General features: G+C 35.6%; 1 non-coding gene and 2 pseudogenes across 1 annotated transcript; all 3 read left to right on the forward strand.

The window, feature by feature from the left end:
- Positions 1-18182: 18182 nt before the first annotated feature.
- LOC112915570 (methionine aminopeptidase 2 pseudogene) lies at positions 18183-23650 on the forward strand (annotated as a pseudogene).
- A 34944-nt stretch (positions 23651-58594) lies between these two features.
- On the forward strand, positions 58595-232140 carry LOC112915571 (cytochrome b5-like; annotated as a pseudogene).
- Positions 111838-111984, forward strand: LOC112915637 (U4 spliceosomal RNA). The gene has a single exon (XR_003234122.1). It is a non-coding gene; the product is annotated as a U4 spliceosomal RNA (small nuclear RNA).
- Positions 232141-288358: the final 56218 nt, after the last annotated feature.

The following is a 288358-nucleotide window of genomic DNA, read 5'->3' on the forward strand; positions in this document are numbered from 1 at the left end:
TTTGAAAGATTCTAAAATTTCACAGGAGGGGAGTAACATAATTAGTTGTATATTGTTTGGGTATATGGGACATATTTAAGAAACAAAGCTTCTCAGCTGCACCCTCGATATCCTCCAAAACTCATTTTCCACAGCCCTATGTTGTATGAAAGAGGAACTCCTGGGCTCTCAAGATAAACCTAGGCATCCAGCCCATGTAAATTTCCAAGGCCATCTTCAGGGAAATCTCAGTTCCCAAAGATCCCTTGCTCATGATGAATACTGGAGAGATGGGTATGTGATAAGTGGAAAGAAGGAAGAAGGAGAAAAAAAAAAAAAGAAGGAAACCTCTCTCTCTCTCTCTCTCTCTCTCTCTCTCTCTCACACACACACACATACACACACACACACACACACACACACACAAGAACTTTTTAAGTTAGGTAAGAAAGTTACTAAGACTCTTTTAAAAGGAACTGGGCCAGGTGACATGTCTAAATGATAGTTATAAAGTGACAGGATCAAGTCTGTAATTTTTTGTCTATTTCTTTTCCCATTACATCAAACTGTACCTCCATGATTCTGTAGCGACAAGTCCACATATATTCTAATGATTTCCAAATCTCTTAATGAAACCCAGACCTTTTCTCCAATTACCTGTCCTATACATTTAACTCCTGGTTGAAGGCACGCCTCTAGATGCCAAAGAGATAGGTGAAGCCCCCCCAAGTTCACCCAATAACTCCCGGTCTTCCTAAACCTGATCTTCTCCTATTTCTTTTATAATGAATCATATGAAACAGAACCATATACACTGAACTTTCCTCTCTCCTTAATCCATCATATGTCATCAGTCACTGAGCCCTCATTCCTTAATAGTCTCCCCCATTTCTAGTGCCAATATCTTGGTTCTGATTTGCATTATCTAGTAGTATTGAGACAATAATCTATTATGATAAGCACAAGGATCCCTCAAACTCATCCTATATAGTCCTTTGACTATGTAAACCTTTTGATAATCTCTTTGGCATCCGGTAACTACTTTGTATCATATGTTATTTATTTTTTGTATATCTTAATGTTATATTTGTTAACAAAAGATTTTTGTTGGTACTGTTTTTGAATACTTTGAATAATTATTTCTTTTCTCATTAACTTTCAGTAAATTAACTTCAGTCTCTAGCAAAGACTGTAGGATAAAGTCATTTCATAAAATATTCTCCTTAAAATACATATTATGGATAAAATAAGTCTACATAAATTGGGCAAAATCATTTAACTCAAGTGTTACATCCAGAAACAACGCATATTTATTTCTGAGTTTATGTACTTATTTTGTTCTAGTACCTACAGAGAATTCTGTTATGAACTACATTATGATATATGGCGTTTTTACTTCTATGAATCACTCGATTGCATTTTGCTGCTCTATTACTCATCTACAATGAGCTAGTCGAAATGGAACTACTAAAATATAACCTAGTTGTCTCATCTATAAATTAACATATAGGTATGTGTATGTATTTATATAAAATCTTATGGTTCTTAAAATTATGAAGAGAAGGCCATGAGAAAAGGCCTTGAAAGAGGACTTTATTCACATAAGAACTTAGAGAGTACTGAAATAAGATTTTTTTGATGCATAGGAAAAAAATTACTCATGAATTAAGCATAAATCCTATGTTTCAGCGTTAACGACATCCCTGCACTGATATGCATATAAACACACACTACACAGATATCCAAATCCTGCTCAAATTTTCAACTCTTGTAACTGTATCACAGGTACATTGTGTATCTCAGCAAGCAGGCTAACTCATATGCCACAGAAAATGATGGAAGCCCCTTTTGAACTCACTGCCCATTTGCCCTTTTCAGTTTCTTCATCAGAAGATTTTGTTCCACTTTTTCCCCTCATTTTTATGTTTGGTTTTATACTCCTTTTGTCCATATAATGACATAAAAAATATCAAAGGACATGTTTAAATAAATACCTTATTCGTGTCAAGCTAAATGGGCCAGGTGAAAGGAGGAAGAAAAAGGAGAAGGGCTGGTCTCTCCTCTCTCTCTTTGCCACACTCTGTTCCCACACTGTGGTCCAGCCACAGTGGCCCTTGAACAACTACTCATGTGCCAAGCTCTGGCTATACCCAAGGTTTGTCTTCATCTTCTTTCCTCTCTCTCTAGGGGATTCCTGCCTATCCTCACATCTGCAAAGCTCCTCTCTTCCTTCAAGTCTCAGTCTAACAACTTCTTGTGAAGGACACCTTCCCAACTACCTGGTGTATGACAGGTACATCATCATTTGCCTTGACAGCCTTCTCTTTTTTCATTATCAGTTTACCAAAGCTATTCAGTATAGATTTCTTTGTGGGTTTACATGTATATCATCATTTTTTCAATAGACAACATGATCCATAAGGGAGGATCACTGTTTTGGAGGGTTTTTGTTTCGTTTTGTTTGTTTGTTTGACCACTGTTGTGAAGCACACAGCACAATATCTGGCCCAGTACATGGTAGATGCACAATAAATATTTAAGGAAGGGGAGAAGGAAGAGAAGAACAGTGGTAAAAACTGAAGAAAAGCACAGTCGGAAAGAAAGGAGCTAACTTTTAAAAAGACAGCAAAGAGAAGAATAAGCAGAAAAAGGTAGGGACAAAGAACAAAGTATAGTAAAGCTGTTGGGAACAAAAAGAAAAAGAAAACATGAAATAAAACTAGAATGATCTCTGAGACACAATCCAGCCAATCCAATATTTTTTTTTCATGAATATCAACTAGAAAACAGACTGAAACAAGATTATGACTGTCACCAATGAACAATTGTCAAACTGAGGTCTCCTTGTAATACATGCACTGGTTTATGGACCCAAACTCCTTGAGTCAGCACCACAAATCTGGCTAATGTTCTTCAGAGCAGCATTTGCCCTTTAGGGTTCTGATTTAGCTGACAGATGTGTAAAATCCCTTGTAACCAGTTACCTTGCTATTGATTACACATCTGTGAGGCTTCTAGACTCATGTTTTTTCTAGCTAAGGTCAGCATTACCTTAAGTGTTGCCTCCTGATGCCGAGCTCTCTGTTTTACAGAGCATTATATAAATTCAAGCCATGCCTTGGCCTCTTCCACCTTATACCCACAGTGCTTCTGTAGATGAATATGGAAGATATTGATCTAAAGATCTCTGCTGGGAAATAAATGTGTGTCAGTGAATTTTGGGTTAAGGCCAAAGCCTGGTGCCATCTCTCCCTTGCACGTAAGCAGAGCCGAAGCTTAAAGTTGTCAGAGGACACTCCCATGTGAATTTAAGCAACAAATACGCAATTGTCAATGAAGCCTACCCTAATAGGCTTGTTAAAAATTGCACACTGACCCTTTCAGTCACATTCTTAGTGCTCCTTAACCTGATCTACTTTATTTTTTATTGCCCTTAATACCTCCTGACATATTTCATAGGTTATGCCATTTGTTATTTATTTGCTTCTCCTTCCAATAGAATATAATTAAATAATGTCAGGGATATCATCTATTTCATGCACTCATATATTCCAAGAACCTAGAATAGTGCCTGCCACATGATAGGCACTTGATTAATATTTTTTAAATGATGAATCAATGAATGAATAAAGGAGTGAAGATCAATAGTCTATATTGCAGGGAGAGAGGAGGCAGGTAGCGAAGATATAAATGTTGGGATCTTTGCCTTTGAAGAGCTTATGGTTTAGTTGGGACCATAAAAATACACACAGGAAATTAGATGAAAAACCCTATGAGATAACAAATATTAATAAATCTAATTACATGTGTTAATAAATGCAATTGAACCATAAAGAAAGCAGCTTCCTATAGCAGGAATAACACTGGACTTGGAAGCTGGGGTTGAATTTGCCTCTACCATTTACCAACTATAACTTAACAACTCAATAACTAGGACTTAAACAAATCACTTAAACCCTCTGAACAACAGTTTCCATATTAGGATGAATGAATAATAATGGCTTCTTCATAGGTTTCTTGTGAAGATGAAGTGAGATTACAAATGTGAAATTAACTGGCCAATAATATTTATTCAGTAAATGTCAGTTGAATGAATAGATGTTTTCATTCACAAATAAGACAAGCACAGTGATTAGTTTGCTTCCCTAAGGTCACCCAGTTAATATGATTCTGAATTCCAAGTTTTCTGATTCCCAAGCTCAGTGTTACTGAAAATGGAAAAGACTGCCTATCTTGTCCCTTGACTTTATTTCTATGAGCAATTCTGTTTCTCACACATAACAAAAATTTATCATTTGTTCTAGAAAAGGAGCATCATTTCCCTGAAATACCCTCATTAGGCTCCAAGATGTCTAAGCCCTGTCTCCCTTTAATCGGTTTACTTGTGAAGGAGCAATTTGCTTTACGACCTCTCTGCAGAGTCTGAAGGGTTTATGACCATGTGGTGTCAACAAGGAGCTCTAAGATGCTTTCAGTTCCATTTACTAGCTTCAGAGTCTTCAAATTGGAGGAGCCTATTTGTTCTGAAAAGACTGGAGTTTGAACATTAAACCTAAGGAGACCTCAAGCTTTTCCTTTTACTGTGGAATAAGAGAACAATGTTCCTCAAACATGGGGCAATCTCCTCTATCATTCATTCCACTCAAAGCAACATGTCCTAGGAAAATATGATCAGTATTAATATCATGTGTTTTTAATAACACATCAACTTAAAACATATCATCTTGTCCTTTCACAAGGCTTTTGAAAAGCTGGAAAATCTGCTTTGGTCCATCTCATAACCTTTTTGCAAATGGAAATAAAGATTTCCCGGGAGCCAATAAACCCATTGGCCCAAAGCTAGAAACCTGGAAATCTATGAATGAGTAATGAATCTATCATCATGGAAAGAGGAAGCTACTACTTTATTTTCAAAAGCTAAGTTGAGGCCAATGTAAACAAAAGAATAGAATACTTAAAGGCTAAGAGGCCTCAAACCAATCATCGTGCAACCCACAGTTAGCATCATGGGAATTCTAAATTATGTCTAGAATCCCACAATAATGATGAGGGGCAGGAGATACAATAAAGATAAGTCAAGTAAAGGCTCATTCTATCTCAAGTACAAAAAAAGTATGTTATACAGGTATTACTGTATTGGATCCTTTAAGAAAAGGATATGAAGTAGAATCAAGTAACACTCTCAGTCTCTCAAATACTGCATTAACTCATGTCTCTGCCATACTGTTTCATTTGCCTCCTTCTGATCACTTTAATTGTTGTTTTTTCTCCTTACTAATCAACAGTTACGACTTTTCTGGTCAAATTCCCAATACTGACTGATTCTATTTTTTGGTGTCTCACTCTCCATAATCCTGAAAAATGAAAGGAGAATCTCACTGGCCTTGTCAATCTTTTCTGACTTTCCACCAAAGGGCTGGGACCCTTGAGGGACGTGGGGTTGCATGGGCAGTGCTCCTCCTATAGTGGAGGCAGGCTCTGGAGAAATCTGTGATTAAAAAATAATAAATAGACCCCATCCCAAGAGTGATAAACACACTTTCTTAATATTTCTGGAATTAATTCACATCTCCCCATTGCCACTATCTTAATTCGGCTGAAGCTACTGTTACCACTCACCTATATTGCCTCTTAACTGACCTAACTATATTCAGATTCTCTTCTAAATACTTCCCCAACACAAAGAGGAGAATTTATCTGTCATTCTCTGCTCAAAACTCCAAAAATGGCTCCTGCTTGTCTTCAGAGGAAGACTAGGTTCAAAATTCTTAATGTGCCTACAAAGCCTCATCTGACTGGCTGTTATGTCCTCATAGCTCTCAGGTCTTGCACCCCCTCTACATCTCAGAACTTCCAATAGCTCAGGCTAACCATGTATAGTTCCTTTACCAAACCAGATTCTTTGTTGCCTTCAAGAGTCTGTATAATATATTCTACTTGGCATATTCTTCTCCTTCCTTACACCTGTCCAGTTATTCTCGTCCCTTAGAATTCAGTTTAGATGCAAACTTATCAAAGATCTCCTAGGATGGACGGTCTAGTCCACATTATACTTTATTGTCACAAAGTGATTTACTCTTCTATTCCAGTCACCTTCAGCATCCAGTCAGCACCCAGGAGGCAGATCCCTTGTGAAATTCATTGTATCCTCATCCCACTACAGCGCTTGGCACATAGTTGGTGCTTGATAAATATTTCCTGACTGAATGAATGAGAAGACAAAGGCACCTCAAATACCTCTAGAACTACCTCCCAGTTCTATTATTTTTCAGATGATCATTAAGCCAATGATTGGATAACTTATTTTTCTCCAACATGGTGATGACGCGAAGCAATCCAAATAAATCACGAAGCATAGACTTACTTTTAAAATCCCAAATCCTGAGAAAATGCATCCGCTTAACCCAAATATGCTTCCCCCAAAAAATTATTTTAAGTGATTACAAAGTATACTACTTCTCTCGTCTGCTGGTCTTAACTCTTAGGCTTAGCCCGTAGCATCAGAGTATTTAAAGGGGCTTACTATCATCCTGCTGACAGGTATTCAGATAAATACGTCATCAGAGATATGCCTCTGAGTACCCAAGTTGCCACTGTCCCTCTAACCAAACCCATAAGAGTAACTCAACTGCAACTATAAAACTTCTACATGAATGGCACATCAACACATGTCCATACAACTCTTTGTAATGTCATGTGCTGAAAGGCCACCTCGCTCAGGCTAGAAAAGAAACCTGATAGCTCACCATGTTAAAAAGAAAAATTTTTTTTCTTTGTATCTGCCAAACAGAGCATGTAATAGCTTTTTACTGTTCAGCTTCTGCTTACCATTTATGGATCATTTGGTAGAATCCACTAAGAAGACCTACAGACAAGGTCCTCCTATAGTCTGCAAGCCCATAGGTTGCTCCTCACTCCCTAAACATGCCTGACACGCTGAAATTTGTCTGTAGGATTGGTGGGTCTCATTAACATCTTGGCAAGCAGATAAAAAACCGTTTAACTTTTCAGTTGTGCAGAAACACAACCTGATTAATATGAGTGGACATTTAGTAGTTTATGAAACAAGGTTCTAACCAGCTTTTAAATCTATTAACTTTTCTCTTGATTGTGCTCAACAATCCTTGAAGAGCAGCCACTTAGCTTAGCCAATGTCACTTGTTGCAATCCCTCAGCTACTTTTTTTTTAATGTATTTCTTTATGGTTACAGTCACCTACCAAAACAGCCAGATTCGGCAAGATATCATAATTCCACCTATGCTAAAATCAGATTAAGGATTTTATTTAATTTTTAAAAATTAGTGACACAAATATTTAAATACCACAAATAGGTAATGCAGAATTTATATAAGACGATGCTAATTTGGACCAAAACTATCAATTTTTGCACATGTGTTACGTTACCACCAGTTTGCCACTGAAGCAAACGGAGATTGCAATTATTCTCATTGTCAGGCTGTAAGAAAAGATGAGATTCATCTTCTATTCCATCATCTCTTGGCCCATGGGTTTCATATAGCTAATGATTGATAGAGCTCAGACTCAGGAAAAAAGAAACAAACAAAAAACCAACAAAGTAAAACAAGCAAATAACACAACAAAAATAAGCTTCTAATTCCCAATCCACATATAAAATTTCCTTCATACAAACAAATCCAACTGTAATTCCTTCTGCCCTGAGGCAAAAGGCTGCTTTTTATTTTTAAAATGTTAAATTGAAATGAAATTGACATATAGCATTATATTAGTTTCAAGAACGCAACATATTATTTGTATTCATTAGGAAATAATGTGAAATATTACTTTGCTTACTGTGAAATATTGTTTCACTTGTTGTGTTGATTATTTCACTACAGTAAGTCTACTTACCATCTATCACCATACAAATTATATTATTTTCTTGGGATGAGAACTTTTAAGATTTACTCTGTTAGTAACTTTCAAATATGCAAAATAATATTACTGACCATAGTCACCATGCTGTACATTACATCCCCACAGATTATCATATCATTTTATAACTGGATGTTTACACCTATTGTTCCCCTTCACCCATTCTGCTTACACCCGAACCCCAATCCCCTCTGCAAACCACCAATCTGTTCTCTGTATCTTTGAATTTGGTTTTGTTTTCTTTCGTAGATTCCATATATTAAGTGAAATCATATGGTATTTGTCTTTCTCTGCCTGATTCATTTCACTTAGCCTAATACCTCGAGGTTGATCCAGGTCTTGGCAATGGCAAGATTTCATTTCATTTTATGGCTGAGAAGTACTGCTTTGTGTGTGTGTATATGTATATACATATATCACATCCTCTTTATCCATTCATTCATCAATTGGCATTTATGTTGCTTCCATATCTTGGCTGATGGAAATAATGCTATACCTATCTTCTTAAATTTATGTTCTTTTCTTTAAATTTTTTATTTATTTGATAGAGAGATAGGAAGAGAGAACACAAACAGGATAAGGGGAAAAGAGAAGCTCCCTGCTTAGCTGGGAGCCTGACATTGGGCTTGATTTCAGGACCCTGGGATCAAGATCTGAGCCAAAGGCAGACACTTAACCAAAAGAGCCACCTAGGTGCCCCCAAATGTTATTTTCTTTGTATAGATGATGGAATTACTGCATCATGTGGTATTTTTTTTTTTACATTTTTTTAAAATTTATTTGAGAGAAAGATAGAACAGGCAAGTGCAAATGGGGGAGGAGCAAAGGGAGAGTGGGAGAGAAAATCTCAAGCAGACTCCAAGCTGAGCATGGAGCCTGATGCAGGGCTTGATTCCATGACCCTGAGATCATGACCAGAGCAAAATCAATTAGTTGGATCCTTAACTGACTGAACCACCCAGGTGTGCCCAAATTGGTATTTCTACTTCGAATTTTTTTGAGGAACCTCCATACTTTTTTCCATGGTAAGTGGTAGCTACATTCCCACCAATAGTGCACAAGGGTTCCCTTTTCTCCACATCCTTGCCAACGCTTGTTTTTTTTATCTCTTTGATATTAGCCATTCACACAGATGTGAGGTGCTATCTTATCATGGTTTTGATTTGCATTTCCCTGATGATTAGCGATGTTGAGCATCTTCTTATGTGTCTGTTGGCCATCTGTGTGTCTTGGGAGAAATGTTTATTCAGACCCTCTCCCCATTTTTTAATCCAATTGCTTGTTTTTTTTGTGACTAAGTTGTATGAGAAGTATTCTATTTTATTTTTAAGTTGGAGCATTCAACTAATGTATTTATCTTTCTTTGCTTTTTAAAAAGTTTTTAATCAAATCTCTTATTAAAGAAATACATGGTCTTTATCAGGTGACATGTCACCAAATCCTGATAAAGTTTTTTCCTAAAAGGAGCATCTCTCTGCCTCAGTCCTTCTTTCTGTATCTCAGGATCAGTTCTTATTTATTTATAGCATGTGCTGTAAATGATGATGTGATAGCAAACTGGCTTTTTTGTCTAGGGCAAAAATAGCAAACACTGGGATATTATATTCTCTAGGAGGTCTTTATCCTCTTAGGGTAGGAGACCACATCTCAGTCTTATCTCTTTGTTATCCTCAAGATTCCTAAACTCACACCAGAGTCCTACCATAGTGATAACTCTCTGCAAAATGTTAACTCATTCCAAATCTAAAGAGAAAGCTAAAAAAGAAGAAAAAGAAAGAAAGAAAGAAAGAAAGAAAAGAAAGAAAGAAAGAAAGAGATAGAAAGAAAAAGAAAATGTATTTATTTTGTTGGAGTGTGTAAGTATGTTTCCCTTTCTCAGACTTCCCTGCCAAACAGTAGTTTCAGGATTAAATGGGCAATAATACCGTGTATTTGGGTAGCTTGACATTCTCCAGGCATCTTGGTATTACTGCGATCCATCACTTTATAAGGATAGCCTTGTTCATAGAATATCACTTTGTTATCTGTTTAATCTACTTTATGAATACAGGTCTCAGCAAGCTTATGCACGTTTGCTGCCTACAAAATGGACTCACATCCTAGTTGTTTCCAAAATCAAGTACCTAGTTAATCTAAAGTGCATTTTGCCATTGAACCTTTCCTAAAAAAAAGTGTTAATGTTCTACACATAGTCTCACTGCCACTTATTTCTCTACACTCTACAATCATCTACTTTCCTCACTCTTTATCTTTCTAAAATATACCATTAATCTCCTCACAACCATATTCTAGACCTCTTCATCTCAGCCCTAATGAGAACTACATGATGGATGCAACCATCATTTCACCTTAGCTTCTAAAACTCTGAGATACATGTGCCTTGTTTTCTCTCTCTGACTACTCTCTTCTTTAATTTCTTTCCCAGCCTGGATATTATCCAGATCTCTTTTTTTTTTTTCCTCCTCTCTTCTCCCCCCTTCCACCTCATCTCTCCTTTTATGTTGGTTGTTGTTAACTTCAGAACTTCCCCACACTCATGATTTTCATTCCTAACTGCCTGCTGCTCAACACCATCTGACCTGATCCATACAGGCATCAAATCAGTGTTCAAGAATAAATTCGTTATTGTACTCTTCAATCTGTTCTTCCTCTAGCTTTTCCCCATTCTCTATATTATCATTCTTCCTGTTAATCTGACTTAAAACAAATAGAATCAACATTTCTCTCTTCTCTCCTCTGTTAATTTTTTTTTCTGCTTCCTTCATTCAGCTTCTCATTCTACAATATTTGTTGTGCATCTATGATGTGCAGGCACTGTCCTGCCATTCATTACAAATACAGTGGCATCCACAACAGATAGGATCTCTGCCCAACACACAATGCCAATTTTACTGCCTCTCTACTTACATAAACCCTTTCACATTTGTCTTCTCAATCCCAAGCACCACTAAACCAACTCAGAGAAATCATATATATTTTTTTTACCTATTATGGTAATATCCTCTTAAATAATTTTTTCGCAGTTTCTCCTTTAATTCCTCATGGACAGGATCGTAATATTAATCTTATAAAAAACAGAAAATATACTTCTCTAAAGGCCAATAAGCATTCCCCTTAACCACAAAATTAGTTTAGATAACATTAGAATGGCATATCAAACTCTACCACCCCATGTACCTTTCCAAAGCTTATTTCTTGCTGTTCATAAACACAAAGGACCCATGAAAACATTATGCACAATTCTAATATTTTCCCCATACACATCTCCACCAATGCTCTTTTCTCCATTTTTAACATAACCATTGGACTGTTCCCTAAGAACAATTTCCCGTAAGTCAACATGAAGAGGATGCAGTAGTACCTACACACATAAATGGTTGCATAATATAAAAGAACCTGGAGTTTAGGAAAATTGGATCATTTATACTGGACAATAGGTATGTCAGCTCTTTGCTTCAGAGGCAGTATTTCTAGCTTTCAAAGCTGTTTGCTAAGTAGGTACTCTTGAAAAGATAGTACTAAAAAAGGAGAACCAGTGTCTTTACTGAAAATATATGTAGGAACACAAGAGATTCAGAGAGAATGGACTCCCCAACATCGCTAGTTTTGAACATCCTTCCAAACCAGAAAAAATTCACATATTTCACAGTCTCATATAATATTACCATCCTTCAAATGCAACCCTGTACTATCTTTCTCTAGTGGATGTTAATGATATTTTCCTTATGTTCTTTTTAAGTAAAACACTTTTGCCGTATTATACTTACTTGTGCTCATCTTCTCCTTCCCCCCTCGACTGTAAGTTCTTGAATTAAGGGTCATCTAAAGCACACAGCAGGCAGGCCTAGTGGCTCAGTGGTTTAGAGCACCCTTCAGTCCAGGGTGTGATCCTGGAGATCTGGTATTGAGTCCCACATCGGGCTCCCTACATGGAGCCTGCTTCTCCCTCTGCCTGTGTCTCTGCCTCTGTCTGTCTCTCATGAATAAATAAAAATCTTTAAAAAATAAAAAATAAAGCACATAGCAAATACATACTATGCTTTTATAAGAGAGGGGAAACTTAGAGTAACTTATATTAAATGGAAACATTCCTTGAAGTCAAAATTTCAAAACTGACTTAGTAGCAAATATAAAAACTTGAATGGGATCTAGGAGTAAAGAGACTGAATTAGTAATTTTAAAACTCAAAGAAAGGTACAGGCCAAGATGGCTTCATTGGTAAATCCTACTGAACATTTAAAGAAAAAAATCGATATCCACTCTTGAGAAAATCTTCCAGAAATTTTAAGAGGAAAAGAATATTTCCCAATTCATTCTATGGGACCAATATGATCCTAAAACCAAAATGAGACAAAGAAAACTACAGACCAAATCCTTTATGAATACAGATGCAAAAATCATCAATAAAGAACTAGAAAGCAAATCAATAACATATAGAAAAGATTACATGTCATGACCCAGTGGTATTTATCCAAGAAATACTATGTAGTTTTACCATATGAAAGTCACTTGTTGCAATACACTATTTTAATAAAGAACCCAAATTATAGTATTTCAATAGATGCAGAAGAACATTTGACAAAATCCATCATATTTTCTTGATAAAAACACTTAAACTCGGACTAGAATCAAACTCCCTCAACCTGAATAAAAGGCATCTAAAAAAAAAAAAAATCTTAGCTCACATTAAAAAAAAAAAAAAAAAAATCAATAGTGAGACACTAAATCCTTTCCTCCCAAGGTATAAAAAAAGAAAATCCCTCTTTGCCATTTCTATTCAACATTGTACCTGATAATCTCTACAGGGAAATTGGCCAATAAAGACAAATAAAAATCATCTGGATTAGAAAGGAAGAAGTAAAAATCTCTCTAACTGTAGATGACATGATCTGGCACATAGAAAATCCCAAAGAGAGGTACCTGGGTGGCTCAGGGGGTTAAGCATCCCACTCTTGGTTTCAGCTCAGGTCGTGATCTCAGGATCCTGAGATTGAGCCCCATGACAGGCTCCTGTGCTCAGTGTGGCATCTGCTTAAGATTTGCCCTTTGTGAAATCAGAGAGAAAGACAAACCATGAGAGACTCTTACCTATAGGAAATAAACTGAGGGTTGCTGGGCGGGGAGGGGGGGGGAATTTGGGTAACTGGATGACGGGCATTAAGAAGGGCACATGATGTGATAAGCACTGGGTGTTATATGCAACTGATGAATAACTAAACTTGACATATGAAACTAATGATGAATATTGTATGTCGGCTAATTGAAAAAAAGATTCTCCCTTCCTCTCCCTCCAACTCATACTCTTCCTAAAATAATAAAGAAAAAAGAAAACTTTGAAGAATGCACCAAAATACCTGCTGAAATTAATAAATGAACTCAAGCAAGAGTACAGGATATAAGATCAGTATGTAGAAATCAGTTATATTTCTATACACTTGCTATAAACAATTCCAAAATGAAATGTAATACCATTCATAACAGCATCAAAAAGAATTTAAGAATATTTTTACAAAATAAGTTTAAGATGTTTATACTAAAATCAATTATGTTGAAAAACTTAAAGACGAACTAAATGAACGGAAAGAAATCCCTTACTCATGAATTGAAATAATTACTCTTGTAAAAAAAAAAAAAAAAAAAAAACAATGGCAATATTCCCCAAACTAATTTACAGATTAAATCCAAGTTTATCAAGGTACAAAATGGATTTTATGCAAATTGACAAGCTGATACTATAGTTTACATGAAAACTACTATAAGAGATTCAGAATAAGTAAAACAATCTTGAAAAATAAGGATGCCTTGGTGGCTCAGTAGCTGAGCATCTGCCTTTGGCTCAGGGCATGATTCCGGAGTCCTGGGATCGAGTCCCACATTGGGTTCCCTGCAGGGAGCCTGCTTCTCCCTCTACCTATGTCTCTGCCTTTCTATGTCTCTAATGAATAGATAATATATATATGTATATATATATATATATATATATATATATATATATATATATACACACACACAAAAAAAAGAAAAAGAATAAAGTTGGAGCATACATACTTCCTCATTTCAGAACTTTCTACAAAGTTACCCTAAATAAAGACAATGTGAAACTAATATAAGGATAGCCATATAGATCAATGGATTAGAAGTGAGAATCCATAAGGAAATCCTAATATTTATAGCCAATTAATTTTTGCCAAAGAGGACAAGGCAATCTAATAGCAAAAGAATAGCCTATTCAACAATTAATACTAAAATAACTGGGTATCTGCTTTCAAAACTATAAATTTGGACCCCTATTCACCTTATACCTCAAAATTAATTCAAAACATATCATGTATTCAAAAATAAGAGCTAAAACCATAAAACTCTTCAGAGAAAACATAGGAGCAAATCATTGCCACCTGGGTTTGGCAAGGAGTTCCTGGATATGACATGGAAAGCACGTGGGATAAAAGTTTGAAAAGCTGGGTTTCAACAAAATTATAAATTTATGTGAAAAGTTATCATCAAGAGGGTGAACAGACAAACCACAGACTGGGAAACAATATTTTAAAATTATGTATATGATAGGTACTTGTATCCAAAATATATAAAGAACCCTTATTACTCATTAATTTAAAAACTCCAATTTTAAAATGGGCAAAGGATTTAAATAGAGAGTTCTTCAAAAACACTCTTGCCCTCTGGTTTCTGGTTATCCAATGGGGGATACAGATAAAAGAATCAAGGATAGGGGGAAAGAGAGATTGGAATATTTTTGCCGCGGGCTACCTTCCTGTGGCATTTTGTGTTGAAAATACATTTCTTTAACAATGGCACAGCTCTTCTTAGGTACCCTTACCAAGGGTTACAGCTACTGACAGGTCCTGATGACCATTCCCTCCACTTCTCACATCAAGCTTCCTTCCCCAAATGCTTCAGTATTCCTTCTTAGTATTTCTAAACCTTGCCCATATCTGTCTAAGTGATCCCTTCATACACCTCTTTTTAATCACTCCTTTTGAGTGGGCCATATGTTTTAGAGAAGCTGAGATTCATGTAGTCATCCTCCATCAAAGGTTCCCAAAGTGTTTTAAAAAGGTTTTTACCCAGTGTTTGCTGAGTAGCAAGACACAAAGTTACTGCTTCACAATCCCATGTCCTTCCTGCCTTTAGAAAACTTTTCATAACTAGAGAAAATCCTTGTCTGTTAAGGATTTTTCTCTCAAGTCCTTCCCTTCTTTTTTCTCAAGAACATACAACAAAATCTCCTCAATGACTCAATTTTGAAAAGAAAACTGAGACAGGAAACTTGTCATGTAGTTTCCTACCTTTCCAAAACCTCTCCATGAGGTAAGAGAGTGCAGAAAATGATCCAATGTGTGAGAAGAATAGGGGGAAAAAAGAAAATAATTTCCAAAATTGCTAAAAATTGGCCCTGCCATACTATCATCTATGTTAGTATTTCTCAACCAGGGGCAAATTTGCCTCATAGACATCTGGCAATATCTAAAAATATTTTTGGTTGTTACACAACAGGGATACTCCTGTTATCTAGTGGACAGAGGCCAAAGATGCTAATAAACATCTTATAAGGCACAAAATGGTCCCTTCTCAAGAAAGCATTAGCCAACCAAAGGTTAATAATGCTGAGGTTGAGAAGCCTAATCTACCCTGATTTACATGGTTCTATGACAAGGTGAGAGGTTACAGCTGCCACTGGAGTGACTGTTACACTTTATCTATTTGCTGAGCCAAATCCAAGTTCCAGGCTGACATTAAGAACCCTTTAAAGTAGGGACACATGGGTGGCTCAGCAGTTGGCCCTCTGCTTTCAGCTCAGCATGATCCTGGGGTCCTGGGATCTAGTCCTGCATTGGGCTCCCTGTGGGGAGCCTCCTTCTCCCTCTGCCTGTGTCTCTGCCTCTCTCTGTGTGTCTTTCATGGATAAATTTAAAAAGGTTCTTAGATAAATAACCCTTTAAAGTATGTCTCTCATTCACTTCTTGGAATATGCCTAACCTATGCTGCAGTTATACGGAAGGGCTTTTTGTTTCTTCCATTCATCCTTTTATATTTTCTATCCTTTCCTGATTCACCTGCCTTGGACTGTTCTGTTTTTGTTTACTGGACTTGTAACCTCTCCTCCCCATCTTCAGATGACTAAACCAGGTCAATTCTCCATCTCTAGTTCTGTCCTCTTATTTTACATTTCCCAATTGTTGTCATAGGGACAAGATCTCCCTCCCAAAACATGCTAGAATTTTAAGTGGTGCTAATAATCATTTGCTTTATATTATGGTCTTTTGGAAAATTTTTGTCCTCTAACCCTACACTATATACTCCTTACTATGAATACAATTTATCTTTACATAATGGTAATAAAAAAATTAATGCTTATTAAACACTTACTCTGGGCCAGATATCCTTTTCCTGAAATAACAAACCCTGAAATAATCCCTTTTCATGGATTATTTCATCAAATATTTTATCTCCAAAAATAACATTCAGATAGTTAACAACTGCTACATCACAGGCACCACCCAACTTGATAAGATGCCAGCTGCAATCAGTACCTCCAAACAATGGTAAGCTAATGAACATCAGCCCAGCTTGTACAGCCTTTGTTTCTTTATTAACTCATATGCAACTGAAAGTCAGTGAAACTTTATAGAATACACTAATAAAGCTTTGCAGATATAATTTAACCTTACAAGAAATCAGATCTTTTTCACCTCTTTTTTTGCCATAAATTAGACAAGTGCTAAACATACGGAAGATACTTGCAAATATCTATAAAATAAACCAAAAAATATGCACTATGTATTTTCTCAGGGCCAGATTCAATATTATATGTTTATTATTTCAGTCCATAGAATAATGCCACCAAGAAAAAAATTACCACAATATTATACTTGAAGAAACTAGATGCATAGGGATAAACTGTCACAGAGTTAGCATGTCGTTGGAAAGAGAATCAGACCAGTCCTGCGTAGCTACTTAGATGTATGTTGCTCATAAGTAACTCTACCAGGTGGCCAGTGATGGTAAACATTCACTGCAAGTAAAGCAGAGAAATGAATGTAGACAAAAATAGCATTCAGGTAGAAAGTTATTCAAGGAAAGGATGAGGAAGTAGTTCTAGTTCTTTAATACTGGATTTTTTTGGTCTGTTTCTTTTTGAAATAGCAAGAGACTATGTGGATGGTGGCCCCATGCTGTATTTCTAGTGATTAATATAAAGATTCATACGTGAAGCTAAGGTGAGAAGTTTAGTTCACACATATAACAAAATCTTTAAGTTTTAACCACTTAATGGGGAAAAAAAATGACCATAAATATGTTCCATTCCAAAATCTTCTAGAACTTTCTGTGGCATTTTTGTGCTGACTAGGAAACCACCATGGACAAACACTGGTCAACTTCTACTGCCCGTGATTCCCTAACATATCACAAGTACGCACTGAGACCACGGGCTCAAATGGTTCCACGTTTTTTCCTTTCAACACCTTATTTGAGAATTTAACAAAACTTCACAAAACTCAAGTGAGCCTTCACAAAGTAGAGCAATTGAGCACAACTGTGGTGAATTTTTCTAGGTGACTATTGCTTTTAAGACCACAATATTCCTCTGTTGTGTGGTTTTTATCCCCCCACTTGATCCTTTTGTGGGTATTGTAGGATGGCTGCATATTACATGAAATTTAATCAAGCAAATACTTTAGTGTCATTAAATCAAAATTCATGCATCTGCTTTGTTGGTGACCTTTGACCAACTGTGGCTTACTGCAGTTAGGCATATATAAAGGGCAAAATTTTTATTCAAGCTAAAGAAAGTAGGTATGAGTATTCAAGCCACTCTCTTTGCTACTTGGACATCAAGCCCCAGTTCATTTCCTACTACAAATTGGGTAAATCTCCTTCCAAATTATTATTAATTTTTGTATCTTTCCTGTAAATCTAAAATCCACTTGTGACTGGTATATATGCACATTTCTAAGCATAGATAGGCCTATTCTTGGCTTATCTGATTCCCACTCTTTAGCTTTAGTTCAAAAAGTTCTTAATTTTTAAGAGTTCATTCCCTAAGATCAACCTAAACTGTTGTTTCCAGAATCAGTGGCGCTGAAATGAACTTTCTTTCATTTCACAAAGAAAATGAAACCCCTGGGTGCTACAGGGTACCTCTCTGGGAAACTGTGCTGATTGTCCTGCTTTGTTTCTCTATACTTGCTCCTGTACTCACAGGTATATTAGTCGGGGTTCTCTTAAGAAATAGCACTAACAGGATACATACAGATATATAGAGATGATACAGAGATGCAAAGAGGTAGACATGAAGAGAGAGTCTTATAATTGTCTACAGGATAATGAAGGCTTAGAAATGCCACCAATGGCTGTCTACAAACTGAAAACTCAGAAGAGCCTTAGCACAAGTCTGGAAGCCTGAAAACAAGGCGAACTGATGGTGCAAGTTCCAATCCAGATGCAGGGCAAGACTGACGTCCACAATTTGAAAACACTTAGGCAGAGAAAATTCCCCCTTACCCCACTTTCTGTTCTATTTAGACCTCTAAAGGAGTGCATGATGCTTACCCCAACCTGTCTTACTTAGTCTACTCATTCAAATGTTGATCTCATCCCCAAACTCAGGCATACCCAGGATAATCTTTGAGTAAATTCTGAGCACCCCGTGTCCTATTTAAATTGATGCAAAAAAGTAACCATCAAGTTATGTAGTTCTTGTCTCTGAAATACAAAAAAATATAGGAGCTAGAGAAGCATTGACCCACTCAGAACTTAGTCTCAGAGCCAAAGGCTAGAACTGTGCATCCCTTGAGAAGGTTGTTCACATCTCACTAATCTTAATATCTATAACACACAGCCTAGCTCCTGGCACACAGTAGGTACCCTGTAAATGTTGAATTAATGTTTCTGTGATGTGTGAAGTTCAAGTGAGCATTTGATTATACTGTTTTATGTTAACAAGGTAATATTATCTATATTATCTTCTCTTACCTTTGTGGCTCTCCAAAACCCAGCATCTATATTAAGTGGAGCTTTTTCTATATGAAATTCTATACAAAAGGAACTCAAATACTAACAATCTCTCCATTTTTTTTCTTGTAGCACCTATTTAGATATGTCCAGGGCAAAGGAAATTTCACATTGAGCCTTCAACAGAAGGCTTAGCTACACATGACCTCCTGCATCTCCCACTTGCCAATTTGCTTGTTAGTTTTAATAGAAAGTCAATATAACAGAATCATGTGGTTTTGTTTCCCTACTTTTCTCCTTTGGCATGAAAACTGCTCTCTCATTAAGGGTGAATTCAGAGATGCAAAAAGAACATTTCTATCCAGTTGTTTTCCAAGGGCTTAAGAAAAAAAAAATACAAATGACGCATAACTGGCATCAGGGTACAAATTCAAATCTATTATCTGAAACTGCTTTTCCAATAATCTCTAAAGAATAATCAAATTCACCGTGTTAATAAATGAATGCAGAAATGATCACTGAGTTTATCTTGGCTCCAGACTGGATTTCTTGGCCTGTCAGAGCCAAGTGAGTTATTTGCAGAATGCCTTCCACCAAAGCTTTCTCAAGCACCAAGGCTAAGGAGAACACCCCATGGAATTGCAAAAGATAGAGAAGCAACATACTGGCCCAAACTAGACAAGGTAAATCTTACTAATACTGCCCCCAGGAACTCTAAAGTGGCTGTTGATTTTTTTACAGCCCAGTTGGGAAGCCATGTGGTTAGTCTAGCCCACAAAGGGTTATGTTATCAACTGCAGGGATATTAGCAAAATATATTTACTTGATATACGAGTCATAAAATTTTTCGTGAAGAATAATTTACCCTCTACACGGCTATATACATGTAGGACTTCATGCATACACACAAACTCATAATTTTATAAATTACCATCATTTGGGGGATAAAACATTTTTTAATTGAAAAATTGAAGCTATCTTATACTCTGAATGTTCATCCTTCATCTCCAATTTTCAAAAATCTTTTATTAAAGAAATGTGATTATTTTCACAGTTTAGTTCTTCTTCTGGTTGACCTCATATGGCTGTTTGGCTTAGAACACCTCATGAGACAATTAAGTAAAAGGCAGCCAAAACAAAGAACATAACAGGAAAATTTTAATGACTTGAATAAAAAAGTAATCTTTCTGGCTCAGAGTTGCTAAGCTGCTCAGAAGGCTACTGATTACCTAAGCACCAGTCCCTGTCAGCCCCAATGGAAAGCTTTGACACCATAATAGTAATAGAGAAGCTACTCTCAGTGAGCTACACATTACAATGTCATTTGCCCAGTAAAAATTGTGAAATTATTTTTTAAGCCTTATGTATGATCTTAAGAGTAACATTAAATTCAAGAAAAATGGAATTCAACATGATAAAAATAACAGACTACAACTGAGTTTAAAGGAATACCAAGTTGAAAAAACAGAACTTCGGGCATCTTTTTTTTTCTCTCTCTCTTTCTCTCATTTAGGTGATTTTATTCGCTCCCAGGGCTTTATACCTCTCTATGCAGATAGTGCCCAAATTGAAATCTCAAGCCTAATCCCTTCCCCCTGAGTTCCAGACTTCTTTATCACTCTTTCTTGGCATCTTCATTTTAATGTATAATGGGATTCCTAGAGTTTTAATATGTTCCAAACAGACAACTTAATTCCTCAGTCCTTTAATACTGCTTCTCCCCAGCTTTCTCAATTTCAATTATTTTACATCCACCCAAATGAGTAGGGAAAAAACTCAGATGTCATCCTTTATTCCTCTTTTTTACATCGACTCCAATGGGAAATTCTAAGAACTCCAAACCAGATCTCAAAGCCAATAATTCATCTATGCCTACTACCCTCATCTGCTGAAAGAGCATCTTTCTTCTGGATTCCTTTAATGTCCTTCTAACTAAAATCCATTTTCTGGGTGCCGAGGTGGCTCGGTTGATTAAGCATCGGACTCTTGATTTTGGCTGAGGTCATGATCTCAGGGTCATAAGATTGAGCCCCATGTCACACTCCATGCTGGGCGTGGAGCCTGCTTACGATTCTCTCTCTGCCTGTCCTCCTCTACCCCCACTCACTCTCTCTCTCTCCATAACAAGGAAACAAACAAAAACATTTCCACCCTGCTCCTCAGAGTCCAGTGTTCATATAAAAATTATGATATTTTGCACAGAAAGGTAAGTTCCATGATCTTGTTCACTGAAAAATAATTATATCAACTAGCAAGTAACACTTGGTGGTAGTATAGGAACTCACCTCCATTATTGACTTAAAGAGTTAAGCTGCTGAAATTAAGGGTGTACAAAGTAATGGTTTAGTTTACTTAGAATTAATATAATAGGGAAAAGCACAAAGCACCTTTGTTTCCTTCCCTCAGCAGTCATCAGTGCCTGCATCTAGCATCTTCTTTTTCTGCACGTGGTCTACTCTTCTGAATGTCTCTTGCGTGCCATCCTCCCCTGGCCCACTAGATGCTAAGTGTTACCTGTGGAAGTCATACTAAACTTTCGTTAGAAACCTGAACAGACCATGGTGCAGCCAGTATATCTGGGAAGTTCATCTGTAGCACTCACTCTGCTTGATCTGTGTTCAACTCCCTCTGCTTCCTCTCAGCTGTCTTCTATCTCTAACACTCCTCTACTATATAGAATTATGTAACCCATGTATATATGGCATAGTTCAATAATGAACATTTATGACAAATGGAATCATAAAGGAAAGTATCCAAAAGGTTAAATGAAAATGTATATCATTTATCTAAGTCTTGTGAAGGATGGGGCTATCAGGGCCAATTGGAAGAACATTGAAAGCATATGAGCAAATATGGAAAGGGTCTCTCGTACATAGTTTTCAAATTTGAGTATATTTCAGAATCACCTGGAGGCCCAAAACACAAATTGCTGGACCCTGTCCCTGAGTATTTAAGTCAAAAGATCTGGGTGGAGTTTCCAAAATTTTGTATTTCTAACAAGTTCCCAAGTGATGCTGATGCAGATTCCCAGAAATGTCACTTAAGAACTCCTGTTATAGTCTACATGCCAGAAAGTAGCTGCAAATAAAATGAATTGTCTTGACTTCACTTGAATTTATTCTTGTCCATGAGAGACTTTCAATAGAGCTTAATCTGTGTCATCCTTTTAGCCCCACTGTACTACAGGAGACTCATGAAGCAACTCTGGATTCTAAAAAGTATTAAATTAAAAAGACAAGGAACCCTGAAAAAAGGAGACGTTGTAGGTTTGTTCCCAAAGGAAACATATCAAATTTATAAGGGCAACCTATTTCAGTCAATTTTAGCACTCAATCATCTATGGATCTTTATTCAACTGATTTGGGGTAGTCTGGGTATTTTTTAAACATATCTCCTAGGGCTCACTCTCTCGCATGTGGAGGAGGCAGCGTCCTCTGGGAGCCACCTGAATGATGACCTGGATCCAGACGACAGAGAAGATGGAGCTGCCTCTACGGCTGAGGAAGCAGCCAAGAAAAAAAGAAGAACAAGAGTAAAGGGGCTGCCACAGCAGGAGCATAGTCAGGAGCCTCAGTTGATGAGGTAGCAAGACAATTGGAAAGACAAGCATTGGAAGAGAAAGAGAGAGATGATGACGATGAAGATGGAGATGGAGCAACTGGAAAGAAGAAGAAAAAGAGAGGACCAAGAGTTCAAACAGACCCTCCCTCAGTTCCAGTGTGTGACCTGTACCCTAATGGTGTATTTCCCAAAGGACAAGAATGAGAGTACCCACCCACACAAGATGGGCGAACGGCTGCTTGGAGAACTACAAGTGAAGAAAAGAAAGCATTAGATCAAGCTAGTGAAGAGATTTGGAATGATTTTCGAGAAGCTGCGGAAGCACATCAACAAGTTAGAAAATATGTTATGAGCTGGATCAAGCCTGGGATGACAATGATAGAAATCTGTGAAAAATTGGAAGACTGTTCACGAAAGCTAATTAAGGAGAATGGATTAAATGCAGGCTGGGCATTTCCTACCGGGTGTTCTCTGAATAACTGTGCTGCCCATTATACTCCAAATTCTGATGATACAACAGTATCACAGTATGATGACATCTGTAAGATAGACTTTGGAACACATATAAGTGGTAGGATTATTGACTGTGCTTTTACAGTTACTTTTAATCCCAAATATGATACATTATTAAAAGCTGTAAAGGATGCCACTATCACTGGAATAAAGTGTGTTGGAATTGATGTCGTCTATGTGATGTTGGTGAGGCCATCCAAGAAGTTCTGGAATCCTAGGAGGTTGAAATATATGGGAAGACATATCAAGTGAAACCAATCTGTAACCTAAGTGGACATTCAATTGGGCCATATAGAATACATGCTGGGAAAACAGTGCCAATTGTGAAAGGAGGAGAGGCAACAAGAATGGAGGAAGGAGAAGGGTATGCCATTGAAATCTTTGGAAGCATAGGAAAAGGCATTGTTCATGATGACATGGAATGTTCACATTATATGAAAAATTTTGATGTTGGACACGTGCAATCAGGCTTCCAAGAACAGAACACTTGTTGAACGTCATCAATGAAAACTTTGGCACCCTAGCCTTCTGCTGCAGGTGGCTGGATCGCTTGGGAGAAAGTAAATACTTCATGGCTTTGAAGAATCTGTGTGACTTGGGCATTGTAGATCCACATCCACCATCATGTGACATTAAAGGATCATATACAGCGCAGTTTGAACATACCATACTGTTGCGTCCAACGTTTAAAGAAGTTGTCAGCAGAGGAGATGACTATTAAACTTAGTCCAAAGCCACCTCGACATCTTTTATTTTCTATGCCCTGTTGGAATACATTAAACCAGAAGTAATTTGCAACATGTTGTCTGTTTAACAGTGGACCTATGTAATGCTTTTATCCATGTTTAAAAGGAAGGAATTTGATCAAAGGCAAACCACCTGATGTAATTAGTCAAGGACAAAGCTTTCAGGACTTTCAAATGTTAACTGTTTTTCCCATCTAGGAAACGCTATAAAGCTCAAATTAGTTAGGAATGACTTATACATTTTTTTGTTTTGAACACCTAAGAGATGCTTTTCAGATATTTATATTGCCATATTCTTAATTGAATGCTTTGAATGACTACATCCAATTCTGCACCTATACCCTCTGGTATTGCTTTTTAACCTTCCTGGAATTCATTTTCTAAAAAACAAAGACATTTTCAGATCTGAGAGCTATATTTCAATGTCTGTGGTTATAATTCTGCACAGTAAATAGTCTTTGTCTTTCATTTTTTCCCCGACATTGGAAAGATCAACTGAAACATGACCTAGTAGGAACATTGTACCAGCCTGAAACCTTGACTTAGTAAAATCTTAACATTTAGATCTACTGTCCAGTGGTGATATTTATCAGGAAATGTGTTCAGTTTACTCGGTAAACCAAAAGGGCATTTGAAACTACAAATACTAAAACAGGGAAACTTCCTGTACTTGGATCATTCTCTAGTTAGAAGAGTTCAATTGAATTATTAGGCTTTTTCATTAATGAACCAAATTCTTTTAACACTTGACTGGCTTGAATTCAAAACTATGGGTGGCATTTCAGGGAGTTAAGTTACAGTAACACTTATTATGGCAGCTAAGGGCATATGTTGAATGTAAGATGCCTAATACTTTAGAACTGAGTCCCACTACAGATTCTTAAACAAATTGCTTGAATTCTTTGTAACTGATTTGTTGGTAATGTTCCAACCTAATTTCAAAATTGTTTATTTACCAAGGTAAAGCCTTAATCTGTATATGCTTTAGTACAGTAATATTGACTGCCTCTGGGATGCTGTTTAGCTTGTATTTTGTTCAACATTTTTCTCATAGGAATTAAAACCGGACTTCTATACTTAGATCACTTGTACATTAAAAAGCTGCTCTTTCAGCATTAGAGCTGTAAATGAATGTTACCTGGTGGGATAAACAATCTAGTCTTTAGCTATATGAGCCATGTTTATTATGGTGCTAATGTTCAATAGCTACTTTTGGATTATTTTCTCCATTTTCTGTGATGTGCTTAGTGGCAGAGCTCACCAATCCATGCTTGGACAGGTTACAGGACTTGTGCCCTCCAGCTAGTTCTTTTGGGGTTCTGAATCCATATCTTTTTGATGTTTTTTGGTGAGAGATAGAAAGTATCCTGATTTCTAAGCTCAAGAGTTTTCAAATGACCTTATGAGTGAAGAATTTTGGAGCTTTGTAAGACCTCTTTAGCAGTAGTGATCTCAAACCAGTTATGAGCTCCAAGCTCCCCTCTCAGGTAACTGTCACAAGCAGTAGCATCACTTGCAAGCCCCTGGAGTAGCTGGAAGGAATATGATCTTGTAAATAGGAAAGCTGTCACTTAAAATTGTACTGTTTACCTACTAGCCATGTATCTCTTGAAATCATTTTGTCATGTTTACAATGACGTACCTTATTGGTAACAAATTATTAGTTTAAAGTTTAACAAATAATGCCTTTAGTAAATTATTTTACAACAAAAAAAATATATCTCCCAGGTGATTTGAATGCACATTCATGATCAAGAACCACTGCAGTCTAGTAAGGTCTGATTTGCAAGGGTCCCCACTCAAGGATATTTTGCTAATGTCTTGAGATATTTTTGATAATCACAATTCACTAGTGCTACTGCAATCCAGGAAAGGCAGGCCAAGGATGCTGCTAAACACCCCACAATATATCAGCGTTCCCCATAACAAAGAACTACCCAGTCTGAAATACAGAGTGCCAAAATTGAGAAATCCTGGCCTAAGCATAGAGCATAAGGTGCCAACATTTCACTAAAAGGGTATGTATTTAGTGGTACATCAGCAAACTCTGAAAGATGCAATCTTATGTCTTTTCATTTATGTTGGTGAAAGAGAGAAGAAATTTGGATCAAGCCAAATACACGTTTTTGATTATTTAAAATAATCAAACAACAAAAATATATAATCTTTCTCATGATTCTGTTTGTACCAAAACCTGAGTATGCAATCTTAAGGAAAAAATTTTATGTTTCTCTTGAATTCCTAGTTTACTGCAATTTTTAGGCTTAATTTAAAAGCTCTATTTGATGAAACAATAGTAGTAGTTAATGAGAAGACATTACTGGTAACAAAACCTTGTAGTATACTCTAGGGAAATTGGAAAAGCTTGACATAGTCTAAGAAGGTCAAAGTGGTTTACAATCTATTTATGGCACACTATTTGGGATTAAGAATGTCATTTCTCAATCATTTGGTTAAGTCAATGTGTAAAGACCTAATATAAAAAACAGAAGCCTTGTTTGGGCTTTACTGTATTGATGTTTGTCATTGATTCTTCCATCACTGTTTCTCATCAAGCTGTTCTTGCTAATTACTACTGGCACAAAATCACATTCTACATTTTCTCTCAAGATTGGATTCTCCCCACAAGTGAATAACAAGGAAAGGGGAATCTAAAGTAATAATGCATCTTATTACCTTTCTGCTTGTTCTTTAAATACCATTGACACTAGAACCATTTTGCTATTCCCATTGTTTTTACATCAATAAAACTAAATTAAAAATAAAGTGAAGATACATAATTTACCTAATCTAGGAGTTGATCTCAGGCAATAGGGGAACAATTGACATCATTTTCACTGAACTAGACTAGGAGGAAAATGCTTTCTATGCAAACAAAGCTGAATCCAATAAGTACGAGAAGGACAAGTAGGATGTATCCTGAATACACATACCCTCTGCTGCCTATTTGGAAAGAAAGAGCTTTGACAATATTGCCTTATCAGCTATTTCCAAGGAGTTGGGAAACTGGAAGAAGAGAAAAAAAGCAAGAACTAGTATTTTCTGGATAGCTAATATGCACCCAGAAAAATGCAAAGTACATTTGACATATGAAATCTCATGCGAGAAGAAAAAGAATAGCATGGACAGGGTCAAAAAGAGAAAATAGGTCAAGGGGGATTAATTAGAAACTTCCAACTCTCCCTCAGGGATGACAGGTGATTGACAAGGCAACATATTTGATTTTTCTAAGATCTTTACAGTTTACAAATCCCCATCCCATCTCATAATTACCACGAGCTAGCAAAAAAGATATTATTATTTCAATTACAGGGGTGAGGAAACTATATCCCATTGATATGGAGTGACAGTGTCAGCATCAACCCACTAGGAAGTGGCAGAAACTCAAAACAGAAATATCTTCTAACATTTCATGCTATCTTTGCAAATACTGTTCTGACCTGAATTAAGATGGCCACACTATGCTATATGGAAAGAGTTGTAAAATGATTACATGAATCAAGCTCTCCATAATCCTTTCAGGGCTAGAATCCAAGAGCAATTAGTAATCAAATGTATTGCTCATTGAGAGAAGTGGGCTGGGATGAATTATTTATGCTGGAGGGTGGTTCAACATGGATTTATCTGATTTATAAAAACTTCTACCTTGGAACACTTGGGTGGCTCAGTCTGTCAAGCATCTGATTCTTGATATTAGCTCAGGTCATGATCTCAGGATCATGAAATCAAGGCCCAAGTTGGGCTCCACGCTCAGTGTGGAGTCTGCTTGGGATTCTCTCTCTCTCTCTGCCCCATCCCCCTACTCCCTACTTCATACACCTTTCTTCTTTCCTCAAATAAATATTTAAAACAAAAACAAAAAAAAAACAACAAAAAAAACTCCACTTCATCTTCTGTCAAACTGTACTTAGTTCTTCCTATGACACTGTACCTATAACACTTACTTAGTTCTTCCTATGACACTGTACCTAATAAACTGTACCTATCGTCTAATGCCCTTGCTTTTTTCCTTGCCCCTGTTCTCATTTGCCCTATTTTTCTTTTTCTTTCTTTTTTTTTTTTTTTTTTTTTTTTTAGTATTATGTGGTAAGGAAGAAAGCATGAATTGATATAATATTTTTATTTGGAGAGATAAAGCTTTACTAGCATGTGTCAAGAGTCTTAATGTGGTAATATTCTTAGATGCAGAAACCCACTTCACATAAGGTATCCTAAGGGAATGATTATAACTGGATGTAAAAACAGACTCCTTCTGTGTCAGTTTTTGTGTCAGTTTTTGAGTCGGTATCCTAAGGGAATGATTATAACTGGATGTAAAAACAGACTCCTTCTGTGTCAGTTTTTGAGGCATCAACCCTCCCCATCTTACAAATAAAGGAGTGAGGGTACTCCAGTGAGTATGGCAAAGAGGGCACGGGAGAATTGGTTTTGTGACCCTTACCTACAAAATAGAGTAAGGAAGGCTGAGAGTGGAGAGGGAGATTGGCAAAATAATTTATCTGAAGCAGGTTGTTAATAGGTTATGGCCTTTTCCCTCCATGCTGCCATGGTGAAAGGAAGGGTTAAGACATTCCCCCTTTTGTCATCAGTCAAGTGGAAGGGCCTCAAAACAATCATTGAGAGAGCTTGGGCATGGGAGCACAGGCAAGGCAGACTGTTTTATACTAATATTCGAAATTATATTTGTAAGCGGAATGGTTGAGAATGGAGAGGGCAGATGAAGTGTGTGGCAGAGACGGAACAGAGGAGAAACCACCAGCCTCTTTTTCTTGCCCTTAGTCAGAAGCCAGCTGCAAATAAATGTGTAATTTCTTATTACACTATAGTGGACACATTTATTACTGAGGGGAGTCTCTTACTTGTGATTATAAATGACTGGGGGACTTTTTGTTATCTGAGAATGAGAGTATCATCTATCTATATAAGCTGCCCTAGATTTCAACAGATAGTAACAAATTTTCTTTATTATCCTCTCCTAGGTTTTCTATATTTTCTACTTAAATGTTTGTTTCATAAGAAGAGACAGAAAAAATTAAGAAAATGATCTATGTGTTAATATTAAACTGGGGAAAATACTTTAGCTGTGTGTTCCACCAACTTTTTCTTTTCTAAATTTGATAGAGTGCTTACCTAAATATATAAAAATAAACTTCTCAAATTTGCTAATTATATAATACTCTATTATTAACTACAGTCACCTTGCTGTTCATTAAATCCTCAGAACTTACTCTTCTTAGAACTGTAAGTTTTTATTGTTTGACTTACATATTCTCATTTTCCTCTCCCTGAGCCATGTGCAAAGAGCACACACACACACACACACACACACACACACACGTTAACTGTGTGAAGTGATGGTTGTATTATCTTGATCTTGATAATCATCCTACAATGTATGTCAAATCATCACGTGTACACCTTTTAAATAGATACAATCACATTTGCCAGTTGGATAAAATTTCCAAACTTCAATCCTCCTCTAAAATTTTTTGCTAGTTATATATAAATGGAAATGATTGCAAAGCAAATAACTCCATCACAGCAACTCTATGAGGTCAATGTAATCATCCACATTTTACAGATGAGAAAACTGCATTTCCATAAGCCATGAGGGCGCAAAGTTAGATAGCCACCAAGTATCACAGTTACAAATCTTTTTTATGGTCTGGGGTCTGTTTCAAGGATTCACATCTGAAGTAAACAACTGATTTTGAAGATACTTTCTAAATCAAACATACTGTCAGTCTTCCGTTATATTAAAAAAAAAACATTTCTCTAAAGTAAAGAAAGGTAAAAAAAAAAATGCTTACCTTTTTGTAATTGCATAGTTTGCATAATGCCTGCAAGTAAACAATGAATAAAAAAAAAATCTAAGTTTCTACAGGGCCGAAATTGCTATGAAAATAAATACATAACAGTAAGGAATATAATAAGAACTATAAAATCCAAAGATGCATTGTCCAGAAAGAAAGGACAGAAGAAATAAATATCAATTTTGTGTATATGTGAAATTTAATTTTGTACTGATAACAGTAGCTATGCTATTTCTCTAATTTGATGTAAACAATTTCCCAGCTTCATGAAAGGCATAGCTTTTTGCCAAATATTTCACTGAATAGGAGCTGCAAACAAAACAAAAACAAAAACTCAAAAAAACCTGGAAATAATTTTCATTTCAAACAACCATCTTGAGAATATGGAGCTAATATGCAGTCTCTAATTTATTCACAACATCTCTAAAGACCACCCTAGGACCAAATCTAGTTTGAATGCAAATCCTCTGCTTGCTAGGTCACTTAAATGGAATCAGAACAACACACTCTTTTTAACTATGCCCCCTTCGTAGTGGGGTGAGTTCAGAACATTATGGTTTTAAAGAAAGAATGTATTGATGGGGAGAGAAATGCAGAATGTATCATTAATCAAAAACCCGCAAATGAATCTTTCCTCCTCTTGAAAATGCAGCTGGCTTGAAGGGTTAGCACACTTCTCAGCAAAAACAGCACTTTATTAGGAAGTTGCTACTATCCCAACATAAAGTGAGATGACAGGACAGATGTGTTACATCTAGCATGTGGGTTCCATAGAATGCTCACGATTTGCAAAATGCTGCCTAAAATTAGCATATGTACTTACTCAACAAATATATACCACTGACAACAGTAGGGATAGAGTTCACATATTTTTCTAACTTGGGACTTAAATCCTCATTCCCATCAGGTCTTCTATGTTGCTAATATTCTATATTGCTCATAGGTTGCTCTTCAACCTATATTTGAGTTCTCCATTTCTTGGTGGCATTTTTTTTGTGCTCTTCTCAGCTATGTGAGAACATTCTCCACCCTCTCAACTACACAAAAATATTGTATGTCTTACTCAGATACATCAATCTAGATAATCATTACTAGACAATTTTTTCATTAATATATTTTATCGTGGCAAAAATATCTGTAACATAAAATTTTACCATTTAAGCCAGTTCTAAACGTATAACTCAGTGGCATTAAGGACATTCACATTGTTGTGCAACCATCACCACACCATCCATTTCCAGTTTGTTCATCACTCCAAACTGAAAAATCTGTGTCCATTAAGTAATAATTTCCCATTTCCTCCTGCCTCAAGTCCCTAGTAACTACTACTGCACTTAAAAGATTTGAGAGAGAGAGAGAAAGAGAGAGAAAGAGAATGTGAGCAGGAGGAGAGGCAGAGGGAGACGGAAACAATATCAAACAAATTCCATGCTGACCCCACAGCCCAATGCAAGGCTTGATCTCACAACCCTGAGATCATGACCTGAGCCGAAATCAAGAGCTGGACACTTAAGTGACTGAGCCACCCAGGAGCCCCAGCGCTATTGCACTTTCTGTCTACATTAGAGATAATTTCTATGCTATTGCTTTTCATAGTGGCAGGTTACCATAAGTCCTGATTGACACCAATTATCCAGGTATTTCACCAGATTTAGTATTTGCCTAGACCACTTTTACCCTCACAAATATCCTGGTTTTGGTGATTAAATGATATAAATGACTATCATATATATATATAATATTATATATATAGGATTATTATATATATATATTATACTTCCGTATGCCCCAGGTGGGCAAAGCCACATCTCTTCTGATCTCAAGTGTCCATAATTCTCTAGGGTTTCAATCTTCCCAAAGAAGGCAGTGGTGAGACATACATGAGAGATCAGGCTCAGGAGTCCTTTTGTACTAAGTAATTCCTTTTACTCTTTTCTCCCACCCCCAATCCATGGAGCCTTTATTTAATCTGAAGGCAAAAGATTTATACGATCTGAAGAGAAACCAGAATATTACTCAGCCATTAGAAATGACAAATACCCACCATTTGCTTCAACGTGGATGGAACTCGAGGGTATTATGCTGAGTGAAGTAAGTCAATCGGAGAAGGACAAACAGTGTATGTTCTCATTCATTTGGGGAATATAAATAATAGTGAAAGGGAATAGAAGGGAAGGGAGAAGAAATGGGTAGGAAATATCAGAAAGGGAGACAGAACATAAAGACTCCTAACTCTGGTAAACAAACTAGGGTTGGTGGAAGGGGAGGAGGGCAGGGGTGGGGGTGAATGGGTGACGGGCACTGAAGGGGGCACTTGACGGAATGAGCACTGGGTGTTATTCTGTATGTTGGCAAATTGAACACCAATAAAAAATTAATTTATTATTAAAAATATTGAAAAATAAAAAAATAATCTGAAGGCAGAGAACCCTGGTTCTCTATTCATTCTTCAGAATAGAAAGCTTAGCTACTGTTTCCTAGGCCTTCGAATTCAAATGTTTCTCTCTACCATGAAGCATAAAACTCCAATTTTGGAACTCAAAAGCCAAAACTTCCTGCAATACCACTCTTTCATGAACAACAGTTCTGAGAATCTACATACACAAATGCAGAAATTATTATGTAGCAGAAAATACTACGAAAAAAAAATGTGCCTTCATTTCAAAATATTACCTCGACATATTTAAAACTTCATTTCTCTAATGGCTTTTTGGAAAGAGTAAGCCTGTCTGTGTTGTTTATCTATTGTGTATAGACTCTTGGTTGTAGTCATTATCCACTGGGTGTTCTCTGTGGTGAAGGAAGAAATTTCTATCAGGAATGGGACACTAGCAACTTCTGTGACATGCTGTCAGGGTCATGCCAAACTAGGGTAAAATCTACAGGCAGTTTATCAGTTCTTATCAGAACACCAATGAGGGAAGCAAAGTTTGGAAGATCTAGAAACATTGCACACCAGAATCTAGATGCTCAGCCTAAGTTAGAGACAGAAGATAAATACAGTTGCTAAATTCAAGTGAGGACATTGGGGTCAAGAGAGTTGAGGATGTACAAAATAGGGGAGAGGGAGATGAAAGACTGAATTTGAAAAGATGGATTCAAATGCAGTTGAAAGAGGGTTTTGGGTAAAGGATGACATACTGAAAAAGAAGAAGGGGGAGGGGACAGATTGCAGTTGACAAAAATTCTACCGTTTATATTCACAAAATGCAAATTGATACATATCTAGAACCACAGACTCTACTGGGGCCATTTCCAGTAGGAAATGGAAAAGTAGTTTTTCCTGTAATTTTAAAATAGTTTAGAAAATTTTTAAGTTACGTGACTGCACCTGGTCATTTCCCTGATCCACTGGACCCTGACTCCTCAAACAGTTCCATTACAGTTTCTCATGATTGAAAAATAAGTTATAAAAACAATCCTTTCTCTAAGTTGTTTTTTAAAAGTTTATATTCCACTCAGTGTTTTAATTTGAGACTGCAATCACCTTAAAGTGCTTTATTTGTTATATTCATGTTTGTGCTCTCTCTTATGTTAAAAAGGAAGAATCTCCCAGATATGCAAGTGAATCCTTTGAATTAACATTTAGTTGTTATTCCATTCCATAAATCCAAAGGGCAGAGGTATATATCTTGCATGAAAAATAACTGAGCTCTCTGCATGAAGGCACTCTGAGAAAATCATTAGAAGTATTATGGATAGGCTGAATTTTCAATAAGAAAAAAAAAAGATCCCAAACCAAACCTTGCTCAGTGATATTCTATAACATTTAGATTTGTGCAAGTTTACTATATTTTTTAAAGCCTACAATACAGCCTCTCTGTTCACCCCTCAAAAAAAAAAAATCTGTCTTTGAAAATGCTACACACATTCCACCATGTAGAGTTTTTGAAATGGTCTTTTCTCCAATCATATTACTGGTCTTCTGATAAAAAAAAAAAAATTACCCAATTTAAACAAGTTTTATATCATGTCTGATGTCCCTTTCCTGGAAAGGGCTCAGATCAGGGTCAACAGGGCAGATTTTAACAGCATGGAGGTATTTCTGTCTCATCCTCCCTCATCTCAATTTGAAGAGCTATGGGGACCTTAACTGACCTAGCCAAGTGCTTAAATTATAATCATGTCCGATACATGGGAAAGGCACATTTGTAGAGGATGACAAATATATTCTGAAGGTGGTATCTTCTACCCACAGTAACACAAGTCACATAAATTAGACTGAGAAAAATTAATGTATTTATAGTAAAAACCATTTGATAATTCTTCAACAGAAAAGGCAAAAATCTTAATATTCTTTGCATTTCTAAGTCTGCAAAGTTTTATTTCTAGATAGAAAAAGAGAACATCAATATAAAAATTATTTAAAAATACATAAATAAAAAATCTACTGGAAATGGCAAGAAAATTAGACCTTGATAGAAATGGATAATTGTGTCAATTTGTTGAGACTTAAACTTATCTACCATGGCATAAAATAAGTTATTTAGGAGCACTGAGTACTGAGAAATGTATATAAATTGTTTCTAAGAAGACAAAGAATTACATGGGAACATCAGAAAGAAAAGCCTAGAAGAATTAAAAAAAAAAAAAAATAATTGCATCACGGCTTTCTCCATAGCAATCTTCTATCCAAAAGATACCCATAACCAAAATAACACCCCTGGGTCCTGTATAATCTGTTTCAAATTGTACAATCAACAGTTTGGGGACAAAGGAGACTAGCCTGGTTGTTTGCCCTACTGCCTCCAAAATATGCTATGTATGAAGTATTCTCTACCTTTTGTGTATGTTTTATTATGATCAAACATACTCTCTCTCCACCTACCCAAAGCCCAGCCTACCAAGCTTGCAGGATACACCTTAAGTCTTTCCTTTCCTGTGAGACTTTTCCTAACTCAGCTCAAGGCAATGCTTTGCTCCTTTGAATCTGCTCATTGTTTAATATTGAGAAAATGTAGAAGCTATACAAAAATACAAGTCACCCATAATTCCACTTCTTAGAAATACTAAGTAAATATATGATTGATGGTCAAAGTGCTATGGAGAAAAATAATACAGGTAAGGGGAAAGAAAATTGTAGGGGTAGAGGCATGGATGCATATTAAATTTTCAAGTGGGAAAGATTCCACTAGGAAGTGGCTTGGGAAATGACAACTCTTCTTCCTGAAAAAGAGCTTCAGGTAGAGACAACCTGCCAAGCACATTCACAGAATAGAAAAAACTAAAGTAAACTAAACTAACAAAACCCAGAATGACTGAACAAAGAATTAAGGAAGGGAGAAAGTGTTAATATAAGAGATTAAGAGGTAGAGGGCACGAGACAAATTGTGTGTCAGTAGGCATTATAAGGACTTTAACCTTTCCTCTGATTTGGGAACCATTAGATGGTGCTGAGCAGAACAGTGACAGAACCTGACACACCCTGACTCACGTGTCGAATGGAACACACAGGCTGCTGAAGAGGGCAAGGACAAAAGGAAGAATAACAGTTAGGAAATTACTGCAGTAATCCAGGTAAGAGATAGTGGAGATTTTAACCAGAGTAGCAGCAGTGAAAGTGGGGAGAAATAGCTGTATCCTGGATATATTTTGAAGAAAGAGCTGACGGTTGATTGAATACGCCATGTGAGAGAAAGAGCCATCAAGGCTGACCCTCAAGGTTTAGAACCTGGGAAAATAGGACAACAGGGTTGTTGTCAACCTAGACAAAACACTAAGGGGGAAAAAATACTTCATTGCAGAGAAGAATAGGAGGTTTGGAACATGTCAAGTTTGAGATAATTTTTATACATCTAAACCATTGTTGCAAAGCCATTGTTGCAAACTTCATTGATAAGTAAAACTCAGTTGACCCTAAAAATGAGCAGGACTTGAAAAAAAATGAAGTAAAAGACAATCTTTAGAAGGGATAACTTGTGCTATCTCCTCCTTGTTTGCTCTCTCTCATATTGAATGAAGGAATTATAGAGGAATATGTATAATCTGTACAGAAATGTAGGAGTCCATATTAGGGATAAATTAAGAGCAAGTTTGATTCTATAGTTTCCTGCCGCTGCTCATTCGCTCCTGGTGTCTATAACCTCAGGACCTGTTCCTGACCCAGTCAGTCATAATTAACCTAGTAGACTCACCTGATGAAGAGCACAATGACCTAGGCTTTAGGAGACTGTCTCTTCTCTGAGGTGGGTGTGAGCTGGCAAGCATTCTGAGACTTCCCAGAAGGGAACAGTGAACCTGACAGGCACTTGACCTGGAGCAGCGCATACTGATCTAAATCATTATCATCACAGAAATGAAATTTGATGTCTGTGTATCCAGGTTTCCTGGGTCATTCCTCTAGTTGTTGTTATAGAAAAAATTATGTTAAAAAAAGAAAAAATTATGTTAACAGCTTGCCAATATTCAGGAAGAGTGAACTATTGCATTTAAATTTTTTTTTCATTCCAGTTAGTTGGCATACAGTGTTATATTAGTTTCAGGTGCACCATCTAGTGATTCAACAATTTTATATATCACCCAGTGCTCATCATGACAATGAACTATTGTATTTTAACTATCATTTCCATAATTTCATCCTTGATTCCCTTAAAACTCTTGGGAGAATGCCAAACTGTAACAAAGATTTATGAACATCCAACTCATTAATATTTTCTATGCTATCAAAAAGGTAGAACCTCTAATACTGACCGTTTTAATTCCTACTTGCGAATATTTTATAATATGCCTGTAATTATCCATATCTTCCTATAAGTCATGAAATCTGGGATAATACCTAAAATATTTGTGGAAAATCTACCTTCAGTTCGTGAATGCTAGCTAAAAACCTACAGTCTACAGAGGCTCTGAGAAGAAACATGACTCTTATGACACCTGCTAAAAATCTAGCTATTCTCATGCTGTCTGATTAAATGCTACAAGACTGAGCATCCTAAGATCCAGATGTAGGTCCCTGTGATGGGATGTTCTCAATGCTTGGACCAAGGAAACAAAAACAGGGTAGTATAAGTGTACTACATTTAGTGCAGTGTGTGCAAGCTCTATAGTCATGACTTATGGGAACAAATTCCTACACCATTTGCTTGCTAGCTGTGTAACTGGCAAATTATTTAATCTCACTCTATTTGAACATCTTCATCTATCAATTTATCATCTATCAAAAAAAGATTTGCATAAGTATTGCAAACTCTATAGGACAGTTTTAAAGATTAAAGAGATGAATCATGTATGGTGCTTGGCCTCGTGACAATATCCTATATGTATTTATAAATATTAACTGTCAATATTATTATTAAAGGAGATTTCAACCTGAGATTAATTGCAGCATGCTTGGTTATTAGTTTTCTAGTTTTCAGCTTGACCAAATTATATTTTGTTATCAATACTGGGAAAACAAGTTTGATTGATCTCAAAATCAAAGTACTAGGTAAATAATCCTATTCATCTGGTATAATTAGTTTTGATTAAAAAACATGCTCAACTATGGGACATTGGTAACTAAATAAGAAGGATTATGATTGTGACATGAAGGCTGGATCTCTGCATTTTGTTGCAAGGTTTATTTTCTTCACTGAGTCTGAACTCTAAAAACTGATGCTTATTCTATAAATAAATAAATGAGAAACTTTTATTGTAAATAACATGGCTATGACAGCTAGAAAATAATCCAAAAAGAAAGAACTCTTTAGTCTGAAAAATACTATTTAAGTAGAGCACTAAGGCACATGGCAAACACTTCAATCCTAGAGCAAGATGGTACATAATTTTTGAAATCCAATCATACTTACAAATGCAATTAATTATTTCCACCTAGGAGCAGCTTCATTACTTCCTGCTTCTCCTCCCACCTCGTTCCACTTCAAGTCCTTTGATAGCTTCTCTGCACACTTCAACATTAAAATACTATGTTTTCTAGAGTTTGGACCTTGATGGTCTTTCATTTTTCTCTACCCAATCACACTAGATGTCATATGCTAAATACCATCCCTACACTTAGGATTCATCAATTAGCGTCCAGATAATTTCTTACGTGTAGTAATGCAATATACTCATGGCCACCTTCCTACTCAATGCTAATTCGGCCACCTGAATGACATTTCCAAATAAGTAAGGTAATTATGTCACTTCATTGCTTATAAATGTTGCCAATGCTAGATCTTCTAGTATTTGCATTTTAAGTTTTAACAAATTCTCATACACAAAAGTAGAGCAAACAGTAAAACAAGCCTTCATGTGCTTTTATAATTCTGTAATGTAATCAACTTTTTTTTATACTTTATGTAGCCCTTTTAAAAAAATATTGAAGTATTCTCAAATTCCCACTATGTATTTTGTAAAAAATCGAAGAACATTTCCTCATGTATTTGGGGTTAATGTGATTTTGTGAGATACATATCCATGTGGATTGAATCAAGTTTGTCTAGTCGAAACTATGTGATGACTCAATTCAAAATTAAGTCCTCTCATCTTTAAAAAAAAAAAAATCCAACAAATTGTAACTGTTCTCAAAATCTGGCCTCTCACTGAATGCAAGTCTGTCCTCCTTTCCTATTACTCCTTCTTGTTTATTTTATGCCATATCTCCAAACACTAAGTACCATGTTCTCTTTCACCCATGAAACTTTTCACAAAAATTTTCTTTACCTGAAATGCCCCTGGCATTTCCCCCTCCCACTATTCCATTCTTCATTGTCCATCTGGAAAATTCCTCCCAACTCTTAAAGGTATGCCTTTATTATAACATATCACACCATAATATTCAGTGAGAAGAGAACAGTCAAAACCAAATACATTAAAACTATGAGATATTGCCACAATACACTTATTAGAATGGCTAAAATCCAAAATAGTCACTTTGGAAGCAGTTTGTCTATTAAAAAACTAAACATTTTACCATACCACTGAGAGATCATATGTAAGTTAAAAACTTACATATGTTCCTCACATGAGTGAAACCATATAATGTCTGTCCTTCTCCGATTGACTTACTTCGCTCAGCATAATACCCTCCAATTCCATCCATGTTGAAGCAAATGGTGGGTATTCATCATTTCTAATGGCTGAGTAATATTCCATTGTATATATTGACTGAGTGACAGGCACTGAGCGGGGCACTTGACAAAATGAGCACTGAGTGTTATACTGTATGTTGGCAACTCCAATAAAAAATATACAAAAAAAGAAAACTTACATATGCACAAAAATCTACACATGGATATTTACAATAGTTTTATTCATAATTGTCAAAACTTGGAAGCATCAGAGATGTCTTTGGGTAGGTAAATGAATAAATTATGGTACATATTACTTAGCAATAAAAATAAATGAGCTAGGACACCTGGGTGACCCAGTCTGTTAAGATTCTACTGCAGCTTAGGTCATAATTTCAGGGTCCTTGGATCCAGCCCTGCCTCGGGCTCCACACTCAGCATGGGGTCTTCTTGTCTCTCTGCCCCTCCCCCTGAGTTAGAAATAAACTTCTTAAAAATATTTTTTAAGGATTTTACTTACTTATTTGACAGAAAGAACACAAGCCAGGGTAGTGACAGGCAGAGGAAGAGGGAGAAGCAGGCTCCCTGTGGAGCAGGCTCCCCCAAGATCATGACCTGAGCTAAAGGCAGACACTTAACCAGCTGAGCCACCCAGAAGCTCCTAAATTTTGTTTTTAATGAGCTATCTGGAATGCCTGGGTGGCTCGGTTGGTTAAACACCCAACTCTTGATTTCAGCTCGGGTCATGATCTCAGAGTCATGAGATGAGCCCCATGTGGGGCGCAGCCCTCAGTGGTGAGTCTATTTAAGATTCTCTCTCTCCCTCTGCCCCTCCCCATGGCTTACATGCCTTCTCAAACAAACAAATAAGCAAGCAAGCAAGCTATAAAGCCATGAAAAGACATAGGGGAATCTTAAATGTATATTACTAAGAGGAAGAAGCAAATATGAAAGGGCTACTTACTGTGCAATTCCAATTATGTAACAGTATGGAAAAGGCAAACTATGAAGAGAGTAAAAACATCAGTGGTTGCCCAAAGGTCAGAGGAAGAAACAAATAAATAGGTGGTACACAGGGGATTTTTAGGACAGTAAAATCATTCTGTATGATACTGTAATGTAGATAACATGTCATTATACATCTGTGAAAAACCATAGAAGGTACCAGTCCACGAGTGAACCCTAATGTAAATTATGGGCTTTGGATGATGATGGGTCAATGTTGGTTAATGAAATGCAACAAAGGTACTACTCTTGTACATTTTTTTGATACTGGAGGAGACTACATATGTGTGGGTGCAAGAAATATATGGGAATCCTCTTTATTTTTCATTCAATTTTGCTGTAAATCTAAAATTTCTCTAAAAATAAAGCCTATCTCTTTTTTTAAAAGCCAAAAGGTCTCTACCTTGTTAGAACACATTAAATATATTTTATAATACTTCATTAACATTTCATAATATTCACATCGAAATACATGGAATCAGTAACTAATGTCACCAGGTAATGAACTTATGGAGATCAATGACCATATCATTCTATTATTTCTGATTCTTCAGGGCCCCACATATCCACTTGTGCATGGTTTATATTTAGTAGTTATTATTCAAATATAAAATCCTAGTTCAGACCAACTCTTTAACATAAGCAAATTTCTCTGAAAATAGGTGTAGAAATACAAGCAAGTACTATTTGTTTGCAATTGATTTATACTTCTAGATTTTAACCATCTTATATAATCAAATACTTGAAACAAGGGTATAAACTATAGTAAAATTACATGAAGAATGATGGATTCAGTTTCCACATTGATACTTTTTGTCCATTACCTTATGCATCAATGTGTTCCTTGTAAACGTGTTGGCCACTATACAGACACAGTCCAAATGCCTTATATATATAACTACATACTTAAAAACTTTACTATTTTCTTGAAAGAGTAAAAGCAGATGCTGTTTTCTCAGAAAGAAACTGCGTCTTCGTGAGTATGACTAATTTTTTCCAAGTTATTAATGTCAATGATAGGCTAACTTTCAAGCACTTCTCTTGATTCTCCTTTGGTGGTGTATTTCTAAGCAATGCTTCTTTACACATACACCTGGAAAAATTAAAACATATAGTAATCATATGATTTACTCCACGTCAGAGCAGAAAACTATGAGATTGTCATGCAAACTTGGGGACTGACATGAGTGATTCTGTAAGCAACCACTGTCAGTCAATATTGACAGAATATTGACTATAAGTTAATTACAAAGTCACATCCATATTAACCAGGCATGATTTCCAAATGAAACAGCATAAGCAACTGTTTAAAGATTTATTTATTTTAGACAGAGAGAGCAAGAGTGGGGTGGGCGGGGGTGGGGGGTAGGGTAAAGAGACAGAGAGAGAGGGAGAAAGAGAATCTCAACAGACTTCCTGCTGAGTATGGACCCTGATGCAGAGCTCCATCCCAGGACACTGAGATCATGACCTGAGCAAAAATCAAGAGCCATCTGCTTAATTGACTGAGCCAGCCATGTGCCCCAGCAAGCAACTTTTTTAATAAGAAAGAGGTCTAATACCAATTAACAATTTCTGTCAAAAATTTTTAAAAGTTTCATTTTTCCACTCTATTGTGTATTCTTGTACATAAATGAATATAAGTATAAAGAAGAATTTCAAAACTGATTCACATAGCCAAGGATAAATGGAATCAAGAGACAATAGGAAATCTAAGATAGACATTTCCTTCCTCCTAAAATTATACTAATTAAAACCAATAGGTTAGGAAACCTGCAGAAGGAGAAAAGGAAATTTGCAAATGACCGATCTGATGTCATTTACAGGGTTTTTATCCAAAATATATAAAGAACTTATAAAATTCAACACCCAAAACAAAAATCACCCAAATAAAAAAGGGATCAAAGATATGAACATTCTCCAAAGAGGACCTACAGGTGGCCAACAGACATGAAAAGATGTTCATCATCACTTACCATCAGGGAAATGCAAATCAAAATGACAATAAGGTTATCACCTCACAACTGTCTGAATGGCTAAAAATCAACAACACAAAAAACAAGCGCTGATGAGGATGTGGACAAAAACAAGCCTCTTGCATTGTTGATACAAATGCCAACTGGTGCATTCACTGTGGAAAATGGTATGGAGGTTCCTCAAACGGTTAAAAATAGAACTGCACTATGATCTAGCAATCAGACTACTGGGTTTTTACCTCCAGAAATATAAAAATACTAATTCAAAGGGATGCATGAACCCCTATGTTTATAGCAACATTATTTACAATAGCCAAATTCAGAAAGAAGCCCAAGTGTCGATCAATCGATGAATGGATAAAGAAGATGTGGTATATTTTAACAATGGAATATTATTTGGCCATGAAAAAGAATGGAATCTTGACATTTCCAACAACACAGAGCTAGAGTATAATGCTAAGCAAGGGGCACCTGGGTGGCTCAGGGGTTGAGCATCTATCTGCCTTTGGTTCAGGTCATGATCCTGCAGACCTGGGATTGAGTCCTGCATTGGCGTCCCTGCAGGAAGCCTACTTCTCCCTTTGCCTATGTCTCTGCCCCTCTGTTTCTCATGAATAAATAAATCTTTTAAAAATTCTAAATGAAAGAAGTCAGAGATAAATACTGTATAATTTCACTCATAAGTGGAATTTAAGAAACAAAACAAATGGAAAAGGGTAAAAAGAGAGAGACTCAGACAAATCAAGAAACAAATTATTAATTATAGAGAACTCATGGTTACCAAGGGGATGTGGGAGGGGGAATAACGGGTTAAGTAGGTAATGGGGATGAAGAAGTACACTTGTCATGACAAGCACTGAGTGTTGTATGGAAGTGCTCAATAACTGTACTATACATTTGAAAATAACATTGTATGTTAACTGGAATTAAAATAAAACTTAAAAAAGAGTAAAAAAAAAAAAAACAATACAACAGGTTGACACCAGTTTTAGAGATTTGAAGTCCAGGACTCAAATATAGCTTGTTATTCCCATAACAAATCTTCACTATAGCTGTAGCCTACTTCTGTCTTCACTGTGCTAGACATCCTCATGCTTCTACCATAGATCCTACTTTCAACTCCTTCTACTCTATCTGTGGAATTTATTTCCATCATTACAGTCTTATCTTCTGAATGCTCTACCTTCTCTATTTCTCTAAAACTGTCTATACCCATTCCTCCTCACAATTTTTTTACCTCTTCAAATTCACTTCAGCTACTCCTTTCCAGAAATACACCAAAGAATTGTGTCATAATCAAGTTCTACTCAACATTTTCTCAAATATCCCAAACTCTAGACCATTTGCTTTCTTAACCCTTTCCTTGTCAGGCTCGGACAGTAAGGCAAAAATCATCTGAGCCACACCACACTGTTTTTAGTCCCGTTACATCCATAATCCTCCTTTTCCTTCCATTTCCTTATCCAGTAAAACCCTAACCCTGGATCAATTCTATAAATAGCTCTTTCTGCTCTTGTATCCAAGAGGCTGAACACCTATGGGGAAGATCATGTAGCAGTGCAGATTGGTAACATTACAAATTCAGTTTTCAATCTTAGTAAGATGAATTCTCTCCTCCAGTATCTTTAGTCATTATCCCAAACTGCTTCCATTCTCATTAAGCTCCATAATCAATCTTTGCTATGCACATTTGCAAAAGAATATTTTGCAATCTATTAAAACCATCTGGTAAGATCTCTGTTAGTTACTCTTACTATCCATTATGTCCAGCAGTTCCTATCGGCTTTTCTGTAACTTCAAAGAGAAGGACCTTCTTCCTCCTGTGCAAAGCCAACCCTGTATCTAGATCTTGAAATGTACCTCTCTTGCCTTTTTATTTATTTTTGCCTCAAGATCCTAATCTCTGAATTCATCTCTTCATTGGCTCTTTCCCTTCAGCTTAGAAAGTTTCTCAAGCCTCTCTCATTCTACAAGGAGCTTCTATTGACACTCTTTCCTTGCTAAGTGCCCAAACTGCACAGAGGGGTAGACTGTATTTGTGTACTCTACTTACTCAGAGACCACTCAATATACAGTATTCCAGCTTCCACCACTGTCATTCTACTGAAATGATAGGCTTGCCCAAGGCACCAACAATTTCATATAACCAAATAAACACTTGGCTTTGGGCTCTGTTAGATGCTTTAACTGTTCATCACACTTTCTTTCTTGAACATCTCTTCAATGTTTTTTCTTTGATACCGTTCACTGGTGTTTCTGTTTCCCCCTTCCTTCCCTCCAAGTTAAAATATTCATTAGGTAATGAAATTGTACACAGAATGAAATTCTGTCTATCATGAAAGTCATCTTTTAATATAGAAGCTTAGAGTATAAAGAAGCATAGGTGACCCTTGTAGGATAGAGCAGCTGCCCAGTTCAGAACTAATATCCATGATTTCTAACATGTAAGTTATTTCATCTTTGCTCTACCTAGCTGAGCAGATGAAACTTAGAGCAAGCTGCCAAGAAACAGGCACCTACACAAATGACTTCAACATGGAGTTTTGTGAAATCTGAACCATTACTCCATTATTCAACTGGGCCTCAGCTGTTGAATGTATTTTAATTCCCACATGAGACTTCTATCACCTGTCAGAGTGATTCCCTGCCCCCCTCCACTCTCTTCTGCTTCTAGTGTCTGCATTTGAGGAGTACGTGGGATTAAAAAGTTGCTATAAAACACATTAGATATCCACAAGTTGTTAGATCCCTTTTTTTACCCATGGTTCTATTTCTATCTGGCCTTTTAATTAAATGGCCAGACCATGTTTCTTTTTATAAATTAGATTAAAAAGCAAATTCCAACTGTTAAAAGCAAAATGTAGTAGCAAACAGAGGAATTGATGAGAGGGGTATTAGACAATAATCCTCAAGTAAATTCTAAGGACTCAACAATCAATTAACTTAGCAAGTGACTATTTTAAAATGCAAACACTCTACAGAGTTTTTCATAAAACTATATTCATCTATAATATATTTATATTCTATTTATATAATATATAAAACTATATTTATCTATATTTGATAAAATATATCATTTTTCATAGCACTTACAACTCTGAAATACCTTGTTTGTTAACTTGTTCCTGCCTCTCCTCTCTGAAACTCAAGTTCCATGGATTCAGAAACTTCATTGGTCTTTTTCACAGCTGTATCCACAATACAAATATTCAATTCATATTTTTTGAGTAAATGAATTCTTAACTTCTGTTTTAAATTTAAATTACTTCTGTAATTTAAAGAGAGACTTTTAGTTTCTTATATAAAAGCCTTGGTATTAATCAGGAGGTAGGGGTGTGTGTGTGTGTGTGCGTGTGTGTGCGCACGTGCATATGTATCCTTGCATGCCACATACTTTGTCTACTTGCAATGTTTCCTAAGATCTTACTGGTGCTTGTGCGTAACTGAAAATCATCTTAGTTCCAAGGTACTGGACTGTTAATGCTTGTAAGAGAAAACAAACATATTAAAAGATAATACAGAATAATAAAAATGGAAACTCTGGACATATGTTAATATCTCGGTCCAGGACACTCAGTACATTGCCAATCCCTACAACACTTGCAAGCCCAAAAAATAACAAGTGGAATTCACTAAGATGGTCTGTGTCTTAAAGTCTTAAATTGTTTGAAAATAACCTTTAGTTGGGAAGAATCTCAATTCAAAAGGGAATAAAGACTTAGTGTAAAATTTTGCACCTGGAGTTGGTTGTAAAGCCAAACTTCGCAGGGTTTAAATCATGTGGTGATGCTATAGCCAAGCAAATATGGGTCCAAGAAATTAAATGACAATACTGTGTTGGATCTGGAAAGTGATAACTCATGTAACAGCTGTTTCTTCTTCCAGATTGTTAATATGAAGATAGAATGTTTACATTTTCTCACTTTAAATATTGACTTTTGTTCATCTTACTAGTCAGGGATACTAGAGTCATTTGCTGTTACATGTATTTTGCACTGGTGTAAATATATCTAATTCAATAAATTACATGACTTTTGATTAACTCTTCCAGGTACCACAAAATGGAACTGTTTGGAAAGCTTGCCAGCTTTGTCCACTCTCTTCTCATTAAATCTATGATATTACAACAGGAAGCAAACAGCACCAGCCCCCATAACGTCTTTCTGTTTTTAACATTCAGAATGACTGCACCATGGCGTTGGTGGTATAGTGGTGAGCATAGCTGCCTTCCAGAATGACTACAGCATGTGTGTAAGTTCTCTATTCCCTCCAGCCAAAGTTAAAAAAGACATTTCTCAGGGATATTTCTAGGTTCAAAAATTAGCAGATGGGTTATTTAATGTAAGGTGAATAAAATACATTAAGATTATTAGTTAAAAGAGTTTTTTCTCCTCTGATTTATTCATTTCAAAAATATACTGAAGAATAATAAAGAAAAAGCTGAAAAATTCTTTATATTTTGATGTAAAAGTTCAGGTAAATCACCTATAACTGTATACAGTATCACTAGGATTTATTTAAGTATTCTGTGACTGCTACTATCTGATGATTCAGTGCTACCTCTTCCTTCTAAAAGTAGAGTCCATTTCCCTGAGCAAAGAGTAAGCAACTAGTTCAGGCTTGGTAAAACACTAATCATCACTGTGCCCTGACCTAAGCAATTGGATGCCATCTCTCATGTGACCTCAGGCAGGCCAATTGGAGTCCTTCCCTAGGGTTTATCTGGCAAAACTTCAAGCAGACATTCCTCGCTATCAGAGGCTATAAGGATATATTCTCGAAGATACCAGCAGTCTTATTCCTCACTACATGGAGAATCCTAAAACAAACAAAAAATGGCCTCAACTTAGAGACCAGTCAAGATAAGTTCATGATAGTATAGGTTAATGTTATCCAGCTCTTTGTTCCTCAGCCTTGACCAAAGACTTACAATTATCTGACTACTTAGCTGCCATTTACCATCTAATAATTCTTCCTATTTGTTTTAAGTGGTTTAAATTGGGTTTCAATCACTTTCCACAAAAGAAGACCCAACTAAAATACTGCCTCTTAAATAACTGCATCAAGAATGCATTACATCAATTTTTTATGTGTGTTTTTTTTAATAGTTATTAAGGGGGTACCTCAGTAGCTTAAGCAACCAACTCGATTTCTGCTCAGATCATGAGCCCCTGTGTGGGACTCTGTACTCAGTGGTGAGTCTACTTGAGATTCTCTCTCTCCTCCCTCTGCCCTCCCCTCAGGGGTTCTCATTCTCTCTTTCTTTCTCTCTCTCTCTCTCTCCCTCCCTCCCTTTCACAAAATAAATCTTTTTTAAAAAGAGCTATTTTGTCTGTAAATCATAGTTGAGGCAAGAGCTATGGAGAGAGACAAAATTCAAATCTGAGTTCTTTATTTACAATCTGCGTGACTAGACAAGTTACTTAAGTTCCCTTAGCCCCTCCCTGTTTTCTCCTCCACAAAATGGAGATAATGATTGCATTAACCTTAATATTTCTGTGAGGTTAAAATGATTTATGTTTTCAAGACCTAGAAAAGTTAAATTACTGTTTCCTAATTTACCAATGAAGATTCAGGGATTTAAAGATTCAGTAACTTACTTAAAAAAAAAAAAAAAACTACAGGGCAGCATCAGAATTATAATCCAGTCCTGTTTGTCTACAAAACTTCTATTCCTTCATGAATAGTAGGCTACTACAAGGGATAATGAAGAGAAGAGAGGAAGAAGAAGAGATTAATTGATTTATAGATATTATGCCTAATTTAATCCTTTAGAATTTAGCCACATCTTATACACGACTTATGAATTAAGGAACTTAGCTAAAAAGTATCTTCCATTTGGGTAAAGGCTATAAGTAAGGTAAGTTTTATCCATAACACAAAAGTTGGAGCCAGACCCTCAAAAAAACTAAGGGGCAAACAAACACATGCAACTCATCCAGTTCCATGCTTAACTACTGGTATAAACAATATGATATCTATGCACATCTGCATGGGCTGGGTATACAAGGCCTCTCCTCTATTTTCATATCTAAATATGGTAACTTAAAATCCATTACAATGTTGAAAAATCCAAAAGAAGAACTCCCTAGCATGACTCCCTAAATGGAGAAGTATGGCTGCAGCAGGACCTTACCCACCTTCATCCCTTAATCCTTTATCTTTTTGTGTGTGAATTTAGCACATATAAATCATTCCCAAAAATCATTTATAAAGCTAAAATTCTATTTGAATTGTTAAATTCAACTATATTTACTCTCTCAGCCCCTTCTTTGTCTTCATTTTCTCCTAGTGCACTATCACAATCCCAGATGTCGTTCTACCTCACAAACACTCAAACTAGCTCGAGTGAGGCAGCCTTATTGGTGGTTTACTAAATGCATCAGGAGGTTAGTGAAACAGATATCTAGATTAGAATTGCCAGGTGATGAAGACAACATGGCTGCTGATCGCCCTGGTAAAGGGAAAATTTACCAGCAAATTTATGGACTACAGAGTGGTAATATTGCTGCCCTATGCCTTAAGTGACACCAGATTAAGAAAAGTCTTAAATTAATAACTAATAAAATACAACAATAAAGAGGGTTTTCAATATTTGGAGTTTACATGAATCCTAGGGTTAGAGTAGACAGATCTGGCTTTTATTATAGCAAAAAGGTTTTAGCTATATAGTATGGAAACTACCTACTGGCATTATAAGGGAGTGTTTTCCAGGTGAGGACCTCCTTTGATAAAACAGGGTCCAGTCCTTCAACAGAAAAGCCTGGGGCACAACTTTCTAAATGAGAAAGGAAGGTTACAAGTGTAGCTTAATCCAACACCCCCATGTGCCCCATTCCTTTTGAATTTTCACTTTGATTAATACTGCTTTTATCACTGTTGGCTCTCAGCAAGATATTGCCCTACTTTTTAAAAATCTAGTCTTTCATTAGCTCCCATTATCCCAGCAAGATAGGCTAGAATTGTCAAGGTGAACATTATGTAATATTAAGAAAAAAAAATCCACTAGGAAAAAACACACAAAAAAAACCCCACCATTTGTTATAGAATTTAAAACTTTTTCCTTGTTTGTCACAGTTTTAGATAAGGCTTCATAATTGGGGGGAAAGTTTCTGAAAAAACTCTGAAAAGCTACCAGATACTCCCTTTCTCTTCAACAGAAAATGCTATGAGGTGGGAAGTCTAGTCCTCAACCTTCATTTTCACCCAGGGGATTCTTTTAAAAAGAAGTGCCATCCTTTTCTCCTTCAGCTTGCTATGGACTTGTTGCTTCTTACACCCATACTTCCAACAGGTAAAAGGAGAACCTTCAATAAAAAAATACCATAGGTAGTGGATATTGGCTCAACTGTGACAATACCAAGCCTCAATATGACGACTCCTCCAGAGTAGTGTAGGAAAAACTACCCTGTTTCCTCTAGAGTTAAGAATATATTTGAAGCAAGAGACCAGATTACATTTTCCTGCATGGCTAATTCTGAACACTGTAGAATACCTGGATTGTTTTGTGATTACAGAGCAGGGACAAAGGACAGCAGTAGGACAAGTCTCCTTTGTGTAATAAAGATGCACAAGTTTCCTAATGACAAGGTAAATGCTGCAGGAACAACAAATTTGAGCCTTTTTTAAGGTATCCCATCCAAGAAGGCAATCTGCTAAGTGAAGGTAGCCAGCGGTGAGAGACTGAGAAAAATTCACAGACTATCCCACAGAGAGCAGGTCACCTATGTTAGAAGACTGTGCATTGGGCTGGTCAGTGCAGAGGCTCTGAAAAATGCACATCTGGGTCCAGAGAAGACCTAGAGATTTTGTATCATCATCACAGAAGACATGGAGTGAAAAAAAAATTAAGAACAGCTTGTGAATGATTTTTGTATTTTTCTTCTAATTCCTCCCTACCAGTGCTAAAACCTTAATGACTCTAGGAACACACATTTGAAGCCAAGATGAAGGCAAAGAAGAAAGGAGAAGAAGAGAAGAGGAAAGAAAGAAAAAAAGAAGAGGAGGAGGGAGAAGGAGGAGGAAGAAGATGAAGAGTAAAAACACAGTCTACTCTCCTTTTTCTCATGGAAGGTTCCCAATTCATGGGTCAGGTTTGTTGACAATAAAGGAAGACATCTGAGGGTTGGAATGGGGGGTGGGGGGGCCAAAGTTCCCATTAAGATAGGAATGGACCTTTATTAATTTAAAAGTGGCCTTAATTATCAAGATTAGACTCTCCTGATAGTTGAGTGTGACCAAAACCTTTGACATCTGTATGGATCCCAGGTTTTCAAAGGAAGACAAAGGGGAATTTAAGAGAATATTTTTAAAGGCTGAGAGACTAAAGAAAAGTGAATCCACTTATTGCTTACACCTCATCTAATTCACCTTAATTAGTTAACTAATTATGTATGTAAATGAACTTGCCTGTCTTTCAGTTTTTAATGACATATTTTGTTTAAAAAAATATGTAATCCATTTAAAATACTTAAGCATTCTACACTGAGGCAAGCACTGAAAACAAACTCACTAGACAAATTAATATCATTGACCTGGACCCAGAGAAACCTTCAGTTTAAGCTCCTCATCTTACTGATGAAAGTTAAAATTTACTAATGAATCATACAATGTTTTTCAGTGTCTAATCTCAGTTTGCTCTCTCTTCCCTCACTCACTTTGGATGCTGACCCTTAAGTCTGATATTTAAAACTACTTGTTATTTCCTTTGCTATTCACAACACAATGCCTTTTCACCTCTCCAAATCATTGTTCTCTGTTCTTGGGAGTCTCTCTCCAGCCTGTTCCACCTTTTCAGCCCCTAGTGACCCAGGATAAATGGTTTCTTCCACTGAAGCCCTAACTAAATCCCACAAGCAGAATCACTTGTGATGGCTTGTCTCCTACTGCATCTTATTCAGACTGCTAGGAAGTATAGCATTTACCCCCACTGGAGGTCCACTAGTTATTTTAATGAAGGTCTCTTCAGTCAAATCATGAGGAAACTAATTTGTCTAACTCAGCTGAACCCCTGATTCACCAAGCACAGCTTGCACACATATAGGAGATGAGCATTATACACTTATTCAATGTAGGAATGAATAAATAACCATAGACAAAATTACTACAGTAATAAAGCCCATGTTTTCCTTTCTGCTAAGGATGCCTAGTGCTATTAGGTGCATTACAAAAATACAGGTGTAAAACAAAAACAAACAACAAAATACTTGCAACCAGCCTAAAGAATAACATCTTTTCAGACTCTTTCATTTACAAACAAGAAAACTGAAGCCCACAGAATTCCAGGAATAGGCCAAGGCCACTTAATAATGCACTACAAGTATCAGTGGGAACCTACTTCTCCTGATCCCTAACGACCATCAAACTTTTTAGACTTCTCTACAGCTGCCCTCCCGATGTAAGCATATGAGAGAAGAAATTTTTGCGAATATTGCTAATGGATGTACCCTCATGCCTAAAAGGTACCTGACATAGGCATTCAGCAAATATTTATTTCCTAGATGAATAAATTAAGGTGAAAGTTGTGTCTAATAGACCTTCAAGCTAAGAATCCATGTTTAAACAAACGGAGAGAATGCAGAGGTGAGGGCGCAATTCCAATTGCAAAGTACTGGTGAAGCCTCAGCTACATTTAAAGATTAATTTCTTTTTTCTTTTTCAAACAGAATTTTACTTCTTATTTTGGGGTGTGGGTGGTGTCTATGTGTATGGTTTTGCTATCATAAAACAAAGAACTTGAAATCAGTTAACCCTAAGAAAGGTGTATTTCAATGACTTAAGATGAGCAAGCCGAGCTTATATTCAAGTGGCAATGCTAGCAATGCATTACTTTGGAAACGGTTTTCATAAGTATCACCGTAAAAAGTCTAGGGATGACCGACTAAAGGAAAAAGAAAAACACAACACAAGTTTGCAAGCTTCCATTCTTAAGGGTGGAATTAATGTTAACACCTAAATCCAAAATGTCTGTGGTCCTCCAAAGTGGGTCCTTGTGACAGCATCAGACCTGGAGCTACTGTCAGAATTATGTGCTTTGGGGCCTGGGCCACCTGCCCTGCCCTGCCCTTTGAGGAGCAGGAAATTATGCGAAATAGTCATGGGTTAGAAGAATTTGTGGGGGTGGCATCCTTGGAAAGATCTGATGACAGTACCAGTTGCCATAGCACTATGATCTGGCATTTCCAATGAAGACAAAACTGAAATCTGTCTACAATGCCAGAAAGTGGGGGTGGCAAAAAAAAAAAAAATAGGTACAATTCATGAAGTGAAAAATTTGGAAAGCATTAAATCAGACCTTAAAGAGTAAGGAAGGATTTTTTTTCCTACTGCAAATAAATTATCTACTTGACATGTGATCTGAGGTCTATCAACTTTCAGTAGGCAAGCTGAGTGTCAGGTAAGCACGGAACCTTCTCCAGGTATGTGTTTGAATAACTGCATTGCTACTGTTTTTTATTTTTTGTATTTCCCAATTTATCTTGCAAGCCATATGCAGTTTTCCTTCATTCAAAAGATGCACATCCTGTTCAATTTAAGCCAAAAAGACAGAGGGCAGTGAGAGGAAGTCAGAGGACTTCTTACTTAAAAAACTATTAGATTCTTAATCTGTTTGTGAAACAAAATCCCAGGACCATGTTTTCCCTGAATATATTTCAGCAGACACAAAGTGGTTGCTTTGTTGCCTCCTTGCTGAATATCTCATGTCAAAATAGACAAAATTTTTCTGTATAGTGATTGTTGGTCTCAGTCCCTGGAGAAACCAAGGACAGGGCTAGCTTGGAGATTTAATAACCTGTAATTACACACACCTCCACCATGGGATCTGGGATCTCTCTATATGTAAAATGAAGTCTGTGCTTTCTCATTGTGATTTTGGGATTTATTCATCCCTTTTATGCTGCATTCATGAGCAGCCTAGTCTCTATTTCACTTATGACAAACTTCCCCATACCTTCCCACCAGCCAGGTGTAGATTATTATACAATATAGAGCACAAAGAGTTACACTTTTCACATTGCATAGCACTTGATTGCTTCTTTAATACTATGAACTCTGAGTGCCCCAAAAATAAAGGTTTGAATAATCATGTCATGGGTGGAACCCAGTCAACAAACATGGTAATTTTTACTAATTACTAAAAATTTTTTTATAGGAGTAAGTGAAGAAAAACAGTGCTGTGAGGGGTGTAGAAATAGGAGGATCAGGACAGAGATGATGTAACCAATCGCAGCAAGATAGTCGAATTTAGTGAGCAAAAGCAATTGCTTGAATTTTTCTTTCTCTTTGGTTCTGACATTACTTGTTCCTATGAAAATAAGTGACAAGGGACAACATCTGGAAAGGAAGACAGCTGGGATATGGGTAATGTGGCAGCAGCCTATTGGCTGCCATTCAGATACCGGCCAGATGAATGAGCATTGCAGATTTGTCTGATATGACATTTGGATATTCACTTAAGAGGATTATAAAGAGCACTCCAAAATGCACATTTTTGTAATCAGTTCTTTCGAATGAATTTACTTTGTATTTCTCTGATTTCTAATCAACTGGAAATGAATATTTCCATAGAGACTTCCTGATGTTGAGTAAATGAAGTATAAAAATCTTCCAATCGAATAAGCATGAAACTCCTGGAGACTGACAAGCTCATCTTTTAATTCGAAGACAGATTGAATGTAATGATTTCTCTCTTAACCTAGCAGTTAAGGGCAACAAAGTGAAAGAGCTTCTATTAAATATAATTACTTTTTACAGAACCTCCAAGTCAAGTTAAAGTATGGATTCTATCCTTGGACTTTCCAAGAATTAATTTTTTATTTATCTTTAATTTGGGCTTCCAAAGTGTTTGTCTTATAAAACTTGAGTTTGACATGGAGAAACCCTCAGTATCTAAACCCTAGTCACCTTCCAGATTTATCCCTTCATAACCTCAGGTTTTCCTAACCCTCTTCTCAACTCCTTGGGCCCTTTGTTCAAGCCTAGTGAACTCCTGGTGGTCTTTTATTTATTACTGATTTTGGTGTATGTTCATTCTTCTGCTTTGAATTGCAGCTACCCCCTGTTAACTGCTGCAAAATTCCTACATTCCCTATTTGTTTTAGGCAGTTAGTACCTTCCCTCTTCTTGCATTAACAAGATTGTGTTCTTATCTCAGTTTATATGCATTTGTATCCTAGTCATTATAGCACAATAGAACCCCAAGTTGGGAAGAAAATTCATATGGGGAAGTTCTCTATCTCCATCATGGCTTAATTTTCATTACATGGAAACTAGTACAGAAGAGGCCCCAGCAAAGGCTTAACTGTTGTGTAATACTGGGCAAGTCACTTTAGCTCTCCCCAACTGTAAGTTTGGCGCAGTAAAAATCACTAAATGATAAAGTTTTGAGCGTGTTTACATGTAAACACACCTTGTTTACTCAAAAGTGTCATGTGAACATAAGGAATCTAAGACTAGAAAACTGTTTCCAAAATGTTACTTCTCAAATATGTCCAGAATATTAACAGTTTAGTTGCTTAAAACACATGCTGGTTTTCTCATTGGCATTCTTTTATTCAATCAAGTAGTGGACTTGAAGTTGAAAAAGCAATCCCTTTCTCATCCTTGAGGATCAAAAGGCTGTTTGCATTCTGAAGTTTATAAATGGAGTTTATAAATATTTCTATTTCCCCCTGATATTTCCCAAATATCAGCCACCCTGGTTTTAGAAGCTTTTTCACATTTGTAATAATTTTGGAGCGTCTCAAAAGAATGAACAGCAAATAAAGATTTTAAGTCTTCTCTCCTCCATTTCTGGTCATTAACTCAGCTCCTGAAGACTGGGGAGCTTATTTTTAAACACAATTTACTTAAGGTCACAGCAGGACAGTAGACGAGGGCTTTTTGAAGGCAATGAGGATCTTCATCGTGAAATAAAAAAGTGATGTAGAAAGAATGAGTCTTACACAACTAAGAACATTCATTCAAAGCAGATCTTTCCTCTCATGCTTCTTACATAGCAACCAGGTAAACTTCACAAATTCAGTTCAGTCAAGTCAGTTGTCAGCAGAATGCCTGACATTCCGGTCATAGAAAGATACATTTGATTCTGGATGCTGGTCTTAAACAATGCATCAGTCTCCCAATGTTCAAGACCCTTCAAGGGTTCCAAAAAGACAGAAAGGTCATGTCTTAATTCATCTATTTGCCTTTAGAAATTCTGAGTTGCTTTTCAAAGATTTATATAATATGTCCTCTTCAGTGTGGAGATCCTAGGTGTTTATTTCGTTCTTCTTAGGATTGTTCTATTAGCTCTGTGAATTTTGCTCTTGGCATAGAGGCAAAGTCCTGTTTGGCACTATTTATAAATAAAATCAATAGGTTTTAAAGAAAAAAGGATAAGGTTTGTATTTATCTACTTTCCATTACTTTTACCTAGTGAGCATTAGTCACAGGACTTTAAGAAGGTAATATCTTCCCATCCGGAGGAATACTCATGGGCATTCTAAAGACACTCTTTTTAATGGTCTGAAATAAATCTCTGTAAAGAGTCTTAGTCCCTTTTTCTCCAACGTGGTATGTTTTTATCTTTACTCAAAAGATTACTTCATCTTTAAAATAGTATTTTCTAATTCAGGGATAAACTAAAAAATAAAACATCACCAGGGTGGAGGAACTGTGTGCACCATAAACCAAGTATGGAAAACACTAAACCATGTCAATGAATTCCCCCAAATGCCCAACAGCTATTTACTAGAACTAACCTGAAACAAGTCTGTCAACTAAATGAAGATTAATTGACCTTCAGTACCTATACCCAAATTACATCACTGGGTTTAAGCCTCTAAGATCTTGGGTGCTCTAAAATCCTCCAGTACACAATAACAGACTAATTCTTGACTAAGAAAAACTATCTGTGGTGGTCAGCTTTATAGAAAAGCAATACAACCCAATTTACTGGCAATATTAGACAAAGAATTTCTCAGCCTAAGCAAGCATGAGGATTAGGCGAGCCTTTACCCAGGGATTCTAAGCATTGTTTTGTTCTTCTCTCAAGTTACTGAAAGAATAAAGAGAGAGAAAGCTTTGCTTTCCCACCTGGCTTTATCTTATTTTTAAATCAGCAAAATGAACTGCTTTTCAAAATCTAACAGTTTTTGAAAATGGCCCCCATTGCCCTATAAATGTTCCACTGTTCATACTGAGATTATTCCCTCCTAGCTTAACCTCAGAAGAGCTATGAGCCAATCTCAGATAAATAAATACTAGCATGAACAATAAGGCGACTGTAAAAATCTTGAGAAACATCAAGATATCCACAGAGCAAAAGTGTTTCCAAGATAAATATATTGGTGGCGTCAATTTTTTACAGGTTTTGGTTTAGGGGTAACTTTTTGTTTGCTTTGTATGTTTATCATTTTTGTTTTGTAGATTAGAAAATAATTGGTTTCCAGGAAGACTGTTAAGAATTACATCAATCATTTTGGGGCCCCTGGGTGACACAGTTGGTTAAGCTTCTTCCTTTGGCTCAGGTCATGATACCAGGACGCTGGGATCCTAGGTGGGCAATGGATGCCCTTGCTCAGTGAGGAGCCTCTTTCTCCCTTTCTCCTCTTTTTTTTTCCCCTCCCCACCCCTCACGCTCTCTCACAAATATTTTTTTATAAAATAATTTTGTCAGTCTTTTCATTACACACATTTGTCCTGCATCTATTTGGGCCCTCCACAGAGGCAATTATCCTGTTAAATTTGTACGTTAGTTCACAAAGAGTTGAAAGAGGGAGGTCTCAAAGTTGCCATAATCTGAAAAGGACATACTGAGATACTACTGGGCATTTTATACATCATTAAGCCACCATCTACCTCCAGGAAACTGTTCCTATAAGTCAGTAAGAAAGTTCCCCCATTGCCATATGCAATAGAAAGGTAAATTCAGCACCAAAATTATCTTCCCTTCCTTGCATGTGTTTATTTTGGAAAGGAAGAATAAAATTTACTGAATCGTCAAAATGTTAACCTCTACTTTTGTAAAGGACTAATGATTAACAACACACATCACCTTCAATCTGTCTGCAAAAAACTGAGGAATTTCAAACAGAAGGGAAATCTATAGGTTTGTTGGAGTTTTTTTAGTTGCTTGTATAAAATCTGGCTGTGGTTTCCTAAAGTGATGGAGTTTATTAGGTGCAGCTGAGGAGGACATAGGTCTCAGCTAAGAGCCTCAACAGTGGACCAACAGAACTCGTAGAGTAGCAATGAATACTACTAAAACTCTAGAAAACCAGTGGAAACAAGGATACACTTCTGTTTTCATGGTCAGCTTCTTTGAAGGTCCCTTTCTAGGGCCTCTTGACTACTGCTTAGTCTCTTGGCTTCAGACTTGCTTACCTCCATCTTTTTATGGGATTCACATTTTCAAAAATCATTTCTGAACAGTTCTGATTTGTTCAGAGTCACTATTCATTTGTAATTTTGGAAAGGGAAAATTATAATACAGAAATATCTGTATTACATTTTATGGTCTAAGTGGAATCACCAAATGGGAGACAATGACATGGGAAAAGCAGGAATCTAAGGTGCTATGAGAAATTTATTTTCTATTTTTTATTATAATTTTCCTCCACCAAACTGATTATTCCCTTATGTTCCACATTGTTCTCATGGTATATGAAACTCTGTCACTATGTGATTTTTAAGTGCCCTTACTCTCAATCTGCTATTTTTAATTGATCAAATTATGCTTTAAGAAAAAACTGTCACAAAATTATTAAGGTTGTCTTTTTTCCTCCCCAGATCCTGGAATCGGTCAGCTGGCTGTCCTACTTATTAACAAGATTCACCCCTCTCTAATTTGAACACCTGGTCTCTTGTCTCTTCATGCAGTATATTCTTTTCTGGTTACAACAAAATCAAGAGTGTGTTTCTACACCCTGAATAGAATAGAGAATTTTCCCCTTATCAGATAGAAACAGGAATGTAATTACACTTTCTGCAGGCCAGCATTGAGTACTGTCTTAATCCACAATCAAGGCAGTTTCTGGTTAATAGTTTCAAATTCATTATACTTAAGCTATATTTTATTACAAGAAGTAGAATATCCTACTTTCTAATTTTCCCATTTATTCTTCATTTTTTTCAGGTCCTTATGCCTTTCTACTTTATTAACATATTTTTCCATTCCATAATATATTCTGCACCTGCACTTCTCCCTTTTCAAGAAAAAAAATTGTCGTCTTCCACTTTATCCTTAAATTGGGGAAAATCTGTCATTTTTTTTTTCCTCTTAAATCTGCAGTTTCTGGGAGAATTTCAGTTTACTTAGTTGCTCTGGCAATAATTTAAAATTTACCATTTATGTAAACTGCCTGTGTATGTATTTTATAAAAGAGTTTATGGCATCCCTGGGTGGCTCAGCATTTGGCACCTGCTTTTGGCCCAGGGCGTGATCCTGGAGACCCAGGATCGAGTCCCACATTGGGCTTCCTGCATGGAGCCTGCTTCTCCCTCTGCCTGTGTCTCTGCCCCTCTCTCTCTCATGAGTCAATAACTTAAATCTTAAAAAAAAAAAAGAAAAGAAAAGAAAAAAAAAAAGTCTATGCTGTAGGACAGGAAAACTTGAAGTATGCAAGATACATATACAATTTGCCATTAAGATGTGATTTATCTATTTCACTTTACTATTCATGCTACTAATGGGACTAGTGTTTTCTTCTTTTTTTTTAAAGCATGGTAATTTAATCGTCAGTATGGGAAAAGTAGAAAATGAAAAATTAAGAATCATTGAAGTGTACAGACCAGTTGATTTTGTAGAATACCTCCCCCCTTTGGAATTTTTAAAATACTTCCTCATAATTAAATCAACTTTTGCAAAAAAAAAAAAAAAAAAAAAAAAAAAAAAACCTTTTGCATTTTTTCGAGGAATACTACATAACTGATATGTGTCCTTCTGAGCACACCATATCTAGAGGTTCATGAGTATAATTTGTTTGATATGACATGTTTGGTTCCCTAAAAAGCAAGTTCCAAAAGGGAGGCTGGTATGAAGAAGTTTTATCAAGAAGGGCTCTGGGGAACACCAATGGAGAAAGGAAGAAAAGAAAGACGGATTCAGTACATAAATTAGGCTGGATGCAGTCTCAACAAAAGGCTCAGCCAACACTATAGGAAAATGTCAGACTGCGATGGCTCTTCAGATTTGTCCAACACTGGACGAGGGCCCAGGCTTCTAGGCACCTGCTTCAAGCAGCCATTGGATGAAGGCCACATTGAGAAGGTATGCCTGTAGGTGAAATGACCTCCTCAGCCAAAGTTGAGAACTCCAGAGAGCTGATAATTGGAGCTACCTGACTCAAGTACTTTAGCTGTGGGAATGCATTCTTCAGTCCTGAAGGGGGATTTGGGTCACACCACAGTATCCTCTCCATCCCATCAGTGGTAATGGTAATTCTGCCCACTATTTACCTATAATATTTATCCACTGTAAAGATACCTTATTCCCCTCTGTAGTTAATAAGTAATAGTGTGAGGAAAGGTTTGGCATTATGTACATTTTCTGTACTCCCCACAAACTTTCACTAAATGATTTTAGGGTCTACAAGGATTTCTGTCTTAATCTACATTCTAAACTATGATGGATTAAAATATGCTTTCCTAATTGATCATTTTTGTTATATTAATTGGCATTCCACTATAAAGATTATTCCTTTTCTTGTTATTATCTTAACTCTCTTAACCTTTATTAGTATAAAACTCAAAGTGTATTTTAATATAAGATATAATACAATAACATAATTTATTTTGACACTAAAAGTGTCCTATTTGGCCAATAGGATATTCATTAGTCTGGTTTGTGCCCACTTACAATTTTTAACTGTTTTCAGAGAAGCTTTACATAGCCTCACTACAAATAAAATACTTTTAACTCACAGTATTTTCAAGAGATAATACATGTCAATTTTAACAGAATTCAAGTTAGACAAGACTTATCCAGAAAGACGACATAAAATTATACTTAAGCCTATTTTTCAGCGTATAACTATAATTGAAAATTGTTTAACTCAGCATATTAGTTATAAGTATATCAAATAAGGAAAAAATATAACTGCATATCTTAATATTTTACATTTTTATATTAATTACATCATACATAAATTATACATTTTGCTTATCTTCTAAACATTATAAATTTAATCTTCAATTATTTAAAAAGTACCTGATGAGACATCTTGAAAGGGACACCGATACAGATTTCAAGAACTTTTGGATTTTTGGTTGCAATTCTACCAATATTTATTGTGATTTTTGTTTATGCCATTTAGGTGATTCAGATCTTACTTTATTAGTAAAATTGAAATGTTTATAATTAGGGTCCAATGTGATATCAACATGAAAGTATTTTGCATATTATAAATACATATAAGCTTGAGACCTTTGAAATGACTAAGGCACCTTGTGGAATCATTTATGGGGGAAAAATGCTGTGGCAAACTGAGATTTCTTTTGATATTAACTGTAGATAAAAGAACATGATGTTGAGAAGTTTCTCCTCCCAAGACTAGACTACACATAATAAATAAATCCAAGCATTCCAGGCTTATCTCTATTCCACGTCTTATTTATCTTACCTATGTTGATAATGTAATTATTTATCAAGTTACTTTGACTAACTTTTATGATGCCTATCGTGTGTTAATCCTGTGCTGAATGCCATGAATACAAAGATAGATAAGGCAAGGACTCTGAACTCAAGGAATTTATCTAGTGAGGAAGACAGGAAACCACTACAATTTACAACACAGAATGTGGTAAATGCTATCAGAGTAACTTGACTGCATAGAACAGGAAACTCAGATAACAGTGGCTTAATAGAATGAGCTTCATTTTCTTACATAAGGCATATGAAGGAAGTCAACTCAGGACTACTGGAGCAACACCACGGTAACAAGATCAAGGTCAGATCTATGTGATTGATTTTGGTCTTTCATGGTGGCAATGTGGTAGCTACAGTTCTAGTGATTGCATCCACATTTCAGGCAGAAAGTAGGCAAAGAATCAGCAGCAGCAGGTGCCATCTGAATCTGTGTCTTTAAGCTTTCTTAGAAGCACCCCACAATAGTACTGTTATCTCATTAACTAGATTTGTCACCTCTACTATTCTCACCTCCACCACATGGGAGGCAAGGAAATTAAGCTTTATCTGAACATGCTACTGCCATTAACAAAATTAGGATTCTCTTGTAAAGGGGAAAAAATAACACAGAGAGGCAATTAGAAATACATTTCACAACAGAAACAAAAACTATGCTTACTGTGGAAGCATAAAGGAAGGGCATCTAAATCAACTCTGATAGTATAGTGTAGGATACACTATAGATCTTAACTCCTCACCAAAAATATCCAAAAATCTTGGTACCTTAGGTAGAGTTCCTCATATCTGTAAATAGCACTGCAATCCCACCGCCCATCCCATTAACAAAGTCAGAAATGTAGGAATCATTAATTCTCCCAGTCTCGCTCCTAAGAATCATTTTATTATTCTAGTTTTAAATGTTAACAATATGCCATTTTCTCTATTCCATAGCAACCATTTCCATCCTACCACTCTAAACTTCTCTCTCATAGAAGCATCCTATTTTGCTTCTCCTTTCCAGTCTTGCTCCTGACCAATCCATCCTCTGCTCTCAAGGTAGCAGTAATGGTCTCCTTTTTAAATATAAACCAAACCACACCACCCTGTTATTTAAAATTCCTCCAGAAACTTCCTATTGTACTTAGAATAAAATACAAGTTCATACAAATATAGTAGCATGTAGTATAGTAGTATACAAACTGCCAAAGAGAGCAATTTCCTTTTTAGCAACTCAGTCCAAGAATGAAGTCTCTAGCCTGTCTGAGCTTTCTTGTGTGTAAGAACATTAACCTAAAAAAAAAAAAAAAAAAAAAAAAAAAAAAAGAACATTAACCTGATTAACACTAACATTCTAAAAAAAAAAAAAAAAAAAATTAAAAAAAAACAAAACACTAACATTCTAACATCCTGTGAAGAGCAAAAGCCGTCTTGGCTGGTCTTAATAAGTACTAAAACTATACATATGTATAACTTTACTTGTACATATCATATGCCTGTTCCTTCACAAGGTGAAGATTAGTGACAAAAGGATTTTTTTTAAATAGTTCCAGCTGTAGGAAATTCTGTCTCATAAAACTTTTCATCAGGGCAGATAGATAATAGATTAGCTCTAAAAATACATAATATTGTTGATATATTTCAATTCCAAAAGCAATACTGGAGCTTCTTGTGTTCAGAGACTTTTATTAATTATGCTCATTCCAAGGATACAAGGTGACAAATTGGTAAAATTTGAAGTTCTGAAATGCAAACAAAGTTTTCTTGATAAAGTTCATTCCTCATTACTGTTCAGAAAATCAACACAAATTGGTTTAATTATCATAGGACTAGAAGTTAATAAACCATGCCTCCATTTCTTCTATCAAGAACTTAGAACATATTTCACAACCACTAATGAGCTCTAAAATGTCATGAAAAATAGCAAATAAAAAGTATTTATCCATCCAAATATTTATGTGATTTTTATATACCATATACACAGAACAAAAATATTCAGATACTTTTGTGCATTTTTCAACATACTTTATATGGATATTCCAATCTATGTAAAATACATTGCACACACAAAAAAATCAATATGTATAAAATTTCTCAGGCTTTAAGAACAGCATGTACACTGAGTCAGTAACTGTTTCTTCTCTGACTTGTAGTCTTGTCATCTGATAAAAACATTGCCTTGTCACCAAGACCCTTGCCATCCCTTAAACTTCTATTTGCCATCATTGGAGACGTAATCGGCAAAACTGTTCTTAACAAACATTTATATCAAGGCCTGTCACTGGTCCAAAGGAGCCATTATAGTGAATAATTTTACGAGTAGATTGGACCAAAAGAAGCCTAAAAGACCCATTATAGCCTACTGTATCAAATAGACTTGCAAAAAAAAAAAAAATTCCCAAATTTGACTTTCAAATACAGAGTGATATCACCCCCAGGATTCATAATGTGCATATTAAGAGTCTCCCAACACACAAATATGAGTCATTTTATTCTAGTTCATCAGTGACTCATCTTGTCCTAAAGTGCCTTGATCAGCACCAGAAAGAATCTCTTACTGATTTTAAGGGTATTATTCCTCCAGCCTTTAAAAATGCAAAGCTTTGTGTTCAATCATTTGTCAAGAACTATTTTATTTGTGGCACCCTAAAGATGCTCCCTGTTTTTTATCTACTATGCCTAAAATTGTTCTAATTTTCTACTATAATAAAAGCAGTGCATTGGCTTGTTAAAAAAAAAAAAAAAAAAAAAAAAAGCAGCAGCAGCAGCAGCCAGGTATTCTCTTGGAGGAGAATGAAATGAAACAACATAGAAACTCAATGAAACAACATAACTTATCAAATTAACAAAAGTGATGCTTTAGAAATCTTGAGATTATATAAAAGTATATGATGAGAGAAACACAGGGCAACATAGGAAATCCATCTCTTATCCATCCCTCATCCCTAGGTGGTATGAGAAAGATAGACTCATCCCAGCTCCAGAGATGGACTCTGATGGATCTGAACCATTTGGGCCATTTTGGAATCATAACTAAGGCATAACTGACTAATCAAAACTTGGGATTCCACGGATATAGTTAATGGTTTAGTAATGGGTATGTAACCAAATTACTCTTGTCAAACCAAAGCTTAAGATGTTTGTTTCCTGGTTAGCAGAAGAAAATTCCTTTCCTCTTGTCGATCTATGCAAACACTGGTAGTTCTGGATGCTACAGCTGACAGCCTTGTTGCAATAAAGAGGTAAGCCAGCCTAAGGACAAATTGAATATGTAGAGGACAGCACTAAGAGACCACAGAGTTAAGGGATTGCCACTTCAATGACATGATCCAAGTCATTAATATTTGGATCAAATCAACTCTAAAGCTTGCATTCTCACAAAATTTTCTTGTTACATAAGTGAATAAATAACATCACTTGAACCACGTTTTAGAGCACTAAATTTTTAATAAGCACCAGTCAATTGGATATCTAGACAAAGGCTTATACCTCATGATGTTATACCTACAACTTTGAAGATTTCTTTAAAAAAATAGAAGTATAATATGGTTAGACAATAACTGTATAGATACCAAAGATTAACTATAAAGTAATACAGTTTAATCCCTATTTTGAGCCTCCATTCTGCCTAACAGCAGAAAACTCAACCCAGGTAACCCAGGTAGTTTCAAGCATCTACTCAAGTCAATTCAAGTTTTCCCTTCCCATTTCCTCTAAAGCAGCACCAAATTCCTAGAAAGCTTACATGGTTTTAATGGAGGACACAGAGTTCTGGTCATCACCTGGCGATCTTGACAACCATTTCATGAACACTACCCTATCTGTCCTCAAAGATGTAACTCTCAACTGGCATACAAGTGTCAGATCATTGTTTTAGTTACTCTGTATGCTCTACTCATGAGACCCATTTGATTTAGTTCACTTTTCGTCAGCTACATCTAAGTATTTCTGTGTATCACAGAAAATTCACAGGTACTTTCCTCTACTACCCTAAGGACCCTGGAGAATCAAGAGTGGTAGTGCAGTTTATACATTTAAGCCTAAAATATCAGCCTCCTCCCATTTTAAATCCTCTAGTGCCGCAACATACTAGTATAGGAAATCTTGTTTGCTTTCTTGGGCTCTGTTCAAGAAATGAAAACAAATGTCCTCTATTTTCATCTGCCCAGAGTTTCCTAAGGTAGTCTCATAATTAACTTTAAACAGGCAAAGAGTATAGTTTTCTTGAAGACACTCTAACACCAAACTTTCTTGAGTTCCCATTGACTCTCATATCACCTGAAAGGCTGTATCACTAGTAGATGAGGTGGGCAGAATAATGGCTCCCCAAAGATGTTCAGACTAGTCCCTGGAACCTATGCTACCTTACACGGCAAAAGGGACCTTAAAATGTGATTAAGTTAAGGATCATGAGAGGAAGATATTATTCAGGGTTAGTGGGTGGGCCAATGTCATCACAAGTCCTTATGAAAAAAGAGACACTGTAACAGGCAGAGAAAAAACTGAAAAAGTTTTGTTGCTGTCTTCAAAGACAGAAAAAGGGGCCATGAACCAAGAAATCAGTCAGTCCTTTAGAAGTCAAGGAAATAGATTTTCTACTATAGACTCCAGATGAAATGCGGCCCTGTTGACCCATTTTGTACTTCTGACCCCCAAGACTGTAAAATAGTAAATCTGCTTTGTTTTAAGCCGCCAAGTTTGTGATAATTTGTTATACCAGAAATAACAGGGCAATGAGACCTCAAGAGTTCTTCCAAAACCTTCTAATTTATGTCTGAAATTAATGTCTTCTGACTTTGCTGTGATAGCAGTTCCTTGTACTACAAAAGCTACAAAGTCTTGGTATCTAGTATCCAAAGGGGCTAAGTCTCAGAGAGTACTGCAATGTGACAGTGTGGAAAAAAGAGAGTGCAGATTAGTTAATATTCCACAATAGCATTTGATCACAATGGGTAACTTAGTGAATAAATTCACACAGATAAGTATCAGTGATAGGAACCATTTTATTTTTGTTATAAACTACAACTGCGCTGCTGTATCATTTACTACTTGTTTATTATAAACCCACTTACTATAAAAACAGGAAATGGGATATATTTCTGGATACTGAGCAGCTTAACCATTTGTAAAACTATGGAGACTTATAAGGTTTAAATAACAAACAGAAAATAACAGAAACTTTAATTTAAATGTTTTCTGTATTTGTATTTTGACTTTCACAAATAATATGTATCCATAAATAAACGCAGTATTTGTGACTTCAAATATTCAATTACTAGTTGGTTTAATGTGGAATCATGGTTTCCAAAAGCAACAAGAGATACTTAGTTCATGTATTCCTAATCAGCATCAGTTGATCCTTAAAAAAAAAAAAAAAAAATCAGTTCCTCATCCAAAGTAACATTCTACTTTAAGGCATCATGTAGACGTCTTATCCTAGGAAGATGTCTTTATCCTAGGAAGTTGTTACTTAAAGTTATGGTCTAAAATTAGTCTTAGTATTTTTTTTGCATCTGTTTCCTCAGGCAAAGGCAATAAAAGCAAAAATAAAGCATTAGGATTACATCAAACTAAAAAGCTTTTGCTGTGTAAGCAAAGGAAACTATAAATAAAACTAAAAGACAACCTAGTAAATAGGAAAAGATATTTGTAAATGATATATCTGATAAGGGGTTAGTATGTAAACTATATGAAAAACTCCTACAACTCAACACCCCAAAAAAAAAAAAATGTTATATATATATAATTAACAAATGTTCAAAACAGGGGCTCCTGGGTGGCTCAGTGGCTGAGAGTCTGCCTTCGGCTCAGGGCATGATTGATCCCAGATCCTGGGTCCAGGAATCAAGCCCCATATTGGAGTCCCCGTAGGGAGCTTCTGTCCAGAGAAGGAAACAAATAAAAGGCAATCTACTGAATGGGGGGAGATATTTGTAAATCACATATCCTATAAAGAGTACCCAAAAAATAAAAAAAAATTATATTTCTAAATACCCAAAACACAAATAATCCAATTAAGAAGGGAGCAGAAGAGACCTTTCTCCAATGAAGACATACAGATGGCTCAGGGACGCTTGAAAAGATGCCTACCATCACTTTCTATCAGGGAAATGCAAATCAAAACGACAATGAAATAATCCCCTCACACCTATCAAAATGGCTAAAATCAACAACACAAGAGATAGCAGATGTTGATGAGGATGTGGAGAAAAAGGAACCCTCTTGCACTGTTGGTGACAATGCAAACTGGTGCAGCCAAGGTGGAAAACAGTATGAAGTTTCCTCAAAAAGTTAGAAATAGAATTACCCTATGATACAGCAATCACACTATAGGTATTTACCCAAAGGATACAAAACACACTATTTCAAAAGGAACATGCCCTCCAATGTTTATAGCAGCACTATTTACAATAGCCAGGATATGGAAACAGCCCAAGTGTTCATTGATTGATAGATGGATAAAGAAGATGTGGTTTATTTTTACAATGGAATATTATTCAGTCTTAAAAAGAATGAAATCTTGCCATGTGCAAGGATAGGATGGAACTAGAGTGTGTAATCCTAAGCAAAATAAGTTAGGGAAAGCTAAGTACCATATGATTTCATTCCTACATGGAGTTTAAGAAATAAAACAAACAAGCAAAGAAAAGAAAATGAGATAGGTACAAAGCAAGAAACAGACTTTGAATTGCTGGTTACCAGAGAGGAGGTAGGTGGAGGAATGAGTTAAGTAGGAGGTAGAGATTAAGGAGTACACAAGGTGATGCATGAAACGACTGAATCACTATATTGTACACCTGAAACTAATAGAGTACTGTATGTTAATGGGAATTAAAACAAAACAAAACAAAAAGACACTTTTTCCCTAAAGATTAAAAGAGCATGCCTATTTTTTAAACAATTGAACCATAACTCTATTTCAAGAAAAAAAAAAAATAGGCATCTTAAAACAGAGTTTCATGTTAAATAGGCACAACCTCTCTTATAGAATAAACCAGCCTTAGGTATGTGACTTGTTGATATATACAATAAGCTTTTCTCCCCCTAACGTATGCCACAGTATAAAATATTTTCCTCAAAGGTTTAAATCCTAGTTAATTAAGTTTTATCTGTGTATACAAATGGAATGCAATACCGAAGTAAAACATAATAAATGGAAATATTTTCTTCGACAGCTTTAACAGTTATACAGTAGAATTTCATTTCTCATTATGTTTGTCTTAGGAAATATGGAACTATAGAGAAAATAAAGTAGGTGATAATATAGCAGACATCAAATGAAGATCTATTAAAATGAAATATAAAGTCTAAGATATTATGGCTTAACAATAAGGAAATTGCTAGTCATAATTTCCAAAATATGAAGGACTTCTTAAAGTATAAAAATATAGCTTATTTAAAGTAAACCAAAGTGAAAAAACAAAACAAAATAAAGTTTTAAAAAATGTAGGATTTGGGGATCCATGGGTGGCTCAGCAGTTTAGCGCCTGCCTTTGGTCCAGGACGTGATCCTGGAGACCTGGGATTGAGTCCCGCGTCTGGCTCCCTGCATGGAGCCTGTTTCTCCCTCTGCCTGTGTCTCTGCCTCTATCATGAATAAATAAATAAAATCTTTTTTAAAAAAATGTAGCATTTAACACACAAACTAGATGAAAAACCAAACAACTTTCTTTGCAATGATGGCAAGAAGAGCCCTGCTTAGGATTGTATTAAAAGCAAATACTACATAAACATAGATTAAATGTCCAACATTGGATACTGGTTAGAAAATGTACAATGGGCACTACACATTCATTAAAAGCAATGTTGAGTATCTAAATGTGCTATCATGAAGAAATAGCTACTCTATATAGTTGAATAAAAAGCAAAAACAAACAGGTTAGAAAACAACTTAAATAGCATGGTTTCAGTCATGTAAAATTAATTATATAGTAGGTACAAATTTCAGTCAAAAACTCAAACTATGTAAACATGGCACTTTTTTTTTAATTTCTAACTTCGTTTTCAAAGCCCCATTCCCTTTTAATAGTGGAGAATTTAAATTTGCCAACTCATGTTAAGCTCAGGTACTCTTAATTTAAAATTATTTTGGCTGATACATATTTACTTACTTCAGCATTCTAAAATGCAAATATTCCTCCTTCCCCCCTCCCACCCACCACTCCATCTTTACTCTTCCCTTCTGTCATGGGTGATAACAAGTACCCTCAAGGACTTATGTCATCCTGACCTTAGAGGGAGTTTTGTGAGCCTTCTGATCTCTCATTCTTACCATGAAACCTCTCTAGGGCCATCTGGGGGATACCCACCATCTCCACAGCTCTCTCAGTAACAAATGAAACTCATGGATTCCCTCCCATATCAAGGGTGAAGAGGAGACGGCCCTTGAAGCAACTTTCAAGTCCACTGACAAGATACCTCATTTCATCATTGCTGCTAGTTAGCAGGCTGAATGCAGAAATTCTGCACAAGACTGCAGTTTTCACTAGTTTTAGGAAGGGAAGCTAAAGGATGATTTCTCTGCTATGGGATCTTCCTTCACTCCTGTCACCCTAACATCTTCCCCACAGTTTTTAGCTGTGAGTGAATAGGTTGCTGAGTCTCTGCCCAGGGAACTAACTACCACCATCTGAATTCTCTACTTCTTCCTACAGCTGCTGCTTTTATCTCCTATAGGACAAGATACAGTTTTTAGAATATCAGACTTTTTTCTAAATTGGTGGGCTTATTTCTTCACATTCAGTATCCAACTTCTCTACACTAAAAAATATTTTCCTCTCAAAATTTTTATATTTTGTACATGAAAAAACATCTTGTATTACTAAAGCCAGCCAACTAGTTTGCTCTCTCTCTCTCTCTCTCTCTCTCTCTCTCACACACACACACACACACACACACACAAACACACACGCCTTGGTGTATATATATGTAAGAAATTGTCCATAGGAATATAAAATGTTATTTTTGGGTATCAATGTGAGGTTGTGTTCTTGGGGAAAATACTTAGTTTTTAAGTTAGGCTCCCTATATGAAATAGAGTAAATAATAGTACGTTATCCAAATGATAATGAAAAATCAGTGCATAAAATAAATGCAAAACAATATGCAGAAAATCAAAGATTTTCAATAAAAGTTAGCTATTAGGATGAGAACTCAAAGTACTACAACAACCTGGTCCTACCAGTTTTCCTCTGAGTAATATTATTCTGCTACCTTTTACCAGGATGTGACCTTTCCTAACAATAGCAAAGGTACTTTTGTCCTCTATCTCTGCAGGAAGCCCCGATATAAGTAATTAATATTGCCTAGTCAGGCAAACAAGCTCAGCTATGTAGCTGACCAATTGTATGAATTTGAGCAAATTACTTAACATCTTTAAAATTTCCAAGCAGAATGGGAACATTGCCCCCTGTATTTAAGGGCTATTATACCAGAAACAATCTATAAATAATGCTTAGTACAACATTAACATGCAAAATGTACCATATGTGACAGTTCTTTCTTAGCATTAAGAAATGTTGGTCTCTTAATTCTGACATTTTTCTTTCTAAATTACCTATTACAGTTAGAAAAAAATCCTTTTGTGTTTTCTCAATCATACAGGGAAATTTATTTCCCATCTAAAAACTGACTGACAAGTAGTAAGAGATAAAACAAAATCTAAAAACCAATGAAACATGAGACACTAAGTAATTGATACAAGCCAATACTCACTGAAAATCATGCTGATTACTTTTAAAAACTCAAATAAGGGGCATTTGGGTGGCTCAGTTGGTTAAGTGTTTGCCTTCAGCTCAGGTCATGAGCCCAGGGTGCTTGTATTGAGCCCTGCAGTCCTCTCCCATCAGACTCCCTGCACACTCTCTCTCTCTCTCCCCCTCCTCCTCTCTCAGATAAATAAAAAATGTAAATATTCAAATAAATTAATGTTTTGTGTTAAGTGCCTAAAAGTATTTTCCTTGCGTTTTAAGATAGCATTAAATAGAAGCAGTTCATTATTCCCATCTCAAACAACAACAAAGAAGATTGTCAATTTTCTACAGCATGATGAGATTATCCTAATGTAGTGAAGAATGGAGCAGAAAGGGGTTGCTTTTCACCTTTTCTAGATGAACATTATCATGTAAAATCAACATAACAATGAAACAATTGTGTTTCTAAGATCACTAAGTAAGTCATTATTTCAACCAATGCTCAATGTGTTTTATGAATATACTTTAGGTAGCCTGGCAGCCTCCAAGACCAGCTTAGCACAACCAGCCAATTCAATCCTTTTTTAAGGCAGCTATATATTTTCTGTAACACAATGTGACTGTTTGAACCTTTTAATTTAAACCCAATCTTGGCTTTAATGAATGATTATCCTGGCAGGAGACCAAATTGCATTTTTAGGGTGTGTTTTAATGCATCTATTCTCTGTCTTCAATCAGAAATACAGTAGTTGTGGCAAGAAAAAGGGTATGTATTCCATTATTTTTCTCTTTTTGATGCTTATGCTTACTGGAAAATCTTGGTTAAAATATTCAACATTGGCAAGTATTATCATCTAATTTGCTTGTAGAGAAGGTAAAAAATTTAATGATTTAGATTATATTTATATTTTCCACTAAAGTATGTAAAATAGAGGTTGGCAATCTATAAATCTGCCAATGCCAGATAGTTAATACTTTGGCTTGGTAAGCTATAAATTTTCTGTCCCATCAACTCGGCTCTGCCATAGCCAAGTGAAAGCACCTATAGGCAATACATAAATGAATGGGTGTGTGCTCCAATCAAATTTTGTTTACAAAAAAATGGGTGATCAGGCTTGGGGTATAGTTTGCATACCTCTGATATAGAAGATGTAGCATGGCCAAAACATAAAGATCATATTTTTTTTCACTGTACGATTATGTATTTTTTTTCACTGTACAAAGACACACTGTGTGGAATTGAAGACTTAATCATATTAAGCAATCAGTAACTACTAAGCATATTCTGTATTCAAGATTCAATCTGAGCTGCTAAGAAGGTATGACAGTAATATAAGAACAAATTCTTATCTTCAGGAAGCTCATGATTTTCTTGTGAAGCCAAGAGTTGAACAGAATAGGGTATGCCTGGTGGCTCAGTGGTTGAGCGTCTGCCTTTGGCTCAGGTCCGGGGATTGAGTCTCACATCAGGCTCCCTGTAGGGAGTCTGCTTCTCCCTCTGCCTATGTCTCTGTCATTCTCTCTCTCTCTCTCTCTCTCTCTCTCTCATAAATAAAAATCTTTTTTAAAAAAGTGTTGAACAGAATAAAATGGCAGCATTGTTAGACATTATGCAATGAAGGGTTAGGTGGATAGGCTTAACATAAGCTCAGGTCTTGCAGGAGTCCACCAAGGATACACATTTATTTAATACATTTCAACTAAATAAATGAGAGTGAATAATGCTAGATTATTCCTAGAAAAATTGATACTTTATCAGTTAACTTGATATGCAGAATTACCTATTGTTCTATATACACACAGAGACTTTAATATTTTACAATAGAAATTTTAAAAATTCTGTGGGTATTCTAGGGACCCAGTATGGAACCATACAAAATTGAATTTAAAATTGTATTTTAAGACTGTTGGAAAAAAATTTTTCCACCTTTTTTAATATTTACACTTAGAAAATTCCTATCAAAGGAAAACTTCCAAACTCTTTATGAAGCCAGCATTACCTTGGTCCTAAAACCAGACAAAGACTTCACCAAAAAAGCCAAATTAGAGACCATTATCACTGATGAACATGGATGCCAAAATTCTCACCACGATACTAGCCAATAGGATCCAACAGCACAAAAAAAGGATCATTCACCATGACAAAGTGGGATATATTCCTGGGCTGCAAGGGTAGTTCAACATCTGCAAATCAATGAAATACACAACCTTATAAAAGAAAGGACAAGAAGCATATGATCCTCCCAATAGATGAAGAAAAAGCATTTGACAAAGTACAGCATCGTTTCTCAATTTTAACTCTAAACAGTGTAGGAGTAGAGGGAACATATCTCAATATCATAAAACCCATATACCAAAAGTCCACAGTGAGTATCATTCTCAAAGGGGAAAAACTGAGAACTTCCCCCTAAGGTCAGGAACACAACAGGGATGCCCAATCTACCACTCTTGTTCAACACAGTATTAGAAGTCCCAGCTTCAGCAATCAGACAACAACAAGAACAAAAAAGTATCCAAATCAGCAAAGAAGTCAAACTCTCACTCTTTGCAGATGACAGGATACTCTATATGGAAAACCCAAAAACTCCATTCCCAAATTGCTAGAACTCAGGCAGGAATTCAGTAATATGGCAGGATATAAAGTCAGTGCACAAAAGCCAGTTGCATTTCTATACACTAACAATGAGACAGAAAAGAAATTAAGGAGTTAATCCCATTTATTTACACCAAAAACTATAACATACCTAGGAATAAACCTAACCAAAGAGGCAAAGGATCTATACTCAGGAAACTATAGAACAGTCATGAAAGAAATTGAGAAAGACACAAATAAATGGAAAAATGTTCCAAGTTCATGGGTTGGAAGAACATATGTTGTTAAAATGTCTATGCTACCTAGAACAAGCTATACATTCAATGCAATCCCTATCAAAATACCACTGACTTTTTTTCCACAGAACTGGAACTGAAGTAAAATTTCTATGGAACCACAAAAGACCCTGAATGACCAAAGGAAAGTTGAATAAGAAAACCAGAGCATCACAATTTGCATCACAATTCTGGACTTCAAACTCTATTACAAAGTTGTAATCATCAAAAATGATAGGGTACTGGTACAGAAACAGACACATAGATCAATGGAACTGAATAGAGAACCCAGAAATGGAGCCTCAACTCTGTGGTCAAGTAACCTTTAACCAAGCAGGAAAGAAGATACAATGGAAAAAAGAGTCTCTTCAACAAATGGCAATGGGAAAATTGGACAGCCACATGCAGAGGAATCAAACTAGGCCATTTTCTTATATCTTCCATAAAAATAGACTCAAAATGGATGAAAGAACTAAATGTGAGACACAATTCCATTAAATTCTAGAACATAGGCAGCAACCTCTTTGACCTCAGCCTCACCAACTTCTGGCTACACAAGTTTCCAAAGGCAAGTGAAACAAAGGCAAAAATGAATTCTTTGGACTTCATGAAGATAAAAAACTTCTGCACAGCAAACAGTTGACAAAACCAAAAAACAACTGACAGAATGGAAGAAGATATTTGCAAGTATTTTATCAAATAAAGGGTTAATATTCAAAATATATAAAGAAGTTATCAAACTCAACACCCAAAGAATAATTCAGTCAAGAAATGGACAAGACATAAACAGACATTTCTAGAAAGATTCACACAAATTGCCGAGACATGAAGAAATGCTCAGCATCACTTAGCATCAGACTAATACAAACCAAAACCACAAGGAGATACCACCTCACACCAGTGAGAATGGCTAAAATGAACAAATCAGAAAATGACATGTTGTCAAGGATGTGCAGAAAAAAGAACCCTCTTCTTACCCTGTTGATGGGAATGCAAGCTGGTACAGCCACTCTAGAAAACAGTAAGGAGGTTCCTCCAAAAGTTGAAAATAGAGCTACCCTACAACCCAGAAATTGTACTACCCCAAAGATACAAATGTAGTGATCCAAAGGGTCATCTACACCCAGTATTTATAGCAGCAATGTCCACAATAGCCAAACTATGGAAAGAGACCAGAGGTCTATGAACAGATGAATGAATAAAGAAGATATGGTACATATATACAATGAAACCATTAATTAGCCATCAAAAAAATGAGTTCTTGCCATTTGCAATGACATGGATGCAACTAGAGGATATTATGCTAAGCAAAGTCAATCAGAGAAAGATAATTACATGATTTCACTCATATGTGGAATTTAAGAAACAAAACAGGAACATAGGGGAAGGGTGGGAAAGATAAAACGAGACGAAATCAGAGAGGAAGAAAAACCATAAGAGACTCTTAATCACAGGAAACAAACTAAGGGTTGCTGGAGGTGGGGAGTGGGGGGATGGACATTAAGGAGGACACATGATATAATGAGCACTGGGTGCTATAGAAGATTGATGGATCACTGGGATGCCTACATGGCTCAGTCGGTTAAGTGTCTGCCTTTGGCTCAAGGCCATATTCCCAGGGTCCTGGGATAGACCCCCACATCCCTGCTGCTTCCCCCTCTGCCCCTCTCCTTCCCCCTCCTTGTGCTTTCTCTCTTTCTCTCAAATAAACATCTTTAAAAATTAAAAAAAAATTAAAGATTTTATTCATTAAGAGACACACAGAGAGAGACAGACAGAGACAGAGACAGAGACAGGCAGAGGGAGAAGCAGGCTCCATGCAGGGAGCCCGATGTGGGACTTGATCCCAGGACCCTGGGATCACGCCCTGAGCCAAAGGCAGGCACTAAACCGCTGAGCCACCCAGGGATTCCCTAAAAATAAAAAAAAATTTAAAAAGACTGATGAACCACTGAACTCTACCTCTGAAAGTAATAATACACTATATGTTAATGGAATTTAAATAAATTCAAAGAAAAAAATTCCTATCAACTTCTCAGAAATGTTTAATTTATCCTTGCAAATTAGCTAGGGTTCAGAGGCCTCCAGGAGGAAAAACAAAAGTCAGTCTCTCTCTCTCTCTCTCTCTCTCTCATTCTCAAAAATAAATCTTTAAAAGGAAAGGGGTTGCTCAGTCAGTTGAGCATTCAACTAGACTCTTGAAGTTATATTTATTCAGCCTGCCATCAGACTTATTAAATAGCAAGGAAATTTTTAGTTTGGGGTTTTTAAGCCTCTCCAATAATGTTGAAAGTTATATGGGTTTTAACTATCGTTTCTAATAAAATTCACTAATTATGAAAAGCGTGTAAATCTACATCTCAGGAAAGTATGGTTGCCAGGGGTTTTTAACCAGGACTTGTCAAAGCCTTGCTAGGACAAGGTTAGTGCTATTTATGAAAACAGAAACAACCCTATAGTATTCTGTTCTCCTGTTTTCAGCTTTGAAACTCCTGAATTGTTACATCGTGTTTATTATAACATAATCTATCCTATCTCTTACAAAAATGCTTTGGAATTTGCTTTCCTAAAATAAAAGTTGGACTTACATAGAAAGCTGGTATCATAGGTTCAAAAAAGGTACTTTTAAAGCAGTGGAACATTGAATAGTTTAAATAATCATCTGAGGATAACTGGTGAAAATTGGATTTGATCTCAAACTGCCTTTTGAGGTTTGCCCAAGACTAACTCCTGTGCCGCTACTCACTCACTCACTGGCTCACAACAGCCTCTGAATGGTCTTGCCAAGATACTTGCTTACTTATTTCTTTCAGATGCTTTATCAAGACTTTCTTTTCCTCCTCACTATTCAGGGGCCCTCAGAGAAAAGACTCATTTGTCGCTGGTTCCATTATGCAACACATGCCACAACAGATTTAGCTTTTCTGTTTGTATTTTAAACGGTTCAGGGAAAGATACAAAGCCACCAGTTCTTAGCAACAGAAAAAGGAGGGTTAAATTCATCAGTTTCTAATCAAAGTGTGCCAAGGATTCTGTGGCTATGTCATACTTTCTTAGATTCCATGAAATATGGTAGCTACTCTTGGGTTGGCTGTTTAAGCTGATTGACCCCCAACTGACAATACTGACAAAACAGAGAGGATTGTGTATTTTTTAGCAATATGAGCTTTCAAAGCTACTTTTCTTCTAAAAGAGGAAAGCTGAATCTGACGGTTGACTATTTTCAAAATATTTTATTTTTCCAAATATTGAAATAATCCCAAAAATAGTTCCAATACTCACCAAATATAGTTTTTCTTTCATATACCCTTGAAATTGTAACTCATTTAAACAAAAGCATTTGGCTTCACAAATTGTGTTTCTAGAACCCAAGTGTTTATGAAAACTAGTTGCTCTTCCATGGAATATCACAGCAGCAGAGCTAGATTCTGGGTGCCTCTGTCCCCATATTTTACACTCCTATCTTTTCTTAGGCTCCAAATCTACCTTCTTCACACATGATTTTTATTTATTTATTATTTTTTTAGGTACAGTAATAGAGAACAATGACAGAAAAATAGACATTGCTTCTTGAACAATAAGATTTAAGAAAAAATTACAAATAGTTGCCAACGAATTCTAAATTAAGTCTTGGATCTCAAGGTCTTACCAGAGGCAGTATGATAAAGAGAAAGAAAGACGGCTGTAGAAGCAGAGACTAAAATTCGAAAAGTAGGTTTTCTCTTTAGTAACCATAATCTTTGAAAAATTAGTATCTATTTTTTATCCTTGATTGACTCATTGGTAAATTTGGTATAATACTACTCTGATGGGCAGCCTAGGTGGCTCAGTGGTTAAGCACCACCTTCGGCCCAGGGCATGATCCTGGAGTCCTGGGATCAAGTCCCGCATCCAGCTCCCTGCATGGAGCCTGCTTCTCCCTCTGCCTGTGTCTCTGCGTCTCTCTCTCTCTCTCTCTCTCTCTCTCTCTCTCTCTCTCTCTGTGTGTGTGTGTGTGTGTGTGTGTGTGTGTGTCTCATTAGTAAATAAATAAAATCTTAAAAAAGAAATACTACTCTGACTGGGTTGTTACAGAGATAAGTAGTTTGGACAAGTGTTCGGCACGTAAAAGAGGCTCCATAATTGCCACCAATACTATTAGCAACATCTGAAATATAAAACTTATAATAGCTGTGCCCAGGCCCTTGTCACCTCTGCTGAATAGAGACATCTCTAAAGCAACCCCCTCTAAGTTTCTGAGGATAAAGTGCAAGTAACTTATGAAATCAAAATGGCCAGCTTCTCCCAAATGCCTCTAAACCATCCTCCAAAGTCTACTAGTAAGACTCTTTACTTAATTGAACTATAAATTTCTTTTTAAAATCATAGAAGTCCAACTTGAATGATAAATACCTCCTGGTTCTAGCTAGGAGGCAAGCCAAGATAGCAACGTCATAGCCAGCTGTGTATATCTAAACTCCAAAGAAGTGTCAGTTTTATGCTTCATATTTACAATATAAAGTCCCCAAATAAATTATTTGTTCTAACTGTTCTGCTGAAAAACTGGTATGGTTCTAGCAGGAGGATCTTTGTTATTAATTTGTGTATAACAACCTGTCAAATCTTAGCATAAAGGCAATTTCTTCTGTTAACATCTAAGTTAAATTTTGATACACATATTTTGAACCCTCCTTACGTAAATACCTGTTCTCACCTGGTATATTCATTAGGCTGCATTCTTATACTTAAAAAACATTCCCACCACTCTGTAAGACAAGGCTCTCAGTCTTCTTTATTACTAATCACAGTTGCTAATACTTCACTCTCAAAAGGCCAGTCTAGAAAGAGGGACTGAGCTATATATTGCCTGAGATTGGTAAAGATGTGCTTGCAAGAAGGATTACCATGGGAAGCCTATTGAGAACTCGAAGCCTGATAAATAGGCAGTTACTTCCTCATTTGGAAGGCATTGCCTTAACAAGTGTTCTTTTATCTTTTTTCTTTTCAAAATTGATTATGCCCGACCATGAGAACATTAAAAAAAAAAAAAAAAGTAAAACTCCAGTGGGGAGACAACATCACAGTCAAAAATGTACACAAAATGAACCTGGAAGATGCAGAACCTGTAGGTGCTTACAGTAATGTAAGTTAAGGGGTATCTTGCAAGCTAATACAAACTGGAGAATTTAAAGTTAGGACATTAATACTACTAGGGAAACTCAGAGCAAATGTATATTGGACTTTCATGTAGTAAATAATAGGTTAATATGCCACCAAAATAAAAGGTCATAATATTGGGCACAACTGATTGGGCTAAAAGTCTTCTATTATTTTAATATGAAAACAACAATTAAGATTTATTTAATGCTTACTATCAGTGGTCTGGTGGAGATGGCTCACATAGGCTGAGTGCCAGTTGTCCACACCTCTTCTCAACTGAGCATCCAGTGATATCATATTAAGGGTGTTTGTTCCACGGTGGGAGTATTTACTCCACAGAAATCATCAAACACTGTTAAGTCAGAACTTCGGTTTGGAGAGTCACTTGTCAACCATCTACTAGCACACCACTGCCTACTACATACCAGGAGCTGTTCTAAGCACTTTTCATTAACTCTTAAAAAGGTCTTAGAAGACACATACTATTAATTATCCCTAATTTACAATGACAGAACAACACACAGAGAGATCAAGAGGTTTTCCCAAACAACCTACAAATAATAGTCATGATTCAAATGGATGTAAACTCATTTGGCCTATACTCTTAATCACTCCTGTCTGCTACCCTATTTTTCTACATCAAGTCAAATGGCATGTTTTTATACGTACAGAGATTTAGGCATTATCCACGTACTAATGGATAGAATATTCACTCACCAGTTTTGTCTTATTACAATAAAAATATTGATTAAAATACATATTTATCTTCCCATGTGTTATTCCATTACTTATTTCCTTAACCCTTTTTTTAATAGAAAAGCCCATTAAACATAAAAGCAAGATAGATAGGTTACACATTGACCTCTATTCAGTTCCAAATCAAAAAATTAATGAACAATTTCCGTGTTAATGAACTGCACGTAGAGCCCGAAGAACAAAGTAGCATCCTTGAAAGAAACTTCAAGTAACCTCCAGTAAAAGGCAGACACTGTCAAAATGCCACTGTCTACATGTGCAGAGGATAAACACTTGGTTTTCCTGCCAAAGGTAGCAGTATCTACTCGAGTACTGATGGTTTCTAGCCAATAATTTTAATAGTCATTCTAATTCTGGAACTTTTCTTTGGATATCTGTTTCATCTACAACATTTCAAAAGAATTAAGGTCAGCGGTTACAGGGCAGGTCACTAAGCAGCACTGCTACATTATCATATTTTTTCAGAATCTCCATGAGTGAATTCATAGTAGAATATCTGTATAAAGGTGAGGGGAGTTTGGGAATCAGAATATAGACAGTTTGGGCTTCAAAGGCTTGTTGAAAAACCATGACAAATGTTGACCTCATACCTATAATCCTAAATTATAGATTTCTCTATTTAAAATAAGAAAATTAAAATATTCCATTAAGAAATTAAACAAAACCCTAAAATCATGTTTGATCCCTGTAAGAAACAAAAAAGATTTTTCAAGAAAGGCATAAAATAAATGGCTGAAATTGATAGCCATAGGCTAAATATGCACTTGGTTCCCTCACTACTTGTACACTCAATTTGGTATATTCGAAACTACTCATGAAGCCCTCCAAATTTTACTGACATAATGTGAATTGTATAGTTTCTGCCCAGTAGGCTTTCCTATTAATAATGCTCATGGGATGAATACTCGAGACAAGAGGGAGTCACTGTGTTCAGATCCTACCATACAAAGTAAATGATAGTATGCAATATCCTCAAATTTGGTTGTTCTTGAAGCAAAGGACACAGAAACTTTGCAATTGATGAAGGACAGGATAATAATAAATGGAATGGAACAAATATACTGTGGCCAGGAAACAGAGTCATATCATAAGGCACCTGGAGAACCCTAGGGGAGGGTAGAAAAGGGATGTAGAAGCTCAATGACTTTTCAAGAGAAATTTTTGCTCTTTCTCAATTTTACCGGGTAATGGACTCCAAATTAAGTAGGTTCCAACTAGCAATTGGGACACCTGGGCGGCTCAGTAGTTGAGTATCTGTCTTTGTTTCACGGCATGATCCCAGGTCCGGGGATCGAGTCCCTGCTTCAGGCTCCCTGTGAGGAGCCTGCTTCTCTTTCTATGTTTCTGCCTCCCTCTCTGTGTGTCTTTCATGAATAAATAAAATAAAAATCTTTTAAAAAGGAGATTCAAAAAGATCAAGAATAAGCTTTGCATAAGGAGGTATTCTGGATCAGTGTTTTCCAACATTTTGTCTGTGAATGTATCAGAATCACTTTTTAAAAACCCAGATCCGTGTGCTACCTCATCCAGTTGTGTTTCATTACTTGAAAAGCACTGAACTTACGCTGAAATAAGGTAGAAAACACGGCAAATAAATAGCTTTGAAAAGAAGATTTTAAAATAAAATTTGACAAGTAACAGGAAATTACAGAATGGTCTAAACTCAGCGATGATATGAAGGAATGTGATATTTGAATCCTCCCAAAATGTGAAGAATTCTTGTCAAAATTTTGGCAGTGGTATATAAGCCTAGGACTAAGGGAGTGAAGGTAAGGAGATGGGACATGAATGGCTGCAATGATGAAATTGAGGAATAGGTTTTAGAAAAAGAGGTATTAGTACATATTAGCATCATTACAGACACAGAAATATTAAAAATTTATAATATTCTGATTAAAAATAGAAAAGAAAAAAATTATAATGCCTCAAAATCCTAAGAAGAAACCTAAGGTATTTGTTTTACAACATGCTTCTTTTCAGAGATATGAAAACATATGTTTTATCTAGTTAGTATCTGTACATCTACTTGTGGAATAAGCATTTTTTTCTCTTTGCTAATTCAATCAAGAATTCAACTAGACAAAGAATATTGTCATAATACTCCTACTACCCAATGGAATATACAGATTTAACACAATCCCTATCCAAATATTAGCAGTGTTTTTCAAACAACTAGAATAAAACATAATAAAATTGTATGGAACCACAGAAGACCCTCACTATCCAAAGCAATCTTGAGAAAGGAGAACAAAACTAGAACAGTCACAATTCCAGATTTCAAATTATACTACAAAGCTGCCGTAATCAAAACAGTGAGTACTGGCACAAAAATAGACACACAGATGAATGGAACAAAAGAGAAAACCCAGAAATAAACTCTCACTTACATGGTCAATTAATCTGTGACAAAGGAGGCAAGAATAAACAGTGGAGAAAAGATAGTCTCTTCAATATTTGGTGCTGGAAAAACATGTGGAAGAATTTCTTACACCAAACACAACAACAATCTCCAAATGGATTAAAGACCTACATGTGAGACCAAAACCCTAACACTCCTAGAGGAAAACCTAGGCAGTAATTTGTTTGACATGGGCCATGAAACATTTTTCTATATATGTCTCCTAAAGCAAGGGAAACAAAAACAAATTATTGGGACTACATCAAAATGAAAGCTTTTTTGCACTGTGGAAAAAAAAACATCAACAAAACAAATAGGCAACCTATTGAATAGAAGGTATTTAGAAGAAATAGAATTAATTTGCAAATGATATATCTGATAAGGGGCTCATATCCAAAACATATAAAGAATTTATATAACTCAACATCCAAAAACCTCACAAATAGTCCAATTAGGAATGGGCAGAGGACCTGAATAGACATTACTGCAAAGAAGACATACAGACAGCCAACAGACACATGGGAAGATGCTCGACGTCACTCATCATCAGGAAAATGGAAATCAAAACCACCATGACATATCTTAAACCTATCAGAATGGTTAAAATAAAAAAGACAAGAAATAGCAAATGTGGGCAGCCTGGGTGGCTCAGTGGTTTAGCGCCGCCTTTGGTCCAGGGCATGATCCTGGAGACCCGGGATCGAGTCCCACATCAGGCTCCCTGAAGGGAGCCTGCTTCTCTCTCTGCCTGTGTCTCTGTACCTCTCTGTCTTTCATGAATAAACAAATAAATACTTGGGGGAAAAAAAGAAATAGCAAATGTTGGGGAGAACATGAAAAAAAAAATCCTCGTGTGGTATCAGTAGGAATGTAAACTGGTATGGCCACTGTGAAAAAATGGCATGGAGTTTCCTCAAAAAATTAAAAAAATAGAAATACCCTAAGATCGCTTAATTGCATTACTAGATATTTACTCAAAGAAAGCAATGACACTAATTCAAAAAGATATAGGCACCCTTATGTTTATAGTAGGGCTATTTATAATAAGCTAGATGTTGAAACAACCCACGTGTCCATCAATGAATGAGTAAAGAAGATGGAGTATACATATACAAAGGAATATTAGTCATAAAAAAGAAGGAATTTGGGGGCACCTGGGTGGCTCAATATGTTAGTCATCTAACTCCTGGGTTCACCTCAGGTCATGATCTCAGGGTTGTAAGATCAAGCCCTGCATCGGGCTCTGTGCTGTGCATGGAGCCTACTTAAGATTCTCTCTATCCTCCTCCTTGTACTCATTCCCACCTTCTCTAAAAACAACAAGAAAACCTTAGAGTATTATGCTAAATGAAATAAATCAAAGACAGACAAATACTGTATCATTTCACTTATATGTGGAATGTAAAAAACCAATGAACAAACAAAACAGAAACAGACTCATAAATAGAACAAAATGGGGATTGGTAGAGGGGAGTTGAATGGAAGGATGCGCAAACTAGGTGAAAGTATTAAGAGCTACAAACTAGTTATAAAACAAGTCATGGGAATGAAAAGGACAACATAGCAAATATAGTCAACCATACTGTAATAACTTCACATAGTGACGTAGGGTAGCTACACTTAATGGGGATAAGCACTGTGCAATGTATATAATAATCGAATCACTATCATGTACACCTGAAATTAATATTGTTTGACTTCAATTAAAAAAAGCTACCATAGACAAAATACATTTGCTCTACCCCCCTTCACTCTTTTCATTCTTCCATTCTCTTTTGACAAGAAACAATTTAAAGACTTTCTAAAATCCTTGATAACATTGGGTTCCATGACAAATTAGGTAAACTAAAGCAGGTCACCTGTGACACTTCAGAGTGTTATTTTTTTATTGTAAATAGGACAGAAAAATTCAGTGTAGAATTTTGGTGAAAAGTAAATACAGAGCAAGAATGATTCACATTTCCTGTTTTTTTATGCCTTTTTCAATCATTTCTAACTCTCATCCTCAGTTAACAATTCTGGTTTCATTAAATAAATTCATAAGTGATAAATTGAAGGCAATAGAAATGAATTAATATTTACTAATGGAACTTATTGGGATTCTAATTATAATTCTAGCATATTACTTTCAAAATTTATTATAAATCATAGAAATTTGAAGCATTAAGGAGACTTACATATGATCTATTTAGATCTCCTAATTTTAAAAGCAATAAAAAAAATGTGACTCCACTCTACATTCTACAAACTACAGAAGTGGGGTTAGGACTGAGACCCAAACTTTCTTCTTGATCTTTAGTCTAATATTCTATAGAGACAGTTTTATAGCAAAGAAAACAGATGTGGTTATCCAGTTAATTCACTTTTTGTCATTAAGTCAGTCAATTAAGCTTTAAAGTTCTGTTTTTTCATCTGTAAAATGGGGATGGGTGATCTAAAAGGGCCACTACAAAGTTAATAATCTAAATTTTTCACTTCTGCCTATGTGGCATAACCAAAATGAGAATAAGATTTAACTATTCTGGAGTCATCCTTGAATAGGACTGCTGTCACATTTTTAATTTAGAAAAGGAGGAATGGCAGTATTAGGAATGTTCTCATCAGAAACTGGATATTAGAGTTCTATCACAAGTATAGGAAATTACCTCAATGAATCTGGACTTTCAGGCATTTTAACTCTTAGAGATAAAGAGTAATGCTGGCTATTTAAGATTTAAAAGTAATTTTTCTGCTACCTTCAAGAGTAATAAATTGGAATTTACCGTAGAGGGATATTTTTTCCTTTCGGTGTGATGAAGAAAATCCCAACGCTGTTAGTTTTACAAATATATAGTCAATACCCTCTTTTAGGACAGAGTTTCTCAAGATTTTATTTATTTGAGAGAGCAAAAGAGAATGAGAGAGAAATAGTGAGAAAGAGCATGAGCAGGGAGGAGAGAGAGAAGCAGCCCCCTCCCCCTGCTGAGCAGAGAGCCCAATGGGGGGCTCGATCCCAGCACCCTGGAATCATGACCTGAGCCGAAGGTAGACACTTAACTGACTGAGCCACCCAGGTTCCCCGTTCCTCTCTAGTTTTCAAAAGAAAAATCCAAATGGGATAATCCGGGATAGGAAATTAAGTAATAAGGCAATAATAGATGGAAATAGGCTGATAGCACTGGTGCTTTTCATTTTCTTCGTATTTTTTATAGTTTCCAATTTTTCTACACAAACAATAGCAATTATAAAAATATTTTTAAAGGAAACCTACAAAAAAATATTACCTGCCAGGAACTTAGCTTAATTGTATAATACAGAGCAAATAAGAGAGGTCTTTTAAATAAATTAGGAAACAGTAATACTGTTCGGGGTGGGAGAGAGTAGTTTCGCAAGAACAACAATGATACTGTTTAATAGTTCCATAATTGGTTTAATTTTGTTCTCTTTGACACTCTCAGAACTTTTAACTCTCCTGAAAACCTCTATGAGATTTCTAACTAGCTCAACACTTTCTATAACACATAAAATTGTTAATCTTCATGAAGTAATTTAGCATCTGTAAAAATTAACCCGGTATCCGACGATATAAAAATACCAAGTGCTAAGGCCAATTCCCAAAAATAATTAGAAAAACCTTGCCAAGGGCAGGCTGCTTTAGGCTACATTATTACTCTAAGGATGGCTGTTATATAGCAAACACCTCAGACCTTCCTTGGAAGTAGTCTGTCCTCAATTTCTCCATAGAGTTATTTGGATCAATGACCACTTTACTAAGAACCCTACATAGGACAATAGAAGAGACCCTTGTTTCCTCTCTGGTCAGAAATAAATATCAGTTTCTATCTCACAAAACCATTTACTGCCACTAAAAGTTGATATAGAGTGAAAAGTATGTAGATAAATCATATTTATCACAAACTAGATAGGAAAAAATGTTTTACTGATTCTAGTTGAATTAATTGCATATAGTGGCCTAATGTGTGGAGACATTTCAAATGCCTTTGCAGATGCAGATGGTAACTACTTACTGGAGTACAAGTTTCCAACTGTTCTAATCACACTAATTCTGCCGCCTTCGATGTTATCTTCCAGAAGCATGTTCCATGTCTCTCTGGGTAGATGCACATAGTAGGGCTTCAATAAACATGTGTTAGATTGAATTGAATTCAGTAGTAGAATTGGAAAGTCATTTGAGATACAACTCATTAAAAACAGCAATAACAACAGAAATCTTTAACAAACACGGATGCTTGGTTGGGTTCTGTCCTATGGAGCTACTCAAAGCCAGTTTCTTCATTCTTTTCCTTAAGACACTAGAGGCTAATTGCCTTTTCATCTGTGTTCATCTCCATTAGAAGGTAAGCTCCCTAAGGATGAAGGGCATGTGTGTCATTGCAACCACTGTACGCTGCTCCCCCTGTACCTCCCACTTAATGCTTCATTCCTTCTTTTGTTCATTCATTTATTCTTTTATTCATTCATCCTTCTATCCATCCATTCAATAAATCTATGAAGCCTGAACATATTTGAAGATAGTTTTCACATCTCCTCTCAGTCTATTCTTCACCCAACTAAATATTCTCATTATCTTTTTTTAATCCTTCTTCTTGTGACATGTATTCTTCTAGCCAATACAAAGTAGAAGGATACTAGCACACAGCCAGAATATGGAAGCAGAAAGAACAATTTCCTCTCTTGTTCTAAGCCCAAGCTTCCTTTTGCAGTACAAGCACGCATGCAATAAGTAAATAAATAATTGAGCCTCTTTTGGAATGACATCATATATTTAAAAATGTATCTATTATCTAATAAACTAATATGGAAAAAAAATCCCAGTGTTACTGAAAAGTACATTAGAAGAAAAATATATACACTATGTCATGTGAGGCAATCTTTTGCCTACAAGTAGTATTTCACTTTTCTAAACTTTAAAAACTTAACATTGCCATGAGGTGGGAGTCCCATTCTGAGAGGTGGCCCTCCTTCCTTGACCTACTCTTCCTTCAGGCCCAACTACTACTTCCCTTCCTCAGGACCTGGGCTTCCTAATGTTTGAAGCTCCCCTCCAGTCCCTCTTAACAGGAGGGTTAATGGGGAAGGTGGCTTCTAATATCTCACTTTTCTCTCCTTTCTCCTACCACCTTCCCCACTCTGCTTTAGACTTACTAACAGTCAATAGTAGTCATATCCAGTGATTCTTTTGGTTTCTGTTCCCTTTTGAACTGCCCAAGAATTTCCAACACCCAACATTCCCTTCCTTTCACTACCTTCTTTTAAGAGGGAGGAGGGTAGATGGAAGGGACAGAAATTGTAGGGAGAAGGTAGGAGTCACACCAATAAAGAGGAAACCACTAAGCTAAAAAAAAAAAATTACCAACATTAAAACTCCAAAGACCAAGGGTACCTGGCTGGCTCAGTGGGTACAGCATATGACTCTTAAACTTCTGATCTTGAGTTTGAGTCCCATGTTAGATGAAAAGATTACTTAAAATTAAAAAAAAAAAACACTACCAAGAACCTACATGGTTTTCTGGAGATAAAAATGACACCCTCAAAGGCAGTATATCTAAGCTCACATTTAGCATTTCAGTGAGACATCATGATCATCCCTAAAATGCACAACAGAATACTAACTTGATCATCAGTCTTGATCTCTTAACTCCTCGGCACATTATGAGCATGGTACTCTTCAACTGATAGTTTACGACATTTAAAAAGAAATAATATGACTGAAGACAAACATTGCAGCTTTGTCCTTAAGAGTACTTCATGGTCCACATCATGGGGAGGAACCAGGGGCAGGGAGTCTATCACCCACACCTAAGGGAATGATGGTTTTCGAAACGCTGACCCTGCATTGTGAGTAGTGGAGCCACTGGCCCCACAGCATGTTGAATCCTCCTTTTTCAATATCAACGGTGACCTTCACTATTGTACAGCTTTTCCTTTCATTAGTCAATTAGTATTCACACCATCTACCTTGGATTTGTAGAAATAATCCCTCAAACATTAGGCAGGCTTCCAGCTGAATCTCTAATGTGAATGGCTTGGCTCAGAGTCAACGAAAGGTGATTTTATGTTATACAACGAGCTCACGTCAAGTTATTTCAGTGGCACTTCACTAAAACATACGGACTTTGTGATTCATTTTTTAAAAGCTCTGTGGCTGACATGCCCTCACTTGAACAAAGTTTCTTTCCAGATCATGGGGCCTTTTCACTAATGTCTGAAGTTGCATCTTTCTTCTTTGGTCTACATTACCTGGGGGACCAATTGCAAGCAGAAAGGAATTCGTTTTAGCAAACCTTGTGACTTCTCTGAATCCACAGAGCCTTCCAGAAATCGAGGCTTTGTGCCAGCCCATTATTATCCTAACCATGTGGATCCTCCACTGAGAAATTAGGATATGAAGAGTTTTATTATCCTAGGGAAAAAAGGGATCCAATAAAATGCTCCATGGAAAGGAAGAGCATGAAAATCAGAACTTTGTACCATTTTAGGCTCGCCAATGAGAAAATCCTGTATTCAGTGCAGATACATAAAAAGATAGTCATGGAATTGAGCCAGAAATAAGCCTGGAAACTTTTTCTTTCCCCTTCTCTGTTCTTTTCTTGCATTCAGCTGCATTATTCACAGCCATTTGCTTTACCCTTGCAGATACAGGGTTATGCTTTTTGCTTAGAAGCTATTGTCCAGGCTTAATCTGATAGAAGTCACTAAAGCTTTTTTCTGTTGTATCATTCAGCACTGAGATGAATTCTATACAGGGCATTTGGAAGTCAAGGAAGCTACTGAGACACACAAATTGAAACTTTTAAGAGACATAAGTCAATTGAACAAAAATACAATTATCAGCTCAAGTTAATTTTCAAATCTAAATTTAAGATGACCTCTTTCTTGATTTTATCTTTAATTATAAACATACTTCCCTAATATAAACTGTCCCAATAGACTTTATTTTATTCCCTTTGGTCTTTACCCTTATAACTGCTAGACAAGTCAACATTTAGGTAAATCCTGTATTATTCAAAGGTTGCTTTTTTTGCATGTTAGCAGTAGTATCCTATGTAGATTTTAACAAGCTTAAGGGTGGAACAACATCAAACTAGCCCCTGATTTTCCCATACACCCATGTACAGGCTCATACATAGACACAACTATACACACCATCCACATTGATAATGCTTTAACCCACATGTCAAAAATATTTATAGGTAAGAGCAGATCACATGGTCATTCTCTGTATCTGTACTTCCAACTCTTTTTTTTTAAGATTTTATTTTTTTTTTACCTATTCATGAGAGACACAAAGAGAGAGAGAGAGAGGCAGAGACACAGGCAGAGGGAGAAGCAGGCTCCACATAGGGAGCCCGATGTGGGACTCAATCCTGGGTCTCCAGGGTCATGACCTGGGCTGAAGGCAGCGCTAAACCACTGAGCCACCCGAGCTGCCCACCTCTAACTGTTCTAAAACTGGCTAAAGAATTCTGATTAGGAAGGGAATATATAATCTGTTATATAGAATACAAGTGGTTAAAACCAGGAAGGCTTTTTAGACAACTCTAATAAGGCAGGATGTTATCATTGCCCTTTATCATTGCTGTGCTTTATTTTCTGGAAACTGCAAAAAAAAAAAAAAAAAAGAAAAAAGAAAAAAATAACAATTACTGTAAGAATTAGAAGAGATAAGGAATACAAAAGCATGAAGAGAACTGATAAATGCCTCTTAACATATGCGTACAAACTGAAGTGGGATTAGCCCCTCAACTGCAACTCTACCTTCAAAAACCAGGCCACTTACGCCCAGGTTTCTGGAGAGAGGGTGATCTTGCATCTCCACATTTTCCACACATCTCCTGATCATCTGTGTTTGATCCCTCAGTTCCCCTTCCTAGAAGAGCTAGTTACCTCTTTCCTTCTCCATCTCAAACTTTTCAGCCCCTCTACTCCAACATCCAAACACCAAAAACTCATCCACCACACTCACAAAGCAAAAGCTGTCAACTAAAAAATATTAAAAAGCCAGTCTTTCACAAAGATGGGTCCACCAATATTCCTTGGGTGTATATACACTGGATGAGAGCTCGTATTAATCCAGTCTTAAGCAAACTGCCCTCTTTAGATCTATACTCTCATTATAACTACTTAGCTCTCCTCAATCTTTAAATTTCAGTACAATTGTCACTTGCTCAGAAATGCTTATCTGGCTTCTTTGACAGGGTCATATATCTGTTTTACATTTCCCAGTAGTCCGTGTGTATCTCCTTTGTAACACTATTTAAATTTACAGTAATTTGTGTAATTGTGCTTAATGTTCACTGCACACACTAGAAAACAAAGGCAAGGACATTGCTTCGTGTTTCCTCATCACAGTATCCTAAAATCTAGCACACCACCTGGAATGTAGAAGGTACTCAATTAATATTACTTGGGTAAATTAATGATTGAATGAATAAATGGGTATATGGTTATGGAGGTCTATACAGTCTATGTCCATAAATATTTCCAAAGGCTCAGTATTGACAAAGTTATTTTAAAATATTATCTGAATTAAAACAAATATAAAGTAGCAGTTTCCAATAGATGTGCTTTCACAGCCATGGAATCAGAAGTGGCTACAGATCTGAATTTGTTCACTCCTAAGGTGGTTGGTTATACATCTAAATTTATCTGAAATGGTTCCGATTTTCTTCCTGGCATAATTTCGCAGAACGCTATCTTTCACTTTCAAATTTACTGTAATTTGGCCAACAAATTAAATGGTCACCTCACTTGTTAATAAAGGGAATTCTTGGAATTCTTTGTGAAATACGTGTTGTCTTATAAGAGATCTATTCTAAGTTTCCAATTTTAGTTGTTTTCTCTCTAGATGTATACAGAAACTGTAATAAACAGTCATGTACTAAAATATAATAGTACTAGAATTTTGGAGAAATACTGTTGAGCAATATTTTTGATTATCAGGTAAGATAAATATCAAATATGGGGCATTCCATTCAGCTTATTCCAATACAGGCTATTTCATCATATGAAATTTCTCAATTGCAATTTGACAGGCCAAGCTTTGTCTTTTTATCTATTATATTCAGTTTGTCTTTATATTTTAGCAACTGGAGCATTCCCTACCAGAGTTGGCCCCAATTCAATATTCAGTTAAGTTGCTCAGGGAGAGATGTAAATGACCTGCTGGGTCATTAAGTCCAAACCTCACAAGAGTATTCTAAGAATAATGAATACTTTGCGAAGAACTTTCATGTGTTTTCTTTGACAAAACCTGGATACAATTCCAACAGAGTATTCAGTTGCTTAAATAATAAATAAGCACACATTTAATGTATAGTAAATCTCTAAAAATGCATAAGTTAATAAATGCACAGTCAATTCTGTTTTATAATAAACCTCCCCAAAAATATTTTGAATCAGTCAGATGCATCTTCTTTATGCAAGTAACATGGAAAAAGGGGTGAACTATCGTCTCAACTTTTCTACTTTTAAACTTGCATGTACAACAGAAAAATCAATTTGAGCATATGATTGAAAAACAAAACAAACACAGGTGCAGATATATTCTTGCTTCTTTTTTCAATTTCTAATGAGTCACTCATTACAAATCCTATCTTAAGAATTTTCTTAAAGTCATTGCTAACAAAAACATACCAACCGAACAAATTATTCATAGATAATTGGAATGCACTATTAAAAAGAATCAAAACATCTGCCTTCTTTAAGGTATTTTACTAAAATATCAGTGTAAATATTCATATACCTAAACGGGTATGTTTGTAGTAGATCTGATATCTGATTACTATCAAAGAGGGACTTTGAAACAGGGAAGGTTTTGAAGCCCCAAATACTTCCGCATTAGATTTTTACAGTATAAGAATACAATAGCCTTCATTGGGTCTTTATTCCCAAAAAAATATCTAATTCAAAATTTAATTGCACCACACCGATAAAGGGGGGGGGTAGTGAGTGTCCCTACAGCAGCTCGGAGCTTGGTTGCTACTAGCTCTGTCACATTGAGAGGTTCCAGACATGGAGAATAATAGGTCTGCTTTTTTGGACACAGGTCCTTGAGATAAACCAAACTTTAGAGCACAAGAAGCCCCTGGGCAGAGACACAAGCCTGTCACTCGTTTGTAGAGAGAAATCTAGGAGCAGATATTACATATTCTTTGCCTCATTTATCCACTTATTAACACCTATCTACTGAGTATCAGTGCCAGGCACTGTGCTAGGTATCACAGTGAGTGAAGCAAACACGGTTCCTGCCCTCACAGAACTTACAGTACAGAGAGGAGATACTAAACTATCCCACCACTGTATATATAAACATGAACAGAGATAAAAGCTGGCTTAGACAAGGCAGCAGGAGGTAAAGTAAATGAAGCCTGATCCATCAGATTTGGAGGATCAGGAGGTTATAACTAAGCACAGAGCCGGGGACAAGGAGTTGACAGCAACCACATTTCAGTTGGAGGGAACAGCACGTACAAAGATCCTGTGACAGGAGTCCACATGATATACTCACAAAACAAACAGGAGGCTGGAACGAGAAAGTGAGGGGAAATATGGCCAGCCTTGAAAAAAAGGAGATGTCAAAAGATGTGAAGAATGTGGTGTTTCCCAGAAAAATGGGAAAGGAGTCAACATCCAGAGCTGCTATTGCTACTGGGATATGGGAGCTTGTTTTCCTGGAAGGCCCAGCAGGACTTCAGTTCCTGGAGAATAGCTGGCCATTTAAACGCAAACTGAGAATTATTTCTATGAAGAAATGAGAAATTACAACCAATTTTGTTGCTACTTGAAACAACATTACTCACTACCCCCGTGTAGCAGAGAATTAGGATAGCTTCTCCCTGCTTGAATCTCAGATGGTTTCCTAATGGTCATGCTGACACTTCCCTGCTGTATGACCTAATTTATCTGTGCTTTAGTTTTCCCAAGTTTCAAATGAAGAAATGTTATTATGTACCCCATAGAATTAGTACATGTTAGATATGTGTAATTCTTTTAAAAGTGCCAAACCCTGAAACATGGAATAAACATTAGTCATTGCTACAGCCGGGCCATGCACCCATTCATCCTCCAAGTGCTATCTCAATAAGTGGCAAGTAGCTCAAGGCTGTGCTTCCCCCTGAAGGCTATTTTCAGGAGCCAGCTTGTCCAGAAATGCTCATTCCTACAGCCAATTTTGACTGCTACAAGGTACAAAAGTGTCCCACCCCAAAGTGTGACAACTCTATGGTGTCAGTTATGCCGCAGAGCTCCCTGCAGGATCAGGCTGAGACTATCTTTACATGGCTACTTCCCCTGTTCTATCCTGCATCCCTCATCTGCTTCCAGTTTTCTTCAGAGATCACGCTCAATAAATCACCCTTCTCAGGCTCTGCTTCTTAAGAACTCCACCCCAGACAATTATGACAATAACCACTGTGTTGACCTACTCTCTGACACTTCACATTCATTTTTCCAAACTAAGAGCTCAGCTCAGTTGACTTCCAAAAAAACAGGTCTTTGTTATCTACTGGTTTCACATTTAGTGCCCAGTTAGTGCCTTTTACAGGTTTCTGTTGATTGTATATTTATTGGTTTATTTCTCTGACAGTAATCAGCCCCAGCCCATGAACTTCAGAGCAGCAAAAGTTGTATGTTATTCAGCTTTTACCCTACAAGACACAGCACAGGGTCTCGCATTGATAAGAACTAAGCAATTTAACTTGATCTGCTTGACTGTAAAATATGAGGTTGTGTAACATGCAGATTATTACATTATTGTCAGAAGTGAACTTCCCATGCAAAGAAATTATCTGGCTATACTTTCACCTTGGATATTAACCCAGCCTAACCCAAGTGACACTTTTTCTAATTCCAAGTTGCTGCCTGAACCGTTCACTTATACAGAAAGTTCACTAACACTGCCTTTCAGGATCATCTGCCTCATTCCTAGAAGTCTTTATTATGGACTTTAAAATGTTTGATGTCATAGCATGCTGAGAAATGAATCAGTCAAGATACTTACCATTAAAAACCCTTTGGCATGAAGATAACACTTTCAGAATGAAAAATTCTCCCAGTCATTGCATCCTTGAAATTTAGCTTAAGACAGTATTATCTACAACGTACTCATACTAAACACAATATATTTGACACTACTGCCCAAAAGAGACGAAAATATTCAGAGAATAATTTTGAAATAGACCCCTGGCACTTCACTATTTCATAATGCAGGCCCAGCACAGATGAATGGAGAATTCTAAATAAGGAGATATTTGCAAACGAAGCAATTGCCTGATGGAATACTGTATCTGATGAAATGATGGGAGGAGAAGCCTACACTCAGAAGATTCAGTCAGCTCCTCAGTGATTAGGATAGACTGTATAAGCACGGCCTTATTTACAGTGCTTTCCCAGCTGCAAAAGCAAAATGTGAATCTCTAATTCTCATCTACTATATCCACATGTGTGTACAAATAGCAAATCCGATGTAATAAAAGAGATTCTGATTCCTTCGCTATCATAATCAACGTATTTATATTCATGCCTCTCCTTTTTATTCATCCCAAACACCACAGCCATCAGGAGGCACTAGGTAGGACTTTTAACATTCTATGTCTTGTTTTTCTCTGTAAAATGAGGATAAAACTCATCTAGTCAACAAAGTCTAAATATTCTGCAGCTCAGCAATAAATGAAGACAAATATATGCTAAATTGAGCACTTTTCCCTTTCAACTTGGTAAAAAATGTGTAGTACCTTCAAAGGCAAAGACAACAGGCTGGGAAGAATGAATGTTAAAAGCTGATTTGACCAAATAATTGCAATTGGAATGTCTGACCCACAAAATAGGTATTAAAAAAAATAAAAGACCAACGCTTTGTTCTGAGAAAAGCAAAAACCTGGACACATGCAACAGCTTTTGTTTTTCCAACAAATAGGGAATAGTGGCTCATCCATGAACATTCTTAATTTTGCTGTTTACACATACACATACATTGACAGGAAACTGGAAGATATATATAAGTTTGTCTTTGAGAGAGGCATTTACAGAACAAATTTTAGTGAATCAATTTCAAGCACAGTGTGAACAATAATCCACTTTCCTCCTTGCTAAAAATGTCTTAATGAAACAGTGAAAGGCACTTCTTCCCCCCTCCTAATTAAGTGCCACATGCTGTCTCTGCAGTGATCACAGGTCTCATTAGTGGCCAATGAAACTTTGGTATCAATCACATTAAGTAGTTCTATGTGGTCCACGTGTTTGCATCTTTTAGGAGTTGTTGCAGTTAAATTCTTTGACTGCAACCTTGTAGAAATTTGTGGCAGCACTTAGAATGTGAAATCATTCCCCCCCCACCCCCCGAGAGGTACAAGGTAGGTGGGGACAGGGTAAGATGGGTTAGGCAGTAGTGAGCTCAAGTAAAACAGTAAGACAGGTCTTATTTTGATACATGGCTTAGGATCTTTTCCATAGACAACTCAGTGTGATGTTAAAGTGTTCACAAATAATTACACAGGATCTCTAACATCCTTTCTCTGTTGATAGTCTTCCCATTCCATAAGGAAAAGATAAGCAAAGTTTTTTAAAAACATGTATTTATCATCTATCCCATACCTGGTATGGACTGTTTTATCAATTTTTTATCACACTTATGATAAAAAAGAGGTGAAGAATGGAAGTCACCATTTTTAATAATCATCAAATTCATTTTGCCAGTAAGAGCTAAGCAAAAGAGCCTGACATGTTTTAAATTATTTGGTGAAAATTTTAGCCCACTGTCTTAAGCATAATCTTAATTCAAAAGATTAGAAACAAATTTTAATTCAAGAGATTCAGAAACTTCCTGAATATTATAAAGATATTTTAAATACTTTTGAGTGCACAAACTGAATTATAAACTTATCAATTTTCAGGTTAGACTGTAAGTTCCTAGAAAGAAGAAATCGTATCTTATTCAACTTTCTATTTTTAAAAGCACTTATCACTATAGTGTTCTTTCTTTTTCATTAATTAAGTGAAGGCTGTATATGCTAAGCACTGAATAAATGTTTATCGAAGTAGAAAATATTTTTGTGGCAGACAGACCCAAAAATGACCTCCAGTGATTCCCACCTACTGGTGCAATCCCCTTCATGTCAAGTGGGACCTGTGACTTGCTTCTAATCAATAGAAGAGGGAAAGGTGATAGCTGGTTACTCTCATGATTAGGTTAAATTTTCTAAGTCTTCAATTTTCGTAACTGGAGAGAGAGCCTCTTTGTGCTGGCTTGATGATGTAAGTATATTGGAGAAATCCAAGTAGCAAGAAACTATAGGCAGTCTCTAGGACCTAGGCAGATTCCAGCCATTGACAGCAAAATACCAGTCTCTTTCATATATGGTTACCGGGAACCACCCAAACATGCCCTTTAGGAATTAGAAAGCAAAACAAAAGCAAAAACAAAACGCCAGGTAAAGCCAGCTTATGAATAAACAAAATGTCTTCTTGTATGGTTAAATTTTTCTTGACCCTTCTTAAGAAATAAAGTTATGTATCATAGAATTTTTAGAGCTTAGTCTCCAGAGGTTGCAAACACATGCTCACAGGATCAGATAAGGAATATAAATGAGCAAAGCAAGTCAACTGTAGCAAAACATAGCAGTGCAAGGGCTGCATAAATGACAACTATCATCATGCCTCAGTGTTTGAAATCCAATAAGGGGCAGCAGGGATGTAGCACACCGAAGAGCACAGGCTCCATCTAACTGGCTCAGTAGGTTTTTGCCTACAAATAATTATTGGTTCCAGTGTTGCTAGATACTGAGAGGTTTTTTTTTTTTCCCCCCACAAAAGAAACCAAAACCACGAGTTATTAGGAAAAAAAAAAATTTGATCTCTAAACATTGAAAAACTAAGTTATTAAGGCCCGTCTAGATAACAAGGTGCTGTTCAAATAAAACATGTAGTCTTGTTTGACCCAACCCTTCATCTAGAGCTGAAGAAACAAAAGCCCAGTCTAGACTGTTACCTGTAAAAGGCCCTGCAATTAGGAAAACTTGTTTATTGTAACCCCATGTCATGCACCTAGAAACTATGGTATGAAATTAGAGATTAAGGATTTACATACAATCCTTTTTGACTATAAATTATTGATTTGTATCAATTGAGTAAAACAAGGTACAGCTAGTTTTATAGTGGAAATGATATGTTTAGGAGGTTAAAGGACTCTTTTTTCCCTTTAGTCATTCAAAAGACAAAAGCAAAATAAATGCAAAATTCATCCAGTCGAAGCAGGACAAATCACTATTTACTAGTCATGTGCAACACTAACATTGGCTTAAATATTCATACACTTCAGAGCGAGGCTGTTAGCTTTCTTCTTTGTCTAAATCACACTGCCTTCCACTAACAGTGAGTGGATGTCAAACCATAGCTGCAGCCTCTTGGAATACAGCCAATTAAGGGATGCACAGTAAAGATATTCCTCCCTAGAGTTCACAAGGAATAATGGGGCAAAAGAAACCCAGCATCCCATCTCTGTGCACAGAGCCACTCAACCTTTCACTGAGCTTCACCTTTGATTTATGAGCTGGTGGCATAGGACTCAGATTTCAGAAGGCCTGATCATTTCAGTGATAATTGCCTAGGTGTGAAAGTGTGGATGATCAATAACATTATTGTGTCTTGGGTAGTCAATGGGTATACACATTCACATGATTTATAATTCAGGCAAACTGACCAATAGACATACCCAGAATGACTAACGTGGAAGATTCAAGTTGTTAAGAAATGTATCAGCAGCCACTTTCCCTTCTTAAGAAAATTCAATGAATTTTTAGACATGTATTATATAGCGGTGTTTAGTAATTAGTAAGTTTAAAAATGAAAAGTCCTATCAAATGAGGAAGTAGTCATAGAGTTAGTATAAAATAGTGACTAAGAAAGCATTTGGCTTTGGCTTTGGGTACATTACAGAATTTTTTACTCTTTACATTTAATTCTGCTAATTCCCTTATTATAGGGATGAATCACTAAATAGCTCTAGAGAGAAATGTGAGGTACTGGGTAAGTAGCCAAACATATCTTCTTTTGATTGGGTTGAACAACTCTCATTCATGAAAAAAAGACTGGGGGCTATTGGCGTGTCCTTTAAAGAAACCCTCCTTCTACTTTGAATTCCTGGCTCCTAGCAGGGCATTCACCCTGAAGAAAGAAAAGGGAGAGGGGATCTTGGGTGGCTCAGCACTGGGCGTGATCCTGGGGTCCCAGGATCGAGTCCTACATCGGGCTCCCTGCGTGGAGCCTGCTTCTCCCTCTGCCTGTGTCTCTGCCCCCCTCTCTGTGTGTGTGTGTGTGTGTGTGTGTGTGTGTGTGTGTGTATGTCTTTCATGAATAAATAAAAATCTTAAAAAGAGAGGAAAGAGAGCAGAGAAAGAAAAAAAAGAGGGGGAAGGGGATAGATTTTTTTTTAAGGTTTATTAAAGTAATCTGTGTACAAGGCCCCCCCCCAAAAAAAATAATAGAGAAAGCCTTCTTTTAAAAGGCAATGAATAGCTATCATACTTTTTAAAGCTCCTGTTCCTACTGGCAATGGTGAAACCATATTAATTTGGCTATTTGAGTTCCTGTTGTAATACTGGTAATTTCCAAATTGTAAAAGAAAATCTTGTACCTTTACTCCCCAATGTAGTAACTTTCGCACATTATTTACTGACCTTTTGCAGTGATAAAGTAGGAAAAAACTGACTTCCTAACAGGACTATTCTGGTTCACGATTGGGTAGAGGTGATCAATCCACCCTATTTCCCCTTCTGTGGTAACATTTCAAAACTAAGAGGAAAACTGTTCAACTAGTATCGTGATTTTCTTTGGAGAATGTCCTTTAGCTCATTGGTAGGGACTCTGCTATTCTAGGCCTCAATGAACTGGGATTCTAGAGATGCAGGAAAATGTTGAAACCAAGGAATATGATTGAAGATACTGTCTGGCAGGTCAACTACAACTCCTATCTTCTTCCTAGGTCTATCTTAGTTTGAACCCCAAAATCACTCTAGGAAATGTTTTAAGGATTCCTTTATCTATTAAATGATGCATTTTAGTTATAGATTTCTATGGTCTCTAGAACTTCCTGACTTCTTACTTTCTCATTTGAGTTTTGGTTTCATGCATGTCTCTGCCTATGTTCTAGGTTGCACTTTAATTATTGTACCAATAGGATTAACTTGCCTCAGCCTCATTTTTTCCAGCCATTTAGTGATGATAAACCAAATTATTCTTTCTATTATAACCTCACTTCATTTCTATATACACTTAGACGTGATACAGTGAAAAGCACTGACCACCAGAAACCAACAACTTAATTTTCATTTCTTAATGTAAATGTATGGCTTGGGGCATATCTCACAAAATAGAAGCCTGAATGAATTAAATGAACTGTATGCCCTGAGTATCTGCCCTACTTGATGCCATCACAGTGGTTAGCTTCATGGCTCTCAGAGCAGATATTTGGTCAATCTGCACCACTGTGGACACATGTTATTTTAACCAGCTTTTGTTGTCATCACTCAGTTTCCCCATCAGAATAATCTATTCATCCAGCAAATATTTTCTGAATTCCTAACTGGAGCAAGGTAGCTGCTAGGCTTGAATCTTCATTGAATAAAATATATATTCTAATTCAGAGGCTGGCTTTGCTGGCAACTTCATGTGCGATTTTAGTCAAGCCATTTAATAGATCCGGGTTTTAAATCTGGCGTACTCAAAGTTCTTTTTTGTTCAATTGATCTATGAGTCATCAACGATTACAACTAACTCAGTGAAATTCACTTTTTAAAGTTACAAGTAAAGGAAATAAGTAATATTTTTATAAAAGCAATTTAAATTAGTTTTAAATTATAAATAAAGATGAATAAAGCTAGTTTCATGAAGGAAAGAGTACAGCCATTTACTCTCTGAATAAATGTATAATTATCTGTATAATCACATTTTCCAGTTTCTATCCATATTTATATATTCAGTTGTGACTGTAATTTTAGTCTTGAGAAGAGATCTTGATTTGACAGAGCCGAATATAAAATGTGATCTTGGAAATAAATAACTGTATTGAACACTGCCAACCATAATTCCACTCTTTCTTCAAGCTTCTTTCTTCAAAGCCCCACTCTTTCTTCAAAGCACTTCAAAGGTTCTAACTCCTTAGCAAACAGATGAGCATGTGTATACTCTGTACCAGGTCTCTGTGAGCTCCATGGCACACCAAAATGGGTCAGAATTATCCCAGCCTTCCAATCATTTAAAATGCAGGAGTGTGATGGACACAAAAACCCAAGCAAGTCTATAACTGGACATGGCTTGTTGCGTCCCTCTATCAGTGGCATTACAGGAACATCCACTGTGCAGTTTCACAGAAAAGGGCTGGCAAAGGAAATGGGAAGTAAATGTCCCTTTTTTTTTTAAGGTCAAAGCTTATACATATACCATAATATTTACATATATTATTACATATATACACATAACACACATTACTTTTATTAAGAAACAAAAGCTAATATATACATACGCACATAATTCATGTGTAGTAACTATGCATATATGTGTTTGTGGGCATATGTATATAAGAGGAGAGTGAAATGAGGATCCATTCCTGTCATTAGATTAAAAGACTTAATATGTATGAAGTGCTTGGAACCATTCCTAGCATATAGTAAGGACCATAAAAGGATGAGCTATCAGGTTTGGGAATTATCTGATGCTGATAAAGGTCAGTGAGCTGGTGAGAGTAACAAGTCCTTACCAAACTGCTTCAGACTGCCAAGCCTTGACCATCCTGCCCCTTTTGTCTGGAACATTTGCCTAGCAGAACATCAATGAATGCACTCAGTCCTCTGCAATGCACAGTAGACAGAGAACCCAATTAGGCCAAAGTGCCTCACCTGCTTTGCTATTTTGGGTGGTCGCTCAAGTGGCCAGTAATACTGCCCATGCTGGATTCCTTGTCTATATTTTTCTCAAATCTTTCACTGCCCTATTTTGCCAACTGTGCTGTTATTAATTTTTATGCAAAAAGAAAAAAAGAGCATCTATAGGAAGAGAGGTAATTGCCTGACAAGAGATAATGTCTTTGAACAAATTAGGTAAGAAGCTGAGAATTAGGTAACTAGGGATTTGTAGTATTTTAATATACTTTAATCTCAAAAATGACTTGTTATTTTGTTTTTAACGTGTTATCTGTAGAATAAATTTTGAGATTTATGCATAATATCTTTCCTGGGAAAATTTTCTTGAAATTGTAGAAATATACAGTTTCTGACTTGTGCCTTTTAGAAGCTAGTTTCAGAGAGGATTTTGAGCTCTTGCTCAATTACATGGTGTATATTTTTTGCAATTTTTTTTTTTTTAACAAATCCCTTTATAACTTTGAGAAAGTGTAGTATTAGGTGTCAGAAAATAAAACCTCATTTTATTCTTCTTTAAAAAAAGGCAATTAATAACCTTGTTTAAAAAACCCTTTTCAAAGAAAGTAATACTTATAATCTTGAATCTGATGACAACAAAAAAATTAGTCTTTCATAATTTATAAGACAGAGAAGTATTTTTATGTTGTAGAGAATAAAAACCTCAGAAATACTGTCGTCCATGGTACAAATCTCAAAACCTTTCACAAAACAATTACGCAAAGTACACCTGAATATGCTGTACTATGAAAATGGTGAATTAAAAATCTTCATTGCAGGTGAAGGCTGCTGCTGCTTTTCTAATGAAGTATCTTCCATCAGAAAGCTTTCAGCCAAAAGTAATAGTTCTTTCTCTAACAGCAGATGTTCAGCAATAGGCATTATCTGAGTTAGTAGAGAAGCTGTTCACCAGATTTTAGGAGCTAAATGTCACACAATAAAAACCTGTCAGTCCTTCAGTCACAATTTCAATTCAGCCTTGACCCTTAAGTGGGAAATCCACCTGCAAGGTCTTGGTTCCCCTCCGGCTTATTTCTCAACTTTGGACTACTTTTCCATTACCATCTCCACTACTCTTTCCATTAACCAGTTAGTTTCTGATGCAGAAGAAACTTTAACAGCTGCTTCATGCTTAATCTATTTCCTTTTCTTGTTACGCTTGATCTTTTTTCAACTGCTCCATCACACAGCCATAACCAGTAGTCTGTGTTGTTCATCTGTGGATTTTATCAAGCCATTTTATTAGCAATTAATTTGATAAGCCTGTTAGTTTTCACAGCTATGTAACTAGCCCATGTAGGATTCGCAGAGGAAAAACAGAGACAAAGGAAGACCAAGGCACTAAAAGAATGGAAAATAGATGCAGGATTACAACCTTGAATTAGGATAGGAGATTGCTAACTGCACTAGAACAGAGCCAGCAGTGAACAGAAAGGTTATGGGGAGACTACGTCATCAGTAGTGCTTTGAAAGGATTACTGAAGACATTAATTCAGAAAGGAGTATCAAAAATGACTCCAATACACCAGCAGTGTTTCCTGGCAAGCTGAGCAACCAAGAAAAGGCTAGAAAAGCCATATCTTAAGATTTTACAGGTACTTCTCAGTGCCTTCTACTCCCCACTAAAACATGGCACCTGTTCTCAAGGAAAAGTGAAGATACTTTATAATGTGTTAATTATTCATCAAGACACAGGCTTGTGACTTTGTGCTGAATGCCTCTCGGTTTGTGAAAATCTGGGGAGTTGGCGTGAGGTTTTTTTCACCAAATGTGAGAAGGCAATGCTTTTCTGTATTTCCCTTCCAGCCTTGCTGAATTTGCAAACGTCTCTCACCCTCTGTTTCTCCATCTGCACATCAAGGAAATTACGGCAGCCCCCAACCTAATTCATGGGGGTATAGGAGTTTTTAATGAGACAATATTTATATAGTGCTTTGAGCTTCCATGGAAACTCTGCTGTATAAAAACTATTCTCAGGGTACTATTAGCACAGTCTATTGAATAAAATGAGAGCTTTTATTAAGAATAATTAACAAGAAAAATGGTTCTTCAGCAAAAGAGAAAAAGTTATGGGGGGTTACCCTTCAAAACATTAATATATCCTCTTAAATTTCTGTTTTAGTATGAATGACAAGAGCGGGGAGTTGATAGGAACAGGGAAAGCTAGCTAGACTCAGGAGCACATTTACACCTAGGTGCCAACTTTAGATTTGACCTCTCAAGGAAAGAGACACTTGATGCTTATTTAGATTTACAGTGTAAGTTGGTAAATAAACACAATTGGAGAAACACCTGACGGTATAGCTCTTTCACTTTTGAATTAAATCATTTTCTGTTGGAGCCATGTTCCAAGTTGAAAGCAACACTTAAAGAGTGGAATGAGGAAGGAGATAAGGGGAGACAAGTAGACAATGTGCTCTAGATAGAAAAGTACAAGTTGGTGGCTATAGGACTAACATTCATTCTAAACCTCACAGCCAACCTGTCAATTCCATTTATTCCGTAAGAGTCTTTCAAGTCCCTTTTATTATATTATCCCTTGTATTAGTTGGCTAGGGCTACCATAACAAAGTATCACAGGTTGGGTGGCTTAAACAACTGCAACTTATTTTCTCAACAATTCTAGAGGCTAGAAGTCAAATACCAAGGTATCAGCAAAGTTAATGTATTTGGAGGCCTTTTCCCTTAGTTTGTAGATGGCTATCTTCCCCTTTGGTTTTTGAAAGGTCTTTTCTCTGTGTGTGTCCCTGTGTTCTAATCTCTTCTTTTTATAAGGTCAATCAGTCATACTGGGTTAAGGCTACCTTAATATCCTCAAGTTAACTTGAATTATCTCTTTAAAGGTCCTATCTTCCAATATAGTCACACTCTGAGGTATTAAGGGTTAGGACCTCAATATATAAATTTAGGATTGGGGAGGGCACAACTCAGCCCATAACATCCCACATTACAATGGAGAAAATGAATGTAAAGAGGTGTTTTTTTTTTTTTTAACGGTTTTAGAACCCTTTAGATCAATTATGTGGTAGCATTAGTCTTGAGTCCTCAATTAGGATTCCTTGGTCTTCACTCTTGTGGGATGGAAGGGCTACAAGGGTCTGAGCCATACTCAGAAGTCAGAAATAGTTCTGCATGTCTTCAAGAGATAATAATTCAGCCGAAGCCAATCATAAAAAAAAAAAAAGCTATAAAAAGGAATAGTATGTATTAGTTCATGTCATTGACAACTATCCCTGAATAGGTCAGTCATAGGCTTATAAAAACAACTTGGGAGAACACAAAGAGTATCTTTGCGGGCATGGCAGGGAGGGAAAATAGATGGCTTGGAGGTGGTAGGGACAAGTTTTCATTATTCTTACTTTATCACACAACACCTAGAATCAATAGATACTTCTTAAAGTATTTTTCCAAGTCCATGGTATCTCTGGGGAGATTTTATTTTTTTTTAATAAATTAGTTCTTGGGTCTTACCCTCAGAAATTCTGCTTTAATTGTTCTGGGGTGGAGTCTGGGTGGACTTTGGATATTAGCTTTTCTTAAAGTCCTTAGATGATGGGTAAGAAGTGGATCAACTAGAAGCTGGGTATAGATTGGTTTTATAGATTTGGAAGGTGAGTGTTTATATACACTAAACTAAATGCACACATATACCATGACCCAGCAATTCCATTTTGGATATATGCCCAACAAAGTATTTACAAAGGTTCTCCAAAATAAGCATAGCAATGTTTATGACAGCATTATTTGCAATGGCCAAAACCTACAATCAACACAAATGTCCATCAATATTAGAAGAAGTAAATAAGTGGTGGCATTTTTTTAAATTATTTTTTTCTTGGAGTTCAATTTGCCAACATATAGAATAGCACCCAGTGCTCATCCCATCAAGTGCTCTGCTCAGTGCCCATCACCCAATCACCCCAACCCCCACCCCCACCTCCCTTTCTACTACTCCTTGTTTGTTTCCCAGAGTTAGGTGTCTCTCATGTTTTGTCTCCCTCTCTGATATTTCCCACTCATTTTCATTTTCATATGTGAACCATTTGGCAACAATGAGAATGACTGCATTACTGCTACTTACGGACTCACAAACCTAGTACTGGGCAGGAAAAAGAAAAACAGACAAAAGAGAATACACTATTATTTATTTAATAGATATAAATTTCAGAAATAGGCAAACAGTTTACAGTATTCAACATCAGGACAGGGTTTAATTCTACAGGGAGGTAATGTCAAGGAACAACGCAAGGGCTTCTAACAGATATGAATGTTCGGTTTCTTAATTTGGTAATGGTTACATGGGTATATTCACCTTGTGAAACTTAAGGTAAACGCTCAAGGTTTGTACATGTTATATTTCAATAATAAGTTAATATTAAAAATGCCTACACAATTTTAACATGCAGTCAAGGTTGAGAACCAGAAGACTAACATCTACGGTGTCCCTTACAAGACTGAACATTTTTGTTTTATTTTTCTCAGACCTTTTAAGATTGACTAACAGTAGTAATGCCCTTCATCCTTCATTGATACCTGTTCTTTTCTCTATGTCCTCTCAGGTTCACCCTCCACACAGAAAGCTCCCTGTACGTGCTGTAACTACCACTTTTTAAAATCTGGAAGTCCAAAGGTCAGTGATGCAGTCACAAACTATTTGATCATAAAAACAAATATCTCTTTATAACCAAGTGTTTACTCACTCATTTAGTTCATTATGTATTCCATAAATAATCAGTGAAGAGAGGGAAGGAGGTCTTGATGCAATAACCTGGTACCCCTAGATGCACTGGGCTTATGCAAGCACACCATCCTGTAGAGAGCAGAGTGAGTATGCTCAGTTTCTTCCAGTTACCCTGGAGATAGCCTGTCTCCTCAGCACCTCATAGCAACAGATAAAAGGCAGTCTACTTGCTACTAGTAAAGAACATGTTGGAGAAATCCTTTCTAAAAAACCAACAAACACTTAATAGTTCTCAGGGATGAATTTAGCAACAAAGACCAATAGTGCTTCTTCCATATTCTATGGCTCTGAGCATCCAATCTAAATGTGCAAGTTAGGTAATGATTGCATTGCTGGCATCATACCCTTTCAGCCTTTTGCTCCTTATAAAACAGAATCAGAGAGATTTACATTTATAAGATTGTAAATACAAAGCCTTCACTTGCTGGATGGCACTCACAAGTGCAGAGTACTCAGCTGAATTGACTCTCATATCCTCAAGGGGACACAATTCTATAGCCTCCCTCAGCTCCAAGAACCCAGGGACAGCTTGAGTAAACACATTCATGACCACAATGAAAATTTTATGTATTTTACTCAGAAGAAAGGATGCTAATAAAAGCCTATTTATTGTGGCAGACTCAGCAAATTTAAGGTAATTTTCTTGTGGATTCAACGGCATAGAAATAAGAAATGAGGCTTGTGGCTGATTACATTTTACACTTTAGTAGCAGAAGTGGCATTTACACTTTTACGAAAAGGGAACTGTCTTCAAAGGAATTCTGTTTAGAGTCCAATGCTCCCCCCGAGGAAAGGAGTATCACTTTTATATACTCAAGCTACTAAGGTTGAACCAAAAGCCATAAGGGGTTTGATAAAAATCTTTAAAAATACAATTTTTAAAGCAACAGGTTGAAGTTCCAAAACATAAGATTTCCTAGAGAAACTGTCTAAAATTTACGTAAACTTGGCATAACTTCTGCTAGCCAAACTTTCAATCTAAAACTTTTTCAACCTGTAAAATGAAATTATCTCCTTAATTTTTGAAGCTTGTAATAAAACTGTACATAGATTAAATAAAGGAAAATTCTCCCTTTCTCTCTCAAAATATATATTCCAAAACAAATATAAGAAACTACAGTACTGCTCAATAAGTTTTTAGATTTACAATGATAAATTTGTAATTGTAGTTAATTATCAATACCGATATTATTAATTTACCAGGAGGTCAGTATTGGGGAAAGTCTACTCCACTCATTTAAAATTATTTTTTATGTCTAGATTTTTTTAAAAGATATAATTCATTTATATATTTGAAAGACAGCGATCAAAGCAGGGAGAGGAGTAGAGGGAGATGGACAAGCAGAATCTGCTCTGAGTCCTAAGCCCAACGCAGGGCTTGATCTCACATATGTCCAGATTTAATAAAATCAGTGGATCATATTAACAAATACTCACTGAAGACCACTAGTTATGATATCCTGTCCTTGACGTTATAGGAGATAGAAAGGTGTCTAAACAAGGCCCTCACCTTCAAAGTACTCATAAGTTCTAGTGGTCAACAGCAAAGGAATAACATGATATGTGCAATGAATGCTTTAACAGTTCTGACTTAGAGCAACTCTAAAATTAAACAGAAACAGATTTCTCAACTAGACCTTAAAAACTAGCCAACTCTGATAATTACAGCATTTTCCAGAGAGAGGGAACAATATGAACAATATGAATTCATAAGACAATTTTCCCCAAAATGGGTCCGTTAACAACCTGCATCACAATCCCTTTAGGAAATTAAACTATTGGCCGTATTCCTACTTCACATTTAGGATCAAGTAAGTCATTCTAAAGCCTAAGAATATAGATGTATTTCAATTCTGGTATGGTTGAAGGATAGTGTTATATTTTCAGGTGAAGGACATAGTGATTCAGCGATTCCATACATCACTTAGTGCTCATCACAAGTGCCCTCCCCAATCCCTATTTCACCAACCCATCCTCACCACCTCCCCTATAAATTTTTACATATCCTGTCAAGCAATCACTAGTATCAAGAATAGAATGCAAATGATATATTCAAACTGAAGACTAACATAGAGAAAAGTAGATGAGGTCTGGGAAAGTGGCTAGAGATGGTTGTTTGGACAAAGAGTATGGACTTCCTTTTGTGAAAAAGGGAAACAATTTGAGAAGAACAAGATCAAAGTAGTGTTCACTGATTTGGCAGTGGTGTGAAGGACAGAGTGGAGTGGGCAGAGAAAGAGGCAGAGGGAAAAATGAGACGGCTACTTCAGCTGTCCAGAATATGTTCAAATGGGGACAGAAGTGAGTTAAGAGAGGAAAATAAATGGATATTGAGAAAATTAAAACCACACTGTGATATTCACAACATGAAATAGACAATCTCACATCACTCTATCACCATATTCAGAGCAAGACATAGGCTAGGCAAAGGATGTTTCCCTTCATTTGACTAATATCCCCTTTCTTTAAGAGTTGCTATTTCTTTAACAATGTTAATTCTACCACCATTTAATCTCCCTTTCAGATAGAAATTATTAAGAATCCCAATTACTGAATTTCCTTATTTTTTAATTGAGATATTGATATATAAGGTTATAGAAGTTTAATGTGTGCAGCTTATTAGTTTGATACACTTACGTATCATCATGGGATTGAATGATTATCATCATGGGAATAGAGGACACCTCTACGATGTTCCATAATTATGGCTTTCTTTTTAATGCTAACAATTCATATCTAGTCTCTTAGCAAATTGAAGTATATAAAGTGGTTTGTTAAATATATTCTCTACCCTCTGCATTAGATCTTCAGATCTTACTCATCTTCTAGTTCTAAGTTTGTACCCTTAAATTACATCTCCATAAATGGGGACCTGGGTGGTTCAGTTGTTGAGTGTCTGCTTTTGACTCAGGTCACGATCCCAGGGTCCTGGGATAGAGTTCTGCACCAGGCATCCCTGCAAGGAGCCTGCTTCTCCCTCTGCCTATTCTCTGCCTTTCTCTGTGTGTCTCTCACCAATCAATAAATAAAATCTTAAAAAAAAAAAAAAAAAACTCCATAACTCTTCCACTCCCTAGCCCCTGGTAACCATTACCCTGTTTCTATGAGTTTAGCTACTTTTAGATTCCACATAAGTGAAATCCGACATTATTTGTCTTTCTATGTCTGCTTATTTAATACATTGCCACCTTCTTGATAGCATTCCACTAAGATCAAGACTGTACTTCCATAACCCCTTCTCAGTCACCCAAAACAAGCCCAAACCCAATAAAAAGTCCATCTAACACCCCTCACTGAAATGCTTCTCAAGTTTTTCTAGAGTCTCCTTGCTATAGCAAGCTAAATAAACCTAACTTTGGCCACAGGTATATTCCACAGTGGACTTCAATACAAAGGATATCAAGACAGACAAATCAACACTAAATAGCTGATTAAAGAAAGATAAAAAATAACCTTAATGTATGAAGACTCAGAAGCTTGAAAGAAAAAGAGGTAACAGAAGTATGAGCTAATTTTAGACTTGATAAACCTGAAGGGACAACATTACATTCAAGAGAAAATTTTAAGCAGACAACATCTTTACGGGGGACCAGCAGTGGAGGAGACATCAAGGCGAGGTAGAGATAAAGCACCCTAGCACAAAAGTGTGCTTTATCTCCACTTCTAACCTGACACAAGATCCTCCCCTCCTTTTTCAGCCCTGTACAGCATTCAAAGATTCAGATTCTTAGGAAGGCATCCTTGGTGGTTTCTGACTAAGCACTTTTTTTTTTGCACAGCATCAATGGGGAGACAAACAAGTCATTATCTAGATTTCGCCTTAAAAAGGAAGGAAAAATCCTGCCATTTTCAATGACACAGATGAACCTGGAGAACATTCTGGTAAGTGAAATAAGCCAGACACAGAAAAATACTGCATGATCTCATTTATCTGTAGAATCTTAAAAGAGAGAAAACAAAAAAGAAAAACAAACAAACAAACAAACAAAAACAACCCATAGTAGTGAGAATGGTGGTTACCAGGGGCTGGTGGTGAGATAATTGAGAGATTTTGGTGAAAAGATAAATTTCAGTTATGAGTAAGTTCCGAATATCTAATATACAGATGGTGACTATAGTAAATTATAATTTGGTATTTGAAATTTTCTAAGACAATGATCTCAAACATTCTAATAAACACACAAAAACATTGTAATTATGTGAGGTGACAGATATGTTACTTTGCTTAATTGTGGTCATGATTTCACATATACATGCATTTCAAAATACTGCGTTTTGATATTTTGATATTCGCATATATACCTTAAGTATTTATGTTCGTCACTTACATCTCAATAAAGCTGAGGGGAAAGTAATCAATGAAAAGCAATGAGCTAGTCTATTCTGATGTGTTCTCAGTCCTAGGTCTAGCACATCATATGAGCACTCAATGGATCTGTGTTCAGCGAGTAAAGAGGAAAAACAGAATCCAAGGGTGCTTGTCCACAGAATGCTAAGAATTTGGTCTCCTAATTACTGCTCTAACTGTGGGAGTGATGGACAGAGTTCCAGGGATAGGAATGAATGTGTACTGGTGATTTCAAGAATTTTAGAATGGAATGCAATGGAAACCTAAAAGACATCAGGCACACAGGATCTGATGAACAGACACTGAAACTCAAAATGTGCATCACAAACAGATGTGGGTTCAAATCTCGATTGTACCACTTCATAGACCAGGAAACTCATTTAAATGCTCTGAGCCTCCATTTTTCAACAGTGACTAGTTACAAAAGTGCCTACCTCCTAGGATCAGGGTGAGAACTACATAAGCCAGTTTATGAAAAGCCCTCGACACTGTGCATGAGACATGGTTGTGATTAACAAATGGTGATAAGATGAGACACCTGGATGGTTCAGTTTGTTAAGAGTCCAACTCTTGATTTTGCCTCAGGTCAAGATCTCAGGATTTGAGATGGAGCCCTGCATGGGCTCCACCCTGAGCATGGAACCTGTTTAGGATTCTGTTTCTCTGCCCTTCCGTGAAGCTCATGCACACACATCCTCTCTCTCCCTTAAATAAATTTAGGAAAAACACAGCAACAACGAGGTACCATCTTATACCTATCAGGATGGCTACTATCGAAAATGAGTATTGGCAAAGATGTGGAGAAATTAGAACTTTCATGCATTGCTAGTGAGAATGTAAAATGCTGAAACCACTAACGAAGACAATATAACAGTATAAAAAGTAACAAATAATTACCATATTATCCAGCAATTTCACTTTTGGTATATACAAAAGAAATGAAAGCAGAGTCTCAAAGAGATCTATGGACTCCCATGTTCATAGCAGTATTTTTCTACAATATCCAAAAGGTAGGAGCAACCAAAATATCAATGGAGAAGTAGATAAAAAAAGAGGCATATACATGCAATGGAATATTATTTAGCCTTAAAAAGGAAATCCAGGTAGATAACTCTTGATGACATAATGCTAAGTAAAATAAACAAATCACAAAAAGACACATACTATATAATTCCATTTATGTAAGCTATCTAGAGTAGTTAAATCCTCAGAGACAAAGTAGAATGGTAATTTCCAGGGACTAGAGGGAGGGGAAAATGGAGAACTAGTGTTTAATGGATAGATAGTTCCAGTTTATCAACATGAAGAGAGTCCTAGAGATTGAGTGCACAACCATGTCAATGTATTTAACACTACTGAACTGTGTATTTAAAAATTGTTAAGATGGAACATTTTATATTATATACCTTTTACCACAATTTAAATAAACAACGGCAATCACACATGACAAGGAAGAAAGCTAAGGGATGAGTTGTGTCCACCAGAGGTCACCCTCACTCAGAGCTGGCCTGTGTCCATAACTGCCCAATATTCAGTCTCTTCAGAGCAGTGTCCTGCAACGATGGCTTTGTAGACTATCAAGAGAGTGAACAGGTAACAAGGCACTTACATAACTTTAGGAAAGGCTGTTTTCCTCAAAATTAGTTCCAGAGAAACGGAGGAACACTGGGCTTAGGAGTCCAAAACAGGAGGAACAAGGAGCAGAGAATTTTAAAGTAGCTAGAAAGATGGGCAAGAGTCATGGAAAGAATATGCTGTAAGAAAAAGTAAACTTTAGGAGAAAGAATTTGAAAGTGAAGAGTTTCAAACTAAGACCAATGATCAGGAAAGTAAGCCACACTTTTACATGAGTAGAATAGTGGGTCATTAAGAAGTCAGAAGGTAAAATATATCCGACAGGGAATAGCAGCTAGGTTGTCTATTCTGACCTGGGCCATCAGGCTCCATTATTCCTGATTGCTATGGAAAATATGTAACTACCTGCTAGCTTCTCAGGCATAGTGACACACAGAAGGGGGAAAAACAAAGTCTGGAGACCAATTGGTCAATGTTGGACCTAGAACACTTTTAATACGTTGGTGGGATTCAAAGTTACATTCATTAAAGGGATCAAACAGGAGACTGAAATGAAAAATAGAGTGAACAGACAGTGATCATTCCTTTAAAGAAGTTGTTTTTAAAGAAATGAGAAATAAGGCATTAGTGTTAGAGGTCAGCAGGGACAATCATGAAAGATAGCTATGCTTTCACTCCTTCTGAGGTAGGAAACCTAAACCTCAGAACCTGTGAATATGTTCCTTTATAGGGCAAAAGAGACTCTGCAGATGTGCTAAAGGTTAAGGAGCTTGAAATGGGAAGAATATCTGCATTGATTCCATCTAATCACATGAATACTTAAAAATGGAAAACTCTGGGGGCACCTGGGTAGCTCAGTTGGTTAAGTATCCACCCTTGGCTCAGGTCACGTTCCCAGTCCTGGGATCAAACCTCGCATAGGGCTCCCTGCTTTGTGATATAATTTTTTTTAAAATGGAAAACATTTCCAAGCCGGCTCAGAGATGCTATTTCGCTGGTTTTGAAGACAGAGCAATGAGGCCATGAACCAAGGAAGGCAGGTAATCACTAGACTGAAAAGACAAGGCAACAGAATCTACTCTAAAGGTTCCAGAAGCAATCAATCCTGCTGACACCATGATTTTAGCCCAGTGAGGCCTGGGTTGAACATCTGACCTCCAAAACTAAGATAATAAGTCTGTATTGTTTTAAGCCAGTACATTTACAGTAAATTGTCACTACAGAAGTAGGTAATAAGACACTTCTTCACAATTAAGCCTTATCAAATTGCAATGATAAATTGTAGGCAGGGTATAAAATCATGTTACATGGTAGGGTATTAACTAAGGTGTTACATCAAAGTTAAAAAATACACCTGAGCTTTGTGCAGTGACAGTATCGTAGCCAATGAGGTTTATTTGAGGCACAATTATTGCTAATTGAAAAAGTACATCTGAAATATATACAAGGGCTAGATATCTACCAGTATTCTAGTCCTGAAAATACATACCTACTATTCATATGGATCTTGAGAATGGACATTGATTCACCTTAAATAACTAAAAGTAACATGCAAAAGGAAAAAAAAAAAGGCATCTTTGAACTAAGGCAGCTTTGTTTCTGAATCAGGGTGCATTCATCATTTACTCAACACTTTACTGAGTATCTTCCCTGTGTCCTGCTGTGATGATAGAAGACAGGCAGTTCTGTCAGAAGCTTGCATGCTCATATTCTAGTGGTGTACTAGAATAAAGAAATAAGCACCATAAAGATATGTTTATGTGCCTAGAAGAAACATAAAATGGAATTCATGAACACAAAGTGACTGAGACACAAACACATAGAAGGTGACAAAAGTCTTTCCAAAAATGTGACCTCAAAGATGCTACCTTAATAGGTTAAATGAAGAAGTATATGCATATTTAGGGACACGTGTTCCAGGAAGAACAGTAAGTACAATGCCCCAGGGTGAGTAAGCATTTGACAAGCTAAAAGAATAATACGAAGTCCCATGTATGCAGCACAATGAGAATAGGAAAAGCAGTAGGAAATGAGTTCTGAAAGGAATGAATGGGGAGGCAGACGACACAGGAACTTATAGGCTATTTTTAAGACTATCTTTTACCCTGACTGAGACATGATGCCATTAGAAATAAGCTTTTGAACAAAGCTAGGACATGATTCAAGTTAAATATTAAAAGAGCTACTCGGAGTGCTACATTGAAACTAAGTTGGGGGGTTGGGGTGGGGGTGAGGCAAACATACGAGAATCCAATTAGAATGGGAGGTATCGGTGACTGGGACTAAAGTGTAATCCTGGAGGAGGTGGTTGGGTTCTGAAGCTGACAAAAGTTTGCTGACTGGTTGTGGGGTAAGAAGGAGATAAAGCAGTTACCCGTGGCTTTCAAGATGTGGGACCTAAACACCTGGAGAACAAAATTGCCAATCTGAGCAGATCCTCAAAGGATGAGTTAGGGTCCACTACCATTTAGCTGGAGGAAAACATTCCAAATCCCCCGGCCAAACTCTAGGTTACTAGCCACACTTTCCTGCTGCCCTCCCTAATGGCACTTCCTTTGTGGTCCACTCCAGACTTTTCATTATCTGTGCCCCACAGAATCCAAGGATGCAGTCAAGCCCTCTTGGTATTGCCCTCATTTCGTGTGAAAGGAGAAGCAACATATTTTTCTCTACTCCTTGCAAAGTCCTTTCAAAGTATTTTCTCCTGAGTAATCAAAAATCAATTTCTGGCTGCTCTTGATGGTGACAAGCCCCTGAAAAACTCAGATCCTAAAGATGTATACAGTGTACCTAGTTCCTTTCTTAAAAAACATGGTGACACTTTTCCACATCATCCTCAGCTGTGAAGCTTTAACCAGAATTTGGAGGCACAAAGAAAAAAAATACCTTCCTGGATTCTGCGAAATATATATATCATATAACCCATAAAATAACAATTAGAAACTTAAAATTTTAAATAAGTTAAATTTCAAAAACTGACATATCCCCAAAGGAAAAATGGAAAAATAAAAATAGACCATTTACAAAATAAATACTAATTCATAAATATGCAATAAGTACATGGAAAAAATAACACTTATATGAAAGGAATGCATGGAGATAATGTCTACATATTAAATTGGTTGTGATCAAAAGAATCTTCTCATTACTTTCATATAACATTAGATTGGAGTAAATGCTCTTAATTGGCATGAACTCCCAGATTCTAAAAATGTATTTAAAAATAAGGAATGACAAGATATTCATAGGGATTTTTATTGGAGTATTATATTATATGTAAACAAATATTTTGAATCCTTATGACAGACCAATAGTAGAGGATTGGTTACATCAACTACAAAATACCCATACAATGGAATATATTTATTAAAATATGTATATACATATATATGTACCCAAAAATACTCATAGCGTATTGCTAAGTAATAAAAATCATATTGCAAAATAATGTGATCGCATACATGGTGTATACAGGTTATAAGATTAGTTTAAACATATACATATACACACCACCAACAGCATTAGTTTTTGAATTTATGCTATACATTTTTCTATTAAGTATAAATGTTGATGAAAAAAATCAATAAAAGCTACATAAGTGTCAGAAACTTTATATGGAGACTTAAGAAAATGTATGATAATGATGGGAAAACCAAGGGAAGACCAAATTACCTACACAGAGTAACTGCAAATAAGTAGAAAATTTTGAGTAGAAAGAGGCTATATTGAATATATATTGAAATATTCACAGTAGTCACCTCTTGGTAATTTTCTTTACAGTTTATAGGTTTCCTACATGAAACACATAGTATCTTCATCGTTAAATCATAGATAAACACAGGAACTTTATTTCACCATCTGATTTCACTTATATGTGAAATCCAAACAAAAAATTAAAAAAATAAAACCCACCAAAATAAAAAACAAATGAATAACTAAACAAAAAAACACAAATAGACCCACAAATACAGAGAACAAACTATTGGTTTCCTGAAGGAATGGGGAGATGGGCAAAATGGATGAAGGGGAGTAGGAGGTGCAGGCTTCTAGTTATGAGTAAGTCACAGGGATTAAAGAGACAGAACAGGGAATATATTCAAAGGCATTTCAACAGCGTTTCACCATGACAGATGGCAGCCACACTTGAAACGAACATAGCATTATGCAATCAAAGTTCAATCAGAGGTGCCTAGGTGGCTCAGGTCATAATTTCCAGGTCATGGGATCAAGCCCCAAGTCAGGTGTCTTGCTCAGCAGGGAGTCTGCTTTTTATTCTTTCTCTCAAATAAAATCTTAAAAAAAAAAAAGTGTTCAATCACTATGTTATACACTTGAAACCAATATAACTTTGTGTATCAAACTCACTTCAATTTTTAAAAAGTTACTTTAAGGCCCTATGTTGTTCCTATCACTCTCCTTGTCTCCCTTGCTACATTGGATTATGAATTTAAAGCTGGGAAGATCATTCATTTTTATTGTTTGTTCTTTTTTTTTTAATCCTCCACTGTTGTAATTGTGAGAAAGCTTGTAACTAATTGATTTCCCACTTAATCTTTGTCTTTCTACCAAACCCACTTTTGGTAGAAATTCAGTCCTTGCTACGTGTTTCTAACTCTTCTATTATGACCTAACATGTTTGTTTGGGAATAGGATTCGTTGTTTTGAAATATAAGCATTAATCACAACAGAGAATTATGCAGGTGGAAGTAGCAAAACGGGTGCTTTTATAATGCAATGTCTAATAAGGATATCTACAAAAAGATTTCTCAGTGCAAAGGATATCATCTAACAAAAGAGACAAAGATGAGGTCTCTGACATACCAAGGAAAAAAAACAGGAACCATGATTATTAAGACTTAGCAGGAGGGAGATATAGCTCTGAGTCACCAAACTAGATTAGGTCCTCGAGGAAATCTGTAAAATTAAGTCTATAAAAGCTGGCCCAGCTGGTTAATTAGCACACTGTACAGCAGATTATGTTTTATAGTTTGATTTTTAAATTCAAAGTTACAACCTAATATGTCAAGCCAATTATATTACCAAGGACTTGATGACTTCTTCCTTCTCATATGAGCTCACCACCAATTGTTAAACTTGCATTTTATACACAGTAAGGGCCATTTTTGTTATGTGCCTGATTTCTCAAACCTCCATATTAAAGCATTATCAGTGGACAGGGAAATGCTTCCAGAACCACTAACCCACAGAATGCTATGCTCAGACCCCAACTAGTGCCAACTGAAGGAAATGATTCATTTATTAAGGTTGTAATTACAGCTATGAAACAGCTGGTTATGGGTTGTTTCTCCAGGCCTAAGCTTCTTTCTAACATCTGTTATTAGAGTAGAGAATACTGGCATATTCTTAAGTATCCTTTCCTAGGCAGAAAAAAAAATGTATTTCAGAGGGTTTGGGGTGACCAATTTAGACAATCAACAATAGATCAAATGTTGGGGGGACGTGATGACCAATATGAGAACTTGAACAGGACCAAATACTGAAGATCTTGTAACCTCGTTCAATTAAGACCAAAAACTCCCTGTTGTCAAGCATATCACCCTAAAATGGGCTCAATTGCTCATCAGTTCTAAACTTCTGGGGCTCTTAACTGCTGTTCTCTAGTTACTTTGGCTCTCCTCATCCATTTCATTTTAGTCTGAGTTTTGCTTTATATAATTCACATGCATCTCTCTCTCTGTGTGTGTGTGTGTCTCTCTCTCCCACACACACACACACACACACACACACACACACACACACACACACAGATAAACTTTCATCTTTTCCTGAAGATGCTCTGTATGCTTTTCCATTTTCTTGATTTTCTTATGTGGTCTCATTAGCTCAAAATGTCTTCTACTTTTCCTTGCTGCCTCCTTCTGTCAAAATCTCACTCGTCCTTACTTAAAATCCAAACCAGCCTTTTTCATGAACACTATCGTTGTTTCCAATTGGATGTTGTTGCAAGATGAATCAGTACAGTTATCAAGAAAGATTGTTAGATCCTCTTTGCATAAATTTATTTTGGCAGTTTTTACCTGCATCATGTTGGACAAATTACTTAACCTCTCTTGATCAGTTTTCTTATCAATAAAATGGATCTTCTCTAAGAGTAAAATGAGATAATACTTACAGATTTCTTAAAACAATGACTGGCAGGCACTAAGTGCTCAAAAAGCTCTTTTAATTAAAAAGCTCTTTTAATTAGTTTCTGCAGCACAAAACTCTTTCTACCCAAAGCAGTATTTGTAGCAAAAATATTTGAAGACTGAGATCACAAAGAATTGCATATTTTCTGATGATCTCTTCCAAATAGAATAAAGAGATTCAACATTCTATTCAAGTATTACCTTATCTCAACTATAAATATTCATCCTCATGTTCCTGAAACAAAATAACTTGGTTCACTCTGGGTGACTTAGGGTACATGTAAGTCCTTTTACTCTTTGGTCACTCTGTGTCAATCCTGTTGTTAGAGGTTATCTCGTTGCCCTAAAGCTTTCCCTCACATTTCCAGGGTATAACCTTTAAGATATTTAATATATACAAAATCCCCCAGTCCTGACATTAATCACATGGTAGGAGGTACAAGGATAGGAATGAATTAGATTTAGTTAACATTATTAGGACAATTAGCAGTAATTACCAGAGTTGTACAAATGGGAGAATCTTACTGCTGCTTAGGGAGATCTGTGAGGAGAATGATTCAGAAGGAATTTTAAGGGTCGCATTTTAATCTAAACCAATTATTTTGAGGATGCTAAGCAAGGGCCAGGATTTTGATATGCCCATTAGAGCCTGTTTCATGAGAAAAGCATAGTTCAGAGTTTTGTTCTTTGGAGGCTTGAATTATGTCAGACAGTGAATTACCTCATCTTTCAGGATCAATAAACCACTTCAAGCTTTAAAACTAGGTTCCTGGGGATCCCTGGGTGGCGCAGCGGTTTGGCGCCTGCCTTTGGCCCAGGGCGCGATCCTGGAGACCCGGGATCGAATCCCATATCAGGCTCCCAGTGCATGGAGCCTGCTTCTCCCTCTGCCTGTGTCTCTGCCTCTCTCTCTCTCTCTCTCTCTCTCTCTCTCTCTCTCTCTCTGTGACTATAATAAATAAATAAAAATTTAAAAAAATAAAAATAAAAAAGAATAAAACTAGGTTCCTCTTTCAAGCCATGACACAGCAAATTGTCTAAGGAAGAAGACAGCACTGAGAAAAGCTAAGTCACACCAATAGACTATGAATACCATTAGCATTTGCTAGGGACAAAAGGAGGCACTATAGGACTTGGCTTTGTAGAGGCATCCAGTCAATATACGCTTTTATATTCTGACCTTTCAAGTGTTCTACTCTGGGGAGTAAATGAATTAAAGAAAAAGTATAAAGGGCAGAGATTTGGCAGAGTCAGTTATTATTTATACACTCTGAAAAAGACATTTTCTAACAAGGTCTAATAAATGTTTGGTAAATTTCTGGATTTCATGCCTGGGCTCATTTCTGAAAATCACACGCTTTGTTTTGCCACTGCAAGTGAATGGGAATAAAAGCCCAATTGCTATTTTATTTTTTAGTTGAAGTTAGGGTTGATAGAGAGATCTCCAATTTGCAAACTGGCTTTCCTTAATAGAAAGGGGCCTTTTTGAGAATGTGCAGCTACTGTAACAGGATGAGGCTTCTCCAATGCCTAGTATTAATTTTCTTTATGGTAGAATTGAACAATTAAACAATTGAAAAATAGCTTGTCTTTTTAAAGCCATAAGATTACCCTTGCTAGTGGGCCAATATAGATAGAACTGAAATATTTCCTCTGCTGGACTCCTTGATGTATACAACCATCTTTCACCTACGAGACTACCATGTCCAATGAAGCAGAATGTCTGGTAAATCGATACTGGTCTGTGAAAGAGGAATTGGTCCTTTTTCTCATGAACTGCACACATTAGTGTGGATAGGAAGGAGATTTGGGGAGTGTAGGTGAGGGGGACAGGGATGCACTCTAAAATTACATATTTTATAGCCACTAAATCCAACCTTTGGGTTCATCTTGAAACTTGAATGTTAATCTCAGTACTCACTCTCCCAGTCAAGTCCTGTCCATTCTACCTTCTAAATAGATCATAATTCCACCCCTTACTTTCCAGTCTTCTCTGGGGAGAGAATCTGGCATAAACTGGGTTTATGCCACTACAGCAATCTTTATTTCTGTCCAGGTAAAGGAGATGAAAGCTTTTTGAGGATGGGCGATTATGTTGACATTTGTAAATGAGGACACAAACCATCACTCATAGACATGAATTATGTAACATCCAATGCTTGAGATAGAGGAAAGGCATTACATTCTAACAGCCTATTTTTAGAAATTTTAGGTTCAGTTATTGGGCTGAACTGGCTTAGTAAATTAACCCCTGGAGTATTGAGGGATTCTATATTGGGGAAGGATGAAGACAAGGCTGCTGTATGGGGTGTGGGACTAGGGGGTCAGTATGATCCAAAAGAGGATTATACTTCACCACCTGTCCTTAACATGCAACATCAGTTTTACAGAAGATGTAACTTTAAGATAAACGGTAGGGAAAGCCTTTGGAAAACAGACATCTGAAGAGCAGCACCATTCTCTGTTTTAAGAGTCTAATTTATAAAGGACAAAACCTGGATTTTCCCGTCTACCTTCAGGACTGCAGACCAGGCTCCTCCTTAACCACTGAGCACTCTGAGGGTCTCTAAGCAGCTGATATCCTCCCAACAGAGTATGGCCCAGGTTCAAGGAGATCTTCCAAGTTATAGATATTCTCAAGATTTGGTACATCAGAATCTTCAAAAATCGAAATACAAGTGCCGAGTCCCCAGTCCAGAAGATTTTGAATTACGTTTCTGATTATTGAACACTCATAGGTGAGAACCTTGGTTCCAGTTATGACTACACAGATGAAGTAAATAATAACTTCAACCTCTAATTGAGTACCTGTTCTACATTAAGTACTTTACTCGGTGTTTTACATATCTTATCTCTTTTTAATATTTGATCTTCATAATACTAACATGAAAGTGCTATTAGCACCATTTTAGCCAAAAGGAATCTGAACTCAAAAAAGTAACTTTTAAGTGACCGAACTAGAATTCAATCTTGCCACTGTTTATGCCAAATTCAAGCCATTTTCATCTACCTCTACATAATACTTCCTTTTTGAGACCCTGTCATAGTTGTAACCCTTATATAGATACTTACTCGATGAGCTTGAATGACTGGGGAGTTGGGGAGAGGGTAGAGCAGCATGCCTTACTTCCTTTAAATTCCTACTGGAAAACTGATGCTTCCCTTTTTAAGAGCCCCTAAGACAGGGCTGCAATGAGTTAAATGAGCTAACAATAGGATAACAGATTATTTCATCTGTAAATTCCTAACTCACACTTATTTTAGGAAATACCAACATTTTAAATGGCTTCCATATCCTTCCCAGTCATTGATAAGTAAGCAGGTTTCTTGAATTCATCACGTGCTCTGAGGGTTGCTTAGGGATCTTCTCTCCATTCTTACCACATCTTCTAGATCTTTTCTAGGAACTCAAGTTCATCAGGTTTTTCCTGTGCATTTCCTACTTTGTCCTGAAGCTAAGTCAATTTCAGTTGACGTGACTTATCAGGACACACTAGCACTACTCTTTTCTTTTTTTTTTTTTCCACTATTTATTCCCTTCAGGGTAGAAGACTAGATCCATCATTACTGGAATGAAAGAGTAAAATCCCTTCAGCAGAGCTTTGTTAGTGTTACTCGTGTGGTAACCTCCCAACCCCCACTTTATTTTTAAAGTACTCAGAAACTCCATATTTTTTGCTATATATTACATTGGTAACTATGTACTAATTTTAAAATGACATTTCTAATTAAAAGTGAGAAAAAGCAGTATACCCTAATAGTCAACGTTAAAATCAATCATTATTACATTTTAAAGTAATAAGTAGAGAAGTATCATCAAATTTATAAGTCAGCAACTTATGTCCCAGATAACAACCAGTGGCCCATCTTTGTCTTGCCATACGATTCTCACACAGACACAATTTGACTCCTCTAGTATACTTATCCCCATATCTGACAACCTCTTCACTCTCCCCCTGGGCAGAGTTTTATTACCTGACTACTGACAGCAGAGTAGGAACCAAGGACTAATGAGCACAAAGGCTATCCAGGTCTTCAGGGCCAGGAATTCACACAGAGCAGAGCATGGTTGAAGATGGAAAACCATTTTAAAGTTCTGGCCAACTTGCCTCTAAATTGTTGTCAGAGAATGATTTCAGAGAAAAGAGGTTTGCATTATAACTTGCATGACAAGGAGGATTGTTGCTCATTTAGTGACCTGAGATAATGATCATGTGGGTTCTTTAGGGCAGCTGTCTATAATATAACGAAATAGATGAGAGAGAGGCAAATAGAGAAAGAGCGACACAATCTCTTTTTGTCACAGGCAACTGGCATGTCATAGGACTAATCTTCCCTTGTTGAGAGATAAAGTGTGAGAATGCCCCATTAACCACGAAACGGAATTGCTGAGTGTGAAATGAAGATAAACTGAGGATTCTGCAGGCCTATTGGTAAATGAGAGCCAGTTGCAAACGCTAACAGCTTTCATGATGTAACCATGGTGGATGGTCATTCGCCAAATTTTAAAGCATTGTAATTACCTAGGTTCATCTGTCTGGGAACAGATTACGCTACTCAGTTGATAAAGATTTTAGAAATAATCATTTCTACTACGTCAGTTTTTTTATCATTTATAATTTACAATGCTCCTTACATTGGTGTTTTCATTACATTTCAACTTTTAGTTAATTAACGAAGTTTAAGTGGAAGGAATCAGGATTTGATACAATTTTTCAAAAATAATGGATCACAAAGAAGTAAACTGGCAGTGTAACAAGGCCTCTTCCCAAAAAGCCAGTCACTTATTTAAAGCAATGGCAAAGGGCACCTGGGTGGCACAGTTGGTTGAGAGTCAGCTCTTGGTTTCAGCTCAGGTCATGGCCTCAGGGTCATAAGATAGAGACCCACATGGGGCTCTGTGCTCAGCATGGAGTCTTAAGACTTTCCTTCTCTCTTTCTGCACCTCTGCGTCATGCTTGCTTGCACTCTTTTTCTCTAAAATAAATTTTTTTTTAAAAGAGCAATAAAAATTTTCTTCGTTGGTAGAGTACAAAAGCTTGCAGTTAGTTTATCTGAAATGGCAAAAACCACACATGGCAACCTAAACCTTAAAAATCAGAAAGTTCATACATTTTTTTTTGTCTCAAAGGTATTTAATAAAATTTTGAACATAGCAATTTTAATTTTTAACCTTGTAGAAGATAACTTTTTCAGTACTAGTACACCACCTATAGAAAATGAAGCTTTTGCAGGTCAGCTTAATAATTATTCTTTTCTTTTAAATGATACAATTTCCCTTTGTTCTTCAGATTTTGAACTTAGTCTTAGGTGGTAAAAAATTCTGCCCTATTTTAATATTTCTACTTAAGTTCCATTTCTTATAGTATGTATGGTCTATAAAGTTACCCTAAACACTGAATTAGTCAACAGTGAAACATGGATCCTATGGGAAACCTAGGGTTATGTTCCTACAAGCCTCTAGTCTCATGTTTGCCACCATCTCATCTCTAAATAGAAATGCACAGAAAAAAAATACACAGAAAAAAAATTAATACATGTATTAACATAAGCCTGCTTTATGTGTATTTCTGTAGAAGACAACTTATGGTGGATTCATTAGCATTCAACCCACAATAACTCATGTGTTAGATGAGTTTTGTCCAGACATATGTTTTCTCTGTAAGACACATCATAGCTTTTTTGTGTTTAGGAGCATCAGAATACATTTCAGCACTATACACTATTTCAGCAAAATCACCAACAAAAAACCAACCAACGAAGTATGGCACTACATCACTACATAGACCCCCTCCCCGCAAAGGACACTTATTTACAGTAAGAGAGCTAAAGCAAGATGGCAGAGCAGTATCTTGTTCAAATTCTGCTGAGAACATGAACATTGGGGACTTAATTTTTTTGTGTGTGGCTCTGCACAAGTCTATGAAGGACTATAAAAGCAGCACAAATAGTATTGATGTGTGAGTTAAGTAAGTTTTAGTAAATTTGCAGATACAGAATCTAATGGCAATTGACTACATAAAATAAATGTGCATATTGTTTCAATAGAATCTGAGGGAAAGTTAATTAAAATATAGAATTGTGGGATCCCTGGGTTGCTCAGTTGGTTAAGCGCAGCCTTTGGCTCAGGTTGAGATCCCAGGGTCCTGGGATGGAGTCCCACATCAGGCTCCCTGCTCAGCAGAAAGCCTGCTTCTCCCTCTCCCTCTACCCCTCACCCTGGCTCTGTCTTTCTTGCTCACAGTATCTCCAATAAATAAATATTAAAAATAAATAAAATGTAGAATTGAGATGACATTATAAATTTTAACTTTATTAGTTGGACTATCACTCCCACTATACACAAGGATCACAAAGATGTTTTATTCTAGGCATTCATAAAAGATAAAATTGACTCAGTTATATAAAATAAGGAAAGTGTTATATAGAAAGAAATACCTAGTTTATCACTTATTCATTTGCTTCAGTAACTGATTTTATAGTTAGAGAATTCTTGGGGGATGCCTGGGTGGCTCGGTGGTTGAGCGTCTGCCTTTGGCTCAGGGCGTGGTCCTGGGGTCCTGCAGTTGAGTCCCACCGGGACCCTGCTTCTCCCTCTGCCTGTGTCTCTTATGAATAAATAAGTAAAATCTTTAAAAAAGAAATTCTTGGGCCCATTTACAACCCATTTGCCTTACCTAACTATGCGGCCCACCACATTCACTCTCTACCAATGTTTAGTTCTTCTTTCTTCTTAGGCACATGGAAGGATTATTATACATCACAAGATACCACAGCATGGCCATATGAATTTCTTTGGCCCATGGAATCTGAAAATTCATGCGAATTTTCTGTGTGAAAGCATTTGACAGTGGTTCAATAGGCCACTATCCCCTGGGATCCTTGGGTGGCTCAGGGGTTCAGCGCCTGCCTTTGACTCGAAGTGTGATCCTGGAGTCCTGGAATTGAGTCCCATATCAGGCTCCCTGCATGGAGCTTGCTTCTCTCTCTGCCAGTGTCTCTGCCTCTGTGTGTGCATGTGTCTCTCATGAATAAAAATCTTTTTAAAAAGTAAAAAATAAAAAAAAAAATAGGCCACTATCCCTTTCGCCACTGTGACCCACAACTTCCGTGACAGTGAAGTTTCCACCAGTTTCAGTCATAGAGAGGCTGCTATAAAAATAGAACTTCCCACTGCACTGTCATTAGTGACAGACAACAGGCATTTGGCAAGAATTAAAGAATAAAAGTTGTCATTTGAAGCTATTGTTTACTGCAGTAAAATCTAGTTTTTCATAACTGATAAAAAAAACACCTAAAATAAGATTCTCTTTCATCCTTTTGGAAGTAGTGATGATACTCATTGCATAATTTTGAGAAAGGCATTGTACATATTGGTCTTCAAAATGGGTCATATAATCATTTACTTAAAAATTGTTTATATTAAATACTCATATTCCAGCCATTAGTCTAAACACTTTACATATATTACCCCCACTTGATATTAGCAATGATACAATTAATATTTTAATTTTATGCATGAGGGAACTGAGAATTAGATCATTTAACTCAGATGCCCAGGTCCACACACATAGTTAAAGGGTAGGTCTGGGATAAAAAATGTCATCTGTCTGAGGTCAACACCTTGCCTTTAAATGCTATGAAGCTTCCAGAGAGGTTTGTCATTGTAGTTAACACAATGCATATACTTACCTTTCTGTAATAAAAAAGATTCCATTTCAAAAATAACTCAGAACACAGTGCTGCCTGGGTAAAGTTTTTAGATCACTTCATGGCTTGTATCCTCAAAAAATTTCTGAGTCTGAGTTTAAGTACATTATGATAGAATACAAGTTAATATTTCTGTATTGATGCATATTCTGATTAGATGAATTAACTGAATTTTTCTCAACTGGTTTTGTAACATAACTAAACCCTAACGTCCTAAAGTAATCAATCACTGCATGCAGTGATTGAATGAACTTATCTCCCACGATTTTCAAACGGTACTAGTTGTGTAATATCCCTGTTAGAGTTGAGAAAACAGTCCTTCAAATAACTACCTGTAACTCTAATGGGCAATCCTAGTTGAGAAAAATTGGTAGCAGTCTCATTTTAACTATACTTAAACACCAAATTTTATCTTATAACCCTGGAAATACTTTCAGTTTTGCTTCAAGATAGGATTTACTAAGTAGAGATAAGGAGGTACTGAGTATACATTCTGTGATGAAATTGGTATTTTGTCTATATACAAAAATATGTATACCATATATTTTATGTGTGAAAACAGAGATATATGTGTATATCTATTCATACACTTAATACATATATACACGTATACTATACACATAAAAATGTCATTTAATCCTATTTTTAATCTTCAAGAGAGCTGTGTAACATCTATTTTTCACAGTAACTTAATATTTTATCTGTTCTCTTTAAAATCTCCAACCCTCAGGTTATAAACATGCTCCAACTTTCTTTTATTAACCATCCTTCTACAGCTCTAAGTTTTGTTAGGTTTCTACCACCAAGTTTTTGAAAACAGCAAACCATATTTATCATCTCCAGTTAGTGAATGGCCAAGTCAGGAATCAAATACAGGTGGATCAGACTTATCTCAGGGCCTATGGTTTAAGCCCTATACCACATGTATACACAGATTTCTATTTCTACACTTTTTTCTGGGTGCATGGCTATGTAGCAGGTCTTTGGTCATGAGACAGAGCTCAGACTAAAGATAGTAGTGGTCTCTGCTACAAGAGTTTGCTGACCAGTCTGTGAAGTCAATGGCCACAAACTCATTCCTTATTACCCATAGTGCTATTACAACATCCTGCAACTTCCCTTCAGTGTCCTCTCTCTCTTCTTCCCTTTTCACAAGAGGGCATCCCAGACTCAGGCATCAGAAAGATATTTCCATTTAGATTGTTTCCCATCACCAGTACTCTTCCCTGGGGGAAAGAGGGGAAAGCAAAACAAAAATTGTTTGCTTTTCAATTCAATTGTTTCTGAATTAAGTCAATGGCTGCTTACCTTGAGGAAAGTTATGCTTTTGTTTTAAACAAAGCCATCATTTAAATACAGATTTTTCTCATGAGACAGAATGCATATGAAAGTTTCAGGACCCCAAGTCAGAACATTCTGATCCACTTAGTAAGATTGTTAAAACCATGGAGAAATTTTGGAGAAAGTATAATACAGTTATATATTTATCACAGGAGATAATCTTCCTTTCGTCAAAATTGTTCCATATCCCTACTTCACTACTTTCACAACTACGAAAATTAAAGAATGTAAATAAAAGGCTAAGTTTTTTAAGAAACTAAAATGGTCTTTCAAATAAATAGATCTTTCAGTCTTAGGTATTGAAGTTGGTGGGAAAGTTCTCAGGAGGAACAACTTTGGAATAAAAGACTGAGCATCTATTATATCTACTTTGGAATTAATATAAGACTGAGCATCTACTATATACTTTGGGGGGGATAAATATATCTTTCTCAAGTTCAAAAATTTCATCCACTTCTAATACAGTTTGCATTGACAAGTGAGTTTACCTTCATCATGGAAAAACTCAATGACCATCGTACCAAACACGAAAACTTATACATCTTAATCATCACTAAGAAATTAGCATTTTGAAGGCTAGGCAAATATAGAATAACAAAAAGCTGCCAATTTAGTCTAGTGGGTATCTTACATTTCGTGTATATTATTTTGGAAATTATTGGATAAAAACTCAATTTTCCTAAAGCAGTTTACTCCATTAATTAAAAAAAGACCAAATAGCTTCAATTTTAAAACTCCTACATATCCTATTATTTAATGACTGCCTCTTTACTGGCATAGTCTTCTCACCTTCCTATATAAACACATATGACAATTTGTACCAACTCTTACCAACCCAGGCGAACTCTGAGCATTTTCTTTAGCTCACACTTAAACTATTTTTGAAAAGCGGATAGGTAAACAAAATTTAAAACTCCCCAAAACACCATCACCACCACATCTTCTTTCCTGATCCTCACGCTCACTTCACTGGTCTTATTTCTCGTTCTTTAACTTCGTGAGGTAGACATGAATTCTAAAAGACTTTTGACCATTTACATCCTCTTTTGTAAAATTAGAATACCCTTAGTATGCACCATACATTGAAGAATATATTTTCCATTCTCTTGGGGAGGGCAAAGGATAAATTATCTATTTTGACTATTAGTTATTATTCTTAGGTATACTTTTCTCAAAATGACAAAATTTTCTTTATTATAATAAATGAAACATCACGTATTTAATATTCTTGTGACCAATCTTATTCACAGTTTTTTACTTAAAAAAAAAATACTACTTCCAAAAAAAAAAAAGAAACAGAACTAATTTCAGTTGGAGGCTACTGCAGTGGGCAAGAGGCAAAAGCTGATTTGAAGCATCTTAAAGGGGTTTTACCAGAAAGGGTTACCTCAGGAAACAATGAGACTTCAACAGAGAGTCTGAGTGAACAGAGATCGCAAGGAACTGGAGGCTAAATTGGTGGTCATAAATGACACTCATGATCGAGACAAATATTGTAGATAAGAAATTTCCAGTAATGTGGAATGAGAATCTCATTTCACCAAAGAACCCACGAAATAAATATCAAAAGAATGGTCTTTAAACACGTCACGGCCAATAAAAACTCAGTATCAGAATTTAATAATCAGTCTCTCCCTGTAAACCGTTTATTGCTTCTCCCAACTCTGAGTTGTACTCAGAAGAGTCAAAAGCCACGGCATGTAAGTGTACGGGTGGGACAAGGAAACAGGCGGCCCATTTTAAAACTAAAACTCTCATGTCCCAGGAACCACTCCAGACATAATGGGATGGTTGGTCACCTTAAAGAGTACCTGAGACAAGAGAAAAGAAACCAGCATGTTCTGGTTTCTTAAAGTTTCTTTCCATCAATTTACATAAGCTTGGAGAGAGGAGAGACTTTAATGCCATTAGATGTAGTTCTCATCCCCAGCATTATAGGACTATACATATACAAAGAGAGAGAGAGAATATATATATGTATATGACTAAAAAGATTTTATTCTTCTCCCAAAAAGTAAACAGTAATATTACAGCATTGAGACAAGTTAATTAACTCAAGGAAACAAGGAGAAAAGATTGTACGAAGTATATTTATAAGGAAAATTTTAAGGAAAAATAAAATTCCTGAGAGTATCCTATGACTTATGTTCTTTAATGTACCAGTTGCAGAAAGTTTAATTCTTTATATTTTAAATTTAATGCAGTTGGAATTGATATTTATACATCATGTGAGATAATTTCTATTATGTATGTCTTTAATGTTTTATTCTTTCTCCATATTATGATTTCATTTCTGCCGTTTACCAACTCTCCATGTATACGGGTCTATTAAGTGAATATTCTATGGCATTAATTTCATCCAACAGAATTACTATAGTTTTTGACAATTAGTGTCATTTCTAAGCCCAGTCTCCCCTTTGTTCTTCAAAACTGACTATTTAGTTTTTTTGTTTTTTTGTTTTTTTTTTTTATCCAACTGAGCCAGCCAGGCGCCCCCCCCTTTTTTTTTTTATCCAAATAGGTTTTAAAATCACTTTGTTTTACACAAAAGTACCTTTAGTATTTTGACTGAAATTTCAATAAAAATATTAAAAGGAGGATAATGGACATCTTTAGGACAATACATGGCGTATCTTTAATATTTCAGAAAATATTATCTTCTCTATACAAGCTTCACACACTTTTGGTTTAAATCTAGTAGCGTAGGGGATCCCTGGGTGGCTCAGTGGTTTAGCACCTGCCTTTGGCCCAGGGCATGATCCTGAAGACCCAGGATCAAGTCCCACATCAGACTCCCTGCATGGAGCCTGCTTCTCCCTCTGCCTGTGTCTCTGCACCCCCCCTCTCTCTTATGAATAAATAAAATCTTAAATAAAAAAATCTAGTAGCTTACAATTTTAGTCACCAATTTAAATATATTTTAATATATATTAAATATTTTGTTTTTAATTAATCTCTACACCCAACATGAGGCTCAAACTCAAAACACAGATCAAGAGTTGTATGCACTACTAACCGAGCCAGCCTATTTTAATGTTTTTAAATATTTGCTGTTTTCAGGAATTTTTTTTTTATTAATCCTAAGACAGCACTCTGATGGAGATTTTAGTATTTGGTAGATTTAATATTTGGCAATTTAATATGTGGTAGATTCCCTGGAGTTTTCACTGTAAGCAGTATTTTATCCATGTTTCTATTGTTCTAATCCTATACTTTTTAATATATTTTACTTGTCCTTCTGAGTGGACTAGGACCTCCAAAGATGAGTGTAAGCAGTGGTAGCAGGCACAGCAGCTTCAAGTCTGATTTGAAGGAAAAAAGTAATTCTATCATTTCATTGTTAATTATGTGTTTTGCTCTAGTTTTGGTAGATAACCTTGATTATCATGTTAAGTTTTCCTTCTGTTGTAATATATTTGTTGTTGTCTAATCTGTTTTTAAGCACCAGTGTTAAATTTTAGCAAACGCTTATAAGAGGATGACCACATTTAAAGTTGCTTTGTTTAACAATCTTCAGTTTCTTGGGTACACCTGAATTGGTCTGCATGTATGTATGTATGTATGTATGTATCTTACTAGATTTTGCTTTTTTTTCCTCCGCTTTTTTTAGCTATCTTCATGGTATCCTCTATAGTTTTAATTTTAAATTCCTTTATCTGATTTTGCTATCAAGATTATATAAGCCTGATCAAATGATTCCAGGAATATTCCCTTGTTTCATTCTCTGGAAGGGTTTGTATAAGATTAGAATTATCCCTGAATGATTGGTAAAACTCTCCTTAAAAATAACCTGGTGTTGGGATGCCTGGGTGGCTCAGTGGTTGAGCGTCTGCCTTTGACTCAGGGCGTGATCCTGGTCCCACGATCGAGTCCCACACACCTGGCTCCCAACAAGGAGCCTGCTTTCTCCCTCTGTCTGTCTACCTTGGTCTCTAGTGAAAAATAAAATCTTTAAGAATATAATCTGGTGTAAAAAAAAAAATCTGATGGTAACTTTCTCTTGGTACATTTACTGATGAAATTTCTTGAATGATTATAACATGATTTAGTCAGTTTGACATGCAGTATTTTGCTAGACAATGCCCATTTTATAAAAATGTTCCACAAATTATTTTCCTTTTTTCTTTTTCATTGAAGATATATAATTTAATACTTACTCATAACTTTTAAAAATATACTGTTTTAATACTAATGCGTGTTAAATTAAAAGCATCTTGACATCCATTCCTAAAACCTAAGTATGCTACTCTACATTTCTTACATGCCTAATAGCTTTACTACAACTAATAATTTTACATATTCCATTTTTGGTACTAATTGTTACACTGTAAAAATACAGATAGCTTAGTGCATAAATTATATGTATAGCTCAGTGAACCTTTCAGAATCAACACCTGTACATAACCAGTACCTACACAAAGATTAAGAATATACCAGGGCCCCCCAAGGGAGCCCCCACTTGCTCTTTCCTATCACTAAACTTCCAAATAGAAACCACGACCATACTGACTTTTCACATCATATATTACTTTGTCTGTTTTTGAACTTTATAAAATATGTATTCTTCACACTATACACGTTCATTTTTATCTAGCTTCTTTTATTCAGCATTATGTAAGATTTAACTATGTTGTTATAGATATGAATAATTTTAATTATATAAATACGGAAGAGATATAGAATTTACCACTTAAGAGTTTGTCCTTTTATTTCCATTATCTGCAGAGCCTCCTTAAAGGTTTGAACTGTCAGAAATCTCTTCCCTCAAAGTCACCATCAGGAAAGACAGACTTCTAACACCAGAAATAACTCCAGATAAGAAATCACCTAAGTAGACTTTGTGACAAAACTATTATATCCTCCACCTATTCTCTAAAAGGCCTATTCATCTTTCTTAAAAGCCTTTTGTTTTCCCATAAGCATTCCTTTCCCTCCCTCCACTTCCACTATTAAGATTTAAAAAAAAAAAATAGATTGGGGGCTTATATTAAGATTTTATTTATTCATGAGAGACAGAGAGAGAGGGAGGCAGAGACACAGGCAGAGGGAGAAGCAGGCTCCATGCAGGGAGCCTGATATGGAACTCGATCCCGGGTCCCAGGATCATAACCTGAGCCAAAGCAGATGCTCAGCCACTAGGCCACCCAGGTGCCCTGCCCCCAATCTATTTTTTAGTCACATTTTCCTGTGAATTCCCTGTTACTTTTGTAAATAACCGTCTTTTTTCTTGCTAACCTGTCTTTTGACAGTTTAATTCACAGACCCCCAAACTCTAAACCTAAAGGGGTAGAAGAAAAATTTTCCCTCCTGAAAATGCCATAGCACAATTTATTCATCCATTGTATTTAAATGAATAAAAATGCTCTGAATGTGTCTTCTCATGCTTCTATTTATGCATTTTTGTTGACTATATTCTATAAATATAATTTCTGGATCAGAGAATATATATGAATAATATATATATATTATTCATAATATATATATATATTATATATTATTCATATATTATTCATATATATATATATTTATTCAGGGTCAGTAAATACAGCCATACACTGTTCATAGTAATCATACTAATAATGTATACCACCAGCAAATCAGTTGTGTAAAAATTCCATCTATTTCATAACCTCCCCATTCTCAATCTTTTTAAATTTTAATTATTCTGATAAATATATGCTGACATCTCACCATAGGTTTAACTTACATATATTCCTGTTGATATAAAACACTTTCTATACTCTCATTGGATATTTGGGCACCTTTTTTGGGGGGGCGGGTAGTGGGGAATCAAGACTCTTGCCCATTTTATTATTGGTTTGTCTATCCTTTTTTAAACTTACATTGTTTCATAGGACCCTTTTTTATATTCTGCATATAAAAAATTTTTTTATTTATCTCAAAATATTTTCTCTTCTATACTGTCTTGCCTTTTCAATCTCAATGTCGTCTTCTGATAAACAGAAGTTACTACCCCGTATGTTTAATGTGTCCTTTTCCCCACATAATTAGTAGTATATGCACAGATATGTTTGCTATCTTTTTAATTAACATTTTATTTGTCAGAGGAATTTTTCAATTATACGTCCTATTGTCAGAGACATATGCCATTTGTTTCCTTTTCTAAGAATGTAAAACCAATGTTTCTGGATATGAAGTATCAACATAGGGTCATAGGTGACCTGCTTTCCCTTTTCTTACATGCCATTGCTAAAAACTTATGATTAGAATTTTTTTTTTTAATTATTAGGTAGGCTTAATGCCCAGCATGGAGCCCAGGGCAAGTCCATGACCATGAGATTGAGACCCTGAGCTGAGATTAAAAGTCAGAGACTTAACTGAGTCACACAGGCATTTCCAGACTTTTGTTTTTAATATATCTCATGTAAATAAGTTCTAGTCATGGTTCTATCATAACTAGAGAGAGGGTCTCTGGATCAGATTCTTCTGTGTCTCCTAAGATCCTCCTGCATCAGCTTGTCTCTAAGATCCCTGGCCACATGTTTTACTCTAGGCATTGCCAAGGCAATAAACTCTTCAAGAGCTCTGCACAGTTACCAACCTCACAGGAGCACAAAGTTGCTAGTTTCTCTACCACAGGACTCCGGCTTCCTGCCAGAGGGTTTCTCTATTGGTGGTCAAGTATGCAGCCTGGCAATACAAGAGGATTGACACCACTTGGACAAAATTTTGACCATTTAGATGTAAAAGCCAGGGGAAAATTTCATCTCTTCTGCCCCTGAGCAGACTATTTTGAGAAACATTTGTTCATATGTTCTCTCAGAATACGGTCCTGCAAAATAAAGCCATCAGTTTAACTTGGTACCAAGAGATGGCTATTTGGGTGACACATTCCCTCCTTCTCTGCTCTTCTCTCACATTGGGCTTCCCGGAGATTGTACTCCCCAGTAAATTAGTACCACATAAACATTTTCCCCAGGCCCTGGGCTTTCTGGGAAAGTTGGAGAAACAATCACTCTACAAATCATGTTCTTATGTTACACAATCATTTTAATACACCTCAGTTTCCTTTTCCTTCTAAAGTTCAATAATTATTGCTTTTAGAGAAAGAAAAAAAAAACAACTTGTAATTCTCCCGTTTGTGATATACCTATCTAGCACTGAGAAACCACAGAAACAGAAAACCATGGAAAAGAAAACATCACCTTTAGGGGTTAGGGGTAATAACTGCATGATGAAGTTGTGCAAATTGGCAATGTTGTGACCAATTAATTTCGTTAGTTACCTATACTTCTCAAACACAATCCCTCTGATGTCCACTATTTTGATACAGCAACAAGAATAAAAAAATTATTTTGATGTATGAGGACCAGTTATAACCAACTCAATTTTTCATTACCAGATTTTTTTTTTTAAAGAAGCATCTCCAGTGGGATCTGGTTGGCTCAGTCGGTAGAGCAAGTGGCGCTTAATAGGGTTTTAAGTTCAAGCCCCAAATTGGGTATGGAGATTACTTTTAAAAAAAAATGGGGCTTCTTGGCAGCACAGTCCATTAAGCATCCCACTCTTCCTTCTGGCTCAGGTCATGATGCATGATTGTAGGGTCATGAGAACAAACCCTGCATAAGCTCCAGGCTGAGTATGGAGTCGGCTTGAGATTCCTTTCCCCTCTCCCAGCCCCTTTTGCTGTGTTTTTTCACGCTTGTTCACGCTTTTTTTTCTCTCAAATAGATCTTTTTTTTTTTTAAGAAAGCATCTGCAGCATTTTAAGACTGTCCCTTCTATGTTTCCTGTGTCCTCTTTTAACCTCAAATTTCTGCTCTCTGCCAGCTTTAATTTAGAAAAACAACCAAACACACAATATTGCAATTTCTTTCTTCAGGTAGATGTAATTTTAACTGGTTACACTCTTTTCATAGAAATGAATATTTGCATTAGTAATTTAACCAGCATTCTCTACCGTCCTGAGACAGCCACCTTGATTATCACTTGGGGGTACTTAATGTTCTCATACAATTGTGCACACTCACTAGATCAACATTTTTGGTGTTGGGGCTTGAGTATACTCATTTGGCAACATCCACAAGTAATTTTGATGATGTTAAGAAACCAATACCCCCAAATATGGTGCACTGGTAAACTGGGTATTATAAACAGAGTAATTTGAGAAAGTGGCAGGCTCAGGAAGGACTCTGACCTTTCACTAGATTAGGCTTGTGAAAGATGTCCACCCTAGACCCAAAGGCAAGGGATTTCCTTATCTCCAAGACAAAGGGACAGAAAGAAGAATGTGAATGAACACATCTTGCTAAATTTCTCCCAGTTTACTATACTTACCTCATACTCTTTGCCTTCTATTTCTCTACAATGATCCATTGCTTATCAAATCTAGCATTGAAATACTAAGATTTGGCCATTGCTTCATTTATTTACAAAGGCTCCCATGTAATGTAAAACTTAAATTTGCATGTGTTCCTGTTAATCTGTCTTTGTCAACTTAATTTTCAGACCCAGCCAGGGATCCTAGTAAGATAAAGGAAAACTTTTCTAAACACCTCTCTTATAGTTTTACAAATTAAAGTTTGAGACGTACTGAAATCTTCCATCCGGCACACAGTTTCTTATAATCTTCCAGCAGGATTTAAAAAAAGAAAAAAGAAAAGATTTCTCTTATCAGAAAAACATCTTCCTAATTTGCTACTTTGGACATAGCATGAAAAGGTACTTGTCTGACTGGCAACAGTTACAGGGGAACCTCAAAAGGCTTGGAACCCTGCATCAAAAGAAACTAAGTACAGGGCATTTTTGGATTCACTTCAGAGGTTTTTTGTTTTTTGTTTTTTTTTTTCTAAAGCAAAAGAAAAATCACATTGTGTTATATTGTGAAGTAGATGCACTGGCCTGGAAGAATTAGTATTTTCAGAGAAAACAGGTCTTCTGTTAGTCATATTAATTTATAAACTGGTTCCTTAAGATTTTACTTACAAAATAAACCTTTACTGTCCTGTCACATGTTTTCTATTTAAAATTTAATTAAATCACAAAGATTTCTAATCATATAAAGAAAGAGAAGCACATACACACGAAATATAAAATGATAGAAGAAAATTTCAAAGGTCATTTTTTCCCTGATTAAAATTCATAATAAAATTACAACAGCTATGTTTTTCATCAAGGAAGTATTTAAGCAGCTAATTTTTATATAAATCTATTCCATGCTAGTTCAATAAATTAGGAAAAAGAGCATGATCTTGTTAAGATGCAATTCAGAGGGAACAGTGGGTGGATAACTACTATCATGTGAAAGCAATGAATGAATGTACTGAATAAATAAACCCTCTAAATTACTCAGAGCTCACCAACAGAATTTTCATGATCTTTTTTTCCTAATTAGGTGAGATCTAAAAGTTCTTTTTAACATGCTATGCAAATTTCCTTTTGCACATGTCAGTGGCAGTTGAGTTCCATAGCAGGTTGAAAATAAAAGCCAAGAATCACACACCCATCAGGAAACTGTGACAAGGTCCTGTCATTATGCCAGGACTCCATGTTCTCAGAAGCTTGTTAGTGGCTCCTTCAGAAACACTGCACAAAGGATCACAGGTTCCTATCAAGCATTCAAAGACAAATATGATGGCAGATTTGTTTTTTCCTCCTGATTTTATCATACTGCCCCCCCCCCAAAAAAAACTATTTAATTCAGTTTTCATGAGTTATAAAATACTTGATTCTGCCATAAAAGAGTATTGCAAACTTCAAGTTCCTGCTCCTTCCACTTTGGTTTTTATTTGCCATCAGCATTAAGGGCAAAAGGAGCCCTGTCTCTCTCATTTCTCAGCTGGAAGGCTTGTCCTGAGAACTTGGCCTAACAAAGGTAGTTCCCTAATTTGATCTTTTATATGTAACATCAAGGCTTTATTAAGTTGAACCTAACTGGATAAAATTACAACTGAGGAAAGGAAGCAGTGCTCATTGTGAAAGGAAGTATCTCTAGAGATCTTCTGGGTTTCACCCTTCTTTCAAAGCTCAATTCTTTAATGACTACTTACCACTCTCAAGTTGGAAGAGCTGGTCCTGCTCTTATTAAATGACAACTGATGGTAGGATATTGGCATGACACTAGAGAAGGAAATCGATGTACTATCATTTCTTGAACAGTTTTGTTTAGAATTTTCTGAATGCTTATTTATAAGACATGGATGAGAGGAAAAAAGTGTTAAAGATGGAATTTTCTCACTTTGGGAAGGTAAACTGAGGAAATTAATTGCTGATAGTCATAGGAATTTTTTATTAAGTGATCTTGATATCACGGACAAAAGTCATTCTTGGGCCAACTATGAGAAATGGAAAAATAATTAGAAATTTTTTAGCAAAGAGTGAAAATCTGACAGCCTCTGTTTTATAGATGTTGTTGCTAAGTAATCATACTAATTTGAAGCTTCTTTTAGATCAAGCTGCCTATAAAGGCAGATTTTGCTTTATCTTGTTTCCTTTATCAGCTTAAAAAAGATTAGCAGAGCTAATAGGTGTAGTAGCTAAAACCCCATGATGTCATTTAAAGCGAGTATGAATTCCATAAAATCATGATGCTTTATAAGAGGCCCATGGAAAGGAATAGCAACCTCAAATAGCAATAAAATAAGATTTTGGTTATGTTAAAAATGTTTTACTGTGATATATCCTACCAGATGCTTGATTTCAGTAATGTTTAAAGAAATCCATCTATAAAAAAAAAAAAAAAAAGAAATCCATCTATATATAATAGGTCTTAGTCTTCTAAATACTGCTAATTTAATTTCCCTTTTCTCTTCTAGGAAAAAAAAAACCTAATTTATACATAAACTGAAATGGAAAAAAATATTTTTATAAAAAAATACAATTGCTTATATGCTATGGTTGTCTTTTATTCCAACATTGCTGTCTAAAGCTATATTGGAGATTCCTGTTCTGTAGAGTTCAAGGGCCCTCCTACACTTTCCTATTAAAAATCATTCATTCATTCACAAACAAAATTGACTCAGCCTTTATTTATATGCCAGAACAGTGCTAGCCATTGAAGGTAACAGTGTGAGTTAGGCAGACACAACCCCTGACTTCAGGGAGTTTATAGTTACTGGGGAATGTGGGTATCATTTAAATAAACACATTATTAGGACAATTCTCCCAGAGAGTGTGACTCTGGTCCATGACTGCCACACAGTCAACACTAAAATCTCTACTTAGAGGTCTCTTTGGAGCCACACAACTAACAAGTACCCTTCCAAGTCAAAGAGCTATAGAACATGAAAACCTAACTATGAGTGTGTATGGTGCTTACGAATTCCCACATTATGACCATTTTTTCATAAATGTTGTCAGACTAGACAGATTATTCAGTTCAGCAAAGTCTTATTCAGCTTAAGGCCTCTAAGAAAAGTGTAGAAACACAGTAATTTTTTTCCTATGAGAAATATATGGGGAGGGAGTTGTTAAAACTATTCTGAAGATACTTGTACATATCATTTCTCTTCCTGAGAAGGAGATCAATAGGTTCAAGTGACAGCAGTGAGGCATCTCAGGACATGGCAAATTTGAGATTTAAAAAAAGGGACAAGAATTGCATGGGTGGCTCAGTGGTTGAGTGTCTGCCTTCGGCTCAGGGCATGATCCCAGACCCAGGGATTGAGTCCCATATCAGGCTCCCTTCAAGGAGCCTACTTCTCCCTCTGTCTGGTCTCTGCCTCTCTCATGAATAAATAAATAAAAGCTTAAAAAAAAAAAAAGAATTGCAATTCTCTCTTCACATCCCAGTTTGCGCTACCTACAGAAAAAGAAGAAAACAGGACATTGGGAAGCAGCTTTATCTGATGAGTAACAGTAGGATTTGAGGAATAAAAAAAAACAAATATATCCAAAAGAATTGAAGTTGATATCTCCAAAAGATACTTGTACTCACATATTCAATGCAGCATTAATTACAATAGCCAAGGTATGGCAATAACCTAAGTATTCCTCAACAAATGAATGGATACATAAAATGTGGTATATACATACAATGGAAAATTATTCACCTCCAGAAAGAAATCCTGAGTTTGTGAGAATACGGATGAGCCTAAAGGACATCATGCTAAGTGAAATAAGTCAGTCGTGGAAGGACAAATACTGCAGTATTCCATTTATATGAGGTATCTAAAAGAGTCAAACTTTGGGGTACCTGGGTGGCTCAGGCAGTAAAAACAGTCAACTCTTGATTTCAGCTGAGGTCATGATCTCAAGATTAGGCTCTATGAGATTAGGCTCTATGGTCAGTGGGGAGTTGGAGCCTGCTTGAGATTCTCTCCCTTCCCCTTCCACTCCTCTCCCTGCTTGTATGCTCTAAGAAATCTTTGAAAAATAAAAAGAGTCAAACATTAGAAACGTAGACTAGAATGGTGGTCACCAGGATCTTAGGAGGGGTAAATGGAGAGTTGCTGTAATATGCACCTATACACTCTGGGCATATACTTTTAGTTATGCAAGATGAATAGGTTCTAGATATTTGTTATGCAATATTGTGCCTACAGTTAACAATACTGAATTACACACTTAATTTCTTGGAAGGGGAGATATGTTAAATATTTTTACCACAATAAAAAATTAAGTTAAATGGAATGAATGGATCAAAGAATGAAGAAAGTAAAACCTACTTTGAAAAAAGAACCAACCATAATCTCTAGTCTCACCTCACTTCCTCCACTTTCTATACTAGAAACGAGAGCTAAAGTTGAGGGCAGAGCAGTTGACAGCTAAATCTGAATTTCTTTTCCTTTTCTTTGTCAAAGCTACTTTTTTATTCCCATTGAACAACTTCTCATTCTATTATAAAAGTTTTCAACCTTATATCTAGTAGTCAAGCCAAATAACTACACAAAATGCCTGTGTTTCAGGATCTCACTTGAGTATTTAACTCATCCTGGTAGGTCTAACAAAGCCAAGTGAGAGTGGCTAGTCCAGGATATACCATCCATAATCGCACCAGGTATTCTAAATATCCTTCCTGGATCAAGGTACATGACCAAATAGTATCCAGGTAGTTACATCTTACAAAGGTAGTTTGAAAACTCTTTTGGGATCCTGGGTGGTTCAGTGGTTTAGCGCCTGCCTTTAGCCCAGGGTGTGATCCTGGAGTCCTGGGATCCAGTCCCTCATTGGGCTCCCTGCATGGAGCCTGCTTCTCTCTCTGTCTCTCTCATGAAAGAATACAATCTTTAAAAAAAAAAATCTTTCTTTCAATTATGGTTTAATGTTAGGTCTTCATTTACTTAAATATTGTTCTCTGAAGTAACAATCCAAACAAAGAATATTTTGCAATTTCTACAAAATCATTGTTGGAAAACACCGTCCATTGTACTGATTGGTGTTTTTTTAGTACAAGGTCATATAGAAAGATACACTGAGTAATTGACTGTTCCCAAGAGAAGTACTGGTCATGCTGCTCTTGGCTTTCCCTGAAGTCTCAGACGTGGCATTAAAACTGATCCAAGCACAATGTCCACCCTCTAGAACCAACCTTCTCTAGGCCTCAACAGTTAAAAGATGAGAAAATACAACAAGACAGAGTTTGGCTTATGCTCAGAGCCTAATTCTCTCTGCATTTCTGTTCTCCTTGAACAACATATCAACCATTCTTTGAGATGTTCAGAAACACCCAGGGCAGAGATCTTTGTTCAAGGTTCATCCAGTATTGCTAAAACACACAAAAGTGTTTAGTAAACAAGTAATTGTACCCATTGGGAGTATCCATTAAAGTACTCTGGACTTACTCCTTCAGAATAAAGAATGAATGGATAACAACCACCCTTCACTTATAGCCTTCTTTGTATGCTTGTCCCCATGATCTCTGCCAGGGCAGAGTAGACAGCCTCAAAGCATGAATAAGAGTACTGAAATGGGAGCACTATAGGTATTTATCCACAGACTGGTTTATTTTCCTGTTTTTGAAAGAGATTCTCTTAAAATTGACAAAAAGAAGTTTTCCTCAACATATACAGAGAAGAAGGAGCAAGTGGATATGAGGAGGAGAAAAGCAGCCACAGGACAGACCAAAGAAAGAAAGGAAGAAATCTGCAGTTAAATTGAAGAGATATTATAATTTAAAAGCTCTAAATAAATTATAGAACAATGTACAGTAGCCACTGTAATTACAAAACTAGAGTACAATTTTTAAAGTTAAATGCAAGAAAAAGCTCTACCTGAGTAACACAAGGGCACTGTTAGAAAATAGAGGTGTCAGAATGACAAGATACTTGGAAGGTTTTAATCCTCTTAAAATACAAATATAATCTTCATTTTTATATGTCTTCATTTTTATGCAATTCAGACTCATTTAGATATACTCTGTATCACTGATTTGCTTAATATCAATTTAGAATCAGATTTTGAGGGACAGAAAACCCAAAATGTCCATGTGGTAATCACTATGGGAAATTTCTGTCTTACCAAAATTTCCAAGTCCAGGGCTAGTTAAGTAGGTCCAAAAATCATAGGGAACTCCAGATTCCTTCTACCCTGTTGTTCCTATCTTGTGGTCCAGAATAGTCAATCTAATTTAGTCACTATATCCATATTCCACTCTAACAGAAAAAAGGACAGAGAGAAGAGTGCCCTATCACATTAAGGACACGTTCTGTGAGATTCTTACTTCCCATTTGCCAGACTTCAGTCAAAGGGACCCACCAAGTTCTAAGAGAGTTTAGCCATCTATCTTCAGAGTGGCTATCTGGCCAGCTAACACTGAAGGTGGGATAGCTCTATTTCATGGAGAGAAGGCCCGAACAGAGAAGGCCTAGTCTTTGCCACAAAGGAATTGTTTTTACCTGCAGAAAACAGTGTAATTACATCAAAGCAAAGACTATCTACAAGGGTAATAGCTTAGCTCTGAGAGGAGACATTCTAGGATCTTAGTAACTTAGGGACAGTTGGGAAGAGGAGAGGAAGCTGAAAATGAGCAGATGTCTGCTGCCCAGGTCTCACTAGGAGGGCTTAAGGGTCTTTAATCATCTAAGAAGCTGCCCCAAGGGGATCCCTGGGTGGCACAGCGGTTTGGCGCCTGCCTTTGGCCCAGGGCGCGATCCTGGAGACCCGGGATCGAATCCCATGTCGGGCTCGCGGTGCATGGAGCCTGCTTCTCCCTCTGCCTGTGTCTCTGCCTCTCTCTCTCTCTCTCTCTCTCTCTCTCTCTCTGTGTGTGTGTGTGTGTGTGTGTGAGACTATCATAAATAAATAAAAATTTAAAAAAAGCTGCCCCAAAAAGGAAAACTGATAGGGTCTTCAGCAGAACTGATGAGCGTGGCCAAATCATGCCTTATTCAAATCATTACCATGAGGAGGTCCAAGTCAGCAGCTGTAGTAACCAGTAGAACAAAAACGGTAGAGACACTTGGAAGCCAAAATCATAGTAGAAATCCATTCAAAGAACTATGCTTAACAGAACCCTAGAAAAGTGGGGTGATGACTAGATGGGGAAGAGAAAAATTTAACCCAGGGGAACTAAGCACACTACAGAAAATGATGGTTAAATGCACAGAAGTCATAAATACCAGGGGAAAAAGGTCACTTGGAGTCAATCTACCATCCTACCATCAAATTTGATTTCTTCTTTCCCATTGTTAAATGGTCTAATTCCACAAGATACCATTTGATGTCACTTGCACCACCTTTATGAAGCCTTAGGTCTTTTATAAGATTTGCTATTTTACTGAGCAATCCATTTGCCCTACATTCACATCACATTGACAGCAAGAATCAATGGCTGGGTGCTAGCTAGTGCTAGATATTAGCTCATGTTCTATGGAGAGAGATGGTTAAGTTTTCAAGTGCTTGGTTTATTAAGTATTATTTCTGTGAAAGGACATCAATATTATGGCTGCAGCAATGCCGAGAATAATTGGGTAATTCAGACATGCGTAGAGTATCACATTAAACAAAGACCAAGGCAGTCTCCCGCCTATAGCTAACCCAGGAGGTAGGAAGCATCCATGTTTGGTTAGCATTGAAGGAGACTCTTAGATAATCATTCACCCAGCAGCTTAAAACAATAACCATTGATTGCCTCACAGTTTCCTTAGGCGAGAAGTCTGAGCCAAAGGAGTCTCTATTGGGTTCTCTGCTTAGGGTCTCACAAGGCCAAACTTAAGATTTAGCCAGCCTGGGCTTTTATATGGAAGCTGTGGGGTAGAAGAAGCTTCCAGATTCATTCAGGTTGTTGGGAGAATTCTATTCCGTGCAATTTTAGGACACAGGCCCATGCTTCCTTGTTAGAATGTCAGCTGAGACTTGTTCTTAACTTCTGAAGTCTGCCTCATTTTTCAACTTGTGGCCCCCTCCATCTTCAAAGCCAGCCAAAAGCATGTGGTGTTCCTCTCCTGCTTTGAATCTCTCTGCCTTCTTCTAATGCACATGTAATTTGAAACATTTTAAAGGATATTGGATCCAGATGGATAATCTGGGATTATTTTAAGGTCATCTGATTCATAATCTCTATTGTATTTTCAAAGCCCCCTTTGACATGTAACATAAGCATAGGAATAACACTATGGGGTGAGAAAACCACAGGAACCAAAATTCTGTTCGATACAGAGACCTGGGGTTTTGGATGAGGACCTCAGAAATATATCAGCTGTGGCTTAGACATGGATTCCAAAACCCAGTGAATAATAATATTGAAAAATGAGTCCCTTCAAACTGCAACACTAGCTGGAAGAATAGGAGAAACATGGAAGGTGATCAATGGACCCCACGTAAGATTAGAAAAGCTGAATGACATAAAAAATATTATCTCTATCACACTTTTGCTCATTTACTATCAACTAAATTAGGTTCTAGAACAGAAAACTGAACAATTTTTGACTTCCATTAACTTGATAGTGAAGTAATAACAAATTAAATACAAATTCAGGGACACACGGGTGGCTCAGCAGTTGAACGTCTGCCTTTGGCTCAGGACTGGAGATCGAGTCCCTCATTGGGCTCCCTGCAAGGAACTTGATTCTCCCTCTAATATTCTGTCCCTATCTCATGAATAAATAAAATCTTAAAAAAAAAAGATACAAATTCATACTTGTTATATAGGATTTTAGATTCAAAATATTTTGTCATCTGCTTGGTTTTTCATTTCATTCTTTTTTCACTATTGCTCAGTGCTTTTACTTAAGTTTTACAATAAAAATTTTAGTGATGCATATTATAAGTATATTCTTCAAAGCTCATTTAATTCAGTAAAAAATGATTGTTTCCCATTTTCCTCAAATAAATTAATGCTGAAATAAAAGTACTGCTGATACTTTTCCCATAATTTGTATGTATTCTTCAACAAGGGTATTCCAGTGAGACTAATGGATAAAGTGTCTGGGTGTTTTTATTCTTGACACCTACTCTGAGAACCCTAGTTTCACCATGTCCTTAGCACTGCAGAGTATATTTTATTAGTTATTTGTTCCAGATTTGAGGTAAAATCTGTGCATTTTGATTTTTGTTAGTGAAATCACATACTTTCCCACTTATGTATTCACTAGATGTCTGAAATACCTGATCAGGCCCTTTATATATTTATTAATGAGATCTGTTATCACAGCCTCAGCACCAGCACCAACTCGTCAGTGAAGAATCCCTACTACTAGACTAACTGGCCAACCTCTCCTCCACTCTCTTTGGTTACATTGTTTTACTTCTTTCATTCCACTTACCTCTGTATGACATTACCTTGGTCATATAACGATTTTTATCACTGTACCCTTCCCATAACCACAATTACACCTCCATGAGAAGACCATATCAATCCTATCTCCTAGATAGGTAAGAGTGCCTGGCATATTATATTCAATAACTATTTTTATCAAGTAAGTAAAATTCATCATCTATGTAACTTTTGAGAAAAATTTACTTATTACCAACATTATTTTAATGATGTTCTTTCATTTATGCTGTACAGATCTCTCCAGAAGAATATTCTTAAGCTTTTGTTTTATTTCCTTGAATTCTGATAATACTACTCAAATATATCAATGTGGGAACTTTATAAAAAGGTAACATACTGCTATAATCTCAAGGTTTGGGTCTTCGTGAATGCGATTAGTGCTCTATATAAAGGCAATCCCATTGAGTCACCTTACATGAACTAGGAAGCAGGTCTTCACCAGACACTGAATAATATGGTATTTAGATCTTGTACTTTCCAGCCTCCAGAACCGTGAGAAATAAATTTCTATTCTTTATAAAACCATGCAGGCTGTGGTATTTTGTTTTAGTGGGTGAAATGGACTAAAACCAGTGAAGATGGGGGGAGGATATCTTCAGGGAGTCAAAGCATTTATAAATGAGATTTTGAGGGTGTGAATGATCTATGACAACTACTGGCTCATTTTTTAGCTAGATGATAAGCGCTTTTTGGGATGCCTGGGTGGCTCAGTGGTTGAGCATCTGCCTTTGGCTTGGGATCACGCCCAAGCCAATTGCAGTTTCTCTTTACTTTCAACCTCAAATATATGAGGGATATAAAAACCATACAGTACATAAGGAGAAGTAATTGTTTTCTTATAGACTATAGAAAGATCTAGGGCTATATCCCCTCCATCACCTAAACCATGTATGCAATGAAGTCTATGGTGACATTGATATAGAACAAATCCTCAAATAAATTTTTGCATAGTGTAATTTCAATGGATCCTATTTTTTTTAACCCACAGGTTCAACAACTTTTTTTATCTATATATTTTTTTTTATTGAAGTTCGATTTGCCAACATATAGTATAACACCCAGTGCTCATTCCATCAAGTGCGTATTTGGTACTGAAAGAAAATCATGTTTGATATTTTAAGCGCATGTTTAGCTCTGATGGTGCCAGTGGATTTCAGACCCCCAAGGGCAAAAAAACTTCCTTTATGCAAGAGGCCCAGGCTGCTGATTGATTCATTTGTTCCTAGCTAAAATATCAAAGGGCAAGCAACCGAGGAAGATCTTTAACTGTGTGTGTGTGTGTGTGTGTGTGTGTGTGTTAGCATCATTGCACAGATGGAGAGAGAAGATGGGAAACAGAAAGCAAGACTGTCTCTGGTCTTCAAATACTGTTGTTCTTTCTCTTACTTAGGGAAGCATCAATGTTGAGAAGCAAACACAGTGACCCTTCACAAGTAGCTGGTATGAACACAAACAAAAAAAAGATTCCAAAACGCAATTTTTGGCACTTGATGCCAAAAAAAAATTAGGTAAAGTCAAATTTATAACCTCACTTAGTAATTCCCTTAAAAAGAAATAGCATGATGATTATGAACCCTAAAGTAGAACTGATGGTAGCAATTTTGAATGCTTCAACTGTTTTTTTATGATTCCACTTGTAGGAATGTTGATTGTACCTGAGATCAATCTGAAGAACCAGCTTCTAAGTGGAAAATGTTTTCAATATAATTCAGTAAGTCTTAGAGGTCCAGGCAAGTAACTTGTTTAATAGTCTCTTTGCTGGGCTATCTAGTAGAGTTTTATTTAAATGGAAACTTTACTGAAAAAAATAAAGCCTACCACATAAATTTCTAAATAAGAATTCAAAATATTGCTCAAAATGAATCCTTTTATTTTGTATCACAGGTACTCCTTTTGCTTCTTTGGAAGCAGCTTTACTCTTGTAGATCATTCAGTATAGGCAAGAGCTAGCAAGAAGAGCAATACCGGTGTCTAGGTCAGCTGAGTGGGGCTCCTCAAGGCTGGTTAAATTTATTTTTAGCTCTGATCCCCAATATCAATAGATCCACCTTCAGCTTGCTCCTGCTGTCAATGCTTTTTCCTCCCTCTATGTTAGTGAGAACATGGTCTATATAACTAGTTTTAAAGATTAGAGTATGAAATATTTTTTAATGACTTGATAGAAAACAACAACAACCAAGTAATGTAGACCAATTGACAAAAATTTGAAGAGAGATCACAAAACCTGAAACAAATACCTGCATATTTTGTTTTGATTTTGTCAGAGCCAGAAAGAGAAATAAAGAGAATGCTGCTGTTCTAAGAAGTCATTGGCTTGCCTCTAATCCCCAAGATTTAGTTAAAATAAACTCATACCATCAGTCAACAACCAGACACCCCTGCATGCCATTTTGAGTCTGATCTCTTAGTTGATGCATTTATCATTGTCTGCCTACTATTACAAAGTTTCCTAATTGGTCTAGCTGCCTCCTACCTCCCATTTCCTAACTCCATACACTATATTGATCAAAAGATCTATTTAAAATACTTATTGCTCACTTACTCTAAAATCTGAAATGACTTTTCACTACCAAAACAAACAGTAGCCCTTTACATACAGTAACATGTTTTGTATTATCCTCCCTCCCCTAGCTTCTCTAGCTTCATTTCCTCCACTGCTTCATTGTCCTTAGTATTTCATAAATTCCCAATTCACTGCAGATCAAAAATGCATATTTGATCATTTTTCATGCCTCTTAACATTGCTGGCCATACCCACCCAATACTTGGCCCCAATTCTTCCTAGAAGACTACTTTTGGTTCCTTATATAGATGCTTTAGAACCCATAGCCCTGTCACAATTTCTCTGAGACACTTTTTAGCAAATCCTGGAAAATCTAAGCAACTCTCAGAAAATTCAAAGAAAAACAATATTTATGACCTTTATAACCTATAAATTCACTGTAGGTGCTACACACTAGGTCACACATAGCATTTACATGTTAAACATAAAAGTCATATTACAATGTAGAAAAACTTCTAATATTAGGCTATCAGAGTTAATTATAGCCTCCATTAAGATGACTGAAATAAAGCTAGTTTTTATGGTGTTTACTCTAACTTATTCACTTCATTTTAATATAAAGATGCTTGCTTAAATCCTAACACGTATACAATGATAAAACCATCAGTTATTTATATCAGAGTAACAGAATACCACATTCCTAAGATCTTCAAGATCATCTCCTATAATACCTTTTTTCCACTGAAGTCCAAAAGTGATGACAGGGACACCTGGGTGGCTCAGCAGTTGAGTGTCTGCCTATAGCTCAGGGTATGTCCTGGTCCCAGAATGGAATCCCACACTGGGCTCCCCGCGGGGAGCCTGCTTCTCCCTATACCTAGGTCTCTGCCTCTCATTCTCTTTGAGTCTCATGAATAAATTTTTTTTAATTTATTTATTTATTCATGATAGACAGAGAGAGGCAGAGACACAGGCAGAGGGAGAAGCAGGCTCCATGCTGGGAGCCTGATGCGGGACTCGATCCCGGGACTCCAGGATCATGCCCTGGGCCAAAGGCAGGTGTCAAACCGCTGATCCACCCAAGGATCCCCTCATGAATAAGTCTTAAGAAAAAAAAAAAGTGATGCCAAATAGCCAAGATAGAATGGTTAATAAAAGACAAAGCCACAATGGATTTCTTTTTTTCCAAATCCTATTAGGTCTCACTCACCTGGAGTCTGGGATATACCTAAGCATATAACCCTGTTCCAAATGCCATCTTAGGCCATATTACCTAGCTCTTTATTCCTAAACTTATCTTAAAATCCTCCTCGTTCAGTAAAAAGTCTTGCGTTCACTTAAGACAGAGTTGTAAGCTATAGTACTTACTACAAGTGTTTCAAGCACATGTAAGAATGCATAAGGATTTTCTGTTATGTTCCCTATGTTTATTTTTGATGAATGACTATCTTCACAGGATTTTGGAAACTTCACTGTCATCTTAAACTCATACATACATAGAGCTAGAATCATACATAGAGTAGGAGTCTTGAGAAATGAATGCACTAGGTTTTTCTGTTTCTAGCAGTGGGCATGTGGGGTGTGGGGTATGTGGGTTTGTGTGTATGTTAAAGTCAATCTTTGAATTAGAAATATTTACAATTCAAAGTTTTTAAGGTGTAGAATGGGCTACTACTTCTAACTTCCAGTCTACTCAGTTCCTATTCTCACATGCAACTCCATATTCAGGTTTCAACTACGAATACTCTTCCTGAGAGCTTACATATTTATGCATGCATACACATAAATACACATTTTCATCATCATAGTGTTTATATACTACAGTGCCATTGTTCACGTTGCTATTTTTACATAATATATTTTGGTGGTCTTTCTGTAATAGTACCTAAAGAGTCATTTTATTCCTTTATTGTTTTTAGATTTTTATTTATTCACAAGAGACACACAGAAACAGAAACACAGACAGAGGGAGAAGCAGGCTCCCTGTGGGGACCCCGATGTGGGACTGGATCCCAAGACCCCAGGGTCATGCCCTGAGCTGCAGGCAGTGTCCCCCAGAACTTATTTAAAACAGTCTATAACTTATAGACAATTAGGTTTTTGCAATCTTTCATTATCCCAAGGAATAAACTTTAACTTCATGCCATGTATAGATGATAGGCCTATAAAATTTCAGACATTGAATTACTAAGCTAGGGGATCCCTGGGTGGCGCAGCGGTTTGGCGCCTGCCTTTGGCCCAGGGCGCGATCCTGGAGACCCGGGATCGAATCCCACATCGGGCTCCCGGTGCATGGAGCCTGCTTCTCCCTCTGCCTGTGTCTCTGCCTCTCTCTCTCTGTCTGTGACTATCATAAATAAAAAAAAAAAAAAAAAAAAAAAAAAAAGAATTACTAAGCTAAAGGTTATAAGCACTAGTCATTTTGGTAACGCCAAATATCCCTCTGTGAGAGTTGCACAATCTTATATCATACTGTCAGTGATAATGCTTGGTTCTTCACATGCCCTCAACACATTTTGTTATCAAAAAGCTTCCACAATTTTGCCTATTTTATAAATGAACATATTTAATCTTCTTAGATGACCTTTATTAGGAATAAAATTGAATAATTTTTTTTCAGATTTTTAAGAATTTTTTTCCTATGAACTATCATTGCATACCCTTTGCCAATTTTGCTGTTGGGTGTTGGTTTTCCTATTTTTAATAGAATTGTTGATGTTAAGGAAATTAATACTCTTTCTGCTGGTATGACTTGCAAATTGTTTCTGTTATGTGTATTTTGAATTTGCAGTTTCTGCCAGATGAAATTTTTATTTATGATAGGAAATTTAGAAAACAAATACTGATAAATTCTATTTTTAGAGAATTTTTTCCTATATCAAATATACTTACTCCATAGTTTCTTCTGGTATTTTTATGAGGTCATACTTTAATATAAATATTTGATCCATATATAACTTATTCTGATGTAAGATATGGAACCAGTTTTTCCCCCCAGGTGACCACTGATTCATCCATCTCAGTTGGACTATTTTTCCACATTGACATGACTGTTCTTGCAGGAGATATAAGAATGTCAATAGGTATTATTTCCAATATTTGCCATCTGTGGACTAATGTTACTTGCAAGGATTTGTCTTTTCCAGTAGTCTCGTGCTAGGAAATAAACTGAGAGACTATTAAGTAGAAATGCAGGAAAAATGCTGTTTATGTGGGTGCACTGTCCATTAGATCTCAACAGCCATATGCAGGTCTACATCCAGTGTTGGGAGCACTATTTTACTTGATAGCTATAGAAACAAGGAAATCAACAAAGTAAACCATAAACATCCCACAACTAACTTAGTTTTGTGTTAGTATCATCACTTCAATTTAGCTTTCTTCTCAAACGCTATGCTCTAAATATTTACATAAACACTTAAAAAAAAAAACAGGGCAAACTATTCAGTTATCATGTGACTTTTAGAACTTCTAACTGACAAAACCACCATAATAGTGAATTATAAAATTATTATCTTGAAGCAGTAAGGCTTTTAGAAAGCATAGGATTTATATTATGCTGAAACAAAAACCAACAACAGCAGCAGCAACAACAAAAAAATCAATGTTTGTAAGCAACTATAATTAAAATAATTGTTCAAATGTAAATGGATTAACAATGAGGGGATCCCTGGGTGGCTCAGTGGTTTGGTGCCTGCCTTTGGCCCAGGGCGTGATCCTGGAGACCTGGGATCAAGTCCCGTGTTGGGCTCCCAGCATGGAGCCTGCTTCTCCCTCTGCCTGTGTCTCTGCCTCTCTTTCTCTATCATGAATAAATAAAGTAAAATAAATTAAAAAAAAAAAAAACAATAAAAGTGCTTGATTAGAAGACATTTTCATTCCCTGCAATAAATAAGGATATAAATACAATGATTAAGCTATGCAGGTTAGCTGTTTTGATAGCAAATGAGGGAAAACTAAAAGCTTCCTGTTTTTAGAATCTTTCAATATGGAATTCACAAACCCAAAATCATGGAGCCGGAAGGGCTTTTGTAGATTTCTTTTACCCATTTGAATCATGTCAAGATTCAGGCAGCATGATCTGGCAATGAAGGATAGAAATGTGCAATTAGCCAAGAGTAGTCTATCATCATAATGAATAAAAATGGAAAAGAACGGATATTTTAGAAGTTACTGCTAAAGTAAACGATGTTTAAGAAAATGTGTACATCATATTATTCATGGGCTCCTGGTATGCCACCATTTCAAATCATTAAGTATTTATTCTTCTAACTAAAGAGAAAGGATAATAAAGCAGAATTTCTGTAACTGATTTCCTACCACAGATATCACTTTAGAAGTTGATTTCTAGCATAAACACAAATTTAAGTCTTCCTCAAACAGCAATTTGTAAGTCAAGACAAGTACACTTCCTCTTCTGATGGCTACTTTATGTTCACAGAATCAGAGGAGCTAGAAAGATGATTTATGTTGCAGCATTTCAGATTAAACAAGTGAATTGGTACCTTTATGCTTCTAATTCTCTGATGGACTCCAATGCATCTTGAATCTGCACAACACTGATTTTTAAGACAGCAAAAATATTTTTACAAGGATCATCTGAAACTCGCACTTTAAGGTTTACATACAAGAAAAGAACATCTGCAGGAGGTGGAGAAAAACACTTGTTCTCTGGAGCATAAGTCTGTGACTGACAGCAGAGCACAACTGAAACACAAAATATTTAGCTTTTTCATGAGGCTTTGAGAAAGCGCAGATATAAATGAGTTTGCACGTCTGTGTGTAGAAGCAGTGAAGCACAGCTTTATCTTGTTTGGTATTCTTCCTTTAAGAAAAGATTAGTCAGCTGGGAAATATCAGATACTGTTTTCTAAATAATATGCTATCAATATTTTGTTTGATATTTGAATATCTTCATTTGGCAGCCCTAAGTAAAATGTCTGGCACATAATAAGCACTCAAGCTTTCAAAATTCAAGGAAATATTGAAATATGTTACTGTAAGATTTACTTTTGTGGATTTTATTTATTTTCTCTCATTTTAAATATGGTCCTCATATGTGCCAGGTTTTTTTAAAGGAAGTCTCAATGGCTCAAATAGGGTATGATCACATACTTCTAATCACTGAAGAATTAAAATTCTCTAGAGACCCTTTATAAATCTGGTCCTTTTTTAGCAGATCACAAAAGAAATCAAGATGCTAAAATTCTTAGTATTGTGGAGGCTACACATAATAGCAATCATACAACATGACTAAAAGATACATATTGAAAAATACATCAGGTGTAATTTATCTACCTGTCACTGAATTTGCCTTTTGGATGGAGAGCATAAAAGAAAAAGGCAGTCAGAGGCAAGGCAGTCCGGCAAAACAGGGGACTCAGCCATACTGATGTTCAGATGAAGCCACGGACCTAGTGTTAGAATAAGTCAGCATCCTATTGGCAAAAAACCCTGCTTCTTTGACAGAAACAAAGCACAGGAGCAAAGACAAATGACAAAGCAGTAATCATTGAGGAAAGGAGACCAATTAGACAGCCCCTCCTTCTGCACTTATGCCAGTTGGCATGGACAGTGTTTTCCTAATATATGGGTATATATATGTGACCTACACAAGAGAAATCTGAAAAGCTGTGACCAAGAGATGATATACTAAATGGAGGCAGCGAGAATTGTTCAGTGAAGGTCTATGAGCACATCTAAAAACCAAGTGATATGAAAGTGTCTTGGGGCCTCTTCAGTATCCCTAGGTAACTGTTCTGGGAAGCAGATGGCATTTACAGTCTGTAACCACTCTCCATTGTGCTTGGAAAGCACAAGTTGCATAACTATGTGTGTTCCTCACCTCAAAGATAAAATATACACAGTTAAGAGAAAATGCAACAGCTAAAATATCCTTTGATCAGAGCCTCATTGTTGGGAGGTTGTAACAACTTGCTTTCTAGGTTTCCATTAGATAATACCCTGCCACTTAGGCTTCAACAGAGGCAAGAAGGTAATGATTTCATGTCACATGAAACCAGACTCATTGAGCTTCCCGATGAGTCCACCAATTCAGAAGTTCTTTAAAGTGGTTCTAAACAATACCACCATAAGCAGTTGCCTTGGCTTTGCACCGGGTTATAGGAAACCCTTTTGTCAATCCATAAAATCAAATCAACTGTGCAAGAACTTTTCAAGGAATTGCTCTTTGACAGAGTTGAAAGCATCATGCAAAATATCCAAATAGTGCTTAATATTGCTTTGGATTGGGAATACCACAAAAATCATACCTACACTAGAAAACAAATTCTTAGTTTGGGAAGGCTTTAAATCAATAGTTCTCCACTGTGGAAGCCACTGGGAAGAAGTGTCAAAGGTCACAAGCTGATGATCCCTCTCCCTGTTTGCCTTCCTTTTCATGTTCACTTTTCAGAGCCACTACCCAAAACCATTATAGTAAGAAAAACTCTAGAAAACAAACAAAAAACAACAAAAAACAGCAAAAAAATCCTGGTCAGTGAGCAAGTGCAGATTTACAACATGGGTTTCAATCATGAGGAACACTACTCAGTATATATTCTTTGAGCAGGGATTCAAATTCCCTCCCAACATTTAAAAGCATGTAATGTTTTCAGTTAGTTAGCAGTGATGGTAAAAAGTCTGACAAATTAGTGATTACTGAGTAATGGATGAGGCATGTATCCCCACCATCTGCATCTCCTCTCCAGACCACAGGTAAAAGGTCCTTCCCAGCCCAAGACTCAGCCTTCCTCAGCTGATCTGATGTTCTGTTCTTCCTTTTTCCTTTCCTAATCTTTTCAGGACTGCTGCAGGCTTAAATTGTGAGAGGAGCCACGATGCCCTTCGACAGATGAATGGATAAACAAGACGTGATATATATCTATGTACACACACACACATGCACACTGGAATATTACTCAGCCATCAGAAAGGACAAATACCCACCATTTGCTTTGACGTGGATGAAACTGGAGGGTATTAAGCTGAGTGAAGCAAGTCAACTGGAGAAGGACAATAATCCTATGGTTTCACTCATACAGGTAATATAAGAAATAGTGAAAGGGAATAAAGGGGAAAGGAGAGATAATGAGTGGGAAATATCAGAGAGGGAGACAGAACATGAGAGACTCCTAACTCTGGGAAATGAACAAGGGGTAATGGAAGGGGAGGTGGGCAGGGGGTTGGGGTGACTGGGTGATGGGCACTGACGGGGGCACTTGATGGGATGAGCACTGGGTGTTATGCTATATGTTGGCAAATTGAACTTCAATAAAATTAAAAAAAAAAAAGGATTGCTGGCTTTTCTTTATAGATTAGAATTATTTCCGAATCTCTTTCATCCTTAAAAAAAAAAAATCCCTAGTTATTGTGTGTCACTGTAGCTCCTTAAATTTTTCTCTCCCTTCCCTCACTTGTAAATCAGAGAGGTTTACTCTCCATCTGCTCTTTTTTTGTTTTTGTTCCAACTGTTCTAATTAGGCTTTCAATCCCTAAAACCCTGTTTAAAACTGCAACATCTTCCTACTCTCCATAACAAACTCATTGACTCTTTCTTATTTGACCCCTCTGCTACATTTAATACTGGCTCCCATTTATCTTTCATAAATTTCTGTTCTAACAGAATCTTGTCATAAAAGTTCCTATCAATGACTCCCTACAGGTTGAGTTTATAAAACACCTATTACAAAATGCAAGAGGGAGATTAAAGATACAAATTTCATCTTAGACCCATAATCTGTAATCATGCTGAAGAACTGACAGGTCAAAATCTGGCATAACACCCAAATATGCCAAGCCATTTCATACCTGTGCCTGGTATATCCTTTCTCACTTGTCAGCTATATAGGTTTAGGAAGGTAAATACATGACCTCCCATATTCCCCTTTCTAAATTGGAAAATCATTTGGGAGATGCAGCCAAGCAGGGGAACAAATCTATCTGTGATGATGTTGTTTCTAGACAAGCAGTTTAGGCATGGCTGCTTTCCCTCTGTTATATACTGGTACAGGACAGTCATCTTAGTCCATACTCTGAGAAGCAACACCTGACCCACTAAACCCTTATAGGAAAGTATCTATAGGTCTTGGAACATGGTGTATCGTTATTTATTGAATTAATGAACATTAATTCTAAATGGTCTACTATTCCCTTCGCAGAATACATGTATTAAAGATATCATTTTCTTCAAAGGATTGATCAATTCACTTTATGCCTTCAAAAAGCCCTTCAGTTATACCAAATTTGTAGATTGTGATTGTTCTTATGGAAATTAAGTTTTAATAGAATATTTAATAATAGAACACAGTTTTAAAACAACAAAAAAAATCACAGCAAGATCAATCACTCAAGGTTGCAAATGCAACCAGATGGCAGTCAGACTAGTGTAATTCAAGGACAGTTTATTTACCAAAGGACTCTTCACTCAGGCAACAGAGGATAAACCCAGGGCTACCAGTAGACAAGCTATTAAACACCTCTAGACCTGAATGGATGACTAGAGGGAAGAGAGGTTTCCAGGGCCAGGGAGCAGAGTCCCATAGAACATTTGGACAATGTTCTCCAATTGTTCCAAATTAGGAACTTATTTGGAGAAAAGCAGTAACTTGCAGATGCCTAACACAGCAAGCACTAGGGGACCTGCAAGAAGCAGCCAAGGGAACAAATACCCCAACCTCACTGTTTCCTCTTAACTTGGACCTCCTGCCACCCCATGGGCCAAATTGAACCAGAAGTCACAGAGCTAAAAAGTCCTGCTGCTGTGTTCCCTTCAGTTTAACCTCCCAGAGCAGAGAGTAAGATGAAGGGGGGAAGCCCATCTAGTGGGGGCAAAAAGACAATCAGCATAGCACAATGTAAAAAAAATCCCCAAGAAAAATTCTAAGAACACGGTTAACTTTGTTCTTTCCTATAAGTATACTGTATCAAATAAGTAATTCAAAGCTCATCCAAATTAATGTCACCCACTTTCAACTATTTCTTGAGCATTTAATGTGTAAGAGAAAAAGCACTGTCAGTGATAGAAAAGTTAAGGAGATGGGATCCCTCCTCCTTCCAAGTAACTTACTAACAGGTGACCAATATGGTACAATGTAGTGAATATTTTAACAGATTAATGGATAAATCATTCCATGGCCCAATTTTTAAAACCTATTTACTATGTTATCTGCTTAAACTAATTCATATAATTCTAATTTATAGCAACTATCCCTGTACAACCAGAATACTTGGACTTAATTCTGGAAAAAAAAATTGGTCATATTTGATTTACAATATTAAGTAACAAATTATCAACTGGAAAAACTAGAGGAAAAAAGCCCGCCCCCCCCAAAAAAAAAGTCACAAGCTTAATTTACTAGTAAGAAGATACAAACATTAAAATTTGTTTTTTACTTCCATAAACATCAGAGGTATACAAAATAGAAAACCTACACAAACATTTTAATGTCAGCTTATAAACATAAAACAGTAACACTAATCATTAAAAATATTTAAGGTAATCCTATACATATTTCATTGTATCTCTAACAATATCAAAAAAACGTAAATAAAACAGGATAATAAAGCTCCCCTTGAAGACAGAGTATATGGAGTACTTTATATGTTAAAGTAATATAATCAATTATCTGTTCCATTTTATCAAAATGCAATTAATTTAAGGAGGTCACTGTCTGGTTTTCAGAAATATCCTGTAACTTATATCCAGTCCTGCAAATGTCAAGGAGGATGCCTTAGGAAAGCATTTCAGTTTCAACATTGCATTCAGAAAAAAGTTTAAGAAAAAAAAAAAAAAAGCACAGAATGGAATTCTGACAAAAATGAGTTATAAGAGTAAGTTTAAACTATAAATGATCAAGAAAAGTTATCTGGAGAGATAAGTATGAACAAAATTCTCAGTAGTGCTATTGATCACCTATTTTTCACAAGCCCTTAAGCTAAGCACTTTTGAGACTCTAAAATCAGAATGGAGGGCAGACATTCATAGGACCTTGAGTTCTATATTAATTTTTAAAATTGCTAATTCAGATTATATTCTCCCTCAAAAGATGTTAGTATGTGTTAGTCTAGTAAAATCATGGTGTTTGACATTTCTATAACCAACACCTTTCTTAATTTTTTTTTTATTTATTTATGATAGTCACACAGGGGGAGAGAGAGAGAGAGAGAGAGGCAGAGACACAGGCAGAGGGAGAAGCAGGCTCCACGCACCGGGAGCCCGACGTGGGATTCGATCCCGGGTCTCCAGGATCGCGCCCTGGGCCAAAGGCAGGTGCCAAACCGCTGCACCACCCAGGGATCCCAACCAACACCTTTCACCACTGAAACCCACCTCCAATCCCTCCTTGAATAAGACTAACTCTTGAAAATTAAATGCATGTAAAGTAAATGCAGAACAAACATACCAATTTAAGAATAACTTCTATATTGTTTCTGCTGATAGGTGAAATCCCTTATGCTTCTGGATGTTAAAATTGTTTCCTAAAAAGTACACAATAGCCATAGTTCCAATAATTTAATAAATGACTAATCAAGTAAGAGTGCTTACTGAAGAATCAGGATGGTGAAGCAGAGAGGGGACCATTAGTACATGATCTTGAAGATATTTTATTTGATTCAGAAATTGAAGATATTATGCATAAAGGTAAAGAGTCAGAAAATAGTAGGAGACTTGTAACGTGTGCATGCATGTTTGTGTGTACACATACATACAGGTATAAGGTAATGATATAAACAATCCAGTCACTTAATAGTCCTAAAAGAAAACTCACTTTTCACTTTATACACTATGCTAGATATATTCACTGTTCAGTATGCTGGTATATAACAGATGAGGTTCCTGACTTGTTGGAGCTTTTAGTCCAGTAGGCAATAGTGACCAATAAAAAAAAAATTTCTTCAGCATCACCTAGCTAGGTGCTATGAAGTGGTATGTTTGGGTCCTAGAGCAGCAATTGAGGGAGTCACCAAAACTTGGGATGCCCAAGTCAAACTTCTTGGGGAAGTGTAGTGGAGCTATCACTAAAGTTTACATAGGAATCAGGTAAAAACCAATGAAGGGCAGTTTTTGAGGATGAGCAAATAGGACATGCCAAAGTCCTAGGGTATAAGAACATGATATTTGGTTGATTTTCAAAACCTATTAGCCTGACTAGAGCTTCAACTTTGGAGAACTGGCAGTAGTAAAAATTCAAGTGGAAGGCTATGCAGGTCCTAAGGGCCTTGTGTCTGTTGGGGCTCTGTATAGAAGAGTGGAGAAAGCCTGCAACAGACATAATGGTAAGGAAAGTGAGAAAGCCATGCCCTCTGGAGCTTTAGCACCTCACTTACTAGCTGACAGTGGGAGTTTGAGTCCGTGATTTCTAGGGACATTATCCCTTCTGACAATGAATCCATGAACCAGTAAGATCTGGAAATCAAGTCAATTCTGTGAGGCAGAGAAATATCCCTATAAGGACAAGAATTCTGATTATTGAATAAGCTCTTCAGACATGTCAAATCAAATATTCAAACATACCAATCAACATCCTTTACCCATGTGATGTCCCTCCCTCTAAATAAATCCACCAAGAACAGAAATCCAAGGGGAGGTCTTTTAGCCCCATATAAATGAAAGTCCTCTTGAACAAACACAAGTTCCAGGCAATCACCTCAGCCCTGGCCATGAAGGTAAGGAAATAAAGAGCTTAGATGACTGCATTTTTATCATTGTTTTCATAGCATTACCTTATAAATTACTTCCAGGGTTAGACTAAATACTTTCAACAAATGGTTGAGGGAATGGCTTTAAATTGAGAAAAAAAAAAAAGAAGTCAAGTGAGGTGTGAAACTACATTGGCAAACTTAATCTCTTTGCTATTACATATTTTTGGCATTTACTAAGCATACAGAATAGCTGGATAAAATGGCTTTTATGACAAATACATTCAGATACCATGTTGCAAATATGTTTATATTACAATGGAAGAGACCTCAAAACTCCATGTGGAAAAACAGCTGTTTTGAGAATCAGGAAATACTAGTTCTAGTTATATTTTTGCAACACGCCAGGTGTGTGACATTGGACAAGTTACTTGGTCTCTGTGAAGATTAGTTTCTTCAGCCATAAAAGAATGAAAATGCATATAGCACTGGCATTGACTTCTTCACAGCTATGTTATGATGTTCCCTTAGGAGCATGGAAGCTAACACAATTTGTAAAACCCTAAGTACTTTATAAATCCAAGAGCTCATTATAGACACTCTACACTTACATCAGCACAAGTAATACAGAAGGTATTTCCATTTTTGGTTGAATCCTAGCTTAAGAATGGCACGTGCTTCCACAGGAGATGTACAGGAAGAAAACACCAAAATTGAGTCTAGTCTTCATAGTTCTTAGAATACTCAGGGGAAGAAGGCTTCCCTTTTATGCACTTGAGCACGGTCCACGCAGCCAATTCCAAATAGAAACCCTAAAAGGTGGAAATGACTCTATGGGAATGTTCTGAGCACTCTTCCCTGTTTTCTATTTTGACTGACATCTCTCTTAGCTAATAGCCTTGGGAACACTAGCCCACTGAAGTCAGCACCCAGCACCCAGAAGCCCTTAAAAATTTTAAACTGTACAAAGCTATTTTTTTTTTTTAACCACATGCACTTGGAAAAATACCAAGTCATTTGAAGCCTCAGGAAGGTCTAAATATTTTAACCCAAACCTACTGTGGAGGTAGCAGCATACTTTTTACACCTCTGAATAACCCCTGAAAAAAAATAAAAACAGGTAACAAGGAAAAAAAATCATGGATAAATTTATACTCGGTAACAAACTATCTCTACCTCTAAAATAGAAGTAACCAACCAGTAAAAGCCAGAAGACTTACATGGTACCACTGACATAGGAGGAGGAAAAAAGAGCCTGGAAGTGACCTGAGGACAGGAGAACACCCGAATATTCATCAGGTTGGTATGTGCTGGAAAGGGGCTAACGTGACAACAACAGCTGACATTGGGGGTGGTTAGATCTAAACCAATAATAGATGAACACACAGCCAAAGTACAGTCTAAAAAGGACTCAAGCACTTAGAAGCACTTCCAGACTCACCATTAACCATCCAAGAGCTCTCTTCCAAACAGGATCATGCAGGAGAAACAATTGGGAGTAGATTCAGAAATTAACTGGCTAAGAACAACAGGCACACAGAAGTAAAGTAGAAAAGGCAAAGAGCCAGAAATGTCAGAAAGCTAACCAACATATTTTAAAACATGCCACAAAAACAACAGGAGCTGTAGACGCAGTAAAAATTCCAAAAACTGTCTTGAACTGCATAGATTTCTTTCTTAAAGTTCATGGAAAGCAATTTTGCATAAATATGAGCAGTGGAAAAACATCATGGTCAAATCCTGTAAAAAGTAATTAAAAGAACAAAGATTAAATAACAGCCTTATAGACAACAAAAACACCCAAAAGCCCGCAAAACAAATTATTTCACAACAAGCTAAAAGTCTCAAGTAAATGATACAAGAGGTTAAAAAAAATTACAATTAGGAAAAAACATTACAATGAGTTGATGGAATTCCAAATATATTTAGATTCAAAATAACACTAATAGATCAAACTAGAAAGACAAAAATAATGTATAATGTCTTAACATAAACAAAAGGTGAAAAGGAAGAAAAGTTTCCAATGAAAGGTAAAGAGGAAGAATATGAAACAAGTGAAAAATATTGTAGACAAAATGTACACAATGTATACATAGGAGTTTCTGAAAAGGAAAACAAAGTAAAACAGGAAAAGAACTCTAAAAATTATAATTCAAAAACATTCCTAAAAGTATAAGTGATTTAAAATTATATACCGAACAAGTGCACCATATAACTAACTGACCAACCAGATCAACACCAAAATGTGTTCCAGTAAAACTACTGAACTTTAAATACAAAGAAAAAGTCTATAGACAGTCTAGATAAAAAGACAAAGCAATTTATAAGAAAAATAATCTTTCAACATCTATGTTGCTATGCCTAAGAAGGTAACATATTTAAGAGAAACAAGCAAAGAGAATGTATGTAAAAGATTTTATAACCAGTAAAAATGAATTTCAATTACAAAGGGCACACACACACACACACACACACAAAATCTTAAAGACTCACATACTATTGCTCCCATGAACTTTTTCTGAGGACTCTTTCACAGAATCAAATTGTCAGCCAAAATAACTAAGTAGCTTTCAAAATGAATTCCCATGATTAACTGTAGCACGAACACTAAATAAGATTAAGAGGAAGGGACTATTATGACTACGCGCTCTGACGATGTAGATATGGTACAACTATTTTTATATGGAGGGAAGAATATAGGGAGAACAAATTCAAGAATAAAATTGATAGTAGCTGTATTGATATTATTTTGAACCCGTTTTATGTATAATATGGGATAAAGCAGAAGAGTTATTTAGAGATATTCTTTCTTCTTGTTCTCAAATACCAGTATTCTCACTGTGGAAGGAAAAAAAACAGAAGCAACAAATTGAAATAAAAATATTACAGTTCTGAATTTATATTGAAAATATTTAGTATTACCTTTCAATTATTTTTTTCAATTATTTTATATTTAAGTAGAAAACTAGTTATTTCTCTCTTCACTAAAAAGGCATAGAACAATGACCAACCCAGAAGTAATGAGAATTCTTAGTGCCCAGAATACAGCCTTGCATTACAATTTTTCCAGGTCTGGGGCAGGAAAAGTGTGAGGTAATACGGGACCATCCTGTTCAATCTTATATTAAGGATATCATCAAAAACATGTTCAAAGAACTCAACAACCAATTTAACGAGACTCAAATTACACAAAACTTGAGTTTCCAGAAGGTAAGATTAAAACTAGTAAAATATAATTAAATTCATAATGACATTCTTATTAAGCTAATTATCACTCTGAAAGGAGGAGAGTGACTTTTAAAATGGTAAATTAGTTTCCTATCTTAAAAACAACATTATCCTGCCTTTTTGTAATTAACTATAGCACTGGGTAACCAAATAGATGAAGCAGTTTAGCTTCATATTAAGGTGTTCCAAATATTCAGTTTAAATAAAATGATAGAATTGGACTAGCAGCATTTTTCAACAATAAATTAGGTCTAGGCAGTGCACAGCAATGGCCACTAGAATCACAAAAATAGAGACAATCAATTTGTGCCTCTTATTTTAAAACAAAACCCAAAACAATACCTCACCACTAGTAATGTTGCTGAAACTTGAAGATCCAGCTACCATTTGTAAATACAGAGGACAGGAAAAAAAGACAAACTGAACTATACCAGCAGTATAAAATCACAAATATTTATCACATGTAAGAAACTCTACAAATCAAACAAAGATTTTCTAAGAACCTGAAAAGAGAATGATGGAAGAAGAATCTTCTGACTACTGGAGATTTAAAGGATATATTGGGTTTTTATTGTTTTTGTTGTTTGTTTTTTGTTTTGCTTTTATTTTCTTCATGAGCAAGACTAAGGTAGAGCACCTCACGATACATGCACTGGTGTGAAAAAAAAAAAAAACAAATGCAGGAGAGTGATTACTATAAAAGTCAGAATATTAGTTTTGATGGGAAAGAGGCAGATATGAATGAGATAAGGCACATTGAAGATTTATGGGTTGTCTGAACAAGAACCAATTTCTTAATGTGAATTGTGATTACTGGACCACTTTTAAATAATTCCCTAAGCTCTCCATTAGTTTTAGAAATTTTGATTTTAAAAAAATTTCAAAAATTTAACCCAGTCATTTATAACTCTATGATTAATTCTACACTGATAAGTTTATTATAGAGAAAGAAAAATATTTTAAGATATTTTAATTACTTAATAAATGCAAGATAATTAGCCATTTGACAAAAAAACACACATTCACGTGTAACTAGAAACTTATTTAAAATAAAAACTGTCTAATTCTTATTTCTGAGTACAATATTTTGCACATAAAAATCATTTAATTTTTAGCAAAGTTCAGAATTCAACTAAAGACAAATTATAGTTCTAGTTTCAAGCTTCTAGATCTTGTAGTTAAAACTTTCAACAAACTACTTAATTTTTTAATGGAGCTAACTTGTCCTTCAGAGTTAATAAACTCATTAAGAGACAAAGCCTCCACTAATTATTGTGTAAGTGTCTGAAAAATACTATTGGTACTTTAGTCTCAAACTACATTTTGATTCACAATCACAGTAATAAGATACCATCACATATACTCTCATGAGGATTTAATTAAAAAAAAAACAAACTGCTATACTTTTTCACCACAGTAGTAAGTGCACAACCTTATTTTCTTTTCTCAAAATACTTCCAAGAAATACAATGATCCATCTAAAAGGCCTATAATTGTCCATCATTCTTGTGTGTGGTATGTCAAAATCTAATAATGGAGAAGACAGCTTCTTGCAAAACTAACCTACTCTTCATATGATCCAGCAGTCATGCTCCTTGGTAGTTGCCTAAAGGAATTGGAAAGCTACATTCACACAAAAACCTGCTAATGAGTGTTTACAGCAGTTTTATTCACAATTGCCAAACTTTAGGAGCAAACAACATGTCCTTCAGCAGGTAGATGGGTCAACTTTATATATATATATATATATATATATATATATATATATATATATATATATTCATAAATATATTTGATTTTATAAATATTTGATATTTAACATTGTATTTATAAAATCAAATATTTATATATTATGTTATTATATATAATTTATATATTATAAATATATATTTGATTTTATAAATATTTGGTTTTTATTAAAAATAATTTGATTAAAATATATATTTTTATAAATATATATATATACACGAGACAGAGATAATAGAAGATTATTCATCACTAAAAAGATATGAGCTATCAAGTCACGAAAACATGGAAGAAACTTAAATGATTATTACTTGTGGAAAAAAATAATCACCCTGAAAAAGCTATATACTATAGGATTCCAACTTTGACAATTTATATATAAATTGACAATGTGTATATAATATATATTTTATATATATATTCATAAATATATTTGATTTTATAAATATTTGATTTTTAACATTGTATTTATAAAATCAAATATTTATATATTATAAATTATATATAATTTATATATTATAAAAAATAAATATATATTTGATTTTATAAATATTTGGTTTTTATTAAAAATAATTTGATTAAAATATATATTTTTATAAATATATATATATATATATATACACACACACACGAGAGAGAGATAATAGATTATTCATCACTAAAAAGATATGAGCTATCAAGTCACGAAAACATGGAAGAAACTTAAATGATTATTATTTGTGAAAAAAAAAATCACCCTGAAAAAGCTATATACTATAGGATTCCAACTTTGACAATTTGGAAAACTATGAAGACAGGAAAAAAAAAATCAGTCACTGCCAGTGGTTGAGGGCATAGGGAGGAAGATGAATAGGAAGAACATGGAGTATTTTTATGGTAGTAAAAAACTGCCTGTATGATATGAGAAGGATGAATACAAAACATTATACGTTTGTCCAAACCAATAAAACATGTAACACCAACAGTGACCCATAATGTAAAGTAGGGACTTTGTGGGGTTATGGTAGGTCAGTGTCTAGGTCCCTCCACTGTAAGAGATCTACAACTCTAGTAGAGAACGTTGATAATGAGGGAGGCTATGTTATGTTTGGGGGCAGGGGATAAAGCAAAATAACTATAAGCTTCCTCTCCATTTTGCATTATCTTTCAATTGCTCTAAATGAATCTTTTTATAAAATTGAATAATGTGACTTACAAGAATTTTAGAGTACAATTTTGCTGTCAATAGGATCTCAGCTAAATTCTGGTTCTTTTCCTTTGTATAACCTGAACCTGTTTCCTTATATTTAAAGATCATAAGGAGGGGCAGCCCAGGTGACTCAGCGGTTTAGCACCGCCTTCAGGCCAGAACCTGATCCTAGAGACCTGGGATCCAGTCCCTCGTCAAGCTCCCTGCATGGAGCCTGCTTCTCCCTGCGCCAGTGTCTCTGCCTCTCTCTCAGTCTCTCATGAATAAATAAAATCCTAAAAAAAAAAATAAAGATAATAAGGATTAAAGGAAATAATATAAAACATGTATCACAGCAAATAATATGTAAACATTCAAATATTTTAAAAGCATTTATAATGGCATACGTCGTATTTCAGGGGATAGGAGTGAATTATAATAGAAAACTGGAAGACCAGTAAGTCTGGGTCCTTCTTCAGTGTAGGAAAACAAGTAATGTTAATGATCAGACATTTTAATCACATGATTAACTTTACTAATATAAATATTCAAGATGTTTTCATTAGTGAAATATTGTGTTTTTTTTTTCCAATTCACTATTTTTATCATTTTTTTTAAACACAATCCTCTTTATAAAGATTTACAGTTGGGGGATCCCTGGGTGGCTCAGCGGTTTAGTGCCTGCCTTTGGCCCAGGGTGCGATCCTGGAGTCCCGGGATCGAGTCACACGCCGGGCTCCTTGCATGGAGTCTGCTTCTATCTCTGCGTGTGTCTGTCTGTCTCTCTCTCTCTCTCTCTCTCTCTCTCTCTCTATATATATATATATATATATATACACACACACACACACATATATGTATATGTATATATGTGTGTGTATATATATGTGTGTGTGTATATATGTATAATATATATATAATATATTATATATCTCTACATGAATAAATAAATATTAAAAAAAAGATTTACAATCTTATTTGCTGTAACTTAGAAAAAAAATCAAGGTAAATTTTGACATTAGGAAAGTATAGACATACCAAACACTAAATGAAATTCTAGTAGTGAAATTCTATTGGTAGAAATATCTATAATGTAAAATTCTATTTAACTTCATATTTTTAAAAAATAAACTCAGTAAAGAACTGAACCATGGATTAGAAATAAAATATCCAAGACAGTCTCAACTATTTAAGTGATATATTTTAATTTGTGATTTCTTTCACCCATGTGATTAGAACTGTTTTATTTAGAAAAACTCCAATTTTGGCTCAAGTTTTTTACTAAGTTAATTTTTCTCTAAGTTATTTTTGTGATAGTCAAAGAGCACATTCCACATGATTTCAATTTTTTGAAATATAATGAAGCTAATTTTATGATTCAATATGTCTTATATTGTTGAATACTCAATGAGCTTGTAAGAAGAATGTGTATTCTGTAGTTGATGTTTATGTTCTGTAAACAAGAATGGGGTTAAGGTAGTGGACAATGTTGCTCCATTATTCTATTAGATTTTTAATATATTTGTTCAACTGATTATTAAGAGAAGGGTATTAAAGTCTCCAACCATTTTCTTTTAAGTAGACTCTATACCCAAGGTGGAGCCCAATGTGAGGCTTGAACTCAGGACCTTAGATCAAGACCTGAGCTGAGATCAAGAATCAGATGCTTTACTGACTAAGCCTCCAGGTGCTCTCAGTCTCAAACTACTTGATTTCTCCTGTCAGTTTTTGCTCTTTTGGTTTAGGTTTTTTTGTGTGGTTGTTTAAGCTTATTACTTTCGTAACTCTGTTAAGTACACATGTAACAAGTCTTCATGATTATTTTACATTTTTAGTCTATGTCCTTTATTTGTCCCTTAAGTTATTTCAATAATTTTTTAAAGATTTTATTCATTTATTTATGAGAAACAGAGGCAGAGACACAGAGGGAGAAGCAAGCTCCACGCAGGGAGCCCAACGTGGGACTCAACCCCAGGTCTCCAGGATCATGCCCTGTGCTGAAGGCAGTGCCAAACCACTGAGCCACCCGTCTGCCCCTATTTCAATAATTTTAAACCAAATTTATTACTATGCACCTATTTCTAGTAGTACATCTGGCTTAAGTCTACTCTGCCTGATTTAGTGGAACCACACAAGTGCTTTTGCTTACTATTTACACAGCACATATTTGCCATTCTTTTACTTTTCATTTGTCTCAATCTTTGTTTAAAAGACAACCTAACTTTTTTTTGTCCATTTATATAACCTGATTTTAATTGTAACATTTACTCCATTCACATGGGATGTATTTAATAGGCATCTCCCTATTTACCTTCTATTTTTCCACTGTGTTCTTTGGTCCTTTGTTCTTTTATTCTCATTTTAGATTAAGCAAAATTTTAGTCCTCTATTTTTCATTTTCAATTGACTATTTAGCCATACTTCATTTTATTGTGTTTGCTTTCAGGATCATAGTATGTATCCAGCTTCCTAAGAATTAAGAATATTCTCACTTTATATAAAATGGAAACCTTACAACTAGTGTGCTTCCACCTAATTGCCTTGTTTGTGCTTCATTTCCTCCCAAACAACTTGTTTTAAGAAAAAAATTTTCCATACAAGGATCTTGTGTAATTACCCATATAGTTACCCTTTCTAGTCCTGCTCATTAAATTTTCAATTTACTATCATTTCTTTTCACCCAGAAAAAAAAAAAAAAACCCAAACAACTTTCTTCAGCACTTCTTTTGTAACAGGCCTACTGGTGAGGAGTTATCTAAATATCTTTTCATTTAAGAATACAACTATTTTACTACAATTTTTGGAGGGTATTTTCAAGTATATACAGGATTCTAAAGCGACACTTTGACTTCCCTCTCTGCACTTCAAACATGTTAAATGTATTCTGTCCTCCATTGTTCTTGTTCAGGTGTCATTGTTTTCATTGTAATCCTGCATGTGACTCATAGGTCTTTTCCTTTTAAGATTTTCCTCATGTATCAAATCATCACATCATATACTTTTAAACTTACACAATGTTATAGGCCAATTTTATCTCCATAAAGCTGGGAGGGGGAGAATTTTCTCTTTATATTTGGTTTTTGGCAGTTTGCTATGTGCTTCAGTATGGTTTTACTTGTATTGATCCTGCTTATATTAGTTCCCAAACTTGGGGCTTTTTTTTCCTCTGTTGGAAGAATGAAGAAAAAGCACTCTAAATCTTCTTCAGAGAGTTTAACTTTTTAGCCAGATCTTTAGTGCCAACCAAAAGCCTGTCTCCAATAAAGGAGATACTTAACCATCCTTAACATCTCAAGGGAACACATAAATTCAATTGGGTATCATCCATATACTCTGTTTTAAGCTAAGATCAGTCGAGTCAAGCGTCAGGTAATGTAAATAAGTCATATGATTTTACTTTGAACTTTGCTTGCATCTTACCATGCCCCAATGGTGAGAGAGAGGTTCAAGATGGAGAATCTGTTATAGAATTTACTTTGAAGAAAAACCTTAGTTTCTCTTGGATAATTGTTTTATTACTCAATAATAGGGCAGCCTGAACGTCAACCCTCACAGTTAGACTACCTTTATTATCATTCCTGCCTTGGTAACAATTTTATTTTCACTTTTATTTTTCTTTAAAGATCCTGTTTATCTAAGAAAGGGAGGGGGAGCAGGGGAGAGGGAAAGAGTGGGGGAGGGAGAGAGAGAGAGAGAGAGAGAGAGAGAACATGTGCAGGGAGGGGAGGCAGAGAGAGAAGAAAGAAACCAAGCAAACAAGCAAACTCCTCCTTGAGTCTGATACAGGTTCAATGCCACAACTCTCAGATAATGACCTGAGGCCCCCCCGCCCCCCCCAAAAAAAGTCAGACTCTCAACCACATGAACCACTCAAGTGTCCCTATTTTCACTTTTAATATTAATGTCATGTTTTTGCTAATTTCTTCCTACACCGATTACCAGTAAAACAAGGCAGAAAATACACGAAAGAGAAGACAAAGACACACACACACACACACACACACGCATGACAGACAAGTTTCTGGAAAGAGAATCCATCCCCAAATGTGGTAGTCACTCTCAACCAGGAGAAAACTTAGTGTTTGGAGACATTTTTTTTTTAATTTTCACAACTGGGAGGGTTCTACTGGCATCTACTGGCATTCTACTGGGTAGAGACGGGGGTGGGGGTGGGGGGATGCTGCTTAACATCTTACTATGCACAGGACAGCTGAACTACTAAGAATTATCCATTCCTAAGTATCAATAGGGCCACTGTTGAGAAATGCTGCTTTAGGCTATTTCCATTGCCTACTTGTGAAGCTATTTTGTTACCATAACTGTAGATATAAATAAATTATCACCAATCAGTACACAAATTGGCAATCCAAGAAATTAAGAGACTGACTACTTCATTTCCGTTTTGGAAGCTAGGCTTATGTTTAAAATAATCAAAGGTATATGGATGCTACTTTCTATTCTCTGAATATCGGATCCAAGCTTCTGTCTCTGAGGTTTTTGGTTTTGTTTTTGCTTTGTTTCACAAGCCTGGTAAAGGAGCTGCAATCAGTTTACGTGTGTTGAATGATATTACTAGACTGACTTGAATAGTCACACTCCAAAACACAATGGGTAATTTATTGAAGACAAAATTTACAAGGTATGAGATATGGCTAAAAACATCTAGGTACAACTGACTTCCAGGTATACCTATTTGCATTCCTCTGATTAATCTCAACAGTAGAATGGAAACATTTCATGCACATTACAACAGGTTTTAATTTCCTTTACTGCTAACTCTTTGGGAGTTAGCATTCTCATTCAGAATGAAGAAATATTATCCATCTTACCAAAAATATTGAAATCATTTAGGATTATTTTTTACCATTTACATTGTGGTTATTATTTCCTTAAAAAAAATGACTATTGACTCCTCTAATTTAGCACATTCTTAAAATGATGCAGAGTCAGGTTTTGAGCACTCCAGTGAACTCAAGTTTAAGTGAATAACTAAAGAATATATTTGCTCACAGTATGTTTGGTTCTCTAGATAAATATACCTTATGAAAAATGTGTTTAATTTCATCTGTTACTGCCAGAAGACTTGGCTACCGTCCTTATATAGCTAGAGTGGAAATCAGGACCTGCTGAGAAATCATTCTCAAAGACAGAATGTGCTACTTCAGAATACTGGCTTGAAAACACCACAGATTTTTCAATTAAGTTCTTAGGAAAACATTTTATATAAAGGTTCAGCACATTTTCTCCCCAAAAGGTAAAATAAACTGACTAGCATTCTAATCACATGGTGCTAACAAGTTATAAGTTAAATTGAGGGACATGGTCTTAATGCTGGTCATGGAACCACCATCATATCTAATTAGGTAGTCTTGAACTTGCAAAGTCCATAGATCAACTGAATAAATAACAAAAGTTTAATGCTACACTCTTCAGACACTAGGTTAAAGAGAATGCGCAGCTAGAAAATGTTGAAATCCTGATGGGCCTCAAATCCGAAAAGGTGCTAATTTTTAACTTTAAACTTTTCAAAGATCTCTCTTTGAGTTTAAATTTACATTGCACACCTAAATAGACATTCAGCAATTTTAAGGTTGAACTATATTCAATGTTCCCAGAAAAATTAGATTGCCTTTCAGTATTATACATGGAACTCAGGTAAACTTGCTTCAAGTTCTGCATCAAAAAAAGGGTTTTCTTAATGACTTTTTTAAAAAGATGAACAAATTGATAATTCTACTATAATGCTTTTTATGGAACTTCGAGGTTAAAAGTGATACTATGGTTTTAATGTATCAGAATTATACTCAAAGTAGATCATAACCATTAACATTTTTTGCTTCAATAATTCAGATAAGTGTAAATACGAGTCATAGCCACTTATTAACATTGTGTGGGACATGATTGCATCTTTGTAATATTAACACTGAAGTACCCAAATGTAAGTGCTGAATAACTTGGGGGGAAAAAAAGGCCATAAAACACTTGCTAGAAGAATATGATGAAAACATAAAACATTTGTGGTTCCCTTTTAGCTTGGGATATGTGCAAAGAGAGGACTATGTATGTATATGTAGGATTTTATTTTTACTGAATAAAACAAAACATATGGCTGTTTAAGCAGAATATAACTGCTATCCCAATTGGGATAGCCTGATGTGATCTATTTTCCAAAGACCTATTCTATTTAAAGTTAAGTATTCATTTATCATCCCATATGGTTGTCTTTTAATTGCTACTAAAACCTAGTATAATATTGTTAGGGGGAAAAGTCCACATTAACTACCACCTTGAATGTTCTTCAAAGTTAAGCCATTTCTCCCCCTCAATTATACTATGTTCACAGTATACATTCAATAACTTTAAGATGACTGGTTCAATAAAAGAAAAAAAAAACTGGCTAACAATTTTAAAAAAGAAGTTAACATCTTAAAATGCTTCCATGCCTTTTTTCACTTTCAAATAGCTGCTGCACAGCTTTCTGTGAAGAACTGGGTGCTCGTAGCATCTGTCTAAGCTCTGGTAACTTTCTGCTATAATAGGTCTGGTTTATTCTGCTTTTGGAATCATGTGACTTTGTACCACCATGTCACTCAAGGTAATTGCTCCAGTCCAAGGAGGATGCCATTTCATTGATTAGGAGTAAAGATTTTAGTGTTTCTAATGTTTGGCAACGGGAGACTGGTTTGAGACTTGGTTATACTGCCTTCTGAGTCCATAAAGAAGACCTGATTAATCAAAAGGCCTTTATTTGGATTTCTATTTTTCATGGGTTGGGTATCCTCCATGGGTTGGGCTTACTTTATGGCAGATATTGTTGGATATTAGTTAAGATATATTAGTTTATTTAATATTCATTGTAATCCTATGGGGAAAGATTATTATAACCATACCACAAATGACTTAATGATCACCACCATTGGCTTTGATGACTCAGAATTACCTCTAGAATACAACTTAATCCCAGAAACTGTGGTTATAATGAAACCACACAGTGGTAAACACCTGAACAAAAAACAGGAAGCTATCATGCAAAGACTAAAAATGAACGGAAACTACACAAGAAGTCAGTATTTAGTATGAATCATGAAAAACCCTGGATCCATCAGAAGATAGAAAGGTGTTTCAAAGTATCTGGGGTGCTATTAGTGAAGGGAGAGGGATATGAAGTGGGGTCCTAGAGTAGACAAAAGTCAATTCCTGTAGGTACTGAGAGATCATGGAAAGGAATTTAGATTTTATTTAAGATGTGGTGTACAGCCATTGGAATGTTTTAACCAGAACAGAAGGATGGAGCTGCAATGGGAGAGAAATCATGCTGACTTTGGGAGCAAAGCAGTACCTCATCGGGTCACTTAGGTGCAAATTTAGTTCATCTTCCTAAAGTCCATTCACCTTGTTTTAAAGGAATGGTTCTTACCGATTACAAACCGTTGTTTCAAGTTGTAAATAAAAAAAATGTCAACAAGTACTTTTGAATTCCTTGTTAAACAAATGATAACAAGTACACCATTCCTTCTAAGTCCTGACCACATGTCGTCTCCTCAGAGCTTTATCTGTCCAGATCAGCTCCACATGGACTGCTCTTTCCCCAGGGACTCCTGTAGTATTTCATGGCCACATAGAATCATTTTAAAGTTTGTATTTTATCAGAGCACTATATGCATGTTTACTATGTTGTAATTTAAAAGTATTATCCTAGATCTGCAACCAATCTTAAGTGCAAGGCATACAACAACGTCTCTAGCACAGCATCTGGCACAAATTAAATAATTATTAAACCTAAGTTTTATTTTTTGGGGGCCCAGCCCTCTGCTTATACTTGCATTGTGCCTCTTCCCTTCTCCCAAGAACTTTCCCCAGTAGGGAAAGCAGAAAAGAGGTACTGAGTCATTATTCGAAGAGTTATATGCCCATTTAAACAATAGAAACTGGAAAATTAGTAATGTTAAAACGGAAAAAAGTAAACGACAAACTAAAGATTTTCTGTTGCATCATCAGCATCTTGAAGGCACTAGATTTTAATTAATTCTTAACTATCAACTTTGATTCCTTTCTGCAAGTTCCTAGTAAAGCTGAAAAAGCTAGCACATTGTTGAAAGTTTTTAGTATGAAGACAAAATAATCCACACCCAAAGAGCCAATATTTTAGCTAATTACTCAGAAATGCAATGCAGTTCAAAAACAAGAGGGCAGAAAATGGTCATGTGCCAAGGAATGAATCATCCGAACACATAAACGGCACCTACTGTACATGTTCAGAGGGTTTTAGCATCTGACTTTCTCATATACTCCAGCAGAGACATCAGTAACCTAAACATCCTAGATTAAACATTTCAGACCCTGAATCGCTTTAAGCCATGTGAAGCAATAAACCTTCAAGATAAAAGACAAATAAAATGGCAGAGTTCGCTGAAAAGCCATGTGCAGACCATGTTTATCTTTGATTTACTGAACAAAGGGTGAATGCTAAAAGCCCCTTTTGTTACCCTTCTTTGGAAATATTAACAGAGTTAGTAAGATCATACACTGCATGGTGTTAAGAAATAAACATTATCAATTTTCCTGACATTGCTGAATGCAGCCTAAACTCAACTTAGGACAAATTTCAGGAGAAGATCTAATAATCACTGAAGAAATAGAATGATCAGAATGTAATACAAATATGGCTTTATTACAGGCTCAGGCAAGACTGAACACTCACAATTATATAATATTTAATGTTTTATTTTATTTTCTACAGTACCTATACAAGCCATCAGTCATGAAAAATATTAAGAAGCACACATTTCAATACCACATAATTAAAATAAATGTGGGTTGCTATATTTTGCTTACTTTGCATTTGTGATTTATATGTTTTCCTGAATACATAGTTAAGGGAATATATGCTCAGTAGGAGAAGTAATATCACCACTGCATGCTCAACAAATCATCAACAGAAGTGTTGCATGCACTACCATTTACTTGGAGCAAATGGTTGTTTTTCTAAAAACACATTATTTATGAGAGCATCAGATGCAATCTGCATACTAATGTCATCTTGTATTTCACAGAATCACCCACATGGTTTAGTGATTTTTCTCTTTCCACAATAACAACCTCCCTCCACCACCACCACCACCCCCAATTAGCTCCATCCCCACTTAGATTTCCATGATTCAAGGAGCTGTCTCAGGTATATCAAAAATAGTTGAAAAACAGCCATGGAGAAATAATTCAAATCACAAAAACATCCTAAATCCTAAAAATTCCTTTCTTTATCCAATCACTTTATTTCTACAAATAAAGATCCATCACTACCCAATCTTAAAGGCCTCCAGTATAAATCTAGATAAAGTTAGCAATTAAAACAGACTATACAAAGTATGCTGACAAATTTATATAATCAAGTTCAAAATACTGAAAAGCTAAGTACAAGGATCTAGACTATGCGATCACAAGAAAAAAAGATTATTTCATTTGCCAGTATTAATATATTAAACAATAATGTTTAAATTTTACCTTCACCCAAAGGCATATAATTTCCTTTTTCTTAAAAACGTATTATCTGTCTTAGACTCATTTTTAAGAAGAATGGCTACGCAGTATAGAGGTTGGCACGGTCACAAATCAGTGGCTTAGTACCAAAATCTAACACTGCCTAGCAACCTCCCCTTATTACAAAAAGCACAACAGTATAATAACGGTGGTTTGAGGAGAGTAAGACCTAATAAAAATTTACATAAAATAAGTGACTTTATAAAGGGCAAATATTCATCTGCTTAATATACTCTGATTTTCATAAGCCAATGAAAATGCAAATCCAATAGAACTTGAATTCTGATCACTAGAAAGCTTTTCATTGCCTGATAGTTTTTTGGATTTTATGTGCAGTCATCTGTGTTTTATTCTGTCAAAACTGATTCCTCAATAGGTTTTGAGGAACAGTAACATGAAAATTTCAGTAAATAATTTAGTGATAACTCAGAATTGAGACCCTTGAGCAGTTACTATCTAAGCCAAATTAACTGCAATAAATCATCAATTTCTCACGGTTTGTATACTTACATGAGACCTGCTACAAACTGACTTGTGTGCTCCCCAAAATTCTTATGTCAAAGCCTTAGCCCTCAAGGTGATTGTATTCGGATGTTGACCTTTGGAAGATACTCAGGTTTAGATAAGCTCAGGAGAGTGATGTCCTCATTATGCAATTAGTGCCCTTACAGAAGGGATACCAGAGAGCATGTGATTTCTGGCTCTCCAATTTGAGGATACTCTGAGAAGGCAGTGCATAAAATCCAGGAGGAAAGTTCTTACTGTAACCTTGGACATCAAGTCTCCAGAACAGTTGTTTAAACCACACAGCTTGCGTTTGCTACTTTTGTTATAGCAGCCTGAGAAGACTAATTCAAGAGCCCTATAGAACATAACTTCTCTAAACTATATAGGAGTATCATCAGAAATATAAATTACTGGCTTATCTTCATGTTCATTTTCATCCTTAACAGTTACCATTCTTAAGATGATGATTCCTACATTATACTTTCCTAAGGTTTTTTTTTTTTTTTTTGCGTTCCTAAGTCTTGTTATAGGAGAACCATTTTTTCCATAATATTATTCTAGATTGAATATTTTCAACTATACAAATCAAATATTGAATATCAGTAATTTATCTTTAACATCAATATTTGAACCTAATCTTTACAAAATTTCTAAGGAAACGAATAATTTTTAAAGTCAATTTTAACCACTAACAGAAATGTCAGTTTGATTATACATAAGGATATGGACATTTTCAACCTACTTTAAAGAAACTATCCAACCAGATAGAATGAATAACCAATCTGGTTTACTTGATCTCTCTTGGTTTTAGCACTTTAAGTCCTCCATCCTAGAATCCTCTTCAGCCCAGGGTAAACCAGGACAGGTGGTCAACCTAACCATACATTACTTTATCATTTTTATCCTAGGTCATGAAGTATCTGTGATTCTCATTTCTTACAGACCCAGAGTAAGTATCAACTTTCATACTATATTATTTTATCTATCTATCTATCCACCTGCCTCAGACTTTAACCTTTCTTCTATATACATTTTAGAGCCAACTGAAAAGGGACATTAGAAATTATTTCCCCTAGTAGCTAAATTGCAAGTAAACCACTTATAGTTTACAGAGATCAAAGTTTGTAGATCAACTGTAGAAAGAAGGCTCTTCTCAGTTTAGTTTTTAAGGAACTTCCTGAAGATAGTCTAATAAAAAATAAGTAAATAACCCTGATGAAATTCCTGGCAGCTAAAAGGTGATGAGGATTTTATTTTATTTTATTTTATTTTTATAAGTTATTTTTTATTGGTGTTCAATTTGCCAACATATAGAATAACACCCAGTGCTCATCCCGTCAAGTGCCCACCTCAGTGCCCGTCACCCAGTCATCCCCACCCCCCGCCCACCCCCCCTTCCACCACCCCTAGTTCATTTCCTAGAGTTAGGAGTCTTTCATGTTCCATCAGTGATGAGGATTTTAAAAGGTATCACACTATCATGTAAAATTCAGTGTAACTATCAGTAGAATCTGATCAGGAATTTTTTTTAATTTAGATAAACCTTATAATTCATACAGGGTAAATGACCAACTGTTGAGACAAAAATGAAAAAGAATCAGTTGTTTGGAAGATATACATTATAGAGCAATAGTAATCAACTCCATAGGTCTTAATTGCTTTAGGAACAAATTGTGGGTTGCAGAGTTTGTAGGAAATGTAAAGGAGGAGGAAGAAAGGGGCTATTGATAGAGTTAACATAGGATATGGCTCCATTTATAAGAAAGAAAGAGGGAGAGAGGTCTAAAAGAAAATGATCACCAAAATTGTAGGAGTGTTTATCTCAGGATAAAGAAGTTACATATGATTTTTACTTTCATATATTTTAAAAAACAGAGGATGTATTCTTTACCCATCGATTTCTATACTTCAGAAAATTAAAGACTAGGGGATAAATTTTGTCTTGTTTTACATTATCTTGTGGAGAATACAAGGCATTAAATAGTCCAGATGGGCTCTAATTAAAAATTTCCAGTTTCATAATTGGTTTATAAGTTCACATATTTGAAATAGAATCAATGTCAGTAATATTTATAAACCCAATCATGGACATAGCAAGATATAAAATATATAGATGTAATTTTTTTTCTGAATTTGAAAGCACACTACAAAATTCTAATAATTAAGGAGGGGTGCCTGGGTAGCTCAGTCCATTAAGCACCCAACTCTTAATTTTGGTTCAGTGCATGATCTCAGGGTTTTGGATCAGGGCCAATATGGAGTTCTGTGCTCAGCACAGGGTCTGCTTATGATTCTCTCTCTCCCCCTTTCCTTCTGTCCCTCGTGCTTTCACACCCTCATGTACACCCTCATGTACCCTCTCAAATAACATGTTAAAAAATAAATTAATAAACACTTTAGTTCATACTCTATTAACTATATGTGTAAATACACATATGTACATATGTAAATATATATACACACATGTGTATATGCAGAAATACATGCATATACTGCTTACTCTTGAAAAATGGGGAGGTTAAGCACCCAACCCTCTGAACAGTCAAATTCCCTAGTCAAAAATCCATGCGTAATTTTGACTCCCCAAAAACTTCTAATGGCCGACTATTGACCAAAAGCCTATCAGTAACATTTAACTAGCATGTATTTTGCAGGCCATATGTATAACTATTATATGCTTACAATAAACTAGAGACAAGAATATGTTAGGAAAATCAAAAGAGGAAGTGCGTTTATAATACTGTCCTATATTTTTTTGAAAAAAAAAAATAAAAGTCCATATATAGATGGACCCATGAAGTTCAAATCCTTGTTGTCTGAGGGTCAACTGTATTTCCAGTATCAAGTTACCTTAACTAAAGTCATTCTATCTTTCAGGGAATGAATGGTAAATTAAAATTATTCTGCCTAAGCTTCCTATGCCCAAAAAAGCCAATTTAGTAAGTAAACCATTTTATTTATGTCATGTTCATAGTGTCATTCAATTTTGACTTACATTTTTAAATACCATGACTTGCATTCTTGATTACTTCTTTAAAATATGCTGTATCTTCATAGAGATTTATTAGGTTATTTAAGCGTCCCTCAACAGCCAGAATGTAGTTAAGCTAACTATCAAATGCCCAGGACTGAGTACCTCTCAGTGAGTATTATTGTTTTTCTAGCTTGATGCCTTTGCCACCATGAGGACAGGGCTGAGCAGAGGCTTTGGGCTGAAGATTTAATTGGCTTTTTATGAAGCCTGGATGGAAAATTTCTCCAGCAGGGTGCCATCTTCAAATTCACCAGGTTAAACTCAAACATTTGGAATTTGAAATCTCTCTGTCCCCTTACAGCACCACCTTTTAACTAGGAGTAAACAAATCCATCAGTGGAAAGAGCACCCGGGCATCAGAGCAGCAAGCTATGCACTGCTTCAATCCTTTAATAGCCGTCTTCTGGGAAAGATGTTGGAGAAATTAAAATCCAAAGAAGCCCAATCAGTGTTATCTCTTTCCCCTGTGCTCTGAACCAATTGAAAAATAAGACAAATACACAAGACAAACTGGAGTCGAAAATACCATCCTTGTCACTAGTAAAGATTGAGTTGGGAAATAGAACGTAATGTGAAAACTGACCAGGCATGAAAACCCCCTGCCCTCCAGGGACATACTATACACAGCAAAGTTTGAGTCTACAGAGCAAAACATTTGCACAAGTCACTGTTTCCACTCACCCAGAGAGGATAGAAAAAGTTTTTTTTTTTTTTTAATTCCAATTCCTTTAAGATTACTGATAGCCTTGCTTCTGACAATTGATAAATGTCAATAAGTGTTATTTCCTCCCAGCCAGAGAAGTCCATTAATCCCAAGTGGAAAGAGTAAGAAGTAAAGTAAAAGGCCACGCACGTTTAGGAGAAATTCCTTCTCAGAGAAACCAAAAAGGTAGCACCTCATATCTCAGTTTACAGCAATCAATCCAAGTGGAACTATATCCCGCAAGGAAGAGCCCTTGACCCTATAGCCCCACACAAAGCTTTACCAGGGAAATTTAGGAGAGAAGGGTCAGAAAAGTAAAGACCCCCGTCCTACCATCATGTCAGAGACTTGACAAGGACCAGGGTACTTTGCTGCATAAGCAGCTTATATTCACATTGCAGGGGAAGGAGCCCCACACACTGTGATTGCTCTTCTTATAGAGCACACATTACAACAATCTCTTGGAGTGCCAGCTATTTACAGGGGTCGGCGGAGGAAAGCAAGTTGCCGACCACCTATAGACCGTATCTTCAGGTATGGTCCATACTCACAAAGGAAAGGAAACCACGATACTAAGTTATAGGTATAGCCTCTCCTGCTGGACGCCCTACTGTCCAAACTACCCATAGTGCTTTCACAGGGTCATTGCTTAAGAATTCCAGTTGTTCCATCAATTTCTCTTATTAAAATGTAAAAGAATTATCAAGTTTTCCTGCTATAATTTCAGATATTCTGAAAGAGCTGAGCTCATGTGAACATTTAAAACATGCTGATGGAACACCATTTAGTAGCAACACTTCTTTAACTACAAAAAGGAAAGACAATGCCTTCTCATCCATTGTAATTAGCTTCTGAACTTTTTACAGGCAATTGTACTTATGTAAGGATAACTTAGTAGCAAGGAATTGGTAAATTCAGTTCAGCTTTAACTCAATCCGTTGACCAAGTTTAAAACAGAGAAATCTTGAGCCTCTTGTGACAAAATCTGGTCTTGCAAATGCAAGAGAAGTTGGCACCTCTTCAAATAAAGTTCTAATATGTACTCTAACAGATAAGGATCTCAAGTCTAACACTAGAAGAGAAATCTCCCATTAGTGAATGGTGGACACTCACTGACTAACAATGAGGTCTCATTACTGCTCCATGGAAATACATTTTAATAGTATAAGAACCTCTTCAATTAATTCTGTGGTCATTTATCACAGCGTAACAGCTGCCAAAGCAGGGTAACCATCTAGTAAAATGTAGTCCTCATTCACTTTCACACAACAGTGAACTTGTTTAGACTGTTACATAATCATAGTAATACCATTCATACATCCTTTCAATTTCATCCATTCAATTATGAAAACCAGAAAACCACAGAGCAGGGTGGCCCAGAAATAACAGTTCCACAGAGAGGAAATTAAAAGCAACTTCCGATGTCATTCTACCACCCTTTATTTTTGTTTTTATTTTCCTGATTTTTTTCTTCCTTTTCATTTTACTCTCCCAGTCAAGCTTTCCTTCACGTTTCCTCCCTCTTCCCTCTTGGTTTTATCTTTCAAGGACTCCAGAAGCACTGCTTGTGTAACATGGTGAGTTAATAAGAAAAACTGGGTAGTGTCCACATCTTTTTTCACTACAGCAAGAAAGAAGGCCTATAGGAAGAAACATGGAATCGTCACCAAAAGGGAGGATAAAGTCTCATCATGGTGGAAGAAGACACTGGGTCCATGAGTCAGCCCCTCCACTTCCACTACGGCTCTCCAATTCTCCCTGCAGAGCTAAGGAAAGCCAGGAAAAACAGCCAGGCCTAACGGGGCATAAAACAGCAACAGTCCTGTTACGTATCAAGCAGATGTTGCGTAAACATTCTTAGCAGTCTTTCCTTACTTAACCAAATAAAACCAGGGCCCAAAAGTACTCTATAGCTCAACCTACCTCTGCTCCGGGGACAGGAGAGTGCTTCGGAAGGAAGAGAGGCACAGCATATAGGATTTTTGAAAATTGCAGGTATGTAGACAAAAATCCCAAAACATAACCAATATTTATTTTTTATATCCTTGAAAAATGGGGACTTAATACAGGAGTTCATTTAACAATATGAATGATAACCCTTAAGGAATTGTGAGTAAGCTTTATATTCCTCAATCCAAAGACAATCATTAGTACTAAAGTTGTTAAATGTTTCCTGGTGTCAAAAAAATTATGTACTCAATTATCTCTGTACTGAGATCGAATTCAAGACTATTAAAAGTTTCATATGGTTTCTAACCATAAATTTACCAGTCATATCAAAGAATAAATAAAACAGCCCATACAGCCCATACAATGTACACAGGAGCATTTGATGGCATACAAGTATTGACAGATTACTTGAACAACCTTAATTCAGTGAAATCTAACTATGGAATGATTTTATTGTCTTGAATAACCACCCTGTTGAATCTCCCTTTCCTGCATCTTAATCTGAGTCAGAATCTAGGAAGTTCCAATCCTACTCAAATTTAAGACTTCAGTTTCATATCCCATACACTCCCCTCTCCTAACCCAGGCCTTTTGTGCTTCTTCCTGTTTCCATTTTTCTGGTTCTAGCGTTTCCTTTGTTAAAGCAGAATGTACACCTTAGAGAAAAAAGCCAAAAACATAACCACCTACCTTGTACGATCATACTCCTCCCTCAGCCAGAAACACTCTCCTCGCTGCAGTGGTGCTGAAACCGTTCTTTAATTACAGAGAGCACAGGTGAATTCTATTGGATATCTCACGGAGGATACCTTCACACTGCGTAACCTTCTCGTGTGAAACATGTACTCTGGTTCAGTGCTTCCAATCCTGCCTCAAATGCCAGCAGCGGTGATCAAACACACGTGGTTCCTTTGCATCAGGAACTTTATGTAAAATCCCACCACCTGGGGTCCTAAACAATGCAAGCTCAAGCAGCTGCTCCCTGTCTCCTTTTATTTGTTTTCAATTTGCCCCACCACTGCTTACCTAATTGTGGAGTAGAGCTGTAAGGCTGCCATGGGAAAAGACATCTAATTTAAGATTAAGATACCAATGTCATCCTCTTCCAGGCACCCTTGAGATATTCTCTCCGACCCCATTTTTCCTAGTTTGTGAGGGGTCTTCTTAGTTTCTAGGCTATGAGGAGAGAGAAGCAACAGCACTCCTTGCTAGATTGAGAACACAAAACCACAATGAATATCCTTGAAGTCTATAACTTTTGCAGGTATCTCCTGGGGATAATGATTGGAGTAACAGGGCCAAGTCAGCTGTGTCTTTTCACATGACTTTTTAAACTGAGGTATAATTGACACGTAACATTTAGTTTCAGGTGGACAACATAATGACTTGAATCTCGTACATATTGTAAAATAATCATCACAATAAGTCCATTTAATGTTCCTCACCACACAGTTAAAAATATCTTGTATTGTAATAAGAACTTTTAAGCTCAACTGTTCTTAGCAATTTTCAAATATGCAATATAGTATTATTTAACTATAGTCACCATGCTGTACATTACATCTCCATGATTTATTTATTTTAAACTGGGTAGTTTGTATCTTTCAGACACCTTCATCCATTTTGTGTGATTTCATGTACAGTTAACTCTTGAACAATGAGGGGGTTAGGGGTATTAACCCCTGCACAAAAATACACATATAGCTTTTGACTCCCCTAAAACTTAACTACTGCCATTTACCAGAAGACTTACCAATAATTTACATAGTCAACTAACACATATTTTCTAAGTTCTATTTACTACATACTACATTCTTGGAATAAAGTGAGATAGAGAAAAAATCTTAAGGAAAATACACTTACAATATTATATACAGTACAGTATGGGTATTGAAAGAAGTCCACCAACACGTGGACCTGCTCATTTCAAATCTGTGTTGTTCAAGGGACAAGTGCATATGTTTGCAATTTATATTTTGTCACTTGGTATTAAATGATAACTTCTCATGCCTTTAGTGATCCTTTCTCAACATTGTTTGGCAAGGCTGCATACTCCTACATGCAATGACTAAGAAGGTCATTTATTTTACTGTAATACAACTTGGGTATGTGTAATGTAATTTTTCCCACTTTTTCACCACCATGAATATCATTGTAGTAAATATTCTGATACCTATTTAGACACATGTCTGGTTATTTTATGTGACCAAATAATTTTCACTACTTTGATTTTATCTAAAAGGTGTGTGTGGGGGGGAAGCTTTCATGTATATTATGGCAAATTATGTTCAAGGGTTACATACTCACAAATACCAGGAATTAGCAGTTTTTAAAAAATATGTATCTTGGGCAACTCATAATTCCGTCAAATTATTCTCATAAGTAAAAATCCTTTTATTAATAAGTAACATGGGTAGGGCACCTGGGTGGCTCAGTCAAGTAACTAACTCCTGGTGTCTGCTCAGGTCATGATCTCATGGTCATGAGATGGAGCCCCATGTGGGGCTCCACACTCAGTGCAGAGTGGGCTTGAGATTCCACTTGAGATTCACTTTACCCCCTCTCTCTGATCTCACTCTCTTTCTCTTTCAAATAAATGTATAAATAAAATATTTTTTAAAAAAGGAATATGTGTGATGTAATGCGGAAGATCACCCTTAGTTATCTTTTCAGTATTTGTATAGGAAGGTATTTGAAAAAGTGTTTATCACATTTTGATGATAATTATTTCTGGATAGACATTCAAGTGATGTTTTTACCTTCCTATTTATCCTTTTCTTATTGACCTCCTAAATTATTTATTAAGAACATGTAGCAGATTCTTTTGACAATGACCATTAGTATTTCATGCACTTTTGCATATTACCAGTTTTTGAAATAGTTCATTGAAAATATCCCCACCATATGAAACCAGAAACTAAAGTATATTGACAATAATTATAGTAATCATAGTAGTAATAGGAGTAAGTACCCTGAGATAGCATTTACCTAAAAGCATCCACTCATTTTATTGTGAATTACAATCAAATTGTCAGTTTCTAAGTACAGATTTTTCTTAAGTACAAAATTTATTCTCATATTAAAAACCTCATCCAGGGCAGCCCGGGTGGCTCAGCGGTTTAGTGCCACCTTCAGCCTAGGGCATGATCCTGGAGACCCGGGATTGAGTCCTATGTCAGGCTCCCTGCGTGGAGCTTGCTTCTCCCTCTGCCTGTGTCTCTGCCTCTCTCTCTCTCTCTCTCTCTCTCTCTCTCTCTGTCTCTCACGAATAAATAAATAAAATCTTAAAAAAAAAAAACCTAGTCCAACAGCACTCAACAAGACAAAATAAAAATAAATGAATTAATTGAAACAACCATTTAATGAGGAAAAGAATGTTTATACAAGTGAAACAAATCTCTCTTGGCCCTTTATCCTTTGAATAACCTAGCCAATTTCAACTCCCTTCCTTGCCATTTGGCATTTATATTTAGATTACTGTCAAAACGTGGCACATTCTGAAATGGTGCTGTATATTGGTGCCATCTGTCAAGTAGCAGTCATATCAATTGCACGGTTTCTAACTTCACCTTGACTCCCCCTTCTTTCTCCATAACATATATATCAAAAAGATAACCTGGTGGTAGGATGATACCAACCTAATCAACAGCTCTTCTTTTTAACTAATGAGTCAATTAAAATTCCCATTTGCCAGCAACAGAACTTAATTCTAGTTAAATTAAGCAATGTTATTACACTAAAACAAAAACTATATTATTACAAGCATTTGGTGGACAGGGCCACTTCAATGATCAATAAGATATTCACTGGGGCCCAAGTCTGGAGATCATATATGCTTGGCCGGAACCCAGGGAGCCACAAGAAGCAGGCAAACAGAGGACATTGGAACAGACTAGTCCAGGATGATGTGGACATTGTCGTTGAGATCAGTTATTTCTGACCATTTTCTCAGTCATTCTCGCAACACTTAACATCCCTAGGAGACAGAGTCCTATGGGCCAAGCTTAGTTCATCTGACTGTCCCTTGGCGATTAGGATGAGAGTCTTGGCACCTAGAAATCACTGCCCACCACAAAGAGCCATAGTGAAAGAGGGGCAATCTCCAAAAGAAAATGAGGGCACAATTAAAAATAGGAATATGTGTTTGGCAGCCAACAACAGCAAATGTTCACTGCACCTGACTGAATTTAGTGCTTATCATGCCTTCTTTCCTTGCCTCATACCGTAACTGTGAGACCAGCTTTTTTCAAACTGAAGATTGCAACATATTCGTGAGTCACGAAATCAGTTTAGTGGATCATATCCATATATTTAAAATTGAATGGAGCAGGAAATATCAGAACACACTGCATTTAGGAAGTTTGTGAAACTTCTCTCTCTTCTATGTTTATGAAGTATATGTTTTTGTGCATGTATGTAAAGGTAAGCCATGGTCAAAAACATCTGAAAAAACTTTGTCCCAGTCCTTACCAGCATTTTGCAGAGCCAACAATTATATGCACTCCCTATCCTGGACTATTAGAGTCCGAGAAGGGCAAATCCAATCACATGTAACTGGTACTGTGAGGCCTCCATGATGAACCACTGCACAATAAACAGCCTAGTGTTCTAAAGTGAAATCATTTACATCATTATGTGTGGCTATTACATTTTATTTAATTAGGACAATCTGTGCAACCATTTATTTGATCACAAGTATCTACCACTTAGTCTGAAATTTTACTAGTACCACAAAGAAAAACATTCCCACTGTGGTAGTTTTTCATCATGAAAATTTTTATATCATTGTAAGTTTATTAGCTCATGTTGAGTCACTCAACTCTTGCTTCTTCCATGAGATTTTCTCCAGTAATACAATCCACCCTAATTGCTCTCCTTTTACTGAACTTCTTTGTCACTTAACTTCTGATGGTTCATCACATAACTTACGACCTCACCCAAATGAAACACACCTCAAAACTAGGTAGGTATAAAAGACATCTGAGTAGACCAAAGAGAAATCACAAACCCCATACACTAAGGTCAGCACGTTGTATTCATAAGAAAATTCTCAAGGATCTTGTCTGAAGCTCATTTTTTTCTGCTTTCTACATAATCCTAATAAGTACACTTCCTAGCACATAGGAGACAATCAATAAATAATTGTCAAATAAGTAAATGGATGAAAGAAAGAAAGAGAGCAATAGAAGGAAAGAGGAAGAAAGAAAAGAAAGAAGGAAAGAGAGGGAAGAAAGAAAAATTTCCAAGTCCAAAGCAAATTAGAAGGAGCAAAATGTAAGACTGGGAAATAGGAGTGAGGCGAGTAAGGAAATATGACACCATAGCAAAGTGGGTATCAATAACAAGTTCACACATACACACACACACACACACACACACACCAATTTAAGAACACAAAATTCACAATAGTTTGGGGCTATTTAGGTATAATCAAACAGAAAAAAAATACAGTTCAGTAGAACTATATTATCCAAAGAGCAAATTCTTACAATGAAGACCTTGAATCTTCCAAAAGATTAAAATGTGTTCAGTATATTCTATTAATAGCATGAAATAGTGAGATATTAGAATATTTTGTATCCAAGAGGTTAAAAGTGAAATACTTTGTTAGATTTGTCTAACTGAAAAACACTCTTTCCCCAAACATTCTTTGCAGCTGAATTTTCTACTAACATTTCATCAAATACAACTTCATCTCTGGGGCTTGACTGTAAACAGTTTGAGGGTAATAAACACATGTTACCTGAGATGCTCCAGAAATTATTAGGTTAAAACAATGTCGAAAGAGAATGAGCTTCATGCACCAGAAATGAAGAGATGAAAAAAAGAAAGAAAGAAAGGAATGAAGAGATGCATGAGTGGATGTTTCTAACGAAGATTGGATACATTTTAAATATTATCCTCATTTGATAAACTTATTTAAATTAAAATAATCAAGGGCCGCATGGGTGGCTCAGCAGTTGAGCATCTGCCTTTAGCTCATGGCATGATCCCACGGTCCCAGAATCGAGTCCTGCATCGGGCTCCCTACATGGAGCCTGCTTCTCCCTCTGCCTCTGTCTCTGCCTTTCTCTCTGTGCTTCTCCTGAATAAATAAATAAAATCTTTTTAAAGAATTAATTACTTAATTAAAATATCAAAAGACAATTTCAGTGAATGAAAAATAGAGAATTTATAGCATTTTACAAGAAAGAAGTCATTTTATTGAACCAAGGTCTCTGCTATGAATATGTTAACCATGTTAAGTGTGGACTCAGAATTAAAACCTGGGTATGTGTTAACTAACAAATTTTAAATTAAAAAAATAGAAAAAAAAAAACTAAATCCTGGAACTTTGAAAGATTCAGATGCAAATGTTCATCCTGCCCATCACGGACCCATCACACTTATTAACCATATTTTAACAAAGAACAAAATTCTATTCGACAAGTGGTTTACATGACACCAACAGCTTATTTTCATGAAAAATTAATCAAAAAATGTTTGATTCCTATGACTAATATGCATCCACTTATGGTCCTTACAAAGACCAATAATGTAAGTTTCAAACTGGCAAAGAATAAGGAGTATATATGTGAACCTAAGAGAAGAAAAAAAAACTTTTCCTCTGGGTTTCTGTATACATATAGCTCTCACACAACTTTGTTCTTTAAAAATACGGTATTATCAAAGTCTGTTTCATCTTAAAATGACTATTTGGTTTTATACTAAGATTTGTCTTTTTAAATTTTATTTATTTATTCATGAGAGACACAGAGAGAGGTAGAGACACAGGCAGAGGGAGAAGCAGACCCCATGCAGGGAGCCCGATGTGGGACTCGATCCCTGGACCTCGTGGAGATTACAGCACACTGGGAAAAAGTGGCATAAACAAAATCACATGATAATAAATATATAATTGCTAGCTGGGAATAAATACTGTAAATTCAAATTTAAGTGTTATGAGATATTATTGTCAAGTAAGTCATAAACCTACCCTGTACTAAATTCATGTTCTTAAAATATTCATGGAGCTATATTACATATTTAATATTCAGTGTTGACCTTAATAAAAGAGTTAATTTACATTCAAAATTTTAATTGCACAACTATTTTATCATACTAAGAAATTTACAGTTCACATGAACAGATAACCAAGACTGGATTCAGTCAGTGTCCCTTTCTAGAGTTCCATTAACTAACTTACCTCCCATTCTTAAAGTCTGTTTGTTCCATCATATACCCTAGAGTCCTCCCAAAATATTCCTTTAAAAAATAAAAAACAACTCTATGGGTACAATATATAGATCCTCACAAATACATAATATTCTCATATTTCATCTTTACCAAGATGAGGCAGGAATGAGTTATCTTCCTTTCAAATTTTATGTTACTTATTGATTAGGGAACAGAGGGGGAAAAAAGACCTCTCTAACCTTACAGAATTGATGTAATTCATTCAGAAACAAATAATAGATTAGATACAGTGGATAAGATCTTGGAGTTTAATAAAAGCAAATCTTTAAATTCATTAAAATTTTAATATATCAAGCTAGGAAATCATATACCTAAATAATATTTTTAATAAGTAGGGCATCCCTCATCAATATTACCCTCAATTAAAAATGGGTACATGACACAATTGTGCCATGTTTGACTTTTATATTAGGTTACAATTTCCATAACATGCTAATTAAATAGTGACATAAAGCAGCCATTGTTGCTGAACTCAGTTCATTCTGAAGCCTTAAATGTACCACTTTTGACAGAAGTTACATGTGTTAAAGTCGTAAGGGAAGGTGACACAGAGATGGAAACTTATTGAAGGAAAGACAAGTCTATTAAAAATCATTCATTTTTTAGCATTCTAATTAAGATAGCCATATGTTTTATTTAATTCAGTAGCCGGTCAAGTTTCTATTTCAGGGAGAAAATAAATGTTATTCTATTTATTGAGTAATACAGAGACCTCTGCATTACTCAGTAGCTTATTTTCCTCATTGATTTTAAGCATTATGTTTTAATTTTTTTTATTTTTAGATTTTGTTTTATTTATTATGAGAGACACAGAGACAGAGGCAGAGACATAGGCAGAGGGAGAAGTAGGCTCCTCTCAGGGAGCCTGATGCGGAACTCGATCCCAGGACTCCAGGATCACACCCTGAGCCGAAGGCAGACTCTCAACCACTGAGCCACCCAGGCATCCTTGTTTTAAAATTTTTAAATGAAGTTTTCAGTCTGTAAAAGCTTTCAGGGTTCAGTGTGTGAGTGATGAAATTCTTTATTCCCCTACAGATTTTTTTTTTTTTTTTGGCTTAGCTAACATCATCAGTGATAGCTTTAAACATGTGTTCCAATGAAGTTTTCTAAAACCACAATGACACCACCATAAGCCTGGTTAGTCCTGATGGTAGACTTACAATTGATAACATCTCTTTCTGAAAATAACCCACTAGAGACATAAAGTCAAAAAGTTATAATATTTGGGCAATTTCACTCCTTAACTTAGAAGATTAAAAAAAATTTCAGTTAATAATACACTCACATACTGGATAACAGAGATAATTAGGTTTGCAGTAGTGGAAATTCTAAATCTCCTCATGTGTCGCTTTTCTGCAAAATTTAATGCTAACCGTATAAAGAATTTAGTGCAACATATTTGAATTTACTTTATCTTAAAATAAAAAGGGAATGGGAAAGTTTTATTTGTTGAAGAAAATAGATAATAGATAAAATTGTTTCTATATCTTCACTTCTCATAAAAGAAGCATCCAAATAAATGAAAAAGTTTTCTCCAGCAACATATCTTCCTTAAAATTGAATTATATTCAAATCACCCTCTTGTTATCCCATAGCTAACTGGTTTGCATGAAAATGGTTCACAAATAAAAGATCTATAATTACTATGATAATTTATAGTCTGGAGTGTTAAGCTCACTATGAAAATTAAAACTATCTTAAAATCATTCTATGTCTCATCTTTTTAATAATCAAAGGAACAGTCTTATAAATCAGAACAGCATAAACATCCCAATTCATCATCTTACTCCAAACACAAAGTGTTTTTCTTTATGTCTGAAAATAATTTCAATTTTCATTCACATCTCATAAATCATTTTCACACAATACACACTGTCATTTATTCAATTTTAGCACAAATAATGGTTAAAATACTAGCTGGACAATGTAACCACTTTTCTGGGGAAAAAAAGTCCAAATTCAATCTATGGTTGAATTTATATTAATCTTTAATCATAACTTAGCCTTTCTGGCCCCTTGCAATTCAAATTTAAGAAGACAAAAAATATCCATCACTGACTTCAATATAAACCATTCCAATCACTCATTTTTATCCTCTTGAGTAAATGTACCATCTCAGATCTAATTTTCTGCAAATCTGTGAGAAGGAACTAAATATGGTATTATCTATCCTAGGACTATCTATCCATCTATCAAGCTTTTTTCGTTAGAGGTAAGGCTGAGGTAGCATTTTGCCAATGCAATGGTATTCTATTTATGAGGAATGCCCAGTCTGGTCTGTCAGGGGAAAAAATATTATGGGAGACTTAAAAATTTAAACAAATAACTCCTTATTTTCTCTTTCCAGTTCATCTTTGAAGGAGGCAGTATCTACAGGAAAACGAAGTGAAGATCATGAAGTGTTCTCTTTCTTCTTCTTTACCCTCAAATTCCTTGAAGTGGCTCTGGTTTTTCTGAATATACCTGTACCCTTGAACAGCAGCCAGACTCTTCTCCGAAGGTTAAAAGGAAGCTTTATTTGAGACAAAGTAAAAAGTACCTATGGATTCCCCTTCCCTCTATCCCTAGCTGTACTCTGAAGACACACACAGGGGCCAGAGTGCTCAAACATAAAGGATTCAAAGTTACTATGAACAGGAAAGGAGAAAAAAATCTAATCAGTCCAGCCCACACCCTTCTCAGAAATCCTAAGGTTACTCCATCTCCCAGAACGAAGAGGAATCAGATATCAAAAGGACCTTAATGTTAGACATGAAGACCAACCGCTTTGTATTACTGAAGGATGTGTAAGCTTCTAAGTGTAAAGTGATGTGTCCGAGGTCGCCGAAGTTCCTGTCCAGTGTTATCTTTACTCATTGAGACAACACTGGGGTCCTTACCCAAGTAAATTCTTTCTGGAACAGTATGCTGCCCACGCCAAGCTGGAAGCTACAACCTGCCCTGTTCTTCTGTACTTTGGGCCTTAGCACCTGCCATTCCTTTTCCCACTGTGGGTTCTTCCCAAGGCTCCAAACCACTCTAAGTAAAACTGCCCATCTCTCCTTCCTGGCATCCGTTTATCACAATAGAAAATTATCTTAGTTACTTATTTGCTCAGTCAGTCTCCCTTCCACTAGAGCATAAGTTCTTTGAGGCAGAGACTGTAATTATTTTCTTTACCACACCATGTGGTAAAGAGTCTGCCATGGCAAAAAGAGTCTGCCCTGGCAAAAACAAAGGCAAACGAGCCAAATCTCTACCCACCACCCACCATGAACTCATGATCTAACAGGAGAAACAACAACTGGAGTAAATAAGTCTCTAAAAAGGCAGAATTGAATAAAAATAAGTTAAAAAAGTACACATATCGTGTGAAGGAACAGATAAAATAAGCGAAAAAGGTACACATATCATGTGAAGGAACAGATAAAATAAATAACTATAAAGCCAAAGGTTTCTTTAAAGAGGTGGATTTTTTTTTAAGCTGGGGTAGGGCTTGGCTTTAACAAAGTTCCCAAAACAGAAAAGTTTCCAGAAAAGGGAACATCTTGACCAAAACTGTGGAAAAGTCAGGTGTTATATTTGGGAAGTATATGGCTAGAGTATGGGAAATTGAGAGAATCGAGGGTAAGCACAGAATAAGATAAGGACATTTCAAAACTCGTGACCATGTTCTTTTTTCCAGTTCATTGTACCATTCCCTTCAGTTTCAATTCCTCACGAGCACAGATTTCAAGATACCACTTTAAGTCCTCTCTCTAAAGAATCTCACATTCAGTTTTCTATTTTGCCTGCCCTTCGAAACCAAAATTTTAGTCCAACTATATGTCTACTCTTTTTATACCTTGGCTGGCAAAAAATCAGTCCCCAAGCACCTCTGTGCCCTTGCCTAAGTATTCCATCCTTCCTGCGATGCCTTTTTTGTTGTTTAAGATATTTACCTAGAACATTTCTTTTCTTTTAAAAAAAATCTTATTCATTTATTCATGAGAGACACAGAGGGAGAGGCAGAGACATAGGCAGGAGAGAGAAGCAGACTCCCCATGAGGAGCCTGAAGCAGGACTTGATCCCAGGACCGCAGGAGCATGACCTGAGCCAACCACTAAGCCACCCAGGTGCCCCTTACCTAGAACATTTCTATATCCAAGCTAGCCACTGCTTGTGAAATCCAGACATCCTTCAGCTAATGTCTGGTTCTTTGTGTCCCTCCAGATGCCTCTGCTACACTATTAGCTCATTCCTGCACAGCCCTTATCTTGGTATTGCATTCAGATTACTAGGGTGCTTCACTGGACCATGTGCTTTTTAAGGATCAGACCGTGGCTCCCATTCACTTATTTTTTATCCCTAGCACCATTTATGATATATTCTAGATGCTTAATATGCATTTTCTGACTTAATGAATATAGTATAATACATAAAGACAAAATAGAATTGAAAGTTTATATTTTTCAGAGGTGTCTAGGTGGCTTAATTGGTTAAGCATCTGCCTTCAGCTCAGGTCATGACCCCACTAGGGTCATGTGTCAGGTAAATCAGTTATGAGGCCATTACAAGTATCCAGATGAGGATGATAATTGGCTGAATTAAGACAGTAGTAGAAGGAAACATCAAAGAAGTTCATATGAGTGATGAAATGATAGATTCAATTTAAATATTGGGTATAAAAGCCTCAATAATTGTTGGAAACACGGGTCTGGATATCAGAGATTTAAAAATTCACAGATTTTTACAATTAGAAATTAGCTAATTTTTACAATTAGAATTTTTACAATTAGAAATTATCCCTCCTCACCTCTATTTTAGCTTTTTGAAACTGATATGAAGGCAAATATTTCAATCCAACACAATTAGTTCCAACTTCAGTATCATCTGCTTCTGTTAATGTCATGGGAATGATATCATTTCTAGGGAAGGGGTTATACAATGAAATTTTGTGAGTTGCCAGGGTCTGATCTTTGAAAAGTAGCTCTCTGCAAGTCAAAAGTAAGACAGAAGAGTCAGGAATGGAAACAAATTAAACAAAATGCTCTCACTTTTGGAGTCTTTTAGTGGTACAATTCTTGCTTCTCACACAGGGGATCTGGGTTCAATTCCTCCATTTATTTCAATAATGTTTTTATAGCACCTACTCAATGCTAGGGACCATGCTGGACTCTGAGGTGACAAAGACAAATAGTATTGTAAATACTCACAAATTTACTATTAGCCAGGGACCCATATAAACATCCTATACATATTAATCCATATAGTTTTCACAACCACACTTTGAGGTCGAGAGACAGTGATTAAGTAATTTGTCTAAGATCACCAAGCGAGGTAGCAATAGATGAGGATTCAAACCCAAGCAATCTGTCTCTGGAAAGGTTCTTGACTACTATGCTATCTTGCCTATTCAGACATGGTTCCTGTTCTAAGTTTAGAGTCCAGAATATGGAAGTACATGCTTTAATTTAAATAAAATTAAGTCAATGGGTAATAAAGGCTTGGAGTACAAATGAGGGATAAGAGGGAGTGGGGAGAGATCAAATCCTTTGAAATTCTTGAGTTTTTGAATTAGGTTATTATGATTTTCCTTATAACACTGCCTCTGGTTCTGTGTAGGTAGTCAAGGAATTCACTGAGTTTTCTGAATCCGCACCTCTGGCATGGCAAAAACAAAGATAAATGAGCCAAGTCTCTACCCACCATGAACTCATCATCTAACAGGAGAAACCTCCCAATGCCTGTCTACAGTAGTCAATCGATTCATCTCATAGTCAGTGAGTGGTTAGTGCAGAGCCTACCTCCAGAAACCAAAATGTTTACATATAAAAGCAAAGAGAAAAATCTCCAAGAGTAAGACAAAATGGATCTGAGATAAAGAAAGGGATGATGAAGAGAATGCCAAAGACAAAAACTAAATTTCTCGGGCTTTTTATTAGGCGACTTTCAGCACAACATCCAGTTATTCACTTTGCAGGCGTTATCTGGTATTGAGCACTTTATTATATATTGTATTACATACATTATATATTACATGTACATGTAATACATTAAAATCTATTATATATTATATACATATTGGCTGAACTTTGCTATCACGTTACTAAATATAGTTGTTTTGTCTTTATTCTAAGAACTAAGAGGTAAGAGATGAGGTGGGAGTTTTCTATTAAAGAAGATATGACCAAACAATAGGCTATTCAATGGAATTTTCTCCTTTGAGTATGCAAGTAAGGAACAGCAAGGTCTTCACATTGCTCTGTCATCTCTTCTCCACTCACCCTATTTAAAGGAAATGTCCTTGCATTATATTCTGAGAGAGAGAAACCAAGCATGATTTAATGCTTTGTGTTTGACAACAATATTCAACGAAGCAATTTGTATGATTTAGAGAGATAGGATTTCCTCTCACAGAAATTGCATATGCTTTAAAATAATTTTATGATATAGTGTAGTTGTTTAAAAACTGGCATAGATATCATGCTTAAACAAATCATCATTGCTTCCAGAAAGGAAAGGAGTTGTTTAAGCATCATAAATATTAAAAGAACAAAATGTTATTTTTTTTAAATCAGGGAAAAATTCACTGAGGCTTGAATATGAATAGAAAACCATCTGCATTTTCAATAAGATTTTAAAAATCAATCTATCCAATTTTAGGTTTAAATATTTGAAATAATTACTATGCATATAACACATGCTAACACAATTCAATTCAGTTATGACATTACAAATCCAATATATATTCATAACATTTAAATTATATATACAAATATTTTGAATAAGAATCAAGTTTATCCAAGTAATATCCTTCAAATGCCTAGAATTCTAAGAGCAAGCCTGGCACAGGCATCATTGCAAATAGTGTGTATCTTGAATATATGCCCTCTATGGTTCTTGCCATTTTTCTTTGCATTCTTTACAGTAATTAATAATACATGGCTTTCTCATTCTTTATATTTAAAATACTTAAACTAAGTAAAATTAGCCATCTCTCAAATTTCATATATTACTTTTGGAACTGAACATTTTGAATCCATAAATGAATTACAATATAAGAAAAATGATACTAAACTTTCAATTGAAGTCTAAGTGAACTTTCCATTAGAGGCAAACAAATATGCGAATTGCTGAGGGGGGAAAAATTCATGTTCTTTAAAAATTCTCTACTTCTACTAGAAGTATTTAAGACAATACATGTCATATTTGGGACTATGCATTTTAGGGGTCAAAATATCAAATACCTACCAGTTCTAGGCAAATGCTAGAGAGGGTGCCAAGGCCACGTTGATGTAGTTTTAGAGTGGTGTTGTTGGGATCTGAAGCCCATGGCCAAGAAAGAATTCTTGAGATGTCTTTGGTGTAAAAACAGTTATTTTATTAAAGCAATAGAACAGGACCCATAGGCAGAAAGAGCTGCCCTGGAATAGTGAGGAATGGCTGATTATATATTTGGAAGTTTCAGGAGCTAAGGGAAAAAGGGAGATTTCCAAAAGAACTTTCATATGTTAAAGAAGACTCACAGGATATTGGAGCCCTTGCTATCTATCCTCAAGCTAAGGTTGTTTTTCTAAACTGTAGCAAAGCATTAACATTAAGACAGTTGGGAGTTTCCTGTAGGAATGCTATACTCTGTCAATAGGCTGGAAGTTATAAGAAAATGTAATTTTATTTACATTCCCTTCTATTTTTGTTTCCCACATCATCAGGAGGACTACAGCAACCCAAAGAGAACCAGCTCTGAATAAAACTAGGAGCTTCTACCAACTTGCCATATGATAAAGCAGACTCAATGTTGCAGAATCAGCCACATTAAAAAAGAGAAAATGTTTTAATGGTTTGTGAAATTACCTGATTATTAAATGTCGACAATTAATTTTTCTAATTGAACAGTATTCAAGACAAATCTTGGCTTCTGATGCTTTCTTGATCAATAAGTTTTTTTTTTTCTTAAACGACAAATGCTACTTTTGTAGGTTAATGTGATTCCATATCAATCCATCCAAAATACTGTGAGATATGGGGCACCTGGGTCGTGCAATTGGTTGGGCATCCGACTCTTGGTTTCCACTCAGGTGGAGACTTCAGGGTGGTGGGATCTGGGTTCCACACAGAATCTGCCCGAGTTTCTCTCTCCCTCTCCCTCTGCCCCTACTCCCTCATGTGCTCATTCTCTCTCTCTCTCTCTCAAATAAAATAAATGAATCTTTATAAACAAACAAATAAATAAAATACTGTGTGATATGAGCCACGAAAATAATTTACAAGATTCACCAGGAAAAGAAAAGAAACTGCGTGTCTTTATTTTTAAAATTTGGCAGCTCAAAAAGTGTTCATTGATTCTTAGAGAGAAGGAGATTTTGAGGCTTACAGATGTCTCTGTGTCTAAACAGCTATACTTTTCTGAAAATCTTAATTGTTTTAGAAGGTATTTCCAGGGGGGGAATGGTAATAGTCCCATTCACAGTGGTGAAATGAAACTACAGATCTTCACTCAAAGGAAACAACAAATAGGAAAATAGAAAACCAATCACTTCACTATCATGTGAAACTAAACAAAAAATCAATAGCACATCTGAAACAATGAATTACTGAAAATCGTACATCTGTTCATTTATATACCAATCAATGAATTATACCAACCATTTCATATACCACCAGAAAAAAACGCCTTGCTCCAAAAAAGGAGGGAGGGGTAAGTTATTTTAGCCTCTGTAGTGACCTATAAACAAAAAGGGTATTTATGACACAGCAAAAAACATTTCAGGTACTCCCAGACATAGCAACTACCTTCTTTTATAATACTTTCCTACTTTTGATACTATATTACTTTAAGAAATATTGTATCTAATGTTCTTAAATGTATTGCCCAGTCTACTGGGCACATGGCAAAACACCTCATTGGGTTTGAGGTAAAAAGAAGAGAAAGAGCCATCTCATAACACCACAATGGTGATTCCTCAACCATCTTCAAGAAAATTCTCCAACATCTCAAACTTTACTGTCTTGGACACTGGAGAAATGTGATCACTAAAAACAGGGGAAAAAAATTCATTTTCTTTAACATATCCAGAATAGGTAGTCTAGAGCTTCCATTGGAGTTATTTCAGTACTTGGCAGCTCTTGGTTTGCTCTCGAAATCTGTAATCTCAGTAAAAAACTGAGACCAGAAGAATTTTACTTTAGCAACCTGTGTCATGTTTACATGCATAAGTCTGGGTATAAACGCACAAAAAGTAAGAAATAAGAAGTTTCAGGATGCAAATCTGAGGTAAATCAACATTCCGGGCTCAAATGGCAAGAGAAAGTAGTCAAAGGTAAAAGGAACAGGAGGGGATTCATTCCATGCAAACCAAGAGTAGAGAAGATTTGGGAGGAAAGCACCGAGAGTGTTTTGATTCCAAATGGGTTAGGGTGAAGACTGGGAAGATTTGATATAAGATCATGCCTTGGGGCGTGATCCTGGAGACCCAGGATCGAGTCCCAGGTCAGGCTCCCTGCATGGAGCCTGCTTCTCCCTCTGCCTGTGTCTCTGCCTCTCGCTCTCTCTCTCTGTGTGCCTCTCAAGAATAAATAAATAAAATCTTTAAAAAAAAATCATTCCTTGGGGGATGCCTGGGTGGCTCAGTGGCTGAGTGTCTGTCTTAGGCTCAGGTCATGATCCCAGGGTCCTGGGATCGAGTTCCGCATCATGCTCCCCCCAGGGAGCCTGCTTCTCCCTCTGCCTATGTTTTTGCCTTTGTGTCTCTCATGAATAGATTAATTTTAAAGATTATTAAATTTTTAATAAATAGGCAGTAGGAGAGAAGGTCATCTTTGAGAGTTAAGGTGATGAGGTGCACACTAGATGGGGGCAATTGTTGATGCATCTATAGGAACATTTCATGGTTCATGTACTCAGCTCTTGGTCTTCCAGTCCTTCTGTGCTTTTCATTCTGACCTAGGTGATTTTCATCTATTCACAAATTTCCATTTCCAACCCATACATCCCATCTGAGAAGCAAACTCATGAGCTAAGCTTTGATCATCCCTTCAGAAATGCTTCCTTTCCAGAATTCCCCATGGCAGTAACTGGTATCTCCATAATTTTAGATGCTCATGCCAGAAACACAGAGTGATCCTCAAAACTGCCCTTCCATCACTCTCCCACATCCCATTAGTTATCAATTCCTATGGATTCTACCCCAAAGGGATATCTCAAATCCACCCATCTTTCCATTCTACTGCTGTCACTCTCTTCAACTTACGGTAAACTACTTACTACGTGATCCACTTCCTTCCTGGGCTCTCTTCAGTCCTTTTTCTACACTATAGTCAGATGATATTTTAAAATATTGAACTTAAAATCATTCCCCTGCATCAAACCCTTTAATAGTTGCTCACTGCCCTTGGGATAAAATCCAAATGCTTTAACAAAGCTTTTGAGCCATGGAAGACTTGACCCCTGCCTGCCTCTTCAGCTACATTCCCTTTGCTTTGTTTTTTTTCCTTTATTCCAAAAAAAACAAGATTTTTCTCAGTTCCTTTGAAAATACAGAGTCTCTCTGGCTCAGCACCTTCCTACTGCCCTTTACCTTGCCTGGGTATTCTTCTCCCCTCTTCATCTAACTTTAATTCACCACTCAGGATTAATCACGACTTCTTCAAAAGAGCTAGCTTTGCCCCAACACTCTTCAATGTAAATTTCTTCAGGAATAATCTCTCCTGATTTAATTTTCTTTTATGGAACTTACCATGATTCATATCTGTGCATTTATTTGAATGTTTGTGTGCTTTATAACTAACTTTAACTCTAGATTGTAAATTCTTTAAGGCGAGGGACTACATCTATTTCATTCACTGCTTTATCCCCAGGGCCCTGGATACTACCTGACACATGCATTAAAAAGAATTCACTAACTTTTTGTCTAATGCTGAATTAAGTAAATAAACTTTAAAAATAAAATGAAAACCTTAAAAGAAACTTTTAACTCAAGTAATGCAGTAGCGTTTGTCATAAGAGCCTACTGGGGTCATTACCTAGTGAGAGGTGTCATAGTGATACAGCCCTAGGGCACAGAATTAGTTTAAATTTAGTCTCCAATAATCTGAATCTGAGGACCAGTTTTCTGTTGTTAAATTTCCTGCAATAAATTCTCCCACATTGGGAAGTTGCCTTCTAGGAAGCTATCAGTTCTCTTAGTAATTATTACAATCTCGATTTGTACCTATATACAATCTCTAGTGTACCTTTCTGAAGCAAACTTCAGAAAGAGTCTGATCTAGGAGAAGGCTACATATATTCCAAATGACTTGCAAGATTTTTCTAGCATATTTGGGTAGAAACCCAAAGAATACATTTGAATATAATCAGACTCTAAATGTTTTAGACTAAAATGAATAAATATAACATTGTATTAAATTTGAGTTTCTTATATATCTAAACATGTAGTGAACATAAACCTAGCAGTTCCACATCTAAAGGTATTCAGTCAGAAGAAAAACATTTGTCTGGGAATACTTATAAATGAAGGTTTACAACATTATTCAGAAAATCTATAGACATAATCCAAACATTCACCAACTAGTGAATGGCTCTGGTATATTTATTACTCAGCAATAAGAAGGAAGAAACAAGTTAAAAACATGAAATTATACTAAATGAGAGAAGCCTAACAACAATAACAACAACAAAACCATATGATCCCTTTCAAATCAATTACCACAAGAGGAAAAACTAACCTGTAGTGATAGAAATCCTATCAGTAGTCATCTAGAGCAGGGAGTTGGAGAGATTAACTACAAAGGTTACAAGGGAAATTTCCTGATTGGGCTGGTTGCATAGTCATCGACATTTGTCAAAAGTCACTTATATGTAGATTAAAACAAGTGAATTTTGTTGTTTGTAAATTATAACTCAATAAAGTTATTTCTTTTTTTATTTATTTTTTATTGGTGTTCAATTTGCCAACATATAGAATAACACCCAGGGCTCATCTCATCAAGTGCCCCCCTCAGTGCCCATCACCCAGTCACCCCCACACCCTGCCCACCTCCCTTTCTACCACCCCTCGTTTGTTTCCCAGGGTTAGGAGTCTCTCATGTTCTGTCTCCCTTTCTGATATTTCCCACTCAATTTTTCTCCTTTCCCCTTTATTCCCTTTCACTATTTTTTATATTCCCCAAATGAATGAGACCATATAATGTTTGTCCTTCTCCGATTGACTTATTTCACTCAGCATAATACCCTCCATCCAGTTCCATCCACGTCGAAGCAAATGGTGGGTATTTGTCATTTCTAATGGCTGAGTAATATTCCTCAATAAAGTTATTTCTAAAAAAAATGCATTGGTTCAATTTGTTGATACAGATCTACTTAACAGAGATTCTGGATTTTAATGTGTTAGCTCAAATAGTTGAGAAATGGCTTTAACAACTTTCTTGATTAGTTGATGGAAATAATTAAAAATTAATCATGGCCTACAGTCAATTAAGTCACGATGCCAGAAATTCTTAGCATAATGTCACTTGTTTCTCAGTTCCTGAATATATCATTGAAATATACATACTCATCAACTGGCTGAAATCACTCTTCACACGGATACTGGAGAAAGAGTTTTATGGTAGAAAAAGTCAAGCATAAGTTCCTGGAACTACCTCCTCTCATCAGATTTGAAAACTAAACACGATATCCCATACTGAAGTAAGCTGATTATATTAGTGCCACTATTAAAGACTTGAAAAATGCAAAATGTTGACTTTTATTATTCACACTTACCTTGCTATTTTGTCTGTGCAGATGGCAGACAGATCTTAGAGAATAAAACTTGAACAGGTGGTGATTCCAGTTGCTGCCATAAGATACTATTGGGATTTCTTACTAGAACAAATTGACACAGATCCTGGCACCTGGTACACAGCTATTGATTTGACTTTTTTTTTCCTCTATCAATTTGATTAGACACAGTTCATTCTCCCCCCAAATGGGCAAAAATACAACTGCATTGAAAAAGATCCACAAATAAATACAGAGAATAAACTGATGGTTGCCAAAGGGATAGGGATGGGGATCAGGGCAAAATGAATGAAGCGAAGTGGGAGGTACAGACTTCCAGTTATGGAAAGAATTACGTCACAGGGATTAAAGGCACACCACAGGGAATATAGTCAATGGTATTATAATAGCATTACATGGTAACTAATGGTAGCCATGCTTGTGGTGAACATAGCATAAGGTATAGACTTGTTGAATCACTATGTTGTACACCTGCAACTGATATAAACACTTGATGTCAACTATCCTTCAGTTAAAAAAAATTGTCAGTACATTGTCTCATTTTAGGGCTCTCTCAATTCTCATTGATAGATAGCTTTCTAAACTAATTTAGTCCTCAGAGATCTTAATCATATTGGCACCTCACTGAAAATCTGGTCCAATCAACATGATGACATCATGTTGATTGGAACACATAAGCAAAAAGTAGAAAGTATCGTATTAAGACACAAACATGCCACAAGATGGAAAATAAGCCCATGAAAACTGAGAGAATGTCACCATGATGTATCTAGGAGTCTACTGGTCTGAAGTATACCTGGAGAGATTTAATGGTACTTGAAGTGGCAATTAAAGATACGGTAGAGAAATTCTGACAAGACTGAAAAGCCTAAGATTTTTTTTAGCAAAACCACATCCTCTTCTGTAATAAATCTTTTGAGATAGATTTTATGATGTTGTCCTAAGATGGATCATGTGATCAGCAGGATTCTTGCAGCTCCCTTTCTGAAAACAGGAAGAGAATCTTATCCTTTCTTACTCCAACTCTGACCCTTGAGATAGGACTCTGCAAACTATGTTTTCCAGGTTCCTTTGTCAGCAGGCTGCCCATGAAACCATCTCAATAGGAGATTGTAGGGCGGAAAATACGGAGTTTGAAGTTCAAACATTTATATGATATCATTTAGGAAAATATTTTGGAGTGGAATTTTAATTCAAATTTTGGGTTCACCAAAGTTACCCCTTCATCAATAGACCTAAGAGCATACATTGAAAGACAATTTATAATATTTTATAATCAGAAGATATTAAAATTTAATATTAAATATTTAAAATCCTTGGGATCCCTGGGTGGCGCAGCGGTTTGGCGCCTGCCTTTGGCCCAGGGCGCGATCCTGGAGACCCTGGATCGAATCCCATATCAGGCTCCCGGTGCATGGAGCCTGCTTCTCCCTCCGCCTGTGTCTCTGCCTCTCTCTCTCTCTGTGACTATCATAAATAAATAAAAAAATTAAAAAAAAAAATAAATAAATAAATAAATAAATATTTAAAATCCAGATATGTTGTGCTTTCATGCTCAGCATAAATGTATGCTCAAGAAATAAACCAGTGTCACTGATTTTGCATACTTTAAATGTAACATTATTTGTCTCCCTGACATGAAACTTCAAAAGATCTGTTATAATTCAGGTCAGCCCACATTCTGTTAAAGAACCACCAGATTCTAGAGACAACTAAAATATGTGCCACAGACAAACACATAAGCAAAGTGCTTCATAACCGATTTTAAAAGCATAAACTTGTATTATTAAGTCACTCCAGGTACTAATGTCTCCATGAGTGTCAAAATTAGCAAATCACTGTAACATTCCTTTTGAGACTGATTATATAGCCTCACATAGTTCATCACACTAGCGTTTGAGGGAATCTGCAGAGTCGGTTTGTAGGATCTTTGTTCTGGGGCTAGAATGAAGTCTGGCGTTTGCCTTGTGGCATGCAGGTGTCTCTACAATTTACCAGGTTTGGTCCTAAGGGGACTGCTGTGAAAAACAAAGGTTAGGAAAAGATATGGTAAACAGTGAGTAATAAAAGGAAGTTAATTACACCAGGTGAAAGGCCACAGAATTCTCTTTAGCACCTGCAGAAGTATGCCAGTATTTATGCAACATTCTCCTGGGATTTATGGGAGATGTCAGTTTTTAAGACACTCTACCTTTCCTTTATTTTTTACTTCCAGCCATCTGTAGGCAATATATATAGAAAGGGGATGATCTGGCAAAGTATGAAACACAACAAACTGTAAGACTTTGAGCCTTGTATAACAAAATATAAAAACAAAGATCAAAGCCACAAGGCGCACTGGATGATTGTTTGGTTTTTTTAAAAGAACAGCCCAAAGCAAGGAAAAAAATTCCCCAACTTCTAAACAACCAGAGTATCAGCAAAACATAAACAAGAGCATGTTTATCTTATACCTACCACAGAATCTCCTTGAGTCTCTTTCCTGTTTAAGCCTTTAGCCAGATGGACACACAGTAAGCTGGGCAGCCTGCTTTAATTTACTCAGAATGAGAGATTATTTTGAAGATCTGGTGGTACTTTTTATGAAGTCAAATCCAAGGAAACAAATTCACATGTGTAAATGTGTAAATCTAGAAAAATTAGATATACAATATGATGAAAATGAATTCCATGGGACAGCAAAAAAAAAAAAAAAAATTTCCCAAGCAATAGAGATCCTAATGCTGATAAATGACTTTTTATCTGTGAAGAGAAAAAAAAACTTCACTGTTCAAAGATACTTTTATGTTGTTGCTGGGTTTCTTCTTCCACAAGCTAAATGTATACCAGAGATGATATATATTGTTACTACAAGGTAGGCTCCTCACTTGTATGCAGCCAGATGTTTTTACAGGTTTTCTGTGCTGTCTTCTAAAAGTAAAAGAAGGTAATATTTTCATACTATATTCGTAGATGAAGTTTATAAATATAGCTGGAAAAAGTTCTTTCCCTTTAATTCAATAGTAGGAACTTTGAAAGGTCACTTGATATCCAGAGAAATAAGCCCAAAATGAGTAACATAGTATCTTTATCATACTAACCATAATGTTCAATATTGTTTCATACTGATTAATAAAAAGAAAATTTGAGCAGAAAACATATGTGACTTAAGGACGGAAAAGTAAACTGAATTTAATATATTGCTTTTAAACTCTATGATCATTGTTTTTTGTTGTGGCCATGAACAAAGAATACTTTTGAAGCTCAAGTGCATCTTTAAATAAATCTGAGATTGATAGTTAAGTGCATCCTAAAAATGTGCCTCTTAGGTTCTTTTCCTTTCCATTTTAACTGCTATAATTTAACCTGGGCTTATATCGTTACACAAATCTGTTGAGTTTATTAGGTTTGCTGCTAACATTTGTTGAAGCCTGAACCAAGAATACAAGTAGAAACCCATATACTATCTTTCTAAGTATTTCATAGTCATACCTCAAACTAATAGACTATTAAATAAAATGTGTGCTTTCCTGCTACCTTGAAAAAATTATTTCATAATGACCAGATAAGCCAACGTTGAATTTAGGATTTTTGGATTCCTCAAACTTCTGCCCCAGAACTTGATACCAACAGAAGAGCTTGTTCCTAATCCCCGGTTTCTGGCACACAGCCTCATCCTGCAGTCCACCCTCCTTGTCCTTCCACCAAGCAGCTCCAACCATGAGGTGCCCACATTAGACACATTAGCCTGTATGTCCTAGTTCTGTCCCTTTATGCCTACAGCAAATAGCTATCCCTTGATCACCTTTTAGGCATAAGTATGTGAATAAAGCAACAAGATCCCTTGGAAGAAAAAAAGAGTTAAAAGGCATTGTGGACCTTAAAATGTGCTTGGAACCATCTGAACAAAGAATTTGGAGTTCTAGGCACCCAAAGACAAGGAATATGGGCAGCAGATGGATCCGAGCTCTTGTCCAATGGAGGGATCACAGGTGGAGGACAATCTAAAGGGGACTCCACAATCATAGGACCCAGGGCAGGGAACTTCTTTGCCCTGGTCTATTGCTGATATTGGATTTCCCTGCCCACTGCCAACTTTAATCCACTCTACCTGTAAATGTCATATTCAGAATTGCATTCATTACTAGTTCATGGTTACATTTTCACTTTCTTCTGAATTTCCTAACATGCCAATAAAAGTATTACAATGCACATATTTGTTTAAACTAGAAACCTTACGGTCATCTTAAACCCTTCTTTCAACACTTTGTTCCAATCCTCTATTTTTTAGCTAACATCTCTAACATCCATAAGTTCTTTTCCACTCATATTGCCATTGTACCAGATTAAAATGTCATTTTTTTTCCTGCATTATAGCAATAGCCTCCTAAATGGTTTTCCTGCCCATGTCATGTCCTAGCCCGGTTCATTCCCTGCACTTTTTAAACCACAATTGCAGTTGTCATTGTTATCTTCAAAAACTTCCAGGCCTGCCCACTGCCAAAAGAATAAAGCTAACATATGAGTTTAGTTAGCATTTTTCAGAATGATTTTTCAATATGACTTTTTTTTTTCAGTATGGTCCGAAATTTAGCAGTAGCCATTTTTCTTGGGCCCATCTTGCCTTTCTCTTTGGTCACAGTGGGCTACTCATCATTCTCAGAATATCATGCACTTCTTATTCTTTTCCCATGCTATTTCTTGTTATCTAGGATGCCCTTCTCCAGTTCTGACACTTATGAACTCTTTCTCATCCTCCAAACAATTCAAACGTCCCCACAGATATGATAGACATCTTTGAGCCTCAGGCAGATTTAACAATTAATTTTGTCCTCATCTGTGTCCTGATTAAATTTTATGTCTAACTTTCTTAGAGCATTTATCAAATTAGCATAATACATATTGAGTTTAGCTGAATGGCAGAAGTGATTGCTCAGCTTACACTAATTTGCTCTTAGTTTGGATTTCCTCAAAACACCCTAAGACAAGGGTTTGTGTGCAGAGAGCTCATTTGAAAAGTGCAGGAATCACCGATACAGAGTAGGAAAGTGAAATGAGAAAAGAAACAGAAAACAGCAAATAAAGTTCACATCATGGGACCAGGTAACACTGGACTTAATAACACATGAGTCAACCCAAAACCATGGGGCTCTCATCAGCAATGACTAAAGGCTTTGCCCAGAAGTGTTAACTCCCCTTGTGTTTTTGGCTAGCTCTAGAGGTATAGTGGCTTTTCCTTTTGGAAAAAAATTCTCAGGCAAAGATACAAGACATTAGTAGTTGGAAACTGTGGTTCCTGTCAAATGCTCAGAAAGCCCAAATCTACAATCCTATGTTCTCTGTGGCATGATATGCAATAAACAGGGAATGATGGCTCATGGTCCTTCTATTATTACCAGTCTGTTCCATAATCTGTAGCTACATAACATTGCCTGAAGGCCACCAACACATTATTAACCGTAAAAGTTCTACTTCACAGCACTAAGAAGAAGCTATTATTAGAATTTTTAGAATCATTTTTCAGGAGAAACTAATGCTCACAGAATTTAATTCGTAGAATTTAAGTCACAGAATCTGGGCTGTAGAGTTAAGGAGATCCAGAAAAGGCATTTGAATCCAGGTATTCTTCAAAGAATATGCAAATACTTAATAAAAAGATCTTAGAAGAATTAAACTGACTTCTCCAGCTTTTATATGTCATCTATTTACATTTAATTTTAGAGTCCAAATGATTAAAATTGACATTTTATTATTTCTATGCCTTGTTTTATTTATTTTTGAAAAGGTTTTATTTATTTATTCATGAGAGACACATAGAAAGAGAGGCAGAGACACAGGCAGAGGGAGCAGCAGGCTCCATGCAAGAAACCCAATGAGACTTGATCCCAGGACCCTGGGATCACACCCTGAGCCAAAGGCAGATGCTCAGTCACTGAGCCACCCAGGTGCCCCTATGCCTTGTTTTAAAAAGCAGCTTTACATTTAATCCAAATTTATGAAATCTAAATAAAAGCTTTATTTATAAATTACTATGAGAATAATTAGTAGAAACAATGCATTGCTAATTGTTTTTAAAAAATCAATGATAAACGCATTATAGTGCCAAACTAAAGTAATACTAAATTTTATTATGGTTTACTATAAAAGTTCCAAAAGCCTAAATCCATGTCATTATTAGAAATATTAATGGATCTTTAGCTCTAAAAATTGTAACTTAATAAATTCTTTAAAAAAACATTAAACACAAATAAATAAATGCATATCTTTGTGGAATTTATTCATGAAAACCATCCAAAAGTTTGAAACAGATTTTTGTTTAGTTGTAACGAAAATCCTCATCACTGTATATTTGAGCAATATTTTTCATTCCTTCAAATTTTGCAAATTTGCTTCCAACCCTTTTGAAAGTAGGTAGAATATAAAACTTTAAAATAAGGATTTTAATGTCTATTGTGCAAGCACAGCTAGTATTGCCATATTACATTACGATCATAAGGTCAGTCCAGTTTATCAATTCCCCAAAAAGGAGAGGAATTCTTTAAAGCACTTGGACACAGTATTTTGTCTTCCATGAAGCAAAATGTTCTATAAATATTATCAAGAGCTGATATGTTTTTGAATAAATGGGAAATCATCCAGGTGATATAAAAAAATCAACTATTTTGCTGAAAAGCTCAGTAGAAAATTAGTATCAATTCAGTTTTTGATTTAAAATAATGCAAAGTGAGTATTATGTTCTTAATGATTCCTGGACAAAAGCCTACATTAAATAATTGTATTAAGTTTTTAAAGAAAAATTTAAGATGTAACCAGGAATTATCTTAGGTCAACATTTACTCATTGGGGTGTGTTTAGAATTTATATTGAGTGACTTTTTCCTTATCAACCCCAGTAGATATCTCAGACCTGATTTCTCTAAAACAAAACAAAATCAAAATCAAAACCAAAAATAAGAATACACAAAAATCACCTGACTTTTTCACCTAGCAAAGATCATGAAACAGATTATTAAACCAAAAGCCCTAAAAGTTTAGAAATATTCGGAAAAGATTAGTTTGTGTTATTTTCCAAAAGAGGAAAAAAATCTAATTGTTCAGTATAGTATTTGAAGCCTGGGATTTATCCAACAGTCTTCTGGCATGTTTGATAATAGATTTTGGGGGCACTTGGGGCCACAGTTGGCTACACTTGACTGACCCAGGTTGTGATCTCCAGGTCATGAGACTGAGCCCCACATTGGGCTCGGTGCTGAGCCTGAAATCTGCTTAAGACACACACACACTCTCTCTCTCTCTCTGTCTCTACCCCTTCCCCCCACTGTCTCTCTTTCTAAAAATAAATAAATAAAACTTTTTTTAAAAGATTTTATTTATTTATTCATGAGAGACGCAGAGAGAGAGGGAGAGGCAGAGACACAGGCAGAGGGAGAAGCAGGCTCCACGCAGGGAGCCAGATGTGGGACTCAATCCTGGGTCTCCAGGATCAGGAGATGGAGCTGAAGGTGGCACTAAACTGCTGAGCCACCGGGGCTGCCCTAAAAATAAATAAATAAAACTTAAAAAAAATTTAAATAATGTATCTTGGAAAGAATAATTTTAAAAAAAAAAGAAAAAAGGAAAGAGAGGGAATGAAAGTTAATCATATATTTGCAAGTAAATTATATTTTCAAAGGCTTTCTCACAGTATAGCTATAAAAGCTGTGACACATTCTAAAGCATCCATAAAATGACTTCTATCTCATTTGTATTCAGCATTTGTAAATTCTGTCTCAAGTAAAATAAGCAATTGGGTGCAACATTTGCAAACTTTTATAAATACTGTTTTAATTACTCTGCACTCCTGAATCCTTCTGTTTGGATTCAAGGCAGTGATGTCAAACATTATGAGAGTGTTTATTGCTGTGGAGTGGGATAGGACACTTATATGGTACATCTGTGTACTTTAAGACACTGCACAATATAACTCAAACACACACACACACAGGATTATAGGTAATCTCATTTTTAGGTCAGATTAGCACAAAATGATTATTGGTTGCAGTTAAGTCTAACACCTCACTGAATTTCAGCTTGAATGAAAAATATTTTCCAATTACAAATGGCCTCTGAACTTACTATTTCCAAACAAGATAACAAACCAAAAAGAAATGTTAGCAATATAATTCAATCTTTTACAAGGAAGAATAGAATATCATGAATTGACATTAATCAATTTTAGTTCTAGCCTCTTTTTACTCACTAATTTGTTCACTCATTCCATGCATTTATTAAGATTCTTCTTTGGGTAGGCCTTGGACTAGGCACTCATAACACAAAATATAATAGTAAATAACTACCTCCTCTTAAGGAATGCCAGCTCATGAATTTATCCTTTCCTTTATTTATTGATGGATTGATTGATTGATTAATTTTAAGTAGACTCCACACCCAGTGTGGAGCCCAACGCTGGGCTTCAACTCGTGACCCTGAAATCAAGACAAGCCGAAATCAGGAGTAGGGTGCTTGACCGACTAAGCCATTCAGGCGCCCCTACCCTCCTTTTCTTTAAATGAAGTACCGTATCTAACTTGAAATACAGAAGAGTTAATATATAGCACAAAGTCTTACAAGTAAATCCTCTTTAACTTTCATGAGACTCTTCCTATCAGACATTAAATTTTATTCCATTTTCTCACAATAGACCTCACTTCTATTGCCACATCCCAAACAGTCTCATTTCTGGAATCATAAACTTAATTTTTTTCTGTCCCAAATATCCCATTATTTCATTCTCTCACTACCTTTCTTTCATTACAAATGTCATTTCACATATCAAAATCCTCCAATCCTTTAATCTTTATTTTTTTATACTATCACTGTTTTTTACATAATTTTTTCAATTTATATATGTATTACAGTCACAGAGGGAGAGAGAGGCAGAGACACAGGCAGAGGGAGAAGCAGGCTCCATGCACCGGGAGCCCAATGTGGGACTCGATCCCGGGTCTCCAGGATCGCGCCCTGGGCCAAAGGCAGGCACTAAACCGCTGCGCCACCCAGGGATCCCCTATCACTTTTTTAAATCTCCTTCCCTGAAGGGCCTGGAGGCCATGATGAATCATTTCCCATTACTACTTTCCACTCCACCCTAACCTGAATAAATTCAAAGGTTTGTATATATTCTATTCGCTATAGCCAAGGTCCTGGGTACTGCAGAACAAAAATCACACTACCTTATTGATTTGTTTCATGAGAAGTCAGGGTTTCCAAAGTCATCAACCATGGATAACAAATTTTGTAACTGTCCCTGGTCAGACACCACTGTCATTTTCCTCAGATTAAGACATTTATAAATGGGGATCCCTGAGTGGCTCAGTGGTTTAGCACCTGCCTTTGGCCCAGGACATGACCTTGGGAGTCCAGGGATCGAGTCCCACATCAAGCTCCCTATATGGAGCCTGCTTCTTCCTCTACCTGTGTCTCTGCCTCTCTCTCTCTCCATGTCTCTCATGAATAAATAAATAAATAAATAAAGCCTTTTTTAAAAAAAGATATTTATAAACGTATTTAAATCCCATAATGCAAGGTTCATCCTTTACCATCTTACAATAAATAAATAAATAAATAAATAAATAAATAAACCCTTCAGCAAGAGTTCCTTTGCTTGGAATTCCTTGCCTTTATCTATATTTCAATCCATCTTCCTTACTCAAGACTAAGTAAATCTTCAACCTCCTCCTTACAGATTGTGCTTCACTCATTTCATACTCTCTCCTCCATCCTTTAATTTTCTACTCCTTACTTCACATAAAAGTCCATTTTACAAAACTTTTCTCTGACTTACAGCTGACTCTTTTCCTCTTACTTTCTGTCGTCAGGATTCTCAAATCATTCTACTAGTAATTTTCCGAGAATTGCTTTCATCCTCAACCCATGACCACCTGCTTCCAACCCATTTCCAAAAGTGCTGCTTACTAACGACCTCCTAGTTTCCAAAATAAAGTGAGATGTTCTTCTGTACACAATTTGATATTTCTGTCATATCTGACGTTAGTAACTACTGCTTGAAACTCTCCTCTTCCCTGATTTTTATGAACCCAACTATTTTCTGACTTTCATCCTGCATTTCAGGCCACTTTTCAACAGAATTTTTCTAGGGTCCATCTTCTTTACCCATATCTCTGTAAGTCTGTGCTAACTTTGGCTCTTCCCATTCTTCTTATGCTAGCTATTCTGTGTGGTTGACTTCAATCACATCCTTGGTTTCATCTGGCATACAAACGCTGATGACCCCCAAACTATATAACCATCTTAGATCCCCATCTTCCTCTTAAGCAGCAGACTTACATATGTGACTGCCTAATGGCTAACCTTCAAATAGTGAATACTATCTATTAAGTACTCATCATGCAATTACTTCTTAGTATAGGCACTGTTTCAAATGTTTAAATATATGGATTCATGTATTCACAATAATTCTAAGCAAGTATCGTCATTATTTCTGCTTTATAGATGAGAAAACTGAGACTAAGAGTGGTCACCTCAGTACATATAGCTTAGAAATAAGAAAGCAATCCTAACTACTATACTAAACAGTTTCTAGAGTACCTACAAACACTCAAAGCTGAAAATATTTGAACTTTAGTAAGAATTCCTTACTTATCTCTACTGGTTTGGATGCCCTGCTTCTGTGTTTCCATGGCTCCCTACTTAGTACTCTACTGTAATAGTTGGATTTTTTTTCCTTTTCTATCTATCTTATTAGATGATTAGCTGCTTAAGGCCCAGATCATGCCTTTTATTCCTGAACACATAAAACCTAGCATAATGCTTCACATATAATATGATTTAATTTTATTAGTTGAATAAATTAGATTAAAAATATTTACTCTAATATTTTTTCATTGTCTCACTGGCCTCTATAGGAAATTTTCTTTTAAAAAAAGGATTTATTTATTTATTTGAGAAAGAGAGAGCATGCTAGCAGCAGGAGGGGCACAGGGAGAGGAAGAAGCAGACTTCCTGCTGGGCAGAGAGCCCAACTCAGGGCTTGATCCCAGGACCCTGGGATCATGACCTGAGCTGAAGATAGATGCCTAACCAACTGAGCCACCCAGATGCCCCAGAAATTTTCTTAATATGAAATAGAACCAAAAAAGTATTTTTTCATTTTCATTTTCTTTTTCGTTTTTTTTTTTTTTTCATTTTCTTCCTTAAGACAAACCCTTAGATAATAATACAGGTTTTGCTTGTTTGTTTTGGCTATAGATTGAAATCTAGCTTTCTGTTTAATTGATTTAAAACTTTTGATATGCCAAATTCAAAACAGTGTTTCCGCCACCACCATATTTTAGTGGAAAAAATTATGTGAGTGTAAGCACACATATATTACATATGTAGGAGAGAAAGGTGAATGGCAATTCATCTAATTGGCAATGGTAATCATTCCTGGGAAGTAGGACTGGAAGAAATCTATTTCCTACCTTATAAATATTTATACCATTTGCATTTTCCACAGGGGACGTATATTCCTTGTATTATAAATTTTATGATATTAAAAAAGAAATTTTAATGAAAAGCAGAATATCTATTTGCAAAGAGTAAAAGTATTTCATAGTGGAATCTTGCTATAACATGATGAGTATAGTGAAATTCTCCCTTTCAATAAGCAGTTAAACTTGCTTAGAGAAACCCAAGATGAACCCACTGTATGTCAAATTCTATGAAAATGCCATAGGCTTCAAATGCATTTATTAAATTTCTGAAAAGGTTACTTCTTTTCACCCTTTGCTCAAAAGCACTAACAAACAATAACTGAAACTAGTATTATAATCCTTTTTTGTGGGGATGGTGTGGTCATTTAAAAATTGTTAGTGAAAAGCCTCCTAAGGAAGTTTTCTTCCCAGCAATTTCCAGAGAACTTATTCTTAAATCCAAACAGTGGTTTAGGATTGCAAATCAGTTAACAATGTGTGTTTAGACTTAAAAATTAAAATATATTTCAAACTAAATATTTCAATATCAATTTCATGTTTACTCATCAATTCTTCAGTTTCGAGCTCTGTTTTCCCTGAAACAGTTGACAGTTTTCCTTTTAGGATTAAATAACATAGGATTAGTCTGTCTAAGGGACCATCTGTTCTAGGCCCTGTCATGACAATTCTGAGGACTTCAGAACAGCAACCTGTAGGTAAGAGGAAAAGAAGGGCATTCTCTATCAGGAGCCTAAGCCTCAAAAATGTCTGTTCCAAATGAATCAACACACAGCTCTGATATGTACCAAGCAAGAGAGGATGGTTTTGTTCCACTATATGCAAACGTTACTTGATGTAAGGGTTTTTTTGTTTATTTGTTATTATTTCATTAGTCTATATTTTATGATACAGATACATTATTAAATGCCTCAAGGGGTTTTCTCAATTTTATTTTATGAGTTACTGCTGATATTCCTGACCAAGCTATAAAACAAAGTCCAATTTATTAAATGTTAACTAATTTTAAGCAATCAGCAATATTTATATCATTTTAAAGCCTCAAAAGAGAAAAGCTGTCTTCCTACCTCAATTTCAAAAGTCCCTTAACAGAGTCTCAAAAAGCTCATGATAATATGAGAGGTACACGCAATGAGGTTGTTACAAATGAGGGTAAACAAATTCATGCTGATTTAGAATGAATCAGGTTAGTAAGGGAAGGTTAAAGAAACCTTTCCAACAGTCAGGAGTTTTCTACTAAATTGCAAAATAACTTTGTGAGATGTATGGCAGAAAGGAATGTGCTGGAAACTATTCCTGGGTCTACTCTGGAACTCCATCTTTTTTAAGAAAAAAGCCATATATAGTTAGTTTAAGTAACAGTACGGGTTTTTTTTTTTTTCGTTTTTTTGTTTTATACTTATTTTTATCTATATGTAATTATTTCATCACTTCAAAATATAAACCTACTATTAGTATCTTTTAATCAAATTCTTAAGTATCCATGGTGTATAAGACACACTGATAGGTCATGGGCCATGAAGGTATGAAAAGAGAACAATGATCTACAAGCATCAGAGGGTCAACCAAGAATTGAGGATTACCTTCTGAGATACAAAAGAAGACTCAATACGAAAGAGATAAAAATAGTCATCTTCAAAAGTGGCAAACTTTCAAGATTTCTGTAAACATATTTACAAATGAGACCAGAGTAACCTCCAGCCTTGAAGGAGAAGCCCAGGCTGTCTCTAAAATTCAGTCACTTTAACAAATATGCCTTTCAACTTCAACTTAAGTCAACTGATTGATGCAAAGAGCGAATTAAGCAGCTACCAATATTACTATAATGTGCCTGAGATCATTGTCTTATTAAAATAGAAAAGCTGCAAAATCTAGAAAAAAAAAATTAGCAAAATAAAAAGTTTGTGTCTATCATGGTCCACATACCCAAATGATGCAAACTTTGCTTTCCCCAGAAAAACTGTTCAGCTACTAAATAGTTATATTCAATAGAGTAAATCACTTCTTTCAAGCTCTTCCCTAGGATGAATGAAACATTTTCCTAAGCCATCACAAATCTTTTGCTCCTATTTTTTAGAGTATCTTTATAATTATTAATTTTATTTGTAATTTCCTTTACATCTAGAAGGTAATGTCCCAGTTATAGGAGATGATAGATAGATAGATAGATAGATAGATAGATAGATAGATAGATATAGATATAGATATAGATATAAAATTAATGTTAGCCCTGCAACTTATAAAACTTTCTGATGAATTCACAGTATATGACCGACTGATTCAAACACTCCCTGAAGAATGTGATCCCTGGGTGGCTCAGCGGTTTAGCACCTGCCTTCAGCCTAGGGCGTGATTCTGGAGTCCCAGGATCGAGTCCTGCATCAGGCTCCTGGCATAAAGCCTGCTCCTCCCTCTACCTGTGTCTCTGCCTCCCTCTGTGTCTCTCACGAATAAATCAATAAAATCATTTAAAACACACACACACACACACACCCAGGAAAAAACAAACAATACTGTTTTCTGATTTTCTGACCTTGAAGTCTTACATCATGAAAGGTAGCCCAAAAGGCCCTGCCTCCACCCCAGGATCTGTGTTTTTATGTCGCCTCTTGATGCCATTATGCATCCAAAAGTCATCAAGGCAGAGGTCACTTCTCAGAGAGCTCAAACCCTATTACTTAAGGGACTTACGTGTGTATAGTTATTTGCACTGTAACAGAATGATTAGCTCATCGTGTATATTCAAGCACCACGAAAACACCAACAAGGATGAGATAATATTTTACTGAAGGAATAAGAGAAGCTTAATAAAGGAATCAGAAGTCAGTCAAAGAACATTTTTTAGGTAATGTGGCATTCATTGAAAGGAGACTTGTATTTTGACAGAGTGGAAGGGAAGAAAATGCCAAGCTAAAATAAAAAGAGTAAATAAAAATTCACTCATGGGCCATGAGTAAAATGTTGCCCATGCTTAAGTAATTCAGAGATTCAAATTTAACTGATTTTATGATACATAACAAAAGAAGGGGCTATAAAGATAAATTGAGTTTGAATCCTAGTGCAGACCTGATTTTCTTTGTATACCAAGCTGTTGACGTTATTTTCTAAGTACCTGGAAGAGCAATGGGTTTGAACAGAGATACTACATGCTGGGTCTTCTCTATGCAAAGATCATTCTAGCAGTAAGTAGGAAGAACAGAATTTGTACAGACAACACAGAAAGCAATGCATTCAGTAGTGAAACTACTGTAATGATGGAGATAGAGGTTAATAAGGACCTGGACTAACATAGTGGCAATACAATAAAAAGAAGGAAAGAGATGGGTCATTATTAAATCTACTTAATAACTCAATTGTTTTACTTTGATGTGCCATGTGTACTCCAATATTGAAATTAACTACAACTTTGAAAACTGGTTACAAAGAACTGGAAGATAATATCAATCAAAAATAATTTGATAACGTATGTATATTTTGTAAATTCCATTAACTAGGAACCTCAGAAATATAAGAAAAATCTGTCATCGTGGGTTCTATTATGTACAGATCAGTAATATTACCTGGTTTATAGAGATGTAACTTTAATCACATTAATTTGATTCCTTTTCTTAGTTGAGAAACTTAGTGACACAATTAAATTTCTAGTTAGCTGGAACTGAAGAACAGGAACAACTAACTGTGGTCAATATAAAGATTCCAGGAAGCCTTCTCAGGGCTGATGAAGAAGAATCTTTCTCTGACAAAGGAGGTGAAATGAGAACATATGCTCTATATCTTCCTAGGAAGATCCATTCATTCACTTATTCATTCACTCACTTGGCCAATATGTAGTGAGCATTCATTATATGCCAAGATAGAATATTGGGTTTTGGGTAAATAGAGATAAAGGAGATAAAGTTGCTGCCTTCAAGGGAGCTCACAGTCTAGTAATGTCAGTGGCCAAAAGAAGTTAAAGCACGTGAGTAACGTGTTACAAATAGAATATAGGGCACATGGAGGCTGTGGACCTGGATGTCAGGAAAGGGAAGATTGGAAGGGGTGGTCAGAAAAGTTTGCCCAGAAAAAAGTATACCTAAATCCTAATGAATGAGAAGTGATAAATTAAGAATAATAAAATATACTCACACTTAGATATTAGGGCTTTGTATGTTTATACTAATAACTAGAGTTATTTTCTCTAAAAGTTTAATATAGGCATATAAGTTAAAGATATTTTAATTTTTCTTTTAATGTAGTCATAAGAAATATGTCTAGCTATTACTTCTAAATTATTATTTCTAAATTAATTGTTTAATTAAGGGATCCCTGGGTGGCGCAGCGGTTTGGCGCCTGCCTTTGGCCCAGGGCGCGATCCTGGAGACCCGGGATCGAATCCCACATCAGGCTCCCGGTGCATGGAGCCTGCTTCTCCCTCCGCCTGTGTCTCTGCCTCTCTCTCTCTCTCTCTGTGTGACTATCATAAATAAATTAAAAAAAAATTGTTTAATTAAAATTTGGTAAAGCACTATTGTAACATTGCATTCTTAAGGGATAAAGATGAAAACATCAGCCTTTTCTATAAAACACTGGTAAATTAAAAATCTGCTTAAAGTCTGTAAAAGGAAAGACTACCGTGGAGAGCCACATACTCTTTAGCCCTCTCCTCCTGGCTCCTAAAATTTATCACAGGCCATTGTTTTCTGGATGGCTATTTAGCAGCAAAGGTGTATTTAATTGAGACTGTTGATACGGAAATTTTCCATAATCAAAATTCTAGTGTTGAAATATTTCTATAGACCATGTAATACAACCTCCTACTTTTTACGCCTGAAAGTAAATTGAGGCTCAGAGCATTTAAGCGGCCTACAAGTTTATGCATTAAGCTCCTTCAAGAACTAGAAATAAAATCCAGATCTCCTCGAAATACAATTTTCTTTCCCTTCTGTAATTTGCTGATATAATTAGCTGTTATCTTATGGTACAGCTGTTGACTAAAATTTGGCAAGGCTCAGCTATTGCCTGTTCCTCTTTCTGTAGATCCCATCTTGAAAGAAATCATCACCTATCTTGCCAAGTATCTGTCATTTTAGGATCCTCTCTCCTACAAATCCAGTTTGTCATCATGTCCTGTTAGTTCTGCTTTTAAATAAGTTTCAGATATGTTCCCTCCTCATTATCCTTCCTACTGTTGATATAATTAGATCAGTTATTACGTCAAACTCTGACTAGGTGAATAATTTTCCTACCTTTGGTCTCTGCTCCAATCTAACCTGCTACTTGCACTAGAATAAACTTTTAAGATGGCAATTCTGATCATTTTCTGCCAGTTGGAAGCCCTCCAGTGGCTGCCTGCTGCCACAGGACAAAGTCCAAGAGTACTAGATACTACATGACCTGACCACCAATCATATCTCCCACCATAACGACACTCACACCCTGCCGGCAGTTTCCTGAAGGTGAAATGCTGTGTCTTGCCTCTATACATGTTGTACCTCTCCTTAAAATACCTCCTTAGCATGTCGCTAACTCATTCTCACCTTTCAAGATATCCTAAAGTGCAACTTTCTCCGGGGAGTCTTTATTGGCATTCCTTCAACATCTAGAGGTGTTAGGTGTCTCACTTTTAGTTCTCAAAGCATTTTGGGCACAAATCAATCATAACATTTACCCAACTACAATATAACTGTAAATTTACATATCTATCTCTTCCACTAACCTCGAATTTCAGGCAGGGACCCACTTTCATCTCTGCACCACTAGAACCTAGCACAATAATTAACACATAATTTGTACACAATAAATGCTTATTGAATAAGAGAAGAAATTATTAAAACTGAATAAATGAAAGAATGAAAAAGTGAATGTCTATAATGCAAATAAAACAGAATCCATATTTTAAAATATAATTATAGAGATAAGCACCAGAGAAATGATTTTGTTACACAAGTCTAATAGATAAAAGAAATATGCAATTTTTGAGTCTATATATTACCTAATGCAAAAAATAAGTATATTTATAGATGAGATATTTTTTGTGGGAATATATTCTATAGTTCAACTTCACCTGCATTTTAACTGCTTTAATCTCTAAGCTGAAAGGTCTTTTAAGGGTACTCAAGTCTTCTGTATAAAGTTGTTGAGTTTTAAAACTCCTGGTCATGAGATCTTCTTTTTAATCAAGTAATGAGATACCACTAGCACCAGATTTCTCATGAATAGACAATGTGGGGGCCTGTCTTCTGTGATTGCTTCCATAGGCTATCATCAGTGCAAGTTCTGTAAAATGTGGGTGCAGAGTATAAACTAATTCTAAATAATAGTAAGAGTACAAATGCAATGGACCTGTATCAAAAGGAGAAGGTATATCCCTCACCATTTCAACCTCTGGTTAAATGCCACAACAAGTCTTGCTTTGATCTTTTTTGTGACCTTTTCAAGCCCTAATTATTTTTTTAATGATCTATGAATTCAAATACATGTTTGTCATTGCCCTTCCTATGATGCATTACAGGGTATTAGCAAAGCAAAATAAATCTGATATTGAAGGTTTAATTGCACAGCTTTTGCATACACTTTAATAGGTAATGCAAAACCTTCTCAGCAGGTGCACTATGAGATTATGTGATTTTTCATGAATAATTCATTATTTTTTTAAAAGCACTTCTGCTAAGATACAATTTGCAATAATGTTTTTCAAGAGAGATCAGTGAAAATCTGAAGCTGTCATTGCCAATTTGTTTTGGTTCAGATTCAAAAGGTCACCCACTTGACACAATGGAAACTAGAAATGCCCTTTTATTTTTTTATATCAACATGGTATACTTCATATTTTCTAAAATATTTTTGAGATCTGAAACATAAGGACTTTTATACTATCCAATGAAAATTACTTAGAAAACATAAAATTTTATAAAAATTTCCCCATTAAATTAATTTCAATAGAATTCTCTAACAAGGCAGAAATCATCTCAGGATTTGATTTCCTGCCATAAAACATGTGGGAGAATTTGAGTAAAAATGCCATCTTACTCTACTATGGACCTGAAAGTCTGTAACTCAAATCATAGCCCTTATATAGACTATCATTAAAAATGTCAGTTTTTTTCTCTCAAAAAGAAATAAGCACTTCCCATAATACTATTTCATACCCAATATTATTGTATATAGGAGACAGGTAGATAATTACTTCATTTTTTAAAGATTTTATTTATTTATTTGAGAGAGAGAAAGACCAAGCAGGGGAGGGAGGAGGTGCAGAGGGAGAGGGAGAAGCAGAGTCCCTACTGAGCAGAGAGCCAGACCTAGGGCTTGATCCCAGGACCCTGATATCATTACCTGAGCCAAAGGTAGATGCTTAACTGACTGAGCCACCCAGAGGCACCCCAATAATTTCATTTTTAAGATGAAAAAAACTGATAGTATGAAAGGTTAAAAGTCATAAAATTAAGCTAAGATTCAGGAATAAAACACTTTTATTAAGTGCTATTATTGCCTAGGATAATAGGAACATTATTGCCATAGGCATTTTTCTTCATATAAAGCACATTTGAATTATAGGTAATAGACATCATGCTGCATGCAAATGCAATAAGGAATATAGCATATCAAATTTTAGAGTTAAAGGACAAAATAAATCAGAATTTAAGACAGGTTATAAATACATATTATTATTATTTATCCCCCCCAAATAAAATTTAGACGGACTATATTCTTTATCAACATTACACTGTGTTTCTTACCTAACATAAGAATATTTTTCTTAAAAAATACTTTATATCGGGATCCCTGGGTGGCTCAGTGGTTTAGCGCCTGCCTTCTGCCCAAAGCGTGATACTGGAGTCCCAGGGCCGAATCCCACATCAGGCTCCCTGCATGGAGCCTGCTTCTCCCTCTGCCTGTGTCTCTGCCTCTCTCTCTCTCTCTCTCTCTCTCTCTCTCTCTGTCTCTGTCTCTCGTGAATAAATAAAATCTTTTAAAAAAATACTTTATATCAATACTTTTATCTCCATCATTACTTAAAAACATTTTAAAAATTACCTAAGCTCTATTGTTTTTGGCTAAGCATAGAAGTTAGTATAGGTCACAGATCCAAAAAGGTAAAGAGCCCTTTCTGGGTTTTCAAGAGAGAAAGAGCAGACCTTCATTTTTGTCAGAATTAAAAGAAGAAGGAGGAAGAGGAAGAAGAGGAAGAGGAGGAGGAGGAGAGGGAGAAATAAACTGTTAGAACAGGTTTGGAAATAATGTTTGCTACAACTTTACCTGATTGCTTGATTAAGGCAAGAAATCCCTATGACTCGGAAAAGTTTTCAGAAGCTCTGCTGTTCTAGGGGTTGGGAGGCTGAAGTGGTTGCTAATACTGATAACTGGTGGAAGCAGCAGGGATCGAAACCAGATGTTTTTACCCAAGTTCTGCCTTAATTTCCTGTCATCAGCAACCTCAGATCATAGTGGTTATTTATCTAGGTCCTCCAAGAAGCGTTTCCTCCTCAGCTACCTTTGCTCCAGCTAGACCCCAAGACCTGACCTTTACTGCCCACCTGCTTGTACTAACTTACCTTTGTCTTATATTTTTCCTTAAGCTCTTCTTTCTGGTTTACTCCTTAATTCAGACAAGTGACATCTGAAACCACCCGTCAGGTGAAAATGAATGCCCTGGCAAGACCTCCCTCTGGTCCAGACCACCCAGACCATTTGAGCTAAACCCCCAAATTATGCCTGTGCAGATGGACCATGAAGTGATCCCCCAGAATGGCCAGAAATTACCTTTAGCTCATTATAATATTAATCTCTGCCCAAGGAGGAGCCTCAGTCTCATTTACATAGCATGCATTGTACATCTAAGCCTTAAGGCACATGTGTGACATTAAGCTGCCTCTATATACGATGACAAGGCTTCCCTATCTAAATATTCATCTTAACCCTAAACAAAAGGTACCCATTCATTTTCCTTCAGGAGTCAAGGCCTTGGACGCTATTCCCAGGGATCTCCCCTATTTGCTACAAATAGAGTTGCCTTTGTGGGACAATTCCACGGGGTGTATCTGGGACTCACCAAGGAGCAGACTCACGTTGGTTCACTTACACTTTCATTATCAGGTTCTCTATTTGATAACTTTGCTTTGTTATTCACTTCTCTTACAGCCTCAGAAAGAGAGGGTGCTCTTCCAACACTGACTCCCAAACTCACTGTCCCACTTCTGGGGCACCATGAAAGGTACAATAAATAAACTATGATTTGAAAGCAGGGTCTAGAGCTGTCCCTACCTCTTGTTTTCCAACATCTTCTATTCTGCTCCAGGGTACTCTTTCCTGTGTTTGATTCTTAAGATACATACAAGCAAACAAAAGCAACTACTCAAAAATATGTTTGCTAGATCCTCAACTTCCCGTTCATTTACTTCTCTTTTTACCCTTCCTGAATTCAGGCTTCTTGTTAAGAAATCTTTAAAGCTAAGAAAGAGACTTAAAACTCAACAATAAGAAAACAAACAACCCAATTAAAAAATAGACAAAAGAGTTCACCAGAGAAAATAAACAGATGGCAAATAGGCATATGAAAAGATGCTCAACACCATTTCTCATTAGAGAATTACAAACTAAAGCAACAATAATATACCACTAATACTCTATTAGAAGCTGGAATCTTAAAAAAGTGACCATACCAAATACTGCAAGGATGCAGAGCAACAGGGAATTTCATTTGTTGTTAGTGGGAATATAAAATGGGATAGCCTCTTTGGAAGACAGTTTGGCAGTATCTTACAAAGCTGAACGTAGCAACTTTATCACAAAGAAAACAGTCTGATTCAAACATGGCGGAGGATCTGAATAGACAATTTTCCAAAGAAGACATATAGTATATGAAAAGGTGCTCAACATTACTAAATGTAAGGGAAAGGAAAACCAAACTGCAATGAGATATCACTTCACACCTGTTAGAATGGCTAATATCACAAAGGCAAGAAATAACAAGTATTGATGAGAATGTGGAGGAAAAGGAACCCTCCTGGACTGGTGGTAATTTTATAATTTGGTGTGGCCACTACAGAAAACAATATGTAAATCCCTCAAAAAAATAAAAAAAACAGAGTGACTGGGTGCTGCAGTCGGTTAAGCATCCAACTCTTGGTTTCAGCTTAGGTTGTGATTTCAGGGCTGTGAGGTCATCCTGTGTCAGGCTCCTTACACAGCACAGAGTCCACTAAAAATTCTCTCTCCCTCTTGCTGCCCTTTATATATATTTATATTTATATTTATATTATATTTATATTTATATTATATTATATTTATATTATTTATATATATTTATATATATAAATCTTTTTAGAAAATGAAAAATAGAACTACCACATGATCAAGCAATTCCACTTGATAATCAGAGAAAATGAAAACACTAACTCAAAAAGATACATGCTCTCCTATGTTCATTATGAACAAGGGCCATATTAGGGAAGCAATCTAAGTATCCACTGATGAATACAGAGAATATGGTGTACATACACACACACACACACACACACACACACACACACACACTGAAATATTATTCAGCCATAAAAAAAGAATGAAATCTTGCCATTTGTGACAACATAGATGGACCTTGAGGGCATTATGCTAAGTGAAATAGTCAGACAGAGAAAGATAAATACCATATTATTTCACTTATATGTGGAAATCCCTCCACCAAAAAAATTAGCTCAGAGATGCAGAGAACAGATCAGTGGTCACTAGAGGCAGGGGTGGGGGTTGAGTAAAATGGGTGAAGGGGGTTAAAAATGCAAATGTCTCGCTATAAAATAAATAAGTTATGGGGATATAATGTACAGTGTGGTGAATATAGTTAATAATACTGTAGCGTATATTTGAAAGTTGCTAAGAAAGTAAATCTTAGAAGTCCTTATCACATACACAAAATTTTTTTGTAACTATGTATGGTGATGGATGTTAACTAGACTTATTGTGGTGACCATTTCACAATATATACAGATATCATTATATTGTAAACCTGAAACAAATATAACGTTCTATGCCAATTACAGCTAAACAATTTTTTAAAAAGCTAAACACAGTATTACCACACAATCCAGCAATAACATACCTGGTTACTTACTTAACTGATCTGAAAACACATCCACTCAAAAATGTGCACACAAATGTTTATATCAGTTTATTTCATAATTACTGAAACTTGTAGGTAACCAAGATGCTTTTCACTAAGTGAATGTAAGAAAAAGTCTGGTCCATATATACAATAGAATATTACTGAGTAATTTTTTTAAAAAAGAGCTAATAAGTCATGAAAAGTCATGGATGAATCTTAAACGTGTATTGCTATTTGAAAGAAGCCAGTCCGAAAAAGCTACACATATTATGATTTTATTTATGTGACAACATGGGAAAAACAAAATTACAGAGATGATAACCATATCAGCGGTTGCCAGAGGTTCAAGTGGGTGAGGAGCATTAATTAGGTGAAACTATTCAGTATGACATGGTAATGGCGAATACAAGATACTAAGTATTTGTTAAACCTATTTAAACTATTCAGCATAAAAAGTGAACCTTAATATACACAATTTTTTTGAAAAATCATTTAGGAAGTCAGGCGGTTCCAGAATAGAATGCTGATTGTGACCGAAGAACCTCACTGTATTACAAATGTGCGAAAAAAAAACTCACTGAAAGAGGAAAGAAGAGGCCAACTGAAGTAACTTTGGAAATGAATGAGTCAGGGAAACCTGGCTCCATTTAGAATGGTAAATTAGAGATAAGCAAAGAGTCTAGAATATCCATGTGGCAATGGATTAGAGCCTGAGACAACGGCAGGATCTGGTGTTTAGCTTACTATAGGAATAGATGGTTACACAAATAAATATTTTATGTGTACATACACAGGTTAGTGCACACACATAAGTATCCTTGCTCTGTCAGTGGAGGGGGCTTAGAAGCAATGACATGCTATTCACCTAGCCCCAGATCTTGTTTCCTAGGAAGCTGATACTACCAACATGTTTTTTATTTTTAATTATATTTTTGACTTTTTTATTTTAAAATTATATACAGATATGAAAAAATGAATAACATTTTAAGATAAACTCACTTATAACTACCACCCAGATCATAAAGATCATAAAGTAGAATTTTGCAAACCACCCAGAAGCTCCTCCATATAACCCCTGATCACAAGTTCATTTTCTCCCCAAATAAAACCACTATCCTGACATTTATAAAATTACTTCCTTCTGTTTTATTTTTAAAATATATTTTATTATGTATTATGTACATTGTTTATGCTTATTAAAAATATATAATATTTTTATCACCTACATATTGTTAAATTAATTAAACAAGGAGACCATCAGATCAAAATGACTTAAATGCCAAGGCCTATGAAAGTAGGCAAACCAAAATGCCTAAGTCTGTAAGTGCCTCATGACACTCATGAAATTAAAACCTAAGTACAACCAATCACAACCAACCAGCTATTGAATAATTTCCTTACTTTGCTTCCACCTTTTCTCTATAAAACTCTCAATCCATCACCTATTGATGGATTGCTCTAATTGCTTCCAGTTAAGCAGTGCCCAATTGGAATGGAGTTTTGATCAAATAAATTCTTAAAATTTTTAGTATGTCTCAATTTAGCTTTTAATAGTATGTATCCCTAGACATCATAGTTTAATCTTGGCCCCCTTTTTAAAAATTTGCTGTGCCTTTTAAGTCTTTTTTAATCTATTGTTCCTCCTTTTCCCCTTTCCGCCCTTATAATTTATCTATTAAAAAACCTGGGGCATTTGACCTGTAGAATATTCCGGTAGGTTCCCTTAGCAGTTTAGTTCTTTCAAGTTTGTTCCTTCAGCTTCCTCAGTGATCCCATGAGGTCCCTGACAACCCTGCATAAATCCTTTTCTGTTTAAACTGGCTAGAGTGAGTCCAAGTGCCTGTAGCTAAGAATACTGATTACAGTGAGAATAGCATTTTTATTACAAAGTTAATTTCATATATATAATTTTATACTTATGTAAAGTCAAATGTAGGATGAAGATTAAAGTTATCAGTGAGAGAATGCTTATTGAAATTTTTATTCCCCTAGGGAAAAACCAAACCCATATCACAAGGAATACTGTTTCATCTCAGTGTGTTAAAGTCGTGTTGACATTTAGATGCCAAATATTTCTAAAGGTGTTTGCCACTTATTAGAACTTCATATAGAAATCTCGGCCAATAGGATTAAAATAAGTAAAGATGTTTGTTAATGTGGATGAAAATTTCCAGACAGAGAAACATGTAATGAGTGACTTGAAGAAAAATTTAGATATATTTCCAACAAAATCCAAATTAGCTCTATCGTTTGAAAATAAGATTTAACCTTTAATAGGCATAAACAACATACATAATACTCCCTCAAATTAGAGGTAATCATTTGTCTTTATATTCAGGTTGAAATTCTTATATAATTTAAATAAAACCAAAAACAAAAGATTCAAAACATGGACAATGTCCTTAACAAAAAACAAAGTCTGTACGTATGAAATGACTTTAAGCGTAACTACTATTAGATGTAAAGTAGGAAAAACCAATCAAGCTTCAGAATTATGACTTGAAGGGAGCCAGGAAACAGCAAGGAAGATTATTTAAAAACATTCACTGTCATCATTCTAATCCAATACCTTTACTGACTATTCTGTAAACATAAAAGAAAAAAATCTGAGGGGAAAAAAAAAGCTGGATAATAATTTAATAAACTTACCACATATTTTATATCTTTTCCATTTTACCAGGCAAAGGTCCAGAAGCATAATTACTGTTTTAGTGAAATGTATCTTTGGCATTACCCAGAGTAGTTGAAAGTTCTCCAGTAACAGTGCCTAATAAAAAGATAAGAAAATAGTGCCAAGATATATATAATAGGAATGTATAGGTCATAATATCATGATAACAGAGACATTAGCAGAGATAATGCTAAAAATCTATATATCACATACATTATTAATTAACACTAAAAGTGATCTATTCCAAAATACCTTGCTCAGAACAAATAACTATTTGTATCCCAAGTACTTCCTTATTCTGTTATGTTTTACTTAATACCAAAATTCATTTACACAACAGCATATGTCTATAAAGCACTAAAAGCCTATAAAGGAATGGCCAGTGTGTGGCAGGCATGGTACTATTTGTACCAGTCCTATGTTTATATCAGATATTTCTAACTGATGACAATATACTCTTTCCCGAGGACCTGGGCAAAGACTCGGATTCTTTCTTAACTTAGTGTTCCAGATAGCTACTATTAAATGAACAAACACAGGTGATCCATGAGATAAAATATATTTGCCCTCCCTGGTCTGGAGTAAATAGGTAAGGAAAAAAGCTTGTATTATTCAGTAAAAGATAATTCAAGAAACAGCCAGTAATAAATAAGAATATGCATCATTGATAATTTCTAAGAATAATGCTTTATAATGGGAAAAGTTTTTAACTTAGATGTGAAAAGTCATTTCTTCAAGTGGTATGATAGTCGAATGATTTCAGTCCCTTGTCTTTCAAACCATATTGTCTAATCTTCTATACTACAGAGTGCTTATATCCATACTTATAAAAGGGATATTCCATAGAAAGTATTATACTTTGAATATCCTTTAGGATGCATGTTTCCGAAGAGAGCACATATGTGAAATAGACTAACCGTGTTGCATCAAATTTTGATATGTAAATGTATGCTTCTTTGGAAACAAAAAATCAACTTAAAAAATTATTGAACTTCTACTATTGGCAACAGAACTAAAGAAATTACTGTGTGGTGATTCAAAATATGTGCTCTGGAATCTTAACGCTTGGAGTCAAGTCCTGGCCCCACCTCTCACTAGCTGTGTGGTCCTGGGCAAGCAACTTCTCTAAAGTGTGAGTTTCCCCAACTATAAAATAGGGTAATAGGGGATCCCTGGGTGGCTCAGTGGTTTGGCACCTGCCTTTCCCCCAGGGTGTGATCCTGGAGTCCTGGGATCGAGTCCCACATTGGGTTCCCTGCATGGAGCCTGCTTCTCCCTCTGCCTGTGTTTGTGTGTGTGTGTGAGTGTGTGTGTGTGTGTGTGTGTGTGTCTTATGAATAAATAAATAAAATCTTTTTAAAAAGTAGGGTAGGGGATCCCTGGGTGGCTCAGCGGTTTAGTACCTGCCTTCGGCCCAGGGCATGATCCTGGAGTCCCGGGATCGAGTCCCATGTCAGGTTCCCTGCATGGAGCCTGCTTCTCCCTCTGCCTGTGTCTCTGCCTCTGTGTGTGTGTGTGTCTATCATGAATAAATAAAGAAAATCTTTTTAAAAAATAGGGTAAATATATTACCTATGTCACTGTATAAGCTAAAGAAATACAATATTGCAGCACAAACTACAGCATCTACCTCTAGTAAACACTCAACAATATCACTATTATGTTGTTCTTGTTATTATTATAAAAGTTACTATTATTATTATAATACAAAGACCAATAGGATTAATTATATTCAACTCTTGCTTCAAGAGTCTGGGAGCATGAGTAGGAGGAGTTTGGGAGGTGAAAGGAAGAAATAGAATACGTCTCAGAATAATACTGGTATAATACATAACAGAATAATATTGGAACATTGATACAAAAATTGTTATATCGATTCCACCTGAATTGTTGGAATACAAGAAAATAGGTAAAAGGATTAAGAAAGTCCTCACTGAGAAGATATAATTTGAGAAAAATCTGGAAAAATAGATGTACACGATTTTAGCAAATAGAAGGATCAACATGAGCAGAACCAGAAAGAAAGCAGAGGACATGTTTGGAGAGTAATGAGCCAAGATAATAGTAGGGAAAAATGTAGAAAAATAATTTAAAAGACACAGTGAGGGGCAGCCCAGGTGGCTCAGTGGTTTAGCACCACCATCAGTCCAGGGTGTGATCCTGGAGACCTGGGATCGAGTCCCACATTGGGCTCCCTGCATGGAGCCTGCCTCTCCCTCTACCTGTGTCTCTGCCTCTCTCTCTCTCTCTGTCTCTCATATGAATAATAAATAAAATATTTTTTTTAAAAAAGACACTGAGCCATATTTTGAAGGGCCAAGAATGCTGTGCTAAAAGACTGAATTTTTTATTGAAGTATAATTAATATGCAACGTTTTATTAGCTTCAGGCATACAATATATTGGCTAAATAATTCTATACATTACTGTAATGTCATTACAATATCATTGACTATATTCCCCACCCTGTACTTTTAATATCCATAGAAATTAATTTAGAAACTCAGCATGTAATCTGGACCTAGAAATCTGGTGTAATACTAAGCCAAAATCGAGTGCCTTTGTGAGGCAATGATGTCTCTATCCCCAAAACTTAAGAGGTCAATCAAGCATATTTTATTATTTCTTTACTTCAAATTATTTTAAAAAATATATTTTAATTAACATTTTAGAATTACAGAGAAAGTCTTCTTTCTAATAAATCTAATGTATTTCAGGATTTTCACAATGATACTCAAACCTGCTTTAATTCTCTCTAACAATAACCAATAAATACAAGCTATGTAAAAAAGTTCTCCAAAACTGATATTTTAAGCATATTAACAATACCTGGATAATAACCCATATTAATAGAAACATCTTAAATATAAAAAGATGATCTCCAAATATTTACTTACTTATTATAAAAGTTATTATTGAGCTTTAAATCCTATATTCAGCTAAAAAGTGGTAGGTTTGGTTTTATAACAACTAGAAAAATGTGTGTAAAAACTTCTCTCCAAACAAGGTTATCTATTTAAGGAAACAAGATACACATGTTTTACAAAAATAAAATAAAATACCATGTTAAGCGGCAAAATAAAGACAAAAGTAGAAGAAGCTAACTTTTTTTGAGAGCTACAAAATATGTATCTTGTAGCTCATCAAATCCACCCAGCAGGCCTGGTTTTGCAAGTAGAAGTTACCAATAATCCTTGCTCTTGCTAGCACAGAAGGCTGAGACTGGGCTATAGAGCTAGAAGTTCAAATGATAGTGCTGCCCCTTACAGGCTTTGTGATCTTAGATGATTAAGCCTCTAAGTCTCTTTCTTCATCCATTAAATCAGGAAAGTAACAGCACTTAATACTCAGAGATGTTGTGAAGGGAACTAAGGAAGTACATGTGAAATAATAATACCCTATGAGAGCATTTATACAAAGTGCTCTCTAAGGAATCCTAGTCCTAGAAAATTGCCTTGACCAGAAAAGTTCTATAGTCTTATAAAGACTGATGCTTGAAAAATCCTATATATATAATTTCTACATAAACTATTCTATCATTTGATAGATAATCTCCCAAAACTCACAAATAGAGAAAAATAGAAATAGATGTACAATATTTAATAAAAGTAAGAGATATCTTCAAACCCAAAATACAATATAAGAAGAAAGTAGACAGTCTAGCAATGCATTTAACAAAATGGTGGCTGTTATATCTCAGAGATTTCCAAAGGTAATAATTGGAAGAGTTTGCTCCACAGATCATGATGATGTTCATAGTTCACCTCACTCAGAGGTGACAGGATTAAATAAGGTGGGGAGGGGTGAATGAAAACAGGAAGATTGGTGGAAAGTCTAAAAAGGAACAGTTAAGTATGGAGGTCCCTACCATTACCTCCGTATCTCTAAATGAATAAGTGTAACACCACCACCGACCACCCTGAGAAACCAGCCTTTTCTGTATCTGTTGAATCAGAGAGGCTAGATTCTGAGACACCAGGCACCGTGGTGGATAGAAGGGCCGAGGAGCAAATATGTTGAAAATGGAGTTGCAATATACTATAAATCTCTGAAACAGGAAAAACTGAAATAGCATATTCAAGTTTAAATAAATTTCTCAAGATAATAAACTGAGAACAGTATGAGTACATAATTTTAAAACATCGAGGTAAATATTTTAAAATAGCTAAGAGTTGAAAGTGTTGCCAACAGGGATTAAAAGAGATGCAACAGAGGACTGCATTTTTAGTTGTACTACTTTTAACACTATTAGACTTTATTAAGTATTATGCATGTATTTTTTTTATTTAGAAAGTATTTAAAGATAGGGGGAGATCACAGGAGTCCCCAATCATGTCCTTACTCTCTAGCCTTCAGACATTAAAAATTTGATAAAGTGCACTTTCATTTTCTTTCTTTTTTTAAATTGTATAATTATATACATTAATTAAATTAATTACTTAAAATTGTATAATTTATCATTTTAAAAGTATAATTGACATATAACATTTTATTACTTTCAGGTGTACGACATAATGATTTGGTATCTGCATATATTGTGAAATGATCACCACAATAAATCTAGTTAACATCCATCACCATACGTAGTACAAAAAAAAATTTTTGTGTATGTGATGATGACTTCTAAGAACTACTATCTTAGCAACTTTCAAATATACAATACAGTATTATTAACTGTAGTCACCATACTGTACTTTATACCTTCATGACTTATTTATTTTATAACTGGAATTTCATACTTTTTGATCCCCTTTATGCCTTTCACCCTCCCCACACTGTCCCACCTCTGGCAACCACCAACCTGTTCTCTGTATCTATGAGCTTGGTTTTTGTACTTGTTTGTTTTGTTTAAATCCCACATACAGCACTTTTATTTTTTTAAGTGGCCCATGAGCACTTTAAGTGACTTCAAATTTAAAATCAGAAAAATACAAACTATGTTAAATATCACTAAACTCCTTAATGATGGCTGGTTTTTGAATACCCACATGCTGCACATTTTACCTACCCACTGTCCAAGTGATGGGCATTCAGGTTTATTTATCTCTACCCGGATAAGAAACATCCAGGGTCCTTCCAACTCAACTCCATGAACATCTCTACAAAGAAAATCCCCATGCATGTCCCCTCAATTCCCCTTAGATGTATCCTCAGAAGTAGTATGGTGGTTTTGCACTTACACTTCTATGAATTAGTCATGCTACATTGTTCTCTATTAACACCAGGAGTGCAATAGAGTTCTTATGCCTTTATGTCCCAGTTGCTAGTATCCATCTTGCTAACGTTTGCTAGTCTGGTGATTTAAAGTCATAGCTCAATGTTGCTTTAATTAGCATTTCTTATATTACTCATTTTCTGTACCATCTTGTCACAGCCTCCTAGTTTTCTAAGTTTGCTCTTCTCTAAATTTTGTGTTAATCTACTTTATCTTTTTTTCTAAGAGTGTATTTTTCTAGTTGATTTGCAAGAGACATTTGCATATTTTCAATATGAAACCCTAGTTATTATTGGATTTTGTAAATATCTTTGCACTTCTCATCAGTTAATTGTCCAAAGAATCACTATGGAATTATATGCAGCAGCTAGAAGCTACATTAGATGTACAAGTAACAATATGAACAAAAAGAAGACTCAGTTTTAAAAGAAATAGAATGAAAAATATAAGATAATATACTTACATTAATTAAGACTATATGGATATAAAACAATATGCTTTTGGAGGAACATATTCAAAGTAAAATATATAGATTAAAGATATTTAAATAGTTTTCAAAGAGGAGAAAATGAAAGTGAAGTATGAGAGAAAAAAGAGAAAGGAAAGAGAGAGGAAGTGTTGTAAGGACCAATGAAAAAAGTAAGCCATGGACTGAAAAATATAGTTAGTTTAATTAATTGCACTTAAATTTCTAAACAAAGTTGACCCATATAAAATGAAATCCAGAAATCTGATCAAAAGCTACATCAGGGGGCACCTGAGTGGCTCAGTCGTTTAAGCGTCTGCCTCCATCTCAGGTCATGATCCCAGAGTCTGGAGATGGAGCCCTAATCCCCGAGGGTATTATGCTGGGGCTGCCTGCTCAGCAGGGAGTCTGCTTCTCCTTCTCCCTCTGGTCCTCCCCCTCTCGTGCTCTCTCGCTCACTTGCTCGCTCACTCTCTCTCTCAAATAAGTAAAATATTAAAAAAAAAAGTCACATCAGTACAAAGGACCAACTCTACCTTAGGATACTTACAGATAAAAATGAAGATCCATAATTACTAGAATCAGAATTGAACATTTATTTTCAAATAGATTTTTTATCACTATATGAACACAGATTTCCTTTCAGTGAGTTTTTTAGATTTTTTTCCCTTTGTTCAAGGATTTTAAAGAACTATATAATAATTGAATTAGTAGTTCTTAATCCCCTAAGCTTGAAGGACTGGTGAAATTCCACAATTAAATACTTACATGTCTGACGAAGTGTTGCAGACATTTTATTTCATCACATAAGTATATCTTATTAAATCAATGCCAACCATCACCTATTATTACTGTAATTTCTAAATAACAGGACTATGGAAATTTATAGCATTAAGAGAGTATAAACTCAAAATAAAGAATACTTCTTAAATCAAGCACATTCAGGTTTTATGCAAAATATACATTATCTTTATTTTTCTCTCTGCATTATGAACTAGTGAAAATGTATTATGGTAGGACGACAATTAGGAAACACTGAACTAGAAAATATCAATACAATCAAACACTCCAGGAATGTAATTCTACATTATAGTCAGAGAAGGAAGGAAGATATAGCTTGCTTCTATATTAAGGATTATGCAAAATCCAAAGTATATGCCAAAAACAAATGCTGTATCTATCACTAATAATTAAGCAAAATAATCATTAACTTGAATATGTTAGAAAGCAATATAAAGTAAATTGAAATAAAATTAATTGAAATTAATATCTTAATATTTGCTCTTCAAAAAATTATTCTGAAATGAAACTTGTCAATATTCTGCTATTCTGCTAAATTGTTCTTTAAAAATGCCAGCAAAATTTCTAGAAAATGGGGCTTTGAGTGTGGGGCCACAGCATGGGGAATGTCCGGGACCCAGCTAGCTGAGATGCATGCTCTGCTGCACCAGGCTGGGCTGGTGTCTGCACTGCCTGTGGATTGCTTGTTCCAAAATGAGTAGTTGGACCAGACTGTCAAGTACTACACCCACCCTGGAAGAGATCCAGAAGCACAACCATAGCAAAAGCACTTGGCTGATCCATACCAATCCAAAATGTACGATTTGACCAAGCTTTTGGAGGAGCATCCTGGCGGGAAGAAGTCTTAAGGGAACAAACTGGAGGGGATGCTACTGAAAACTCTGAGTATGTCGGGCTTCTACAGACACTAGAGAAACGTCCAAAATATAAGTCACTCATCTGGATAGCAGATGGAAGATAAGCAAGCCTTTGGAAACTCTCATTACTGCTGTTGATTCTAATTCCAGGTGGTGGACAAATTGGGTGATCCCAGCCACCTCAGCACTGGTGGTTGCACTGATGTATCCCCTCTACACTGTCCAAGACAAACACATTCTCAGAAGCCAATGAAAGAAAAGACTGCTTTGGACCAGGGAGAAAGAAGCCGATGTTAACTGTTTCAATGGACAGAAGGAAACGGTCACCTGAAAAATAATTTTAATATTTTTTAAAATTGCAAAACATTCCTTACTATTTAATTCTTTAAAAATTACTTTTGTTGTTAAAGTGAATTGCTGGGAAAAATGCAGCTGTACCACTTATGAAAAAGTCTGTCAGATGGTGCCTAGATGGTACCTAGAATTTATAGTCTTTAACCTCTAGTTATTGACTCATTGGCATAGCCAGATGCAAAGTTTACCAAATGTTAGGCCTTTATGAAATGTGTTAATTCCTGTTTAGTTTCCATGATTATATATAGTTAAAAAAATAACCCTATGTATAACAACCTTAGTTTTTTAGTCACACAAATAGGTGTATGACTATACACATAATAGGCCAAACTTTGGTGTTTATATTTATGTACCTTCACTAAATGAATATCACAGAAAGTAAATTAAGTTTGTAAAATCATATAGAGTAGAAACCAACTTCTAGGTATTGCCATAAACAATTGTTTCTTATACATAATGGAGAGAACTAGAAGTATGACTTTACTAATTTCTTGGACCTTCAATTTTTTTAAAGATTTTTTTTTTATTTATTCATGAGAGATTTTAGAATTTAGAATTAAGATTAGGTTTGCCTATGTAAATATATTCTAAAGACAAATATTATAAATAAAAGCATTTAAAAAAGTTCACAATACCTGATGTTATCAAATTATGCAGATACAGAAAGTGTCTTGGCCTTCTTTGTGGGCAAAATTAAAGTGGTTGAAAACTTCTATGCTATGCAGTGCTCACGTGTGATATAAAACACACTCTCGACATTTCAAACTTTTATCTTCCTTCTTTTAAGCAGTTTATGGAATTCTCCATCTTTCTTTCCTGGGGATAAACAAAACCTCTTTGCTTCTCTATTTCTTTACTCAGCATACAATGAACTACACTTATTCTTTCTAATGTGTAGGATGGATATTTTAAAAATAATGTTCTGTTTAACACCTGTTCAATTTTATGGATACTGCACATCTAAGGTACTGTATACCTTATAGAAAGCATATTCTGTATCTACTTAGGTGGTTTTTAGATTAATATATATATATATATTTTGTATTAACAGACTCTTCATCATCAATTATGAGGATTTTGATTTTACTATTTTGCCAAAAAGAAAAAGAAAAAAAGAGAGAGAGAGAGAGAGAGAAAGAGAGAGAGAGGCAGAGACACAGGCAGAGGGAGAATCATGCTCCATGAAGGGAGCCCAATGTGGGACTCGATCCCGGGTCTCCAGAGCCAGGCCCTGGGCAGAAGGTGGCGCTAAACTGCTAAGCCACCCGGGCTGCCCTGGATCTTCAATTTTTATTTAAATTCTAGTTAGTTAATATATAGTGTGATGCTGGTTTCAGGAGTAGCATTTAATAATTCATTACTTTCATATAGTACTCAGTGCTCAACACAAGTGCCCTTTTTAATATCCATCACCCATGTAGCCCAACTCTTGCCCACATCCCTTCCTCAATCCTCAGTTTATTCTTTATAGTTAAAAGTCTCTTATAGTTTACTTGCCTCTCTTTTTTCCCCTTCCCCTATGTTGATCTTTTTGTTTCTTGAATCCCACAAATGCATGAAATCATACATGAAATTTTAATTTCCTTTGACTTATGAAAACAATTTTAATACATCTATTTTTCCCTTTTCCCTACATTAGAACCAAACCAAAAAGACCTCTTCTGTTCTTTCTACTCCTGAACTCTTAGAATGTGCCTTTTTGTACATCAACTTTTTTTGGCATTCTATCACTACATCACTTACTTATTATAGGTATGATATTTTAGAAATATATCTGGCTTTTAAAATGCATTTTTAAAAATCTCTAGAAAATGGAATGATAAGGTTAATCATCTTTTAAATTCTGAGTGATCAATGATAGCTTGACAATGTAAAAATCTTCTAGCTGGCTAATTCTTAGACTAAATTGACCATTTACTTTGTGCTTTAATTTATTGATGATGATAAATCCCACTGAGAAATTAATCTACTTAATTTCCATTTTTGTCTTAAGTAAAGATGAGCTAGATATTCCCCCATTGAAGTCAAAAAGGAAAAAAAGTCATTTAAATGGTACTCACAGGTTTTCTGTTTTTTAAAAAACAGTAAATAAATTGTTAAGGCACAAATAATTAATTAAAAACCTTTAAAATGTAAGTCTATTGCTAAAATCTTATTTTTTCTCATCATAATTATTAAATAATCATTAAGGACAAACTTTATGACAATTTTCTAAGATAGATAGCATATAGATAAACATGATGACAGAGAAAGAAAGAAAGAAAGAAGAAAGAAAGAAAGAAAGAAAGAAAGAAAGGAAGGAAGGAAGGAAGGAAGGAAGGAAGGAAGGAAGGAAGAAAGAAAGAAAGAAAGAAAGAAAGAAAGAAAGAAAGAAAGAAAGAAAGAAAGAAAGAAAAAAGAGAGATACGAATACCTAAGGTATATCCATGAATAACAATTTTGGGCAAATATAAATATTGAATTTTGGTGGTTTAAAAATTAGGTTAATGCTTTAAGTCACATTCAAAATTTACATGAAAAGCTATTTTTATTAAAGATTTGAGACACTGATAACCTTTCAATTTGTGTTTTAAATGTTCAAAAATTCCATGTAAAAGTGAAGCTGTCAGAAAAAAATATGCAATTAAGTGCGATTGTCAACACAGAAGAGAATTTTTCTTCTACTTTGTATTTCAGGAGTCTTATGAAGTTGAATTTTATAGGTGGCCTACATTCTGCAGTCACCCAGTCTGACTTGTCACAATACAGAATAAAAGTGTTATCCTCATATTTGAGTACTTTATATTCAACATTTATAAGATGAAAGAAATAGGCTGCCTAGTATATCTGGCTCAAAAGGAGTGACAACTCAAAGGAAACCTTTTATAAAAATCATGGTATTACATCATTTTGAGTTCCATTTTAACAGGAACTAGTGCCTGGGGCAAAGCTGGCATCCTAGCAATACATACTCTGAATATACTCTGATCGATATCACATCGTCTCACCTGCAATTGCTTCCCATTTAGCCTTTCTTCATAAATATTTGCCTTCTGTCTATATTCAACATATAACCACAGTAACCAAAACGACATTTGTGAAATCCAAACCAGATATACTTCCTCAGCTTGGAAGTCTGCAGTGATTTCCCATTAGCTTCAGCTAAGATAGTAATGTGTTAGGTCTCATGAAACATGGAAAACAAAAATCCATTTTCTTATTTTCTTTTATCAGTTTTCACAATATAAGCAATCTAACAAACTACAGCATTTCATATGATTACCAATCTTGAGTAATTACTTTCCATGAAAAGGGAAATTTGGAAATGTATATCTGAGCTTGGGTTCATTGTGTAATATAATTAATACCCCCAGGGCTGGTCAGATCTGTACTACATTCATTTCACCCAATTTTTCTGTAAAGGATTACAGGACCAGGGTATATTGCAGCAATACATAGACTAAATACTTAATATTCAAAATAGGATTTAACACAGCACAGTTGGTGAAAAGCATCACTACCACTACATATAATAAAATACCTTCTACTAAGTTAAATATGTATTTTTCATAAAGTCAAGCAATCATACTTCAAATTATAAAACCACATGACATTATGAATTGGACTCTAAAATGAACTTGCTAAATAAGTATTTCAACAGATTAAGAGTAATGAGAATATACAGATTTCAAGGGCCATTGGTTTAGACCAAAATGTCTTAGAAGCAAAAAACAAAAGTCATCACTGGTTGTTCAGGGTCAGTAATTACCCAACTTAAAGTAAAATGTGATATTCCAAATAAACAAATGGAAGAAAAAAAAAAGCCCTTTCTCCTGAGTTAACCTACAGGAAACTTCCTGTCAAGACTACATTTACCTTAAAAAAAAAAAAAAAAATCCCAGTCATACAAAATGAAATGTTGTCCATGGTGTAAGCACATATATAGACATAGTTTAGTGCCTTAATGTCTAAGTCTATGTTAAGTCTTAGGAGGTCCTAGAAATGTTAATAATTTACATAGCTCAGACACACTGAGCTCAGGTTGGCTCATATTGTCTCACAAGACCCACCTACACTCATCTCTTCCCATCTCCACTTTCGGTGAGGTCGTATTGGTAACTTCAAATAGGCCATGGAGAAAACTGCCTGGATGGCTTCTATTAAAATGGTGAAACTGATTACATACAATGCAGAAAATGTTAATAAAGTAAGAATAGAACCACTGTAGCAACTGAAGTCCACAAGCTATATCCAGTTCATCCATTATAACTCATTTTAAAAATAAAATGCTAATAAATTATGATACTACAAAGTAGGTCCCATATTGGAAACATGTTTTGCAATTTATCTTTCTCTTGCCCACTTCGCTGCTTTATGTAATGGAATCTCCAAACTTTTGGGTGCTTAGGCAAGTAAACTTTGGAATCATCTCTCTCTTTATCTCATGCCCCTATTTCATCTATCAGGAAATTCAGTAGATGTTGCTTCCAAGATCCAGAATTCAACTACTACCCAGAATTCAACTACTTCCCACACTGTCACTGTTAATTGCCCTGGATCAAGCCACTAACAGCTCTTCTTTGCTCTTCCCTGTTCTTAATTCCTCACTAGACTAGCATTCTAGCCCCCTGTTGTCTACTCTTAGGACAGCAGTCATTCCTTTGCTCAAAACCTTGTCATGGTCCCAGTCTCATTCCCAGGAAAAGCCAAAATCCTTGCAGTGGCCCACTGATCTGTTTCCATTCTGAACATAGTTTTAGTAACTTCTTCTCTCACTCTCTCTACTGCAGCCACATTGGCTTCTTGGGTGTGTCAGAACTCCCACTTCAGTGCCTTTGAATGAACTGTTTTAGTGGTTAGAATACTCTGCCCCTAAAATCTGTACAGCTATCTCTCACTTCCTTCAAGTCTTTGCTTGTCACCTTCTTAATAAGCCCAGTCCTGATCACATTATTTAAAATTTCAATGCCCTTTGTCCATCATCCTTTCCCCCATCTCAGCATTTCCACTCCCCTTTACTCTCCTCTACTTTCTCTTCTTCACAAAGCACTTAACAACATCCAACATATTTTATTATTTACCTATTTTATGTAGGTAAATATAGATGCTCAAGAAATGTTTGTTAATGAATAAACTAATGGCTATGCCAAACTCCAGAGAATGCTGAATGGCTTCATAATTTCTCCCTTGGTCTTAAAATATTTGACAATGATAACTGGCTCTGAAAGCTACCCAATGGGCTGTGGGTCTGAAAATGTTTGAAATTGCTTAATCATATCTGCAGCTCTGTTCTGTAGACTAAAATCTGTCAGAAATCTAATGCCAGAATTGTTATGGGAATTTTCTTTCTCATTGCACCACTTCCAAGAGCAATTTGAATCATTTCCTGAGGCAATTTGAATCATTTCCTGAGACCCTAAAGCCTATAAATATACAATTTGCTTTTAAACTGTAAGGAGACTCTAGATTTGTGAAAAGTTTTTAAGCAGATTTTAGGGAAACAAGGGCTAAACCTTGAGGGCTAAAGCTAACCCCTGGTTTATAGGAGCACACATAATTTAAGCACCCAGTGATATTTTATGTTTGTCTAACCACATTACTTTATACCTACACATAAACTACTTTCCATTTTCTCTATAGACTGCTAATGAGTGATCAAAGTGTAAAGAACAATTCAACATTTAGAAGTGTAAAACTTTTATACCAAAGAACCAATAGAATTAGTGTACTTTGTATTGTTCAATGGTGTAGGTGGGGATGAGAAAAATATATCATTATATTTGAATATTGCAATTCCAAAATTTGATGAAATGTTTAAAAATGATATGGACATGAAGCAAATTTCTCAAATGGCCTCCAGATATAATTTCTCCATAGCCACAAAGAGATGTAGAGTAACAAAGAGCCGACCTCTGTTTAAGAAAAGGAGTTGCAATGCTATGTATACTTAACAGATGCTTAAAAAGCTTACAGTTCATTACTATCAGGACAACCACTACTCACAGCCTTAGCACAAGTTAAAGGAATAGAAAAGAATTTTCACACTAAGTGCAGGAATAGGAAGAGGTAAAAGAAAAACAAATACAAGGGGATACTAACTTCTCCATACCTCTGGAGGTTAAAGAAGTTGTTTGTTTGTTTGTTTGTTTGTTGCCATCATTTAGAAAGAAAAGCGATGATGCTTAAACCACATTTTCATCTGTCAACTTTTGACAGAAATATCATGACCGATAACCACAGCTATCAGCATTGTACGGTGATGGAAGAAACTGAATAACTGTAGCAACTGAAGTTCATAAGCTCTACCCAGCCCTTCCATATGTAATTCAATGGGTGCTGCTCCCATGGGCAAGATAAGCAGCCTTGGAGAACAAGTGACCACAAGACACAATGGGACCACAGACTTTAAGGTGAATCTTTACTGGTTTGAGAGTTCAAGCTGGAAGGAAGTCAGGTAAATAGGAAGTATCATTAAGCAATAATGCATATAAATAGCATTGTTTTATTGTTAAGTAAGTCCTTAGATATTTATTAAATTTTCTTATTGCTCTATATCCTAGCCTAGGAAAAACATAGACCTCTCTTGCCTCTAGAATCCTTGTTTCACTATGAACAAAATATTTAGGTACATATTTAGATATGGAAATTTTCCATTTTTGCCTTATCTTTCAATTAAGTAACAGATATTTAGTGACCGGCTACACTTACAACAATAAATAAAACAGGTAATGTCTGAGATATGTTACAGAGCATAAATATGCGGCCTTCAATCTTGAACCAGATCAGTCAGTGTATACATTCATGGCTTTATAGACAAAAAAGAACTCAAGTATATTTAAAGCCAGCTACTACTATGAAAGCAGAGTTCAGGAAAGCAAATACCCTGAAGTTTTGCCATAAAAGATAGCAAAAGATAAGGGAAAGACAGGCAAAAATACCCATTGCATATTACACTCAATGCCTCAGGATAATATTTATTTCCACAATAAATTTCAATTAAATCTCATTTTCTGTCCTTTTACTCTCCCACCAACACATCAAATAATCTAACTTAGGAATTCACTGTTCCAATATACTTGTACATGTGTGTAAATGTGTAAATACAAAGATGTTTATTAATATATTATTTGTAATTTTTAAATTACAGAAACAATTTAAATACCTAAAAAGGTGAGACTTAGTAAATAATTATTTGTATAATGGGATATTAGTTAGCTATTAAGAATGTGTCTAATTCACATATACAAGCATAGGACAGTGCCTTGAAGCTTTGGGGTTTGTTTTTTTTTAAGATTTTATTTATTTACTTATTTATTTGAGAGAAAGTGAGCAAGAGAGAGAGAGAGAGAGCACACAGAGGGAAAGGGAGAAGCAGTCTCCCTGCTGAGTAAAGAGCCTGACACCGCGAGATCCCATGACCCTGACCATGGCCTGAGTCAAAGGTAGATACTTAACTGACTGACCCACACAGGGACCCCAGTCCTCGAAGTTTTATTAAGCAAAAAAAACACAAGAAGCAAATGATGGTCATAGTTACAATGCATCTATGGTTTTCAAAGTATATGCACATAAACATTTATATACAAATAAAATCTATTAGGTAGTATCCAAACTGTTAACAGTGGCAGGCAACAGTTCAAATGTGTACATTTGGTTACTATTTAAAACATTTAAGTGATTGCTTTTTTAATAAAAGATAATTTTTCATTAGGTAGGTCTCTCTCTCTCTTCTTTGTCAATCACCTAATTACTAAGAAATGGCTGTAAACCTAGTAAAATGAACTTGGAAAAATGCCAATTATAGAATAAAACCAAACAGAAAATATAGAAAGAATATCTTCCTTGACGTAAATCTAACCTCGTAGGACACACCAAACAGAAAATACAGAAAGAATATCTTCCTTGACATAAATCTGAACTCATAGGCCTGTGTCCTACATATCACACAGATACTATTTACAAAGTGCACACACACACACACACACACACACACACACACACACACCAGCATGGCATTGCCAGTCTGAATGCACAGGTTGGCCTACTATAAATAAGGAAATTGGTTCCCAAATTATAAAAACTAATCAGGAAGTGCCTTTAGCAGAAAATTTTCGTCATCTCCCGGGCCACCATGAGAATGACAGCATCATGATGGTACCACAAAATCCAGGCATCAAAATAAAAAAAAAGTCACCCTAAATTATCTGGTGAGGGGGAAATAAGTCAAATACCAAGACTAGGACTTAATTCCTAAGCAGTCAGTCTGGTGCTAGTAAAGGAGGCCTATGCTTCTCAATATGGACCTCAAATAGATACCTTACAGACTCAGCTTTCAATTCTGTATGAAAAACATTATCAAAATTATTTTCATAAATATATGACATCCTAATTTATTTGGCTGTTATTTATTTAACAAATATTTATTGAGCAACTATTCTGTGCCAAGAATATTCTAGACAGATAGAATACTCTAGACAGGATCTCACTTCAGTGGGACTGTCAAGTAAGCAATATATAAACAAACAGCTGTGAAGGGAATCTTGTCACCTCCCTACACATGCATGGATTTCGTTCTTAAGATTGGAGTACCCCAGAATGTGGTACTTGGATCTGTTTTCTTTTCTATCCACACTCACTTCCAGGGTTTATTTCTCTAGTCTTGTGACCTCACAATTTATACCTCAAGCCTAGAGTTCTTTTTGAACCCCAGATCAACATATCTAACTACTGACTTAACATTTTCACTTGACATGTAGTAGACATCCCTGACCCAACAAACCTGATCTTCCCTCTCAAACCCGAAACTCCATTCATCTATCCAAAAACCCGGGCATCCCTGATGTTCTGCCTACTGTCTGTCACTCAGCTGCCCACCCTACCTCCCCCAATGAATTTTTAGAATATCTTGTTTTCTCTACCTGTAATACAAACTCAGAATTAAACTACTTCTTACCACCTCCACTGCTACCTCCTTATTTCAAGCTATCCTCTTTCAACCTATTCCCCTTCACTGGTGTCCTTGCTTTTACCTTTGCTCCACTCTACCTATGGCAGATAAAGAGACCAGTAAAAATTTAAGTCAGATAATACCACTCCTGTGCTGAAAACCCTCCTCCTCTCCCCACATTAGGCAACTCAGTGTTCCTTAAATATGGCAGCTCTGCCTTCACCTCAGATTGTTTGTACTCTATTCTCTCTCCCTGGAATGTTCCTTCCCCAAATAACAGCATGACTAGCTCTCATCTCCTTCAAATATTTGCTCAGATGACAGCTTCTTAATGAGACCTATCCCGGATAACCTTTTAAAAATTGCTAAATACACCCTATCCCTTCACTCTGCCCTTTCTTTCTATAGCATTTATCCCTTTTAACTTCCTTTATACAATTATATATTGTATCTTATGTTGATTGCCTGTCTTATACTACTAGAAGAAAAGCCCCCTGCAGGCAGGTATTTTTATGTCTTTTGTTTACCCAAGTATCTACAATGGTGCCTGGCACATAATAAACACTCAAAATTTATTTGTTGAATGAATGCATTAAGTAATGAATTATCCTCTCATCTTCTACAAAACCAATTTTTTTACTGGATTATTTTATCTACAAACTAAAATGGCAAGAGGCGTTGAATTTTTGTTCTAAATGTAATGGAAAATCATTGAAGTATTTTAAATATGGGCATGCCATGAGCTTAGCTAAGTTTTAAATAGATTACTCTTGCTTCCTTATAGAGATGAGATTATAAGAAGCCTAGAATAGAAACAGAAAGATGACGTTCAGAAGCCATTATTAAATAAGCAGCAGAATTACATGCATAAAACCAAAAATCACTTAGAAAATATATTGACAAAATATATGGTATAGCAAATGTGACTAGTTGCTTTATTGGTATTTAATATCATATCATGTCTTTAACCATGCTCAACAATAATGATACCACAACATTAACACTTGCATTCAGCTATTTCTCATTGTAAATGACCTCAGATACATTCCTCTATGTATTTCTCACCAGAAAGCAAATTATTTCCATAGATACAACTAAAAATGGGGCATATGTTATTCTCATTGTTAGTGATAGCAAAATGTTTTCTAATATTCATAGTGGTGGCATATTCCATGCTTATATGCCTTATTCCATTTAAGCAGGGAAAAATGTCCCAATTTAATGAAATGATCATCTAATTTTTTTTTTAATTTAAGCTTTTGTAAAAAAAAAAAAGATTTTATTTCTTTATTTGAGTGAGAGAAAAAGAGAAAGTGCATAAGTGGGCAAGAGGAGCAGAGGGAGAGGGAGAAGCAGGCTCCCCACTGAACAGGGAGGCTAATCCCGGGCTCAATCCCACTGGGATCATGATCTGAGCCAAAGGCAGATGCTTAACCAACCAACCCGGTGCCCCTACAATTTCCAAGCTTTTAAAATGTTGAAAATATGAGAAATAGACAAAGCACATTACATTTTATTTCATAACAAAAATTCATGAATCTACTCCCTCAAAAGGAACATGTAAGTACTTTATACATTTACCTCAGGGCTGCTTTACAAGTCAGTCTTAATATTTACTTTATTTAAAAATAAAATTTCAATATGGAGAAACTATTTTAAAAATTAAATTATCCTACCTTTCCAAAAGCTTGTATTTAAAAAAAAACAAAAAAAAAAAGGTCTTTAATGTTGCTATAGCTGATGTCAGAGAAATTACTGCTCTCTTCTAGGATTTTTATGGTTTCATGTCTCACACTTAGGTCTTTAATCCATTTTGGTTTTATTTTTGTGTATGGTGTTAGAAAGTGGTCCCATTTCATTCTTTTGCATGAAGCTGTCCAGTTTTCCAAATGCCATTTGTTGAAGACACAATCTTTTTCCTTTTGCATCTTCTTGTCTCTTTTGTCAAAGATTAGCTGACCATATAATCATGGGTTTTTTTCTGAATTTTCTATCCTATTCTACTGATCTATATGTCTTCTTTTGTACCAGTACCATACTGCTTTTATTACTACAATTTTATAGTATAACCTGAAATGTGGTGTTGTGATACTTCCAGATTTTTTTCTTTTTCAAGGTTGTTTTGGCTATTCCCAGTCTTTTGTGGTTCCATACAAATTTTAGGATTATTTGTTCTAATTCTGTGAAAATGCTGTTAGTATTTTGATAGGCATTGCATTACATCTGTAGATTGCTTTGGGTAATATGACCATTTTAACAATATTTGTTCTCCTAATCCATGAGCATGGAGTATCTTTCCATTTGTTTGTATCATCTTCAATTTCTTTCATCAGTGTTTTATTGTTTACAGAGTACAGACCTTTCCCCTCTTTGGTTAGATTTATTCCTAGGTATCTTATTGTTTTTGGTGCAATTGTAAATGGAATTGCTTTCTTGATTTCTCTTTCTGTTGTTCCATTATTAATGCATAGAAATGTAGCAGATTTTTGTATATTGATTTGTATCCTATAACCTTACTGAATTTACTTATCAGTTCCAGTGGTTTTTGGTGAAGTCTTTAGGGTTTTCTATGTAAAGTATCATGTCATCTTCAGTGAAAGTTTTAGTTTTTCTTCACCGATTTGGGTGATTATATAATCACTTTTATTCCTTTTTCTTGTCTGATTGCTCTAAGATTTTAAGCACTATTTTGAATAAAAATGGTAAGAGTGAACATCCTTGTCTTGTTCCTGATCTTCGAAGTAAAGTCCTTGATTTTTTACTATTGAGTATGTTACTCATGTGTTTTTCATAAATGGCCTTTATTATGCTGAGGTATGTTTCCTCCAAACCTACTTTGTTGAGGGTTTTTATCATGAATGGATTTGTACTTTGTCGAATGCTTTTTCTACATTTATTGAAATGATCACAAGGTTTTTATCCTTTTTCTTTTGACGTGGTATATAATGTTGATTGATTTGTAAATATTGAACCACCCTTGCATCCCATATGATGCGATGGTGAATGATTTTTTTGATGTATTGTTGGATTCACTTTGATAATATTTTGTTGCAGATTTTGCATGTTTGTTCATCAGAGACAGTGGCCTATAGTTTTCTTTTTTTGTAGTATCTTTATCTGGTTTTGGAATCAGGGTAATACAGGCCTCATAATATAAAGTTGGAAGTTTTTATTCCTCCTCTATTTTTTTGGAATAGTTTGAGAAGAACAGGTCTTAACTCTTCTTTAAATGTTTGGTAGAGGGGCATCTGGATGACTCAGGGCATGATCTCAGGGTCCTGGGACTGAGTCCCACATAGAACCTTGTGTTGGGTTCCACATTCAGCGGGGAGTCTACTTGTCCCTCTCCCTCTGCCTCTGCTTGTGCTCTCTCTCTCTAGCTCTCACTCTCTTTCTCGCTCTCTCTCTCTCTCCCCTTCTCTCTCTCAAATAAATAAATATGTATATATAGACAAAATATTTATAGATAATTAATTAATTTTAAAAATTAATGGTAGAATTTACCTGTGAAGTCATCTAGCTCTGGATTTTCATTTGTTAAGAGTTTTTAAATTAATGATTCAACTTCATATATCTCTAGAACCAAGAGAAACAAAAGTAAAAATAAACTATTAAGACTACATCAAAATAAAAAGTTTCTGCACAGTAAAGGAAACAATCAACAAAACTATAAAGCAATCTATGGAATGAGAGATACTTGCAAACCAAATACCTAATAAAGGGTTAGTATCCAAAATATATAAAGAATTTATACAACTCAAATCCAAAAAACTAATAATCCAATTTAAAAATGGGCAGAAGACATGAACAGACACTACTCCAAAGAAGATATACAGGTGGCCAAAAGACACATAAAATACTCTGCATCATTGATCATCAAGGAAATGCAAATCAAAACTGGAGTGAGATATTACCTCACACCTGTCAGGTTAGCCAAAGTAAAAAACACAGGAAACAACAAATGTTGGCAAGGATGTGGAGAAAAATGAATCCTTGTGCACTGTTGGTGGGATGCAAACTGGCGCAGTATGGAGATTCCTCAAAAAATTAAAAATATAACTACCCTATGATCCAGTAATCCTATTACTGGGTATCTATCCCAAAGAATACAAAAACACTAATTCAAAGAGATATATACACCTCTATGTTTCGACTTTAAATTTACCTTAAAAAAAAAAAAGTTTATTGCAGGATTATTTACAAAAGCCAAATTATGGAAGGAGCCCAAGTGTCTATTAGTAGATGAATGGATAAAGAAAAGTGGCATGCACACACACACACACACACACACACACACACACACTGGAATATTATTCAGGCATTAAAAAATAATGAACTCCTGCCATTTGCAACAACATGGATAGAGCTAGAGAGTACAATGCTAAGCAAAATTAGTCAGAAGACAACCAAATATCATGATTTCACTGGTATGGAATGTAGGAAACAAAACAAAGCGTAAAAAAAGAGACAGAGACAAACCAAGAAAGCGACTCTTTTTTTTTTTTCTTTTTGAAATAGACTCTTAATAAGAACTGTTGGTTACCAAAGGGAAGGTTGGTGGGAGATGGGTGAAATAGGTGTTGGGGATTTCACTATATTATACACCTGAAACTAATATAACACTGTATCTTAAATATACTGGAATTAACATTTTAAAACCTTATAAGTAAATAAATAGCATCTTTTAAAAAGTCTTTAAGTGTGGAAACAAAAGAGTAAAAAAATCAATGCATTTTCTTTAGTTTCTTCCTTATTTTACCTTTTATTCAGATTGCAGACTTGAATAGGTATTTTAATATTTTTAATAATTCTGGTATAAAATGATCAATACCATTTTTTTCACAGCTGCTAACTATAAAATGATGGTAAGGAATAATATATACACAGGGAATTTGAATTTTCTATTTCAGTATCAAAATATTTTCATAAAATGTGGGGTTTCGCATATTATTGTGCATTTTTCCTCATTCATTTACTTCATTGATCTATACTCAAAACCAATGGCAAGAGGAAACAAAGGCAAAAACAGCCCTAGGGACATAGGCAGTCTTAAAATTAAACTGCTGAATGGTCTTTTAGATATGACAGAAACTTTCAAGTTGCAAACCATAGAGAATAACAAAACACTCCCTTTGTAACTGTATTATTTAGCTGCAGATACACATATGACTAACTCACCTGAGAAAAGAAGGCAGAGTACTTGGAAGGAAAGGTTGATTGGAGCCAGTTGTAAAGGAAGTACCCACAGAGGAGGTCCAACTAGGATATACAAAATTTAAGGTGAAATCTGAATATTGTTATGTGATTAATATTATTCTTTTACTAAAAAAAACAATAGTCACTATATAAATCATACATACTGGAAACATACCGAATATACACAAGTCATTTTCTGCCATAATTTACACAGATGTGAGTGTAATATCATTTTTAATTAGGCTCATTTAAAATAGATAAAAAGGCAACCAAGCTATGTTTTTATATTTTTTAACCCATGCATATAGAATTTCTTTATACAATAGCACTTTCCTTTGAAACTTAGAGGGGTTAAGAAGGAGTTAACCTAAAATCTTGTCTACAACAAAGGACTTTGTCATGTGCTTATTTTTGTGAATTTGTTTTCTGATTTTGTTTATAAAAATTCATTATGCAACAATTTTTCTAGCAAAGGTAAGATGCACTTTCAAAAGAGTGACAACATTAGGAAGCACATTTTCACATCTAGGATTGCAACTAATTATTGTCCGTCCTGGAAGAAAAAGATGTTCTTGTTGTCTCTTGCCTGGGTGTTACAAAGCCACCTTATTGATTCCCCTGACTTTGATCTTTTATCTTTCCAATTCATATTTCATAGTATTCTTCTGTGCCAGTTCACTCATAATAATCAAAAAGTATTAAGGGACCCCTGGGTGGCCCAATGGTTTAGCGCCTGCCTTCGGCCTAGGGCGTGATCCTGGAATCCCGGGATCGAGTCCCACATCGGGCTCCCTGCATGGAGCCTGCTTCTCCCTTTGGCTGTGTCTCTGCCTCTGTGTGTGTGTGTGTGTGTCTCTCATGAATAAATAAAATCTTTTTTAAAAAAAAAGTATTAAAATTCTGCCCCTCAACGCTGCCAAATTTCACTGAGCCTCATTCTGAAGGACATTGGAATTTGATTGCCTTGAAAATGTCAGGGAAAAATTAGTATATCATCACAGCCATGATATTAGCAGCAAATGAACACATGAAAAGAAAACAAGAAACTCGATAGGATTTTTAACAAATGTATATTTAAAGGAAAAATATAAATTAAAATAAAATTTCTTTCTAGGTCATCAATTATTGTTCATACATATTCCACAAAATATGTGATGTGTAGCCCTGAAGTAAAGCATCAATATCAAGCATTCCCAGAGCTAATCAATCTTTACCAGGCTTGCCTTCAATTAAAAGGAAACTGTTAAGAGAAAGTTTGACTTATCCAAAATGTATGTTGGTATGTGTTTTTTTTCTAAAAAAATATTTCATCTTAACATAGCTTAGTAATCCCTATTATATCAAGATAGCTTAGTAAAATTGTTACTGGATAAATACACAGTTCTACCCATTTTTATAATTTATTCCTAAGTAGTCTATTTCCTATCTGATTATTTGCTTTCCAAGTGTAATATATCAGCCAATGTATACCTATACTTCACCCAGTAATTACCCCAACATTTATTTTCATTCAGGAAGGAGGACTAAGTAAAAAATGCCATCCTAGCTGTGCTTCTAAATGAAATGAAACAGTTTAATGTGGATCTTTCCTTCTTTCTAGATCACAAAGTCATTTCAAAGATAATGTTGTGGAAAATAAAAAAATAGAATATATGGTTCAACACAGAAACTTCTATTTGTTAATCTTGTTAAAATTAATTTCCTTATAGTGATACTGGAGTGTTATTATAAATCTTTTAATCATCAAGCTATGTAGAAATTATTACACCCACAAAACAGAGGATTATTTTTTTTTTAAAGATTTTATTTATTTATTCATGAGAGACACAGAGAGAGGGAAACAGAGACACAGGCAGAGGGAGAAGCAGGCTCCATGCAGGAAGCCCGATGTGGGACTCGATCCGGGGTCTCCAGGATCAGGCCCTGGAGGTGGCACTAAATGGCTGAGCCACAGGGGCTGCCCCAGAGGATTATTTTTAAATGAGCTGCTTCTTACTAACTAATGTCTGATTCCAATCATTTCACTCCAAAATCTACAAAGACAGTGATTCATATGTTTCTTCTATTTCATCCATTTACTCCATTTATCCACACCCACATTCAGTACTTCTCAGTTGAGATATGTAACAAGCCTTAACTCTTTTTATTAAATCTCTCTCCTTTCTAATACATTTCACCCTGAGGTTTAATTAAATATCAAGCATGTCTTGTATTGAGCAAATCTGCTGATTATGTCCCTCTCCCCAAATCATATGTTAAACCTTAATCCCCAGTGTGATGGTATTTAGAGGTAGGGCCTTTGGGGTTGATTAGGTTGGGAGGGTGGAACTATCATCAATGGGATTAGTGCCTTTATAATGTAGGCCCTGACAGCTCCCTTGTCCCTGCCACCATATGAGGACAGAGTGAGAAGATGGCCACCTATGAACCAGAAAGTGGGTTCTCACCAGATACCAAATCTGCTGGCACCCTGATCTTGGGCTTCCAGCCTCAAGAACTGAAAGAAATAAATTTCCGTTCTTTAAAAGCCACCCAGTCTAAGCTTTTCCATTATGGCCACCAAACAGACTTGGACAATACTATTGCCATGTTCAAATCAACTTCTATGTTCCTCAGTATCTTTAAAACAAAAGTCTAAATTTCGTAAGGTATACAAATCCCATGCAAATTTATTCTGACTTAGTTTCCAGCCATATTCCTCTTACTAAATCTCTGAACTCAGATCAGGCCAGACAGATCATTTCCCAAACACATTTTGCCTATTTCTGTACAGTGCTTTCATTTGTATAATGTGCCTGGCTGCTTTTACTATAATGGCGTATACTCTAGCCAATTTAAGCCTTTAACCTAAAATGCCACCTTTCCTAAGAAGGATAACCCAATCTGGATTAATCTTTCCTTCTATGTTACCAAACATTCTTCTTCTCCAAATCCATACCATATTCAAAGCTTGTTTTGCAATAAAAATAACTGTTTTTCAAAAATAGATTCTCAACACGTTTGTGAATTAATTATGCATACCGGCAATGGTTCATAGATTCTAAAAAAAAAAAAAAGTGTCCAACCAAAATTTTGGTAAAACAAAGCCTGATGATTCTAATAAAAATACAACCCTCACTTCTCATTTTTTGACATTCCATATCAAAAGCCTAGTAGAAAGTTAATTTGATTCTATTTCAATTTTAACTTAAAAATTGGATTTAAATAAGCATAAAAATACATTCATATGAAATTATATCCATGTATTGTATTGAACAAACACAAGTGGTAATAAAAACACTATCTTTTTGTTTATTTTTATTTTTAAGAATATTTTCTTAAAATTTTCAAATACATATAAAAGCAGAGAAAGAAGTATAATGAACACCCATGTACTCACCACCCATATCCACTAGTTATCAAGATTTTGCCAGGCTTTCTTTGACTATTCCTTTTCCTTCCCTTTCAAAATGTATTCAGCGGAAATAATATTGCCTATCTCTGGATGAAACTATAGCAAACTCCTGAAGTCTTCAGCTCATTCCTAAGCAATGGACAGTTCTATAGTTGCAAACAATCTCAGTGAGTCTCAATTTAGAAAATAGGTCAGGTCAAAGTTTTAATCAATTGTACCTAAGATCTCCTCTTCCCTGGCTCTATTCTGTTTCAGAGCGAGATGTACAGAAGGGAATGTTCCTTTCCATTCCCCCCACCCCCCAGTCTACATTCCCAACTGGACAACCACTTTTGCAGTCCCTCTCTGGTAGCAAATGGAAAGAGAAACTAATACTACCTTAGGCTAGTTTTGCATTCCCTGGAAGTTAGTGGATAAAAACCTTTTTGTATCATGTGATGCTTTCAGAAGCTTGCCTGAAGTGTCTTGCAGGACCCCTTTTTCTTAAGTAACCTGCAACCATGCAGAAGCACCTCTATGACAGGTGGTCATGTACTACTCCATCTTCAGGCTCCAGACAGTAACCTCCCAGCTTTTTCTGGCTGCAGTAGTCCTTCTACCACACGAGGAGAACCTGGATGACTGTATATATTCTCTCCTGCAAGACCCATGTCAGCTCTATATGACCATTCTTGTATGTCTTGAATGGACAAACTCTCAAAGTAGGAACAGATCCCAACAAGCAGCACTCTCCAGGCTTGACTCCTGAAGTAGTTTGCCATCCCAACTTCACCTTTCAGGTTTCCAGGCAGAGTCAATCCCCAGCACACCAGTTATAGGAGTGACATCTTCAAATCTCCACTTAGCCTTTTGAAAAGATTCTTCTAAAAGTTAGGAGTTAGAATTAATTTCATTCTCCAGGGATGGGAACTCAAAGAAAGGCATCAGCTATCCATTAAAAAAAAAAAAAATCCCATTCTTTCTCCTCCACTTACTCACAGGTGACTTTGAGTGAAGTAGTTCAAAGGCCATGAGGCATTTCCTTTCAATATCACAAATTGTTTCATCTCACTTCTTAATTTCACATCTATTGTATCTTAATACATAATTGAAACTTTTAATTTCCTTCAATATAAATATCTTGTCACAAACACACATACACACACACACACACACATCACACACAAACAGGATTAACTATGAATGTGGTCATCCATAGTTTACATCATCCAGAGAAGACAACAATTCATTTATTGAAGGGAAACTATTGGAAAATATTAAATTTTTGTACAAGGTAGATACTGATAGAAAGTTCTTTGGAGGATATAGGATTCCATGATAAGCTGAAATGAATTCCAGTCATATTTAGTAATTATTAATGTTCCTACACAATCTATTTTGCCTATTTAATAACATTTAATGAATAACATTTATATTGGCTGAGTACCATCAGTATATTAGGTTTTATAGTGAACATACAGAAGACTAAGTCCCATTCTTGTATCTATTTAATAAATATTGACTTCTTGTTTAGAAATTTGACAAGATTTATTGACATGGCAATTCCATATTTTCTGAGAAAGATTAAAATTTTTATTAGGCCCCAAAAGTAGAAGGTAATGTCAATACTGGTCTAGGTTACATGCATTTATCATGACATTCATTCAAACACAGATTGAGGTTTCCATAAAATTGTTAGCCCTGTTTCTTTTTTCACATAATTAGGAAAGACAGAGCCATTCAAACATCCCTTTTCAAACCAGGAATGAACAAAGGGCCCCCAAGACTAGATGCAATGCTGAATCTAATAATAGTGCCCCTGAAACTAATCAGACTCCTCAAAAGAGTGAAGGTGAGAAAAGGAAGGCACATCAGTAGTGCAGTCACTGTACAGTCAAGTGAGAATAGGAACCATCATCACTGTCTAGCCCACTGTTACATTATCAAGGAGGAAAATACTAAATTAATTTGCATATTTAAAGATGTTCTCTGGACTTTCATGAGATTCTCATTTAAGGAATAATAAAGGAATTTTTTTAGTTTATTTGTTTTTAATCTCCCACTTAACATAGAACAAAAGGAAAAAAAATCTAAGAAAGCCTTGAAATATAATGTCAAACAATAACTAACAACTGGATTGTCAAGAGAAAATAAGGGTCTAAAGATAAGTGTACCTGAAAACAATGGAGTCACCTTGGACTTTTGCTTATTTGTTTGAGATGATATATGCAAAGTTTTTAAATGGTGCCCAGCACATATTAAATATTTAATAAATGACAACAGTCATTATGATCACTTATATTGTTATAACTAATTTCTAGCAAAGAGATACTTACAAAGCAAATACTCTTGATAAAGGCATTATAAGCAAGAACGTTCCGAGAAGAAGTGACTTTTCCTCATTGAAACAGTTTTTATAATTTTCTGTTATTGAAAGGGAAGAGAAAGATGGGAGACAAATCGTATGACTAGAATAATATATTATGTATATAGTATAAACTTGGATTAAGCTAGAAATAACCTGGCAATTTTTATTATTTAATAATTATAGGCTTTACCAATGCCAGTACTAAATATTAAGTAATATACACATAATTTATAAATATAAAATGACATATATTATATACAAACTTCATATATATTACATATAGATATGTCTGACTTTATATGCTCCAGATTTCCATTATCATTCAATTCAGAAACTAAAAATAGATATAATTATTATGTAGTCAGCAATTCCATCATGGCCTTAATCTCAGAAAGATAAATCTTACAGACAACTCAAAAGCAAGTAGTTTGATTCTCTTAAGTTACCAAACCCAACAGGTACTTTTATATACACAAACAAAATAATGACTTACCAGTACAGAGTAACTGCTAAGTAAATATTTGTCAAAATATTGAATAAGCCATGGGAATAACATAATTGCATTTTGCCAATGATCGATTAATATATTCTTTTTCGCCAGGAATAATTCTGTTTAAATGTAAAAGCTGTGAAGCCAGTCAATGAGAATATCCTAATATAGTTTCTAGAAGACACTAACCTTGAGAAATCAGATGGTATTTAACTCTGGTTTGTTTGTGATATGAACAGAAGAATTAAAACAACTTTACAAAACTCTCCATGAGAACACCATTGGCTCATTTCCTTCTCACCAAATCAAGTCTTAATTCATGCTGTCACTAAGATCACTTTTTGTATCGTGGAAAACTTCCAGGAAAGGTGACATGGTTAAATGCTTAATCCTGAAAACTACTCAAAAGACACCACCCTAGAAAAACATAGCTAGTGAAAAAGATTGCTTTCATTCAGTTCACTATCTGTGTGTCAGCCCAAGGAAAATAGACAGATTTTTAGGTGTTTGAGGGGAAAATGCTATTTGCTTACAAAGGTATTTTTCAGATGATAAGTTATGTTAAAATTTAAATTTTTTCCAAACTCTGTCATTTACTCACTTGAAAAATTCACTTGAAATCTAGGTTGCCATTTTCTACAAATAAAATAAGGTTAACACTTACCTATGTCAGTGTGACATATCAAAACCTTAACAATCCTCAGAATATGACAATGTAAGTATATATAATTTAACTGGAAGAATACATTAGCAAGTAATTCAGAGCAATTTAAAATCTAAATGGTGGTTTTAGGTTAGATAAATGAAAAGAATCAAGCTTATTTTTTCTTCAAAAATATCTTTAATGTCTTTAGTGAGGTCAAATCCATTTCACATAGATAATCTATCATTCAAATTATAAAGTGATAATTTTGGCCTGAAAAAGATAGAAATTTGAATTTGAAAAGCATGTCCCTTATCTGGAAGAACTGCTTCTATGTCTCTTTTAAGAGAAAGACAAATATACCAAGATCAGATAAAAAATCTGAAGGTCATTACAAACCAACATACATCCAAGATTACTTTCTCTTAAGAGAGTTAGAAACTAAATCATAAGAATAAAATTCCTTATATTTGAATTTCACCTAGAAGAAAATATATCTGAATCTCCAGAAGAGGAAAAGGGGGGTTATTTTGAAAATATTCTCTAAGTGATACTGATAAATTCTCCAACGAATTGGCTGATAAGACCAACCAACTAACCTCATAATCCTATACAGTCACAAAAAAATAATGATAATAATAGTCTTTTCATATTTCATTTGGGTATCAGGTATTTCCATCTCAATGTCTTGTCATGGTATTAAAATGCACATATTAAGCTATTTTCTTCCTTTCCCATCATTAGTCTATTCTTCCTCATATACTTTTATCAGAGTTAACAGCAGTCTTTCTCAAAGACACCTTTCCCCAAAAACCTTTCTTGTACTGGTATGTCCTTTTAATTCTATCCCTAAAATTACTCTAATATCATACTGACCTTTTGGACTCCATATTTACTTAAAATTGCTTCATCATATCTCAATGAGACTAATACAATAGTCTCCTAAGTGCTGTTCCTGCCAGCTCTTGCTTCCACTTTGCTCCCAAATGCTCCCATAATTCCCTTTATTAGAAATAATTTATTATATAATCATGTCCCTTCGTTTAAAAACTTCTTCAGGTCACTATGGTCTTCAAGAAAAGATTTCAAAATCTTTAGCATGTCACATATTATTCTTCAAATCCAATTCAATTTTTATTTCCTCTGAGAAATTTTCCCCAGTTCTTTCAGCATGGGACACTTTACAGAGTTTCCACTAAAAGAAAGAAGTTCACTATGAAAAAAAGACATGGGATTGTAGAGACAGGGGAATTAAAATTCAAGAGAAGCGAAAGAAATTCCTAGGCAAATGATGAAAGGAATTTCCTGGAAGACATTTATACAGCAAGTTGGGAGAACAACCAACCATCTAGAAAACAGAAAGATGGACATTCTGAGAAGGCAAAAGAAAAGAATTTCCAGGTGTTTTGACCTAATGAGGAATATTTCACAGTTTTTTTTTTTTTTAGAGAATTTGCAAGAGATAGTGATCAGTGATAAACATCTAGATTCCTCCCCCCCCAAATGAGACTATTGTTTCCATTAAGATAAATTAAAACCTGTATAAGAAAGACAATGTGATCAATTTCTATGTGACTGAGCTCTGAACAATAATTACTAAATAAAGGAATATAATCTCTAAATCTTGAATAAGCCAGAATTTGTGATATATTTAAATTGGTCAAATTTTGTATGAATTTTAGTCTTCATCTTCCATAAGGAGGTTAAATAATAATTAAATCTGAAAAATAAAGAAATAGATATATAAACTTATTCTTTAGATATATAGAGGCAAAGGCCAGAAGAAATTGCAAAAGTGTTGAAATTACTTGCTCTTAGAATCGATGAAGGCTTGTGTTCCTCAACTACTGGGGCATCATTTACACTATGTGCCTTGTGAGTGGTGCCCAAGACCTGACAGAAAAAAACAAGCAAGAACTAGACTCCCAGCATTCAATACAATTGGAGGTAGTATGACCAAAGTGGAGTGTATAGGTCCAATATTAGAGATACTATAAAACAAAAACAATAAGTAAAATTAGAAGAAACAAAAAGATGGAAACAGTTAACTTTTAAAATTTTGTTTGTATGAGTAGTCAGAAAGTAGTATGAAAATAATCTAATAGCTTTCAAACAAGAATAGAAATTATAAGCTAGATATGCTATAAAAATTATCAAAGGGTTTGTGATATGCAGAGGACAGAGTTAATGTGCCAAAATAAGCTATCCTTCCCTAATATTCATTTTATTTAGTCATTTTAATACAATGAGAAGTTTAAAGTCAGAAATTTAATTTTGTTTTAACAAAATAAGGCATAGTTTAAGGGAATTTTCATTGCACTGAAAAAAGATTTTTTTTAAATCTACTCCAGTATTATGTAATTCTAAAAGTGAATTTATACACATGAATATTTTTAAGTCATAATATATGTATAAATATATATACTATGAGCAACTCTCCAACAAACACTAAATACTAAATTTTAATAAATGATTTTTAAAACTACTTTTCTTCATATGTTTTCATTTTCTCCATGTAAAGTTCAAGAGAATCAATGAGTAAAGTATTATAGCTATAATACAAATCCATCCAAGCTGGCACAAAAATCACTATGTTATTATTATTATTATTATTATTATTATTATTATTATTATTCTAAAGCAGAAATAGTGCATTAGAAAATGTAATATTAATTTATGCAACACATTTTGAGAGCATACCATGTATCAGGTTCTATCTGTATACTAGAATACAGCACTGACTAGAGAGAGAAAAATATCTGCCTTCTTGAAGCTTACACTATACTTGAAAAACAGAAATAACAGTAATAATAGGAAAAAGAAAATGTCTAATTCACCATAGCAACAGAACTAGGAAGTACCTAGCAATTGCCAAAAAAAAAGTAAGAAGTCTATAGAGAAAATTATGAAAAAAAAAATTGAAAAGTATAACTCCTAAATAAATGGGGGAAATATACCATGTTCATGGATTGAAACAGTATCATAAAGTGTCACTTGTTCTGTAAATAATATAAATTGAATACAATTTGGATTAAAATTAAAATACAATAATTCTTTGGGAAAAGGGGCTTTTAAAATTCATGTGGAATATTTGAAATAGCCAAAAAATAAAACTGTTTTAAGAACAAAGGAGATGGGCAGCCCAGGTGCCTCAGCAGTTTAGCTCCACCTTCGGCTCAGGGTGTGATCCTGGAGTCTCAGGATCGAGTCCCATGTCGGGCTCCCTGCATGGAGCCTGCTTCCCCCTCTGCCTGAGTCTCTGCCTCTCTCTCTCTCTCTCTCTCATGAATAAATAAACACAATCTTTAAAAAAAAAAAAAAAAAAGAACAAAGGAGGTAAGCCAACGGAAACCAAACTTTATAGTTAAAAAGACAAAAAGTGTTGCAGTAGTCAGGGATTAAAAGAAAGTAAATCAATAGTGTAAATCAATAGAGAATAGAAAGCTGAGAGATAAACTCATGCATACTTAATATATGACTCAGGTTATATAAAAATCAGTGGCAGGAGGATTCGGTATTCAATAAATGGATCCGGGTGAAATAAACTCACTATATGGAAAAATATATATATAAGTCATATTTTTATGATCTGGGTGTAGGAAAAGATTTCTCATACAAAATACTAATTAAGTACACACAACAAAATATGTGATACTCTTCATTAAAATTACAAATTTGAGCACATTATAAAAAGATAAAGAAAAAAAGAAATAAAGTCCACCTGCTGTGAAAAATGATTTAAAGTGCACACAATCTTTAAATCCTTAGCATGCAGGAAACTTCAAGTTCTCCCACAAGTCAAATAATAGACCACATTATGAGAAAATGAGCAGATGTAAAGAGATCATTTTCAGAAGAATATGAATATTCTTGGAATATTCATATTGGAATATGGAATTCCAAGAAATGGAATATGGTGAAATAGACATTTTCTATGAATCTTGGAATTTCCTTTCCAATAAAAGGAAAAATGTTCATATTCACTAGTAGTCAGAGGAACACAAAAGAAAATAATTCATCAGGTTGACAACAACAAAAAAATTTAAGTATATCAATACTAAGTGCTGGTGAGGATATGAAGCAATAGAAATTTCCATAGTATGTGGTTGGAGTATATATTTTTTTAATTACTTTGCAGAGAAATTTGATATTATCTAGTAATGCTAAAAATCTTCATCACCCAAAACTTCTAATTCTAAATTTAGAAACTAGGAAAACGGGCAGCCCTGGTGGCTCAGCGGTTTAGTGCGTCTTTGGCCCGGGGCCTGATCCTGGAGACCTGGATCGAGTCCCACGTTGGGCTCCCTGCATGGAGCCTGCTTCTCCCTCTGCCTGTGTCTCTGCCAGAGCTCTCTCTCTCTCTCTCTCTCTCTCTCTCTCTGAAAGAAAGAAGGAAAGAAAGAAAGAAAGAAAGAAAGAAAGAAAGAAAGAAAGAAGAAACTAGGAAAACTCACAGAGGATATAAGGAAATATGTATAAGAATCATCAATTTACCATTGTTTATTTTCTTTTACAAACTTAGCTCACTTGAAAAGTTTAAGTTTAGGTATCCCAATCCAACAAGTGTATGAAATTCATTAAGATTAAATTTTCAAGCTTTTGAAATGTGTCACTTGAGGTAAGAGATTTTTGTTATAAACCTCTTTATGCTGTATATTTTACAACATAAAAAATGAAATCTACATACTTCAAATTAAGATCAGTGAGATTTTAAGCTTAGAAGCTGCTACTTTTGTCTTGGACAGTGTTGGAGTCCTCTAATAATAAATTCTTACAAACTTTGTGTAATTCAATTGTCAATGGAAAAAAATTGAGTGAAGATACTTAATTCTCAAACTAATTTTTTAAAAAGAAGGCTTTACTGTATAAATATATATATATGTATTATTATATATATTATTTTGAGTTCACTGGAGGCAGGGCCTTTGTTTTAATTGTCAATAACATGAATTTCACATAAATATAAATGTTATTATTGAGAACAATAAATCCTATATCTTCATAATAGTCATGTCTGTATTTCCAGAAAAATAAAGCTTTTTCAGCTTAGCAATAAAAAAATTAAACTTTTTTTAACTTAGAGCAATATGTGACTGAAAACATGCCATAATTCATAAATTATTCAAAACCCAAACTATATATGAGCTACTTTCAGCAATTTAATTCAATTTAACTCTCAAACTACATGGAAAGAAAACATTCAATATTTAAAAGCCCCAAATTCAAAAAAGTTCCCTGAAGTGTGGTTCCAAGAATGTAATATAAGCTACTTGATGCCAGTAGTAATAATATGTTCAAAAAAATATAAACAGGAATAAGGAGCACCCGGATGGCTCAGTCAGTTAAGCATCTGCCTTTAGCTCAGGTGATGATCCCAGGGTCCTGGGATGGAGCCCTGAATCAGGATCCCTGCTCAGCAGGGAGTCTGCTTCTCCCTCTGTCTCTGCCCCAGCCTTCCTGCCATCCCCCAGCTCATGCTCTTCTTGCTTTCTCTCAAATAAATAAATAAAAACTTTAAAAAAAGAAGAAAAATTTTAACAGGAACAAATAATAAAGAATTTTTACATAGTTTTGATAATTAAATCTTTATTTTAAAATAAAGTTCTCAAAAAAAAATAAAAAATAAAATAAAATAAAATAAAGTTCTCAAAATAAAATTGATCAGAACTTTAATCACTGCAGCCACCAAGTGGAAAAAGCTTCATATTACATCATAAACTGTCAAAACTATTTACTCCAGTATTCAAATATTGTAAATAGACATGACCAAATGATGTATAACTCTTGAAAACTAAAAAATTAAAAGAAGATTTAAATGAGACAAAAACTCATCCTAATTAAGTAACATGCCATTTGTTTCCACTATTCAAAATATTTGCTCATTTCACTTTCTTAACCCAAACTAGCTCAGGACTCTCAATTTTAGATTAATGAGGTTAGTCTGCCTGTGGCATGCAGAATATAGCTGCTAATACATCCTTATCTATTCCAAAAGAGCACTGATAAACTGTTCAAGATACCATTTTCTTCTTAGCTATCTTCCCACCATCTAGAGGGCCTTTTTTTTTCCTCTCCTCTCTTTGGAATTAACTTAAAAAAAAAAAAAAAGATAAGTTATTTATTTAAGAGAGTGAGCATGTGGACAAGGGGAGGGACAGAAGGAAAGGGAGAGAGAATCTCAAGCAAACTCATGCTGAGCCTGACATGAAGCTGATCTCCCCCCACCCTGAGATCATGACCTGAGTTGAAACCAGGAGTCTGATGCTTAACCTGCTGTGCCACCCAGGTACCCCTCCTTGGAATTAACTTTTAAAATGAATGCTCTTAAGGCTGGTCAACTTTGTTCCTAACAACTCTAGTATGGGTCTCACTCCAAATGGTCAATAGGCATGTACCACCTAGTTCTTTTAAGGGCATGAGACATCTAAACTTTCTCTCACTTTAAAATCATAGAGCAAACAAAAATTTGAGTTTAAAAAAAATTAAAAGGATTTCTTATTTCACTATACACGTATTTCTGTTAAAGTTAAGCTTTAACCAAAAAGTCATACAATCTTTTTTTTTTTTAATTAATTTTTATTGGTGTTCAATTTACCAACATACAGAAAAACACCCAGTGCTCATCCCGTCAAGTGTCCACCTCAGTGCCCGTCACCCATTCCCCTCCAAGTCATACAATCTTAAGACAAGTCTCAAAGTTTAGATTAGGAGATTGTATAAAAATGCTGTATCTCATCAACTTTACAGTGACATTTTTCACATTTTAACAATTCAAAATTAGGATGAGACTTTCAAACTAAGGTATGTCATGATTTATCTGGTGATGTTTTTTTCTTACTTGGAGGTACATAAATTAATAGTGAAATTTATAATCCATAGCATCTTATATTTAATCAAATTTGGTAGCATTAAGCATCTTTATATTTCCCTATTCTTTGTACAAGAAAAGTTTATTTCAAAAATAAAATCCCCACAATATCAATAAAGAAAAGAAGTATCTGACCGTTTCTTTGCAGTTTACTTTGTAGGCCCCAGTACATTTCAACACTTTTTTTACTTCAGATAAGGCAACAGGAATTTCACAAGTTGGGTTTTTCTAGCCAGCGAAGAATTTCTTTTTGTAAAATAGGTAGAAAGACATTACATTCACAGCATAATGTGTACTTCAAAGGTTAAGTTAGTAACTATAAAACAATGTTTTCTGAGCAATTTAATTAGAAGGAAAATAAATTTCAAAATGATAAAGCTCTGTTTTGCTTTAGATAAAACTCAGCTTTGGGACCTCTGGGTGGCTTAGTGGTTGAGTATCTGCCTTCAGCTCAGGGGTCCTGCAATCAAGTCCTGCATCGGGCTCCCCAGAGGGAGCCTGCTTCTCTCTCTGCCTGTGTCTACCTCTCTCTGTGTGCCTCTCATGAATAAATAGATAAAGTTTAAAAAAAAAAAAAAAAACCCTCAGCTTTTAAGTTCCTTTCTGAATGTTTCCTAAAACAACAAAATATTGATGACAAACCTATATTAAGTAAAAACTATAAATTTCAGGTGGCTTAAATTAAGTCAAGTCATTTGAGTTAAAAATTAAATTAGAACAATTTAACACATTTTAGAAATAGAAGCTTACAAGACCTCATGAAATAATTTTCTAAGATTGGTTGTATAAGTTTACATCTTTAACAAGTATGTATACATAGCTCTGCTATTAAAAAAACTCTTCAAGTATAAAAGCTTTAGAAACCACATGTCTCTCTGAAAACTGAGGTCCATCTGGGGATAGGCAAATAAGGTGGAATTTTATCTCCACTTAGGTACAATGACTGTTATAATTCTGCACTGAAAAGTGGAATACATCATCTTTTCCAAAATTTCTACCTATTTTTTAATAAGGAAATCTCAAGCAATTCATAAGAGAGGCGCCTATATTCTTAAAATCTTTTGTGTGGGACTTTCCAGTTCAACCTAAAATGTACAGAAATAAATTGGAAAACCAACCTAACATTATTGCAGCGAATTCGCTCTATACACATAGCTAATGCCAGATTCTCTAATGATTTGACAAATACATTTCATTTCCATTAATGTAGAAAGGGTGAGCATCTCTTAAAGTATACAGAATTTGGAAGAAACTAAAACAATGTAAGAATAAAAGTTCTCAACCCTCTCCAGAATTTACCCTTTTAATGCAGTTCTAGTTAAACTAGAGATGATTTAAGGTGGCAGAAACTGTAAATATTTTGGAACAAAGGATTTTCAAACATGTAAATATCCTCTTAATGAAGAAAAATTGTATGCTGTAAAATAAACAAATGAATTTTCTCCTGGTCAGTATCAAAGCAAGAATTTGGCTATTGTGGTAATAAATAAAGTAGGCAAAAATGAGATGAAGCACTTAGAAATTTGGAGGAGTGAGTACTCCATGTAAAATAAGGTCATTATTCCAATCTGTCCAGTACAGATTAGGACTTTTCAGAAGAAAGCAAGTTGGATAATGCTCTGACACAGGGATAAGAATGATCAAATGGTTCAAGACCTAAGAAGATAGGATAAAAGAGCTGTTTTTGTTCAGTGATGAATGAATATCGAGAGATTCTATTCACTACACACTTTATATGAATTACTTGAACAAGACATTTGTTTGTAAAAGGTGTCATTGAACTACATATTCTTTCTCAATACATACACTTATAAAAAGTAAGTGGGAATATGCTAAAGTTTAATGATACATTTCTATTTGTTGTAAAGGAAGGAATAATGGAATTTTCTGTGTATCAATTTAGAGACTACAACCTGTTTAAAAGTAAAAGCAGCTTGGGGTATTTGGGTAGCTATGTCAGTTGAGTGTCCAACTCTTGATTTTAGCTCAGGTCATGGTCTCAGGGTCATGGAATCTGGTACCACATGGAGCACTGGGCATGGAGCCTGCTTGAGATTCTGTCTCTCCCTCTCCCCCAACCTCTCTCTCTGCTTGCACTCTCTCTATTTCTCTCTTTCTAAAATAAATAAATAAAATCTTAAAAATAAAAAAGTATAAGCATCTTACAAATTGTAAGACATAAAGTACATAGGATATAAATAATACTAATTTTTAAGGTTTATATATGAGTTTTTATTCAGTAACCACGTGATGATATCTGATCATTCATCTTACTCTAAAATAGATTGATTTCTAGAACTATTTATTTTCTCTCCATCTATGTCACAAATGGAACGCTTTGGCAAAAATAATTTTACTTAAAGAATCTTATCTATATAAGTTGTAATTTATACTTAACTCCTCAGCTGAATTTAGTCATAGAGAGAGAATATTTAGAAGAGGACAGTAAATCATATTAGATTAAGTTACACAATTTTTCCAAGCATGTTTTTAAATTTTCTGTTACTAGCCTACTGAATGAAGAAATGTGTATTTCTATTTCTAAATTGCTTACTAAATGTATTAATGAACATAGTGAAAGTTGGAAAAGTTTAGTTTTTGGAAATGCAGAGCTTCAGTGCAATAATCTCAGAAAAGTTTATTAGATCTTAGTTGAGATAATGTACCATAATAAATGTGCAATATATTAACCAAAGTATCTGGGTTGATGTCTAGGTTACCAATGAGAAAGGAGCTGCAATAATCCTTGTATGTAGAAAACTCTTTTAGTCTCTTAGGGGGAATATGCTTTCATGGAGAAGGCTCTGTTACTTTGTGGTTAAAAGCAGGAGTCAAAGAGTTAGATGTCAAATCTTGCATTCATTCCTTTCCAGAAAATTTAATGTTTCTGGACTTCAAATGTGTTGGCTACAAAATAGAGTAATAGAAACTTCCTCATATTTTTGTGAGAATTAAATGAGATAACATTCACATAATTCACTTAGCACAGTGTTTAGTATATAGTAAACAACAATTAGTGTTAGCTAATAATAATTTACAATGAAACAATTACTATAATTATTGATAAGTCTTTAGTGGAGAGTACTTTTTTCTATGCTGTCATTTTTTCTTATTTTATTAAAGTGCAAATTATACTTTAATAATATTGTTAATTATACAATTTATTGATATGTTCACGTCTGAACAACAGCACTTTCCCCTCTACTTGTACTAGTCAGGTAAAGCTTCATAAAGGAAGAAGTTGATCTGGGAGTTGAGAGCTAAGAATAGAGGAAACCAGCCAGGTAGTAAGAACTATGTGAGGTAAAGCACAGTAGTGGGAATGAGGCAGGCGTGTTCATAGAATAGTGAGTGAAAAGACCAATTTAACTGAAAAAGACCAATGTAACGGTGTCTGGTGGGATAACGTTGGATACATTGAAATGATGTTAGGTAAGCTGTAAATAATGTTGGCTACATGAATTGATGGAGATCCTTGTGTTGAATTACACAAAGAGACCAGGTCTTTCCAGGGAACCCAAATGAAAGTAACCATAGACTATTTTCATCATGTTTATGATGAAAATAGTACTGCAAGATAATTGGTCTGATGGTGGGATGCAGATTTCATTGGAAGAAGTAAAAATTTGGAGTAGAGGAAACCAGCTAGCCTCTGTGCTATCCATGATAGCAGCCACTAGTTATATGTAGCTATTGAGCACTGGAAATGTGCTAGTCTCACTTGAGATGTGCTCTAAGTATAAAACACAAACTGGATTCCAAAGAAGAGGAAAAATACATTAAAAATCTCATAAATAATTTTTATGTTAATCACATTTTGAAATGCTATTTTGGATATTATGGGATAAATAAAATATATTGATAAATTTCACTTTTTCATGTTGTTAAATGCTACAACCAGACAATTTAAAATTATATATATGGGGGCACCTGGGTCAGTTGGTTAAGTGTTCAACTCTTGATTTTGGCTCAGATAATGATCTCAGGATTGTGAGATGGGCCCAGTGTTGGGCTCTGAGCTCAATGGGGAGTCTGCTTGAGATTCTCTCTCTTCACTCCCTCTGTTCCTCATCTCACCACATTCTCTCTCTCTCTCTTTCTCTCTAAAATAAATAAATAAATATTTTTAAAAATTATGTGTCTCATACTTCATTAGAAAACTAGAAGTTTATTGCAAATATACATCAGTGAAACGACTAGGGTGGTAACTGTGCATATGGTACAGAATGAAAGTAAATATTGCAAATGAAAAACCAAATAGATCAGTGGATAAGGAGAGGGATCATAAACTCAAGGATCTGAGATTGGGTTACTAGTTCTACAATTGGTAGAAAGAAGTTCATAGGTGGAAAATTGATGTGAAAAGAATATAAGAGTATTTAGTTTTAGACACGCTGAGTTTGAGATGATGGTAGGATATGCAAAAGGAGAGAGAGAGTAAGGAGAATACAAAAAAGAAAGGCACTGAATATAGCAAGAAGTATACATGGATATAGTAAGTAAATAATTTCAGTAAAATTATGAAGACAAGAGCCAGATTATAAAGGGTTGAGGAATAAAGAAAAGCAATGGAGTATATATCACTTTTTTAGAGATTGTCACTGAACCTAAAATAAAATTAGAACGACAGCCAAGAGTAAGTATTGTCAAGGAATGGACTTTGGTTTTGGTTTCCAAGAGGGAATGGAATCTGCATGCTTATCTTTTCATTCAGTCTGTCAGTTAGTTAATCAGTCTTTCAGAAACCACATGATAAAACAACTCCTAAGTATTAAGCACCCAAGTCCTTCAAGCTCTATGATGGAAGTTGGAACATGCACAAAGAAAGAAATGGTAATGGAAAAAGATGTTCAAGAAGTGGAATAAACAAAGGTGCAAAAATAACCCAGCCTTTTAGGGGAAGGGAAAGCACCTGGATGGCAGAAGCAAGGAGCAAGAGTTCTGGATGGAGAAGGCAGAGAAACCAGCCCAGAGAGAAACTCTTCCACAGTGAAAATATTTGCACTTCGTTCTCAGGATCAGGGTGAGCCATTAAAGAGTTTTAAATAAGGAATGACATGACCAGGCCTGTACTTTTTTAATGACTTTGCCAACAGATTGTGGGCTAGACTGCAGAAGGCAGAAAGCAGAAATACCAGTTAGGAAACTATCCCAGTCGTCCTCATGCAAGATAATGAAAGCCTTAATTTGCCTTGGGAGGAGTTTCTTCCCAGTCAGAACTTCATCAGCTTGTTCTAGCCAGCCATGGTCACTCCCTTACTCTTCATAAGTCAAAAGGATGCAGAAAAGGTTTGGATATATAAAGAAACTGAAGCATAGAGTGATCTCAGCCATACCAAATTAACCCCTTGAGTCAGATTCTTAAATTTTAAAGAATATGATGAAACAGGCATGGAATGTACAAACACAAGTCATTTTGAAAACTGCTTTAGGTAGACCCAGAAGCCTATCAATGCATTTCAATTCAATTCAATTCAATTCAATAACTATATACTAGGTTCTGTATGGGTGTATTTAGAGCATAGGGTAGGAAAGGGGTGGTAAAAGATAAGAGATTGCACAGATGTTTGTAATAAACTTGGACTTCAGCCTAAAGGACGTAGGAGCCACTAAAAGGGTTTTAAGAATAACCTTGTCAGATTCTCATTTCACTATGTAACAAACTGATTAGAACTGTGAACACTACAGACAGAGAATCGATCAGGATATTTTTGGCATAAACCAGGAGAGATATCAGCCCTCTAACCTAAACCAGTTGCAACAGAGATAAAAGGAACACACATATTCTAGAAAATATTTAGAAGGTAGAATTAACAGGCTTTTGTGACTGATAGGAAATGAATGAGTCAAAGGAGTCTAGGAAATCCCCAGATTTCTGGCTTGGCCAGAGGAGTTGACACAGTGAGACAGGAAATGCAGGAGGGGAGTAGCTTGAGAGTTACAAAAAGAGGGTGAACTCAGTGATGATTATTTTGAGATTCTAATGCCTGTGGCACATCAACGGGGGAAAATGTTCAAAAGAGTTCTGGATTGAAGATAATGATTTTGGAGCAAGTATGGAGATGGTAACTGGTGCCATGACAATAAATAAGATCAGATCATACAGGAAAAGTACAGAATATTAGAAGAAAAAGGAACCTAAGAAAGAAGATTAAAGAAAGGAAAAGATGGAAGGAAGGGAAAAGGAGACAAAGAATAAGCAACCAGATAGGAAGAAAACAAAACAAAACAAAACAAAACATGGTACCAAGAAAATGAAGTATTTTGAAAAGGTGGGAATAGTCAACATAGTCCAATGCTGCTGAAAGACCAAGTAAATAAGAATTGAAAAGTGTCCACTGGACTGTAACTACAGGTATTTAGGCTAATTGAACTTGTCCCACAGTTTGCTGATGTTCTGTTTGTTTTCTTGATGTTATCTCATTTCTCTGTGTTCTTGTTTCAAACATTTCAATTGCCATGTTTTCAAGTTTTACTAATTTTTTTGTGCTGAATGTCTCATCTATTGTTAATCCCTGGGACAGGGATAACACATAATTTTATGTGTTAACTTTGCTGAGTTCTTTGGTGAAACACCAGTCTAGATATTATTGTGAAGATATTTTTTAGATGTGATTAACATTTAAATTTTTAGACTTTGAGTAAGGCAAAATTTTAGACTTTGAGTGCAATAAAGTATATTACCCTCCATAATGTAAGTGGATCTCATTCCATTGTTGAAGACCTAAAGAGAAAAAAACTGAATTCCCCCAAGCAGAAAGGAATTCTGTCTCTAGATTGCCTCTGGAGTCAACAATGGAACATCAATTATTACTGGAATTTCCCAACTGACCGGCCTGTCATGATAATTCAGGTTTGCTATCCCCCACAATCATGAATAATTCCTTAAAATAATTTATAAATAAATATATTATATAGTTAAATATATTATAATTATATACATATTATATATTATTATATGTTATAAATAGTATATATATTTACACACGTCCTATTGATCCTGTTTCTCAAGAGAACCCTTAAACACCAACTTTTGTGCTTTTCATTAGATATTGTTTTCATCTCTACAAGTTCTACTAGATCTTTCCTAAACCTTTTATCTACTTAACTTTTTGAATGTATGAAATGCAGTTATACTAATGGTGTTAATGTCCTACTAGTATAATATCTATATCAATTCTGAACTGGCTTCAGCTGATTGATTTTACTTCTCATTATGAGTCCTCTCTTTCTGTTTCTGTGCATACCTGGTCATCTCTGACTGGATACTACTTTGTGAGTTTTGCCTTGTTGAGCACTTAGTATTTGTGTATGCTTATAGATATTCTTGAGTCTTGTTCTGCGATGCAGTCAGGTTTCTTGGAAATAACTTGATTCTTTCAGGTCTTTTTTTTTAAGATTTTATTTATTTATTCATGAAAGACACAGAAAGAGGCAGAGACACAGGTAGAGGGAGAAGTAGGATCCATACAGGAAGCCCGAAGTGGGACTCGATCCCGGAACCCTGGGATCACGCCCTGAGCTGAAGGCAGACACTCAAGTGCTGAGCCACCCAGGTGTCACATTTTAGGTCTTACTTTTAAGATGTGATAGCTGGGATCAAAGCAATACTCAGTCTAGAAGCAAATATGATGGCATTTGGTAATTGATTTGAATTTGAAACAAGGGAGTAAAAATGGTCACATGACCCTGAAGTTCTAGACAAAAACAAGTGGAAAATAGAAGAGCCAGAAACACGTTAAGGACCATCATATCGGGGGGGGGGGGGGGGGGGGGGAGGGGGAGTTTAGCTATGATAAAGTGCAACAAGAAAATAGAAAAAAAATAATAAAATCTGTATGCTTATGATGAAATTGAAAATACCCCTCCTCCTTCCAAGACTCCATAGGTAAACTTTGCTGTTTCTGTTTGGGTCTTTCTGGTAGTTAGTCCCACAATTCTAAATAATATGTGTATTTCTGTTCTTCTTGATTTACCAGATTTAGGTGCCATCCACTGACTTTGGTATGAAAAAAATGCTTTGGCTCACTTAACACAAAATCTCTGCCTTCCTGCGTCCCAAAATGTGATAACTACATTATTATTCTTAGCTCTTCCACCAGTTATCTCAGTAACTTTTCAATAAGTCCAATGTAACTACTTCTGGGTTTCTCAAAAAAAAGTGTTCCTAATACCACAGTAAAATGCATTTTCTTTTCTTCCATTATATCAAGTACTTAAAAATCAAGCCACATAATTAGCTTCATATTTGGAGTATGGCTCAATTTTTCAGCCATTTGTTTTTTCCTAGAGTTTCTGAATGCCTTTCATTTTTCTTAAAAAAGGAAATGGGGGGATATATAAAGGAAATTATATACTTACATTTATCTTGCCTTCCTTTCAATTCTACTTTGTTACATAGAGTTTACTTTTCCGCTGGAGATATTCATTCCAGGATTTTTTGCTTTCTTGCTTCAATATGGCTGAGTTTCTACCTTAATCTGCTACAGTCAGGAACTTCCTTATTTTTTTAGTTTTGGCACAGTATTTCCTGGATCGTACGTATTCCTCTTTCTTAGTTTTCCCCAATGCTCAAGTTTCTCTTTTATACTTAATCCTCTACCCATATGGGATTTTTCTTCAGTGTCTGAACATGCCGTGTTCTCTCCTATATTCAGTGTTCATGCCTCCATCAGAACACCCTCTCATCCACTTTAGCTAAGTCCATCCATACATGCGATCTGCAAAGGAACACTTGCTTTGGGATGTTTTAAAATCCTCTTCTCCTGCCATGTCCATGCCATTTAGACTCTGCCCCTCTTCTGTGGAAACTACAAAACTCTTCATTTTTCCCTGTCATGACATTTTTCAGTGTGTATTACAATTACTTATAAACTCAAAAGAGGCAAGAAACTACGTTTACCTTATTTACAGAGGTGCTGCCTTATAATCATGGACTTATAAGACAACTAATATTTTTAAATAAATGACTTAATGAATGAACAAAAGATATTCTACAACCAAAGAATAGTGAAATAATCAAGGTTAGACCATGTTAATGGAATATTCTACACATTAATATGATAATTTTAAAGGGATACATGATCAAGATGTACATATGTCAAAAGTGTAAAAAGAATATACTTTAAAATCATATAAAATAGTTGGCAACTTTAGGAGTATATTCCACTTTTCACCTCAACCTTTCTTTAAATTAATGCTTTGAAGTGCAGTTTCAATACTTTTAATGTTAACAAGCAATTATAAATTAGATAATATCATACACTGTGAATTCTTAAATAGTTAAAATATTTGTAAATATCAAAATATTATAAAAAATTATGCAAGCTAGGACTTTTCTCTTAAATCTTCATAATTTTTGTTGGACCGCAATTACAGAAGTGGTTGTAAAGTAGCCATTTTGAGAGTTCTTCTGGAATATAAACACTATCCTAACCACTATGATAGGTGGAAATGTTTCAGTATTCTTCTAGTTCAAATCTTCCTGAAATTTCTAGGAAGAAAGAAAGGAAGGAAGGGAAAAGGAAAGAAGGGAGGGAGAAAGAAAGGAGGGAGGAAAAGAAAATAGGAAGAAAGGAGGAAATAAATAGAGCAGGTTCAAATTCTTTAAAAAAAATAATGTAAATAAGTATCATTCTGTGATTAGGCACTGAATTTTTTGAATACTAAATAATATTTAAGACACCTTCCTTTATAGTGACTTTTTAGCCATGTAGCGCTTGACTCTGTCAGACAAGCACTAAGCTTTGGGTTAAGAGTAGCTCACCACAAAGGCAAGAATGCCAGACATGCACTTGTAATGTTGTGTGCAGTTTAGCCCATAAAAAGGGGTGAAAGGCAACAGACTAAATCAGAATGGTGGGCAAGGGTGAGGGGTGTAGCAAACATAGCCTAAGCATAGAGCCAAGTTGGCTGAATGGTCTGAGAAAAAGGCCAAATTGGAAATGAAACTCAAAGCTGAGCTCTCAAGTCAGAATCAGAACCAAGTCAGGCATGAAGAAAGCATCAGCTGAAGACTTGTGTACAACATGGGCAAGCCTGGCCTACCCTCCTTCCCTTGTGAAAAGATGTGGTCCTTTGCCTTGTCCATGGACAAGTCCAGCTTGAACAGCACATGTGAGTAACTTAGATGTTATAAGCCTACAATCTAGTTGCTGGTCCACCTACTTCAGGAAGAAAATTCAAATCTTACACACTTAAGCATAATGTTACATTTATGTATAGCTTCATTTCAAGGAAAAGATATGAAAACTATTAAAACACTGAGCTGTTCTCTAAAGTCATAATATGAGTCAAAGTTGAATAACAGCATAAGATCCACTTCCTCGCTCCTAGCATCATTACATCTGCCCGTTATGCTATTACCCATCAAAATGATTTAAGGATATTCTTTTTTTCACCTAAGGCTATGCTCCAATGATGCCACATAAATCTCAAGGTAATATTAGAGTTATATTTCTTTTCAGAATGTAAAGGCAATCTCTAGTTGATAGCAGATAAAAAATAATATTAAATGAAGTAGGTTTTTTTAACTTAAAGAGATAAGTGCTATATATTACTCACCTCATATCAGAAAAATATACAGCTTTTAAAACTATGAGCCACAAAACATGAGAGATACCTAACTCTGGGAAATGAACAAGGGGTAGTGGAAGGGGAAGTGGGCGGGGGGTTGGGGTGACTGGGTGATGGGCAATGAGGGAGGCACTTGGCGGGATTAGCACTGGGTGTTATGCTATATGTTGGCAAATTGAACTCCAATAAAAAAAAAATTTTTTAAAACTATGAGCCAAGTCTTAACAGCAATATAGTATGGCTCCTTATATACATGCAAACTCATATATAGTGGTGACGGCATATGGATTAACACTGGACATTAAAGTCAAACATACAAATGTTTTAGTCACAATTCTAACAAGCCATGTGATCTTGGGCAAAGTCCTAACTTCTTCACTCATAAAGCGGGGATAACAATTATAACTCCCTCCGAGGGCAGTTCTGAGGATTAAATTTAAAAATCACTTAAAGGCTTAGCACAATTCCTAGCTCTACAGTTAGTGTTTAATTAATGTGTGCTAATAATAGTAGTAATAGTACCCCCTCAGATTTATGTCAGGAAGCTCACAAAATGGAGTTAAGGCCCTCCTTTAAGCTCTTCTGTTATGCTGGCATCCATGACATGAAACTTATGTCATATTTGAGAGCATGTCAGGGAGGATGGCATGCCTCCCAGTGTTTTCCAGGAGCACTGGTGTTGCACCACACACACAGCTCTGAAAATCTAAGCAGATTTCAAAGTTGCTTAAATAGCTTTCTTGGCCAAGAGTCATGTAAGTCACCAACTGGCAATGAAATGATTTTCCACTCAAACTTGGCAGCAGCAGGATTTAAACAGAAAACTGGGGGAGGGCAAGGGAAGTAATATGCTTCCTTCCTCAGGGTAGTTTTAGACTCTGGCACCACGGAGAAAAATTGTAAAGAACTGCATGAGTATTGCAATAGTTTTTAATGTATCAAAAATAAATTGCTACCTACCATCAGAACCCTCTTTCTACTGTTTTTTCATATTCTGCAAACTATTTTCCTGAAAACATAATAATTACTTCATTTGGCTGCTCTCATTTAAGTAGAGTGAATCTGGATATTTTGAGTCAAATAAGAGACATTTTTACTTTAGTAAAATCCTGCATAAGTTCTTCTTTTCTTTGAAAATATAAAATAAGGGTACCTGGGTAGCTCAGTGACTGAGCACCTGCCTTTGACTCAGGTAATAATCCCAGGTTCCTGGGATTAAGTCCTGCATCAGGCTCCCCACAGGAAGTCTGCTTCTCCCACTGCCTATTTCTCTGCCTCTCTCTCTTTGTCTCTCATGAATAACTAAATAAAATCTTTAAAAATAAATAAATAATATAATATAATGTAACATAATATAATATAATATCATATAAAATAGAACCCAACAAGAAAATAAGTCAATTCATATTTCCATTATTCTTAAGAGGAGAGGAAGAGGAATCAAGGTAAATACCAATGGATGTTTAAATCTTGTCTAAGCAGAATTCCAACTCAAAGTATTCTGATAACATTTTAACCAAATTATGAAACTTGCAAGGATAAAGGTTTTATATGTTTCCTCAGAAAACACTACTCCAAAGTACAAACAGGAAATATTTTCTTACTTATGTATACATAAATTCTAAAAAAGATTTAAGGCAAGGCATAGAGACATATACAGTATATTGAGATGGAAACAAAACATAAATGAAGAAACCAGGGAAAAATACAAGCAAATGCAAAAATAAATAATAAAAACACCAATGCTAAATATGGGCCATAAACTTGTTCTAAGCATCCTAGTAGTCAAGTACAAAGAGGTCAGTTATATTATTGGATATCTGTAAGATCAACAAAAACAATGATCATTTGCTCAAGAAAAATTACTTTTACCAATATATTCCTCCTACTAGAGTTTGCAACAAATTTCTTATACTTACTTGGAAAAAGAAACACTGTTATTTGGGCTATAGAGGAGAATCCTCTTATATTTCAGAGATTTCTGCTACTATATTTGGGGAGAAGATGTTATGATATCAACAAAAATAAATAAATATATCTAGTTGAGAAAGAGAGATCACCTAGTAACATATTCTATAATAATATTCCCTTGTTTAATTTTTAGCAGTTGATGTTCCTTAAAAAAAAAATCTGTAGGAAAGATTGTTTCATTTTCAGTGATGAAATTGATTTACCAGATGATGCTTTAGATCAGAGACTAAAAGTCCCATACTTCATGGAACTCTATGTCTGTAGTAAACAGAATAATGGCCCTCCAAAGATGTCTACCTCCTAATCCTGGAAACATATAAATGTTATCTTACATGCAAAAGTAACTTTGCAGGAGCACTGGATGGCTAAATTGGTTAAGACTCTGACTCTTGATTTTGGCTAGGGTCGTGATCTCAGGGTCATGGAGTCAAGCTGTGTTCTCAGCAGGAAGTCTGTTCAGGATTCTCTCTCCTCTCCCTCTGCCCCTCAACTCCTGGTCTCTCTAAAATAAATTTTAAAATCTTAAAAAAACAAAAGTGACTTTACAAATGTGATTAAGTTAAGGACCTTGAAATAATCCAGAAAATATTGTGGATTATCCAGATGTGTTCAATATAATCACAAGAGTTCTCATCAGAGAGAAACAGGAGGGTCAGAGTCACAGTGAGGAAGGGTGATGACAGATGCAGAGGCTGGAATGAGACACAAAAGAACCACTAGCCAAGGAATCCACGTGACCTCTAGAAGCAGAAAAAAGGCACGGAAATTGATTCATCCTCAAAAGAAATGTAGCCCTACTGATAACCTTGATATTAGGACTTCTGAGCTGCAGAACTGTAAGATACTAACTTTATGTTGTTTTAAGCCTCCAAATCTATGGTAATTTGTTAAAGCAGCTTTAGAAAATTCAATAATTATGAACTAAATATTTTACTTATCAATCTCATGAATTTCTATCTATGTGTCAAAAGTAAGCAAAAATTAAAAAATAATAATAATAATAAATAAATTTAAAAAGTAAGCAAAGATGTATATATTTGGGGGAACCTGGGTGGCTCAGTCAATTAAGTGCCCGCCTCTTGATTTCAGCTCAGGTCATGATTTCAAAGTTGTGGGATAGAGCCCTGCCTTGGACTCCATGCTGGGTGTGGAGCTTGCTTAGGATTCTCTCTCCTTCTCCCCCTGCCCTTCCCCCCTCTAAAAAGAAAAATATGAAGGCATAGTAGAATAAATGTACTAATTGTAAGATGTAAGTTTCATTCCAGACTTAGAAAGTCTTGCTTATCAACCCTCTTCACAATTTCATAGTCCTTAGCACTTGCCCATGCAGCCCCCTCTGTCCTCCCTGCTCAAACACAAGGCCTGTTCAGCAAATACACTCTTGGATAACATGCCACTAACTTTGATCATGGGAGCTCACTTAGACTTTTATTTGGAGAAATGACACCAGGACTACTTACCAATCAAAGTGAAAAAAGTAAGCTATTTATCTCACTTATTTAACCTACCACCTTACAACTCACTCACCCAACGTATGCCACCCTCCCTCATTCAATTCTCTCCAGAAATAGAGGGAAAGAAACTGATCAAGAATATTAGTGGACCACAAACCTCAAACATGGACATTGCTTAAGCTTCACACCTACCTCTAAATAACATGATTTCAACAGGCTCAAAGTTCCTCAGGCACAGAAAAATGACTTCAAAGATTATCAATAAGAGTCCAACTTGCTCTCTTACAAAACTGCTACACTAAAAATTTTAACAGGTTTATTCACTGGAAAACTAATGACTACCATGAATCTTTGAGAAAAGGAAAACTATACAGAGTTTTTTCACACATTTATAACCCAGGAACTTTCTTCTCTGGAACATCTACAGAACATCTAGAAAAAAATTTGCCAAATATGAAATTTCCTACAAATTGGTCAACACTTTTGAGGATTAACATGTGGTGGGGCGGGGGGGTGGGGAAGCAAGTATAAATTCTATGTGGGGATGCCTGGGTAGCTCAGTCGATTAAGTGACTGACTTTTGGTGTGGGCTCAGGTCATAGTCTCAGCATTGTGAGATAGAGCCCCATGTTAGGCTCAGGGAGAAGTCGGAGTCTGCTTGTCCCTCTCCCTCCCCCACTGTTCCTCTCCCCATGTTCCCTCTCTCTCTCTCCCTCAAATAAATAAATAAAATCTTTTTTAAAAATTCCATGTGGGCAAATTGAGAACTCATCTTGGCCAAATTACATGATAAATTAAAGAAGCTGTTTCTAGATATCAGGGAGGAGGTTTTTTTGTTTTCTGTTTGTTTATGTTTGGGTTTTTAATTGCAGAACAGCTATAATCAGGTTAATTGGAATTAGAATAGACTAGAGATGCCCAATTGTCAGACATGCTATTAAATCAGAAATTGAGGTCAATAGGCCAAGATAAGATCAAAACCAAGGAGGTCAACATATGGCATGAAATCACAGATAATAGAAAGACAGGTCACACGAAGTCACCCTTACCTGCCAACTCAAACATGAAGCACAGAAGGTAAAATAACATGATTGAAAATGAGTGCCTCAGTAATACCCCAAGTACTAAAAGTTAAAACTTAGGAGAAAATAAAAATACTTCACCAAAATAAATGATGTCTTGAGATATAACTGTCACTATTTTTGAAAATCATTGAGAATACCCATATACATCTGATAAGCAATTATTCATCAACTGGGAATCCCATAGTCTGTAGGCCCAGAATAATTTTCTTACATGTGATTCCCTTGTTTTTCTTAAGAACAAAAAAAAAAAAAAAAGGAAAAAAAAGCTACTTTTGAGACGTTTCTAAAAAATAACATAAGAATCAACCATTAACTTTTTTCCACGAAAAGTTATCAATTAAACTTTTTATTCCAAAATATTTTTAAAGTTATTTATCAAATTTTTATATTCCAGGAAGAAAAACATGTCATAAACAGTTTTTTAATGTGAAAAACCTATAAACACCTACAACTACACATACTAACATACAAAACCAAAATTAGTGGAACACAGTATAGACTCTTGGAGAGAAACTTCACAGCACATGGTAGCCACGTGTGAATTTATTTTTTAGTGAACTTGTCTTTTGTTCATCATGATGATATAATTAATTTTGAAAACAAAAGATGTATATCCAGCTTATATTACTTACACTTGCACAAAGCAAACTTTATCACAATAATTAATTTCTCATTAAAACTCATTCATGTATCCCAACAGATATTTATTTATTTAATGCTTTCTCTACATGTCAGCTAACAATGGTGAGTACTAATCTGTGTGCCTATCTTATAATTTCATGCATTGAATTCCTCTTACGAGAAACATAAAATAACTTGTAACCAAAAAAAATTTATCTGTATGTATATCTATATCTATATCTATATCTACATCTTCAGTCCTTATGGAAATCCCTAAAGGAAGATAATTTTTCTAAATCCCAAAAATGGAATAATCTTTTTAAAAACTGTTTCTGGGAAGTTTACTGTGTTTTAATACAATGTTGGATGGCATGCTTTTTTAAAATATTAAATCAGTTTAACTTTTTCCTAGGTTTATAAATAGCACATAATTCGGTCATGTATTTTGTGACTAAAGAAAATAATTTGGCAGCCCTGGAGGCGCAGTGGTTTAGCGCCACCTGCAGCCCAGGGTGTGATCCTGGAGACCCAGGATGGAGTCTCACGTCGGACCCCCGCAGGGAGCCTGCTTCTCCCTCTGCCTGTGTCTCTGCCTCTCTCTCTCTACGTGTGTCTCTCATGAATAAATACATAAAATCTTAAAAAAGAAAGAAAAGAAAATTTCAAAGAGAAAAAAAACATCTTACTACATGCTTTCTTAGTAAGAAACTCTATTTTTAAAATCTAGGCATTTATTTTTTAAAAATCAAACTAAATTTGCTGAGGTTTTATGCCTATTTTCACTTAAAGTTTGATAGCATTTCCACTTGATAAAGTATTTTAGCAGAAACACTTACCATAAAAGTAGCCGTGAAAACTGAAATGACATACTGTAACCTGGAATATTTTAAAAGAAAATTGTCTAAACAAAAGATTTTCTAATAACTAGACAAGCAGCTATATTGGTAAAAATAATTTCCCAAAGAAGTAATAGGAATGAGCCCTAATTTATTACATCTGCAAATTACTTTTTCAAAAGTGTTGGTGGTCTTGACCCTAATATGATGATTAGACTCAATACTTCTTAGAAAATATAATAACTGTTGAATTAGTAGAATCATGATTTTTACAACCATTTATCTCTTTAATGCAATGTCTTATATTACATAATAATCTCAGTACACAAAGAAGGAGCAATGTCACTGTTTGTAAGAGCAGTTAGGGGCAGCCCGGGTGGCTCAGCAGTTTAGCACAGCCTTCAGCCCAGGGCCTGATCCTAGAGACCCGGGATCGAATCCCATGTCAGGCTCCTTGCATGGAGCCTGCTTCTCCCTCTGCCTCTCTCTCTCTCTCTCTCTCTCTCTCTGTGTGTGTGTGTGTGTGTGTGTGTCTCTCATGAATAAATAAATAAAATCTTTAAAAAAAAAGCAGTTAAAAATAATATTATATAATTTAAGCATCGTTTTCAGGCAATTTTATTACTGACCAACACAGCTATTTTTCACTATGTAATCAACATTCCATTACAGATGAAAATATTATCTATTCTCCTGTGAATCCTAAGTACTAAGGAGGTAAAATGCAAGTTTTGGTTTGGTTTTTTTTTTTTTTTTTTTTTTTTGTATGTCAGCTCTGAGAAAGTTTTATTTTTTTATATTTTGAATAAGCAAATTATCTTAATTCTGAAATTACTGTGAAGAACCAGGTGCATTAATAGTGATTTCTTTAAAAATAAAGTTATTTGGACATAGAATATGTGTAGAGAAAGTGGATCATACATACAGTTCATTCAGTCTAGTAATCTACAAACAATATAACATGCTATGGGGAAAGGATATAATTTTTCTCAACACTATTATTCATATCATACAGATGATCAAAGTGAGATTGAGAGATATCAAGTAACTAGCCCATGATCATGCAGTTTATGAATGGCAATACTGGGCCTCAACACCACATACAGCTAAGACAACCACGTAGGCCTTTCCAACAGATTGGGACCACAAAAATTGCCTGTTTTACCACACACTGAACTTCTACTTTTAGTAGTATTCTGAAAACAAAAGTATAGAATACATTCTATAAACCAGCTATGCTCACCCTTGTTTTCTCATGCCAGAAAAGCCTTCCATAATTCATTTAATTTTGATTTTAATATATTATTTGATGCATAAATTTTCTTTTAGGAAAAATATATACACATCCTAATTCAAGTGCATAAGATAGGCAAATTAAGAGAACTAATCATGTATCCCCCCAAATCTTCTAGGGATAGAATCTCTAGTCCCATTTTTAGGCCTCCCTTAAGACACATCAGCCTCTCATATCCAACCATGGTTCTCAGACCTACTGAATGATATCCTTCCCAAGTCAAACTTCTTGGTCATATAACATGGTCATGGAGGCAAGCTCAAGGATCCCACACAGGGGAAAAACCCCCACTAGTAATATTCTTCACTGATTTTTTTTTTAATTAAACAGAAAAAGAAGGGCATTCTATAAAGAAAAATTTTCCTTTCCTTTTTATTCAGAAGTTTGTCATACTTACTCCAAGTATAAATTAATAAGCATTCCCATTATAAAATATTTAGGGCTTCATTTAAAATTCTTTTTTGTGGTTCTAGTAATTCATATTCAGGCAGTTTCTAGGCCCTTAAAACAGAATTGAACTCATTTTTAAACCAATTTCCTTGTTCTGCGAAAAGTCAGAAAAGGTCCAAACTGCTCATGTAATGAGATTTTTATCATTAATAAAGGCTTTTTAAATAAATAAAATCTACTTGTGTTTTCCTAGTAATCTTAACACTTTTAATATAATGGTAACTTAAATTTCTAGAGTCTGATACAAATGTTAGTGTGGGCGCATCAACCTACCCTGGCTTCCTTTTTACCTGGTTAGATTCTCCTATTTTTTAAAGACTAAACCTTCTCATCAAAACCCCCCAAAGGCCTCTGCTATGTGGCATAGGTGTATTTCCAAACTGCCACCACAGTATCCTAGGATAAAACTCTGTATTATCATACTATACTGTAATAATATCTATACGTTTATCCCCACTTCCAGAAGTAAACCTCTGAAAGGAAGTAACTTTATCTTATTTTCTTTTTAACTTTATAACAAGTATGTTTGAAAGAAAAGAAGATACAAAAAAATCAAATATAGCTAGCCCTTTCCCTTCTCCTTTCCTCTTTCGTTTCCAAACAATTCAGATCATTAGTATGTGGGACAAAACAAGATAGGCATCTAGCAGCAAAACTCCAAGCAGGGTGAGCGAGGTGTCCAGGTAGGAGGGCTGGTCAGGCTACTCAGTACCTGAGTGAAGTTAAGTGGGTGACCTGGGACAGGAAGTCAGAAGCTAACTGGGATGACAACAGGGGTACCTGCAGGAGGTTCAACCCAAGGTAGGATATCAGAGCCAAAGCAGGGTGAGAAAGGAATTCATGGATTATGGCATCCCAGTGTGAAGAATCAGAGCTCAAAGAGAGTAAAGGGAGCATTCACCAAATCAGAGTGTCAGAGCCCTAGCTGGATAAGAGGGTACCCTGGCATGGAGTGTCAGAGCCCAGCCAGAGTGAGGAGGGTATCCTGTAGAGGGTGTGAGCCCCACGTGTTGTGATGAAGACATCTGTACAAGAGTGGTGGCCTGGTATGCAGATCAGAGCACCTAAATCAGTGAGCAGGGCAAAAGGGGTGGCAATCGGGCACAGGGGTTCTGAGCCTGAGCAGGGACAGGTGAGGCTACCAAGCAGGGAGCTTGATTTGAGGTGCTGCCTGAGGGGTTGAGGAGTGCTGGCCAGGCCCGCTCAGTTCTGGACACGAAGCCCTGGCCTCAAGAGTTGGAACATGGATGTGATGAGCAAGGAATCCATATAGAAGGCAGTGACATTGGTTATGTCCAGAGGGAGTGAACAAACTGAACAAAGATATAGTAATTATAATAGGAGACAACTCTCTCACTGGCAGTGAAAAGTAACAAATACAGAAAAGGCCAAAACTCAAGTGAACCCTGAGGAATTTTGTTTTGGAATCTAAATTCACCTGCAAGAACAAATGTGAAAGTATAGCTTAAAATTGTTCTAAATTTTAAATAATCTGGAATGCCTGGGTGGCTCAGCAGTTGAGCATCTGCCTTCACCCAGGGCATGATCCTGGGGTCCTGGGATCGAGGCCTATATTGGGCTCCCCACAGGGAGGGTGCTTCTCTCTCTCTGCCTGTGTCTCTGCCTCTCTCTGTGTGTCTCTCATGAATAAATAAATAAAATCTTAAAAAAATTTTAATAATCTGAGGAACTGATTATTTACATACCTTAAATATATTATAGTATATTTTAAATAATATAAAATGTAAATATTACATGGTATATTAATCTCAGTATATTTAAAATTTTGATAGATAAAGATTTAAAAAAAAATCAGTGGGGAGAGAGGACAATTCACTAAAGGTAGTAGGTCCTGACTTTAGGAGGTCTGGGTGGTTCTACTTTGTTCCAGCTCCCCCTCCTCCCTGCCCCACACCCTGCCCCTGTAGTACAGGGCACTTGTATCAAGCAGGTTCCCTCACTACCTGAGTCTCCTCAACCAGCAGATGACCTTCTGATGAGGCACTGGAAGGGTGGCTTAAGCCCATCCACTTGCCATGGTGTCCAGTTGCCCCACAAAATGCTCACATATCACTACCACTCCAAGCCACAGGAAAACAGGCTGATTCCTACAGTCTCCTATCTGCCCATTGTCTCTCCCTGCTCAAATAGGATGCAGGAAATCAGCCAGTCAGCTGCAAGCCAACTGTTCTGGCAGGTTCTCTCTCTCTCCCTCTCTCTCTCCAGCTATGTTCATATATATATGTCCTCCCTCCCTAGAGTTCTTTTATATACACTGGAGGAGCATAGAGTTTAAAAGGAGGGTCTGGCATGTGGTTGGGAACTGCAGGTCTGGTTTGAGCCTTGGAGGGACTGTCACACTCCAGCTCCCTTTAGAATATGAGATACTGGCTGTCCAATATGTCCTTGGTTTTTTTCCCTAGTCCAGAGTAACAGGAAAAGTGCTACACTCAAAAACCTAACACATATGTTAATGGAAAGAAAAATGTCAGGAAATTTATACACAAACCTAGAGACCATGGTTAAAATTCAGTAGGGGATTGGCATGGAAAAACAGAAAAAAAGGGACTATCTAACTCTTTTTCTGAGACTATACTTGAGTTACTAGTGTAATTTAAAACAAATCAAAAGCAATGAAAAATTTAAAAACTAATTATTAAATGTCAAAAAGAACATAACGGTGAATATAAACCATAGAATGAGCTTTATCACCATAAAAATCAATGAAGAAAATTAAAAGATGAAAAGACTTGCCCATATAAGTAAATATATACATATATATATGTCACATACAAATAGACTTTAAAAAATTAAGTCCTAATGGTTAAATGAGTTAAAAACATGAATCAACTATTCATAAAAGAAGAAAAAATGTCTAAATTTTAAAATTAATATCTACTGGTTGCCTCAGGATATTGGATTACAGGTGAGATTTTTCCCCTTCCTTTTTCTTAAAAAAATTCTACAATGAACATCTATCTCTTAAAAATCAGGGGGAAAACATTTTTAAAAAGAACCACTCTCACTTTATACTTCCTCCAAAACATATACATGTGTATAAATACCAAATATACATTTTTGGTAAAACAGAATCTCAACTGTAGTAAAATAAACAGAGAAGTGCAGAAACTCAGAATCCAGTACCAGAAGTCCAATGAATTATCCAAAGAGACAAATATTTTAAAATAGCTTTAATCCATCTTATAGATTATAATTGATTTACTTCAAAAAATAATTAATATTTATTATAGCAGTCTTTCAAGAAACACCAACACAAAGAAACTTAAAAGTTGTTGACTTAACCAATAAGTATGTGACTTTTTTTTTATAGTTTTAGAGCTTTCTATGAACTATTTCCCATAGCTTCCTCGCTCTTCCTTCCTATCCCCCCAAAAGTTAACATATTAAAACTCCTTTTTGGTGAGAAAGAAAATTTCTCTCCTCTGGCCTTCAATTATTCTGACATTTGATGTAGTTCTTTTTTTACTTTTTTAAAAAAGATTTTATTTATTTATTCATGAGAGACAGAGAGAGAAGCAGAGACATAGGCAGAGGGAGAAGCAGTCTTCCTGTGGGGAGCCTGATGTGGGACTCCATCCCAGGACCCAGGGATCATGACCTGAGCCAAAGGCAGATGCTCAACTACTGAGCCACGCAGGTGTCCCACTCTTTTTTTACTTTAAAACTATATCTGCTTTTTCTGCCTTCACTCAATTTTTATATGAGGGGATGGACTACTAAACCCAAAGATATAAATTACAAAGTTAAAATGTCAATCTACTTATAGAATAAGTATAATGAAATCTCAATACATTCATGAAAGTCACCAGACATGAATAACCATAAATAGTATATTTCCCTAAGGATAAGTGAACTATAATTTTTGAAAAACTTTTAGAATGCATTTTATTTCAAAAAAAAAAAAATGCGGGGATTCCTGGGTGGCTCAGCGGTTTGGTGCCTGCCTTCAGCCCAGGGCGAGATCCTGGAGACCGGAGATCGGGTCCCGCTGTGGGCTCCCTGCATGGAGCCTGCTTCTCCCTCTGCCTGTGTCTCTGCCTCTCTCTCTCTCTCTCATTGATAAATATATAAAATCTGAAAAAGAAAGAAGAAAGAAAGAGAAGAGAAGAAAGAGAAGAAAGAAAGAGAAAGAAAGAAAGAAAGAAAGAAAGAAAGAAAAAGAAAAGAAAGAAAAAGAAAGAAAGAAAGAAAGAAAGAAAGAAAGAAAAGAAAGAAAAAGAGAGAGAGAGGGAGGAAGAAAAGAAAAGAAAAGAAAAGAAAGAAAAGAAAAGAAAAGAAAAGAAAGAGAAAGAAAGATGCACTAAGCTTATAGAACTAATCTTGTGTATAGAACTAGCCTGTGAATCAACTAGCCAAATAAAAGAGTCTGGTCTATATTCATGGTAGAGGATTTTTTTTTCAAGAAGGTAACTCATAACAAAATCAAACACCAAGAGACTTGCATCATTCAGACTAACTCCCTGCTCTAACCAAGAAAAGCTGGAAGTGGAAGAAAGAAGCAATGATCAAACAGAAAACATGGGAGCACTCCTATGAATACAAATGGAGAAGCCTGATTTAACACTCAAAAGCATTCTTTGACAATTCAAAGGCTTGAGACCTGGATTCAGTCTTCTTATCCAGGCAACTGATAAAATCTTATCAACTGAAAAAAGAACCATAAATTATATATTACCTGAAACAAAGATGAAAATCAAAGAAGTAATGTAGTTTTATGATACCATTTTAATAGTTTAAACCAATCTTGGGTTATGTTACTAATTAAATAAAAAAGACCAAAGGTTTGTTTTGGGAGCAGGGCATCAACCTAACATGATATACTGACACACTCATTTATTTTTAAAATTTTTTGAGACACTCATTTTTGAACAGAGTGAGAAACGTTAACATTGTTTTTTCCACATTTGAAAATATTAGTTTCATGATTCTAGTGTGGACTCAATTTTACTAAAACTGAAGAAGATGAACAGGGTAATAAGCAAAATCTTCTTGGTGAACTAGTGAGTATCTCACCCAACTCTACTTAGAGCCTATTAAAGAAGAGTTAGAATTTTAGCAAGTTAAAAATTTGTCACATAAAAAAATAGCAGGCAGTCCTTCCCAGTGCTAGACACAGTGAGCAAGCAATGTGCCCTGATCACAGTGGGAAGGCTCACAGACATGACACATTCAGTGCCAAAGCAAGGGCTCTAATTAGTGAAGGGTTCCGGTCTGACAGTAAAGGGCATAACCTTTCTTGGGAAATAACGAGCCAGACAATGTTTGAAGCCTCCATGTAAGTTTTAGAGAAAAATGGGGGTTGTTGAGAACTGCCTTAAATGTGCTAAACGGACAGACACAGGTGACCGAACAATGAACTGTACACTTGGCAAAGGAGAAAATACTTGATATATGCTAGCATCCTCCAGAGCAGCATTCCTCTTTTGTCCCTGAATTAAGATGAAACAATTTGATAGGCCACATTATTTGGTTGAATTACTTCAAAGAAAATAGAAGGCTTGGTGGAAGAGATATATTTTCTGAAATCTTCCTAGATACCAACTTTTACGATAAGGCAACATCTGGAAACTTCTCTGAAAATCAGAGACAAATCTCAGTTTAAAGGCTAAAAAGTTCATTAGCAAACATGAACATTCAGTGGTTGGAATTACCAAGTGTGATGTTCTAAGCAAAGGACCCAAACACTAGGTAACTGAGGACATATCCTTCTTTTCTAATCTAAAAAATTACTACCACATGCAAAACTTGCTTGCATACATGATTTTTTACTCTTAACTGTACAAACTCTAAGGAGTAAAAGACTACATGTACTGACTTTTTATTTAATGTAATTGAATTTGGGAAAAATACTCATTTTTGATTGTTTATTAAAATAATATGCATTCTTTAATAAACTAATAAATTAATCATTGGTTTTCCCTACTTTACCCACTCAACTTGTTACATCTAAAATACCTAGCCTTCCAGGATATTTATAAATTGAGATACACACACACACACACACACACATATATATATATATATATATATATATATATATATATACACACACACATTATATACATTATATATATACATATTCTATATATAAAATAGTAATGTTTTACATATCCTAGTAATGCTGAGTTTGTTCCACTATTTGTTTAGAAGGTATAAAAATCTTGACTCAGTAATTAAATATTAATTGCACTTGCTGCATTTGAAGAATTATAAACCTTAAGTAAGTAAGGTTAATAAACCAGCAATAATAGTATTAAAGTCAAGAAGAGGGGTTAAAAATTTTAAATGAAGAGTACTGAAAAAACAGTATCTAGTGTAGGTATCACTTTCTAATCTAAATGATGAAAAATTCTGAATTTTAAAATATATCTGTTCCTAAGGGTTTCAGCTTTATTGAGTTGAGGGATTGAGAAATGTACATTCATTTTCCCAACCAGGACACTAGGAATCAGGGTTTTTGTTTTTTCTAATAGCAATATTTCAAATAGCACACATACATAGACTCCAGAGAGAAAGAAGGAGAGAAATTTAAGACTTGCATAGAGCTGTGTTTGTTTCCTTTTCCTTCTCTTTTTGCAAAGGCAACAATTTTCTCTTAGGGCAAAATAGTTAAGGCTCTGCTGTACTATGAGTCCGGCGGGGGGGGGGGGGGGGGGGGAGGCACTTTATCTGCTCTATCTCTTGTCAGGTGAAGGGAGAATTATATCTTGGTGAATATTCAAAAGCACCCTTAGCCTTCCAGCTGGCCTCAATGTCCAAAGATCTCATGAAACAGAGGTTCAGGTTAACTACAAAGTTGGGCAAATTACTTGGTGATTTAAAAAGACAAACTAATAGATGCAAGTTATGTTATTTGGAAGAAGGTTACTGAATTTGAAAACCAACTGCTTGTAGAGAGTAAATATAAACATCAAAAAGCATCACAAGGTTTCAATTGCTTCTGCTTATAAAAGTGGCTGTTTTAACTTTATACCATATATTTGCCAACACAGTATTCCAAATTACGGTTTATATCTGGAAAAATAAAATGTACCTTTTTGTGACCAAAGAAGGTGATGGAACCTATCCTTCTAGCAGACTACATTATTTTACTTCTTAATTCTCTCTATAAAAAAGTAAAGAATTAATTATGTTAATTAATAAATAGCATCATAATATTAAATACTAAATTAATATTATTAATTATAATTATAATTTTGACACTCATTGAGTCTTTGCTTAAATGAATGATTCCTATTCTGGCCTATTATCATGCCTATCATGTTTGTTACATGGGATTATGAGATGTTGATTAAAAATATGCCAATAATAAAATATAAGAGGGGTACCTAGGTAAGTGTCTGACTTGATTTTGGCTCATGTCATCATCTCAGGGTTGTGGGATGGAGCCCTGCATTGGGCTCCATGTTCCATGTAGAGTCTGCTTAAGATTCTCTCTCTCCCTCTTCCTTTGTCTCTCCCCAACTTTCCTATCAAAAAGAAAAAGGAAAAAGAAAAAAGAAAAAAAAAGAAATATAAAATCTAACCACCAAAGAATATGGTAATTTATATAAATAATGGCACAAAGCAAGAAATAACACAGATAAAGGAATAGGGTTCCCATAACACCAAGTTGCCATAAAAACAAACAGTATAAGAGTTCCACGAAGGGTAAGTAATTCGGCCTTGCCATCCTTATCACTACCTCACATGATTCTTCTCTTGCTTACTTGCTATACAAGCTAGTGACTGGCATTAAAAGCTCCAGCACATTTCTGAATATTCACTGTGAGACTAGAAGATATGAAGGTACAATGTTCCTTAGGTGGCCCTTGGTTTAAATCTGTCCTAGATCCTATTTCTCCAGGCTTCCAATACCATTTACCTATGGAACAACTTGGAGTACTTTATTGCCTCAAAAGTAACAGGTTCAAATATATTTTCCTGTTCAAAACAGGTTTTTTCCTTTTTTTTAAGTTTTAAAAATATGCATTTATCCTGCATTCAAAATAATTTATTTTGATAATTCTTATTTTTTTAATATATTTTTTTTAATTTTTATTTATTTATGATAGTCACAGAGAGAGAGAGAGAGGCAGAGACACAGGCAGAGGGAGAAGCAGGCTCCATGCACCGGGAGCCCGATGTGGGATTCGATCCTGGGTCTCCAGGATCGCGCCCTGGGCCAAAGGCAGGTGCCAAACCGCTGCGCCACCCAGGGATCCCAGATAATTCTTATTTTTATTGGCTAATCTGTTCTGTTTTATTCCCACAGCCACCATATTAGGCTAAATTCATAGTCAACTGAAGTAAACATCTCTATTATGGGCTGAATTGCATTCCTGCCCACCGCAAATTCACATGTTGAGGTCCTCGCTTATAGTACCTCAGAATATGACTATATTAGTAGGCAAAGAGATGATCAAGGTAAAATACATTATATGGATGGACCCTAATCCCATATGACTAGAGTTCTTATATGAAGAAATAGGACAAAGGCACAGATAGAAGGAAGACCATGTGAAGACACTGGAAAAACACAACCATAAAGAGAAGTTCTCAGAAGAAAGCAACTCTGCTGACATCTTGATCTCATAATTCTAGCCTCCAGAACTGTGAGAAAATAAATGTCTATTGTTTAAGACACCAAGTCTGTGGCCTTTTGTTATGGCACCTCTAGCGTGCTAATACACCATCCATCTCATTATTTGATCCATTAACTTGGCCAATGATTCCTGCTCTCTGACCATAATAAATATCTAACATGTTTTGTTCTTGGTATGGATTTTTATCACTTTATGTAATTTCTCTGATTTGAAAGACACACATTAGGTGTTATCCCTTCTGCCCCTTCTGTCCTTTCTTTAATCAAACCCATTACCTCAGGGATCTTTTGCAGATGGTCCCCCCTCAGTCATGCCACTTCAAATCAACTCACCCTATACTCTCTCTTTTAAATTTTCCTCTATAAATCCATCTTTGCATTTAAAAAGAAAAAAGGAAAGGAAAGGAAAGGAAAGGAAAGGAAAGGAAAGGAAAGGAAAGAAAAAAGAAAAGAAAAGAAAAAAAAGAAAAGAAAAGAAAAGAAAAGAAAAGAAAAGAAAAGAAAAGAAAAGAAAAGAAAAGAAAAGAAAAGAAAATTATTTGGCTCCTCCTAATTCCCATTATCAATAATAAATCCTTCTCACTCAATTTGTATTGTATTTTCTTGAATAAGAATAGCCAAATTTCATTTTGAAATTCATATATTTTGAAAATATGTACCTCTTATGCTAGAAATATCCTTCATGATCTTTCCTTAAGAAATCTAAAAAATAGCTGAAATAATGCATATATTTTATTCACCCCAAAATTACTATTAAGTATCTATAGAAATAGAAATATATTTTTGCTATACTCTATTTGAGTCAGCTCTACCTAACATACTAATATTTAAGATACTCTCAAAGAAGGGTTAGCTCAGGTAGGAAAAGCTTAAGGCTTATAAGGTCAGTTGTCACAACTATATTCTGGCAAACTAAGGCCTGTAAGCCAAAGAAAAGACCATAAGGCATAAAAAGCAAGTAAGCAAACAAATAAAAACCCACAAAGCTTTCAATTCACACACACATATATTTAAAACACACACATTTCAACATACTTTAAATTATTAAAGAGGAACTATTATTCTTGAAATATCACATTTTGTATCATAGAATCTATTAACTTCTTCTAGTAAGAATTTTCTTTAAGATTTTATTTATTTATTCATGAGAGACACAGAGAGAGAGGGGGGCAGAGACATAGGCAGAGGGAGAAGCAGGTCCCCCTCAAGGCGCCTGATGTGGGAATCAATCCCAGACCCCAGGACCAAACCCTGAGAGGAAGGCAGACACTCAACCTCTGAGCCACCCAGGCATCCCTTCTAGTAAGATCATTATTATAAGCTTTGAATACTAATTGTAGAAATACAAACCAATTATCATCT

This window comes from Vulpes vulpes, chromosome 14, assembly GCF_048418805.1.
Source record: "Vulpes vulpes isolate BD-2025 chromosome 14, VulVul3, whole genome shotgun sequence".
Lineage (NCBI taxonomy): Eukaryota > Metazoa > Chordata > Mammalia > Carnivora > Canidae > Vulpes > Vulpes vulpes.